Here is a 280,207-nt window from a genome sequence, read left to right as displayed (position 1 = left end):
GCAGGGCACAGAGGTGTGTGAACTGCTCCAGGAATTCCAGGGAAGGGGAGCAGAGCAATTGTCATCCATGTGGGATTATCAGTCACTGGGTGGGGATTGCAGTGAACGTGCAGCCCTTGGACTGGGGGCAGCAGCACAGCCAGGGGAGGAAAAGGAAATGTAATTTTACTTGTAAATGCAGTCCCTGCTCCAGCTCTCACAGAATTCCTCTCATGTGGTGGGTTCTGTCACCTTCACAGGCTGGGAGAGCTGGGGGGGTCACCTGGAGAAGAGAAGGCTCCAGGGACACCTGAGAGCCCCTGGCAGGGCCTGAAGGGGCTCCAGGAGAGCTGGAGAGGGACTGGGGACAAGGGATGGAGGGACAGGACACAGGGAATGGCTTCCCACTGCCAGAGGGCAGGGATAGATGGGATATTGGGAAGATACTTGGTCTAGTGGAAGGTGTTCCTGCCCATGGCAGGAGGAGGAACTGGTTGGTCTTTACAGGCCCCTTTCCAACCCAAACCATTCCATGGTTCTCCTTCACTTGTAGCATCTGGGCAGCCAGTTTGGTCTGTGTTTGTGTTGTGGATTGATGGTTTAAATAAATCAACCCTTGGGATCCCCCAGGTCTCTTCAGTCACTGTTTTCTGTCCTGTTGTACCTGTCAGGTGCCCAATTCCACTGCCATTCACAGCCAAGCCTCCCAAAGAATTGTGATAGTTCAAAAGTACCATTTTTGCAATAAAAATTTTAGAAGGGTGTTAGATATGGTGTGCTCTGGATTTGCCACTCTTGCAGCAGTGAACAGGAGCTGGTGCAGGAACTTGTACCTGTTAGGACTGATACAATTCCAGGTGTGGGAAGGCCTCCATAGGGAACATGGGCTGTCAGATTTGCTCCTCCAGGGATTTAAGCCCAGCTGCTGGAATACATCAGTGCAGCTTTGCAGCTTGGAGAGGTCTCCAGGGGCAAAGTAATCCTGGAATGGTTTGGGTTGGAGGGGACCTTAAAGCCCTTCCAGTGCCACCCCTGCCATGGGCAGGGACACCTCCCACCATCCCAGGGTGCTCCAGCCTGGCCTTGGACACCTGCAGGGATGGGGCAGCCACAAGTTCTCCGTGTGCTCAGCATTGGCTGGTGCTCAACTAAACCTGCTCCAGGTTAACCCTGAGTAGTTCAACTTGTTTTAAAGGCAGTGGCTTTTCCAGCAGCTGCTCCAGACCTCACCTGCCCCAGGTGTGGGTGGGACCTGTCCCTCACAGTGTGGGCTCCAGGAGGAGCAGTGCCAGCAGCACCCAAAGCTGTGCAAACTTGTTCCCTTCATTCCCATCTGGGCTGTGGCCAGAGGGAACTGGGAGCCCATGGCCTTGTCCTCGGGAAGGGAGATGGGGAAAGTGGCCATAAGAAAGGTCTGAGGTGGACTTTCCAGCCAGGCCACTCTCTTTAGTTTTTGTGACTTGAATTAAAACACAAGTGCCAAACCCCCTGAGCTTTGGCTTTCCTGCACTATAAAGTCCTTATAATTTTTATTTTACTCTGTTTCAGGACCATTGCACCGATAAAATCAAAGCAAGCTGGACAGGTAGCAAGTCTGCCTATGTAGGTGAGTTTCCAGTCCACTCCTGTTCCTTCCTTTCATGCAAAATACAAAGCAGCACAACAAGTCCCAAACCCCTGGGATTTAATTTTCTTCTGGAGCAGAACAAATCCAAACTCCTTGGCAGGTTCATGGAGGGGAGGCCACAAGGGCGGCCCCAGCTCGGTGTTGGCAGCAGTGGCTGCTCACCCTGGTCACCTCACTTTTGTGGATTTAGGGGGCAGAAACACCTGCTCCTCCCATGGAAATTATGGCTTTTCCTTGTTTATTCCCCCAGTAAGGGCAAGTCTTCATGAGTTCTGTCTTTGCTGCATGACGTGCATTGGTTTGACCATGTCATCGTGCAAATTCTTCCTGTATTCACCCCACCCAGAAAAGGAGGTGCTTTGATAAACTCTTGTGACCAAGAAACTGGTCCAATCCTTTGCAGCCTCCCAGCTCTTGGAGCTGAGCCCCCAGAGCTCTTCCCAGAGCATCTCCTGCCCACATCCTCGGCTTTATCTCCTGCAGACAGAGGAATTTGCTGAAGGTCACAGACCCCAAGGCCACGCTGCATCCCGTGACTCCCAGTCTGGAGCTGCAGTCCCAGCCCACTCCTGCCCCATATCCTGTCAGAGGGGCTGGTTTTCACACAGCTTTTTAGCTCTTTGCAAATGTCTCTCCATAGTTTGCCTGTCCCTCCTGGTGGGATTGGGTCGTGCCCTGTGGGAAAAACAGGGGCCTTCTGTGGAGAAACTGCCCTGCAGTTCCTTATCTTTTCCAGTGGCTTCAGGCTGATGTCTTTAAAACAATCCTGCTCAGATGGTTTTCAAAGGAACCTTGATCTAGAAGTCACTTTTCATGGCTTTCATGTGTACTCAAGATATAAAAAGTTAAGGCAGAAAAAAATGCAGAGGAAAATGAAAGCAGGTTTTTCCACTCCTCCTCTCCCAACGTGTGCATTGGGTTTGGCAGGATCACCTCGTGGAGGCTGACTTTGAAAATCAAATGGAGCTGTAGCCCAGGTTTGATCAGCAGGATGGTACTGGAATAACTTGTGAGATGGAGGTTGTGAAGGAACAGAGCCTTAATTAAACAGCCAGAACACCAAAGCCGATTGAAGATTTGGGAGTTGTCTGTTTCCTTTCATTTCACGTTATTTTATGGTTTTTAATCCATTTTAAAAGGACTAATTAAGACACTGGTACATTGTTTATAATTGAAAAGAAGATCTCAACTGTAAAATCTCTCAGTATTCCCAAGTGTAGATCCTCTGAAGAGGGAAACATCAGAAAGGATGTTCTGTGCTTTGAGGGGTGTTTGTTCTGCCTCTGCACCCGTGGGCTGCTCACCTGTGTGTAAACCAGGTGTGTGTGTGTGCCCAGACTCCCACTGGCACCCAGCCCTGGCTCCTACACCTCCTCCAAGAGGAGGATGGAAGCAGAGTTTGTCCTGGTTGTGTCTTTTCTGCTGGGTTTGAAAGCTGGCCCCCTGAGCTGCCCTGATGCCTCCAGCTGTGCTGCTGTGCAGAGTGTGCATCCCAAAGCACCCACAGCCTTCCCAAGCCCTGCAGCTGCCAGAGGTTCCAGCTTCCCTGTGTCGGGGTGTCATCCTCTCCTGTGTGAAGGAGTTGGGTTTGTCTGGGGGAGATCTTGTTTTCTGTTACCAAACCCACATTTTAATAGTGTGTATAAAGTATTTGTGCTGTGATTTTAATTCTTGTTTGTTGCCTGTGTAAAAATGCAGCTCCTCTCAGCTTCCAGGACCAGGGAGCTGCTCCTCACAGCTTGGGCTGGGGGGGGTGTGGGACAGGGGCAGGAACCTTCTCCTGGCCCCAGAGGGTCCATCCCTGCGATGGGAGCAGCTCCTGCAGGCACTGCAGCCACAGCCTGGGAGGATGGGGGAGCAGGGGGTGGTACCCCAGAGCCACTGGGGAGGTTGTGGGTGATCCCTGTGCCCGTTTTTCCTGGCAGGATTGCACTGTGGGTGGCGTGTTCCATCTGCAGATTGGTGGCTCCAGGTCCTGCTGGGCAGCTCTGGTGTGTCCTGCCCCGTGTCTGTTCATCCATCCTGTGGGGTGTGAGGATCATGGAGTCACAGATGGTTTGGCTTGGGAGGGACCTTAAATCCCCTCTATTTCCACCCCTGCCATGAGCAGGAGCACCTTCCACTTGTTTGCTCCAAGCCCTGTCCAACCTGGCCTTGGACACTTGCAGGGCTGGGGAATCCTGGAGAGTGAAATTACCAAAAGCATCTCTAATCCCTCTTTCCTTTTACCCCTCAGTTCTGGTTCCCTGCAGAGGGCAGGACTGCTGGTTTCCTGCTGCCCAGGTTTGTTTTCCACCCTCTTTGGCCCCGTGGCAGAAGGAAAAGATTCCAGCGTTGATGTTTCCACTGGGTGTCAGCAGAGCCCTGCCAGCCCTGGGCTGTCCCTGTGGCTGCCCCCACCGCTGGAAAAACCAGGCTGGCTGCATTTCCAGAGCAGGGATTTCGAGGATGGGGCCACCCGGGCTGGGTGAGCCAGGAAGGGGCTGTTTGGCTGCCAGTGCCCTTTCCTTCTCCAAGCAGAGCAACCGGTTGGAGCAGGAGGAGTGTGGAAGGTGCCTGGCTCGCTCCTGTGCTCTGTAATTAGGGTGACAGAGGGACAGCAGGTCCCTGCTCCTGGCAGAGCAGCCTGGAGAGCCTCTGTGGTGTGTGCTTGGGAGGTGTGGGTGTGACAGGGAGAGGTGCAGGGGGGACACATGTGACAGGTCAGGGCTGCTCACCCTGAGCTTCCTCCTTTTCCACACTCCCCTTCTCCTTCTCCTTTTCCACACTCCCCTTCTCCTTCACCTCCTTTTCCACACTCACTCCACATTCAGGCTTCCCAAATCCCCTACAGAATCCTTGGGGCTGCTGCCTGTCCTGCCAGGCCCAGGCACCTCCTTCAGCCCCAGCTCTGTCCATGTTGGGTGAGAAGCAACAGCCCTGAGGGCCTCAGGTGGGCAGAGGCATCCCCTGGGTACATCCCTGTCCCACCTGCTGGTGCTGGGGACCCTGTGCCTCTCCCACCCTCCCTGTGGGTCACCTCATGCCAGGTGCCACTGCACTCCAAGCTGTGCAGGGTCTGCAAGGGGACTGGGCAGCACTTTTGGGGCACCAAATGCCCCGCAGCACCTGTTGGCTGCAGGTGGTACCAGGCACAGTGAGATTCCTCCAACAGGTTCTTCCATTGGGGACCTAAATATTCCAAAGTCAAGGGCAGGAAATAGCACAATTACAGATTATTTTGATGCTTGTGTGCAGCTGTTTCATCTGTTGCTGTACCTGGTTGTGCCCTCCAAATGGAGTTGTTTATTTCTGCACCCACCTTTAGTGCCAGCCTTGCCCTCTTGGCTTGGACTGGGAGGGATTTTGGGTTCTGCAAGTTGTAACAGACCTGCTCCTGAGCACCCTGTAGTAAAACCAACCTGCAGCATTCAAGTCCCAACCAGCCTCCTGCTCCCACAGAAGCTGCTGGGAAAGCAGCACGTGCAGGAATCCACGGAAACCTTACCCCCCATGCTGCCCCTGCCCGTGGGAGAGGTGCTGGGCAGGGGCTCTGGCATTGCCCCCTCCTTGTGCCACCTCTCCAGGGGCCATCGTGGCTCTTCTTCTCCCCTCTCCGTGGGGCTTGGAGCCACTTGGGATAGTGGAAGGTGTCCCTGCCCATGGCAGGGGGTGGCACTGGGTGGCACCATGAGCACTGGCCTTGTCTGGTGCCCTTCCATGCTGTTTGCAGCCTCTCTTACTTCCTTCTTCCTCCTCCCAGCCACCTTCCTGCCCAGCAAATCTCTGCATTTTCAGAAGCAGAATTTCTGACTTCAAAGCTCCTGGTTTTTTATTCCTGAGAGCTCTGGGGAGTGAGAGCAGGCAGCTGGATTTGGGGTTCCATGGTGTGTTATTCCCAATTCCCTGCAGGGTGCCAGCTGAAGGCAGTGGGTGAAGGGATGCCAGGGAGGGAGGGAGGGAGCTGTGGGGAGTGAAATGGTTTGCAGGCAGGGCTGTGGGGCAGCCAGCAGAGCCTGTATTAGTGGTGGTCATACACCAACCAGATCCAGCTTAAAATCCTTCCAGCAAAGACCAGGGAAGTTGCAGGGCTGGGAACAGTTTCACTGGTAAACCTGCAGAGTTTGTTGTGGAATTGCTGAAACCCTAAACAGGAGCTCCTGAGGTACCATGTGAAGGTGGTTCTGGGGCAGAAATGCCACTTGGCACCTCTGAGCAGCTGCTCAGGATGTATTTGCATCCCTGTGTTGGGAATAGAGCAGCAGCCATGAGCTTCCCCCCAGCTCAGGGCAGGGAATGAGTTGGGAGCAGCAGCTCTGGACTTGTCCAACTGCTTCATTCCTTCTTTTTTCCCCTATTCCTGTTTTTTTTTAACAAAAGCAGCATAATTTCCATGGTGGTGCTTGTTTCTGGTTTATCCAGCAGGCTCAGGTGTGCAGCAGCATCAAACATTTCCCAGCTGGAGGAGCTCCCAGCAGTGACTCCCCGTGGGAGCAGCAGCAGTGGGGACTCCCTGGGGTGCTCCCTGCCTGTCCCATGGGCATGGCACCCCAACCCAGGGTGAGGAGGGCTCACAGTGGGCTCAGGGGGGCACCCTGAAGGCCCATGCCCCTCTGGGGTCTGGAATTCCTGCTGTTTCCTTGCTGAATTCGGAGCCTGCTCAGCACAGAGGGGTTTCCACCTCGCTGCCCTGTGTCCTCCACAGCAGGACTTGGGTGGCTCTGAAAACAGAGAGGCCTTTGAAACCTGAATTTGCAGATGAGCTGTGACTTTAGGCCCGTGCTGTGGCTGCCACCCTGGAAAACCAGGCTCTGGAAAACCAGAGGCTGGAAATCCAGGGGCTGAGGGGGTGTTGCACTTGCAGGTGTTGTAGCTGTCGGTTTGTGCTTTGTCCAATCCACTCTATTGATTTACAGTTTTGAATTATTCACTTTAAAGTTGTTTTATTTCCAAAGAAACAGTAACAAGACACCTTTTTACCCTTTGGTGCTCCAGTGTGAGCTGGATTTACATAACTGGAGCAAACTGGGAGCTGTTTGCCAGGATTCCCAGCCCTGCCTTGGCAGTGGTGATTTAATTCCCTTTCACTCAGCAGGTGCTTTGTAAGTCCTGGATCTAAAAGAGTTAACGAGGTGATCCCATTGGAGCTGAAGTTTCAGGTGCAGGGACCTGCTGTGTGGCACCTCCTTACCCAAAGCTGGGGGAAGAAGCAGAGCAAGGCCTGGAAAAATGAGGCTTTCCAGGGCAGAGGGACAGCTCCAGCTGGGTGCAGGTGTTCCAAGAAAGGAGGAAATGCAGGTGTGTGGCCTGCAGGAATTGCACTGGAAGATTCATGGGTTTCTCCCTTTCCCTGGCAAAGTGCACTTAGGGAGCATCCCCCATCTGATCAAACACTGGCCTCTGTTTTCCATGGATAAATTAGGAAGAAACTCTTCCCTAGGAGGGTGGGCAGGCCCTGGCACAGGTGCCCAGAGAAGCTGTGGCTGCCCCAGCCCTGGGAGTGTCCCAGGCCAGGTTGGGCAGGGCTTGGAGCACCCTGGGCTGGTGGGAGGTGTCCCTGCCCATGGCAGGGGGTGATGGCCAGAGGAGGTGCTGGTGGGGCTGATTCTTTTGTTTTGTTTTAGGCTGTGACTCAGAGACCAGTGAGGGTTGCAGAGGTGTCCTCGGCTGCTCTGGGATTTGGGAATCTCTGTCACTCCCAGCACTGGAGCCAGCAAACCTTTGTTCAGCTTTGTCCCTCGTCACCATAAAATCATGAAATAATTTGGGTTGAAAAGGACCTTAAAGCCCAGCCAGTGCCACCCCTGCCATGGGCAGGGTCACCTTCCACTATCCCAAGTGGCTCCAAGCCCCATCCAGCCTGGCCTGGGACACCAGCCATGTTTTGTCTTCAGTGGTGAATGGAAAAACTTTTTGGAAATTTATTTTGGTGCATTTAGCACAGAATGAATAGTCATGACTGTGAGTGCTGGGGCAGAGAAATCCTGAGGGGAAAGTGTTGGAATGAGCTGTTGGGATGTCTCTGCTTTTGGCTCAGCCGAGCACGAGGCCTCGTTCCCTGGAGATCAGAGCAGTGCCCTCTCCAACTGCTGGGTCATTTCCTTAGAGAGTGAATTCATTCTCAGGGAGACTTCCCTACCCCAGAAAACCCTGCCCAGGGCTCTCAGGGCAGGATTCTGCAGAGCTGTGGGCACCCCCAGTTTAAATCTGAGGAGTTTCCTGAAGTCCAGTGTGCCCTGGGAGAGATCCCACAGCTCCAGGCTCGGAGCAGTTGCCAGGACTCAGAGGGAAACATTATTATTGGGTGCTGACCTAGTTGTTTGTCAATCTCTCTGCAGAAGAGATTTAGTGATCTTAGGAGGAGTATTAAAGCTTGTGTTTGCTTGGAGATGGGGAAATGCAGCAATTTAATTTTCAAATGTTATGGTTTGGATTCGGTTTTCTCTTTCTTTTTTTTTTTTTCTTTAAACATCTGATTTATTAACAAAGCCAACCAGCTGGGAAAACAAGCACTGGAACTTTCCTAAGGAGGTCATCCATGTAGGGCAGGAAGGGATCCAGAGAGTGAAACCTCTCCAGTGGCAGAAGGGGGGTTGGGGCTGGGGAAAACTGGTCTTGCCCCAGTGAAACAAGAGGAGAGTGGTTTATCTTCGAACTTTGCAATAATTTTTTAAACCTTGTGTCTCTTTTTTTTATATAAAAGTACTAAAATGACAGGAATCAGCAAGTGCTGAACTGTCTTCTCGGAGCTGGATGCATTTCTTGATAAAAATAGATGGCTTTGAGTTGGGCTTTTCACACTGTAGTTTTCTGCAGGGACAAAATTAGTCAGTGATAAACTGGCCAGGCTGGGCAGGGCTTGGAGCACCCTGGGCTGGTGGGAGGTGTCCCTGCCCATGGCAGGGGTGGCACTGGGTGGGCTTTGGGGTCCCTCCCAGCCCAAACCAGCTGGGATCCTGTGATCCCACCAGTGCTTTGTCCTGGGCTAAACTGTAGTGGGAAAAACCCTGTTGGCTTTTTGAATTTTGCATGAATTCCCTGCCGTGGTGGTGAGCAGGGAATCCTGAGTGACTCAGCCCACAGGTGACCTCTCTGGAGCACAGCAGGAACTTGGGGGATGCTCTGGGGCAGACTCACAGCAGGCTCAGACTGCTGGCCAGGAGAAACATCCAGGGGACCACATGGATCTGCAGCAGCATGTTCTTCATATTTGCTTTAGGAAATGGGGTTTTATTGACACCAAATATCAGGTGTGGATGTCCCTCCTGCCTGTGCCTGAGCAGGCGGCGTTGCCTGTCACTTGGCACTTCCTCTGCCCAAAGCTTTTCCAAGGAATGTCCCCCTGAAATGGGGCCTTGGAGCAGGATAATGCTGTTCCCAGCTAGCTGGGCAGGCCCTGGCAGAGGCTGGAGAACAGCCCTGCTGCCCAGGCTGAGCTGAGAGAAACCTGAAGCCTGCAGGACCCGCTGTGGGCAGCGCTGGGAAAGGTCACACGGAGCCACGTTGGACTCAGGTCACTGCAATGCCAGGAATGATGTGGGCACAGCTCCACGGAGCCCATCAGCCTGTGGGGCTGTGCAGACCAGGCAGCAGGGCTGGGCACGCCCCCCAGAGACTGGCACATCTAAACAGGCTCTTTGGACTCCTGGAGACCTGAATAACTTGGAATCCCACAGCGGTTTGGGCTGGGAGGGACCTTAAAGCTTCTCTTGTCCCACCCCCTGCCCTGGGCAGGGACACCTCCCACTGTCCCACAGCCCTGTCCAACCTGGCCTTGCACATTTAGCACTGGGCTAATTTAGCACTTGGCTGCTGTGATGCCTGTGGGGATATCCTTGGGAATGTGATGCTGGACAGTCCTTAGTCCCCCCCATGGGCTGCAGGTGGGTGTCTGCCTCACCATGGCCCTTCATGGCCTGCAGGTGGGTGTCTGCCCCACCATGGCCCCCCATGGGCTGCAGGTGGGTGTCTGCCCCACCATGGCCCCCCATGGGTTGCAGGTGAGTGTCTGCCCCACCATGGCCCCCCATGGGCTGCAGGTGGGTGTCTGCCCCACCATGGCCCCCCATGGGCTGCAGGTGGGTGTCTGTTCCACCATGGCCCCCCATGGGCTGCAGGTGGGTGTCTGCCCCACCATGGCCCCCCATGGGCTGCAGGTGGGTGTCTGTTCCACCATGGCCCCCCATGGGCTGCAGGTGGGTGTCTGCCCCACTATGGCCCCCCATGGGCTGCAGGTGGGTGTCTGTTCCACCATGGCCCTCCATGGGCTGCAGGTGGGTGTCTGCCCCACCATGGCCCTCCATGGGCTGCAGGGGGACAACCTGTGGGCAGTTTCCTTCCAGCAGTGGTTGGTTGGTTGGCTGCAGGGGATGGGAAACAGCCAGGGGTGTTGGGATCAGCCTGTGCCATGGGTATTATTTCTTCACAGGAAGGACTGTCCAGCCCTGGCACAGCTGTACAGGACAGGGATGGTTCCCCATCCCTGAGGGGATTTCAAAGCTGTGTGCATGTGGCACTTGGGGACATGGTCAGTGGTGGTCTTGGCAGTGCTGGGGATGGTTGGACTTGGTGGGCGCAGAGGCCTTTTCCAACCTTAATGGTTCCATGATTCTATCCTGGCTCACTCCTGGCTCTTTGGTGGGCTCAGGAGCAGGTCTCCTCCCCTGGTCCAGCTCTCAGGGAAGCACGTGGGTACTGGCACACACTGGGCTGTCTGAGAAGTCCCTGGGGGGCTGCAAATGTGGGGACGAACCTGCCAAAGCTGCGCTGGGATCGCTGCCAGACCAGCTGAGCCTCTGCCTGTCCTCACTGCCAAGGGCAGAAACCTGCCCAGGAGCTCCATGCTTTTTTTTGGAGGCTGTTTTACTTCCAGAGTGGTTTCTCAGCTGCCTGTTCCTGTTGGGTGGAATAATAATAATAATTAAAAACAATCCCTTATTGCAGCATGTCGTGGATGCCTTGGTGTAAAAGCTGTTTAAGGTGCTGTGGCACCTTCTGGAAAGATAACCCACTGTCTTTCCAAACAGAACTTCCCTTCTCCACTGAAAATGTCTGGCAAAACAGCCACCACAACCAACAACATCACCCAGGCCCGAAGGACTGTGCAGCAGCTCAGGATAGAAGCCTCAATAGAGAGGATAAAGGTGAGAGCACATCCTTCTCCACCCCTCCTTTCTTTCCTTGTTTTTCTCCCTTCCAGCTGGAGGATGATGACATGACAGAGAGTGTGTGTGTGTGTCTGTGTCTGTGTGTGTGTGTGTCTGTGTGTGTCTGTCTGTCTGTCTATGTGTTTGTGTGTGTTTGTGTGTGTGTGTCTGTGTGTCTGTGTCTGTGTGTGTGTGTGTGTGTGTGTCTGTGTCTGTGTGTGTCTGTGTGTGTTTGTGTGTGTGTGTCTGTGTGTGTGTGTCTGTCTGTCTATGTGTTTGTGTGTGTGTGTGTGTCTGTGTGTCTGTGTTTGTGTGTGTGTATGTGTCTGTCTGTCTGTCTGTGTTTGTCTGTGTGTGTCTGTGTGTTTGTGTGTGTGTCTTTCTGTCTGTCTGTCTGTGTGTGTGTCTGTGTTTGTGTGTGTGTGTGTGTCTGTCTGTCTGTGTGTTTGTCTGTGTTTGTGTGTGTGTGTCTGTGTGTGTGTCTGTGTGTTTGTGTGTGTGTCTTTCTGTCTGTCTGTCTGTGTGTTTGTCTGTGTTTGTGTGTGTGTGTCTGTCTGCCTGTGTGTGTGTGTGTCTGTGTGTCTGTGTGTGTGTGTCTCTGTGTATTTGTGTGTCTCTGTGTGTGTGTCTGTGTGTTTGTGTCTGTCTGTCTGTCTGTCTGTCTGTCTGCGTGTTTGTGCACCCTCAGCTCAGTGTTTTCTCCATCTCAAAACGTGACCTCAACATTTCAGCTCAACAAATGCAAATAAATCCCGTTCTTGTGGCCCAGTACCCCATCTAACCTCTGGCAGTGGGAAGCTATTCCCCCTTTTTCTTCCCTGTCACTGCAGAATACATGAGAAATTCCTCGTTACAAACCACTGGATTATTTTGAGTTATTTATTCCCAGTTTTCTGTGTAGGAACCAGGTGGGATCTTTACTTGGTGTCACAAACCAACCCCAAAGAGCACTGGGGTCCATCCTTTCCTCCTCCCTGAGCACTGAGCCAGGAGACAGAATGTGTCCATCTCTGAGCACCCCTCCCACCCCCCTCAGGCTGTTCATGCCCATCCCAGCTCCCAGCACTTGGATGCTGTTCCCATGGGAACCCCCTTTCTCTGTGGATTTTTCCCTGTTTCCCGCAGGTGTCCAAAGCCTCGGCAGACCTGATGCTGTACTGTGAGGAACACGCCAAGAAGGACCCCTTGCTCATGGGCATTCCTGCTTCTGAGAACCCCTTCAAGGACAAGAAAACCTGCATTTTGCTATAGGAGAGGGGCAGCTGTGCCCAGCTGTGCCCAGCTGTGCCAGCCCACGGGGCAAGGCCAAGCACCGACACTCCGTAAGGTCCTGGCTGTTCCCAGGGTGGGAGCAGCTGCTCTTTCACCACATGTATAGAGTCCCTAAGCTTCCCAAAGCATCCCTTCTGATCCCTGTCTTTCATAGGAAGCAAAGTTTCCAGCTGAACTCATGTCTTTCCTGGCCAGGGGAATGGGGTCCAGCCCGGGAGTGGCTCCAGGGTCTCTGCACAGGGGGGTCCTGGTTGCATTTGCCAAGTCAGACACGACCAAAGTTGCCTGAGCTTTGCTAACAAAGCAGAGGCCAAGCTGCACAGACCTGCTGGAACATCACTGGGTTTACATTTTTTTAAATCATGAATTTTTTGGGGGGGTTGTGCCTGTGCTGGCAGCACCTGTTCATGCACAGACACGTTACAAGTGCATTTTCTAGCAAAAAACTACCTTGCCAAATGATTGTAGCAGCTGCTGGGGAGCTCCAGGGAGCTGTTCCTCCTGCTGGCCTCTCTTCCCAGGGCTTTGAAAGTGGAGAGTTGAGAATCACAGACCTGCAGGTCGCTTTTCCTGCTTTTTCAGAGTTGAAGAGGCAGAATTTTCAGCTTGGATTCTGCTGCTCTGCATTTTCCTCTCTAATTCAAAATCTGTGTTAGCATAAAAACCATCCTGTCAAAAGAGTGGAACTCTGGAACTGCCCTCACTCCCAGTCCCAGCAGTGCTCTGTGCAGGGAGTCAGAATTTGACTCTTTTTTTTTTTTTTTTAAATAATTTTTAAAGGGCAAAAATGCCAAAATATATCCAGCATTTATAATTGGAGCCTTTCATCAAGTCCATATTTTATATATACACATAATAAAAAAGTCTTTCTCTGTGTGCCTGTATATATTATATATACACATAAACTTAGTATTTATGCAAATGTTGCATATTTACAGCAAATTTGGAAGGGTTTGCAAATAATACTGACTTGTAAATGTCCTCCCCTGCATCCAGCTGCAGTTGTGATCTGCCATCACTCTGCATTTCTGAGGGTATTTACAGACTTAGACCACTTGTCATTTATGTTGCAATATTTGTCATTTGATATGAAATTCTAGAGCCACTATTGATATTAAGAACTTGTGTCTTTGTTTAACAAGCCTCTGACAAAGATTCCAAACCCAGCCTGGCAGAGATTTGTGCTGCTTATCCTGTGCTTACATGCAGATTATTTTTATAATTATTTTTCTAGTGGCAATTGAAGAAAACAATAATGTAGCTCCACTCTGATTCTTTTTTACTGTGTTCGTGTCCATCATTTTATCACACACCTTGTTAGAATTAATGAGCTCAGTTAATTACCCAGTTCGGAGCTGCAAGGCTGTAGGTGTTGAGAGAACTCCAGCTGTGCCCAGAGGTGGCCAGGCAGGTCTGTGGGGTGCAGGGAGGGAAAGAGCCTCCTGCTGTTGCCTGTTGTCTTCCCAACAATGTGGGAGTTCCCACAGGAATGTGGATTTTTGGTTGGTTAGAGATCCCTGATCCCAGCCCAAACCAGCCCCCAGTGTGGCTGCAGGGGGGCTCTTTGTGTCTGCCCTTGAACAGAGCCTGGGGCTGGGTGGTGATCCAGCTGTGGGACCTCGTTAGTGATCCAGCTGTGGGACCTGGGATGGTGATCCAGCTGTGGGACCTCGTTAGTGATCCAGCTGTGGGACCTTGGATGGTGATCCAGATGTGGGACCTTGGATGGTGATCCAGCTGTGGGACCTTGGTAGTGATCCAGCTGTGGGACCTTGGTAGTGATCCAGATATGGGACCTTGTTAGTGATCCAACTGTGGGACCTCGTTAGTGATCCAGCTGTGGGACCTTGGTAGTGATCCAGATATGGGACCTTGGATGGTGATCCAGCTGTGGGACCTCGGTAGTGATCCAGCTGTGGGATCTTGGGTGGTGATCCAGCTGTGGGACCTGTTTGGTGATCCAGATATGGGACCTTGTTAGTGATCCAGCTGTGGGACCTCGTTAGTGATCCAGCTGTGGGATCTTGGGTGGTGATCCAGCTGTGGGACCTCGTTAGTGATCCAGCTGTGGGACCTGATTGGTGATCCAGCTGTGGGACCTGTTTGGTGATCCAGCTGTGGGATCTTGGGTGGTGGTCCAGCTGTGGGACCTGTTTGGTGATCCAGCACATCTGCCTGCATCTGACAGTGTTTGTAGCTATTGGGTAAACTCACAATTTTGTAACTCCAATATCCATGTGGGGGACACGTGAAATCTGGAGCCATTATCTTTGTGCTTCCCTTTTGCTGTAAGTGCTCCCAGGAAAAAACAGGAATTGTAAAATCTGGGGGAAATGCAGCCTCTGTCCTTGTCCAACTTTTATAAGAGGAGAAATGAAACCATCCACAGGTGCTGGGAGGAATCTGGGGGGTGCCATGAGGATGCCCCACTGTGCCACCCCACCACGTTGCATCATCGTGCTGCCCCTCCCTCCCCTTGGCCCAGCTGGCTGATTTGGGGGGAAAAAACGAGCATTTGGGTGCATGGCTGTGTGCTGGGCCATGTGCCCCAGGGCCACCCACAGGTCTTGGCCAGGTGCAGTGGGGGGACAGGGGCTGAGACCAGGAGAAATCAGGGATTGGAGGGGCTTGGGCCGAGTTTGAGCTTGGAGAAACAGCAAATGTGGAGGTGCTGCTCCTGCACTGTGCCAGGGGACAGGGTGGCACCTGCCTGGTCATCTGGAGGTGCTGCTCCTGCACTGTGCCAGGGGACAGGGTGGCACCTGCCTGGTCATCTGGAGGTGCTGCTCCTGCACTGTGCCAGGGGACAGGGTGGCACCTGCCTGGTCACCTGGAGGTGCTGCTCCTGCACTGTGCCAGGGGATAGAATGGCACCTGCCTGGTCATCTGGAGGTGCTGCTCCTGCACTGTGCCAGGGGACAGGGTGGCACCTGCCTGGTCATCTGGAGGTGCTGCTCCTGCACTGTGCCAGGGGACAGGGTGGCACCTGCCTGGTCACCTGGAGGTGCTGCTCCTGCACTGTGCCAGGGGATAGAATGGCACCTGCCTGGTCATCTGGAGGTGCTGCTCCTGCACGGTGCCAGGGGACAGGGTGGCACCTGCCTGGTCACCTGGAGGTGCTGCTCCTGCACTGTGCCAGGGGATAGAATGGCACCTGCCTGGTCATCTGGAGGTGCTGCTCCTGCACTGTGCCAGGGGATAGAATGGCACCTGCCTGGTCATCTGGAGGTGCTGCTCCTGCCTGGGTGGCACCTGCCTGGTCCTGAGCTACGTGCTGGACACACATAGGGATGGGTGGCCTTGGGCTGGAGTGTCCAGGAGCAGAACTGGTCCTGCCTCACCCCCAGGCAGGGCTGGCACTGATCCTGCTGGGGCTGGTGACACAGTGACCCCCAGTGCCACTGCTGAGGGCACTCACATGCCACATGTCCCATGTGGGTCAGTGGTGTCCCCGTGTGTCCCTCAGGCAGTGCTGGCAGCGTGGGCAGGAGAAGCTGCCACAGGGAGAAATGCCAGCTGTGTGCCAGCTGGGATCTGCAATTCAAGAGGGGCCTGGCACAGAGACCTCCCAACCCCGGGGGGCACAGGGAACAAATCCAGGAGCGTTCACAGAATCTGGTGCAAGGCAACATCAGGTCAAGCTTTGCTGCCCCACGGAATCAGGTTTCCCCTCCTTCCAAGACTCAAGCACTTGCAGGAGTGTTGGAGCCTCTGCAGTAAAGCTGCCTCTCTTTTTTTAAGCTCCTGTTGTTGCAGCATTCAAACCAAATAAATAACTAACATTCCCAACATTTCCTGCAGCGAATCGGCCGCTTTGGCATCCGATGGCTTGGGAGGGGCTGGGAATAAACCCACATGGAGCAGCACAACAGGACCTTGCCCGTGGCCAGCACGAGGAAGCAGCTGCTGCTGAGCCCTTTTGCCTGTGCACTAATGGAGTAAGGAAATAAAACCCTGAGCCAAAGGTTTGATTGGAAACTTTATTTCAAAAAAACACTAAACAAAAACACCAACCCCCTCCCCCCCCAAAAAACCACTCAAATTTCAAACAATTATATTAATGTTGCTGCTTTTGCAGCCAACTGGTAAAAGATTTGTGGCTGCAGACCAACAGCTTAAGGGCGTTTTGGTTCTCAAACCTCCAAGTATAAATAATTTTTCCATCAATATCAGAAAATAACTTACTATTATTATATATCTTAGCATAAAAACATGAGAATTAACATCCAAAAAATACAATAACATTGTTGGCAAAACGCCTCAATTTCTGCTCTTTAAGGTGTTTAAACCAGGAATTTTAAGTTGCACTTAAGGATAGGAAGTGAAGGGTGTTTTCAGCGAGGGCCGTGGGCACCCCTGGCACGTCGGGCTGGGCTCATCCTGCCACTTTTCCTGCACCTCCACACTCATTCCCACCGCTCCAGCCTCTCTGCTCCAGCCCCACACAAACAACACGTGGCTCCACTGCAGCCAACCCCCCACCCCGACGGCAGTTTTAGCTTGATTTGTTTTGTTGGGTTTTATTTTTCCTGCCCCCCTGCCCGGGATTCCCGGTGCCAGGGCAGGCAGGGAGGCGCTTCCTGAGCGATGCCCACGTCCTGCAGCGCCCGGGGCAGCGGCACGGGCGGTCACCGCTCCGGGAGGTCGATCACCGGCACCCACTGGTCCAGGCAGCGGCTCTCCCGGCAGAAACACATCAGCTGGCTCAGCGCTGGGTCCTTCCACTGCGACGCCTGCGGGTTCTGCAAGGGCAACAACGGGGCACGGCTCGGGCACGGCTCGGGCACGGCGGCAGCGACAGCCCGAGCGGGGAAAACAGCACGGCAGAAAGTCCAGGAGCGCGGGGGGAAAACAGAGCACGGCAGAAAGTCCAGGAGTGTGGGGGGAAAACAGAGCACGGCAGAAAGTCCAAGAGTGTGGGGGAAAAACAGAGCACGGCAGAAAGACCAGGAGTGTGGGGGGAAAACAGAACACAGCAGAAAGTCCAGGAGCGCGGGGGGAAAACAGAGCACGGCAGAAAGACCAGGAGCGCGGGGGGAAAACAGAGCACGGCAGAAAGTCCAGGAGTGTGGGGGGAAAAACAGAGCACGGCAGAAAGTCCAGGAGTGTGGGGGAAAAACAGAGCACGGCAGAAAGTCCAGGAGTGTGGGGGAAAAACAGAGCACGGCAGAAAGTCCAGGAGTGTGGGGGAAAAACAGAGCACGGCAGAAAGTCCAGGAGTGTGAATCATCCGGAATTGCCACCCAGGCAAACAAACAAGTCAGCCCGGGAAGCGTGTGAGGAGAGCTGTAGTTTTTGGACTCCGGGGCAGAGGAAGGAATGGAAAAAAAAATAAAAACAGAAGGGATGGGAAAGAGGGGGGGAAGAAGGGAAGAAAGGAAGGAAAGAAGGGAATGAAGAAGGGAAAGAGAGAAAAAGAGGGGGAAATAGGGAAAGAAAATGAGGGAGAAGAGGGAAGAAAGGGGAGCGAAGAGGAAAAGGGGGGCAGAGGGAAAGGGGGGGAGAAAGAAAAAGAAAAGGGGGGAAAGAGAGAAAGAAAAAGGGGAACAGAGAGAAAGAAAAGGAGAAAAGAAAGAAAGGGGGGAAGAAAGAAAAGGGGGAAAGAGAGAAAGAAAGAACCAAATAAAAGGAGAAAGAGGGCAAAATAAAGAAGGGGAAAATACAGCAGTGGAAAGAAGGGCCCAGTTCTCCCGGGGCCGCGGGTTCGAGTCCTGGGCCGGCGAGTTCCGGGATGGCTGGGTGTCCCCGGGGGGCTGCCCCGGGTGGGTGCCCCCGGTGGGTGTCCCGGGTGGGTGTCCCCGGGGGGCTGCCCCCGGTGGGTGTCCCGGGTGGGTGTCCCCGGGGGGCTGCCCCCGGTGGGTGCCCCGGGTGGGTGCCCCGGGGGGCTGCCCCCGGTGGGTGCCCCGGGTGGGTGTCCCCGGGGCCGTGCCCGCTCACCGTGACGAGCACGCAGTGCAGGTCAGCGGGCGGCTCGGGGCCGGCCGCGGGCAGCAGCAGCTGTGCCAGGCGGGCAGGGTTGCTGACGCGCAGGATGTTGATGTCGTTCTCGCAGCAGAAGGCCCGCAGCAGCGTGAAGTGGATCTGCAGCGCCGCGTCCCCCGCCTCCTCCTCCTCGGCCGCCAGCAGGCACAGCACCACGTTATCGGGGTCCCTGCGGGGCAGCGCCGTCACCGCGGGGCAAACACGGCGCGGGGCACCCGGGGCACGGCAGGGCAGGGCAGGGCAGGGGGCACTCACACGTTGAGCAGCTTGGCCGCCTCGTAGACGCCGAGGGTGAGGCTCCGCTGGCTCAGCGCCTTGCTCAGCACCTCCTCCAGCGCGTCCCCCGCCTGCTCCATCCTGCGCCGGGACACGCGCCCGTCACCGCCACCCGCGGCCGCCGCCGCGACCCCCGCCCGCCCTGCCCCGGCCTCACCTCCCGGCGGCGCGGCGCTCCCCGGGCAGCTCCTCCAGAGTCATCGCGGGGCGGCGGGGCCGGGCCGGGCGCGGGGCCGGGCCCAGGGAGGGACACTCGGACACTCGGACGCTCGGACAGGCCCCGCGGCCGCTCCGGCCGCTCCGCCCGTGCCGGACAAAGGCGCCCCGCGCTGCCCCGCACGGCCCCGCCCCTCATTTGCATAATCCGCTCCCATTGGCTCATGCAAATGACCACGCCCCCTCCCGCCGCTGCCGGGACAGGCCGCGCCCGACCCGGGGCCGGGAATGGGAGTGGGAATGGGACTGGGAACGGGAATGGGACTGGGAATGAGAACGGGAACGAGAACGGGAACGGGACTGGGAACGGGAACGGGAACGGGAACGAGAACGGGAATGGGAATGGGAATGGGAATGGGACTGGGAACGGGAACGAGAACGGGAATGGGAATGGGACTGGGAACGGGAATGGGACTGGGAATGAGAATGAGAACGGGAATGGGAATGGGAACGGGAAGGGGAATGGGAATGGGACTGGGACTGGGACTGGGACTGGGACTGGGACTGGGAATGGGAACGGGAATGGCGCGGGATGGGCGGGAGCCTCCCGGTCCGTGAGCAGGGACACCTCCCACCAGCCCAGGGTGCTCCAAGCCCTGTCCAGCCTGGCCTTGGACACTCCCAGGGATGGGGCAGCCACAGCCGCTCCGGGCACCTGTGCCAGGGCCTGCCCACCCTCCCAGCCAGGAATTCCTTCCCAATATCCCATCTAAATCTCATCTCTTTGAGTCTCAAACCATTCCCCTTTGTCCTGTCCCTCCATCCCTTGTCCCCAGTCCCTCTCCAGCCCTCCTGGAGCCCCTTCAGGCCCTGCCAGGGGCTCTCAGGTCTCTCCAGACCCTTCTCTTCTCCGGGTGACCCCCCCAGCTCTCCCAGCCTGGCTCCAAAGGGGCTCCCGCCCTGGAGCATCTCCATAACCTCCTCTGGGCTCCTGCAGCAGCTCCAGTCCCTGTGCTGTTGTTCCCAGGGCTGGAGCAGCTCTGCAGGGAGGGCTCACAGAGGGGCACAGGGGCAGAATCCCCCCCTCGAGGGTTACAGTTGTCTGTTTTCCCTCCACACTCTTGCCATCCCCCTTTCAGTGAACGCCTCACCAGAACACAACCTCACCAGCCTTTGAGTTCTCTGCACATTGGGAAACATCCAGCACAGTCTGGGGCACCAACATGGGCAAAGCAAACAATCCCTTGACGTGGTTTCACCTGGAATGTGCTCCAGGGATCCCTCAGCACGATGCTCCCGGCAGGACTTGGCACTTCCCGACAGCACCAGCACAGCTGCACTTCTGCCAAGAGTGATCTGGGGAGCTGGGAGGGCCCACAGACAGCCTGGTCCCCACTTCCACAGGGAGGGAGAGTTAGAGTGAATATTGGGAAGGAATTCCTGGCTGGGAGGGTGGGCAGGCCCTGGCACAGGTGCCCAGAGCTGCTGTGGCTGCCCCATCCCTGAGAGTGTCCCAGGCCAGGTTGGAGCACCCTGGAGCAGTGGGAGGTGTCCCTGCCCATGGCAGGGGTGGCACTGGGTGGACTTTAAGGTCCCTCTCAACCCAAACCATCTGTAGTTCTGTGACCTTGCCCTTGCCAGCCCCTTTGCAGGTTTCCAAGGACTTGCTGTTTCTCTGGGAAGTTGCCTCTGCACCATCTGGCCCGTCTCAGCCCCGCAGACCCCCAGGGAGGGTCTCTCTGTGTCAAAGCTTTCTCAGCTGTTGTACCTAAAGATCTCCATCCTCCCGTGGCTGTGCCAAAACTCTTTCCCAACAGGGTTGTGAGCTGGCTCTGTCCCCGTGGCTCCAGCAGAGCAGGGCTGCAGTTGGGACCCTCGGGGGTCCCTCACAGGGCTTTTGGCAGTGTGTGCTTTAAAGCTTTGCTTGTGTTGTTGTTTTCCTTTGGATCCTAAAGAGCAGGAGCCATTTTCCAAGGTGGTGTTTGCAGCAACACAGCTCTGAGTGCTGAGAGCGGGGCAGAACCACCTTCCATGCACCACTTGCAGAAGAATCATTTAACTGCCCTTTGGAAAACAAGGTCTCATAGAATCATCAAATCCTGGAATGGTTTGTGTTGGGAGAGACCTCAAAGTTCATTTTGTTCCACTCCCCTGCTTTGGGGGAACCTGCCACTATCCCAGCTTGCTCCAAGCCCCATCCAACCTGGCCTTGGATACTTCCAGGGACTGGACATATGAAACTATTTTTCCCAGTGGAATACAGAGTGATTTAAGCAGGCCCTGGTTGGACTGGGTTGAGTCAGGAAACTCCCAGGAGTTTGCCTGTGCCCCCCAGCTCAGCCCTCAGTGCCACCGTCCTGCCACTGCAGCCCCACGAGGCACAACACGACTGAATGAGGCCCGTGGCATGGGAGAAAAGGAAAAGAGCCCCTTTTGCATCAGGTGGAGGGGCAGCAGATGGCCTGAGAGCAGCAAAACAGGTGGGAGCATTGTGTGGTGACCCTCTGAATTAAGTGCGCTTAATTTGCTCTATCTCTATTAGCAACTGCAGGCTCGGGCTCCGCTGAGAGGGCTCCGCCTGTGGCTCGCAGGAGGTCCAGCCCTGCAGCCCCATCTGTGCCGGCCCCAGAGCTAAATCTGTCTGGGAGGCAGCTGGGCAGCAGCTGAAGCCTCTTTTCTCTCTGCTGGGCGGCGGCAACTCCCGGCCCGGCTGGCAGCGCTCAGAAACTGCCCTTTCCCTGCAGGTTTCCCGGCTGGGGGCAGTTTTCTGTCCCTCCCTTCACCCAGAGGAGCAGTGAGGATGCTCTGGAGGCTCGTGGGTCCCTCTGCTGTGCTGGGGACAGTCGGGGCTGTGCTGGGGATACGCCAGGGCTGTCGGGATGGGGAGCTTGGGATGGAGCCGGACCCACAGTTGTCCCTCCGTCAGCTCCCAGCTGGCAGCTGCTGCTAAACCTTCCTTTCATCGCCTGCCAAAGAGTGTCTGGGGCGTTTTGCCCTCCCCCCCCCCACCCTTTAATCCTGACTTTCATCATTCAGGCTGTGCCTGCCATCCCCTCTGTGCTCGGCATGGCAGAGATGGGGTGCCAGGAGGTGTGTTGGGCCCAGCTGGGGGGCTCAGGCTCAGCCAGGGGGCTCGGGTTTGCCCCTGCCACTGGCAGGTCTTCATCCTAAATGTTCTCTGGAGCTGTGGGATTTGGCTGCTCGTGGTTGGAGACAGCTTGGTGAGCAGTGGGTTAACCCACAGGGATGTGGGAGATGCCCACAGGAGCCCTCAGTGGGAGCTGCCGCTGTGGGAGGACACTCTGGGCCAGCTGGAGAGGTGTTTCCTGCACGTAAGAGCATCATGTTGTTTAGTTTAAGTTTTTGGGAATGAAACCAACCATCAAACAGTGTCAGGGAGAGGTGACAAAGCCTCGTCCCTGACAAAGCAGCTGGCAGCTGGCCAAGCCCTCCCAGGGGGCTGCCCACTGGGTGGTCCTAGGTCCTGAGCCCCACGGGGCAGCACTGGGGCCTTTGGCTCCCTTTCCCCTTGGCTCTGTGCTGTCCCTGCCTTTGGATGTCCCTCATCTGCTCCTTTGGTTCCCTGCCTTGCCCTGTCCCAGTGGGACCTGTGTCCTGCCCCACTGGTGTCTGGCCATCCTGCTGCTCCATGAAGGTCCTGCTGTGTCCCTGTGCTGGCACACACACAGCCATCCCTGTGCTGGACACACAGCCATCCCTATGCAGGGACACACTCCCGTCCCTGTTCGAGGACACACACCCATCCCTGTGCAGGGACACACACCCGTCCCTGTGCTGGACACACTCCTGTCCCTATGCAGGGACACACACCCTTCCCTGTGCAGGGACACACACCCGTCCCTATGCAGGGACACACTCCCGTCCCTGTGCAGGGACACACTCCTGTCCCTATGCAGGGACACACACCCTTCCCTGTGCAGGGACACACTCCCGTCCCCGTGCAGGGACACACACCCATCCCTGTGCAGGGACACACTCCTGTCCCTATGCAGGGACACACACCAATCCCTGTGCTGGACACACTCCCGTCCCTGTTCGAGGACACACTCCTGTCCCTGTGCAGAGACACACACCCTTCCCCGTGCAAGGACACACACCCGTCCCCGTGCAGGGACACACACCCGTCCGTGTGCAGGGACACACACCCGTCCCTGTACAGGGACACACTCCTGTCCCTGTGCAGGGATACACACCCATCCCTCCCTGTTCAAGGACACAGTCCCGTCCCCGTGCAGGGCTGTGCAGGGACACACACCCTTCCCCGTGCAGGGACACACCTGTCCCCGTGCAGGGCTGTGCAGGGACACACACCCTTCCCTGTGCAGGGACACACCTGTCCCCGTGCAGGGCTGTGCAGGGACACACACCCTTCCCCGTGCAGGGACACACCTGTCCCCGTGCAGGGCTGTGCAGGGACACACACCCTTCCCTGTGCAGGGACACACTCCCGTCCCCGTGCAGGGACACACTCCCGTCCCTGTTCAAGGACACACACCCGTCCCTGTGCAGGGACACACTCCCTTCCCCGTGCAGGGACACACCTGTCCCCGTGCAGGGCTGTGCAGGGACACACTGCCGTGGCTCTGCAGGGACACACTCCCTTCCCCGTGCAGGGACACACCTGTCCCCGTGCAGGGACACACCTGTCCCCGTGCAGGGCTGTGCAGGGACACACTCCCGTCCCCGTGCAGGGAGGTGCAGGACACACAGCCCAGCACTCGGCCATGCAGCCGCGCGTTCCTCCCGAGCGTTCCCGTCCCCTTTGGATCTGCGGGACAACGAGGGCAGCGAGCGCCTCTGCAAAGCAAACGCCAGCTTGCACATTCCAGGGGCGGCCTCTGCTCCAGCAGCCGTTGTGTTTTCCCGGCGGCACCAGTCCCGTGTCACCGAGCTGACCCCAGAGCCCCAGCTGGCTGCCGGATCCAGGCACATCCACCTTCCCGGGCCGGGGCCTCCCACCCCACAGCCCTGCGGGGGCAGATCCCCTGGACTCTGATGCGCAGCAAACTTCGGCTTTGCCTCCCAATGGAGAAGGGAAGGGCTTGGGATTGCCCTGGGACCGGCTTCCCCAGCACCATCACTGCAAGCCCTTGGACGGGCACCATGACCCTGCAAGCACAGGCAGCAAAACAAGGACAAAAAGACATTTCCCCCCTATTTTCTTTGGGGTTTCTCCATCCTTGGTGGAGCAGCGTTCAGACAGAGCCATCCCTGCCGGCGTTCAGGGTTTGACTTTGTCCAGCCCCGGGAGCTGGGCAGTCTGGACCCGTCTGGGTTTGGCTCTAGAGCTGGGCAATGTGCCAGCAGCTTTCCCAACCGCCTGGGCCGCGGGAGGGTGGCCGGGAGCAGCGATGCAGTGTGGGCAGCACAGAGCAGGATGGCACTTCCCTGGCAGAGAGCAGCCACCCAAGCTGCTTTGTGGGGCTCCTGTGGGCTCCTGACCCAGGGGTTACCTCTCCCAAAGGTGAGGGTGCAGAGGGCTGGGGGTCAAGGGGAGCTGGGATGTGTTTATCCCACCCAGTTGCCAGCATTCAGCACATTCCTGCTGTCCTCAGTGCTGCTGCAACATCTCTGCAAGGGAGCTGGGGCTCACCAGCCACACACTCTGGGGCTCAGCAACAGGAACCTCTCGAAGAGGGAGCACAAGGGAGAGCCTTGGAGTGCTGTAATGGCTTTAAACTGAAGGAGGGGAGACTTAGATAAGAGATTAGGAAGGAATTTTTGACTGTAAGGGTGGTAAAACACTGGCACAAGTTGTGCAAGGAAGGTGTGGCTGCCCCATCCCTGGAAGTGTCCAAGGCCAGGCTGGACAGGGCTTGGAGCACCCTGGGCTGGTGGGAGGTGTCCCTGCCCATGGCAGGGGGTGAAATGAATGAGCTTTAAGGTCTCTCCCAACCCAAACCATTCCAGGATTTGATGATTCTGTGATTTATCCTTCCCATGTGTCCCATGTCCCTGGGTAGCTGCTGGAATGCCTTTCCCTTCCTCAGCAGGAGTCAGGCAGCCCGCGATGTGCTCAAGTCCCTGTTCCGCAGCTGGCAACTCCTCCTACCTGTGAGTTCGGGGCAGCAGAAACCAGTGCTGGGCTGCTGCTGCTCCTGGCAGCGCCATTCCCTCTGCCTGCCGCTTCCCTGGATACATCCCTACATCCCTCCTCTGTAGATGAAGAAGGCGTTTCTCTGTGCACACCCACCGGCCGGCGGGGCACGCGTGGGACCCCTGCGTGCTGGTGGGATCCATCCCTCCGGCAGCGCCGGATGCGGTGCGGGCTCGGGGCGGACAGACCTGCGGGAAGGAGCGGAACAAGCCTCGTCCCGGTCGGTGCCAGCCCCGGGGCGGTGCGGGGCCGGCACTGCGGGATCGCCCCCGCTCCGCCCGCCCGCTCCGAGCGGCCCCGGCGGCGCCGCCGCTCCGGCACCCTCTGGCGGCCCCGCGCGAAAAAGGCGTCATTTCTTTAAAGAAAACCAGTTTTGCAGTAAAGAAAAAGGTACCCAAGGTGCAACATATATCAGCGGATGGGTCCAGCCTTTAATCATGCAATCCTGGCTTGGTTTGAGTTCGAAAGGGCCTTGGAGATCATCCACTCCCATTCTCTGCCGTGGGCAGGGACACCTTCCACTAGCCCAGGTTGCTCCAAGCCCCGTCCAATGTGACCTTGGACACTTCCACAGTTTCTCTGGACTGTCCTGTCCAAGCCCCCTGCAGGGGCTGAACCACCTTTTGGTGGGAAGGAGGACGGATCCCTCTGGACACTGTCAGCCACCTGACTCCCTACTCCCCCATGGGGCTGCAGGCTGGAGCCACTCACATCCCAGGGAGTCACCTGGGCTGCAAAACCAGAGGAAAAAAGGCTGAGAAGCCATCCCTTGCCAGGAGGATGGAGGCAGCAGAGGGAGCAGGGTGGGATGGCATTCCCCCACCAAACCTCTCCCCTGGCACAGGAAATGGCTGCAGCGTGGGGGAATGTGAGGCTTCTGCCCCCCAGCCCAGAAGCTCTTTAGGAGCAATTAGAGGGGATGAAACAAGTAGAAAAATGCAGCAGCACATGCCCTGGGGCACCTGCAAGGAGCTGCTTCCTGGCTGGCCTCATGTCCAGTGGGGCAGGAGCCGGGCCGGGGGCTCCCAGCATTCCCAAACACAGCCACGTCACCAGGGATGTGGGTGACACAACTTCCCACCTGCCATGGAGGGTTAAGGATCTGCCCTCGTTTCCTGTGGAGGTGTCTGGAGCAGCAGCTGTCAGGCCAATCCTTTAACATGAACTTCTAACAGGGATGACTTATTTTCATTAAGAAAATATAGATTTCCTATTAATATGCATAATTTTCCAATTGAAATCAGAATTCATTGGAGCAAGATGATCCTTCAGGTCCCTTCCTTCCCAGACCATTCTGTGATTGTGTGATTCCATGACCTTCACCATGAACAGCCTGGGATGTGCCACCAGCCTGAGCACCACACTTGCTGTGCTGCTTTATCAGAACAGTCAGCCCTGCAGTTCCCATCTGGTTTGTCTCCTTATCTGAGCCAGCAGCCACAGGGACGCTGTGGGACACCAACACTGGCACAGTCCATGAGGGGCACAAGGCACATTGTGGAGCACTCCAGGTTAAACCTGCAGTGTGGGGAGGGGTCGGGGATCTGACTGCAGGTCTGGGCTACAGGCTGAGCATCTTCCATTTCTCCAATATGCTGGCATGTGCCTGCACCCCAGGAGCCAGGTGGGATGGGTGGGAGCCGTGTGGGGTGGGTGGGAGCCGGGTGGGAGGGGTGAGAGCCGGGTGGGAGGGGTGGGAGCCGGGATGGATGGGTGGGAGCCGGGTGGGATGGGTGAGAGCCGGGTGGGATGGGTGAGAGCCGGGTGGGATGGGTGGGAGCCGGGTGGGAGGCGTGAGAGCCGGGTGGGATGGGTGGGAGCCGGGTGGGAGGGGTGAGAGCCGGGTGAGAGGGGTGAGAGCCGGGTGGGATGGGTGGGAGCCGGGTGGGATGGGTGGGAGCCGGGTGGGATGGGTGAGAGCCGGGTGGGGTGGGTGGGAGCCGGGTGGGAGGGGTGAGAGCCGGGTGGGGTGGGTGGGAGCCGGGTGGGATGGGTAGAAGCTGGATGGGATGGGTGGGAGCCGGGTGGGAGGGGTAGAAGCTGGGTGGGAGGGGTGGGAGCCGGGTGGGAGGGGTGACCAGGCAAAGCTCCACTGCCTGAGCAGGAGCTGAGTGCCCTCCGAACCTGGCACAAACACATCCATCCCTTGGCATTTTTGAGGAGGATGCCTTGAGGACCCTGTGTGATGCAGAGCCTGGATGCTCTGCCTGTGAGCAGCCTCCTGTGTGCTCCTCACCAGCAGCCCTGACTGTGCTCCAGCCCCTTCATTTCCCCATCCATTGGAAGGGTGGTCTTTGCACCTCTGTATTCCTGGCTGTGCATCAGCTCCGGGCTGAGGGAGCAGCCCAGTCCTGCTGCACACCCCAGGGATGCCCAGCAGTGCCCTGGGTGCACTGCAGCCACAGGATCTGGGGTCCCACCACTGGCTGGGTCCCCTTTGGAAGGCGGGGGACTGGGACAGGCCGGAGCAGTGGGAACACTCCCAAACCAAGAGCTGAACCGAACATGCAACAACAGCCCTGGGGCTTGTTTGAGACCTGCAGGTCAGGCAGCCCACACGGCTCGTTAGCAGAGAGCTGGGTGCCTGTAATCACCCTAATGAGTGGGTGCCTTGCCCAGCTGCAGCAGAGGCAGTTCTGTGACCTGCTTTCGGCGTGTTTGATCTGGCTGTTCTGTCGTTCCTCCCATGCCCAGCCTGCTGCTGCAGCAGCTCCAGCCGAGCAGGCGTGGACCGAGGGCTGGCTGAGCCCGCGTGCTGTGGGGCTCCCTGCCAGCACCAGGGACTGTGCCTGTGCCCTGCTCACCCCCTGGCACTACGTGCTCCCTACTGACTGACAGCACCAGCAGGAATGGCTGGTTGCCCAAACCTGACATCACAGAGGTGTCCACGTGCCATAACACACGTAACTGCCCGAGCTGCTGCTCCTGCGCATCCCAGAGCCCCACGGAGATCCCGGAGTTTGCCCCAAGCTTGTTTAAATCAAGCACAGCAGAGCAAATAAAAGCCTCAGCTGAGGACTGGGGAGTCGGTGATGGGGTCACCCCAAATGTCACACACCCCTCGAGGACATCTCCCCTCTCCCAGGGCTCCTGGAGGGCTCCTGCCCCTCCCAGAACCCAAACAGCAAGGGGGATCAGGCAGGGGGATCAGGCAGGGCGAGGGGAGCTGGGGCCCTGCCCCATGTGCAAACAACCCCAGGTGCTGCAGGGCTGGGCTGCTGGCACAGGGGGCTTGGCCTGGGTTGGGTTTGATTCAAATGCATCTGCAGGGACAAGAAAAGCCAAGGGTTGGGGTGTGCTTAGAACAAGTCCCTCATGTGGAAAGCAGTAAACGAGCATGGGGTTGGCAGGACAGAGGTCCTGGGATGGGTTACACTGATCCCTGTCAGACTTTTGGGGGTGGAGAGAGGGAGAGCTGCAGGACAGATGTGGAAGAGCAGCAGGACAGATGTGGGAGAGCAGCAGGACAGATGTGGGAGAACTGGATTTAGGGTAATGAATCTTTTCTATCCCATTAAGCTGGTGGCTTCCTGTGAGATGGAGTTTGTAGCAACCTCAACATAACTACAAGTGAGCCAGCTGGTTATATAGATATATATATATCTTAAATATATATATTTAGATAAAGATGTATTATGTAATATAAATACACACTTCTTTATTATTATAGCTCAAGGTGCATCAAAATGTGATTTATTTAATAATACCCCGATATGGCAGAAATTTCCATTTTCTTGATTGCTGCATTTCCTTGTCAGTCCAGCAGTGTTGCTGCTCAAGAGTGCCTGGTGGTGCTGGCCATATGTGGGGTTCCTGTGCACCCTGGGAAGGCCCATCCCATGCTCCAGGACAGGTTATCCCAGTGCCACAGGGCTGAGGGTTCTGCTGGTGCAGCAGGGACCTCAGCCAAGATGCTGCCTCACAGATCTTCCTCCTGGTCCTTGCTCTCCTGCAGCTGCCAGGTGGGAAGCCCAGTCTGCCTCAGCTCAGCCCTGCCTTGGCTGGGCCCCAGAATAACCCTGCACTCCCTCCCTGCCCTGCACTGTGCTCCTGCTCTCCCAGGCACTCAGCAATAGGACAAGGGGGCACGATGGGCTCAAGCTCTGCCAGGGGAAATTGAAGTTGGAGAGCAGAAAGAAATTCTTTGCAGAGAGAGTGCTCAGGCATTGGAATGGGCTGCCCAGAGAGGGGGTGGATTCCCCATCCCTGGAGGTTTTGAAACTGAGCTTGGCCGTGGCACTGAGTGCCATGATCTGGTAAAGGGACTGGAGTTGGACCAAGGGTTGGACTTGATGATCTTGGAGGTCTTTTCCAACCCAGTCCATTCTATGATTCTGTGATTCCATAAAACAAAAAGGCCCTTTTCATTTGTGTGCAGCTGGAGGGGCAGGCAGGCTGAGCCCTGGGCAGGGAGCAGGGCAGGAGAGCAAGGTGAGGATGATGGGGACGAGCAGGCAGGGTAAGGGTAAAGGTGAGTGGACAGGCTGAGGATGATGAGGATGAGCAGGCAGGCTGAGGATGATGAAGGCGAGCACCCCCTCCACACAGCCCCGTGCCGGGCACAGGCGATGCCAGGTGACTCAGAGCGCTCTCTGCTGCCCCAGCTCCCAGCGCTCCCGTGCTCAGCCGAGCTGCCGGCTCAACAGCCTGGCCCGGCACTGCCTTGGCTGCTCTCCACACCCTCCAGCCCATCCGACTCAGAGCTGGGCGCGCAAACAGGACGGGCTGGTTTTCGGCACCGAGAAAACGAGTGGGGCTTGGCGCTGGCAGGAGCCAGCACAGCTCCATGCCCAGCACAGCTCCATGCCCAGCACAGCTCCATCCCCAGCACCGCTCCATGCCCAGCACAGGTGCCCCAGCACCGCTCCCCCAGCACAGCTCCATGCCCAGCACAGCTCCATCCCCAGCACAGCCCCATCCCCAGCACAGCTCCATTCCCAGCACAGCTCCATCCCCAGCTCAGCTCCTCCAGCACAGCTCCATCCCCAGCACAGCCCCATCCCCAGCACAGCTCCATCCCCAGCTCAGCTCCTCCAGCACAGCTCCATCCCCAGCTCAGCTCCTCCAGCACTGCTCCATGCCCAGCACAGCTCCATCCCCAGCACCGCTCCATGCCCAGCACAGCTCCATCCCCAGCACCGCTCCTCCAGCACAGCTCCATGCCCAGCACAGCTCCATCCCCAGCACAGCTCCATGCCCAGCACAGCCCCATCCCCAGCACAGCCCCATCCCCAGCACAGCTCCATGCCCAGCACAGCTCCATCCCCAGCACAGCTCCCCCAGTAGGGCCAGTGCCAGACGAGGCTCTCCTGGACAGTGGCAGTGTCGGTGTGGGGCACAGTGACACTTGCACCCCGGGGTTTTCAGTGCCCCACGGACAGTGCTGGTCCAGATTTTTGCTGGATTTATACTGGATTCAGGGCAGTGAGTCATCTTGCTGCACAGATGGCTGTCACAGGTACCTGGGCTCCTGTGGGAGGGAGTCCTGGCATCCCCAAATCCCTCTCAGATCATTGGCATCCCCAAATCCCTCTCAGAGTGGTGTGACCCCACGGGGATGTGACTGCCCCAGCACCAGAGCCCGTGGCTGTGGGTCAGGGCCAGCAGCGAGCCTGGGGCAGGAGGCTGAGCTGTGCAAAGGGGTGAAGGAAACACAACCCCCAGCACTGAGCACACAGCCACGGGCTGCCCCACGCTCGGCTGCAATCGTGGTTTAACGTGTTCCCGTTCCTGCCACCCACAGGGCTGTGGGGCAAACCCAGCCTGAGATAAAACAACACAGGGGGGAGGACACGGCATCTTTGCTGTTTCCCAGGCAGGTCGGGGCCCTGGTGCAGCTGCCGGTGTGTTCCCGTAGGCACGGAGCCGGCACGGCAGCGGTGCAGGCGGCTCGTGGGAGATGGCAGTGGGCACAAAGTGGCCCTGTTAGTGGCAGCCACGAGGGAACCTGCCCGTGGAGACAGGAGGCAGCTGCATCTGGCAGGGAGGAGCAGCTTCTGCTCACACAGTGACCAGTCAGACCAGCAGGTTCCACCTGGGCACATCCCAGGGTTCCCAGCCTGCTGCACATGGCCAGTGGCTCTTTCATGGAGACACCCTGTATCTTTTCATCCCTAATTTCCTGCAGTAATAACCCTGGGAAGTGCTGCCCTGGGTGCTGGAGGGCTCAGGCAGGAGGGCTCGGTGCCCATGGGAGCTGAGCCCACCAGTGGTGGGTGCTGGGACAGAGGCTCCCCTCGGTCCTGCAGCACCCAGATCCCAGTGTCCCTGAGCTCTGATGAGCCTTTCAGGAAGGGGAAACTTTTTTTTCTCCCCTTCTCCAACGTTTAGATTAGGAAGGCAACAAAGCCTCTCTCCAACAGGGCTGTTCCCAAGGGCATTGTTGGACCACTGCAGCTGAGGAGGCACCTCTGTACCCATCCCTGGAAGTGTTCAAAGCCATGTTGGAGCAACCTGGTCTAGTGGAAGGTGTCCCTGGACATGGCAGAGGGACGGGGGCAGTTTTAGGTCCTTCCAACTGAAACCATTCTGTGATTCTGATTCCATAGCCCATGGTTGGTGTAACGACCTTCTGCTTTGTACAGCTCCAGTGCTGCTTTCCCAAACCAAAAATACCTCTTACCTTGGCTGCTGTAAGGAAGAACACTTGCTCAGCAGGTTGTTTAGGATTCAGGGGAAGAAAGTTCAGGCAGAGCTCAATTAGTCTGCCTTAATTTACAAGCCAAGTTCTGTGTCTGCATGATTTGCTTTGCTTGTCTGTGCACATATAAAAGCACGGAGCAGTCCTGGGGGTGGTGAGTTTTTCTGAACGTACTTACCATAGAAATACAGTTGTTATTCCCATGTTTACTGCCCTCCTCATAATGGAACTGCTGGGTTTTCTGGCAGATTAAGAAAAAACCTGGTGCTGTGCTGAATGAGCAGAACATGTGGGAGGACAAAGCTGTGCAGTGCAGATCATGTATCTCCTCAGCTCTCACTGCTCCTGGGCGTTCCTGCTGTCCCCCTGGGCAGTGCTGGTTCATTCTGGGAGTTCTTCTCACAAGGGAGCCATAGGTGGGTGCAAATGGGACAAGAAGTTGCTAAATTTCTTTGTGATGTACTTGAATTTTTCTTACTCAGAAATCACGGCCATGCCTGGCTTTATTTGGAAGCAAACATTTTCAGTGCAAGAAATCCCTGCATTTCCTCTGGCCTAGAATCACAGAATCATTAATGTTGGAAAAGACATCGAGTCCAACCCAGGAAAAAAAATCCAAGTCAAAGAAACCCCTTCCTTTTCCATATACTGTCCATTCTTATAGCAAAGTACCACACACATCTGGAGAAAAACCACGAACCAGGTTTGTAATGTTAAAAACTAGGAAAACCTTGTTTTGGGAATGGAGCAAGGACCCAGCTGAATCCTTTTGCCCGTGCCCAAACTTGCTGTATTTCCTATTCCTGCTTATTAGGCAGGCAGTTGACAGCTGCTGGCAAGGCTTGGGCATAGCACAGGAGTGTAGCGTGTCCCAAAGCTCTCCCAGCCTCTTTTGGGCAGCAGCCTGGGAGCATCTCCTGAGGCAGGTTATCTATAGGCCAGCTTTGGCCAAGGAGCTCTGTGTGTCCCAGCCACAAATAGCACAGCAACCTGTCCCTTTGGCCCCTGGAAATGCTGGTTGTGCTGCAGTGGGAAAGGAGAACACAAGTGTCACTTGTGCAGGGGGACAGCAGCCAGCCCAGCTTTGGGTGGCAGATCCTGGAAGTGTTATGTGTGTTTTAATTGCTCCCTCCCTGCCTGCTGGTGCCTAATGAGTGCAATCAGCAGCAGCACTAATGAGATGGCTGCCCTGAGACCCATGGTAGGGGGTTGGGGATTTGGAAGCCACACTATAAAAGTGTGTCCCTGATTAGGAGCAGAAGTGCTGCATTAACAGTCCTTGGCTGTTTGACTCCCAAGCAAGGGTTGTCTGTGGCTCAGATCCTCAGCACTGGGCAGGTCCTGATCACCTGCATGAATGTTCCTCTGGTGGGAATTTTTGCCAGCATTTGGAGAGCTGCAAAGCCCCAGACTTTGCCATCCATCCTTCCCCTGGCCATGGCAGTGTGATCTGTGTCCTCATCCTGCATGGGCTGGGATTCCTGCAAGGCTGCACATGCCCAGTGAGGAAAAGTTATCACTGTGAGTGCCAATTAATGAGTTGCTTTTCACTTTAGGCTTAGGCACCATCTTGGCCATTCACATGAGCAGGGGAAGTACAACACTTCCATGGCATTAGGGCTCTCCCTCAGTGTAAAGGCTCTTTGTTAAATATTTTAAAATCCTGTTTTTAATGGTAGGAATGAAAGTGTTGTCTTATGGCCAGAAGTGCCTGAAAACTGTGAATTATATTTGGTGGACAACATTTGGTCTTGTGTGGCTGATTTTCAGGGCTCTTTAATGCAAACACCAATGAGTAGGGATGGAGTGTGACAGTCCAGAGGGGAGCTGGAGCCTCCTGAAGCCTCCAGCTCCTGCCTCCTGCAGATTCCAGCTCCTTCTTCCTGAAGCCTCCAGCTCCTTCTTCCTGCAGCCTCCAGCTCCTGCCTCCTGCAGATTCCATCTCCTTCTTCCTGCAGCCTCCATCTCCTTCTTCCTGCAGCCTCCATCTTCTTCTTCCTGAAGCCTCCAGCTCCTTCCTGCAGCCTCCAGCTCCTGCCTCCTGCAGATTCCAGCTCCTGCCTCCTGCCACACAGAATGCACAGCTCTGGTGACTGTATTTACATGATGATCAATTTCCCTGTCTACAATAAAATATTTTATTCTGTTTTAATCATAGAACCACAAAGTGGGTTGAGAAGGACCCTAAAACTCAACTTGTTCCACCCCCTTCAATGGGCAGGGACACCTCCCCCTATCCCAGGTTGCTCCAAGCCCTGTCCAACCTGGCCTGGGACACTCCCAGGGCTGGGGCAGCCACAGCTGCTCTGGGAAACCTGTGCCCATGCATTGTAATCACCTTCTTTGTAATAACAAATCTAAACTGATCCTCTTTTGATTTAATACCTTTCCCATTTGTCCTGTATGTCCTTCTCAATATCCCCCCCATCCCTGCCCTTTGTCAGTGGGAGGCCATTCCCCTTGTCCTCTCACAGGTGCTTCATTCAAGGTGTCACCCAAACCTTCTATGCCATGTCAGCACTTGGGAAGTTTCGGAACACTGAGTGTCCACCAGCTTGGAGAGCAGCACAGGGAGCTCAACAGGCACCATCCCTTCAAAAGCCACACAGGGGAGGTGGTCTGGCTTCCCCTGGGGTGACAAATCCCAAGGCTCGGAGACAGGTGGCTGAGAATCCACTGCCATGAGCAAATCCCTCCGCTGGAGCTGCCCGTGCCATCTGTCAGGGAGCACGTCGGGGATCCCAGTGGGAAACGTTTGGAATTTGCTCCTACACCGAGTGTGATGTACCAGAGTGTGGGTTGGGGCATCCAGGCTGTTCCTGGAAATACCAGCCATGGAAACACCAGGAGTTTTAATTAAGTGTTGCTTGGTGGCGTTTGATTCATCCCAAAAGCAAAAAGGCTTTGAGAAAACAACGCTTTGAGTTCGTAGGGTGTAATTTATGGTGATTATCAACACCCCAGGAGGGGGCTGAGCTGTTTCCATCCCCATCAGACCCACGGCGGGAGGGGGTTCCTCAAAGACCTTCCCAAAAAAGAGCTGTGGGATCACAGGGAAAACTGATGGAGAACAACCAAAAAGAGTTTTCAGCTTCTCCAGAACAACCTAAACCCTGAAGTTTTTGATTGTGGAGTCTTGAATTTATAAACAACACACATTCAAGAGCTAAGAAATGTAATTAAACTAATCTTAAAAGAATTATTTCAAGCTTCTTGGAGCAGGCAAAGCACACAATGGAAATATTATCCCTGCTGAGCACAAAGCCAAGTTTAGAACAGGCACCAAAGGGTCCCACAGACACAAACTGAGCGTTCAAATTGTGGTTTGAAGGACTCGTCCAATCTGTGCCTGCCTCAGGTTTAATCTCTGCAAAAAACCCTGTTTGGACACAGCCAGATACAAATATATCCTAAAATATATACATTAACATGTGTTGATCTGTATTAATAAATACAATATTAATAAATATAAATATTAATAAATATTAATAAATATAATATATAAACAATATAAATATATTAATAGTTATATTTATTAATATTTATATTTATTAATAAATAAAATATTAATAAATATAAATATTAATAAACATAAATATTAATAAATATAATATATAAATAATATAAATATATTAATATTTATCAGCTTGGTATTACCTGCTAATGGCAAAGATCGAGTTAGGTGAGTAGAAATGCCCATGGGGGAGGGACATTCTGCTATAAAATTAATTTTATCAGAACTAAAAGATACGAACTGTGAACAGAGGAAATGGTGCTCTGGAGGACAAGTCAAATTGAGGCTGTTTGATGTCTTTTCATCTCTTAAGAATCCCCTCTGGCTATAACTGGGTACTAATACATATATATATATATATATATATATATATATATACACACACACATATATATATATATATATATATATATATATATATATATATACACACACATATATATATATACACATACACATAAATAATAAATAAATGAATAACTGAATAAATAAATAAATAAACACATATATAAATATATATAAATATAAATATAAATATAAATATAAATACAAATACATATAAAAAATATAAATATGAATATAAATATATTTAAATACATATATAAATATATATCTAAATATAAAAATAAATATATAAAAATACATATATAAATATGAATATAAATACAAATATATATAAAATACATATATAAATATACATAAATATAAAAATAAATATATATATAAATATATATAAAAATATAAAAATAAATGTAAATATATATAAATACGTATATAAATATATATAAAAATACATATATAAATATATATAAATATAAAAATAAATGTAAATATATATAAATACATATATAAATATATATAAATACATATTAAAAATATATCTAAATATAAATATATATATACATACATAAATATATATCTAAATATAAAAATAAATATATATAAAAATACATATATAAATATACATAAATATAAAAATAAATATATATATAAATACATATATAAATATATATAAAAATATAAATATAAATATATATGTGTACATACACATATATATAAAGAAATTACATAATTAGATAATTCATATAAATAAATTATAAAAATTATAAATAAATTATAAATTACAATAAATTATAATTAATATAATATGATAATATATAATGCTATGGCACTAATACAATACATATTCTATATAACATATAATACATACGTTAAAATACAATGCATATAATATATAGAATATATAATATATAGCATAATATATTGTATATTATGTGTTATAGATATTGTAGAAATATATATTAGAATAATATAATATAATATATAACTAATAATAATAAACATAGTAACCATATAAATATTATAAAAATACATGCTATATTATAATTATAATAGATTACAATCAATAAATGAATCAATGAATGAATGATCAAGTGATTGACTGACTAAATAAATAAAAATAAATTTCAATGTATCAGTATCTGTATAGATTGGTATATTAATATGCAATTATGTTATTACATTAACATCAGTATATTAATACTTGATATGTAATATAAATTATTAATATGATGGATGGACTATATAATATATAATAGACTATATATAATATATATGATATACTATAAATTATATAATATCTAGTGTTATATTCTATATAATGTATGATATATAGTGTATTATATATTATATCATATAATATATAGTTTACATTATATAGAATATATAACATATATTTCTGTATTATACATTGTTTATATTATATTGAATATTTATATTTATTTTATATTTTACATTTCATATTTATTTGTGTTTATATTAATATTTTTATTTATTTATAGATATAGTTTAGTATATAGTTTATTATAGATATAGTATATTATAGATATAGTTTAGTATATTGTTTATTTATATGATATATAGAATATATAGAATACAGAATATATAAAAGCAATATATGATATTTCATAGATTGTCGTACATATCAACATATACTAGACATTACACATTATATATATATTATATACATTATACACATATATATAAATATAAATATAAATATAAATATAAGAATAAATATAAATATAAATAAATAAATATAAATACAAATATATAAAAATATACATATACATATAAATATAAATATATATAAATAAAAATATAAATATAATATACATATATATAAAAATATATATGTATATAAATATATAAAATATATATAAAATATAAATATATATATATGCGCACTCACATTTATATACACATATATATATTTATATATATTTATATCTTTTAATATAAACATATTTGAAAATATAAATATTTTAAATATATATATAAATATTTTAAAAATTTTAAATATATATAAATATATATATGCGCACACACATTTATATACACCTATATATTTTATATATATATTTATATATATAAAATATATTTTTATATTTTTATATAAATACATATAAAATATATAAGAATATATATAAATACATATAAATATATTTTTATAAATATATTTTTATAAATATATAAATATATAAATATATCTGATATATAAATATCTATAAATATATATTTTTATAAATATATATACAAAATATATATAAATATATATATAAATATATATAAAAATATAAATATATATATTTTTATATAAGTTATATAAAAATATATATAGGTGTATATAAATGTGTGTGTGCGCATATATATATTTATATATATTTAAAATTTTTAAAATATTTATATTTAAAATATTTATATATATATTTAAAGTAATTATATTTTTATATATATTTATATTAAAAGATATAAATATATATATAAATATATAGGTGTATATAAACGTGTGTGAGCGCATATATATATATTATATATATATTTATATTTTATATATTTTATATATTTATATATTTTTATTTATATATATATATATAAAAAAACATCCCTACGCTACACATTGTATATTTATTAACATTAACACACTGCCATCCTTATATATTAATACAACAACCTATCAAGACGCTTCTATATTAAATCATTACGATATTTCCATAAATATCGCAATATTAACCATCCTTCCCCCCCTTCTCTGGGCGGTACCATCGCAGCGCGCCACGCGGGGGTCGCCGGGCGAGGCGGGGGGGGGCGCGGTGCGGGGCTCCGCCCCGCCCCGCGCTCCCCCCGCCTCGCCCGCCGACCCACTCCCCCCCCCCGCCAGCCAGCACATGGTACACCCCGCGGCGGGAACCCCGCGCTCGGCAGGGGGCGCTGTGTCCCCCTCCCCGCCCCTCGTTTCCCGCCCCTCGGCGGTACCCGGATGTGCCCGCGCCGGAAGAGAAGCGCGCCTGGCCGGGGCCCGCCATCTTGTGCGGCAGCGAGCAGGGCGCGGGGGGGCCGGTTGTATCCGCGCAGGATCCCGCCGTCGGGGGGCCCATCATGCCGGGACACCTGCAGGAGGGCTTCGGGTGCGTCGTCACCAACCGCTTCGACCAGCTCTTCGATGATGAGTCCGACCCCTTCGAGGTGCTGCGCGCGGCGGAGAGCCGGAGGAAGGAGAGCGGCGGAGGTGGCGGCGGTGGAGGGAGCCAGGCGGGCGGCGGCGGGGCCCGTGGGCCGGCGGGAGCGCAGAGCGGCTCGTCGGGTGGGCCCGGAGGAGCGGGGCAGGCCGGCGGCGGAGCGGGCAGCGCGGCCAAGCAGCTGCGTAGGGAGTCGCAGAAGGAGCGCAAGAACCCGCTGCCGCCCTTCGCCGGTGGGGACCGCCGCGAGGATGGAGGGGGACAGCCCGGAGCGCCGCTGCGGAAGGAGGGTGAGCGAGGACGGGAGCACGGACCGCACAAAGGGCCTCGGGCAGCGCCGGGCCGGGCTGGGCCGCACGTGGGGCCGCGCATGGCGGAGCCGCCCGGGGGTCCGGCCCGGGGTCCCTCACGGCGGTCCGGCTGGGGATCCGGCCCGGGGTCTCCTCCTGGGGGTCCGGCATGGGGATCCGGCCCGGGGTTCCTCCTGGGGGTCCGGCATGGGGGTCCCCTCCTCGGGGTCCGGCCTGGGGGTCTTTCTCGGGGGTCCCGCCTGGTGATCCGGCTTAGGGTTCCCTCCCGGGGGTCCGGCCCGGGGTCTCCTCCTGGGGGTCCGGCATGGGGGTCCGGCCCAGGGTCCCCTCCCGGGGTTCCTCCTGGGGGTCCGGCCTGGGGGTCTTTCTCGGGGGTCCCTCCTAGTGATCCGGCTTAGGGTTCCCTCTCGGGGGTCCGGCCCGGGGTCCCTCACGGCGGTCCGGCATGGGGATCCGGCCCGGAGTCCCCCCCTGGGGGTCCGGCATGGGGGTCCCCTCCTCGGGGGTCTCTCTTTCGAGGTCAGTCCTGGGGGTCCCTCTCAGGGTTCCTCCTCGGGGTCCGGCCTGGAGGTCTTTCTCGGGGGTCCCTCCCGGGGGTCCCGGCCTGGGGTTCCCTCTTTAGGTCCTTCTTGGGAGTCCCGGCCCGGGGTCCCTTCCCGGGGGTCTCTCTCGGGGTCACTCCTTGGGGTCCCTCTCAGGGTTCCTCCTCCGGGTCCGGCCTGGGGGTCCCTCCAGGGAGTCCGGCCCGGGGTCTCTCCTGGGGTCCCTCCTGGTGATCCAGCTCGAGGTCCCGGCCCGGGGTTTCTCTCGAGGTCCCTCCTGGGGGTCCCTCCCGGGAGTCCCCCCCTGGGGTCCGGCCCGGCCAGCGGGAGGTTCAGGAGCAGTCCCGGCCCCCCCCGCCCCGCGTGTGCCCCGCGCAAAATGGAGTCGAGTCGGGCGTGCGGGGCTGGTGAGCTCCATCAAGGTGCGGGATCGTGCGGTGCTTCGGGCCGGGGCAGACCGTGAGGACCGTCCCTTTCCACCCCCTGCCATGGGCAGGGACACCTTCCATAGCCCAGGGTGTTCCAACCTGGCCTGGGACACTTCCAGGGCTGGGGCAGCCACAGCTTCTCTGTCCACCCTCCCAGCCAGGAATTCCTTCCATAGATCCCATCTGAACCAGCACGTGGCATCTTGGAATCGTTTGGGTTGGGAAGGAGCTCAGAGCTCCTCTCATTCCACCCCCGTGCCACGTGCAGGAACCTTCCACCAGGCCTGAGTGCTCCAAACCCCTCCGGCCTGGCATCCCCAACTTGAATCCTGTTTTCAGTGGCCCAAAGGCTTTAACAGAATATCTGACAGTCCTTGGGCTTTCCTAAACCCGTTTGGGTCATTCTCCCGAGGAACAATCTCGATACCGTTCATCTGCACCTCTTCATATATTCAAATTGCTCCTATGAATTCTCAGCCATGGTTGGGTTAACCCCTAAGACATCCCACACGGGAAAGTTTGGAAAAAAGCAATGCAAGTGTAAATGGGTGAAGGGAACGCGGTGTGGGCAGAGCAGGGGGTGGGACAGGGCCCCGCGTGCAGGGGATGGATGTGGGCACATGGCGAGCGGTACCGCCCCAACTCCGGCGCTCCTCAGGTGGATTCAGTGGAATCCTGGAAATGCATCCAAGTGTGGTGACGGGCGGGGGATGTGGGGAATGAGGGAATAACGTGTTAACTGCGGGTAAAACGAGCTTTGCAGAATTCCTGATGTTACATGGAAACATCTTAATGCTTCACCATTCACTTTGCATAATGTTTCTCCACTGTGTTTTGTGCTTTTCGAGAAACAAATAGTTTTAATATACTTGTTTTGGAAACTGGGTCTTCTAAACGTTATTTGAGAACGCCCTGTGAGAAGACACATTTAGGAACTATGTTACAATACTCTTTGTTTGCGTATCTCTCGTTCTTTAACACTCGAGAGTGTTTCTGTGTGAGGGATGCAGGGATCTGTCCCGAGTCACAGTTGGCTGAGCCAGTGTCCTCTGGAGTGCCGGTCCGGCGCAGGATTGGGGTGTTGTCCCCCACGAGGTACCCCTGGAACGTGGCAGTGCCTTTGGAGGGCACGGAGGGCTCTGGGCAGGGCTGGCAGGCCGCGTGTGCCTCCCGGTTTGCCCCTCTTGTTTTGGAGAACAGTGTGAAAGATAAACATTTTCGTGGCTTATTATAGTAGTGAGGCAGAGAAAGTCGGGGCTGCTGTTGCAGCGGTGGCTGCGGGGCAGTGTCATCAACAAACTCACTCTCCAGTTTGAAAATGTCTATTTTTGTGTGTGGCTGTTTCGGCAGTTCTGGCATGAGAAAGGTGCTCGGTGCCAAGGTCTGTTTCCTGTGTGAATGTATTTAAAACTCCTGCCCTGCTCCATGAAGCTGTAGGTGGTTTGACTGGTGAGTTAGCAGATCAAAGCCCGGTGATACTGAGAAATAACCCGTATTTTGGGTTAGGCTTCAGCAGAGCCGGGTTTGCTGAGCGCAGGGCGTTGAAGTGGAAATTCAGCAGCCGTGGCTGCTCCGTTGTTCCAGTTCTGCAGCATGCCTGCTCCTCTCCCTGCTTCCCAGGGAATGCCTGTCCTCCTTGGAGAGCCCTTTCCCAAGTGCAGGCTGGGGAGTTTAACCCCTTGTTTCCTCAGGGAGTCAGGAATGCTGCTCAGACTCTGGATGTCATGCAGACTGTCACATTAAGTGGTTTGTGAGGTGAGGGAGACGTTGTTCATCTGGGTGTGTTGGCTTGGATATCATTACAACTGCAGCTTCTGTGGCCCCACCCAAATTGGACATTGCTTGTTAAGCAGGAACTTAGTTGCTTAAAAAAGTTTAAAAATTAGCTTTTAATTTAAAGCTTGCTCATAATTCTTGAGCTGGTGTTTTGGCAAGAAAAGGGTATAACAAAGCAGCAATGTGTTTGTGCAGATCTTTGTAAAGAAGAGTAAACAAGGCCTTTCACATGAGTGGCAAAGAAAACTGTGTTAGGTCCTTCAGGTGGCTTAGTGAAGAAGAGGGTGCCCACGGGAGGTTTTATTTGAAATAAAACCCCTTCCAGAAGGGCTGGGGAGGCAGGAAGGGCACAGGGCAGCTCCGTGGCACAGGATTCTTCAGCTATTTTAAGCAGTGCACAAGGAAGAGAATCTTTGTCAGGGAATGTGTGTTGGACTGGGAGGATCTGTGTGGATGGGGACACCAGTTAGTGACTGACCTGCAGTGCTGGGGGGCAAGTGGCACTTGCAGGTACAGGTGAACCTGCCTGGGTTGTACTGCACCCAAAAGAGTTTCCAAGAACAGAATCCCAGGTTTAGGGTGGGAAAAGCCTTCAGGATCAGGTCCAGCCTTTAGAACAGCACAGGGCTGACTGTCCCAGGGCCCAGTGAGGTGATGCTCACTTTGTTCTGGTGTTGATGACAATAAAATGCACTTGCTTGACCTGAAAAAAGCCTTTCAGAGAGAGAGAAATAATAAAACCATTTTGTTTCCCTTGATCCTTGTTTGAAAGCCAACCCTGTAATTTCAGCATGGATTACTAATGTTTTTGAACACAATTTGAAATCCTGAGTAAAATTGTGAGTAAGAGGAGGGAGATGCTCCAGAGTGGCTGTTTCATGGAGGTGGAGTTGCTCAGGTTATTGGAATCCAGACTCGGATCCCGGGTTGTTGGAGGGCGCTGGGTGGGGGTCGGTATCTCCCGGGCCAGCCCCACATTCCGTTGATGTGCTTGCCTGATGTTTCAGGGATAAGGAGGATCCCCACATTCCGTTGATGTGCTTGCCTGATGTTTCAGGGATAAGGAGGATTGGCAGGAGGCCTGACCAGCAGCAGCAGCAGCAGCAGCAGCAGGGGGAAGGCAAACCCATCGACCGGAGACCGGAGCGACGACCTCCGCGGGAGCGCCGCTTCGAGAAACCCGCCGAGGACAAGGGAGAAGGGGGAGAGTTCTCTGTCGATAAGTAAGAGTTGTGCCTGCAGGAGAGGGAGCTGTCCTGCCTCCTGCTGCTGAGCTAAAACAGCTGACTGAATCAAAGTTAAAGTGATTAACCTTTTTGTCAGGCACGAGAAGAACAGATGATAACACTTCTCTTTCCTTTTCCATGATTTTGTTCAGGCTGGGAGGGATCTACATGAGTAGTTTCATAGGTGTTGTAGCTGAAATTGTGGTTTAAATCAAGATATCCACCATATCTCTCTACATCTTTAGCAGATAGCTCAGGAAAGGAGCTCAAGTGTAGCTGTTTCCTGCAGGATGAGATTTTTTTTTGTTGTCACAGCTGTGGCTTTAATCTCTAGAGCTGAGTCAGAGCCAGCAGGAGTTTGTCCATGGAGGTGTTTACACCTTGGCTGCAGTGGCTCCAGACCTGGAAGTGGTGAAACATCTTAGAGCAACAGGAGGCTTAAAGTGTCTCAAGTGCCATGAAGGATCCAGAATTCAAGTAATGTTCAGATTCTAAAATTCTGGTAGCCAAGGTTAAAATCCTTCTAAAAGTAAGTTAAATGAATGTGAGTTAATCTGAAATGGTATCAGTTATTTATGTAACAGAATACAAACACTGCATTTTGGAATTTATTGCCAGAAGATGCAAACAAACAATAATCCTGAGGATTTGTTTCCAGATCCTAAAATCATGGAATCACAGAATGGTTTGGGTGGGAAGGGACCTTGAAGATGATTCAGTTCCAACCTCCTGCCATGGGCAGGGAACCTTCCACTGTCCCAGGTTGCTCCAAGTCCCATCCAGCCTGGCCTTGGACACTTCCAGGGAGGGAGAGTACAAGTGGCTTTTTCGAAATCACAGCTTTGACTCAGTTACAGAGGAAAAATAAGTGAATAAATTCTCAATTTATAAATTCTCAATCTCTGTAACTCCCTGAAGGGAAGTTCTGGCCAGGTGGGGGTTGGTCTCTTCTCCCAGGCACTCAGCAATAGGATAAGGGGGCACGATGGGCTCAAGCTCTGCCAGGGGAAATTGAAGTTGGAGAGCAGAAAAAATCCTTTGCAAAGAGAGTGCTCAGGGATTGGAATGGGCTGCCCAGACAGGGGGTGGATTCGCCATCCCTGGAGGTTTTTCAGCTGAGCTTGGCCGTGGCACTGAGTGCCATGATCTGGTAAAGGGAGTGGAGTTGGACCAAGGGTTGGACTCGATGATCTCGGAGGTCTTTTCCAACCCAATCCATTCTATGATTCTATGGATGTGGCACTGAGTGAGAATCCACCACATCTTGGTCCAACCATGTCTTGATCCAACCCTCCTGTGATCACCAGCCCAGGGCACTGTGTGATAATCCACATCTTGATCCAACCCTACTGTGATCACCAGCCCAGGGCACTGAGTGAGAATCCACCATGTCTTGATCCAACCCCACTGTGATCACCAGCCCAGGGCACTGAGTGAGAATCCACCATGTCTTGATCCAACCCTACTATGATCACCAGCCCAGAGCACTGTGTGATAATCCACATCTTGATCCAACCCTACTGTGATCACCAGACCAGGGCACTGTGTGATAATCCACATCTTGATCCAACCCTACTGTGATCACCAGCCCAGAGCACTGTGTGATAATCCACATCTTGATCCAACCCTACTGTGATCACCAGCCCAGGGCACTGAGTGAGAATCCACCATGTCTTGATCCAACCCTACTGTGATCACCAGCCCAGGGCACTGTGTGATAATCCACATCTTGATCCAACCCTACTGTGATCACCAGCCCAGGGCACTGAGTGAGAATCCACCATGTCTTGATCCAACCCTACTGTGATCACCAGCCCAGGGCACTGAGTGAGAATCCACCATGTCTTGATCCAACCCTACTATGATCACCAGCCCAGGGCACTGAGTGAGAATCCACCATGTCTTGATCCAACCCTACTATGATCACCAGCCCAGGGCACTGAGTGAGAGTCCACATCTTGATCCAACCCTACTGTGATCACCAGCCTGAGTGAAAATCTACCATGTCTTGATCCAACCCTACTGTGATCACCAGCCTGAGTGAGAATCCACATCTTGATCCAACCCTACTATGATCACCAGCCCAGGGCACTGTGTGATAATCCACATCTTGATCCAACCCTACTATGATCACCAGCCCAGGGCACTCCGTGCCCTGGGCTGGTGATCACAGTGGGGTTGGATCAAGGGTTGGACTTGCTGATCTTGCAGGTCTTTTCCAACCCAATCCATTCTGTGATTCAAAGAGGATGAGGGCAGTAAAAGCCACGCTGTGTGTTGGGGGGTGACTCACTGATGTTTGTGTGTCCCATGGCAGGCCCATCATTGACAGACCCATGCGAGGCCGTGGTGGACTGGGCCGGGGCCGCGGGCGCGGCCGCGGGATGGGCCGAGGAGATGGGTTTGATTCCCGCGGCAAGCGGGAGTTTGACAGACACAGTGGCAGCGATAGATCGTAAGTCTTTAACTTTTTCTAGAAGGTTTGGCTGTTCTTTTAGAGTTCTTGCACAATTGCAAATTGCTGTTTGACTTTCTGTGGCCGGACATTATGATGTTAACTCAGTTTTGTTAGTTCTGTTTCACATTCACATTTCAGCGGCCTAAAGCACGAGGACAAGCGCGGTGGCAGCGGCTCACACAACTGGGGGACTGTCAAGGATGAGCTCACGTGAGTGCCTTGTCCCTGTCCCCTCAGCTGTTGGCACAGGGTTACCCAGGGCCTGCAGAATGCACAGATTACCTGCCTTTTTGCCTTAGATTTTGATAATTTTCCTGGGTTGAGCTGGCAAAACTCCAACTGTCCAGGACAGAGTGAACAGGGTTCCTCCTTCCCCCTCAACCAGCCAAGGGAAAAAGAAGAGGGAGAGGAAAGAAGAACCTTCAAAACCAGGTTTATGCTGGAACTAACTACATGTATTTATACAGAAAGGAGAAAATTAAGAGGAAACTACAATATAACACACACTTACACAGGTTACATATATATAACAAGGAATAACTTCCCACTCCCCAATTAATACAAAGCAAAGTCTATTACAGTAGATCTGTAAGTACTCTGAGAGACACATAGCAAGAAACAGAAAGAGTAACAACAGAAATGTTTCTATTCCCTGAATGCAAACAAAATGCAAGCAGGGGCAGGAGCAAGGCCTGCTTCAAGACAGAGGCTGGATCACATCTGGCTTGTACCTCGGCCATGGCAGAACTGACCAAGCCACTCCCACACAGTGGATTTCACACCCTTTGAGATGATGTAGTGTGGTATGGAATACAATATTATTGGCTGGAAGAAGTCAGCTGTTAGCTAGCTCAGTCCAGCTTAAATCAGCTGACAATCCTAGGCCTAGCTGAACTTTAAAACCTAAATTTAGGCCCACCTGGCCAAACCCAGAACAGCTTCAGCAGAATTAAAACACGAGCAGTTTCTTGGCTTCAGTGTGAAGTTGGAATTTTGGGGAGGTTTGGAATGGGAGGTTCCTGTGCTGGTCTTTGAACAATTCTTTTACTAGAAATAGAGCAGTTTATTTTTAACAATTTTGATCAGGTACATGCTTTTTATATTACAAAAATTCAAGTGTTGCATTGAAACCTCTTTTTAATACCCAAGTCCATTTTGTGGCAGAGGGACAGGGGGTGGCTGTTGGGAGGGGCTCAAGGAATTGTTGGGGGGGCTGTTAGTTGGGTGAAAAACATAGAATTTAAAAGGCACAGAGAGCACCAGTCCTTAATAAAAGAGTAAATCCACTGTAGATCTTGACTGTTAATCTCACGTGGCTTTAAAGAGGGATGAAGTTGTAAAAAAGCCCAAACTCCACCGTTGTGTGATTGCAGTGAGTTGGATCAGTCAGCTGTAACTGAGGAAACGCCAGAGGGAGAGGAGCATCCGCCTGCTGATTCTGAAAATAAGTGAGTGCCACCCCTCTTTGTGTTCTTTGCCTGCTCCAGAGGTGCTGCTGCTTTGTCTTTAACCTCTGCTATTTGTTCCCACATCAGTTTTGCCAGTTCAGGTCATCAGTCCATGATCCACAGTGCTGCTGAACCACTGCCTCAAAAATTGTTGTCTTGAAACTGTTCCTTGGTGCCCTGCAGGCTCTTGGGTCACTTTCAGGTTTATTTACTGGGGCTTGGGATTGCAGCTCCTGATTCCAAATCCCAAAGCACCTCTGCTCAGAACCGAGTACAACCACGAGGCAAAAGGGACAAAATGCCAGTGGGAGGCAGAGTTTTTAATCTTAGGTTTGCAAAACAGCTTTGAGGCTGTTGCTGGGCTGTGGGGAAAGGTCCTGTCTCCCCTTCTGCAGCCTCTGTGTGTGCAGGCAGCTCTCAGAGTTCCCTGGATCTCTTCCCATTTCATTTGGACACTGTTGCAGAAGGAACCAGGGACTGGATGAATGAAAGAGTAACCAGAGAAACACAACCAGTGTTACTGATACTGAGTTGATGGTAAAACACGATACAATTCTTATGGTAGAGTAATACAACCAAATGTTGTGTTTTAATGAGGAATGTGCTTTATAGTGGATTCAAAGAAATGGCAGATGGGTAAGACAGAATTTTTAAATACTTGTTTGCACAAGATTTCTAATGTGGAGTTTGCTGTACCTTGATTTTCTCACTAATTACAACTAAAGAGGTGCAGTTACTGTCTGAACATAAGAAATGGATTGAGTTTAACTGAAAAAATACTAAATGTACTTATTCTCCAAGGCTGGGATCAGAGATTAAGGTCATTTTTAAGGACTTGGAGCTTGGGCATTGGTCAGAAAATGCAGGCTAGCTAGTCCTTTAGAATTTTCTATGTATTGGGAATCTGGATATGTTAAATTTGCTCTGTCTACAGTATTTCCTGGATCTTCAGTAGTAGAAGTGCCTTGTTGGACCAGATACTGACCCTTCTGTGTGCAGAGCAGTTACCTGCACAACCCTGCAGGCTCTTTGTGTGGTTTTGCTCTCCTGAAATCTGCAGAAAATGCTCAGTTTCAAGCACAGAACATCCGTTGCAATGACCAGTTGTCTTTACAGAGAAGCATCTTTATTTTTTAAGATGCCTGACTGGTTTGGTGTGGGTCTCTGCCCTCAGTGTTCCAGCAGAATTACAGGATGTTTCACTCCTGCAACTTTGCCTTGAACAAAACACATTCTGTTTCCATACCATCAAAAATCACAGTGAGAAAAGAAATAGAGCAATTCTGATATAAAACCTCTGCATTGTTATATCAAAATTAATTGCAACCACATGAAGAATTTGAGGCTTCCATGATGTTTTTGCTGCACTAGTTTTCTATAAATCAGAATTTTAGCTGCATAAACACACTGAAAGGTGGCCAGAAGTTGATATCCTCTGTGTCTGGAACATGAGCTGTTATTGGGCATAGTGGTTGTGTGTTTTACTTAAAAATAGCAGAAGGCAGAGGTGATGTGTCTCACAAGTTGGTTGCATGCTGCTGGTTTTCTGTTACCTGAACACAAAAAATGTTTGAATAATTGCCTTTGGTTGAACTCTCCAAGTCTGATCAAATTCTATTTAAAAAAAAAAATTAAAAGCTTGAAAACTGGTAAGAAAAAGTTGTCACTGCCTTGAGTGATCATGAGAGATGTGTCTCAAAAAGGAGGGAGGAAGATCCACACGTGTCCATTGCAGGAGCTGGTCTCTCATATTTATAAATAAAACTGCCACTAATGAGAATGGATGGCATGGGCAGTTTAACATTCTGCTGTGCTCACTATTTAGTTGCTCACAGGTGGCAGTAAGTAAATTTTTTGGCACTCTGGCTGAAGGAGATGGATTTTCCTGTGGTGGAGGTGGGTTTGCACACATACATCTCTGAGTTCTAAATACTTAACAAATGTATATTTATAATCTGCCAATTAGCAACTGATTTTGAAGTTGTATTTAGAGCATCATTTCCAAGCCATGCTCACCATATCCCTGCCTTTACCACAGGGAGAATGAGGTTGAAGAAGTTAAGGAAGAAGGCCCCAAGGAAATGACCCTGGACGAGTGGAAAGCCATTCAGAGCAAGGACCGTGCAAAAGTCGAGTTCAACATCCGCAAACCAAACGAGGGGGCTGATGGACAGTGGAAAAAAGGATTTGTTCTCCACAAGTCAAAGAGTGAGGAGGTAAAGTGGCTCTCTGTGCTGGTGGCACCCACTCTGTGAAGGCTTTGTTGACTGGTGTGCCTTCCTGGGAGTGCCTGCTCTGCTCTGTGGGGGCCTGACCTGCACGGGAAGGGCATAGAGAGGGACCAGCACAGGAGGAATTCTGCAGGAGCTCAGGGGCCATTCTGGCTGTGCCTGGGTTTGGGTGAGCTGTGCCTTGGGCTGGGCTGCAGTTGGGTGAGCCTGGCAACTGCTGCACCCTGTGGAAGAACTGCCTCTTGGTGGGCATTTTAGAGAAAGGTGGTAAAGTTTTCTCGTTAAAAAAGAAAACTTAATGCTGTTTAGCATCTCTGTTAAGCAGTACACAAATTTATGGTGCTTGCTGAACACAATGTTTGATAGTTTGTGTCTCAGAGACCTTAATGCCTCAGCTGTGTAGCTTAAATTTCTAGCGTGGGTGTCCTCTCATTCTGTGCTACATGGACAAGATTTAGGGAAACCAGTTGAAATACATTTGTGTGTTTCAGTGAGACTCAACATGGTTGCTGTGGAATGGTTTTTAAATCATAGTTTCTCAAGCACACTCATGTCAGGCATTGCAAAATGTTAATTATTCCATTCCAAGGGTGGCAAGGGGAGATGTACAAGAGAGGGAAGTACTGAGAGCTGGTTTGTAATGCAGGGCTGTGTTAAGCTTTGGTTTTAATCTTTGTTTTTAACACTCTGTAATATGTTAAGGAGCTCACTTAAAGGAATTGGTGGCTGCAGCTTTGGGTATGGATGGCTCTGACTCCTTTGAAGTAACTGGATAATGTGTAATACTCTGCTTGGTCTCCTAATTTATATTCTGCTTTTTCACACCTTGCTGGGTTTTGCCCTCTGAGCTGGGGAATGGCACAGATGGGGAGGCACTTCCCAGCTTTCCAACAAAAACTCCATTTCTGTTCTCATTGAACTCATTCTGAGTTTATTTGTCACAATCTGGTTATTTTCTTGTGTGAGAAAGTTCATTCCTTTAAATCATTGCATGTCTCTGTTTTCCTTAAGGAGTTCAGTGAAGTGTTCACTAAATGCTGTTTGCTCTGGCTCCTGTAGAAAAGGGAATTTAAGTTATTGTTGTGTATTAAATATTTATGTACTTTACCAAGATTTACTAAACCTGCAGTCCTTCAAGTTCCCTCAATCTTTCTGAATCAGGTTTAGTTGACATTTAATCAGCTGAGGACAGTCTGTTTTAACATGAGCCTGTGTGATAATATCAGATGATGATACTCAGGAGTGATTGAGAAGCTGGAAAGATCCATAGTGCATTTTCCTTTAGAAAACTGAATCAATACTTGAAGAAAAAAAGAAGGAAATAACCCCAATGAACAGACAAAACCAAACCAATGAGAATAAACAAATTACTTTCATGGAAGAACTGACATAATTAGTAGATTGTTCTGTTTGAGAGGGTAAGTTCTCTTCAGATAAATAAGTTGGGTATTTTTAGCCCTGTCACATAAGAAGTTACAGCCTCTTGCTGCCTAAGCCTGAAAGTGAGGTATTAACAAATGTGCCTTTCAATTTAGGTGCTTTTAGCCTGCTTTGTTGTCTGTCCAGCAGATGTGTCTCCCCATCTCACTTAGCCATTGTTCCCTCATCCCGTGGGAAGCAGTGAGGGGATTTTCTCTCGGGATTATGGGAGAACAGCTCCATAATACGGGCATTAGGAAAGCCTTTGCTGCAGCTCCTTTGTGAGCACCTTTGGAAGGTGGAATGTGTAGAAAACATGCTGATCACCTGCTGTTTCCTCTCTTTGTCCTCCTGGACTTACTTAGAGTCAAGAAATTCAGGTTGCTCTGCGGTTTCTGGGATTCTTACTGGTAAGAGAGGTGATGTGTGGAAGTGATTTGGTTTTGGTAAATTCTGGTTTTCAGCCCCAAATCTCCTGTATTCTTAGGGCTGAAAACCACTGTATGTCCCAGTAGGTTTTCTCAGAAATTTGAAGTGTTGTGATGAGCTCCCTCACTGCTGTAGGTTGAGAAGTACTGGGAGGTTGCTCGAGGAGTCTGTGGGAAAAGGGAGGATGAGGATCTAGTGCTGTTCATCTTCCTTAGTCCTGGGAGAGAATTCTCCTCTTCCTCCTCTCTGAGGGGTGAAGTGCTTGACCCTGTCCTGAGGTCTTTCCTCTTTTTCACTTTGTCTCTGCAGTTACTAAATGTGATGCCTTGGATAAAATAAGTTTTCAATATTGTCTCAGACTCTTGCTGGTTTATTCTGAAATCTGTGGGCATTGGCAGCCCTGGTCTAATGAGCCTCTTTCCAGGAGACAGGGTTGTGCCATGAGAGAGACATCCTGTGTTCATCTTCTCTGCAGCTGGTTTAGGGCTTGAGTCTTTAATTTCTACCAAAAAACCCCCAAACAACCAGGAAGCAGTTTCATTGTGGACAGATCTTAAAATTTATTCCAACATTGGAGGCAGGTCTTAAAATTTATTCCAACATTGGAATCAGGACTCCTGGCAAGACCAGTACACTAACAATCATTTCCTCTCTCTGAACCTGCTGTATCTTTTCTCTGTGTCTTCAAAGCTTCTCACTAATTCTTAGAGGAGGTTGCACTGGGAGACTGAGAAGTCTTGGGAAGGACTAGTTCATCCCCTCAGAGCTGGGAGGAGTGACTCGAGTGCAGGCTCTGCAGGAAGCTTTTCCATTAACAGTGATCTGAACATCCCACTCTTCCCTGCCCATCTCCACTTGGTGCTGCAGACCAGGCTGCATGTGTGGTCTGTGCCAGGGCTGCAGCAGCTCCTGGGGAGCCTTTCTGGTGTCCCCCTGCGCTCTCTCTTGTCCCCACTCTGTGGCGCATCCTCTGATCTCTGGTGCTTGCACAGCTCCCTCTCGCTGCTCTGCTCCTCCTGTGCCCGGGGACACCTGTGCCCGGGGACACCTGTGCCCGGGGACACCTGTGCCCGGGGACACCTGTGCCCAGTGACACCTGTGCCCGGGGACGTCGGTGCCCGGGGACGTCGGTGCCCGGGGACACCTGTGCCCGGGGACGTCAGTACCCAGTGACACCTCTGCCCGGGGACGTCGGTGCCCGGGGACGTCGGTGCCCAGGGCCATCGGTGTCCAGTGCCACCTGTGCCCAGCCACTTGGTGTGACCTTGTTACCTGTTGTTTCTGTGTGTAGTGAGTCTCATCTCTCCCTTTTGTTTTCTCCCTTTGTTCCTTTTGTCACTGGGGCGTGGACACTCCTTCCACCAGACAAAGGCGATGACAGAAATGCAGGGGAGTCTGCTGGATTCCAATGAGGTACTGACCCTTTCTCTCTCGCTGGTGGTTCCTGTGTTGGCATGAGCCCCTGCAGAAGGCAAGGTTTGCAGAGGGAAAACCCACCAACAGGGAGGATACAAGTGGATTCCACATGGAGCTTTCTGTCCATGCCTGTTGTCTCTCTGTGCACAGCACCCATCATGATTCTTCCCTTTGCTCCTCATCCACCTGGTTTCAAACTTTACCAGAAAAGCTTCTGTCATGAGTCTCTTCATTTTCTTTGTTGCTGCTGTTTTTCCACCTCTCACTGTCTGCTTTGGCCCTCGTGGCTTGTCCTCAATTTTTGACAGCCTTCCCCAAGGCCCTTAAAGGCAGCACTGGGTATGAGATCAGAGCACTTGAGAGTTGCCAATCCACAGGAATTAAATGTTTCCAAAGGTTATTCAGGATGAGCAATTTGTTCAGTGTGTCTCTTGTCACCTCAGTGATGGAAGAGGCTCAGGACTGTGTGCCAGGTCTTTTGTTGGTGTTCTAAATACCTTTAGTTACTCTGGGTAGAGAAATCATCAGGTTACATGTGGAATTTGCTGTTTGTTGGTTCAGTGGTTGAAATTGTGAAAATAGAGTGGGTTTTGGTGAACTTCAGTGATTTGTTCTAAAGCAAAAACAGCCTAGGGAAGGAAATGCACAGAATCACTCTACAAATCCATTCATATTATCACTCAGAAAAGAGAATGTCACGTGGCTACTGGTAGTTGAAAATAGAATCTCAGTCCCCTGCAGTGATTAAAGCTGTAGATAAAAAAATTAAGTGATAAAGGAATAAAAAGTGTAACTAATGTGACTGTTTTACAAAGTGCTGATGTACTTTGGTTTGAGGAGTGCCTTGTCAGGCTGAAGTGTGAAATTACTTTTGTCTGGAAAACAGCTGCTCAGACAAACTTCCTGAGGTTGGCAAAGAGATCTCTGGGGGAAGGGTGTGCAATTAAATCTGTAGATCAGGAGTGGGGTGGGGACCAGTTGTTACATGGACTCCATCCCAGTGGAATGTGTTAAAGCAGCATGGGGGGTATTTGTTGTGCCTAATTAAGCTGGAGAGAGACTCTTTATAAAGCCCTGGAGTGACTGGACAGGGGGAATCGGTTCCCAGTGCCAGAGGGCAGGGATAGGTGGGATATTGGGAAGGAATTCCTGGCTGGGAGGGTGGGCAGGCCCTGGCACAGGTGCCCAGAGAAGCTGTGGCTGCCCCATCCCTGGGAGTGTCCCAGGCCAGGCTGGACAGGGCTTGGAGCACCCTGGGCTGGTGAGAGGTGTCCCTGCCCATGGCAGGGGTGGCACTGGAGGGGCTTTAAGATCCTTTTAGCCCAGACCATTCTGTGGTGATGCCATGAAATAGCAGTGCCCTGCACTGCAGGATTTGGGGGCGCAAATACAGAGCTGGGCAGGGAGAGGGATCGTGGCTCTGTCCATAGCAGTGCTTGTGTCTGACTCACGGGATCCCTGACAGCAGCTTGGACTCCAGACCTCTCCCTCCCTTGGCAGCCTTGTGGAGGCTCCACAAATGGTAATTAAAGGGTACAGAGCTTAATTGCACAATGTGTTGCCTTTGAAAGTCACAATGTCGTGTAACTACACCCGAAAAGTAAATTGGGGTTGGGAGGTTTGAGCTTGCACGTGGCACTTGTGTAGGGACACCAACAAGGGGCAGTTGCTGTGCCAGGAGTTGGGGGTTAAGGGGAAAGAAAACTTGGTGTGTTGTCATGTTTCTAAAACAGGATGGTTGGACCTTCTGATAGGCAGAGTTTTAGATTCTGGGTATCATCCTAAGTGCCATAAACTGACTTGAGCATGGAAAAATTACGTGTACAAGATAGGGAAAAATAATTGCTTTTAAACCACTTGGCTGAGTTCAGCGTGTAATTGAAATACTCAAATGTGCTGAATAATAACATTGATGGGGTTTGATGAAACTCTTGGGAGAATCTCTTGTCCCTGAGGCTCAGGTTTCCCACTGAATGCACTGGGAACAAACCAGGTGTTGGAAAAGAGTGGAATGAATTGATAGAACCAGGACGTTTTTCAGGATACAAAATGAGAATTGTTGGAACATGAGGATCTGCACTGGCTTGGTGATAGTCAGTTTGGTCTTGGATAAGCCTAATGTTCCTCTGATGGGATTCCAGGAAGAATTTCTTCTTGGAAGGGGTGGTCAGGCACTGGCAGGGGCTGCCCAGGGAGGTTTGGAGTGCCCAGCCCTGGAGGTGCCCAAGGCAGGACTGGCCGTGGCACTCAGTGCTCTGGGCTGGGGGACAGGGTGGGCATCGGGCACAGGGTGGGCTCCATGGGCTGGAAGGGCTTTGCCAAGGTGGGCATTGGGCACAGGGTGGACTCCATGGGCTGGGAGGGCTTTGCCAAGGTGGGCATTGGGCACAGGGTGGGCTCCATGGGCTGGGAGGGCTTTGCCAAGGTGGGCATCGGGCACAGGGTGGGCTCCATGGGCTGGGAGGGCTTTGCCAAGGTGGGCATCAGGCACAGGGTGGGCTCCATGGGCTGGGAGGGCTTTTCCAGCCTCAGGGATTCTGTGAACTCCTGAATTCTCTTGGAAATGCAAATACCTTTGCTCAGGTGCTGGTTTGATGCCTGTGTGGAGTTTCATGGTGTGCAAGTTTCTTGGCTCTCTCAGGGCGGCGGGTGCTGAGTTTCCCAGTGGGATTGGAGGCGAAGGAAGCAGGAAGGTGTGGGTTGGATACTCCCCCTGCTCACGGAGCCCCCTCGTTGCAGGCCCACGCTGAGGACTCTGTGATGGATCACCATTTCCGCAAACCTGCCAACGACATCACGTCCCAGCTGGAGATCAACTTTGGTGACCTGGGCCGCCCCGGGCGCGGCGGCAGAGGGGGCCGGGGGGGCCGGGGGCGCGGCGGCAGGGCCAGCCGTGGGGGCAGGACTGACAAGGTGAGTGAGCTGCCTCCTTCCCCCCCTGCCTCCTTCCCCCCCTGCCTCCTTCCCCCCCTGCCTCCTTCCCCCCCTGCCTCCTTCCCCCCCTGCCTCCTTCCCCCCCTGCCTCCTTCCCCCCCTGCCTCCTTCCCCCCCTGCCTCCTTCCCCCCCTGCCTCCTTCCCCCCCTGCCTCCTTCCCCCCCTGCCTCCTTCCCCCCCTGCCTCCTTCCCCCCCTGCCTCCTTCCCCCCCTGCCTCCTTCCCCCCCTGCCTCCTTCCCCCCCTGCCTCCTTCCCCCCCTGCCTCCTTCCCCCCCTGCCTCCTTCCCCCCTGCCTCCTTCCCCCCCTGCCTCCTTCCCCCCCGCCTCCTTCCCCCCCGCCTCCTTCCCCCCCGCCTCCTTCCCCCCCGCCTCCTTCCCCCCCTGCCTCCTTCCCCCCTGCCTCCTTCCCCCCTGCCTCCTTCCCCCCTGCCTCCTTCCCCCCTGCCTCCTTCCCCCCTGCCTCCTTCCCCCCTGCCTCCTTCCCCCCTGCCTCCTTCCCCCCTGCCTCCTTCCCCCCTGCCTCCTGTCCCCCTGCCTCCTGTCCCCCTGCCTCCTGGGGGTTCCTCTGGGTGCCTGCCCTGCTCAGGGGGAGCTGCTCTGGCAACAAACACATCTCAAAGCCAACTGGAGTGTCTTTTCTTACCTGTTGGCTTTAAACTGGGTTATGGGATGCTGGGGCAGCATTGGCATTAAACACACAAAAAGGGAGGGTGGGGAGTACCTGAAGGGAGGTTATACCCAAGGGGGCTTGGTCTCTTCTCCCAGGCACTCAGCAATAGGACAAGGGGGCACGATGGGCTCAAGCTCTGCCAGGGGAAATTCAAGTTGGAAATCAGGAAGAAATTCTTTGCAGAGAGAGTGCTCAGGGATTGGAATGGGCTGCCCAGAGAGGGGGTGGATTCCCCATCCCTGGAGTTTTTTAAGCTGAGCTTGGCCGTGGCACTGAGTGCCATGATCTGGTAAAGGGACTGGAGTTGGACCAAGGGTTGGACTTGATGATCTCAGAGGTCTTTTCCAACCCAATCAATTCTATGATTTTATGAGTAGGTTGGATTAAAAAAAGCACCTGTCTTTGTGTCTGAACCTAAAAAATGAGTTTGCAGGATGGACAGATCTGAATGTACCATGAGCTGCCTCAGTTTGTCCCAGAGCAGAACCCCAAGTGCTGGAGTGGTTATTTTCAGACACAGCCAGGACACTTTCTGTGCATTGGGACCTGTTGGGGGTGACAGGCTGGTTTCACAGCAGGATGTCATACCTTGAATTTGAGGAATTTAGATTTTTTTTCTTGTGGAAATAGACTCACTGTTGGTTTTTTTCTCTAACCTGCATTATTTTTTTTCCTCCTCTGGTGCTGAAGCACTGAGGTAGTACCCAGGAAAAGTACTGACTGGTTTGGGAAAGAATATATGAAGTGTAGCTACAGAGAAATTTTGATGTAATATGGATCAGTTATTTGGCTTAAAGGCATCTAATCAAATTGTTACTGATTAGAAAAGGAGCTCAGTCTGTGCTGTGGCTTCACACAGACCAGACTTGCTCTTTTTTTTGTGTCTTCTAGAAGAGACAGCCTTTTTTTCTTCCAAGTTTTAGCCTTATTAGTTGGGAAACTCCCTCCTGATGCCAATATAAAAGTATTTTAAGGATTTGAAGTTAAACAGTGGTGGTTTGCTCTGAGTTGTTTAATACTTTTCAAGAGTGCTGTCATAAAGTAGTTCAAAGCTTTTCCACACCTGATTTTCTGTTGTCTTTGCTTCCTTGCAGTTGGTTAAGGAGTTTGACGTGATCCACACGCCCAACCAGGTTGGTGATCTCTGCTCTTGTGTTCCCTGTAGTTAAGGACCAAAACTCCCCCTTTTATTTTCCTGTTGTGTTGTTCTTGTGAGCAACAGGAGATGCTGAGGCTGTGTCTTAAAACCCTGCTATTACTTTTTCATTCTGATTTGGGGCCCACAGAGAGCCTTAGCTGGGCAAGACAGAGGCTCTACAGAATCCTAGTCTTGCCCATAGGTGTAGATGCAACTTTATTGGAATGGTTTAAATGTGTTTCCTGATAAATTAATATCCTGATAGGAAATCCCACTCTAGTGACTCTCTACTCTTCTCATCCATATCCCTTATGGACAAAGTGAAGAGTATCCTAAAATACTTAATTTCTGCACTTCACTGCAGCAGTGGCTTTTGGATGTGGTTCAGAGCCTTTTAAAAGACTCTTGGGCAGTACTGAACTGATTCCTGGCTCATGTATGAATTTTTAGGGTTAGGTTAGCCCAGAAATTCAGTGTATGAACATTTGGGTTGAGGCTTGGGAGAATTAAACGTGGCAAACTCAGTTTGTGCTGCAAACAGGCCTTTGGTGTAACACTTGGGTCCTGTCCCTCAGTAGGGGCTGGTGGCTGTGCCAGGAGGATGGCACGAGCCCACAGGTGACAGTCTGTGCCAGTGGGATGGCACGAGCCCACAGGTGACAGCTGTGCCAGGAGGATGGCACGAGCCCACAGGTGACAGCTGTGCCAGGAGGATGGCACGAGCCCACAGGTGACAGCTGTGCCAGTGGGATGGCACGAGCCTACAGGTGACAGTCTGTGCCAGGAGGATGGCACGAGCCCACAGGTGACAGTCTGTGCCAGTGGGATGGCACGAGCCCACAGGTGACAATCTGTGCCAGGAGGATGGCACGAGCCCACAGGTGACAGTCTGTGCCAGGAGGATGGCACGAGCCCACAGGTGACAGTCTGTGCCAGTGGGATGGCACGAGCCCACAGGTGACAGTCTGTGCCAGTGGGATGGCACGAGGCCACAGGTGACAGTCTGTGCCAGGAGGATGGCACGAGCCCACAGGTGACAGTCTGTGCCAGTAGGGTGGCACGAGCCCACAGGTGACAGCTGTGCCAGGAGGATGGCACGAGCCCACAGGTGACAGCTGTGCCAGGAGGATGGCACGAGCCCACAGGTGACAGCTGTGCCAGTGGGATGGCACGAGCCCACAGGTGACAGTCTGTGCCAGTGGGATGGCACGAGCCCACAGGTGACAGTCTGTGCCAGGAGGATGGCACGAGCCCACAGGTGACAGTCTGTGCCAGGAGGATGGCACGAGCCCACAGGTGACAGTCTGTGCCAGTGGGATGGCACGAGCCCACAGGTGACAATCTGTGCCAGTAGGGTGGCACGAGCCCACAGGTGACAGTCTGTGCCTGTAGGGTGGCACGAGCCCACAGGTGACAGTCTGTGCCAGTGGGATGGCACGAGCCCACAGGTGACAGTCTGTGCCTGGAGGATGGCACGAGCCCACAGGTGACAGCTGTGCCAGGAGGATGGCACGAGCCCACAGGTGACAGCTGTGCCAGGAGGATGGCACGAGGCCACAGGTGACAGTCTGTGCCTGTAGGATGGCACGAGCCCACAGGTGACAGTCTGTGCCAGGAGGATGGCACGAGCCCACAGGTGACAGTCTGTGCCAGGAGGATGGCACGAGCCCACAGGTGACAGTCTGTGCCAGGAGGATGGCACGAGCCCACAGGTGACAGTCTGTGCCAGGAGGATGGCACGAGCCCACAGGTGATAGGCCAAATTAGCTCAGTTGGTTCAAACTTGGTTCTAACAATGCCAAGGTCATGGGTTCAATCCCCTGTGTGGGCCATTGACTTAAGGGTTGGACTCGATGATCTTTGTGGGTCCTTCCAACTCAGAATAGTCTGTGAGTCTGTGACAGTCTGCCCTTGGCAGGGGTGGAACTGGGTGGTCTTCAGGGCCCTTCCAGCCCAAACCATTCCAGGATTCTCTGATGGAAAGAGTTGCACTTGGAATGTTGTGCAGTAACGATGTGCAAGCACAGCCTGCTTGGCTACAGTTCCCCTTCAGATGGCTCTGATTCCAAAAGGAGTGTGAGAGGCTTTCTGGTCCCTGGAATAGATGGCACCAGCTGCTTTTGTGGTTTGTGCAGCCCCCAACTCCTCTTGCTGTGCCCCTCAAACCAGGGTGGTAACTCTGCTGTTTCTCTTGCAGTCAAGTGCTTCTGCTCCTGACGTAGATGACCCAGAGGCTTTCCCAGCTCTGTCCTAAACTGGATGTCATAAGCCAACCCTGCCCTGGTCGGGCCCTCCTCTCCGAGGCTTGCATGCTTAAGGATCCTAAAACAACTAAGAAATTTAAACAAAACAAAAAAAAACAAAAAAAAGAGACTGTCATTCATACCATTCACACCTAAAGACTGAATTTTATCTGTTTTGAAAATGAACTTCTCTCGCTACACAGAAGCAACAATATGGTAGTCAGTTTTGTATTTAGAAATGTAATGGTAGCAGGGATGTTTTCATAATTTTTTCAGAGATTATGCATTCTTCATGGATACTTTTTTGTATTGCTGCTTGAAAATATGCGTTTCCAAACTTGAAATATAGGTGTGAACAGTGTGTACCAGTTAAAAGCTTTCCCTTCATTTGTGTTCATTTTTTAATTCAGGATTTTAGACTTTGCCCTCCTGACTCCAAAATGGGTTTTAATTATTGCACACTATTCCCATTTCCTTAATTCCTGTTTAGCAGGTTTTTCTCAGCCCATGGTCTTTTGGAATATGTGGAATATGAATTAGGACTGTTAGTGCTGTATGGAATTAACTCCTGGAGTGCTTTAGTTTTAATGCTTGATTTCAAACATGGAAAAACAGACATTTTTCATCTCTGTTGGGTAGTTTGTTTACACAAAATCTTTATACAAAATTGATACCAGATACTTGAAATCAGGATTCAAAGCACATTGGTTTATAGTTCAATACCTGTATTGATCCAGCAATGGTGTGTGTGGGTAACTGGTCTGAAAACCAGGTTTTTAAAATTAATGTATCCCACCTTTCACTCACCCTTCTGACCTTCATTCCCTCCTCCTCCCCTCAACAGAACAAGATGCTTTGTTGGCAAAAACAAAAGAGTTTTTAAATTACCTTTGCTTTTTTTTTCAGAGGATACCCCAAGGTTGGGGTGATCCCTGTGCTGAGATACCCCGAGATTGGGGTGGTCCCTGTCCTGGGATACCCTGAGACTGGGGTGATCCCTGTGCTGGGGTACCCTGACATTGGGGTGATCCCTGTGCTGGGGTACCCTGACATTGGGGTGATCTCTGTGCTGGGATACCCCGAGGTTGGGGTGGTCCCTGTCCTGGGATACCCCGAGATTGGGGTGATCTCTGTGCTGGGATACCCTGACATTGGGGTGATCCCTGTGCTGGGATACCCCGAGGTTGGGGTGATCCCTGTGCTGGGATACCCCGAGGTTGGGGTGATCCCTGTGCTGGGATACCCCGAGGTTGGGGTGATCCCTGTGCTGGGATACCCCGAGGTTGGGGTGATCCCTGTGCTGGGATACCCCGAGGTTGGGGTGATCCCTGTGCTGGGATACCCCGAGGTTGGGGTGGTCCCTGTGCTGGGATACCCCGAGGCTGGGGTGATCCCTGTGCTGGGATACCCCGACGTTGGGGTGGTCCCTGTGCTGGGATACCCCGAGGTTGGGGTGGTCCCTGTCCTGGGATACCCTGAGACTGGGATGATCCCTGTGCTGGGATACCCCGACATTGTGGTGGTCCCTGTGCTGGGATACCCCAAGATTGGGGTGGTCCCTGTGCTGGGATACCCCGAGGTTGGGGTGGTCCCTGTGCTGGGATACCCCGACATTGGGGTGGTCCCTGCTGTGGGCCCATAGTCCAGGTGGGCTCCAGGTGGGATGTGGGAAGGAGCAGCACAGTGGCTGGCACAGGTGCATCAGTACCTGCTGTGCTCCCAGCACTGCTCCCAGGGCTCCTGGGGAGGAGGCCCAGGCTGGGCTGGCTCTGGCAGGAGGGGTTTTTGGCTCTTCTTCCAGGTGGGGACATGGCACAACACAACAAAAACTACAAAGCAAAGCCCCAACACTTCAGCTCTCCATCAGAATTCAGCTCTGGCTGGTGCAGTGCTCGAGATCTGCTTGGTAGATCACCAGTGAATGTTTTCTGAGTGATTGTAGGAAACCCCTTCTCCCCCCACCGACATTTGCTGTAGGTTTAATTTCATCCCTGTGAGCAGGAGAGTCACCACTTGAGTACACAAAAGGAGCTGAGCAAATGACTAAGACAGAGGATTTCTTAGGGTTTTTATCTGCAGCATTTGTTAGGAGATTAGGAACAGATTTCCCACTTTATTTCATGTTTTACTCTTGGACAGCTTAGAACATATTTGTAGTTTCTTAACTAGGTAGAAAACTAAAGGTAACACCCTATTTTTTTAGAAACTGTACAGGACTGGCAGGAAGTGTTGGAGACCTTAGAACATGAAATCCCAACATCCTCAGCTGTGGTGTCAGTGGCTGGCTTGCTTTTCCTGAGCCATTTTCTACAAGAGCTTGTGTTGTGATCCACTGTGACTATCATTGCTGTGGTTGTTCAGTGCACTCACCTGTATTTAAAGCCCAAGGTGTGAGGGGCAGGCAAGTTTCCAAACAGGGGGATCACATCTCTTGGTTCAGCTCTCCTGACCTTGCCCTCAGCACGGGGCAGGTCCAACAGGGGGTGGTTCCTCTTCCCTCTCCTGCTGTGGTTTGGTGGGGTGTGTTGCAGTTCCAGCACTGGGGACACCTTGGATAACAGAACTAATGACTTTATGCAGAAACACTTAGAGCAAAGCTTTCTTTGGGTCATAAACCTTCCCCAAACTCTGTATTTGCCATTCCAGTTGCCACTCAGCTTTTTCCCAGATGATTTCTGGGCAGGGCTTGGGCCCTGCAAGGTGAGTTCAGCCAGCAGCTTTCCCTCCTCCTGCTGTGGAGCATAAAGCAGATCCCAAACATCACCTCACATGTGATTTTCAAGACAGCTTGTACTTACAATTGGTCCTTCTGCTCTTCTGACAGATGTAAATTTGCCTCTTTCAGTCCATATTTGTGTCAAGAACTAAAACTGTGAACATTTATCTTCGATATTGGTGGGTGTTAACTGAAATAAAGGTTTATTTTCATGCTCTTTTAAAAAATGTCCTGAAAACACATGGAAATGGAACCCCTTAGGTTGAAATGTCTCATGAAGGTTCTGCCTCAGGAGTTCCAGCCTGCCTGTGGTGGTGCCCAGGCATTCCCATTCCCAGGATGGACTTTGCCTTGGGAAAACATCTCCCCACTACCCTTTTTATGACTAATGAGCTTGTCTTAGGAACATTTTCTGTCCTCTTCCCTGCTGCTTCTGCTGTCACACCAAAGGTAGAGAACTAGATCGTTGAAAATCTGATCCATTGGAAAAGATGCCAGCAGGAAAAGCTGGAAAACACACGGTGCAAATTGGCTTTGGAATGGAATGAGGGCAGGGTTTGAGCATGAAAGTTCCTTGTCCAGCTGGAAGGCCACGGGTGCTGGGAGGGACAAGGGTGATGAACCAGTGCAAGGGTTGGTTGTGTGTGAGAAAGGACATGAACCCTTCTGGAATGGCTGAAATCCGTGGGAATACCTGGTGGCTGCAGTTGGAGGAGCTGAGACCACCCTGAGCTGTCACTGCCCACAGAGATGGGTTAGTGGAGCCACACCTGGTTTAATGAAAACAGGACTGGGACCTAAAGCTGCCACTTCAGCACGTGCCAACCTGCTGCTCTCCTGGAACCATTCCAAGGACCATGCTGGGTTCCTGCTGTGCTGTGGGGCTGCTCTGCCATCCCCAGGGAGCAGGGCTGGGTGTCCCAGGCAGGGTCACTGAGGTGGGCACTGCCCTGGGAGAGCCAAACCTCATGTTCCTGCTGGGCAGGGTGACCTCACTGGGGGGAAAACAGTTCCTTTGCCCTCACTGGGAGACTTGGGGTCTACTGGGAGACTTCCAGGTCAGTTATAAAAGTCTGAGCATTGTCCTACTAATGGTTCTGTTTCTTGGAGAAACACCTGCTGTGAAGCCCCACGTGGAAGGTTATCTGGAGACTTGCAGAGCAAGGAGAAGGTGGACTCCAGTGTTCTCTTGGTATGTTGAAGATCAACATGCAGAAGTAGATGAATGACAAAATGCTGCTTTTCTAAAAAATCCCACCTTTTTTGGCATCTAATCTGCCTTTCCAGGTATCTGATCTGGTTGTGTGCAGCCAGTTGAGGTGCTGGCTTGTGATGCCCAGCCAGAATCCTCTTGCCAGGGTGGTTCCCAGGTGGGGTGTAAAGAGCAGGAAACTGGAGTTTCTTGTCTTGAATGTTTGCCTTGGAGTGACCCCCAGGCAGTTGCCAGGCTGGGAGGTGTCTGTGCCAGGCTGGAGACCAAACCTCGGAATCAGCCACTGGACTCAAAAGGCAAAATGACTGAGCTGGTATTTGGCAAAACCTCCTGCATTTTGTGTAGCTGATGGTGTGAGTGGGCTCTGAGAACCCACCAGTGGAAGGTGTCCCTGGCCTTGGCAGGCAGTTGGATCAGATGCACTTTAAAGGTCTCTTCCAACCCAGACTGTTCTGCTGCTGCTGTGCCGAGCAGGGAGTTGGACCTGATCCTTCTGGGTCTGTTCCAACTTGAAATCCTTGATGACACCTTCAAAGGAGGAAAACAGATGTGGCCACTCGAGGTGTGGCTGTCACATGTGAGCAGTGCCTCCCTCGTATGGCTGGTGATGGATATTCCATGTTGGTGTGGAGCAGGAACACCATCAGCTCGCTGGGAGTCATCCAGGAGAGGAGCTGGGCTGGCACTGGTTGGGGACAGTCTGGTGTGACCAAGGCTGTCAGCACTGCCCAAACGTGGGAGTATTCCTGGAGTTACCACCAGGAGTCCTTGAGTGTTGGATCCTCACTGCAGGGCCATCACAGCACCCACTGCTGAGGGAGGATCTTATTTCCCTGGCACAGCCCAGCCTGGGTGGAGGGAAGAGATAAATGTGGGACTTTTTTTACTACAGTTTGAATTGGCACATGCCTGGGTGTGTTTGGGTTTGTACTCACAGACTGCAGAGTGTCTGTTCCATGTCAAGGGCAGGGACAAGGCTTTGTCCTGAGGAAGGGCCTGAGGGTGTGTGGCAGTCACAGGACAAACTTGAACAGGAGGGAGGTGTTTTGGGGTCAGGTGGCCATTGCTGCTCACCTGCCTTTTTGTACAGCACTTCCTTTTAACAGCAGATCCCAAGTCCCAGGGTTGAAACCTTATCCCAAAGCATAATTGGGAACTAAATTCCTGGTGACTGCCTGAGCAGGGCTGGTTGCAGAGCTGCTGTGGAGCCTCCTCACACGTGGCTTTATTGGGAGCTGCAGATCAAACCCTGCCTGCTGTGACACCCACTTGGAAGTGTGGGTGGAATGGGGTGTCTGTCACCTGCCCTGGGAATGGACAGCTGCCCTGAGCTGCATCCCAGTGGGCACATCCCCCTCTGGAGCGAGGGGCTCTGTCCTGTGTCTTTTCTGGCACGTCTGGGAATCGTTTTCCTCCCATGCAGAGTTTCTGCTGTGCCCGTGGTGAGCTCCAGCCACGTGGGCAGCGAGGAGTGTTCCCATCCTCCAGCGACTGCTGAGCTTCCTGGCAGGAGGAATAAGCTTTGCCATGGAAGGAGAAGGATCCCAGGGTGGAATCCCGAGGTGGGGCTGCCCAGTGGCTGTGGGTTCTGCAGGTCCTGGAGCACCCACCTCCATCCCAGACACACTCTGTGCTGTGCAGGAGCCCTCGAGTGTGTGCTCTGGTGGGTTGTGAGCCCACCAGACTGGCACACTGTGCTGCTGCTTCTCCTCATGCCATGTTTCCCCACAGCCTTTCCCTCTGCTCTGGGAAAGCAGTGACCTGGGCTGGCTTCAGTTTCCTTCTGTTCCTTGTCCCCAAAAAGCTGCTTTCAGGAGGAGAATCACAGGCTCTGCCTGCAGGCTCTGCTTACCAAACACGGAACCATCAAGCCAGATTGGACAGGGCTTGGAGCAACCTGGGAGAGTGGAAGGTGTCCCTGGCCATGGTACAGGATGGGACTGGATCATCCTCAGGGTCCCTTCCAACCCCAACCAGTGTGGGATTCCATGTCTCAGCAGGGCACTGGGGCTGGGTTCTTTGGGGAGCCTGTGGGTGTCCAGAGGGAGCAGGAAGGGAATGTTGTGCTGGATTCCTGGGCATGGAAGGGAAGTGCACAGAGGTTGCTGCAAACTGAGCACAAAGAGAGCTGGTGCTGAGTTTCACATTCCTAACAAGCCTTAAAGCTCCTGTGCACAAACATTGCCATGGACCCCGTGGCCTGCAGGGCTGGTGTCACAGGCTGGATGGAGCTGAGTGGTGGGAATCAGCCTGGCCTTGAACATGGCAGTGCTGCTGGGGGCCTCCTGGAGGGGCAACACAGCCAAAACTGGAATGAAATCGGGGAACAGGCCAACAGAGATCCCTCAAACCTGCCCTTGGTTTCCCTTGTCTGTCCACACACAAGGCAGTGGGGACAGCCCAGTGCTGGGGGATGAGCCTCAGGGTGCAGGTGCATCTCTGTCCCAGCTCTGCCAGGAGACCTTTGCTGTTCTGCCAGTGGGATAATGGCTGTCCATGGAGATGCTCTGTGTTGGTGGCATCACAGGAGGGTTTCAGCAGCAGTTCTGCCACTGCTCAGCAGCTCGTGTAGTTGTCAGTGGATGGGGAGTGGCCACCTGAGCCTGGGGAGGAGGAGGAGGATGCTCCAGGTAAGTTCAGACCTGGACTACTTCATCTCTAGCAGCAATGTTTGATTTTTAAAGACACCTTTTTCTGGGTAAAGCTGTGCCACAGCCCTGGAGCTTGACTGGAGAAAACAACAGGAAACCAATTTCAGATTTCCAACACTTTATTTATATATACACACATCTCATAAACAAAGTCATTAAATGTGTAACACACTTCAAACCTGTAATTAGAATACTTCAATAAATGATTATAATTCCTCTCAACAATCCATTTGACTGAGGACACGAGCTGCCTGCTGCTCTTGTTTCTGGGGAGGAATCCTCCCTCCCTGAACAGAGCCAGGAAGTTCCAGCCCTGTCCCCCAGTGCCCACACGGGACTGGTGGCACTGGGAGCTCTGATTTAGTGCCAGTGGAGGGGCAAGGGCTGCAGCCCCTGTCCTGCTGGGGCTGGATGCTCAGCTCTTTCATCCCTCTCTCTTGTAGTTCCTTGCCCTTTCTGGCTTGAAATGATGTTTGGCACAGCTCTGACTCCTGGGGTGGATCCAGCCAGGCTGGGCCATTCGTGTCCAGGTGGTGGGACAGGGCTGGGGGCAACCTGAGTGATCAGTGAACCTCCGAGCCCAAAGGCAGCTCTGGCATTCCCAGCTGTGTCATGTTCCACCTGAGTGCTGTGGGTGAGGAGCTGCAGGTGACACTTGGAAAGGTTTGTGACTCGGGGGTTTTGTCACCTCCAGGTGTCACGTGCAAGGGACTGGACTGTCTGTGCTGAAATACTTCATAAAGTGCAAGAAGTCAGGCCGGGCTCCCGTCGCCCACCCCCCGTGGGGAGGAGCTGCAGCTGAGTTTCACCCTGTCCAGAGTGAGGTTCCCTTCGCAGCAGAGGGCGGGTGGCACGAAGGTGGCGGGGAAGAGGGACAGCGGGTGGCACTGGAGCTCGGGGCGCTCCCCGGCGGGCTCAGTGCCCGGTGGCAGCTCGGCGGGGCCGGGGCTGCTGATGTACCCGGGCTCGGGCTGCGGCAGCTCCATCGCCTCCACCACCAGCCTCTGGTACAGCTCCGGCAGCTGCTGCTCGTCCCCCGGCTCCGGCCCCGGGCTCTCCGGTGCCCAGTCCCCGTGCCCGCTGCTGCCAGCGCTGCCCACCAGCAACTTGTCCCCAAGGCCCGGCGGCTCGGGCGGCACAAACGCGTCCTCCACCGGCGTCGGTTCGGGCTCCTCAAAGCCGACGGTGCTGGGCAGGAACAGGCTGGAGGGCGAGCTGAGCTCTCCCTGAGGAGAGGCACAGAATGAATTCTGTGGGGCGTATCCTGGGACACGCCGCCCCGCAGCAGCTCATCCCGCTAAAAACAAGGATTTCTGCATCCCTCCTGCATGTGCCTCGCCAGCGCATCCCCCGGGCTAATACGAGAGGGAGATTATCCTCTGCCAGAGATTGCTGGATTTGCTGCTTTAGGAGATTACTGCCTTGCCTGGCTCCAATCGCTGCTTTTTCTGAAGGTTGTGGGATTAGAATGAAAAACCCCTTTAATTTACCTTGGTAGCCATAAAGCTCTTGGCCCACGTGGCATTGGCTGGGTCGGGAATGGCTTTGCTTTGCCACTGCGGGAGCAGCGCCGAGAGGAGCGAGTGGAGCCTGCGAGGAAGGAACGCGATTCAAGGAGTGACCGGGGGACCCGCAGCCCCGTGTGCCCCTCCCCGGGGGGGAGTAACCCGGGGGTGTGGGGGGAATAACCCGGGAGTGGGGTGGGAACAACCCGGGAGTGGGGTGGGAACAACCCGGGGGTGTGGGGGGAATAACCCGGGAGTGTGGTGGGAACAACCCGGGAGTGTGGTGGGAATAACCCGGGAGTGTGGTGGGAACAACCCGGGAGTGTGGTGGGAATAACCCGGGAGTGTGGTGGGAATAACCCGGGAGTGGGGTGGGAATAACCCGGGAGTGTGGTGGGAACAACCCGGGAGTGGGGTGGGAATAACCCGGGAGTGGGGTGGGAACAACCCGGGAGTGTGGTGGGAACAACCCGGGAGTGGGGTGGGAACAACCCGGGAGTGGGGTGGGAATAACCCGGGAGTGGGGTGGGAATAACCTGGGGGCATGGGGTAGGTAACCCAGGAGTGTGGTGGGAATAACCCAAAGGCAGGGTGGGAGTAACCCAGGGGTGTGGGGTGATCCCAGACCTCCCCTCGGAGGGACCTGCAGAGCCCCTGGCTGGGTGGAGTTAATTCAGTTTGGGTTTGGTGGAAGCAGAGTTTAAACTCTGGCTTAAAAATTGACAATATTTATGGACTGTGGCCACATTTTAATCTCAGTAGGTGTTTTTATTGTAATTCAGATACTCTCAAACCTTCATTCCAAACAAGCCTTGCTGTTCCCCAGGGTGTACTGAAAGGGCATGACCATCCCATAGGACAAATGAGAATGGTATTAAATCAAAAGAGGATCAGTTTAATTTGTTATTAGGAGGAAGGTGATTACAATGCACGGGCACAGGTGCCCAGAGAAGCTGTGGCTGACCCAGCTATGGGAGTGCCCAAGGCCAGGTTGGACAGGGCTTGGAGCACCCAGGGCTGGTGGGAGGTGTCCCTGCCCATGGCAGGGGGTGGAACTGACCTTTAATGTCCCTTCCAGCCCAAATCAGTCCAGGGTTTAATCCCTTCTAATAACTATTCCAGCCTTACTGTAACATCACAGGTGGATCCACTCACACTTTTCTTGCTGGAGGCAGAGAACAAACGCAGGCTGAGAAGACGAAGAAGCTGCAGGTGAGCACCAGAGTCATCCAGCCCTCAGCAGCTGAAACACAGAGCACCCTTCATTCAGCCTCAGCAGAGGAATTAGAAAACATCAGTATACTGGTTGTAACTGGTCAACAACAGTCATGGCCTGAGTGCTGTTTCCACTCCCAAAACATCCCAGCGTGGTTTCTGCTTTACTGCAGTTTTCCCAAATCCAGATTTTACACCAGCAAACCTTCTTTTAAGGTGTCCTGTTTTCTTCAATTTCCCCCCCTGCTCACCTCCCTGGATTTCTCCTCCAGTCCATGGGAGGAACCTGCCTCCAGAGCAGCCCTGCTCCCTGTCTGGAGAGGGATTCCCAGGCCCTGGGAGTGTCCCAGGCCAGGCTGGACAGGGCTTGGAGCACCCTGGGCTGGTGGGGGGTGTCCCTGCCCATGGCAGGGGTGGCACTGGGTGGGCTTTAAGGTCCCTTCTATCCAAACTGCTCTGTCATTCTGTGAATAAACCACCCTGCTGCCCTTCAGCTCCAAGAAAACATCTTGGTGTAGAGCTAGGAACTCGAAGGCAAAGAAAGAGATGCCACATCTTAAAATTAGCTGCAACTAGAAATATATTCAGCGTTTGAAGAACACCAAGAGATCTCCGGTGGCTGAAGAACCCCTGGAGATCTCCAGTAATTAAAGAGGAGCAGGGAAAGCATTCCCAGGCTGCAGAGAACACCCCCCGGGCACAGGGTCCGTACCTGGCAGGCGGAGCCGGGCGCTGCTGCCCCGAGGGCCCTCCCCGGCCGCGGTGCTGCCCGTCACCCACAGCTCGTACAGCAAACCCGGCCGCAGGTCCGGCAGGTACAGCGAGCCCGGCCCCGGCCCCGGCCCCGGCCCCGGCCCGGCGGGAACGGCTGCGGGAAAACGGGACAGCGGGACAGGCACGTCAGGAACCGCAGCACCGGGGAACGGGGGCGCTCACTGGGCTTGTGGTCAGCTGGAATGAAGGTCTGAAGGAAGTTAAGAGGAAAAGAGGAAGAAGAAAAAAAGGAGGAAGAGGGAAAAGAAAAAGAGGAGGAGGAAGAGGAATAAAAAATAAGGAGGAATAAAAGGAGGAGGAAGAAAAAGAGGAGGAGGAAGAAAAAGAGGAGGAAGAGGAATAAAAGGAGGAAGAAGAAGAAGAGAAAGAATAAGGAGGAATAAAAGGAGGAGGAAGAAGAAAAGGAAGAATAAGGAGGAAGAAGAAGAGAAAGAATAAGGAGGAATAAAAGGAGGAGGAAGAAGAAAAGGAAGAATAAGGAGGAAGAAGAAGAGAAAGAATAAGGAGGAATAAAAGGAGGAGGAAGAAGAAGAGAAAGAATAAGGAGGAATAAAAGGAGGAGGAAGAAGAAGAGAAAGAATAAGGAGGAAGAGGGAGAAGAGGAGAAAAGAAGAAGAGGAAAATTACAAAGAAGGTGAAGAAGAGGGAGAAGAAGAGGAGCAAGAGAAGGAAAAGGAAGAGAAAGAGGAAGGAGAGGAAGAAGAAGAAGAGGAAGAAGAAGGAGAAGAGAAAGAAACACGGAGGAGGAATAAGAGGAGGAAGGACAAGAAGAAGAGGAAGAAGAAAAGGAGGAAGAGGAATAATAGTAAGGAGGGATAAGAGGAGAAGGAAGAAGGAGAGGAAGAATAAAGAGGAAGAGGGAGAAGACAAAGAAGAAAAATATTAGGAAGAAGAGAAAGGAAATGAAGAAGAAGGAGGAGAATAAGAAGAAGACTAAAGAGGAAGAAGAAGAAGTAGAGAGAAATGTGATAATTCCACACACCGAGTATCTGACTGATCCCACCCGAGCCCTTCAGTAACCACAGGGGGCGGGAGGAGCCCTGCCAGCCCCACACCCACCGTAGGCCTGCGGGCGGCGCTGGCTGCCCTCGCTCCGCAGGTACACGCGGTACCCGGTGATGCAGCCGCCCCGCTGGGCTGCGGGGATCTCCTCCCACGACACCAACACGCCCGAGCCCCGCGGCGTGGGGAACACCTGGGGTCCAGCTGATGGGGCTGCAAGACACAGGACTGGCCATGAAAGCTGAGCTTAAGCTGGATTAAAAGCATCTGGAAGAGCATCACTGTGATTTACCTTGTGCTGAGGAGTATCCCCTGACCGATGCTGCCTGTCCAGCTCTGCCCTGATAGAGAGCACACACGTGGATCTGGTAGCACGTGTAATCTTTGATGTGTTCTAGATAAAAAATTACAAGTGGAGAGTTACTTTTTGAAGTTTTTGTAGTTATGGTCAAAGTATTTGCATCAGCTGCTTAAATCTGAGATGGAGCCTCTGATTATTAATAGGTCTTTCATAAAGAAGGGAAAGAAATCTCTGTGATCTTGGCAGAGCCTTCCTGGGCATTAAACTGAAAATTAGTAGCTTCCCACTGCCAGAGGGCAGGGTTAGATTGGAAATTGGGGAGAAATTCTTGGAAGGGACCCTAAAGCCCATCTCATTCCACCCCTGCCATGGCCAGGGGCACCTTCCACCAGACCAGGTTGCTCCAAGCCCTGTCCAACCTGGCCTTGAGGGCAAAATTCAAACCTGTCTTGTTCCCTGAGCTATTTCCCAAATGAAGAGGTCCCTTGGCTGTATCCAGCCTCTCCTGGGGTGCATTTACCTGCTATCACTGCAGACAGGTTGGATGGGGGAAGCTTTGCCCAGGTGTGCTGGGGCTCCAGGTGTGGGTTCCTCGGTGTCTCTGCCCACTCCACCACGTACCCACTGACGGGCACGGCAGACCTGAGGGGGGGGTTCCAGCTGACCAGGATGCTGCTGTTCCCCATGGCCACTGCAGAGACTTGCTGAGGAGGAGGGAGATCTTACAGGGCAGAAAGAGCCCCCAAAGAGAAAAACACTGTCAGCACAAACTTGCCATAAGCTCAGGTGGAACCATCAAGTTTGATATTAAGGCTTTTACTGTGTCTCATCCACTTTGGCACCGTGTGAAGCATAAAAAATACATTATCATTGAAAGGAAAGCTTGTTTATGGGAGGGTGAGGTTTGTGCTGATAGGAACAGTCACGTTCTGTCTCATGGTTTAGCAGATTGCATTGAACACCCCCAGCACTGCTTGGTGTGCCACCCCCAGACCCCAAGAAGATGCTGCCCCCAGCACATCCCAACACCCCACTGTCGTGATGGAGCCATAAGGGAGGATGTGGAGCTGCTGGAGCAAGTCCAGAGGAGGCACAGACGTGCTCTGAGGGCTGGAGCCCCTTTGGAGCCAGGCTGGGAGAGCTGGGGGGTCACCTGGAGAAGAGAAGGCTCCAGGGAGACCTCAGGGAAAACTGGATCTGCAGATCCCAAAGATCCATTGAGGTGGCCCTTGATGGGAGAGCCGATCCCCAGGGTGTGGCACAAAGCAGGGCCCTGGTGTTACTGCCAGTGATCCAGCCCCAGCAGAAGCCTTACCCTGGATGCCCAGGTGGGTCAGGGTGGAGGCAGGGGGGGACCTGCCCCGGGAGTTCTGGGCAGTGACTGTTATCCTGTAGCCCCTTCTTGGTGTGAGTCTGGAGTAGCTGGTTTGGGTGGTGTGGTGGGATTCTGTGGGAGGGCTCTGCTGCTCCAGGGCTTCAAAGGTCACCGTGTACCCCAGGATTCTTCCTCCTGCCTCTGACTTGCTCAGAGCCTGTGAGGAGAGTGCATTTGTTACTGTCCTCTGGAATAAATGCTGCCAGCTGGGAAAGCTGGAGAGGGACTTGGGACAAGGGATGGAGGGACAGGACAAGGGGAATGGCTTCCCATTGCCAGAGGGCAGGGATAGGTGGGGTATTGGGAAGGAATTCCTGGCTGGGAGGGTGGGCAGGCCCTGGCACAGGTGCCCAGAGAAGCTGTGGCTGCCCCAACCCTGGGAGTGTCCAAGGACAGGCTGGACAGGGCTTGGAGCACCCTGGGCTGGTGGGAGGTGTCCCTGCCCATGGCAGGGGTGGCACTGGGTGGGCTCTGAGATCCCAACCCAGACCATCTTGGGGTTCCATGTGCTGGTTCAGATGGATAATGGGAAGGAATTGCTGGCTGTGAGGGTGGGCAGGCCCTGGCACAGGTGCCCAGAGAAGCTGTGGCTGCCCCATCCCTGGGAGTGTCCCAGGCCAGGCTGGACAGGGCTTGGAGCACCCTGGGCTGGTGGGAGGTGTCCCTGCCCATGACAGGGGTGGCACTGGGTGGGCTTTGAGGTCCTTTTCAACCCAAATAATTCCATGCTTTATTTTTCCCATTTAATTCCAGTGTAGGGGGATTTTCCAGCAGCAGCAGCCCAGCTGGGGACAGTGAAACTCTCATCCCCCTCCTGCCCTGGGGCTGAATTCAATCCAAAATCTTCCAAGGGGTTAAAAAAAAAGAGTATTGGCTGCAACTGGATTTTTAAAAATGAGCAATTTCTGATTTTGGAGAAAAATCTGGATTTTATTTAAACCCACAATAAAAGGTTATTTAAATTGAACCACTTAGAACACACAACCCTGACAGTCTGTGCTGTCCCATCAACACCTCACCCTGGTTTTCCCTCCCCTCTGGGTACCTGCACTTGTACTCTCAGTCACAGAATCCCAGACTATTCTGAGCTGGAAGGACCCACAAGGATCATCGAGTCCAACTCTTCAGTCAATGGCCCACACAGGGGATTGAACCCATGACCTTGGCATTGTTACAACCAAGTTTTTAACCAGGTGAGCTGATCTCAGGGTCTCACAGTTTCCTGATGTTTTGATGAATTCATTTGCTTGGCGGATTTTTGCCATTAAAAAATGCAGCATTTGCAAAACCAGGAAAATGCAGCGTCAGAGGTGCCTTGGCAGTGGCTCAGGACAGACACAGCACTGGAACCACTCTGGAAAGCTGCTGAAATTCAATTTGCAACCCTTCTTGGGTGCTGGCCTGAAACAGGAGCACAGCCCTTGGTAGGATGTTTTGCTCTCAGCTGTCGTGAGAACTATAAAGGCTCTTGAGAGCCCCGTTTTATGAATGATGCTGCAGGAAGTCACTTCTGATAAAGAAAGTTCTGCAAGATAAAGGTCTGCAGGTTGAAGCCACAATGTCTGGGGTCACAGAGTCACGGGAGAACTTCTGCTTTCACTTCTGCTCTGGTGCTTCTGGTCGTGAGGGGAAGATAGAGGAGGGAATTTCTTACCTGACAGTGGGGTTTTAATCTGACCTGGGTGAGGGGGGTCCTGGGGGGTCCTGGCCCCCACAGCTGCAGGAGGCTCTGCCCACCAGGGACAACCCACCACTCTGAGTTTGTCCAGTTGTTGCTCTGCAGGTTTATTATTAGAAACTCTGGGGTGTGTGGTTCTGAACCCCTTCTCTTCCTGCTGTACAACAGCCCTGACCTGATCCCTCCACACAGCAGTGACCCCAAGGGACCCTTTCCATGGTCCAAACTACATCCAGCTCTTAAATTGTGGAGAGTTTCATCACTCTAAGGGGTTATTGTAAAAAACTTCCCTTTCTGCCTCCCCCATTTTTCTTTGCTCTGCTCTTCCTTTCTCAGAGGTGGCCTTGGCAGTGCTGGGAGAGTGGTTGGACTTGATGGTCTGAGAGGGCTTCTCCTTCTAAATGATTTAAGGAAAGCAGAGCTGGAATAGCTCTGCAAGCACCAGACCCATGTGGAGAACACGAGCCATGGTGTCCACCTGCCCTCCCTGAGCTCCTGTCCTGACCACCTACCTATGGCAGCTGTGGAAAACCACCAGGAGGTGGGGAAGGAGGAGAGGGAGGTGTTAATTAGAAAACAATTTAGGAAGTCTGTAAGGTTGTTATCTGTCCCTTGTTTATCTTGGAGAAGAGAAGCTTCTGGAGAGACCTCAGAACCCCTTCCAGGGCCTGAAGGGGCTCCAGGAGAGATGGAGAGGGACTGGGGACAAGGGATGGAGGGACAGGACACAGGGAATGGCTTCCCACTGCCAGAGGACAGGGATAGATGGGATATTGGGAAGGAATTGCTGGCTGGGAGGGTGGGCAGGCCCTGGCACAGGTTGAGCAGAGAAGCTGTGGCTGCCCCATCCCTGGGAGTGTCCCAGGCCAGGTTGGACAGGGCTTGGAGCACCCTGGGCTGGTGGGAGGTGTCCCTGCCCAGGGCAGGGGGTGCAACAAGAGGGCTGGATCTTCAAGATCCCTTTCAACCCAAATCATTCCGGATTTCTCTGAAACTGCAGTTAGAAAAGTGTTGCAGACTCTGCCCTGGGGGAGGTGACCCCAGTCCATGGCCCTGGCCAAGCCTTGTGCTCTCACAGGGTTCATCCCTCCCTGAAGGACATAAACTGGAGCTCCCCCTCTGAACTCATTGGTTCTTGCTGCCTCTGCTCAGGGTTCTCTGGAATTACCTTCCAGAAGAGGGAGATGTTCTGCTGCTGAGAGCCCACGTCCTGCTGCCGGTACCAGAGGTCCACGGTCCCCCTCGGCTCTGGGGAAGCAGAAGGTGGGCAGCATGAGTGACTGTGCTTTGGAGCAAACAAGGGAGACAGTGAGTGGGCAGAGGAGGTAAAAACTCTGTGAAAATGAAAATTTCAAAGTGTCCCTGAAATGATGCAATATGTGGTAGTCCATGTTTGCTGTTGGGTTGAGCCCGTTGGTGATGGGGACCATGAGGAGAACAAGCCACAAACCCAGCAGGGGGTTTTGCCCTGCTGGTGACCTCATCCTGCCCTGGGCAGCTGGAGTGGCTCCCAGAGAAAGCCACATCCCAAAAGGACAGTGTTAGCTCTTGTCTCTGCACAGGGCTGAGGCTCAGGAAGGTCCTTGGGGTTGGCTCCATCAATCCTGGAACAACAGGCAGCCTTGGATGATATCAGGGTTTTGTGGGATCTGTGGGATGTTGCTGTCTGGCTCTAGGTAAGGAATGTCTTTAGCACCTGGACAGGATCTGGTTGGAGGCAGCTCAAAGCCTCTGCTCTTTCCACAATTCTTATAATCACAAAAAGCCTGGAAGCTCCTGATGGTTTGAATAAACCTGAAATGACCCAAAAGCAAAGCTCAGGCTGGTGAATGTGCTCCAAAAATGCAGAACTAGAGATACATGGAAAGGAAGCTGATGTGTCAGAAGATGACAGAGCTCAGTTCTTCAAGGTCCCTCACTAATAAAACCTCATCAAATTCCAATATTAATTGCTGCTAATTGGCAGAGCAGGGGGCAGCTGATGGGGAGTCCAGCAAGGACAGGGCTGCTCTTTGCTGTGTTCAAAGACACAAAACCCCTCCATGTCAGCAACACTCAGAGCAGCTTGTCCTGTAGGAACCGCAAAGAGTGACTGGAACAGAAACAAGAAGCAGCAGCAAGAGCAGAAACCAAACCAGAGACAGCAAGGGGTGAGCTCAGAGCAGGAAAAGTGGGATATGGGATTGCAGCTGCTGGGCTCCAGCCTGGATCTGAAAGCTCAGGAACCACAGGAATTAGCTGGAAAAAGAAGATGTGCTGACTTATGAACAGGGCTGACAGAAGGCAGGTTTGAGGCAGGTCACACTAACAGAAACAGGAAAAGGAATATCCTGTTGGGAAGGTGCAATTCTGGATTTGCAACAAGTCAATTCGTGTGGGAAACTTCAGTTCCTTCCACAAAGAGGAAACATCAGGTCCCAGAGCTTCTCATCTGCAACCTCCCCTTGCTGTCACCTCGTCTGGGGACACAAAGTGCTCCTTGACCAGCTGAAAACATTCTCATTCCCACTGAGCAGCAGGGCTGGGGACTGGGGTGGTGACCACAAACACCATGGCAAGTCAGAATGCAATGAGAAGGTGGAGAAAACTCGTGAGAGGAAGGTGGGGGAGGGAAGGAGAAGTTCACACCTCCAGCATCAATCAATGCTTCTTACAGAAACTGATGCTCTCACGGTGGTGAAGGGGCTGAGTAATAACGGCCCAGGCTTGAAGGGCTGGGAGTAATTCACAAAAAAGGGCAACCAAAGCCAAGAAGGAGATCAGAGAATCACTGAATGGTTGGGGTTAGATGGGACCTTAAAGATCACCTTATTCCAACCCCCTTCTTCTACAGCTCTTCTCAGAGAACTCTTGAAATTCCTGTTTTGCAAGAAACTTGAACAGATTCATCTTTTGTTCATTAGAAAAGCAATTCTCCTACAGGAGCTACTGTTCTCTTGGTTCTGGATCTGGAGCTACAGAGTCCCCACAGAGTCCCCACAAACCAGCCCAGCTCTGGACCCACAGAGTCTCACAGCATCACAGACTATTTTGAGTTGGAAGGACCCACAAGGATCATGGAGTCCAACTCTTAAGTCAATGGCCCACAAAGGGGATTGAACCCATGACCTTGGCGTTGTTACAACCAAGTTTTAACCAACTGAGCTGATCTCAGGGTCTAGCTAATCTCAGGGTCTAACCAGCCCATCTCTGGAGCTACAGAGTCCCCACAAACCAGCCCAGCTCTGGACCTGCAGAGTCCCCACAAACCAGCCCATGACTGGACCTGCAGAGTCCCCACAAACCAGCCCATGACTGGACCTGCAGAGTCCCCACAAACCAGCCCATGACTGGACCTGCAGAGTCCCCACAAACCAGCCAAGCTCTGGACCTGCAGAGTCCCCACAAACCAGCCCATGACTGGACCTACAGAGTCCCCACAAACCAGCCCATCTGTGGACCTGCAGAGTCCCCACAAACCAGCCCATCTGTGGACCTGCAGAGTCCCCACAAACCAGCCCATCTCTGGACCTACAGAGTCCCCACAAACCAGCCCATCTCTGGACCTACAGAGTCCCCACAAACCAGCCCATCTCTGGACCTACAGAGTCCCCACAAACCAGCCCATCTCTGGACCTACAGAGTCCCCACAAACCAGCCCATCTCTGGACCTGCAGAGTCCCCACAAACCAGCCCATCTCTGGACCTGCAGAGTCCCCACAAACCAGCCCATCTCTGGACCTGCAGACTCCCCACAAACCAGCCCATGACTGGACCTGCAGAGTCCCCACAAACCAGCCCATGACTGGACCTACAGAGTCCCCACAAACCAGCCCATCTCTGGACCTACAGAGTCCCCACAAACCAGCCCATCTCTGGACCTACAGAGTCCCCACAAACCAGCCCATGACTGGACCTGCAGAGTCCCCACAAACCAGCCCATCTCTGGAGCTACAGAGTGCCCACAAACCAGCCCAGCAGCAGCTTTACTTCATTAGCTGAGGGTACCCCTTGAATGCCAGGGTTAGGCCCGGGTTTGGGCAGGTTTAGTGCTGGTTTGAGTTACCTTACCTGCCTCTGGGGTGCGGGTTTGGTTCGTGCTCCAGTCACTCCACAGCCCTCGCTCGGGGTGGATTTTGCAGCTCACCTGGAACTCGTAGGCTGTGTCAGGCTCCAGCCCATGGAGATGGAATTGGTCACTGCTGAAGGTTTCAACCTTTCAGGGAGATAAAGAAAATGTCAGATTAAACTCACGAGGAGACAAAGGTGGAAGGCAGTGACAGGCTGAATTACAAATGCCCACGGGAAGCTTTAAAAAATAATGGGGGAAACCCTGATCTGAGGCAGGTTTAATTACTCAGAGAATGATGCAATGAATCATCAGGCTTGCAGTGCCTCATCTGAAAAACCCTCAGTTAATTATGTGGCAATAACAAAGTCTCTGGTTGTGTGATTGACTCAACTTCCAGCAATAGGTTTGTTTTGCCACTTAAAATAAAAGCAAAGCTTTGTAGAATCACAGAAGCCCAGACTGGTTTGGCTTGGGAGGGACCTCAAAGCCCCTCCAGTGCCACCCCTGCCATGGCAGGGACACCTCCCACCAGCCCAGGGTGCTCCAATCCCTGTCCAGCCTGGCCTGGGGCACTCCCAGGGATGGGGCAGCCACAGCTGCTCTGCCCAACCTGTGCCACACTTTCAGCCAGGAATTCCTTCCCAATATCCCATCCATCCCTTCCCTCTGGCAATGGGAAGCCATTCCCTGTGTCCTGTCCCTCCATGCCTTGTCCCCAGTCCCTCCCCAGCTCTCCTGGTGCCCCTTTAGGCCCTGCCAGGGGCTCTCAGGTCTCCCTGGAGCCTCCTCTTCTCCAGCAGGTCCATAGTTTCCTTCATCCCCAAGAGGATTACCGTGCTCCAGGAGTGCCTGGGGAGGGGACGGTATCTCAGCCTGCAGTGCTGTGCTTGTGCTTCACTGTGCCAATAAAAGGTGCAGTTGGTGGCAGAGGAACTGTCAAATTCCACTGAAAAGTCAGGAGGATGTGGCTTCACTGGAAATAAAACAGAAAGAGGTAAAGGTTGCTCAGAAACACAGCCTGGCTTGGAATGGGGTCGGGTGGGAAACAGAGTTCTTAATTTAGCCTGGATGGATGATTTTTCCAAGAGATTAAAAAAGAAAATGCCCAGAATTTCTCAGCTCTTCCCAAAGGGCTGGGACTGCCTCAGAGGGGGAGAATCAGACCTTACCTATGTCTATTAACATGAAGGTGAGTGGCTGTGAGGAAGCATTTCCCAGTTTATTGGAGGCAGAAACCACCACGGTGTAATTGGAGTCAAAATTCAACCTGCTCAGAGCCAGAGACCCAAAGGTCTCATTCAGACTTTCCTCTGAAAAGCACCACTCGTGTGTCCCATTGGAGAGCCTGGAACAGGAGGCAAAGGTTTGGTTATTGCTCTTCTGCAGACCAAAGGTAAGCCCTGGGTGTGTGGGGACATGGATCCCATTCCAAAGGGATGTCTTGGCATTCCCTCTTTACCTGCTGAGCCCAGGAGGGGCCAACCTGGTGCAGGGCATGGCCAGAAAAGGGGTCTGAGCTGCTGCAGGAGGTGGAGGGGTTAAAGCACCTCCATGGCCTCGTTACTCACCGTATCACATACATAGTGTCGATGTAGGTGAGCCTTCCTTTGTCCCAGGTGCAGAGGGGGTGGCCATCCATCCCAGTCTGGATACAGGACACATTTCCTGGCTCATCTGGGGGATCTTAAACAGATATTCCTGTATCAGTCTTAAAATCCCAGACTGCTTTGTGTTGGCCCTTTAAAGGTCGTTCAGTCCAACCCCCTGCCACGGGCAGGGACCTCTTCAGCCAGACCAGGCTGCTCAGAGCCCTTCCAACCTGGCTTTTCCTTAAAGATGTTGGGAAGAGACATTTTAGGAAATGTCTGGGAGGGAGGATGTTATTCTGGGCAGGCAATTTGGTTTAGCATCTGTCCCTTCTGGAATAACAGGGTTGCACAGCTCCAGCCAGGAGGATTTTAAACACAAGGAGCCCCTCAGAGACAACAGCTCTGCTGGACAAGGTGCTGGACAAGGTCACCCACTGCCAGTCTCCACCACGTGGCTCTGAGGCACCACAGGAAACGTTTGAGAACCTGGAATAATGACCAGTGAACTCCTTCTGGAATAACAGGGTTGCACAGCTCCAGCCAGGAGGATTTTAAACACAACGAGCCCCTCAGAGACAACAGCTCTGCTGGACAAGGTGCTGGACAAGGCCACCCACTGCCAGTCTCCACCACGTGGCTCTGAGGCACCACAGGAAACGTTTGAGAACCTGGAATAATGACCAGTGAACTTTCCTTACTTCCACACTTGATGTCGATGCCACAGACGAGACTTTTAGTGTCCCCACACACCGTCTTGCACGTGAAGGTGTGTCTGCCATGGGTGTTGACCAGAAATGTTCTGCTCACTGAAGGGCCACGGCTTCTGACTCCAGAGTCGTTGAGGAAGATGCCCACCCTGCACCTGCCAGGTGGGCGCAGGTCCCTCAGGTGGCAGGACAGGGTGACGTTGGTGCCACACGGGATGGCACGGGCGGTGCTGGCTGTCATGTTCCCTTTGCCACAGATTTCTGCAGAGCCACGAGCAGCTTTGCTGGAGGTCATGATGCCCCTCCTGCAGGCTTCTGCAACACAAAGCAAACCCTTCAAGGCCAAGTGCCAGGTCCTGCACTTTGGGCACAACAACCCCCTGCAGCAGCTCAGGGTGGGCACAGAGTGGCTGGAGAGCACCCAGGGGGAAAGGGACCTGGGGTTTGGATTGACAGGAGGCTGAAGATGAGCAGAGTGTGCCCAGGTGGCCAAGAAGGCCAATGGGATCCTGGTGAGACTGAATGTGGCACTCAGTACCATGATCTGGTGATCACAGTGGGTTTAGATCAAGGGTTGGACTTGCTGACTTCAGAAGTCTCTTCCAACCCAGCTGATTTTGTGATTCTTTCACAAGGATTCATCACTTGTCTTGTACAACGTGCTGTGCTCAAGGAAGAGTCTCCCCAGGAATCTAATCCAAGAATTCCTGTCTCTGCACTGTGACTCGTGGGGTGTTGCTGTGCCCAGTCTGATTAATTGGGGTCAGCAACCACGGGCCCCAACCAGTCACCAGGAAACCAGCACGACCCCAGGGAAAATCCACCAGAACTCTGGTTTCACTGGGGGCCAAGGGAGGGTCTGTGTGCCAGGAAAGTCAAGGCAGGCAGTGCTGGAAGGACATGGAGCTGCTGGAGCAGGCCTGGAGGAGGGCACAGAGATGCTCCAGAGCCCCTTTGGAGCCAGGCTGGGAGAGCTGGGGGGGTCACCTGGAGAAGAGAAGGGTCTGGGGACACTTGAGAGCCCCTGGCAGGGCCTGAAGGGGCTCCAGGAGAGATGGAGAGGGACTGGGGACAAGGCATGGAGGGACAGGACACAGGGAATGGCTTCCCAGTGCCAGAGGGCAGGGATAGGTGGGATATTGGGAAGCAATTCCTGGCTGGGAGGGTGGGCAGGCCCTGGCACATGTGCCCAGAGAAGCTGTGGCTGCCCCAGCCCTGGGAGTGTCCAAGGTTGGACAGGGCTTGGAGCAGGCTGGGCTGGTGGGAGGTGTCCCTGCCCAGGGCAGGGGTGGGACTGGGTGGGATTCAATGTCCCTTCCAATCCAAACCATTCTGGGATTCTGTGCAAGTGCTGGAACAGCTTCTCTTCCTGTTCACGAGCCCTGCCAGTCTCAGGGCAGCTCATTGAGGAGCAGTTTCCTCAAATAACCAACACCTCTAACTTGAACTAAACTAAATCACCTCCCTTCATAACTTATTAGCAGCTCTTTGCTCTCCAGTAAGGAGGATGTTCACCAGCATTCCACACAGAAACTGAAAAAAAAAACACCACCCTAATTAGCTCCCTTAAAGTGATAATTTCTCTGAAGGAAAAGAAGCACATCTTACCTGCTGTGAAGTGCATCAGCAGCCAAAGTGCTGAGGGCACGATCCAAGCAAATGGCATTTTGCTCCCTACAAAGAAATGGATCCCTGTTACCAGTTCTTAAAGAGTGGGGATATAATTTACAGACCTTTGTGGTTTATTACTTTACAATTTAAAAAAAAATCCCAAATGCTGATTTCATGATGGACACAGCACAGGAAGTTCTGAGCACAAATGTCTGGCAAAAATTATTCAAGCTCAACCCAAACTGAGCTCAGTGTTTTCCAATACTTTTTATAACCAGCATTAACAAAAATTCCCTTTTTTAATCCTTCCCCTGCAGAGCTATAGGAGCAGTGGGAATATATTGGAACAATATATTGAATACACCAACAGGCACTTTCTGTAACTCCTGACCTGTCATGATTTGATGACATGCTGGAAACAATCTACTTGAAAGTAGTTTGTTCCCAGCATTACTACTTGAAATCCTGGATGCTCTTCATGCCACCTGGGGCATCCTGTGGCCTTGGGGACATCCTATGGCCTTGGGGGCATCCCACCTGGGGCATCCTATGGCCTTGGGGACATCCTATGGCCTTGGGGGCATCCTATGGCCTTGGGGGCATCCCACCTGGGGCATCCCACCTGAGGCATCCCACCTGGGGCATCCCACCTGGGGCATCCTATGGCCTTGGGGGCATCCCACCTGGGGCATCCTACGGCCTTGGAGGCATCCTATGGCCTTGGGGGCATCCCACCTGGGGCATCCAATGGCCTTGGGGACATCCTATGGCCTTGGGGGCATCCCACCTGGGGCATCCCACCTGAGGCATCCCACCTGGGGCATCCTATGGCCTTGGGGGCATCCCACCTGGGGCATCCCACGGCCTTGGGGGCATCCTATGGCCTTGGGGGCATCCCACCTGGGGCATCCTATGGCCTTGGGGGCATCCCATCCGGGGCCGGGGGCTCGTCCCAAAACTACCAAGTGTGGAGGACTTAATCAGACCTCTTGGTATGGAGGAAAGGGACAGTTACTCCCACAGGATCGGCTCTGCTCTCCTTAGGCAGCTCTGTCTCAGGGGACAGGGGATATCCCGGGATAGTGAGCATCCCAGGGCAGGGCTCATCCCGGGACAGCAGCATCCCAGGGCAGGGCTCATCCCGGGACAGCAGCATCCCAGGGCAGGGATCATCCCGGGACAGCGGCATCCCAGGGCAGGGATCATCCCGGGACAGCGGCATCCCAGGGCAGGGATCATCCCGGGACAGCGGCATCCCAGGGCAGGGATCATCCCGGGACAGCAGCATCCCAGGGCAGGGATCATCCCGGGACAGCAGCATCCCGGGGCAGGGCTCATCCCGGGGCCGGGGCATCCCGGGGCAGGGATCATCCCAGGACAGCAGCATCCCAGGGCAGGGATCATCCCGGGACAGCAGCATCCCGGGGCAGGGCTCATCCCGGGGCCGGGGCATCCCGGGGTAGGGATCATCCCAGGACAGCAGCATCCCAGGGCAGCGATCATCCCAGTGCAACATCATCCCCTGGAAAACGAGCATCCCGGAGCAGCAGCATCCCGGGGCAGGGAGTATCCCGGGGCAGGCAGTATCCCGAGGCAGGGAGTATCCCGGGGCAGCAGCATCCCGGAGCAGCAGCATCCCGGGGCAGGCAGTATCCCGGGTCAGGGAGTATCCCGGGTCAGGAAGTATCCCGGGGCAGGCAGTATCCCGGAGCAGCAGCACCCTCGGGCACCCAATCCGCGGGATGCCGCTTTTCCCAGCGCGCAGCTATTCCAGTGCCTGCAGCAGGAACTCGCTCCTGAGGAGCGAAAAGCGTCGCGGGGACGGATCCCCACCCTCGGGGCCCGCGGGGATGCCCGTCCCGCACCCCCCCGGTACTCACCCCCAGCCCCGCGGCCGCTCCGGGCGCGGCGGATCCCGCATGTGAGCGGCGGGCACGGAACGGCCCGAGCCAACCCCCAGAGAACCCCGGAACGGGAGACGGGGGAGAGGGGGAAAGAAAAATAAAGGAAAAAAAAGGAAAAAAAAAAGAAAATGGAGGAGAGGAGAGGAGAGGAGAGGAGAGGAGAGGAGAGGAGAGGAGAGGAGAGGAGAGGAGAGGAGAGGAGAGGAGAGGAGAGGAGAGGAGAGGAGAGGAGAGGAGAGGAGAGGAGAGGAGAGGAGAGGAGAGGAGAAAGGAAAGGAAAGGAAAGGAAAAAATAAAGGAAAAATAAAGGAAAAATAAAATAAAATAAAATAAAATAAAATAAAATAAAATTAAAATAAAATAAAATAAAATAAAATAAAATAAAATAAAGCCCAGCCTCTCTTGTTGAGAGCAAGGGGCTTGTCCAGAGAGGCACCCACGCTGATTTTTATCTTCTCTTTAACAGGGTTTTTGCTTTCTCTTAATTTTTTTCAGCACACTCACAACCTGCTGCCACATTTAGCAGAGCTTTCAGTAGTCAGTATCTTACCACTATTGTACCTTCTCTTTCTCTGGGCGTCAATAACATCAGTTTGGTTTTCTGACTGAAAACAATCACATTTTCCTACCTTGAGTCACAGCGCAGGTATTTTGGGGGCTGAACTGAAGGAGCAGAGGGAGCACAAAGTTTGAAGCCTCCAAGAGTCCCAAACTCTGCCTTTGAGCCTCCGAAATCCTCGAGCAACGTCTGGGCTCCTTTCCAGAGCTGCCATTATACCATCAACGGGCCAAGAGTGAGCTGGGTGAGCCCGAACCCCACGAAATCCCAAATATCCACAGCTTCTTTTACCTCTTGTTCCCCCTTTGTCTTCATCAGTTGGTGCTGCACTTTCCCTTTTCTCAGAGCCCTTCCCCGCACAGCTCCAGCTCCACGAGGCCGGACCAGGATTCAGCTGATTGTGAACCAGGACACCTTTAGGGACATGTGGAATCCGATCCCGTGTTTGTCGCCGAGCCGGGGTGTTGGTTCCTCGTCTCTGCTGGCCCCCCGTGCCCGGCGGGCAGCGCTGAGCGGGGCTGCCTCGCTCACCCCTGGGGTGTTTAAAGGAAGATGCCGATCAGGTGGCCCAGGTGAGTTCTGTGTCGCGGTGACAGGCAGCTAAACTGAAAGTCCCCACTCCATTACCCTCCGTAAAATGCAGTTGCTGCCTTCTTTTCTTCTTTCTTCTATTTTTTCTTGTTTTCTTTTTCTTCTCATTTTATTTTTTCTGATTTTCTTTTGTCTCTTCTTTCTTTTATATTTTATCTTTCTTTTTCATTTCTCTTCGGCAATTTACATTTTTCCTTTCTTTTATATTTTATCTTTATTAATTTTTCCTTTCTCTTCTTTTACCCTCGTCTTATTTTTAATTTTTCCCTTTATCTTTTTTATTTTTTCATTTTTCTTGTTTTCTTATTCTTTTCCTTTTCTTTTTTCTTTCTTTTTTTTTTTCTTTCTCCTTTTTCTTTTTTCCCTTTCCCTTAATTTTTAGCACCAAATTCTGGTTGTTTTTTCTACAATTCTTTCTTCATTGACTTCTGCTGAGCACATGCTACTTACATACCATGGAGAAATCCCTGCAGCTGGTGTGTCCTCACAGCCAAAGAGAAGAACCAGAGCCCAAGGTCCTGCTGTCAGTGGAGCTGCTGGTGCCCTGAGGATGCTGTGCCACCCTCCCTGGTGCCCTGAGGATGCTGTGCCACCCTTCCTGGTGCCCTGAGGATGCTGTGCCACCCTTCCTGGTGCCCTGAGGATGCTGTGCCACCCTCCCTGGTGCCCTGAGGATGCTGTGCCACCCTCTCTGGTGTCCTGAGGATGCTGTGCCACCCTCCCTGGTGCCCTGCGGATGCTGTGCCACCCTCCCTGGTGCCCTGAGGATGCTGTGCCACCCTCCCTGGTGCCCTGAGGATGCTGTGCCACCCTCTCTGGTGTCCTGAGGATGCTGTGCCACCCTCCCTGGTGTCCTGAGGATGCTGTGCCACCCTCTCTGGTGTCCTGAGGATGCTGTGCCACCCTCTCTGGTGCCCTGAGGATGCTGTGCCACCCTCCCTGGTGCCCTGAGGATGCTGTGACACCCTCCCTGGTGTCCTGAGGATGCTGTGCCACCCTCCCTCGTGCCCCTGGCACGGGGTGATGTCAAGGAAAGTCCAGAGTCATCAGTTGCCTGGGAGGAGAGTCTGTGAGTCTGTGAGCAGAGCTGGGGAAAGCCCCCAGAGCCTGACAGATGTTGGGTGGTGCTGGGTGGTGTTGGGTGATGTTGGGTGGTGCTGGGTGGTGCTGGGTGGTGCTGGGTGGTGGCACAGGCAGCTGTGTGTGACAAACCAAGAGGCCACTGGTGGGTGCAGAGTCATGCCCAGGGCTCAGGGGTAGCTGTGCTGGTTGAGCTCCACCAGCCCCAGCCCTGCTGGGCTTTGGGGACTCCAGACTCCTGTCAGGAGCTGGGCAGAGACCAAAGCACTGCTGTGAATGTAAGAGCTGAGGGGGTCTGTTAGAAATTACAGAATCACAGATTCCTGGAATGGGTTGGGTTGGGAGGGACCTCAAAGCCCACCCAGTGCCACCCCTGCCATGGCAGGGACACCTCCCACCAGCCCAGGGTGCTCCAAGCCCTGTCCAGCCTGGCCTGGGACACTCCCAGGGATGGGACAGTCACAGTTTCTCTGCCCAACCTGTACCAGGGTCTGCCCACCCTCCCAGCCAGGAATTCCTTCCCAATATCCCACCTAGCCCTGCCCTCTGGCAGTGGGAAGCCATTCCCTGTGTCCTGTCCCTCCATCCCTTACCCCCAGTCCCTCTCCAGCTCTCCTGGAGCCCCTTTAGGCTCTGGAAGGGGCTCTCAGGTCTCCCTGGACCCTTCTCTTCTCCAGGTGATCCCCCCAGCTCTCCCAGCCTGGCTCCAAAAGGGTTCCAGCCCTGAAGCATCTCCGGGGCCTCCTCTGGACTTGCTCCAAGAGCTCTGTAACTTCCTTCTAAAGTCAATGACTTTGAGCAGCTCTGGTGTTTGGTTCCTGATGCCTGGGCAGTGGAGTTGTGCCCCTGGCAGTGCTGAAGGAACAGCAGCAGCAGCAGAAGGAGCAGTAACTCTGCTCAGGAGTGTCTGTTTTCAGTCCTGCAGGTCCCCTCTGCTCTGGCTCCGTTAGTTTTCCACCCCCTGTGTGTGCTGGGGACTCTCATTGAATTGGCCTTTCCCCAGCAGGATGAAATGAGTCACTTAGTTTGGTAAATACCATTGTTCTGCCTCCTCCTGCACAGAGAACCATCCATGGAGAGCTGAATCCACAGGGACAGCGTGGAAATCACCTGCTCTAGGAAATCATAGGGATGATGCACAAGACAAAATACCTGCATCATTCAGAAGTTAAGAATTGTGTGTTTTTTCTAATATTCTTGTGGCCAGATCGATTCCTCTCTGTCCAGGAAAGGCTTGGTCGTGTTGCTGAGCAGCAATGACCAATCTCCTGTGTTAGATCCCCTTTGGATCTGGTTGCTTTTCTCTGCTTGCGAGGCTCCTTTGCTCCTGAATCCCAGCCCTGCAGGTGACATTCTCCTGGGATTTTCCCTGTGAAGGTGACACTCAGTGGAGCCCAGCGAGACCCAAACCACAGCCTCACCCCTCACATCCTCTTCTCCGAAACGCCGGGCTGGTTTCAGTCTGTGCTGTGCTCAGCCCTCCCACCCCGTGCACGGCTCCTCATCCTCCCTCCCCAGGGACCACCCCCAGCGGCTCCGGGGGAAGGGGCTACACCAAACAGCACCATTTGCAGTGGATATCCCCCTTTTGTTGTGAGGCTGTTCCTCCTCTTGCCGCGTTTTCAGGAGGCTTTTGCTGATCCAGGCACTTCTTTGCAGCTTTGCACGAGCCGTGGTCACAATCTGGGCTTTGATCTTCTGTCTGTGAGCTCAGAAATCCCCGGAGGTCGCCGGGTGTTACTGAGCTCTGTGAAACGCTCAAGTTTGTAATCCAATTGTAGCCTCTGCAGCTGCTTTATCTGCCACCGAATCTCTCCCACATTTCACTGACAACCAAACCCTTGCGAACCTTCCAGCCTGGGCTGGCTTTGTAAATGCAACACAGAACAACCTCGAGCAGCACAAGATTACTCAGAGGATGGTTCTATTCTCTCCTTGTCTTGTTCTTGTTGCCAAAGGGTTTAAGGGGCTTTTGACCTCAGACCCTGAGGCTTTACCAGTGGCAGTAAATTGTTACTTATCCAGACTCTGTGGGTAAGAAATGAAGGCAAACACTTGGTGAAGGTCACACAGTCAGTTGGTGACTAAGCCGAGACTAAACTCAGCTCTGCTGCACTTCAAAGCTTAAACCAGAATGAATTCCATGTCCTCCTGCACAGTAACAGGGGCAGAGAAGAGATAAAAGTGATATAAAATTGTAGCTATCAATGCACTTTTAATGCTTAATTTATTACATGTTACATTTATTTATTATTTCTGCGTTCTGCATTTGGTTTAATTAATCTCCAACTCTCCTTTTTGAAGGAGGGTGGTAAACAAGTCCCACAGGGAGGGATGTTGGTAAGTTCTTGTGCCTCGAGGTCACACCTGGTACAACCAGGAGATGTCCCTGCATGATGGATGGGATGGAAACAGGAGCAGGAGGGGATGGCTCTGGTAAGAAATGAAGGCAAACACTTGGTGAAGGTCACACAGTCAGTTGGTGACTAAGCTGAGACTAAACCCAGCTCTCCTGTGCTTCAAACCCCAAACCAGAATGATTTCCATGTCCTCCTGCATGGTAACAGAGCCAGAGCAGTGGCATAAATAATTGAAAATTGTGGCTACTGATGCACATTTTAATGCATAATTTATTATATGTTAAATGTATTTATTATTTCTGCGTTCTGCATTTGGTTTAATTCATCTCCCACTCTCCTTTTTGAAGGAGGGTGGTAAACAAGCCCACAGGGCGTGGTGTTGGTAACTTCTCACACCTCGAGGTCACACCTGATACACCCAGCAGATACACCCTGCACCACAGCTGGATGGAGCCAAGAGCAGGGGGGGATAATATCACAATTTCACAGAATCCCAGACTGTTCTGAGCTGGAAGGACCCACAAGGACCATCGAGTCCAACTCTCAAGCCAATGGCCCACACAGGGGTTTGAACCCATGACCTTGGTGTTGTTACAGCCAAGTTTGAACCAACTGAGCTCATCTCAGGGTTGGTGGCTCTGCTGTTCTCCCACCCCAGCAAAGCTTTGAACACCCAAGTTCTCATTTCTGTTCTCTCCTTCCATTTCTCTAAAAAGATCTTTTTGAGGGAGGTCGTGTTAGAGCTTTGGGTGGCCACGGCGTGGAGGGGCATCTCCTGGGTCAGGAGCTGCTCTGCTGTGCCAGGGGCTCACACCACACCCAGGTGGGAGTGAGGTGTAACACACTGCTCTGTGTCACTCAGGCCAACCCAAAAGGTGTCCCATGAGCAAATACTGCCACAGAAATGTCACTCACAGGGGGGTCTGCACTCAGTGAGGTACACGAGTCACCACTTTTGGGGCTCACTCTCTGTGGGCACAGACACTTCTCAGTGTCCTCTCCCTTTAGGTGCCTCCAAGGTGTCCAACCCCAGGTTGTCATGGCACTGAACAGCCCATGGAGTTCATTCCTGAGCTGATAAATGACCTGTGGAAATCGCTGGCACAAGATAAACTACCAACAACAAAACCAAACTTCAGAAAATACTGATGTCAAGAATTAGGGAGTGTGTAATATTTGAAGGAGGGAGGGAACCAGGAGATGCTGAACAAAATCTACAGAGAGTGACATCATGATTGGATTCCTGGGATGTCCCATCTCTGGAAGTGTTCAAGGCCAGGTTGGATGGGCCTTGGGGCAACCTGGCCCAGTGCTTTGGGTCACAGACTGGTTTGGGTTGGGAGAGACCTCAAAGCCCACCCAGTGCCACCCCTGCCCTGGGCAGGGACACCTCCCACCAGCCCAGGGTGCTCCAAGCCCTGTCCAGCCTGGCCTGGGACACTCCCAGGGCTGGGGCAGCCACAGCTGCTCTGGGCACCTGTGCCAGGGCCTCACCTCTTTCCATTCCTCCAGTAACCAGCCCAGATTTACCAGATGCACCCACACACCCATGTAAAGGAGGAATATTCCCTTCAACACCCCAGAAATCAGTGGGAGCATTGGCAGAGTTGAGGCAAATACCCACGGTGTGAGCTGGGCAATGTTTCACCCCTGTGCTCCCCTGGGCGTGGGTGTATCTGCAGGGATCCATCCTGGAGCAAGTTATCAGTGCTGCAAATTCAACCAGCAGGAACCTGAAAGGTTGGGCCAGGCTCTCAGCCTTGTTTTCTGGCAAGAGGAGCATTTCCCCCCACGAGCTTTGGTAGTTCAGGTGACCGAGTTCAGCACAAGTCTCAGGATGTGGACATTGAAAAAAAATACCTTCCCCATCTCACACTGATGGTGTGTGGCTGTTCTTCTACAATTTCCTTCCTGCACAGGCAGCAATCACTAATTTTAGACTCACCTACATCAAACAGTCACATTTCTACCTTGGAAACAGTTTGCTGCTTCTGAAGAATAATCCTACCCCACCTTGCCAGGTATCCACTGCCCTGGAAATATCAGTGATAGATCTCTCGGGGTGTTAGAAGGAAACAAGAGCTCACAACCATGTTGGTTTGGAAATCTCCAGGATAAACAACAAACCTGATCCATTTGTGCAACAGCTGGTAGAGAAATGCATGCAGTGCCTGGGGAAAATTGAAAGAAATATGATATGGGAATGTTTTATAAGTCCCAGGAAAACCTGTGAATGGTTCCACGGCTGCTCAGCAGGAAGGAGACTCCTGCATGTCACCTTCTGAGTGTCAGAAATCCAAATTCCCAGTGGTGTGCCCCACAAATGCCACTTTGCTGTGCCACACTGTGCCTCCCACAGCACGGCTGAGGCACTGCCAAGTGCAGGGAGATGATAAATCCCTCACCCAAAGTGAAGGATTAGACCAGTGACCGACTCAGAGGGATTTTCAATCAGCCTGGCAGGAGATGCAGGATTGGGTTGTTCTTATGGAATTGGAGGGAAATGAAACTGGGTTGTTCTGTCACACAGAAAAGATTTCATGTTCTTGGCCCTCATGTCCGACACATAAATCCTCCTCAGTCCAGTGTCTCTTCATCAGGAGTAATCCCAAAATATTTCACATCTGAGGGATTTTTTTTATCCATCTTAACCACAACCATCTCCAGGGATGAAATGCTGCAAACCTTTAACAAGAGAATGGTGTTGAACAGTAATGGAACCATTTTGCATCTTGGCATTGCAGTTCCTACAGCAATCCAGGTTTTGTGGGGTTTGGCTTGTGCCAATGGGAGGCAAATTTAAAATTGTGATTTACTGGCCAAAGCTTTCCAGGCAGCCACAAGAATTTGTAGCTGAACAAGAGGGCAAATTTCAGACTGGGAGTTTTGCTCCAGCTCTGCTGTTGGCAAACTCAAATATCTGATCCCTGCCCTGGTCACCCCCTTGGAGCTTTCACAGCAATGACAATTCCTCTCAGAATAACCCTCCAGTGCTTTGTGGAAAGTAGGGCTTCATCTCCCCAGACTCCCTGTTCATGGACCTCATGCAGGACAGCAGCTCCTTGGGGACCAGCATTTGCTCTTGGTCACTGCTGGGTGGCCTCTGTCCCCACGGGCTCTCCAGGAGGGCCCCGTGTGCCCCCTGGGCTGGGGCAAACCCTTGGCTTTGCCCACTGTGGCTGCTGCTCAGGATGAGGTTGATCTTCTCCAGCAGACAGAGGTGGGATGTCCCTCCCTCCCCGTCCCACAGGTGGGGAATGGAGCTCGTGTAGTCCCCAAAGATGCTCAGCTCTGGCTCTGGGGGGGCCGAGGGGGGCTGTGCCTGGTACAGGTTGGCAGCGACGTATCCCAGCGCGTTCCCGTCGGAAATCTGGGGCTTGTAGTCACTGCTCTGCTCTGGGATCCTGGTGCTGGCAGCAACCACAGCCTCTGGGTGCTCCCTGTCCTCGGGCACCTCCCTGCTGGGCTCCCCTGGGGTGGCTGCACTCCTGAGCTCCTCCTGCGCCGGCACCTCCTGCACTTCCAGCACGGTGGGGTCACCGGTGGCCAGGAACGGCTCCTGGAAACCCTCACTCATGAACTCACCCTTGGCCTGGGAGAAAGCAAGAAGTGTTGTAACAAACTGGCAGATTTTACTGACAGGAGAGCTCTTATTAGAGCTTGGGGCAACCTGGTCCAGAGGTTGGGGCAACCTGGTCCAGAGGGAGGGTCCCTGCCCATGGCAGAGGGTGGAATGGGATGAGCTTTGAGGTCCCCTCCAGCCTGAGAGAGCTGTGGCCACTGAACACAGACTGCACTGAGGCAAGGTTTGAAGACTTGGCTAATCTGGGCTCCCACACACTTTGCAAATGCCTGGAAAATGATTCCTGATCACTTCCCAGTCTTTTAGAGGTCAAGCCTCTTCCCATCCATGTTTTTCACAGCTCCAGAGCAAGTTGCCTTGTCCCAAGTGACAAGTGACAGAACAAGGGGAAATGGCCTCAAGCTGTGCCAGGGGAGGCTTAGGTTGGGTATCAGTGAAAATTCCCTCCTGGAAGGGGCTGTCCAGCCCTGGCACAGCTGCCCAGGCCAGGGGTGGAGTCCCCATCCCTGGAGGGATTTAAAAGCCACGTGGATGTGGCACTTGGGGACATGGTCAGTGGTGGTGCTGGGGGACAGTTGGACTCGATGATCTCAGAGGGATTTTCCAACCTAAACAATTCTGTGATTCAAAGCTGTAACCTGAGGGCAGGTGAGTGAAGCAAAGCAGAGATAACCCTGCCCTTACCTGGAGGGACTTCACCACTCTGCTGTTCTCCATGTGGGGAAACTCTTCAAACAGCCACTCTGGCAAGAGCTGCACGACGGTGCCTTTAATCCTTCACCAAACCCAAGAGAACAAACCCCAAGATATTAATTCATCACATGAATCAGTTGTTCTTCATGCAGGATGAAACTGTCCTGGCAGGAGGGAACACAAAGTGCATCCAGCCTTTGAGGTGGCTTGGAAGTCCTGGGGTCACCCCATATGGGTGGGTTTCCCCCTTCTGTTTTTTTTCAACAATTCTGGTTGTGTGTTTGGTTGATTTTTTTGTTGGTCTCTGCATTACTGGAGAGCACACAAGTATCTTTGGAGACAACAACCTGGTGGATGGGTGATGTTGCCCCCAGTGAAAGGACTGCAGAGAAAGGGATTGGCTTCTGTAGTTGATTTTAAAATATCCCAGAAGAAGTTTTGTGTTTCTTCTACACACTAAAAACACTTACTTAAAAAACTATGAGTTAGAAATAAGGAAAACAAATGTGGAGGAGAAAGTAATACCTTTTTCTGGCTGATTTTTTAAACATTAGAACTGCAAAAACGACTGATAATGTGACCATGCTGATGCCCAGTGCCAGGAACACTCTGGTGTCATCATCTGCCAAAGGAAGGAGAGGGAGCAGGTCATGCCCAGGGGCTCAGTGGAGGGATGCAGTCAGTACCCATTCCCTACACAGCCTTCCCTTCCCCTCCAGAAGTGTTGAAATGAATTCTTCAGTTTATTTGGTTTTGCTTTTGGTTTAAGTGTTGCAACAGATCATGATGTGACCTTTACCAGAAGATGTGCAAACCAGACCATCAGCACCGTTAGAAAAATGGGTGGGAAATGCTGAAACGGGTCCCTGGTTCCAACTGCAAGATGGAAACAGTCTCTGCCTGTTGTGGTCTATGCTGATATTGTATTTTCCTTCTTTTCTCACCTCCTAATTGTAATGTGCATTATCTTTTCAGTCTCATAGGAAAGCAAAACTCCAGGTTTGCATTATGGGAGAGCACTGAAACCTTCCCTCATAGAATCATAGAATGGATTGGGTTGGAAAAGCCCTTTGAGGTCATCAAGTTCAACCCTTGATCCAACCCCACTGTGATCACCAGCCCAGGGCACAGAGTGGAGTGGTGATCACAGTGGGGTTGGATCAAGACGTGGTGGATTCTCACTCAGTGCCACATCCATAGAATCACAATCATGGAATGGATTGAGTTGGAAGAGATCTCTGAGATCATCAAGTCCAACCCTTGATCCAACCCCACTCTGTGCCCTGGGCTGGTGATCACAGTGGGGTTGGATCAAGATGTGGTGGATTCTCCCTCAGTGCCACATCCAGAGAATCACAGAATGGATTGGGTTGGAAAAGACCTCCAAGATCATCAAGTCCAACCCTTGGTCCAACTCCAGTCCCTTTACCAGATCATGGCACTCAGTGCCACAGCCAAGCTCAGCTGAAAAACCTCCAGGGATGGGGAATCCACCCCCTCTCTGGGAGGGCACTGAGGAGGAGAAGAACTGGCCTTGGTGCCTCCAGCAAAAATAGAATCACAGAATCACTTGGGTTGGGAGAGAGCTCTGAGATCATCAAGTCCAACCCTTGATCCAACCCCACTGTGATCACCAGCCCAGGGCACGGAGTGCCCTGGGCTGGTGATCACAGTGGGGTTGGATCAAGATGTGGATTCTCACTCAGGCTGGTGATCACAGTAGGGTTGGATCAAGATGTGGATTCTCACTCGGGCTGGTGATCACAGTGGGGTTGGATCAAGACATGGTGGATTCTCACTCAGTGCCCTGGGCTGGTGATCACAGTGGGGTTGGATCAAGATGTGGTGGACTCTCACTCAGTGCCACATCCAGTGTCACCTTAAACACCTCCAGGGATGGGGAATCCACCCCCTCTCTGGGCAGCCCATTCCAATCCCTGAGCACTCTCTCTGCAAAGAATTTCTTTCTGATCTCCAACTTCAATTTCCCCTGGCAGAGCTTGAGCCCATCGTGCCCCCTTGTCCTATTGCTGAGTGCCTGGGAGAAGAGACCAACCCCCAGCTGGCCAGAACTTCCCTTCAGGCAGTTCCAGACAGTGCTGAGGTCACCTCTGAGCCTCCTCCTTGTGGGACACGTCCCTACCGAGGGAAAAAGTCCTTTTTTTGGACCCTCCAAACATACAGGAGCTCTCAATTCCCTGCTGGTTAAACCTTCCACTTCTGGCCAAGGAGAAAGCCTGGCTTAACAAGTCTGAGCTACCAAGGTCTTCTTACCATGGGGGATCTCCCTGTAGATGCTGCCCAGGAGAGGCTCCTCTGGAGGGACTGAAACAGAGAAGGGAAAAAATGTCCATGATTTCATTTAGAGGTCAGTGGGTGACACAGAATGTATGGCTGGGGTTTATTTTGTTAATATTGTTTGGAAAATAAATAATGGTGTAACGAGGAAAAAAAAATTAATAATCCCTGAAGTAATTAATGACTCCACCTTTGGCTGGAAAATGGACAATGAACATTCCCTTTCTGAGATCCAGTTAAATGGGATGCTGATCAACACACATCAGCTGCAGAACATCTTCCACACACATCACTCCCCTCAGCACCTGAAACAAGAATTTATTCTGCCTGGGGAGCTGAACATCATTTCTCATGAGCACCTACAGGTTATTTAACGGGGTGTCCAGAGAAGCTGTGGCTGCCCCAGCCCTGGGAGTGTCCCAGGCCAGGCTGGACAGGGCTTGGAGCACCCTGGGACAGTGGGAGGTGTCCCTGCCATGGCAGGGGGTGGGATGGGATGAGCTCTGAGGTCCCTTCCATTCCAGGATTCTGTGATTTCCCAAGGTGCCTGAATCCCATGGGAATGAACTTTCTGGCACTTTGTTGGTGGGATGGGCTGTGTGGTGAGGGAAGATCTGCAGCTGATGAGTCTGCCATGGCAAGAAGGGCATTTCTGCTAAAATAAGCAGCAATTTTCCTTCCTGGCCAAACTCAGCAATTCCCTTGGGATCTCTTCTCCCTCTCAAACAGGTGCTGCCATTGCTGCTGCAGAAAAGGGGTCCTGCCCAGAGCCAAAGGCTGTCAGTGTGTCTGTGAACTGCCAACCCCCTCAGGTGCCACCTGCAGGTACATCCAGCTCTGGCAAGGCCCCAAGAGCACTGACAGGTCTTAATGACCCTGACTAGACTCACCTGGGACCTCCATTCCTGCCCAGGGGCTCTTTTTAAGCTCAGTCCTGGCTCTCCCTCCCTCTTTGGGCTGTGCTGGAGGAGTTCTGGGGGTCAGATCTCTGGTCTGACTTCCTGACTTGATCTCAGCCCTTCCTTGTCTCCATGGACCTGCCCAGCTCTTGAGGGCAACCAAAGCCAACCCACAGCTGTGGAGATGATGATGTTCCTCTGCAGGCTGGGTTGTGCTCCTCTCTAAAACAATTTCCAGAGCTGAAACTGCCTGGTGGAGTTGGAGATGCCCTTATTCATTGCAGAGGGGCTGGACCATGTGAGCTTAAAACCAAGCCCAAGTGTTCTAAGATTCCTGCTCCAGGTAAGGAGAGGGGGGCTGTGGTTTGGCTGGTTGGTCTCTGCAAAAGCTGTTTCCTGTGTTTTGCTTTATTTATAACACTTGTGAAAGGGAGAACAACTGCATTGGTGTACCTGGTGAAGCCAGAAGTGGCTCTCATGCATTAGGTGTGTCCACAGGAGGGGACACCAGCTGGGGAAGGTTTTCCTACAGATGCATTGATAAAAGCTTCTAATTTCATGTCCTGTAGTCAGGAGTTTCCATCTAGAGCCCTGCTCTCCTCTGGTCACTGGGAGGGGTTTACATCTTGGTTTTTGGGCTCAGGAATCCCCTCAGACTGGCAGGTTGTGGGGCACAAGCAGCAGGTTCTCACCTTGGGCAGCGCTGGGTGTGCTGACTCCACTGGGGTAGACGGCGTAGACGGACACGTTGAGGCGACCCCCTGGCACTGCCTCTTCTGGGGAGAGCAAGATTTGCCTTTAAAATGTGTTTATAAGCTGCCCTGAAGGCTCTAGGCTTGTTCAAGGCCCTTTGCTCAGTGGTGGAAGTAGATGGAGCATCTCCTGTTCTTGCACAGCCCTCCATGGGTCCAGTGTGGGCTCCCTGTCTGCCCCCTCACCTGTCACTTCATCCCTTCCCTGTCCCTTCACCCAGGGAATCAAATCCCACTGATTGCTCTCAAGTCTCCTGTTGCTTCTGTCCTGCTTGTTCCCTAAGGGCTCTTTGTCCCACTCCCCAAAAACAGGTGGGCAGGGGCTCAGTTCAGACCCAGCTGCCTCCATATCTGTCCCATGAACTGCACAAGCAGCACAATCCCCCCGGAGGATCTTACCTGGGATGTAGGTGTGTGTTTCCTGGCTTGGGACTTTCTTCCAAAAATACTGCTCCTCCTGGCGGTACTGGGAGGTGGAAACCCACTCCACTATGAACCAGAGAGGGGCCCTCTGGCTGTGCTGGGGGGGCTGCCAGTGAACCAAGACCCTGCTCTGGTTCTCAGGCTTGACCTGCACGGCCTCTGGTGCTGGGAATGCTGTGGAGAGAAGTGGCAAGGGCTCTGTCACCCAACAGGCTCAGCTTTGGAGAGGGTCAGCTAAGGGCAAGCAAAATGTCTTTCCTGGAGGTGTTTAAAAATTGGAGAGGGAAGAAGAAATTATAGGTTTCATATTTTTATATATATACACACAAATTGTATAAATATATATATAAATCTATCTTTATATATTGATCCATATTTCATAGAATCATTTAGGTTGGAAAAGATCTTAAAGATCAAGTCCAATCATCCCCCAGCACTGGCAAGGCCACCACTGACCATGTCCCCAAGTGCCACATCCACAGGACTTTTAAATCCCCCATGGGATGGGGATCCACCCCTGCCCTGGGCATCCTATTCCAATGCCTGACAGACCTTTCCATGAAGACATTTTTCCCAATATCCAACATAAATCCCTTCTGCTCCAAGAGAAGGCCATTCCCTCTCCTCCTGTCCCTGTCCCTGGGGCACAGCCCAACCCCCTGTCCTGGCTCCCCCTCCTGGCAGGGATTGCAGAGCCAGAAGGTCCCCCCTGAGCCTCCTTTTCTCCAGGCTGAGTCCCCCCAGCTCCCTCAGCCCCTCCTGCTGCTCCAGCCCCTTCCCAGCTCCTTCCCAGCCCCTCCTGCTGCTCCAGCCCCTTCCCAGCTCCCTCAGCCCCTTCCCAGCTCCCTCAGCCCCTTCCCAGCTCCCTCAGCCCCTTCCCAGCTCCCTCAAGCCCCTTCCCAGCTCCCTCAAGCCCCTTCCCAGCTCCCTCAAGCCCCTTCCCAGCTCCCTCAAGCCCCTTCCCAGCTCCCTCAAGCCCCTTCCCAGCTCCCTCAAGCCCCTTCCCAGCTCCCTCAAGCCCCTTCCCAGCTCCCTCAAGCCCCTTCCCAGCTCCCTCAAGCCCCTTCCCAGCTCCCTCAAGCCCCTTCCCAGCTCCCTCAAGCCCCTTCCCAGCTCCCTCAAGCCCCTTTCCAGCTCCCTCAGCCCCTTTCCAGCTCCCTCAGCCCCTTCCCAGCTCCCTCAGCCCCTCCTGCTGCCCCAGCCCCGTTCCCTTCTCTCTGTTTATGTACATGTGTCACAAAAACACAACGTCAGCTTTGTTGTGTCCCTGAAATGTTTCACCTGTCATTTTTACAAGAAATGTGCATGATTCTGATAACCACGAGAGCTTAGGGAGTTTTTTTCCACTTTAATTCTCTTCAGTTTCTTTTTAGTCATTTATTTGTCCTCAGTTTGAATGGGACTTTCCCCTCCCATTGCTCATTAAAAGAGACGTTTTTCAGAACTAGGAGAGTGTGATTGTGGGGAAAACCAGAGCCCCTGGCACAGGGAGCATAAGAGGGCTCAGAAAGGGCTTTCCCCCCTCCTTTTCTGTCTGCAAGGACCCGGCTCACAGCAGGGGCCACGTCCCTGGCAGAGGCTGCAGGAGCCACTTTGGGGAGCAGAGGAGCAACTTGGGCAGGGCAACATTATTTTTAAGCTTGTTGCTGCAGCCTTAGGAGGTGAAGGGCTGAGATGCCAGTGCCTAAAGGGGCTCCAGGAGAGCTGGAAAGGGTTTTGGGACAAGGGATGGAGGGACAGGACAAGGGGAATTTCTTTCCACTGCCAGAGGGCACCGTTAGATGGGATATTGGGAAGGAATTCCTGTCTGGGAGGGTGGGCAGGCCCTGGCACAGGTTGGGCAGAGAAGCTGTGGCTGCCCCAGCCCTGGGAGTGTCCAAGGCCAGGTTGGACAGGGCTTGGAGCCACCTGGGACAGTGGGAGGTGTCCCTGCCATGGCGGGGTGTGGCACTGGATGGGCTTTGAGGTCCCTTCCAACCCAAACCATTCCAGGATTCCGTGGGTCTACATGCACCTGTTTGGCATCTCCATCTCTGAGGGATGTTGGACTTGCCTGGGGGATGTTGTGCCAAGTCTCTGCCAAGACTTTTCCCGTGCACATTCCAGAGTTTTCCCCCTGCAATCCTGACAAAAGCCAGTCTGTTACATCTGCAACTGGCCCGTGTGCCACCCTGAGTGCCATCCTACCTTCCTGGCCGCTGGCACCGCGGCTGAGGGTGATGCTGGCGGGGCTGGAAACCCCCTTGGCATTGTGAGCGGTGACGAGGAGGGTGTGGGCTCCCGGTGGCACCAGGACCGTGCACTCGGTGCGGGAGGTGTTGCAAAGCCCCACCGGTCCCCCGGGGGTCTCGGCGGCCACGGCGTAGCGCAGGATCCTCCCGCGGGCATCCCGGGGGCGCAGCGGCTGCGGGCACAGAGAGGCCGATGGGGTCAGGTGTGGGCTGTGACACTGAGACACCCCCCAGTGCAGGAGAGAGGTGGCCCTGGCTGGGTGGCACACGCGCGGGTTTTCCAAGGCTTTTACGGAATTCCATTGGGGTGTCATTTCCCCCCCATCCCTTGGGTGGGAGGGCTCCTTAGGGAGGGCGCTCCCTCCCGCTGCTCGGGGAGGAGCAGAGCACGCCCAAATGTCCCCGAGGCTGCCAAAAGCCGCTTTACCTTGATCAACACCGTCACCTCGTGGCCGCCGCCGGGGAGCGCCGGGCCCAGACGCCGCCACACATCGGGAGCCGCGGCGGGGGCTGCGGGAGGGAGCGAGCGTGGGATGGGGGGAAACACCCACGGGACACCCACCCACCCACCCGCGGGGTCCCATCCACACCCACAGCCCTTGCAGGAAGCCCCTCGTGGCCGTGTTTGTGCCGCTGTGAGAGGAAACAGCAGCGGGCGCTGCTTCTTGGGGCGAGCGCTTCGCCGGCTGCCTCAGTGCACCGGGGTGGGGGACAATGCCCCTCGGGCATCTCATCCCACCGCCGGCTGGCACGGCTGGGAGCTGTGCCCGAGCTCATCCCGGTGCGAGCAGCCGGCAGGGAAAGGGAGCTGTGCCCGAGCTCATCCCGGTGCGAGCAGCCGGCAGGGAAAGGGAGCTGTGCCCGAGCTCATCCCGGTGCGGGCAGCCGGCAGGGAAAGGGAGCTGTGCCCAAGCTCATCCCAGTGTGGGCAGCCGGCATGGAAAGGGAGCTGTGCCCGAGCTCATCCCGGTGCGAGCAGCCGGCATGGCTGAGAGCTGTGCCCGAGCTCATCCCGGTGTGAGCAGCCGGCATGGAAAGGGGGAAGCCGGCACAAGGTGATGGGTATTTGTGGCCGGTGCAACACCACGGCTGGGGTGTTTCCTCCACCCAGGGCAAGAGGTCACCAAATATGGTGTAATCATGGAATTGTTTAGGTTGGAAAAGCTCTCTAAGATCAAGTCTAACCATTCCCCCAGCACTGCCAAGGCCACCACTAACCCATGTTCCCAAGTGCCACATCCACAGGGCTGCTGAATCCCTCCAGGGATGGGAAACCCACCCCTGCCCTGGGCAGTCCAGACACACCACGTACATGCCCACCTGCCTCGGGGGTGGTGTAGAGGAAGGGGGGGCTCCAGGCACTCCAGGGGCTGTTGGTGGTGTTGAGCCTGCACCTGACCTGGAACAGGTACTGGGTGTCACTCTGCAGGTTGTGCTGCCAGCAGGGCCTGTCCTTTGCACCATCCCACACCTCCACCTGCAAGGGAAACAGGGTCCTGGGTGGGGGTGGGACCCAGCCGGCCCCCCACTGCCACCACCAGCCCCCCAGGAACAGTGGGGGTCACTGCCTTCCTCATCTGCACGGATGGGGATGGGCAGGGTCCACACTGTCCCCTCTGTGAACGCACAGGGCAAGCTGGGGGGCACAGCAAGACCCTTCCACCCTCCTACAATGCTGGGCTTCTGACACCTCAGGGGTTTGGGGGGTCCTGGGAGGGCTGGGATCCAGGCTCTGCCCCTGCCAGCACCCAGGGATGTTCCCAAAGGGACTGGGTGGACCTGAGCACTGAGCATTCCAGAGGATTTTGTGTCTTGTCCTTGCAGAGCAGATAACATTTGGAAATACTTGGAATTTTGCCCTTTTGCTTAAAAAGCTGAGATAACCCTGCCCACAAGGCTGTCTGCTCTCTTGAAAGGCACCAGCCCTCCTGCTGCCCAAAAGTGGGGGCTGCCTGTGGCTGGGGGTGCACGTTGCCCACCAGCACAGGAGCAAAGGGGTGGGTTTTGAGTGACCCCCCGTGAGGGTCTCCAGCAGGAACAGCGCCCGATGCTGCATGTGGGGGAGGTTTGGGTGGTCTGGGGGGTCTCACATGCCATGCTGAGGTGCCCGTGGCTCGGTGTCGCTCCTCACAATGCACATTTCCCAGCTGTGTCCGACTCCTCCAGCGGGTGGTGGTGGTGGGAGGGGATGTCTCTGTCGTCTCAGCGCCGGCGACCAGGGGCAGAGTCGGGATCACTGTGGGGAGAGCCAGGAATGGGAGGGGTTGGGGGCTGCCCTCAGGCACAGCTCAGGAGTGTCCCTAAAGTGACACCTGAGGGCAGGGCAGTGTGTGGCACATGCCCCAGCGTGACAGGCCCCTCAGGGAGGGATGGACAGACAGACAGACAGACATACCAATCTCCTGTAGGCTGAGGAGCTGCGGGGCTGAGCGGGCAGTGCCCAGCGCGTTCCTGGCCTGCACTGACACCAAATAGCAGCTCCTGTTGTGCAGTGCACTCAGGGGCACTGGTGAGTCTGCAGGGAACACCTTCTCCTCTTCCTCTTCCTCCTCCTCATCCTCTGCCACCACCCTGGGGAGCAGAAGGCAGCCTGTCAGTGCCCATCCCAGCACCTCACTCACCAGGATGGTGGCACTCCTGTGGCACCATGACCGTCACCAGGGCACGGCCATCCCCAAACCTGGAGTCTGTCACTCCTAAAGTGAACTGGAAAGTCACTCCTTTAGCTTCCTGACACTGCTGTGGGATTCGTGTTTTTGCAGCAGGAAGGGAACTTTCCTTTCTGGCTGTGTGGTTCAGTTTGAGCCCAAGCAAATTTAGACACGAGGTTTATCCCTTCTCTTTGCAAAGCCTCCGCATGATGGGATTTAATGACTTTAATAATTGAGTCAGAAAATCTGGTGCCAAGGGGACTTCAGTGGCAGTGGGCATGATGGGATGGGCAGGAAGGGCTGCGACATGCCAGGCTGGTGCTAGGGGGACTTTGGTGGCAGTGGGCATGATGGGATGGGCTGTGAAGATGCCAGGCTGGTTCCATGGGGACTTCAGTGGCAGTGGGCATGATGGGATGGGTGGGATGGGCTGTAACATGCCAGGCTGGTTCCATGGGGACTTCAGTGGCAGGGAGCATGCTGTGATGGGCAGGATGGGCTGTGAAGATGCCAGGCTGTTTCTATGGGGACTTCAGTGGCAGTGGGCATGATGGGATGGGTGGGATGGGCTGCGACATGCCAGGCTGGTGGCAGGGGGACTTTGGTGGCAGGGAGCATGCTGTGATGGGCAGGATGGGCTGTGACATGCCAGGCTGGTGCCATGGGGACTTCAGTGGCAGTGGGCATGATGGGATGGGTGGGATGGGCTGCGACATGCCAGGCTGGTGCCATGGGGACTTTGGTGGCAGGGAGCATGCCAGGATGGGCAGGAAGGGCTGTGACATGCCAGGCTGGTGGCAGGGGGACTTTGGTGGCAGGGAGCATGCCAGGATGGGCAGGAAGGGCTGTGACATGCCAGGCTGGTTCCATGGGGACTTCAGTGGCAGTGGGCATGATGGGATGGGTGGGATGGGCTGTGACATGCCAGGCTGGTGGCAGGGGGACTTTGGTGGCAGGGAGCATGATGGGATGGGCAGGATGGGCTGTGAAGATGCCAGGCTGGTGCCATGGGGACTTTGGTGGCAGGGAGCGTGCCATGATGGGCAGGATGGGCTGTGACATGCCAGGCTGGTGCCATGGGGACTTTGGTGGCAGGGAGCATGATGGGATGGGCAGGATGGGCTGTGACATGCCAGGCTGGTGCCCGCAGCTCTGCTTCAGGTTCAAGCTGGAGTTCCAGTTTCAGGATTTGGGCAGCGTTATGTTCACCCCCTCTTTAGGCTGGAGAGTCCAAGCAGCTGAAAACAACGCGTTGCTTCCTTGCCCCTCGGCAGGTTGGAATGTGTGCCGGGGCGTTAACGGTGCTGAGCACGGGAGTTCCCTCCTGCAGAACTCAACCCATGGTGAAAAGTGTGGTTTTCGAGCAGGAGGTGAGTAAACGTGAGCCGTAGGAAGTGCAACTAGGGCATGGCACCCGCTCGGAGCTGCCCCGCTGTCACCCGGCTCTGTGGCTGCCACATGCCCGTGCCGCGCTCGCTGCCAGCCCCGCTGCCCACCCGCAGCCCCACGGCCCCCCAGGAGCTCCCTCACCTGCGCAGGTGGAGGGTGCGGTGGGTGGGCAGGTGTGGCGGCCGCCCCGCGTCCCAGCGGCACTGCAGGAGCTCCGAGCCCTCGGCGATGGCACAGCTCAGGTTGCCGGGGGGGTCCGGAGGGTCTGCGGAGACAGGGAGGGGTGAATGTTCGGACACCCCCAGCCCCAGGCGCTGCACCCCCAGTGCCCGGTGCCCGCGGGGTACTCACAGCCGGCCCGGAGCTCGGCCCCGCACACCAGCTGGTCCCGCGCCGTGCGGGGACAGTGCGAGAAACAGGCGATGGTGGCGAAGGGCACGCGGAACTGGCGCAGGCGGAGCTGGACAGCGCTGCGGTTCAGGGGCTGCAGGGGCTCCTCAGCACGGCTGTAGTTGAGGAGGATGGTGAGCTGGGCTGAGGGGCAGCCGAGGGTGGAGAGGCAGTTGATGGAGATGTTGGAGCCCATCAGCACCACCGGAGCGGGGTCGACCCAGACGTGCCCCGAGCACTTGATGTTTGCGGCACCTGTGCCAACACCCGCGGGGTCAGGGGGGCTCCGGGTGGGTGGCCCAAGGGAGGGGATGTCCGTGGGCTGCACCGCTCTGCAGGGGGGGCTGCTTTGCTGGGGTGCAGCAGCAGCAGGGCCGGACCTGCAGCGAGGGGGTGCCAGCACTTCCAGCCACCCTGAGTGCCATGGGATGGGCATAAACCAGGGCCCCTGAGTGGTATTGGGAAGGAATTCCTGGCTGGGAGGGTGGGCAAGCCCTGGCACAGGTGCCCAGAGAAGCTGTGACTGCCCCATCCTTGGAAGTGTCCCAGGCCAGGCTGGACAGGGCTTGGAGCACCCTGGGCTGGTGGGAGGTGTCCCTGCCCAGGGCAGGGGTGGAACTGGAGGGGCTTTGGGGTCCCTCCCAACCCAAACCAGTCGGTGACTCTGTGATGAACCCCCTGCCTGCAGCAGTGCCCCAACACGAGGTGACTCATCCTGGCAGAGCAGAAACAGCCAATTTCAGGTCTTGCTCTAATGTTTAAATGAGTGCAGGGAAATAACCCACAGTGTCAGAGCTCTGATCCCCTGATTAGGGCAGCGGAGGCGCTGCCCTGCGCTATCAGATGGAGCTGTGCACCAGCCCCGGCTCGCAGCGCTATCAGCCCCATCTGGCCTTCCTGGAAAGGGCAAGGCTGTGCTCCTGCTGGGTGCCTGCGGGGCACATCCCACTGCTCAGCACAGCTGCTCCACTGGGGCTGCACATGCTCCCACCCCGGGGATGTGAGTGGGAAGGAGAGAGAGCTGCAGGGCATGGGACCCCCTCGCAGTGCTGGTGAAGTGCTCCCCCCAAAATCCTCATCTGGAGCTCTACAGTTGTCCTGTTTCCACCCTAAATCTGCTGCAGGAGGAGGGTGTTGGCTCTGGTGCTCAGCAAGGCCACGGTGGCCACTTACCTTGGCCCAGGCAGCAGAGCAGGACGTGGAACAGCAAAGCCTCTCTGGTCCCCACCATGGCCTGGGCTGCAGCCACTGGCCACACATGGCATAGTCTGTGGGAGGGAAGGGGATGCAGCAAATCCTCCTGGAAACCAACTCCAGCACAGGAGGGAGCACCAGGAGGGGATGGGAGCAGGAAACCTGGATTTACAACAGGGAAACTGTGACTGAGCAGCCTGAGAGTCTCCCTGGGAGATGGGCTTGGAGGGGCAGGGGGATGCTGCCCCTCTGCTCAGCACTGGGCAGGCATATCTGGAATGCTGGGACCAGGTCTGGAATCCCCTCAGGATGGGAGAGGCATGGACAGGGGCCTGGAATCCCCCCAGGATGGGAGAGATGGACAGTGGCCTGGAATCCCCCCAGGATGAGAGAGATGGACAGGGGTCTGGAATCCCCCCAGGATGGGAGAGCATGGACAGGTTGGAGTGAGTCCAGCAAAAGTGCCTGAGGATCTGGAGCACCAGGGAAATGTGGAAGGGCTGGGAGAGCTGCTGGAGAGGAAGAGGCTCAGGGGGGTTTAAATCTTTGGATATAGTGGGGAAGTAAAGATGAGGGAGCCAAACCCCTCCCAGCGCTGCCCAGGGCAGGACAGGAGGCAATGGGCTCACAGTGGAAATCAGAAAATTCCAGCTGGGCATAAGAAAAAGCTCTTTAGAGGTGGCCCCACACCGGGGCTGCTGCCCTGAGGACTCACCCTGCAGGCTCCATCCCTGGGAATGCTCAGACATGGTTTTGTGGGACAAACTTTCTGTTTCCATAAGATCTTTCCCACAGGTCCTGCCCAAGTTAAGCAATGGCTCTTCCCAGCAATGAACCTCCTGAGTCAGCCCCAAAACCTCAGGCCAGGGCTTCCCACCTCTCTCTTGTGTCCACATCCCCCAGTTTTATTTAATTTTTTCTCTGCTCGTTTTGCCTTCCCCCTGGGCCTGTTTGGATGCATCCCAGGACAAACTTGCTCCAGATGGGAAGCCCAAACTCACCAGCCCCGTGGGGATGGGGATGGGACAGCTTTGAAACAACCAAGGCACAGGGTGATGTGCAAGGAAATGCAGCATCCTGGGGGGAAATTGCTCTTTTCCATGAAAAACATCCTCCTGGGAGCAGTCCCTGACCAGACCTGACACCCCCATTCCCCTACCCAGGGTTGAACACCCAGGAAAGCCCCACACCCCCCCTCACTTTCTTTTCAAATAACCCCAGGCAATACCTGATGTCAGGAATGGCAAATTTTCCCTGGAGGGACAGCAGAGTCTGCAGTGAAAGCTTCAAAATGCTGTTTTTCAACCCAAACTAGGCCAGCAGCGACAGCGAGTGCTTTGGTGTTTCTCCTGCCATGTGAACTGACCTGGTTTGGTTTAAGGGCTTTTCAAATACTCATCAGTACTGAGTCAAATTTCAAGTGCCTCCCTATTACCTGACCTACTAAGAGAAGCTGAAGTGCCTGTGAGCCTTCTGCAAGTCAGAGCAAATGAAAAAATACAACTCATGTCCTGTGAAAAGAACTGAAAAGACACTAAATCTGCCCCACTACCAGCTTTGCAAGGGACTGCAGGCTCTGCCTCCTCTGGGAATCACTCACATTCCTATTTTTATTCCAATTTATAAGTGTTTGCAAACTCCAAAGCCAAAGGAACGAGACTGTTGCCCTTGCTGGGAGATGCTGGGCTTTGGCCTCATCTCTCTTGAAGTCTCCTCATGCATTAGTGCTAAAGAAATGGGAAGCAAACAAAGAAGGAAAAAGTTGCCCCATCCCATTCAAGCCCAAGCCAAGCGGAACCTTCACCGGTGGCTGTGCCAGGAGGGGATAACAAACAGGAGCAGCAGGTGAGGACCATGAGCTGGGGTATTTGGGGTTTAAATAGAGCAGGCTGAAAGCTGGGGGAAGCAGAGGGTCCTCACCTTGGCAGTCCTCAGGTCATGTTGTGCTGGGATCCTCCTCCTGCTGTGGCTGGAGCTGCTGAGTGCGGGGAGAAGCATCGGTGAGTGTCAGCGAGGTGAGCAGTGGGGCTGACCCAGATCACAGCACCAAAACCAGAGAGTTTCCAGTCTGAGTCAGTCCATGGGAAAACCCAACATCCCTTAAAGGAGCAGCCTCAGGGGAAGGGGTGCCTTCTGAAAGTTCTTACAGAACCTGGAGACACCCCAGCAAAGTTAAATCCATCCCAGGTGGATTTTTATGGTCGTGTTGAAGTATACGAGGCGATGGGAGCCCAGCGGAGGGTCCTGGGTGCTGGGCTGAGCTCCATCACTGAAAGGACATTTTCCTGCTAATCCCAGAAGGGTGGGATGAAGAGTCCTTAAGCACTGAGGTTGTTTTCACCAGCAGTGAGTGTCACCCCTGTGTTTGTGCTGGTCCCCAACTCATCCAAGGACACTCCAGGTTGTGGATCCCCAGGGCTGAGAGGTCCAAGGCTCCAGGGATGCTCCAGTGCTCTCCATCCCACTGGCTATTCTCTGCTCCCAAACCCTGGCTCTGCAGAGCCTGTGGCTTCCTTTCTCACGTCGGTTGAAGAGTTAAACCTCAAAAACAGTGTTAACCTCATTAGAGGCTGCAACCACAGGAAATACCGCACTGCTCCCGCCTCTGCCTCGAACAGGGAATTGTTGGGGAACAGAATTTATCCCCTCCTGGGCAGGGCAGAGCTTTCCTTTGCCAGCAAATCCTGGCTGCTCCAGGTTTTGCCTGATTCATGGGGATTTTTCAGTGGAAGTGAGAGCATGAGCCTGCTGGGCTGGAGCCTCGCTGGGTGATGAAACTCTAACTTGTGGTTATAGTAATGTATGTAATGTGTCTGTATGGTTATATAATGTGTCTATATGGTTACAGCAATGTGTGTGTCGTTACACACCCCCTGAGCAGGACTGGGAGGATTTCGGTGGGAATTTTAGTTTTGGCATGTTCTGGGTGTGTTTAATACTTGGGACACACACGTGGGGCCAGGGCTGCACAGCTGGGGCTGGAGCAGGATGGCAAGTGTGCACATCTGGAGCCAGCTCATGTCACCTGCAGGTGGGGCAGCACCAAGGACAAGCACATCTGGAGCCAGGGCAGCACATCTGGAGCCAGCACAGTGTGCTGGGATGTGTTGTGCCGTCCCAGGAGAGGTGTTGCAGCCCCTCTGAGCTGCTGGTTCCCACATTTCCCAGGCCACTGATCTGGTGCCGTTAAACTGATGAGTCCTTATCTCTTCCTGAGCGGTCGGGGTGAGCTGCAGCTCCGTGCTCTGTGGCAGGAGGGGAGCAGGGCAAACACTCACACCAGGCTCTTTCCCACGGATTTCTCTTTCCCATGCTCAGGAATTTCATTGCTGTCCCCTGCCTCTGAGGCAGCTCCACTGCTCCATCTTTCCATCATGCCTCTTGTTCCTATGGGCTCTTTGTGGTTTGTTTAGATACTCCTCACAGCCAGATGTAAGGCTCTAGACTGAGTGGAGGGTTAGACTAAATATAGGGAGAAATTCTTCTCTGTGAGGGTGGGCAGGCCCTGGCACAGGTGCCCAGAGAAGCTGTGGCTGCCCCATCCCTGGGAGTGTCCCAGGCCAGGCTGGACAGGGCTTGGAGCACCCTGGGCTGTTGGAAGGTGCCCCTGCCATGGCAAGGGATGGAACAAGCTTTAAGGTCCCTTCCAACCCAAAGCATTCCAGGATTCTGTAATTCTACATCCAGAGGTGGAAATGCTATAGAGAGACTCCCTCCTGAGGCTGGCACAGCCCAGCCCAGTTCTCCCAGCACACCCAGGATGGTGCCACGGCCCTCAGTGCCTCGGGATGCAGGTGCTCTCCAGCCTGGCACACTGCTCAGGGTTGGGGTTGGTTACCTGTTCCCCCCCAGCAGCACCAGGTTTTGGGGGCACCGCCAGCCCCGAGTTGAGGTGCCCCACTCCCGCCCCCGCCGTGCCGCGACTTTCCCGGCCGCCCCCGCGCAGGCGATAGGGATCTCATCGCGACTTCCTCGCCGTGCCGGGACCTGCCCCGCCTGGCCCCTCTGCCACCCCAACTGCCACCGCCACCGGGAGCCGCTGGCTCCGGCCACCACCCCCGTGCCCCCCCACCTTCCCTCTGTGCCCGTCCCCTGCGGGGTGCCAGGCTCAGGAGCCCCTTTGCCCCCAGCCCGGGGCCCTGGTCACCCTGGCACGGGGGAGAACCCCCGGCTGAGCCGGTTGTCGAACGAGATTAAGATTAAACCGGTCTCGTTTAACATTTGTTATTTTTGGTGGGCAGGCTCGGATTCCTGCCCAGACTCAGAGCTGAGATCAGCAGGAAGGAAAGGTCAGGGCAGACCCGGCAATGCTGCCAAAAGCGGAGCACTTGTGTCATACCCAGAGCTGTGCTTGGCACGGGGGACACAGGGGACACCAGGCACGTGGGTGACCAGACATGGCCATCTTGGGAGTGCAGACACAGCCTTGTCCCCTTCTCGCCGTGCTGGCACCGTTGGGGAGGTGACATCCAAATACTTGGCAGTGGCATCTGTGCCATGGGGAACGGGGATGCTGCACCCACGGGGCCCCCCTGCACCCCCAGTGGGGTTCCCCGGGGGACGTGGCCATGCCAGAGGGAGGGCAGCCCTGGGAAGCAGCGCTGTTTGCGTCAATCCCGCTGGCACTGCCATCCAGGCAGGATTATGTTCCTCTCTGCTGCTGAGAAAAAAATATTCCCAAGTCCAAGCCTACACAGCGGGCTGATAAGGACAGACAGGGCTCGGTGCAGGAACAAGGAAGGTGATGCCAAGGAGAAAGAAGTTTTGCCTGTGATTTTTGGCCAGGGTAAAAGGCCACCCGAGATATGAGAAAGTTGCTCCTGGACTTTAAAGTCAGTTTGTCCTTCCTGTGAGCTGTGCCAGGGAACAACTCCTGCTCCTTCCCCGCGAGCAGGGCAGCAGCGGGAACACGAGTCAGCCAGGAAAAAGAAAGTTTGGGCAAAGAGTTTTTACTTTTCCCTGAGAGGGGAGGGTGGGCCGAGCGTGCCCAGGCGAATGGCAGGTCGTGCCCGTGGGGCAGCGACTCCCCATTTCCCGCTGGAGGCTGCAGGGTATGGCTGTGCCCAGGCAGGTCCTGGCAGGCAGGTAATTGGCAATAAAGCTCTCAAAAAGGGGCTGTTTCCTCTGTAAACACCGCCATAGCCACGGGCAATCCATGTCCCGCTGCTGCCTTCTCTCCTCACATTGGCAATGGCCCCAAAAATGACCCTGAAGGGATTTAAGTGATGTGTGGATGTGGCACTGGGGGACGTGCCTTGGTGGTGGCTTTGACAGTGCTGGAGGAGCAGTTGGACCCGATGGTCTTTGACGGCTTTTCCAACCTGAATGATCCCGTGGAATGCTGTCGCTGCCAACCTGGGGCTCATTCCACATGCCCCTGCCCGGAGCCCCCTCCATCCCTGCCCACACCCACCCTCTGCAGCACCCCCGGGGCTGCAGCTTTGCCCCTCCATCCTGCCCTGTCCCTCCTGGGGGGGCTGCAGGACAGACCCCCCCTGAGCTGCCCCGGGGGCACCATGAGGTGGTGCTGGGTGGGATGTGGCTCCTCAGCCTCAGTCGGGATGGTGGGAAGCAGATTGCCCGGCAGGGATGGATGGATCGAGGTGTGCATGGAGGGGTGTGTGTCAGTCCTCCCTCCCTCCCCAAAATCCGCTCTCTGCGCTGTCACCCGCAGGGCGGAGGTGGGTTTGTGCTTCACCCTGGTTTGTTTAGGGATTTTTCCACTTGGTAGAGCATGGCCTAGAGGGGAAGATTTAATCTCTGAAAGGGAAGGGCTGGTGCCAAAATCCTGCGTGCAGGGTCACCCGAGGGCAACGCCCAGCAGGGTGAGGGGCCCCCATGTCTGCTGTGTCCGGGGCAGCGGTGCCAGTGTGGGGCCGATCCCCTGCCCCTGGTTCTGCTGGGGAGAAGAAGGGAGGGCCCCCCGGCCCCCTGCCCAGAGAGGGAACGTGTGTTTGGTGTCCCCTTGCCCCTGCAGTGCCCCCAGCACCCTGCTGTGCACGGTGCCCTCCCTGGCAATGCCCCCCATCTCAGCTCCCCAAGGGAGCTCCCTGCACTGCACCCCCATGACCTCACCTGTGCCCCCCATTCCTCCTTCCATGCTGGTCCTCCGAGCAATGCCCCCCCTTGCCAGACCCTGGTGCAATCCCCCCACAGCCCCTGTGCTATGCCCCCATACCAGACCCCCATGTGATGCCCCCTGTGCCGTACCCCCAATACCGGACCTGCCTGATGCCCTCCCCCAATATCCCCCATACCAGAACCCCCAGCCGATGACCCCCCAATGTCCCCCATACCAGAACCCCCAGCCGATGCCCCCCCAATGTCCCCGATACCAGACCCCACCCCAGACGAGATCCCCCAGCCTGATGTCCCCCCCTTCCCAACGCCCTCCCTCCAATACCCCCCATACCAGACGCTCCAGCCTGACCCCCCACGTCCGATGCCCCCCCAATACCTCCCATACCAGATCCCCCGGTACCAGAAGCCCCCTGCCCAATGCCCTCCCCCCAATGCCCCCCATACCAGACCTCCCATACCAGACTCCCCCTGCCCGATGCCCCCCCAATGTCCCCCAGACCTCCCTATAACAGATCCCCCAGCTCGATGCCCCTCTGTCAACACCTCCCATACCAGCTCCTCCCAATGCCCCCCATACCAGACCCCCAATATAAGACCCCCCATCCCGTTGCCCCTATGTCAATGCCCCCGATCCTCACCCCCCACCCCGGTGACCCCCAATGCCCCTCAGCCCAGATCCCCCATTCCGGTGCCCCCCCATCTCAGCCCCCCCACCCCGGCGCCGCCCCAGTGCCCCCCATACCAGACTCCCCGTCCCGGTGCCCTCCAGTGTTCCCCATATCATACCCCCCATCCCAGTACGCCCCACCCGGTGCCCCCCACCCCGGTGCCCCCCGTGCCCTCCCGTCCCGCGGCGCCTGCGCGGCCCGTCCCGGCGGTGCGATCGGCGCTGTCCGGCCCGCCCCGTCTGTCCCGCCCGCCCCTCGCAGCCATGTCGGCGATGCGATTGGCGCTGTCCCGCCCATGTCGGCGCTGCCATTGGCGCTGTCCCGCCCATGTCGGCGCTCCCATTGGCGCTGTCCCGCCCGCCCGCCCGCCCCTCGCAGCCATGTCGGCCGTGCCGCGCAGACGCCCCGCGGCCGCGGCCGGGGGGGGGCCCGAGGGGGCGGCCGAGGGGGGAGCCCCCGCCGGAGCCCCCGCGCCCGGCGATGCGGAGCGGGGCATGGCGGCCCCGCCGCTCTGCCTGCGCCTCGCGGCCGCCGCCGCCTACGGACTCAGCTCCTTCCTCATCGTCGTGGTCAACAAGAGCGTCCTCACCACCTACGGGTACGGCCGGAGCCCCCGCGCGGGGGGCGGCGTGGGGATCCCCCTCGAGGGGTCCGCATCGGGACCCTCCGCGGGGTCGGCGCCGGGGAGCCCCCCGGGGTGTGCATGGGGAGCCCCCCAGGGATGGGGATCCTCGGGAATGGGCATGTGGATCCCGCAGCGATGGGCATGGGGACCCCCGGGGATGGGGACCCTCGGGGATGGGCATGTGGATCCCGCAGCGATGGGCATGGGGACCCCCGGGGATGGGCATGGGAATCCCCCCGGGGATGGGGACCCTCGGGGATGGGCATGGGAATCCCCCCGGGGATGGGGACCCTCGGGGATGGGCATGGGAATCCCCCCGGGGATGGGGACCCTCGGGGATGGGCATGGGAATCCTCCCAGGGATAGGGACCCTCGGGAATGGGCATGTGGATCCCGCAGCGATGGGCATGGGGAATGCCGGGGATGGGCATGGGAATCCCCCCGGGGAGGGGGACCCTCGGGGATGGGCATGTGGATCGCGCAGCGATGGGCATGAGGAATGCCGGGGATGAACATGGGAATCCCCCCAGGGATGGGGACCCCCGGGGATAGGCGTGGGAATCCCCAGGGATGGGAGTCCCCGGGGATGGGCACGGGAAACGCCGGAGATGGGCCTGGGGACCCCCACCAGGGGATGGACATGCGGATCCCCGGGGATGGGCATTGGAATCCCCCCAGGGATGGGCATGGGAATCCCAAGGGGTGGGCATGGGGAGCCGTGGGGATGGGCATCAGAATCCCCCAGAGATGGGCCTCATATGGGGTCCTTGGGGGCCGGACCCTCATGAACGCCCCCTGCCCTGGGGTCCTTCACACCCCCTGGTACCCCCCATGCGCCCCCCAATTTGGGGCTGCTCCCCCCGATCTCTGCTCTGTGCCCACAGGTTCCCCTCCTCGCTGTGCGTGGGGCTGGGCCAGGTGAGTGGAATCCCCCCTGGCCCCCCAGACCTCCCACCTGGGGTCCCTGGGGTGACCCCCTCCTCTCTTGCAGATGATGGCGACGGTGGCAGTGCTCTGGGCGGGCAAAGCACTGCGGGTGGTGAAGTTCCCTGACCTCGACAGACATGTCCCCTGGCGGGTAGGACCCCTCCCCTGCACCCACCTCCCCTTCCCCGGGGCACCCAGCTCCCCTCCCCTGCACCCACCTCCCCTCCCCGGGCACTGCTCCTCTGCCCCAGGGCCAGCCGGGGGTCTCTGCCCCAGCCCCTCAGCCCGGTGGCACCTCGGGCTGTTTGGCAGTGGGATGTCCCTGTGTGTATTCCCGGAATCCTGTGGCCACGGAGCAGCTCCGGGCTGAGGACTGGGACACGTGTGTGTGTGTGAATGATTCCATTGTGGGGTGGGAGTAATTCCATATCCATATTTATCCCCTGAGGGTGCTCCGGGAGCTCTGCAGGTTCCTCCGGGCGCTCCCATGGCATTATCCCTCTTCTTTCCAGACATTTCCTCTACCTCTCCTGTATTTCGGGAACCAGATCACAGGACTGTTCAGCACAAAGAAACTGAAGTATGGAGGGTTTTCTGGTCTGGGGGAGGTTTCACAGGGTCCTTGGGGGGGTCCCAGGGTGCTGCAGCCAGGCCTGGGGTGTGCAGGGCTGTGGGTGCCAGGGCAGGAGCCGCTCGGGGCGATGCTCTTCCCTCTCTGCCCACGCCAGACTGTGCCACGTGCGTGTTCCCAAACGCTTCCCGCAGGCAGCGGGCAGGGAGGGAGGCGGGTCTGGCCCTCGCCCACCGTGTGGGAGGGTCTGGGGTGTCCCTGGGGCCCCCCACCCTGACAGGGTCTGATAAAAAGAAAATTTTTTTGGGGGTGGGAGCAGTGCCGGTTCCGTAAAGGAACAGTGCCGGTTCCATAAAGGAGCAGTGCCATGTCCATAAAGGAACGGTGCCACTTCCATAAAGGGGCAGTGCCAGTTCCATAAAGGGGCAGTGCCAGTTCCATAAAGGAGCAGTGCCAGTTCCATAAAGGAGCAGTGCCATGTCCATAAAGGAGCAGTGCCAGTTCCATAAAGGAGCAGTGCCACGTCCATAAAGGAGCAGTGCCACGTCCATAAAGGAGCAGTGCCAGTTCCATAAAGGAGCAGTGCCATGTCCATAAAGGAGCAGTGCCACGTCCATAAGGGAGCAGTGCCACGTCCATAAAGGAGTGGTGCCACTTCCATAAAGGAGCGGTGCCAGTTCCATAAAGGAGCAGTGCCATGTCCATAAAGGAACGGTGCCACTTCCATAAGGGAGCAGTGCTGTTCCATAAGGGAACGGGCAGCCTTGCCCGTGCTGTTCTGCAGAGCCCCAGTCCCGGTGCCTGCTCCGGGGTGGGCTCAGGGAGCAGGGAGGGAGGAGCCCCCCTCACCTGCTGCCCCTTCCCCTGCAGCCTGCCCATGTTCACCGTCCTGCGGAGGTTTTCCATCCTGTTTACGATGTTTGCCGAAGGCTTCTTACTCAAGTGAGTCCTCCCAGCCCCTTCCCCGCTGGCAGATCCCGGTTCCTTACAGAGGCTGGGAGGAGTTGGGATGAAGCCCAGCTGGTGAGGGAGCTGCTGTGTGCCAGGGAGCCGTGTGCCAGGGGTTCTGCCTCCGAGCTGCCTTTGGGGAGCGAGGGTGGGCGGGGGAAGCGGGCACAGGCTCTGCTTGCCCTGGTGTGCCCAGCCCTTCCCGTGCCCGGCGGGAGCTGGGAGGGATGCCGTGCCCTGCAGGGCAGGCAGAGGGCTGTGCTCTGTCTGTGCATGCACAGCCTGACTGTGCAGCCCTGGTGGGATGTGGAGGGGGTTGTGCCAACCCTGGGTTCCTGCAGGGACCCCCCAAACTGCTCCCGCAACAGCCCTTCCTCAGGGCTGGGGCTGCTCTGTGCCCAGCTGAGCCCTCCTCTGTGCCAGGCAGAGGTGCAGCTCTGCATAAACTCACTCCTCAAGTTATTTAAGATCAGAGATAACTGTCTAAAAATGTCTTTTACTCGCAGCTCTTGCACGGGTGGGTTTGGTGGGGCTTTGCTTGGGGTTTCCTCCCCCTGTCCCCGAGTGCCCCCTGCTCCCCTCCAAAGCCCTGGCAGTGCTTCCCTGAGGATTGAAGTGTGGCTGATGGCTGTGTCCTCCTGCCTCTCTTTTCCAGGAAGAAGTTTTCCTGGAGCATTCAGATGACAGTAATTGCCATGATCTTTGGCGCCTTCGTAGCTGCCAGGTGAGCTCCTGCTTTGCTGTCCCATCCTGTGTCCCCAGAGGGTCCAAGCTACAGGGAATCAATCCAGTGTCCTTTTTCCCTGCCTCAGACATGCTCTCTAGTAGGAAAGAATGTTTTACTGACCCAAATCCCAGCCCCTCCTCCCACAATTAACTTTCCCTGACAACTTACTGGCTCGACAGGAGGTGGAACGAATCTTCCAAGTGTCTCTGCCCAGCTCAAAGCTGTAACTTCTGGTTTTCCCCTTTCCCAGTGCTGACTTGGCATTCGACCTGGAAGGATATATTTTTATCCTTATTAATGATGCCTTAACAGCTGCAAACGGTGCCTACGTGAAACAGAAGCTGGATTCAAAGGTAGGATGACCTTCCCTCTGGCATTTCAGGGTTGGGCTTGGTTTGCCACCAGCTGGCATCTGAGAGGGCAAAGGGGTGAAGCTTTCCCAGTGCTACCCCATCCCTCTCCCAAAATCTCCTGTCCAGAGCTGGAGAGGGACTCGGGACAAGGGATGGAGGGACGGAACACAGGGAATGGCTTCCCACTGCCAGAGGGCAGGGATAGGTGGGATATTGGGCAGGAATTGCTGGCTGGGAGGGTGGGCAGGCCCTGGCACAGGTTGGGCAGAGAAGCTGTGGCTGCCCCATCCCTGGGAGTGTCCCAGGCCAGGCTGGACAGGGCTTGGAGCACCCTGGGCTGGTGGGAGGTGTCCCTGCCCATGGCAGGGACTGAGAGTGGATGGGATTTAAAATTCCTTCCAACCAAAACCTTTCTGAGATTCTCTTATATATATAAAAACCCCACCCTCCAGCTCCTCTGTCTTGCAGAATCCCACATGGCTTTAGCTCACAAGCCCCAGTCTCAGTAGCAATGTGAATAATATCTTATGTGCCAAGTTAAATACATGGATATTTTTTGATTCCAGGAGCTGGGAAAGTATGGTCTGCTCTATTACAATGCACTGTTCATGATCCTCCCCACCCTGACCATCGCCTACTTCACTGGAGATGCTCAGAAGGTGGGATTGCCCTCCCCAGATCCGTGGGTTTGGTGGCAGAATATGGAATGGGGGTGCTGAGGAGGAGGTGGGGAAAGGGGTGGGGGGTCACTACCCCAAACCCACCTCAGCAAGGAACTGCAACCCTTACGTTGGACTTAAATCCACAGAGTTGCTCCATTCAAGCATTTTTGTAATGCCTGAGGAATGGGGAAGTGGAGAGCAATAAGCAAACCCAAATATTGTTATTTAAAGAAGTTGAGTATTTTTGGTAAAAATGAGTTTCTGCAAACTTCTTTCTGTCCTTCCCTCTTGCTGGGGTGGTTTTGTTGGGTTGCTCTGAGGGTCTGTTGGGCTGTGCTGCTGTCAGGGCTGATGGTCCTCTATATGTGAGATTATTCTTATTCTTGCTATTATTCTTGCTATTGTTGCTATTGTTATTGCTGCTATTACTATTATTTTTTATGCTGTTTGTATTTTTATTGCTCTGCCTGCTGTACAGCTGTACTGGCCTGGCCCTCCTGGCCAAGAGACCCCTTTTCCATGCCTGTCCATTGGGCATCTCCCTCTCCAGGGGCAGGGAATTCAGATGCCAAGGGCTGGAGGTGTTGCCCACCCTGTGGGGGCCCTGCAGCTCCCCCTGCCCCCCATCCCCACCCTGCAGAGCCTGGTGGCCTTGTCCTCCTCAGGAGCTTAATTCCCTGGGATAATGAGCTGGGATTAGTGAGGAGAAGGGCTGGCAGGGGGTGAAGGTGGCTCAGCCCTGCCCTTCCCGAGGGCTGGCGCTGGGATAAAGTGCTCCTTTAGAAGCAGGAGCTGGCGCAGGGGCAGCCAAACGTTGCTCTGTGTGCTCTGTGCAGCCTCTGTTCAGCCCAGAGTGAGAAATGGCCTCTTTTTTTATTTTCTTTTCCCCTGAATAAACTCCTTTCTGCGGGCTGAGCTCCCGGCGGCGGCGCCGGACAAAGCTGCGCTCTGTGCTGGGGCTGCCACGGGAAACTGCTCCCTGAAACCCCCCCTGTCAGGGGCCCGTGGCATCCTGGGCAGTGCTGGGAGCCCTTCCCGTGCCTGTGGAGCTGGGAAGTGTCAGAGTCTGGGAAGCAGCATCCAAGGGAATGATGTGCTGCTTTGTGAGAGGGGAAATGGGCGTGTGATGGTGGCGAGCAAAGCCCTGCGAGGAATTCCTGGGCTGACAGGGATGGATGACCCGCAGGGAGGTCTCTCCCTCCCAGTCTGGTGTTTCATGGCCCTGGTGGGAAGGGCTTTCCCTGCTGCCTGGCAGCCCCTGCCATGGCTCCTGGCAACCCTGTGCTGGTCCCTGTCCAGCTGGGAAGGGAGTGGGAGAGCCTGGTCTGCCCCTGCTCTGCCTCCTGGGTGAGGCTGGCAGGGACTTCTGGAGCTACTCCGGTCCCCTTGGAGCAGGTGAGGACTCCAGCTGGGTATCTCCAAGGTTGGAGACTTCAGCATGACCCTGGGCAATCTCTGCCTGTGCTTGGTCACCCTCACCAAGTGTCTCCTGACATCCAGAGGGTCCCTGCTGTGTGTCCATGTGGAAGAGCCTGGCCCTGTCCCCTTGGCTCCCTCCCACAGGTGTTTGTGACCTGGAGGGACACCCTGAGCCTGTTCTGCCCTGGCTGAGCAGTCCCAGCCCTTCCAGCCTCTCCTCCAGGAGATGCTCCAGTCCCTGCAGGATCTTGGTGACCCCTCTGGACTCCCCTCAGTCTGTCCCTTTCTCCTGGACCCAGCAGTCCAGGTATTCCAGAAAATCAAAAGCCCAAGAGAAGAAGCCCTTCCATGAATTCCAGGCTGCCTTTAGTCACTCTGTCAGCACCATCTCCAGAGGTTTCAATTCCCTTGGGATGTGCTGTCTAAGCGTTGTGGTTTGCAAGGGGTGAATTGCAAAATGATCCAGTTCTGGATGGTAACCAGCAGGGAAATGCCTCTCCTGGTTTCTCTGGCTTGTGGGACTGTTCTTCCTGCTTTTTCCAGAGGGATGAGCCGGGTGCTGTGGCTGGAGGTGGTGCTGGGGTGGGCTCTCCTCCCACCCCGGATGTCACACCCTGCTCCCATTTGGGTTGGTTCTTCCTGCTGTGACATGAAAGCCAAGGCTGGGGGGTTGTCCCTTGTTTTGCTGGCAATTCCTGTGCTTCCTCCTCTGAGGGCTGCTGTTTCCTGCAGGCAATGGAGTACCAGGGCTGGGCAGACACGTTCTTTGTTGTGCAGTTCCTGCTGTCCTGTGTGATGGGGTAAGGACGTGGTGCTGGGAGGGAGCAGGGCAGGCCTGTCTCTTCCAGAACTAGGGGATTTTGGTGCCCTGTTACTATAAAAAACTAATAATAAATCTTCAGTCCTGATAAGGGCTCTTTCTGAGAGCTGGGAAGTGTCTCCTGTGCTCCTTCAGTGCAGGTTTAGCCAAAAAGGTGGTATAAATACTGCAGGAGAAAGGAGGGGAAGGGATCATGGAATCCTGGAATGGTTTGGATTGGGAGGGACCTTAAAGCCCCTGCCCTGGCCTGGGACTCCTTCCACAGCCCAGGTTGATGGGCTGATGTTGGGTCTCCCTCCACAGGTTTATTTTGATGTATTCCACGGTTCTTTGCACTCAGTATAACTCTGCTCTTACAACTACAATAGTTGGCTGCATTAAGGTGAGTGGCTTTCCCTGCTCCTGGGGGAACTGCCAGGTGAGCACCTGCCTCCCTGTCCTTGGGAATTGTGTTGAGCAGCTGCAGCAGCCCCCATGTCCTCCCCCTTCCACCCTCTGCATCCAGGGGTTCCCCATCTCCATGTTATTCAAGGCATGGAGCAGTCCCTTGTCTCAGGCTGAACAGAAACTTGTGCTCTTGTTCCTCAAACCCTGTTCTTTTGCAGAATATTTTAATAACCTACATTGGGATGGTTTTTGGAGGAGACTATATTTTTACATGGATGAACTTCATTGGTCTAAATATCAGGTAAGAATATTGGGCTTGGCTGTTTATTTATGATTTGTAAGGAAAAATTGGGGTGAAACTGAAGTGGATTGACTGATTAAATGGGTTTTTTCCCAGAAAGAAAAGCACAGAAATGGGGTTTGTGGGGCACTCCCAGACTCAGCTTGTTTGAAAGCCAGGAGGACACACAGGAGTATTTTAGCAGCAAACTTGAGTTTTCTCAGAGTCCTGGTAGTATTTTTCAGAGTCCTGGAAGTATTCAGAGTCCTGGAATTATTTTTTTTGTTTATTTTCACCCAGGATATTTTATTCCTCATCTTTTATAAAGTCCTCTCTGTTCTGGGGGTTTTCCTGTTCATTCCCTGCACTTCAGCAGGATCCCTTTGGGGGTGGAAGGGATCCAGCAGCAGGCTGGGAAGCGTTTGGGCAGGAATTCCCCAAAATACCTGGGTTTAGAAGGAAAACAAGGAGTTCTCAAGCACATTGATGCTCTCAGCAGCTCCCTGTGCCGCTGTCCTGGCTTTTCCCTGGCAGCTGCTGGGCAGGGCAGTGTGGCTGATCCATGGATCTCATTCCCAACCCTCTTTTGCAGTATTGCTGGAAGCCTGGTGTATTCCTACATCACCTTCACCGAGGAGCAACTGAGCAAGGAGCCTGAGGCTGGCAGCAAGCTGGATATTAAAGGGAAAAGCTCAGTGTGAGCAGGGAGAGGCTTTTTTGGGAAACAACCTCCCTGTGTTGGGCTGATCCTGGGCAGGGCGGGGAGGAATCCCGGGCGCCTGCCGGGAGCCACCGTCACGCTCTTAATTTGCACAGCCTCGATTGCTGCCTTGACAAATCCTTGGGAAGGGAACTGCCTGCATCTAATTAAGTCTGATCGGGAGGAATTAACGGGTTTCTAATCGAGCTGAGGTCTGGCAGCGGAGATTGGCACGAGCCACGGGCAGGGCCGAGCGGAGGAGGAGGAGGAGGAGGAGGAGGAGGAGGAGTCTGGGCATCCCTGGCTGGATCTGCTCCCTGGTGCCCGTGGAGCTGCCCCATCCCAGCCTGGCTGGGGCTGCTGGGGCTGCCTCTGGCTCTGTGTGCCCCCAGCAGGTCCCTCTGGCTGCAGCAGGAGGGGCAGTCAGGCCTTGGCACCAGCAGCTCCGAGGGCAGGTGCCCACAGAAGGTGTTCCCTGGAAGGTGCAGGATGCTCCTGGTTTGGGCTAAAACCTCTTGGGATGAATGTTCAGTGCTCTCTGAACTGGAATTTTAGTTGTTTTTTTTCCAGTTGTTCCAGTAACCCACTTCTAAAGCTGGGTTTGCCCTCCTGGTTTATTTAGAGCCCTGCAAACATTCCCCCCTCTCTTTCCTGCTTTCCAAGGCTCAGGGATATTCCCAACAGGAAGGTTTTACCTGGCACTGCAGAGCTTGGCAGGGCTGGCAGCTCCCTCAGACCACCCTGGGGTCAGAAACCTTTGGATTTGGGAAAACTGACCTCGTTGGCCAGTTTGGATCCAACAGGGAATAGCTGCAGGATTACAGGAGTTCATCCCACCTGGCACACAGAGCATGGTCCAGGAAACCTGCCAAGCCAAAGCTGCTGCTCCTGCCCCTGGAATCTCCATCCCCCCCACCTGCACTGTGCACACACCTGGAAGAGGCACAGGGACTCAACTCACCTTATTTTGGCAAGCGAAGGGGGCCCAGCCCTTTCCCACAATCCCTGTTTTTCATGGAGTAAGTCATGCTGGGTCTGTGACCCGTTGGAAGAAAGGCATTTGTAATAAGTTGGGCAATGTTTGCAGATTTTTAATGGTTCTCTTGCACAGCACTTGTTTCTAGGTCTCCTTGGATTGTCTTTTTGGGTTAAAGAGAATTGTTTATATAAGTTTGGGTTAAAAAGTTTTGGTAAAACAATGTTTTTGTATCCAGGCAAGCAGCTTCTCTGGGCACTGACATTTGGGGGTTTGGAAGGTATTGGCTAAAACTGGAACTGCTGTTTGGCCAAACTGCATTTGTTGGAGTTTACTGGAAGTTTTTAGCTGTGACAGAGACTTTCTGGGAAAGGTGTGGAGCAGCAGCATCTGCCCCTGGAGCTCTTCCAGAACCAGGATCTCCCCTTTTTTTGGGATTGGAGTGGTCACTGTGGTGATGAGACACCAAGGGCTGAGCCAGGAGGTCCTGGAGCTGCCCCTCAGCAGGTTCCCCCTCAGAGCACAGAACCGGGGAAAGGAAAATCAAAAAAAAAATCCCTAATTATTTGTGTTTCTTCCCAAATTCCAGTAAAAGCTCAGCTTTGCCACCAGGGAAGGGAAGGAGTTAAACAATTCCTGCTGTGCAGAAGCCCCAGAGCTGCCCAGACCCCCTTGGGGGGGGTTACTGGTGGTGCTGGTTCCCAGTGGTGCTGGCACTGGGGGACCTTCAGCCTCCACCTTCCTCTCACTGTAACATTCCCAAATCCCTGTTTTCCAGCTGTGCTCCAGCTCTGCCGTGCCCACAGTCAGGATGTTGAGGGGGTTTTTTATGAATTTATGTTTATTTTTGAATCTACTGGTTAGATTTGGTGTCCTAATGGTAAAGTATTTTTAAAGGTTATTTTGTCCGTGCCAGGGTCGGGATGGGATCCCACACACTGGGAAGGCCAAGAGTTCCTCTAACAGTATTTTCTATGCTATGAATTGACTAAAAAAATGTTTTCTATAGAGAATCTATTTACAGAATGAGCATTTTAGTGATGAAAAGGGCAACCTTTTGATTTGAATGTATGGCAGGCTCTGGGTGTCAGTAATGAGAGCAGGAGGGTTTATGTGCCTCTGTATTTTTGTATTTGCTTCCAATAAAACCAATGAACCAAAAGCTGGTCCTGCCTCATCCCTCCCTGCCCTGGGCCAAGAGGAGGAGGAGGGAGGGGATGAGGGGAGGGAAAGGGGTACAGCTTTAAATATTCCTTGGGAAGGGAAGAGGGAGGTGAGAGCACAACTCCATTTCAGGGGATGGAGGAAACAGTTCAAAGGGGACCTCAGAAGGGTTCCCTGCAGCAGTAACAGCTCCTGCCACAACAGGCTGGGGCTCCACAACCCCACAGCAGGAAAATCCCACCCCTCTTTGGAGCAAAAAAACTCAGGAATTTTGTCTGCAGACAGTACATTTAAAAATATTTTAATAAGCTTTTTGCAGAGAGGGAGTGGGGATAAGAGGAGGGAATTAGTAACAGTGCAAAATACTGTGTGGAGAAATGGATAAAACTAATCTGTACGTTTTCTCTGTGTGGGGGTGGATTTTTCTATCACATGGAACCCTTTGGGAAGCCCAGCAAGGATTTCCTCTGCTGGACTGGACTCCAAAGGGAACTGAAGGCTTTGAAAATGAAAGCAAAGTCACCAGAGATCCAGGATTTTAAATAGCTTTAGTAGTGCAATGACTTATCGAGTTAGAGTGGCTGCAGTTTGAAACATGAACAAAGTATTGTATAAAACACCAGCATAAACAAAAGGTAAATTGTAATTAAATATTCTTAAAGTCTAGCTGAGCATTACATAGTTGATTATGGAATGTCAGGTCTCTTCTACCTATCACCAAAAAAAAGGTAAGATAAAAAACAAAGCAATTCCTGAAAATATACACAGTGCTGGAATTCACACACGAGCCTGAGACAATTCACTTGGAAACTTTCCTGTAAGTTTTTCCAACTTGCAAACAAACAAAAAATGCATCAAAATAAAACTGAAAATGGGGCTCTGGTTGTCTGGAACCGTCTGGTGACTGTCTTTGACCTAAGGCTGAACCTTTGGGTTTCTGTTCATAAACCAGAGGGGAGAGTTAACAGCAACCTCTGCCTCAGGCATGGATCGCTTAATTCCTTAATTAACACAGGTTTTAATTAACAAACCTCACCCAGAGCCTCTCCAGGAACAGGGCTGGCTGATCCCTGGCAGGTGGCACCTTCTGAACCATCAAAATCCATCAATCCCAACGTGGATCATTCCCCACGATTCTGGGAACAGGTTCCTGCATCCATAACTCATCCAGGCCAGATCTGGCTCATTCATGATCATAAAAAGTCCAAGGACAGGTTGTTGGAGGAGAAAACAACCCAACCCAAGCCCTCAGCAGGTGGGTTTTTGGGTGGATACATGATTTAAACCATAGGACTGTTCATTTCAACCGGAATCAGAATCATAAACCTTAAATTCAACCAACCAACCACCTAAGAATTAACAGCACATCTTAAGGAGCAGAACACAGGGTTATAAATATACAAATAAACAGTTCCCCTAATTTGAACAGAGTAGAAGTGTAGCTGTGGCTTGAAAAAACCAACAAAACCAAGATTAATCTGGATTAGACATGGATGGTAAATGGTATTCCCACAACTTCCACCTTGTGCTGGTGAGGGGGGACATCACCCCCTCCACACTCACAGGGAATTTTTGTGTCTCACAATTTAATTAGTTCTTCATACCTTAATTAGTTCTCCATTCCTGCTCTCCCTTCTCCCAGGTGTCCCTGGGTACCAACACCTGGATGTGCTACTTGTGCTCCCACTGAAACCATTCCCAGGGTCCTCAGAAATCCCAGCCCAGCTCCAGTTTGCAGCTGCACACCCACTGGTGCCCAGTACAGCCAGACTGGGCCTTCCTGTGCCCTGTCAAAGGTGCCAGGGGAGAGCCAGACTGAGAGTAAATCAGTGGCTCATTAACACCTGAACTGGGGGAAGGTTTAGTGAACTCGAGCATTTGGCTGCTGTGAAAATGATCTGAGTTCAAAATAAAGTGAGAAAAGGTCTAAGGAAAGCAAGGAAATGTGTGCAGTGCAAGCAGCATGAGTTAGTTACACATTTTTAGCATCACTATTTGCCATAAAACAGAAGAAAAAAACCACGTTTCCAAAATCAAGTGACTCCTAACCATTCTTATGTTAATTATTTACCAGTTTCTGGGAAGAAAATAACATGTGGGTGACTGATTTTTTTTTTAGGTCAATTGGTTTGGGTTGGGTTTTTTTTTTTGTTGGGTTTTTTTTTTAGAAAAGACTTCAGCAAAATAAAAGGAAGCTGACATTAGACTCAGGGTATCAACTCTCTCATAAAAGTTTACCAACTGTACAAGGTAAGAAAATTATACAAGCTTTTGTTTTAAGAAAGGACAGTTCAATCAAGACATAAGTACTGTAAAAATCTTTCAAAGGCTACAAAGAAATCTGGAAAAATACAGAATGTATTTCTTTAGCCCAGATAAAGAATATGGAAAGACATCATTGATGTCAACAATTTTACATAGACAAACCTGACTTGGTTTATTTATTTACCTTTTAAAACTTCTATATATAAAAATAGTTGTGCTCATAACTTTCAGGATTCATGAGGGTTCCTTAGTGATGGGATGACATTTTCCTCACACCAGCAGGAGTGGAAGTCTCTGTGTCTACTCTCTCTTGGCTTTCTCTGTTTTATTTTACCTTCCTGCAACATCTGCACCAGCCCCTGCTGCAAATAGGATGCTTTGTTCACTTTTCCAAGGATTAAAAGGTGTATTATACATTAAAAGCTGTATTAACACATTCCTCAATGTGCCAGGCTGGGAGTATTTTTGCAGAAATTCACTGATTTGTTCCTCAAATGTTTAAGAGCCTCTTATCCCAGAACTGCAGCTGCCAGCTCTGAGAAACTCAATATTCTCCTGCTGCTTTTCAGCACTGAAAAAAATGAAAAATCTGATCTTTAGAGCCAACTAAAAGGTATCAGGAAAACAAAAAAAAAATCTCAGCAGATCATTTATGGAACTGGATTTTGTAAGGTAACCCATCAACCCTGAAAATTTTAGACACCCCAAATTTACTCCAAGGAATAAAACCAGCTCCAAGCACTCAGTCATCCAAAGGTTCCAGTTCCTCCAGCTTCCCGTGGGAGTTGGTGTCCTGGAAGAACTCTGAGGCCCCCGGGCTCTCCTTCCCACTGCTGTTCATTCTTCTTCTTTTTAGAGGTCTCTCACTCTTCTCTTCCAGCTCATTGTCGTTTCTGGAGGCTGAATGAGCCAGTTTGGGGTCCATGGCAAGGTTTTCAGGTTCATACCCATTGGTGTCCAGCTCCATGTGAGGGGTTTTCTTGCCACTGGAAGGTCCATTTACGTGCAAGCCCTCGAGTTTTGCTTCCTCTTTGCTCGGTGCCTCCCCTGGGCCGTTGGCAGAGACACCTGTGGGAGAGGGAACAGCATCAGAAAGGCACAGGAGCAGGAGCAGGGGCACAACAGCCTGGCAGGTGAGCCCAGCACAGCCTTAACCAGTCCCACTAACTGAGAAGCCAATACTGTTCTCCTTATCCTCGTTGTGATGGATGAGTCATTTATGTGCATACAAGTGACAGATTAACCTCCATGGAGTTTATGGGAGCCCTTAAAAGCAACAGGAAATGTCCTGGAATGCCATAACTCCATGAGCTGCAGGTGGACTCTCCTCACCAGGGCAGTTTCTGGAGCTTCCACGGGATTTCCACAACCTGAGTGAGTCCCCAGCTCTTCCCTCCTCCTGCTCCTTCAGCACAGCTCTCCTCACTTTTGGGCTTTTCCATCTTCTCAGGGAGTGTGTCCTGGCCCCTCTCCCATTGCCAGCTCCCTTCCACGGTCCTGGTATCCTGCTCCACCACAGCCCAGCTCCCACCCCAGATGTTTGAACATCCAGCCCAGGATTCCTCCCAGCATTAGAATTGCCCTCTACACCAGCACAGGGGAAACAACACATGAATTCCACTGAAAAGGAAATTCCAGTGGAGATTCATCTTCAGTACATGACCAATGTCCAAAGGCAAACATGTACCTGGTTCTAACACCCAGTTTTGACTTAAAGCTGCTCCCACCTTAGGAAATAGTTAAAACTAAATCAGGCTGTTTGTCTATGTGGGGGCTCACCTGGAGAAGAGAAGGATCCAGGGAGACCCTGCAGACTCTTCCAATGCCTAAAGGGGCTCCAAGGATAGCTAGAGAGGGACTTGGACAAGGGATGGAGGGACAGGACACAGGGAATGGCTTCCCACTGCCAGGGATAGGTGGGATATTGGAAAGGAATTCCTGGCTGGGAGGGTGGGCAGGCCCTGGCACAGGTGCCCAGAGAAGCTGTGGCTGCCCCATCCCTGGGAGTGTCCCAGGCCAGGCTGGACAGGGCTTGGAGCACCCTGGGCTGGTGGGAGGTGTCCCTGCCCATGGCAGGGGTGGCACTGGAGGGGCTTTGGGGTCCCTGCAGACACAGAGCACCCTGGGGCTGTGGGCACACTCACCATTCTGGTTGCTGCTGCTGGTGGTGCTGTCCTCCCGCTCGGACTGGCTGGTGCTGCTGTTGGAGGTGGTGGGAGGAGGGGACGGGGCTCTGCTGGAAGCAGCACTTTCACTCTCATCCAGGAGACGGTCCATGTAGTCTCTACAGACACAGACACAGCTCACTCAGCCCTGGCTGGCAAGTGTTGGTGTCACTGGTACAGAAACACTCCCTGCATGCACTGCAAGTGTGGCCAATTCCCGTTTGATATGGGAAAGGCTTTCACCTGACAGAGAGCAGGGGTAGTTTGGGTGTTGGGAAGCAACTCTTCCCTGTGAGGGTGGCTCAGACACAGGTTGCCCAGAGAACTGTGGCTGCCCCATCCCTGGGAGTGTCCAAGGCCAGGTTGGACAGGGCTTGGAGCACCCTGGGCTGGTGGGAGGTGTCCCTGCCCATGGCAGGGGTGGCACTGGATGGGCTGTGAGGTCCCTCCCATTCCAAGATTCCATATGCTGTGTGTGGTGGGCTGTGGTTTCAGTGTGATGTTTTCAGGCAGGTTTGCACTAAGCTCTCTCAATTTGCTGCATCAGCAATAACAAACCATTGAAGGATGTAACATTTGTGCACAAAAACACTCCAAAGGGACAACGTTAAAAGCAAATGAAAAACTCCAGAGTTAAGGACATTCCCATATCTGCCATCTAGTCCAGTCCCCCAATTTAGGTCACTAATGGTAACTCTCCTATGAAAGATTTAAACAAAGAAAGCTGGTTGGTAAAGTCCTTGTACCAATGGTGTTAAATCTGGATTAACTCCAGGAACAACATATCCTCACACATACTTCTGCTGGAATTGACACTGCTCCCTGAATTCCCACATTTATCTGCAAAATCATTCAAGAATAGACAAGTACAATCCTTAATGCCACTGCTGCTGATCCCCACATGCAGCCAACTGCAAAAAGAGACTGTTTTGAGTGATTAACAACCAAAAATGTCTACTAATTTGTGAAAAAGGGGGGAAAAAAACCCCCACCAACAGATGGAAGAAGAGGGGGAGACAGACAGTGCCTGACAAGCAGTCAAGAGACTCTCAGTAACACTCTCCAAAGCCACAGATGGCAACTCTGACTGTCACCCTGCAAGTTCACTGCAGTGGTCCAACACACAGCTCTAAAATGTTTGGAGAAACAATAATATTCCAAAGAAGGATCAACAGAGAAGCCAGGAACAAATGAGGAATGAAAATAATAGTAAAAAGGCTTGGCAAGAGGCAGTGGAAAGAGTGGGATATAAAATCAGAGCATTGGAATGAAGGGCAGGGGAACCCACTGGCTCAGAGCTGAGGGGTGCAGTTCTGCTCACACATTCCCTCCTGCCCAGCAGGGATGGGAAGGGGGAAACTTGCTGTGGACACCCAAAAAAGCCCTGGGACAGGATGCTCTGCTGGCCAGAATTCTTGCCAATCTACCACAAGTCCCACCTGAAACATGTGACTGATGCCATTGTATAAAATATTCACCAAACATATTTAAAGCATTAAAAATACTTCTGTTTGCAGAAAAGTGAAACATGTAGAAAGAAAACAAACTAAATTCAGCAGCTGCTCAATGCAGATTGTTGCCCTTATTCCAAATAAATTTATTGTAGAGATCACACGTGTCCCAGTTGAGCAAGTGGGCCCAGTCTATCCCTGTGTGGGGGTGACCAAAGCTGGGCATTCCAAACCCTCTGGGCCATTGCCCAGCAACTGTTCCCAATGGCCCATTGGCAGCAGCTGCCCAGGGCACAGCTGAGCCCTCAGGCTGGGAGCTGGCTGGGAAAGAAGCCTGGCAGAGGAGCTGGGAGAACTGCCCTGCAGGGACTCCTTGGCACCTCCACACCCACCTGAGGGCTCAGCTCTGCCCATGGGCCAGCAACGAGTCCAAAATCCCCCCTGACTGCCAGAGTCAGATCCCCCAGGGTGGAACTCCCTGCCCTGGGGGAGGCACTGGGGGCTCCCACCCAAACCTGAGGGATGGAATCTTGGGGTTGGGGACTTCTGGGACCACTCATGGGATCCAGAGGAGGAGCAGCCCCTGGCCAGGAGGAGCCCCCCACTCTCCACCAGACTGTGCCATCATCTGCACCAACAGGTTTGTCCCTTCCTTTTCCTTTGGACTCGAGGGCACCACGTGGGGCTCAGCACAGGGGCCACCAAACCCCCCTGTGTTTGTGCCCCAGGGGGTGGGTTACAGTGCTGGGCTTGGGGGTTAAACCCAATTTCTCTTTGTGCCATTGCATTGATTGGAATATTTTTATTAAATTGTAGCTCTGATTTATAATCTCTTTCGTGTTGGGGTTGTTTCTCCTGCTGATTTACCTTTAAACCTGCACGACACATACACATTAGTGCAATGTCCTGACAGCCTGGCTGTTTTCCTGCTGCCAGCTGGGACTCTGGCACCCCCTGGTCTCCACAACACCCCGAGTGAGGTGGGAGCTGCACAGGCCCCTGCCATGCTGCCCATCTTACGTGACACCAGGGTGCAGGTTGTATTTCTTCTTCCCGAAGCGCGTTTGCTGCGCAAAGAAATCGTAGCGCTCCGACTTCTTCCACATGTAATAGAAGGCCACACATTCCCCCACGGAGCGAGTCCGCACCTGGGAAACAAGGGAACAGGGCTCAGGCAGCTGGGGGGGCTCTGCTGGGCCAAATCCCCCAGGGCTGGAGCCACAAGGTGGGAAAATCCAAGTGCAGTGCTGCTTGGGACAATGGAAACTCCTGGCTGCAGATTTCAGGGTAAGGCAATAGTGTTGCTAAAAGCACTGGAGATATCGGGAGGTGACTCAAGGAACAGCTCCAGGAGGGACAGTCCAAGTCTCTCTCTCAGTCTCTTCACAGGAAGGCAGCTCTTGCCACAGGATTTTTGCACTTTGGGTTCACAGCCACAGTTACACGGAATTCTGGACTTTGAGAAAACAATTTGGACATAAATATAGGGGGAAATTCCTCCCTGTGAGGGTGGGGAGGCCCTGGCAGAGATTATGCCATGGCTGCCCCAGCCCTGGAAGTGTCCAAGGCCAGGCTGGAGCACCCTGGGCTGGTGGAAGAGCTGGGATTGGGATGAGCTTTAAGGTCCCTTTAAGGTCCCTCCCAACCCAAACCAGTCTGGGATTCTGTGATTCCACAGCAAAAAGTGAAAGAAGCAAATAGAGTAATTTCTGAAGGAAATTAAGGATAAGAAATTATTTACAATTACATTGCTTTAAAATACAAAACGTGAGGACTGCACTTAAACTCAGAGCTTACCTTATTTGCCTGAATCACATGAAAATCTTTGCCATAGACTTTCAGCCCTTGTTCAAAGTTCCTACATTCTTCTTCTGTCCAAACAGATAATTCTTCTACAGCCAAAAAAAAGGCAATAAAGAAAATACTTCAACCAAAAAAGCCAACTAAAGACAACTGAAGTGACAGAAAACATCTTGGAGGAGCTACTTGGTAGGGATTGTTACAAACTTCATATAATTTGGCCTCATTGATTTTAAAGGTCACAAGTAAATAAGGTTTAAAATAGTGGGAGAACAAACTAATCTTCTTTATTTGATCATTCCTGTCTTGTGGTTTGCACAGGGAACTGGGAGAGGTGTGGAAGCAGAACCAACAGATCAATGTGTAGGAAAATAACTTGTGTCTTCTCTTAATTTCTTGTTCCTTTGAGCACAAAGCTCAGTAACAGACCAAGAAATGCTCAAGGCTCCAAAAGCACCTTTAAAAACAGGGGGTTTATTGCTATATTTTGTTAAATAAAAGGTTTAGATGCTCTTTTATTTGTACCTCTGAATTATTTTATTTTGTATTTCATGTTTGTTGCATTCACTGTGATGACTGAAAAGGCCTGCAAGGACACAGACAAAAAGCCCAAGAAATGCACAGTTGAGCTGCTAAGAAGTAACTTTTGATTTTAACTTGCAGCTGAAGTCACAGATATTTATATCAAGCTGTGACAGGAAGTGAATTTGCACATCTGCTAATTCCATTCTCAGAGAACAATGAGAGATTCACTGAGGGCTGCACTTAAATTAAGCTCTAATGAACCTTCTCAGCAAACCCCAAGACCTGTGGAATAAATAAAAGGGAAAATGAGGGGTAGGAACTCCTCTTTCAGTGTCTGCTCTGCTCACCTCGGGCTGCCTTGACATTAAACCTCAACCTTCGTAACGACTCCTCAGTATCAAAATTGCACTTCACCAGCTCATACAATGCCTGGAGAGATGAAAATACACATATTTAACATTCCAGAGACTGTTCAGTTTATGGTGTGATTTCAGGAAATCACTGATACCTCTTAAGATGAAGAATAAACTCTTTGAGTGACTGCAATAAAATTTAACTCAGCACAAAGATGTATTTCCTGTGTTTCAATCTCCAGAGCTCTACCAGAATAACCAAGAGTATATCCAGGCAAAGTGTTTTAACATTTATATCCACCACACACATTTGTAAGACTGATGTGGGGCTTTTTCTGAGTATGAAGAAAAAAATAATTGTGCACTCACACAGCTTTAAAAATCTTGTAACTGAAAGAATTAATGCATACACATTTATATATAAAATAAACTACTGATGCATTTTATTTTATTTTATTTTACTTTATTTTTCTTTATTTTATTTTACTTTATTTTATTTTACTTTATTTTATTTTATTTTACTTTATTTTACTTTATTTTATTTTACTTTATTTTATTTTATTTTATTTTACTTTACTTTATTTTATTTTACTTTACTTTACTTTATTTTATTTTACTTTATTTTACTTTATTTTATTTTATTTTACTTTACTTTATTTTATTTTACTTTATTTTACTTTATTTTATTTTATTTTACTTTATTTTACTTTATTTTATTTTACTTTATTTTACTTTATTTTATTTTATTTTACTTTATTTTACTTTATTTTATTTTATTTTACTTTACTTTACTTTATTTTACTTTATTTTACTTTATTTTACTTTATTTTATTTTATTTTACTTTACTTTATTTTATTTTATTTTATTTTACTTTATTTTATTTTATTTTACTTTATTTTACTTTATTTTATTTTACTTTATTTTACTTTATTTTATTTTATTTTACTTTACTTTATTTTATTTTACTTTATTTTACTTTATTTTACTTTATTTTACTTTATTTTATTTTATTTTACTTTACTTTATTTTATTTTATTTTACTTTATTTTATTTTATTTTACTTTATTTTATTTTATTTTACTTTACTTTATTTTATTTTATTTTACTTTATTTTATTTTATTTTACTTTACTTTATTTTATTTTATTTTACTTTATTTTATTTTATTTTATTTTATTTTACTTTATTTTATTTTACTTTACTTTATTTTATTTTATTTTACTTTATTTTATTTTACTTTATTTTATTTTATTTTATTTTACTTTATTTTATTTTACTTTATTTTACTTTACTTTATTTTATTTTACTTTATTTTATTTTACTTTATTTTACTTTATTTTATTTTACTTTATTTTATTTTACTTTATTTTATTTTACTTTATTTTACTTTACTTTATTTTACTTTATTTTACTTTATTTTATTTTATTTTATTTTATTTTATTTTATTTTATTTTATTTTATTTTATTTTATTTTATTTTATATAAAACAACATTAAGAGCAAATTAACAGTTTCATATTCACTGAGAGGTAAAAAGCCCTTCCAGTTTCTATTCCCAAAAGGAATAATAAAACTGTTTCAACCACAACTTTAATTCTTGGGAATAAAATAAATAAAACTGTTTCAACCACAACTTTAATTCTTGGGAGTAAATGAAAATAAAGGGATGATAATTCTCTACTCCAAAGCCCCAGATCCTCTACCTGCTCATTGTCTTTGATGTGTGATCCCTCGGGAATTGCATCCAGGCCCTTCTCCTCCCCGGTGCGCCGGGAGGCCTCGGTCAGGAACTCCACCACTTTGTCCTCGGGGAGGAAATCAGGATTCCAGAGCAGCTGGTCATCGTTCTCATACACTGAGGGAACACAAGCAGCAGGAAACCAGGACACAGAGAGTTATTCCCTGGGACAAAGTGGTTCTCAAACCCTGGAAGGTCATTGGGGCACTGCCATTAATCCCAACGCACAAAGCTGTGCCATGGACACGGAAATCCCAAAGATTTGGATATTCCACTTGCACTGCCTTCAAATCTCTGGCATATTCTGTCCCCACAGATCCCAGGATACATTTTGAAACTCCACAATTTTAATACTACCAAGTCTCCACTTTTCCCAGAGCTTTCCCAGGATATTTCAGACCAGGGAAGCCACAACAAAATGAAGTTCATGGGAAAAACGTGATATGAATTATCTTAGTCTTGAAGAGCCTGAAAGTTTTGGATTAAAAAATTAGTACAGCAAAATAAAGTGAAATTCAGGCTTTGCTGGAATCAGCAAAGTATGCAGATCTTGTCTGTGGTCTTAACCTTAGAAAAATCAGCAAGAAAGGAAATTTCCCCCTTGATTCCAACTTGATTTCCCTTTGATTTCCAATTACAATTTGCTCTGTGAGACAAGAGGAAGGAGGGAGCCCTTGGGGAGCACGGGAAGGTCCAGCAGCACTCGGTGCAGGGGGCAAGGTCAGAGGGGGAACAGATGCAGCTCTACTGGAAGAAAAGGATTTGAACATGAAAGTAAATACAAATAAAACCCCCAAACTGGTAAGGAAAAGGACTGAAATTCTTGCAAAGAAAGCAGTTTCCTTTCACTGATGAGACACAGTTTGGAAACAGCTCTGAAGAGTTTTCTGGGAGCTTTTTGTTTCAAAGGGTGGAATTAATCTGATGTTTGGTTGCTCATTTCAGAAAAAAATTCTAGGAATCTTCATAGAAGTATAATCCTTGAATGGTTTGGGTTGGAAGGGACCTTAAAGATCTTCCCATTCCAGCCCCTGCCATGGGCAGGGACACCTCCCACTGTCCCAGGGTGCTCCAAGCCCTGTCCAGCCTGGCCTTGAGTTCTCACATAAATTACACTCTGTGCAACCTCCCTGGCTGTGAGTCAGACCCTGTTTGAAGGCAATGGAATCATGGAATATCCTGAGCTGGAAAATGGACCACAGGGATCATCAAGCCCAACTCCTGGCCCTGAACAGGACACCAAAGGCTCTGGTTGGGAAAAAGGAGGAAAAAACCAAACCTAGAACTTTTTTTGTTACTGCCTGAAGAGCTTTAAGAGGTGATTCCAAAGCTGCTGGTTCCATTTTGCCTCTTTTAATGTGTTAATCCAATTCCAGCAATGCAATTCCTCCATCAGCTCTTTAGTTTTACACCAAGTAAGAGTGTAAGAGGGTAAAGCTTTGAGCATCTCTGCTCCAAGGGCTCCAGAGGCACCAGCCCAGCAATGCAACCCTTCCTTTCCCCTTCCCAGCCTCAAGCTCTGATGGTGAAGCACAGGATGAACTTCAGTTTTCACTTGAAGGACCTCATTGATTTCACAAGACACACAACATCAACCCAACCTTTTATTTGTCCCCGTCAGACAATAATCACAAACCAGCAACAAGGGTCACAGTGCCAAGCCTCACCTTTCTCATTCTCTTTGTATTTGCAGGTGCCAGCTGGAATTTCAGCTTGAAACATGGAGCCCACCATGATTTCCTATTTTGAAACAACAGAAACAAGAAGTTAAGCAACCAGAGTCCTGAAGATTTTTTTTAGCAAACACAAGGATGACAACATCTTTTCTCCCCCCTTAAAACTTCAGCCTTGTTAAAAATCTAAAAATAACAGTTAACAGGTTCAAAATCTATAAACACAGTTACCAGGCACTATATGGGAATGGATTTTGGACTGTCTGGGGAGGTCTTTGACATTTCTCATTATCAACACTCTATTTATGGGGAAAAACAGGAGAGGATTTGGGTGCTCTGCAGAGCTCAGAGTTACCAGGTAACAGATCAACTTATTATTCATGAAATATTGGCTTAGCATTTACCTTTTTCCAGTCCTCTGAGGGAATGTAATCTTCATCTTCTTCAGATTCCTCCTCTATTTCACTATCTGCAAGGAATTGTTGCAACATTGAGGCCAAAGCAGCAGGGGTGGCAGGGGACAGGAGCCCAGCCTGCCACCCCTGCCCTGCCCTGCTCCCTCCTGCCCCTTATCTCAGCCCACACTGCTGCAAACAGCACTTTTGGGGTCAACATAAATATCCCAGCACTGACAAGATTAAAAATTGACCCACCCAATGTTCACATTTGGGTGAAGATACACAACAGGCTCTGCAAATTAAGGCACAAATAAACTGTGCTATTACATTAAAATTTCCTTTCCCCTCACTCAGCTTTGAGTAATCCACATCCAAATTTACTCTGAAGTTTCTGGAAGTGTTTTTTGTGGGTGTTCAGCACCCACAGGTGGGTTTCAACACCCTTTTCCTCCTGGCTCAGTTGCTGCTGTTCTTCTCCCCTTACAGCAGCTGCCACTGAATTTGAGGGGCATCTCAGCACGAGGTGTGAGGAGTCTCTGTGTGTGTCTTCCTGGCATTGAGGGGCTTGGGATGTACAGCTCAGAGAGGCACAGAAGCACTTCAAACAGATTATTTGGGATAAGGATTGCCAGAAATGTCAAGCTCTTTATGATACAGCCCAGTTGCCTTTCCCAGCATGCTGGTTTGTGTACAGGATGTGATACAGCAGCACTACAATGATTTATACATTAAACTACATTTCATACACAGCTGAACACTGTAAGAAACCCCAAACCTAACATAATACAGTTGCTCTGCTTAAAACCAGGAATTTATTTAAGATGTTTGCAATCCTCTGCACAGCTATTGAGACTCCTTGGCCCTCTGGGATTAAAATAAAGTTCAGATTAGAAAGATGTATTTTTACAATGTCATAACCAGTAAATATCAAGCAGAAGGTATGGTAAGGAAATTGGTGCTTGTTCAAACACAGAACAGCAGGATTCAAACATCAGCCACAGCCCCTTTCATTACAGAAAGGTAAAATATCTGCTGTCCAAAGGGCCCTCTGCCAGCCAAACAGGCTCAGGTCCCATCAGGCAAAATTCCATGGAAATAAGAGTTGTCTGAAGGGACAGCCACAACAGCCTCAAGGGGATACAACCCCAATTTTGGAATAAAAGAAGGGAGAAAGTGATCAGTTCAACACTGACAACAGAAAGAAATTTGGAATTCCTGAAGCAAACTTTCGTCATCTTGATCTCCCTCTTTGTTATTTCAGGTTTAGCCACTCTGGGCCCTTTCCAGATTTTCCTGCTTTTCTGTATCAGTGATCCTGGAGCAATCTGGGTTCTGTTTGAGGCAAATTTCAGTTTTCTCTCTTCCCTTCAGAGGGACTGTGGGTGAGGACAGAACTCAGCCCTGGCAGGATAACCACACACTGCACAGCAATTATCAGGCTGGAACAGGGCACCTCCTACTTGCAAATATTTTTGCAAATATTTTTACCTGCATCTTTAGTGGGAACTGGCAGGTGACACCACCATGGCAAGGGAATCCCTCACTAACCAGCCACTTCCTTCACTTACTCATCTGTGTACAAGGTAATTTTTTTGAAGGGCACATCCTCACAAACCAGTTTGCAGGATAAATGGACTGAGAGCCTGCTCAGTTTAAAACTGTAAAATTGAGATTTCCCCCACAAATTTTGTGCTTTAAGAAAAGACTCTCTTGGCTTTACAGAGAGCCAGCAGAGCAGATTTAGCAGCCAGCTAAAGCCAGGGGGTGTTTCACTTACTCATCTGTGTACAAGGTAATTTTTTTGAAGGGCACATCCTCACAAACCAGTTTGCAGGATAAATGGACTGAGAGCCTGCTCAGTTTAAAACTGTAAAATTGAGATTTCCCCACAAATTTCGTGCTTTAAGAAAAGACTCTCTTGGCTTTACAGAGAGCCAGCAGAGCAGATTTAGCAGCCAGCTAAAGCCAGGGGGTGTTTCACTTACTCATCTGTGTACAAGGTAATGTTTTTGAAGGGCACATCCTCACAAACCAGTTTGCAGGATAAATGGACTGAGAGCCTGCTCAGTTTAAAACTGTAAAATTGAGATTTCCCCCCAAATTTCGTGCTTTAAGAAAAGACTCTCTTGGCTTTACAGAGAGCCAGCAGAGCAGATTTAGCAGCCAGCTAAAGCCAGGGGGTGTTTCCCTGCCTCTGAGCACGATGCTAATGGCCCAGGAAAGCAAAGCCAGTGTTTTCCCAGGACTCGGGTCAGGCAGAGGGGGATCCTGTGCCAGGAATTGCACTGGACATACTCGTGTCGAAGTATTTACAGCGGCGGGGGCGGATCAGCTCCTGGGCATCCTGGGAAGCCACCGATGGGGCAGGGTCATCATTGGAGGACTGGGTCTCATCTTCCTGCCCTGAGGAATCCTTTATGGCCTCCTCCTTGCACAGAACAAACCAAACAGCACAGCAGTTACTCCTTGGTGTGTGACAAACGCTGCTTTGGCAGTATTTTTTTCCCAGGATTATCAATATATCCAACCCAGGTATCTTTTATCTGCCCTGGATTGTGGCCTGTCCAGGCCCAGCCACCACAAATGTGTAAACAACTGCTCAGGTTATTTTTTGACCAGGATTTTAAGCAGATCAATGTAACAGTCAGACTCTACCATACAAATCACAAACATGAATCTCAATTCAATCTTTCATTTTTTCATCAGTCAAGCAAATCCTTGTGGTTTTCATTTACCTTTAAGCTTTACTTTGTTCTTTAAAACCCTTTCTAATGAATTTTCAATAAAGAGAGCAGGAATTATTTACATGGAAATGGTACCTTCCATAAAAATTCATGTGACTAGAGTGGTTCAACCCCACAGGAACAGCACAGCAGTAGATTCAAGATCAAAAATTAGGACAAATTTCTTCATTAGAAGATAAACCACAACAACTGTGGGAATTACCACAGTCAGGGAAAATGAAAAATAATAAAAAATAAACCCCATGCTTTCTATTTCAATGCTTTTGTTTGTCTCTTTTCTGTGTTTTCTTGCTATTTCTGGCCCAGAAGCACCAGGCCCAGCACACACTGATGTGCACCTTCACCAGCAACCAGAGTATTGTCACATGTGCAGCTTAAAGCAGATTAAAAATAGAACCCAGCTAAGTGCAGGGGAGCTAAACAGGCTGTACAAAGATGAGCACTTGCAGAGAAAGCCTGAATGATTTATACAATTATTCCACCCCCACAGCTGTATTTTCTGCCTCTCTGCTCAGAGCCTGCAGCAACTCAGAGCTCCCACCCTGCTCCAGCCTGAGCCAAACTGGGCAGCTCTGCTGGGCACCAGTGCCAGGCTGGGCTCAGCTGGGCTGGGGGGGTGGCTGGGCAGCCCCTGAGCTGGGGGTGCTGATGGGATGGCAGGGAGGCTCTGCATTGTCCTAGAGGGGCTGAGCCCTGCAGAGGGACAGGGGGCTCCTCACAGAGGGACACATGGACAGTCACCCAGGGAAGGGAAAAGAGAGGCAGGGCCTCAAATCAGCCACTGGAGAGGCCCAGAGCAGGCCATGAGAACAGAGAAGTTGAGTCAGGAAGGAATTAAGGAGCAAGGACACATGGAGGAAGTGAGCAAAAACCCACACTTGTGTTTCTTATTTTGATTCTGCACAGAATCCTTGAGGTTGGAAAAGCCCTCCCAGCCCATGGAGCCCACCCTGTGCCCGATGCCCACCTTAGCAAAGCCCTCCCAGCCCATGGAGCCCACCCTGTGCCCGATGCCCACCTTGGCACAGCCCTCCCAGCCCATGGAGCCCACCCTGTGCCCAATGCCCACCTTGGCAAAGCCCTCCCAGCCCATGGAGCCCACCCTGTGCCCGATGCCCACCTTGGCAAAGCCCTCCCAGCCCATGGAGCCCACCCTGTGCCCGATGCCCACCTTGGCAAAGCCCTCCCAGCCCACCCTGTGCCCAATGCCCACCTTGGCAAAGCCCTCCCAGCCCATGGAGCCCACCCTGTGCCCGATGCCCACCTTGGCAAAGCCCTCCCAGCCCATGGAGCCCACCCTGTGCCCGATGCCCACCTTGGCAAAGCCCTGCCAGCCCATGGAGCCCACCCTGTGCCCGATGCCCACCTTGGCAAAGCCCTCCCAGCCCATGGAGCCCACCCTGTGCCCGATGCCCACCTTGGCAAAGCCCTCCCAGCCCACCCTGTGCCCAATGCCCACCTTGGCACAGCCCTCCCAGCCCATGGAGCCCACCCTGTGCCCGATGCCCACCTTGGCAAAGCCCTCCCAGCCCATGGAGCCCACCCTGTGCCCGATGCCCACCTTGGCAAAGCCCTCCCAGCCCATGGAGCCCACCCTGTGCCCGATGCCCATCTTGGCAAAGCCCTCCCAGCCCATGGAGCCCACCCTGTGCCCCATGCCCACCTTGGCAAAGCCCTCCCAGCCCATGGAACCCACCCTGTGCCCAATGCCCACCTTGCCCCCCAGCCCAGAGCTCTGAGTGCCACGGCCAGTCCTGCCTTGGGCACCTCCAGGGCTGGGCACTCCAAATCTCCCTGGGCAGCCCCTGCCAGTCCCTGCCCACCCTTTCCAGGAAGAAATTCCTCCTCAAGGAACTCTTACTGAAATTCTTCGTGCATCTTTCACACTGCATAAGTTTCCCTCCCTCTCCAGCTTCCTGCACCTTTCCCTATTTAATCTAATATGGATCTTCCTTCTGAACTATTCAACCCACACAAATAACAACCTTTTACAGCATCTGCCAAGGGAGTTTGTAAATCCCAAGAACTTCACTTTCTGAATCAGCTGTATCATTCCAGAGATTCTGGAATGGGTGAGGTATCAAAAAGCAAAATGCATCCTTTTAAAAGCCAGATTAGGTAATGCAACTTCCACTAATGCCTGAGCTCTTCTATTTACTGACAATTCAAAGGAATTTGTACTTTAATGGAATTCAGGATGCATCAGTAATGGAGAGGTTACAGCTGTGCCCATGACAAGATTGTTACAAATATATAGGATATTCCAAGTAGAAAAGACTCTTCTGAAATCAGAAAATTCTTTTAAGGGCACACAGAACAGGATTTTTAAGATGTTAAGCTCAAAATTGAACATTTTGCAAAGGCACTCACAGCATTGGGTTCAGTTCATTGAAGTACAACCAGGGCTGCCAGGCTGGAAAATACCATTTAAAATGCTTGGGCTGGAAAACTTGCAGGATCTCCAACACTAAGACACATTTAATTCAGTTCCTCACTGAGGAGTTTCAGTAATCAGCTTTTCACCTCAAACAAGTATTCAGCCACATCTCTGAAGGTTCTGCAGGCACTTCAAATGCCAGTTCTGAAGGGCAATTACAGTCCCTCTTACACAATGTTAGGGGTATTTATGTATTTTAATTTGCCTCAGCAACACTTTGGGATGATAGAGATGGAATTAAGAGCAATTAAAGAGAAACACAGATGAGTAATTAAGAATAAACCTTAGAGTTCAGTCCACAAAGCATCAGAATCAACTTTATTATGAATTATTCTGCCACAACCCGGGACTGGAGTGGTTGAGCAGCACAGAATGTGTGCAAATCAGACCTGCAAATGAGCACAAACACTTACCTTGTTTTCCCCACTGCAGCCACTGTTGTCATCGTTATCGACATCATCATCCTCCTCTCCCTCCTCCTCTTCCTCCTCCTCCTCTTCCTCCTCCTCCTCCTCCTGCAGTGGGATGGTGCCATCGTAGCCGTAGCGGCTCAGCAGCTCCTGGATTGGCATGTCACTCTCCTGGGAATCAGCCAGACAAAGTTTGGGGTGTCAGCACGGCCAGGCCACCCCCACACCTGCCCCCCAGCCCAAGGGGAGCACCTGAACAGCAGAGCAGGGAGTGGGGAGCACACACACCAGGGGTGGCCACTCAAAAGGCAAAGGACAGGCAAAACTTGAAGTTTGGGCTCCCAAGAAAAATGTGTGGGATCACTTTATTTCCCAACTCTATAAATTTACAGCAGAGCTCACACACCATCAGTCTCATAAAGCTCATTTAAACAGCCTGGTTTTATCATCCCCCTTCAGTACCCAGAGCAAACACACTCCTGATTGGAATATATACTGATATTCCCTCTGCTGCCCAAAAACAACCAGAAAAAAGGGTGGTAACTTAGCTGATATTTGTGGGAAAAAGTGGATAAAATCTGTGTCAGCAGCAACTGCTTCACACAGACAGCTGAGACCCTGAGGCAGGAACTTGTCCTGGTGCAAGGCAGGAATTCCTGCAGGGGCTCCAAGAGCTCAGGACCAGAACTTGCAGTAATATTAAATATTTGCTGTGGAGGTTGTGCTACAGGGACAGTTCTAAGAGTTCTACAACCTCGGTTTGGGACACAAAATGACAGCCCAAATGCACCTCTCAGTCTCTCTGTGCCCCTCTTCCCTCTGGGCAAACCAAAATCACTCCTTTTGTTCCCTGCAATGGGCAGCACGCAGCCTGCAGGGGCAGTATGGGATGTCCCCAAGGAGATTTTTCAGAGCAGAAGCTTTCAGAGAACATTTAAAATTCTCTTTCTCACGAGATCAAATCCCTTATTTATTATTTGGAGGTGTCTGCTTGGCCTAAGTAGTTTTTCTTAGTAATTGATGTGCATCTTGGCTGATAATCAGATACTTTTAGTTTCTGGCTGACCTTTCCTAAGGGCCTTCACTGATCATCACATTTCTAGTTTCTGGAAACACCCTAAAAATCCCAATTATGGAAGGCAAGTGGAGTTAGTTCTGCTTTGTAAAAATAAGAGTAACACAGGGGTTACCAGCACTCATTGTATGTGTGTTTTATTTTATTTTACCTCAAAGAACTAACCCATTCTGCCACTTATTGCTCTATTTTTTGGTTAAACTCTGCACACAGACCATGTGGACCCAAATGTCCTCCTGTTCCCTCTTGATTTCCTGGTCCCCATCGTATCATTTTATGGAAAGAACTCTTAGAAGTGGGGAATTAATATTTTACTGACACAGACAACATGAAAGGACTGTGGTCTTAATTAAAACCTGGCTCAGCTTGCAGAAAAATCCTATTCCTAACTATCCAAATGTTCTCCAGGACATTTTGGAAGGTAATTTTACTTTCTTTAAGCATATTTGTAGAGACAGCTGAGAATTAAAAGGAACTTTTACTGCAATTTGCAGGTATGAGTGAACTCTGTAACAGGAATATTACTGACTATGGGTTATCTGGGAAAGGGGGTTTGCAATTACAACATTTTTCTTAGGTAGAGCCTCTTCAAATAGTTCATTACAATTCAAAAAGCTCCAAGGACCTGCAACTCCCCGAGAGAAAATACAAATTGTTATTTCTTTATTGCTTCAGGATATTGCAAAAATAGAATAGGGTCAAAAAGTCACAAGGATTACCCAAGACATCGAAATTCCTGATGTGGGAGAAGTGCCAAGGCCAGGCTGGACAGGGCTTGGAGCACCCTGGGACAGTGGGAGGTGTCCCTGCCATGGCAGGGGTGGCACTGGGTGGGCTTTGAGGTCCCTCCCAACCAAACCATTCTGTGATTCCATAAGAAATGGATCATAACTCCTCTCTGGAGCAGAGGTAGGAGAGGGGGACTCGGGCACAGCTGGCACAGACACTCCTGAGCTCAGAAATGGCACCATGGAATGTGAGCAAGGACAGTTTGCTGTCCCACCTCCCAGGCCCTTCCTGCTCAGCAAACCTGACCTTTCAGGGTGTGTCCCTGAGAGCCACCAAATCCAACAGCTTGGAGTCCCTTCCTACTGCTCTGCTCTTGGGGAACTGGAGCAGCCCAAGGTGCCTCTGGGTCTGTAGACACTGACGTTCTACTGGACCAGTGCAGAGACAATCCCAGGGAGCTGCTCAGCCTCACAGAGCCATGGAATCCTGGAAGGGATGGGGATGGAACGGGCCTTAAGGCTTGTTCCACCCCTGCCCTGGGCAGGGACACCTCCCACCAGCTGCTCCAAGCCCTGCCCAGCCTGGCCTTGGACACTCCCAGGGATGGGGCAGCCACAGCTGCTCTGGGCACCTGTGCCAGGGCCTGCCCACCCTCCCAGTCAGGAATTCCTTCCCAATATCCCACCTATCTCTGCCCTCTGGCACTGGGAAACCATTCCCTGTGTCCTGTCCCTCCATGTCTTGTCCCCAGTCCCTCTCCAGCTTTCCTGGAGCCTCTTTAGGCTCTGGAAGGGGCTCTCAGGTGTCCCTGGAGCCTCCTCTTCTCCAGGGGAACATTCCCAGATGCCCCAGCCTGGCTCCTCAAGGACCAACACTCTGGAGATGCACCAGGGTTTGATCCCATGAGCAGGACAGACCTTGTCCCACAGGGAAGGGGGAATTTTTATGGCAATCAGGAGTGAAACCACTGAGGTTCAAAAAGGCTTTTGCAAAACCAAAACTGAACTGGCCAACCAGGCACGTTCCCAGCTGGGGAAATCTGGAATAATGTGGGGGGCAAAAGAGAGGATGGCACTTGTCTTGACAGTGGGCTTGAGATTTAAGTGGCCTGTCACCCATGACTAAAAAAGATAAATATATATAAAAATAAAAATATAAATAAATAAATAAAAATATAAATAAATATATATAAATAAATAGAAATAGAAATATAAATATATAAATATATATAAATATATAAATATATATACATATATATAAATATATATATAAATATAAATATATATATATATATATATATATATATAAAAAAATCTGCTATCCCCAAACTAGAGGCAGCCACTGGATATGAGGGGATAAACTGAAGAGTTGTAATGTGGTGATAGAATTACACAAAATATTCCACATTTTCAACTTAAAACTCATGTGGAGCTCCATTTCTCATTTAACCTTGATGAAGCATATTTAGATTAACCAACTATTTATTTAGCTTTATGTTTACCATTTAATATCAACCTAGAAATTACCAGGAAGAAATGATCATTTACATGGGAAATATAGATTAAATGCACTAATTAATTTAAAGTCATATTGGCATAATCACTTATGCTAAATAGGATTTGTACACTGAATATGCAGCTGTGGATCACTAATGAATGTTCTGGAGGCCTTTGCAGACAACGAGGCCACAGACAGTACCTCAATTACTTTGCATTTATAATAAACCCACTTGGTAATTTAAGGATATTATTCCTGCCTGAGAAAGAATTGAAGACAATACAGGAGTGACAGCACAACCTGAAATTACCAGACAGAAATGATCATTTACACTGGAAATACAGATTAAATGCACTAATTAATTTAAGGTCATATGGGCATAATCACTCAGGCTAATGAGGATTTATACACCATTTCCATTAAAATGATGCTATTACTGTATCCACTGTATTATAGAACAGATATTTGCACAAAAATGCAAAAGAAATGTCAAATTATGAAGTTGTGCTTTTTTAAATAAAAACCTTTAAGGTGCAAGAGCTTTATAAAATAATAACTTGCACTGCTCAGGTGGAAGATGCAAGTTCAGCCAGAGGATATTTTAACTCACAGGAACTCTAAAATGCAAATGCTGGACCAGGATGCAAAACCTCAACTGTAAAATACTCCACAAGAAACTAAACAAGCACAGCTTGATACATCTTTAAGTAGTTATGTACCAATATTAAGTATTTATGCACCAGTATTGAGTATTTATGTACCAATATATGACATTATATATAATATATATATCTAAAATGTATATACACTATACACAGTATATTTATATTTTATATATGTATTAAGTGTTTATGTAACACACCAGTATTAAGTATTTATGTACCAATATATGACATTATATAGAACATATATATCTAAAATGTGTATACATTATACACAGTATATTTATATTTTATATATGTATTAAGTATTTATGTACCAATATTAAGTATTTATGTACCAATAGATGACATCATATATAATATATATATATAAAATGTATATGCATTATACACAGTATATTTATATTTTATATATGTATTAAGTAGTTATGTACCAATATATGACATTATATATAATATATATGTCCAAAATGTATATACATTATACACAGTATATTTATATTTTATATATGTATTAAGTAGTTATGTACCAGTATTAAGTATTTATGTACCAATATTAAGTATTTATGTACCAATATATGACATTATATATAATATATATGTCTAAAATGTACATACATTATACACAGAATATTTATATTTTATATATGTATTAAGTAGTTATGTACCAGTATATGACATTATATATAATATATATGTCCAAAATGTATATACACTATACACAGTATATTTATATTTTATATATGTATTAACTATTTATGTACCAGTATTAAGTATTTATGTACCAATATTAAGTATTTATGTACCAATAGATGACATTATATATAATATCTAAAATGTATATACATTATACACAGAATATTTATATTTTATGTATGTATTAAGTATTTATGTACCAATATTAAGAATTTATGTACCAATAGATGACATTATATAGAACATATATATCTAAAATGTATATACATTATACACAGTATATTTTATATATGTATTAAGTAGTTATGTACCAATATATGACATTATATATAATATATATGTCTAAAATGTATATACATTATAAACAGTATATTTATATTTTATATATGTATTAAGTATTTATGTACCAGTATTAAGTATTTATGTACCAATATATGACATTATATAGAACATATATATCTAAAATGTATGTGCATTATACACAGTATATTTATATATGTAACATATGCATATTAAGTATTTCTATATATATGTATCTTAAGTATTAATTATATATATCTACAGTATGTACCAGTGTGTGTATATTATTTATATTACATTGATGTAGAATGGACATACCTTATACACAGTACATGTATAATATAGATTAAAATATGTATATTAAATATTTATTTTATATATACACAGTATGTACCAATATGTGTATATTACATAAATCTAGAATGTATATACTTTATACACAATATATGTATAATATGTATAAAAATGTATATTATTTATTTTATATATCTATATAATAAGTACCAGTATGTGTATATTATTTATTTTATATATCTATATAATAAGTACCAGTATGTGTATATTATATATATATTATATATCTAAAATATATGTTACACAAAGTATATATTTATATATAGCATATGCATATTAAATATTTCTATATCAAATATGCATATTAAGTATTAATTTTATATATAAAAAGTATTTCTGTACCAGTATGTGCATATTTATATCTACAATGTATGTACATGACACACAATACATGTATATTTTATATATAATTGATGTAGATTAAGTATTTATATAAAAATATCTTTAAGTATTTAGTTTTTTATAGATATAAAGTATTTCTGTACCAGTATGTGCATATTTATATCTAAAATGTATGTATATGACACACAATACGTGTATATTTTATATATAATTGATGTAGATTAAAAACTTATAAATATATATATATATATTTAGTATTTATTTTTTATAGATATAAAGTATTTATGTACCAGTATGTGCATATTTATATCTACAATGTATGTACATGATACACCATACATGTATATTATTATATAATTGATGTAGATTAAATACTTACATAAAAATATGTATACTTAGTATTTATTTTTTATAGACATGAAGTATTTATATACCAGTATGTGCATATTTATATCTACAATGTATGTACATGACACACAATACATGTATATTATATATATAATTGATGTAGATTAAGTATTTATATAAAATATGTATTTATATATGCATATTTATTTATATTTATTTATTTATATATGTATTTATATATTTATGTATATGTATTATTATATGTATATAATTTAGTATTTATTTTTTATAGACATGAAGTATTTATGTACCAGTAGGTGCATATTTATATCTGAAATGTATGTACATGACACACCATACATGTATATTATAGATATAATTGATGAAGATTAAGTATTTATATAAAAATATGTTATTTAGTTTTTTATAGATATGAAGTATTTATGTACCAGTATGTGCATATTTCTGTCTAAAATGTATATACATGACACACACTACGTGTATATTATATATAATTGATGTAGATTTATATAAAATATGTATATTTAGTATTTATTTTTATATCTATGAATTATTTCTGTACCAGTATGTGCATATTTATGTCTAAAATGTATATAAATGACACACAATACATGTATATTTTATATATAATTGATGTAGATTAATTACTTATAAAAATATATATATAGTATTTATTTTTTATAGTTACAAAGTATTTATGTACCAGTATGTGCCTGTTTATATCTAAAATGTATATACATGATACACCTTACATGTATATTATATATATAATTGATGTAGATTAAGTACATATAAATATATATATATTTACTATTTATTTTTTATAGATACAAAGTATTTCTGTACCAGTATGTGCCTATTTATATCTAAAATGTATACACATGACACACAATACTTGTATATTATATATATAATTGATGTAGATTAAATACTTATAAAAATATATATATTTATTATTTATTTTTCAATAGATATGAAGTATTTCTGTACCAGTATGTGCATATTTATATCTAAAATGTATATTCATGATACCATACATGCATATTATTATATAATTGATGTAGATTAAGTATTTATATAAAAATATGTATATTAAGTATTTATTTTTATATATATGAAGTATTTATGCACCAGTATGTGCATATTTATATCTAAAATGTATATACATGATACACCATACATGTATCAATTATATATATAATTGATGTAGATTATTTATATAAAATATGTATATTTAGTATTTATTTCTTATATATATCTGAAGTATTTATGTACCAGTATGTGCATATTTATATCTAAAATGTATATACATGATACCATACATGTATATTTTATATATAATTGATGTCGATTATTTATATAAAATATGTATATTTAGTATTTATTTTTTATAGATATGAAGTATTTATGCACCAGTATGTACATATTTATATCTAAAATGTATATACATGATACACCATACATGTATCAATTATATATATAATTGATGTAGATTATTTATATAAAATATGTATATTTAGTATTTATTTTTTATAGATATGAAGTATTTATGTACCAGTATGTGCATATTTATGTCTAAAATGTGTATAAAAGATACACAATACATGTATATTATATAGATATAATTGAGGTATATTAAGTATTTCTATAAAAATATGTATATTTATATTTATTTTTATAGCTATGAAGTATTTACGTCCTGGTTTCCTCTCCCCATTCTGCCCCATTCAGTCCAGCCCCTTTGCCCGTCTCTGTCATTTCCCCGTTCACGGTTTGGGTGGTTATTTCTGCAGCTCCCCCAGGAGGGTGTTGTGTTGTGTTGTGTGTGTGTGTGTGGCTCTGCCCCTGCCCCAGGAGCACTCCAGGCCACCTACCCTGTTAAGATCCTCTATTTCAGATCTGATGTTTGTCTCTCCTTCCATCATTTCCTCCTCTTCTAATGTGCGCTCATCATCGAAGTCATGCACCAGCATATCAGCTGATGGGTCAAACTCATGGTCATCAGATGTTGCTGAACCTCCTGATGGGAAACATTTGGAACAGGGTTTTAGTCACATCATGGCCTCGCAGAGTTTAATTTAATTTAATTATTTTGGTGACATTTTAATGTGCAGATTATACTCAGGAATTCAGATATTGCCCCTCAGTCCTTCACCCCAGGGAAGGGAAGGAAGGCTCTGGGCAGAGGCAGGAGGAACAAGGAGATGTCCCAGTTGCCACCCCTGGACATCAGGCCCCAGTTAAAGGTCTGCAGAACCTTCAGGTTTTGAACACTTTATTCTTAAATAACCACAAACCTGCCTCAACCCAGTTCTGCTGGGAGCAGAAACACCCCCAAAACCCCAACTCGGGGCAATCCTTCCCTTTATTCTTTGGAAGCTTCTCTGTTTACAACTTCAAAGACAGACTAATGACTTGTCCAAAATTTACACTGAACAAGCTTCACAGTTATGCAGATTTTAGTTCTGAGTTATTTTCCCTTGTGCATTTATTTTCCCAAGTCTTTGTAGAGAATTCTGGTTATATTTTGTGGCAATGAGGAAGGAATGGATGGATGGATGGATGGTTTGGCAAATGTCCTTCAGCAAGACCTGAGTTTTCACTCTAACCCTGCTAAGATTTTTCCACTGGTGTCCTTGGACAATTTAGATTTCACTTTCCAAAGCTTGCAAGGTTGTGACTACAAGGTTTAACTACAAAGCAATTAATTATTTCTCTGAAAGAAATAAAAGCTGAAGAGGTAACATCAGCCCAGCTTAAGTAACTCCTGGAAAGCTTCTCCACCAGTAGGATGCCAAAAAAACCTTGGAAATCATAGAAAACATTTACCTGGGCTTGAAGACTCAACAGAAGGCTAAAAAAGAAAAGAAAGGAAATTATTTTTGCTGATTTGGACAAAGTCAATTCGATAGTTCAGCTGATACAAAACAAGTCACTGGAAATAATATATTGATAAATAAAGCACCAAAGTAAACAGCACCTTAAAGATCCAGCTCTGCTCTCACTCCAGGAACTAAATCCCCTTTCCACAACCCAGGAACATCCCAAGGGATATCCCAAACACAGCCCAGGTATATCCCAGATTACACAGCCAGGGAGGCACAGCTGAAGAGAAATTCCTCTTCCCTTTGAAGCTCAACACAAATTCCCTGTTCTGTCTCAAATCAGGGACACACTTCTTAAAGGTAATCCCAAATCACCAGGAGAATTCCTCAGGGCACAAAGGAAAAAGCAACTTAATCTCAGATCTCTAAACCAGCTGGGGGGAAAAAAAACCTACCAAAAAAACCCCAAAACAAAAAAAAAAACCAAAACAAACAAATCAACCAAAACAAATAACAAAAATCAAGAAAAAAGCCCACACAAAAATCAACAATGAAACCCAAAACAAAACAAACTCCCCCAAATAACAACCTCCCCCAAATCCAACCAAACAAAACACACAAAAATACGTTGCAAGCCCGACTTTCTTCCTTAGTAGGTTTAAACACAAATTAATATGGACATAACTACAAAACTAACCCATTTTTTGAGATGCAGAAAAAAAGAGTCTTCCACAACAACCCAGGGAACAGAGCCAGCCTTTGGCCCAGCATATTTGGTAACCTCATATTTATAATGTGCCAAACAACATCTTTATAAAATTTGCTTTCCCTTGGTTGTGCCTTTGCCAATCTTTGACCTCCTGGGATTAAATCTGCATGTCAGACATTCAAACCTCGTTTGTTTTGATAATTCAGACAAATGTTCCAGCTCTTTTCAGGCACAGACCTAATGAAATGGGGGGTTCTGAGTTAGCAAACTGATTTTTTTCCCTCCAGAGCTGCAGAACCTCAAAATAATTTCACTGTGTCAAGCAGAAAAGGGTGGAGAAGGTGCCTGAAGGGAGGACAGAAGTTTTGCTCTCCTAAGACTATAAAGCCCAAAGAAAATACAGAATATCCCCACTGACTTCAGGTGGAGCCACCACAGGCTGGTTTTCCCATATTTATTAACTTTCCAATCTGTTTTTAGATTCTGGGGAGAATCTCTGCTGACCTGGAGAAATGGTGCCTAAGGCAGGATAAGCTTTAAAAGGCACAGCAAAAGCCAAGGGAAATCCTACCTGGTCAACACTGAATTACAGGGTCACGTCATGGAATGGGTTGGGAGGGACCTGAAGGATCATCCCATCCCACCCCTGCCATGGGCAGGGACACCTTCCCTGATCCCAGGGTGCTCCAAGCCCTGTCCAACCTGGCCTGGGACACTCCCAGGGATGGAGCAGCCACAGCTTCTCTGGGAATTCTATCCCAGCCCCTCCCCATCCTCCCAGCCAGGAATTCCTTCCCACTATCCCACCTATCCCTGCCCTCTGGCAATGGGAAGCCATTCCCTGTGTCCTGTCCCTCCATCCCTTGTCTCCAGTCCCTCTCCAGCTCTCCTGGAGCCCCTTCAGGCTCTGGAAGGGGCTCTCAGGACTCCCTGGCCAAACTCAACGTGAAGTGGGTAAGAGCTAAAAACATTTTTGCCAAATGTTGCACAACACCAGAGGAAGTTTCGCAAATTGCTACATCCAAAAGTCTTTATTTGCAAAGATTATGTTAACAAATTCCAGAGTCCAGTATTCCTGCATGTATGAGCTGGACATCGAGATCAGCCAGCAAGGACTGACCTCTGTTTGGGGTGTTTTGGTTGATAAATGGCAAAACTGGGTAATTTAAAATATGTAATACATGACTATTAGTGTGAATTCACAAAGGCTCAGTGTATTTATTGCAGCAATCACAGGGGGGAAAGCAAATTAATTCAATCTTCCCAGCCATGGAAGGAAACCATGGAGAGCCTTCCCTTTTCTTCATGGGAAGGGCTGTAATCCCTAGGGAAGGGAAGGGAAGGGAAGGGAAGGGAAGGGAAGGGAAGGGAAGGGAAGGGAAGGGAAGGGAAGGGAAGGGAAGGGAAGGGAAGGGAAGGGAAGGGAAGGGAAGGGAAGGGAAGGGAAGGGAAGGGAAGGGAAGGGAAGGGAAGGGAAGGGAAGGGAAGGGAAGGGAAGGGAAGGGAAGGGAAGGGAAGGGAAGGGAAGGGAAGGGAAGGGAAGGGAAGGGAAGGGAAGGGAAGGGAAGGGAAGGGAAGGGAAGGGAAGGGAAGGGAAGGGAAGGGAAGGGAAGGGAAGGGAAGGGAAGGGAAGGGAAGGGAAGGGAAGGGAAGGGAAGGGAAGGGAAGGGAAGGGAAGGGAAGGGAAGGGAAGGGAAGGGAAGGGAAGGGAAGGGGGAAGGGGAAGATGAAAGGGAAAGGGGAAAGGGGAAAGGGGAAAGGGGAAAGGGGAAAGGGGAAAGGGGAAAGGGGAAAGGGGAAAGGGGAAAGGGGAAAGGGGAAAGGGGAAAGGGGAAAGGAAAATAGCACACAAACCAGGGCTAACAGGAGCTCAGGGAGCCAGGACTCCAAAACCCACCCCCAAAAGCAGCTTTGCCTTCAGCCACAACTGAGGACTTGCCAACAGGACCTGGAGAAGGTCTTGGACCATGAGCCTCATGTAAAGGGAACCACCAACTGCCCACCTCGACTTCAAGGAGGAGAGAGTTTGGGAGAGTCTGGGATGTTCAGCCTGGAGAAAAGATGGCTCAGGAGGATCAGATCCATGTTCATGAGGGTGAACAGAAGACTGAGAGAGTCTTTCTCAGTGGCATCCCATGGACAGCAGTCACTGGGAACAAACTGGAACATGTTTAAACCTAAGGAAAAGCTTTTTTCCCTGTAAAAGGGATGAAATGTGGGAACAGGTTGCCCTGAGAGGCTGTGGTGTCTGCACTGGAGGTTACAGAGCCAGACTGGCACTGGGCAACCTGCTCTAGCTGAGACAGCCCCGAGCCAGGGCTTGGTCTGGATGTTCTCCAGATGTCCCTTCCAACTCTTCTGGAACTAAAATGCACCAACACAGACTGCAATGGAGCTGAGCACAACGAAGGATTTCCCTGCTGAGAGGGGACAAAACCACAGTGGGGCATGAAAAGATCTCAGGAGAGTCAGGCACACTTGAAGAAATGAAGCTCAGCTCCCAGCACTCTGGAATGGCACAGATAAGGCCTGGCAGCTCCAGAAGGAAAAGACCTTCTCCACAGCCTGAAATGCCACTAAGGGACTTAAACAACTCCAAAACATAGAACTGGTAGGATTCCAGCCTATGGGAGGAAAGAGATACAAAACCCAAACCAGGAAATCTGCAAAATCCAGCCCCCTCCAGAAACACCATTTCCACCCCCCAGAGGTTCTGCTCCGTTCCTTGCCACAGACCCCACAGGCAGCCTTTGGGAGAGCAGCCTCTGGGTCTCTGTTCCCTCTCCCAGGCTTTGCCAACCACATCTGCCCATCTCTGCATTATTCTCTCTGCATTTCATGTTTCTGGTCTGTGTGATCCACTGCCAATCATTTTCTCCTTCTATTTCTAGGTCCATATTTCAGTGTTCCGTTGCATCTCCTCTGCATTAATGACCAGCTGCTGCCAAAAGACATCCCGACCTCTTCCCACCACTCCATTCTCTGCCTCCTGGGCCAGGTCCTGCCATCAGGAAGCTGCAGTATGTCCTGGGTCAGCAGCTCCTCTCCAAGCTGACTGACACCCCTTTCCCATCCTACCCATGAGCCAAAGGATGTGCTGCAAACACCCCCAGCACGAGCTTGGAGCTGAACACATGGAAAAGGGAGCGTGGTGGGAGGAAAATCCTGGAAAATCCTTCAGTGACAGTCTGTCAGCACCACACAGAGGGGGAAGGAGAAGCCTCTGATGACATAGTTGGTGCAAGGCTTGGTGAGCCAGTCTTGTTTCGTGCCTCCAGGTGATGGTGACCCTGGGCAGGGTAGCACAGATGGTTTTGGGGGCATTTGATCATGGAAATTCCCTGGCAGTGGTTACTCTTCCAAGAACAAGTTTGTCCAGGACAAGGGGGCATGATGGGCTCAAGCTCTGCCAGGGGAAATTGAAGTTGGAGATCAGAAAGAAATTCTTTGCAGAGAGAGTGCTCAGGGATTGGAATGGGCTGCCCAGAGAGGGGGTGGATTCCCCATCCCTGGAGGTTTTTCAGCTGAGCTTGGCCGTGGCACTGAGTGCCATGATCTGGTAAAGGGACTGGAGTTGGACCAAGGGTTGGACTTGATGATCTTGGAGGGCTTTTCCAACCCCATCCATTCTGTGATTCTATGGATGTGGCACTGAGGGAGAATCCACCATGTCTTGATCCAACCCTACTGTGATCACCAGCCTGAGTGAGAATCCACATCTTGATCCAACCCTACTGTGATCACCAGCCCAGGGCACTCTGTGCCCTGGGCTGGTGATCACAGTAGGGTTGGATCAAGGGTTGGACTTGCTGATCTCGGAGGTCTTTTCCAACCCAATCCATTCTATGATTCAATGGATCACAGGGCTGCACTGGCACCAGCAGATCCCAATTCCCAAGCTATGGCACAGCACAGGAATTCCTGTGAAAAGGACACCACTGTACTTCAGTGGCTCCTCATTTTCTGCTGCAGCCACTCTGAGGGAAGCACAAAGAACTGTTCTGCCTCAAGGGCACTCATGGGAACAAAGAGCTGCTCCCTATCAATGGGGAATGGTATCCAAGGCCCAGGAGAGGAAAACTATGGGATGCTGACACACTCCAATTTTCTATGCATTGTACAGTGAATGTTTGTTGTGGGTTCAAAAGAATGAAAAACCTTCCCTGAACTCCCAACTCACAGACAGTGAGGAAAAACTCAAGTGACCAAGGAGTCCTGATACCCCAAGGAGCACGTTTGGTAAAGCTCCAGCTGAGCAACTCAAAGGAAACACCAGCTCTGAGGAGGAAGAAAACAAACCTCCTGGTAAAGAGAAAAAGAAAAGACACTGAGCCACGAAGTATCAGCACCAAAAGAATGTCACTGGTTTATTCCATGTGTATTTTTAGAAGTCTCAGGAAAGCCAGGCTGAGTCTGTGTTTTCAGAAGCTCAGAGACACTTGCAGCAAGAACCAGCCAAAAGATAATCCCCAGTACACCCTCCAGCACGTGGATATGGGAAGAGATGGGACTGAGGTGGGCCAGACACCTCTGACTGCCAAGTGGTGAATGCAGCAGGCACGTGTCAGACATGGAAACATCCACAGTGTTCCTCTGACAACAACTCCCTGGACTTTGGGATGTGCCTGGATCACTGTCATTTGGGATGGGAGATGAATGGCCAAGCTGAAGTGGCACTGTGGCAGTTTGTTGGATGCAAACAGCCCTCAGGAGACACACCAGCTGTGCCCAGCTGACTGCAGGCAATGCTGGCTGCCAGCAGGAGATGCCCAGGGGTTATTCCAACACTCCTGCTTGGACTGGAATGGGATACTCCAAACTGTGGAAGGAATGAATGGAGTTTTCTCTCTTCACATTTCTCCTACAGCAAAAACACCTGAAAGGACTGACAGGGCACTACACACAAACCTGCAGGTGCCTTTGCCACCACCTTTCATGCTGTTGAATACAACCAAGCACTAATGACCCATCCCAAAATCAGCAGTATCCACACAATAAATACACATCCTGTTCAAACTGACTCTGTTATCTTTAACAGCTCTTTAAGTGTTACATAAACCAGCTAAAAACTAGAATTAAATTCTGTCTATATTGACAGCAACACGTCTGACAAACCCTCAGTCTGCTCAGGTCTTTTGAGCTTTGTGACAGGAAAACACCTCCAGAGTTAATGAACTTTCTTGAGCTGAGCTAAAATGGGGGAGAACATCCTTTGCTCAAGAGAGAATGTGTCCCTTTCCATAACAGGGTATGTCAATGGAAAGTTACAGTTCCAGCCTTCCCTCTCTCAATATAATCAATATATATTTGATTTGTCTCTCAAATTAACTTGTGTTAGAAAAAGGAAAAGCCACATTTGTTTGCTGGGCAGAAACAGCAACATCTTGAAGCATGGAAAAAAGAAAAATGCTGCTGGTCCTCATTTACTGCCAGTTGTACATGTGAACATTCCTGGTGCCCAAACTGCAGAGGCATTCCTGAAATGGGGGCCTTTATATCCATGGAATTTGACTTTTTGAGTCTGGTTGCTAAATGAGAAAACTCTTGTACTTTGAGAACACAAAGATCAAGAGCAATGTTTGAACTCACAGATCCCAAACATGCACACCCAAGCCTGGAAACCTCAGCAAAGGTCCCCTGACTTGGCCATTCCTTTCCAAATCTCCATTCCTCTATAAAGATGATTTTTCCCAGTCTCTTTCCCTGGAGTTTTCAAGACCAGACTGGAGACAGTTCTGAGCAAGCCAGGGAGACCTCAGGGCAGACCCTGCTGGGAGCAGAAGTCACATCAGAGACCTCCTGAGCTGCTTTGCACCCCAAATTATCTCAAAATGCTGAGTTTTGAGATTTCTGAGAGAGCTGGGGGGGTCACCTGGAGAAGAGAAGGATCCAGGGACACCTGAGAGCCCCTGCCAGGGCCTGAAGGGGCTCCAGGAGAGCTGGAGAGGGACTGGGGACAAGGGATGGAGGGACAGGACACAGGGAATGGCTTCCCACTGCCAGAGGGCAGGGATAGATGGGATATTGGGAAGGAATTCCTGTCTGGGAGGGTGGGGAGGGGCTGGGATGGAATTCCCAGAGAAGCTGTGGCTGCTCCATCCCTGGGAGTGTCCAAGGCCAGGCTGGACAGGGCTTGGAGCACCGTGGGACAGTGGGAGGTGTCCCTGCCCATGGCAGGGGGTGGAACAAGCCTTAAGGTCCCTCCCAACCCAACCCATTCAGGGATTCTGGGAACTGAAAAAACCCCACCCAAACAAAGCCCACACCAGCAGCATTGGTGGTTCTGGAGAAGCTGCCAGAGCAGCTCCAGAGGGCCCAGCTGGCAAGAACCACAGGTCAGGTTTTAATGGCACTGACTCAGTCCTGCCCAATGCACTTAAATCCCTCCAGCAGGAAAAGTCAGGAAGCAGAAGATGCAGAGTATTCCAGGAGGGATACTGTTTCTGTGGATACTCCAGACATCCCCGACACATCAAGGCTCTGTTAAGTAGCCCTCTTAACTTTGTTTTGTCACAGAAGACACTGTATCCCCTGGGGACACCTTTAACATTGTAACACCAATGAAAAGCCCTAAAAAGAAAAGTGTTTCAGCTGCAACTCTAACAAAGTAGCAGTTACAACTTTGGGGGAAAAACCCAAACAAAAGGCGGCAGCGCTTCAGGGAAACCTCAGAGGGTGAGGGATGTCAGTGCTGACCTTTCCCAGGGTGACTCAGGTTTCCTCAGCCCCTTCCCTGCCCCACTCTGCTGTCAGGGGTCACCACACAGTGAAGGTGCACCCAAATCCCTGTGGATTTCCAGGCTTCCAAGAGTGACACTGTCACGTTTTCCTGCCTGTCACACCTGCAGTGAGAGCGGTCTCCAGCAAGAGGGAACAGTACCCTCAAATCCATGGAATGGGCTGGGTTGGGAGGGACCTCACAGCCCACCCAGTGCCACCCCTGCCCTGGGCAGGGACACCTCCCACTGTCCCAGGGTGCTCCAGCCTGGCCTTGGACACTCCCAGGGATGGGGCAGCCACAACTTCTCTGGGAATTCTATCCCAGCCCCTCCTCACCCTCCCAGCCAGGAATTCCTTCCCAATATCCCACCTATCCCTGCCCTCTGGCAGTGGGAAGCCATTCCCTGTGTCCTGTCCCTCCATCCCTTGTCCACAGTCTCTCTCCACCCCTGGATCTCTGCACTGGCCCCTCTCCACCCTCCCAGCCAGGAATACCTTCCCAGTATCCCACCTATCCCTGCCCTCTGGCAGTGGGAAGCCATTCCCTGTGTCCTGTCCCTCCATCCCTTGTCCAAAGTCTCTCTCCACCCCTGGATCTCTGCACTGGCCCCTCTCCACCCTCCCAGCCAGGAATTCCTTCCCAATATCCCACCCAGCCCTGCCCTCTGGCAGTGGGAAGCCATTCCCTGTGTCCTGTCCCTCCATCCCTTGTCCAAAGGGTCTCTCCACCCCTGGATCTCTGCACTGAGCAGCCACTCAGGTGGGCACAGACACCTGGGGGTTCTGCAGAGCAGGGGGAGCTGCAGCTCTTGGGGTTCCAAGTCCCAGGAAGGGACAGGAAAGTTCAGGATGGGTGAAAGCAGCTTCTGTCCAACAGCTCAGGACCACAGTGCAGGAATCACACCCTGACTCCTTTGAAGTGAAGTGGAACTGAATCTCCTTCTCTGAGCAGAGTCACGGGTGGAACCAGGACCCATTCCCTGTGTCCCAACGTGCCTGAGCTCTCAGGAGTTCTCCAGGCCAAGGGAAGCTGCTGGAAGGAGGGAGCTGCACCAGGGGTTGCCCTGGTTGACAGGACATGATGCTCCCAAGAGAAATTCCCACTCCAAGGAGTTTCATGGAGCACACCACAACAGGCCACCAGAACACACCATCTAAGCACACACTTCCAATGGACCTTTTCTAATCATTTAATGCTCATTTCCATGACAAAATACAGCACCTGCCTCAACTTCTTGTACTAAGCTAAGGTATCTTGCTAAGAAAGACTGGGAGTCTGTGGAGGGATTGGATCCTGGATTTCAGATGAAACCACCTACAGTCACATGCCAAGCACCACAAGAGAACATTCCTATGGACAATCTGGGACTCGGATGGATTAGGAGGGAAATATTAATACAACCTGGGGCTTCTGGCCAGGAAAATGCTCAGAGAGAAATGGAACTTGACAACAATTCCAGTCTGCCTAAAACCCTGTGCTGGGGAGAACTTCAGGTCTGGAGTTGTAAACCCATGAACATCTCCAGCAAAGTTTTATCACATGCAAAAAATGGCCACAAAACTCTCCTGTTAGGACAGAAAGCCCAAGAGCCACCCTCTGTTTGCAGGTTAGAAATGCAGAATGCTCTTGTTTCCCCTGCAATCCCCTTGTGCTTTCCTTCCCCTTGCAGAAAAACAGAGGGAATACAATCAGTGGCTGGAACCAACCACTTTGGGGTTTATTCCCTCACCAAGGAAGTGAAAAAACTGAATTCCCAGATGTAAATTATACTCACAAATATCTCTGTGAAGTGTTGGACAAACACTGCTCCAAAATGACACAAAAACACTTATCAGTTACAGCCAAGATCAAACAGGGAAAATTAGAATTGTGCTCAAAAATAGACTGTTGTGAATCACCAACTTCAATCAGGATTTAGATCTGTCAGTAGGAAATCTGGATTTCATCTGTTTTGACCTTGGTTTGGACCCAGGTGTTACTCAAAAGCTCTGACTCCCCTGACTGTTCAAAACACCCCAGTTTGCAGCCCCATCAGTGACTGTGTGAACTTCACTGCTGCTTTATGCAGATTGACTGGAAGGAATTGCACAGCTCAGTAAAATACAAATATTAAGAATGTACAAAAGGTTACTAAGAATGGTTATTAGATCACATATTTCATCAACATTCTGTCCTGAAGCTGCTTCAAAAGAGAAAAGAAGATTCAAAGTATGAAAACAGAATTCAGTTACATCAACAAAGTTTAAAATTCTGCAAGGAGAAGAGGCAGAACACTGAGAAAAAGGGAAAATTTTCCCAGACAATAAGAATTTAAAGACGACTTTTTAAAGCATCATCACACAGTGTTAATAAACTGATTTTTTGGTCAAAAGCAACAGAATTTTCAGAAGCTCAAACAACTCTGAAGTGCCTTCAAAGGAATGAGGTTGAAGAGGTGAATTGTCCACTGACACCACAAGGTCCTGCTCCAGGACATGCAGCTCCTGCCTCATCCCATAATTGCACAACACCCTAAAATGCAAATTCAGATTTTTAACCCCATAGAAATTCCCTCTGCAGAAGAAAAAAATTCAAGTTCTTATTGCAGCAGGTCAGAAAACTGAATAACAACCTCAGTGATGGGTGAGGAACACAAGGAGCTGGTGGAGATTTGGGAGAAACAGGAGTGTGTGTTCCAGCAATAAGAGGAGAACCTTGGAATGGTTTAGGCTGGAAAAGGTCTGAAACCATCAAGTCCAACTGTCCCCCAGCACTGCCATGGCCACCACTGACCATGTCCCCAAGTGCCACATCCACAGGGGTTTTAGGGACTCAGCCACATGCCAGAGCTGGACAGCCCTTTTCAGGAAGGAATTCTCCCCAAAATCAAACCTGACCCTCCCTGGCACAGCCTGATGTTGTTTCCTCTCATCCTGTCCCTTCTTCCCTGGCAGCAGAGCCCAAACCCCCCTGGTCCCCTCTCCTATCAGGAGGTCCCCCCTGAGCCCTCAGAGCTCTGCTGTCCCACCCCACCCCATCCAGCCCCTGTTGGATCTTTCCAGCAGCTGAAACCCTGCAGGAAACTTTTAGGTTCCTTCTAAACCACCAAGATGGATCATAGAATGGATTGGGTTGGAAAAGACCTCCGAGATCAGGAAGTCCAACTCTTGATCCAACCCCACTGTGATCACCAGCCCAGGGCATGGAGTGATCACAGTAGGGTTGGATCAAGATGTGGATTCTCACTCAGTGCCACATCCATAGAATGGATTGGGTTGGAAAAGACCTCCTAGATCAGCAAGTCCAACCCTTGATCCAACCCCACTGTGATCACCAGCCCAGGGCATGGAGTGATCACAGTAGGGTTGGATCAAGATGTGGATTCTCACTCAGTGCCCTGGGCTGGTGATCCCAGTAGGGTTGGATCAAGACATGGTTGGACCAAGATGTGGTGGATTCTCACTCATTGCCACATCCATAGAATGGATTGGGTTGGAAAAGACCTCTGAGATCAGCAAGTCCAACCCTTGATCCAACCCCACTGTGATCACCAGCCCAGGGCATGGAGTGATCACAGTAGGGTTGGATCAAGACATGGTGGATTCTCACTCAGTGCCCTGGGCTGGTGATCACAGTGGGGTTGGATCAAGACATGGTGGATTCTCACTCAGTGCCACATCCATAGAATGGATTGGGTTGGAAAAGACCTCCTAGATCAGCAAGTCCAACCCTTGATCCAACCCCACTGTGATCACCAGCCCAGGGCACAGAGTGATCACAGTGGGGTTGGATCAAGATGTGGATTCTCACTCAGTGCCACATCCATAGAATGGATTGGGTTGGAAAAGACCTCCTAGATCAGCAAGTCCAACCCTTGATCCAACCCTACTGTGATCACCAGCCCAGGGCACTCTGTGCCCTGGGCTGGTGATCACAGTGGGGTTGGATCAAGACATGGTTGGATCAAGACGTGGTGGATTCTCCCTCAGTGCCACATCCACAGAATCACAGAATGGATTGGGTTGGAAAAGACCTCTGAGATCATCAAGTCCAACCCTTGGTCCAACTCCAGTCCCTTTACCAGATCATGGCACTCAGTGCCACGGCCAAGCTCAGCTGAAAAACCTCCAGGGATGGGACCAACCCCCAGGAGGAGTTCAGGGGCATCCCTAAAAAGCAGCAGGAGGAGCAAGCAGGAACTGTGAGATGCTGCTCAGCCCATCATTGAGCCAGTCAGGACCAAGCTATGCCCATCAGAAATCAGGGATACTTTGTGCCCAGTGTTCCCACCCCATCTCTGCCCAAACACTGCCACCTTCTGCCCCTCCAGCAGCCCTGGCAGTTCTGTCCTTCACTGAATTAAGAACAACACCCAAAGCCCTGTAATTTTCCCTTTATTTTTCCCTGTCCAGTATCCTGTAGCATCCCTGTGGATGTGAATCCTCTCATGGAACAACAGCAGGAATTTGGCACTTCTGGAAATTGCAGGAGGTATCAAGCTGCCTCTTTCCAACACCAAAGCCCAAGCCCAGCTCCTCCACTTTGGGGATCAGAAGATCTCATTCTCTCCCTTGCATTTCATTCAAACATCATAATGGCTGAATAAACCAAAGACATTCTCTTTTCAGCTGCTAATGAAGCTTTTCAGCCACAACCTTTTCTTCTCAGGAGGCATTAAAATACTCATATTTGGAGCAAATTTGTGTGTCAGCGTTTCCTCCACCACAAACACTCAGGATATTGTAACAGTCACAAAGCTCCAGCTGACCTGAAGTCAGAGGGGTTTCCTTTCTGCTTCATGCCTGGAACAAACTTCTAACAGGAGGAATCAGGTGAACATGAAAAAATAACCCAAACACAGATTATTAGCCCCAAACTCAGTTTAATATATATTCAAAATATTTTTTTTTTGCCTGTCCTGTGTTCAAATTGCTTCTGCAAAAGTGAAGCAGCACTTTTGGTGACTTTAGTTTCACTTTCTGGACTCATTCTCTCACCAACGAGCTCGATGCTGCTTCTGAAGAGCCTTCCTGCCCAACCCAACCAGTTTCAGAGCTCTGCTGGGTTTGAGGTTTAGCTCTGCAGCTGATTCTCTAGAACACACTTTAGGATTGTTCCTGCCTGGGGGACGATCTCCTGGGCATTCCTGCAGAACAGTCACACCAGATTTCCCACTGGGGAGGGCAGGATGGGGCACAGGGCAGGAGGCACAACAGCAGCCTCGGCCCTCACAGCATTTCCACCCTCAGTTCCTTCAGGTTGGTACCAGAGCCAGGAGGAAACACCACGCTAAGGGGAATCCCACCCTGTTCCCTAAATTCACAGAATGCTGGAATGGTTTGGGTTGGAAGGGACCTGAAAGACCATCCAGTTCCAACCCCTTGCCATGGGCAGGGACACAAAGCACATTCAGGGCATTGCTCCTGCTTTAAAGCACTCAAAGTTTTATTTTTCTTAAATCCTGATTGTCTCTCAGTGCAGATGCAACAGTTCCCTCCACAACTCAGTGAGGTGAACTCATCCAGAGGGGATCCCAGATCTCCCAGGGGGATCCCTGCTCTCCTGGGAAGGATCCCAGCTCTCCCAAATGGATCCCAGCCCTCCCAGGGGGGGATCCCAGCTCTCCCAGGGGGGGATCCCAGCTCTCCCAAATGGATCCCAGCCCTCCCAGGGGGGAATCCCAGCTCTCCCGGGGGGGGGATCCCAGCTCTCCCGGGGGGGGGATCCCAGCTCTCCCGGGGGGGGGATCCCAGCTCTCCCGGGGGGGGGATCCCAGCTCTCCCGGGGGGGGGATCCCAGCTCTCCCAAGGGGGGGGATCCCAGCTCTCCCAAGGGGGGGGATCCCAGCTCTCCCAAGGAGGGGGATCCCAGCTCTCCCAAGGAGGGGGATCCCAGCTCTCCCAAGGAGGGGGATCCCAGCTCTCCCAAGGAGGGGGATCCCAGCTCTCCCAAGGAGGGGGATCCCAGCTCTCCCAAGGAGGGGGATCCCAGCTCTCCCAAGGAGGGGGATCCCAGCTCTCCCAAGGAGGGGGATCCCAGCTCTCCCAAGGGGGGGATCCCAGCTCTCCCAAGGGGGGGATCCCAGCTCTCCCAGGGAGGGGGTCCCAGCTCTCCCAGGGAGGGATCCCAGCTCTCCCAAGGGGGGGATCCCAGCTCTCCCAGGGAGGGGGTCCCAGCTCTCCCAGGGAGGGATCCCAGCTCTCCCAAGGAGGGGGATGCCATCTCTCCCAGGGAGGGATCCCAGCTCTCCCAAAAGGGATCCCAGCCCTGCCGGGGGGGATCCAAGCTCTCCCAAGGGGATCCCAGCCCTCCCAAATGGATCCCAGCTCTCCCAGGGAGGGATCCCAGCTCTCCCAGGGAGGGATCCCAGCTCTCCCAGGGAGGGATCCCAGCTCTCCCAGGGAGGGATCCCAGCTCTCCCAGGGAGGGATCCCAGCTCTCCCAGGGAGGGATCCCAGCTCTCCCAGGGAGGGGATCCCAGTTCTCCCAAGGGGGGGATCCCAGCTCTCCCGGGGAGGGGATCCCAGCTCTCCCAAGGGGATCCCAGCCCTCCCATGGAGGGGGTCCCAGCCCTCCCAGGGAGGGATCCCAGCTCTCCCAGGAAGGGATCCCAGCTCTCCCAAGGAGGGAGATCCCAGCTCTCCCAAGGAGGGAGATCCCAGCTCTCCCAAGGAGGGAGATCCCAGCTCTCCCAGGGAGGGATCCCAGCTCTCCCAGGGAGGGATCCCAGCTCTCCCAGGGAGGGATCCAAGCTCTCCCAAGGGGATCCCAGCCCTCCCAAATGGATCCCAGCTCTCCCAGGGAGGGATCCCAGCTCTCCCAGGGAGGGGATCCCAGCTCTCCCAGGGAGGGGATCCCAGTTCTCCCAGGGAGGGGATCCCAGTTCTCCCAGGGAGGGGATCCCAGTTCTCCCAAGAGGGGGATCCCAGCTCTCCCGGGGAGGGGATCCCAGCTCTCCCGGGGAGGGGATCCCAGCTCTCCCGGGGAGGGGATCCCAGCTCTCCCGGGGAGGGGATCCCAGCTCTCCCGGGGAGGGGATCCCAGCTCTCCCGGGGAGGGGATCCCAGCTCTCCCAGGGAGGGGATCCCAGCTCTCCCAGGGAGGGGATCCCAGCTCTCCCAGGGAGGGGATCCCAGCTCTCCCAGGGAGGGGATCCCAGCTCTCCCAGGGAGGGGATCCCAGCTCTCCCAGGGAGGGGATCCCAGTTCTCCCAAGAGGGGGATCCCAGCTCTCCCGGGGAGGGGATCCCAGCTCTCCCGGGGAGGGGATCCCAGCTCTCCCGGGGGGGGGATCCCAGCTCTCCCGGGGGGGGGATCCCAGCTCTCCCAGGGGGGGATCCCAGCTCTCCCAGAGAGGGGATCCCAGCTCTCCCAAGGAGGGGGATCCCAGCTCTCCCAAGGAGGGGGATCCCAGCTCTCCCAAGGAGGGGGATCCCAGCTCTCCCAAGGAGGGGGATCCCAGCTCTCCCGGGGAGGGATCCCAGCTCTCCCGGGGAGGGATCCCAGCTCTCCCGGGGAGGGATCCCAGCTCTCCCGGGGAGGGATCCCAGCCCTCCCGGGGGGGGATCCCAGCTCTTCCAGGGGGGATCCCAGCTCTCCCAGACGGATCCCAGCTGTCCCAAGGGGATCCCAGCTCTCCCAGGGAGGGATCCCAGATCTCCCAAGGGGATCCCAGATCTCCCAGGGAGGGATCCCAGATCTCCCAGGGAGGGATCCCAGCTCTCCCAGGGGGGGATCCCAGCTCTCCCAGATGGATCCAAGCCCTCCAAGGGGGATCCCAGCTCTCCCAGGGGGGATCCCAGGATTTTGGGCTTAATTAACAAAAAATTAACAAAATTTCCAGGCAGTTGGTGAAACTCCAGACGAAAATCCTGAATTCTGTGAGAGACAAATCCCAAATATTCTGATGCCCAAAGCAAAGGCCCCACTGTTTTTCCAGCCGTAGGAATGGCAGGATTTTTATCTCCACATTTTTGGGGATCAGAGCTGTGGTTTTAATCCCTCTCAAGGCACAAAACCAACCAGGCAGGTTCTTTTAACTCCAAACATCGTCCCAACAACAGGAAAAAATGCTCCTCCACAGCTCTCATTTGGGAGGAAAAGATAAAATAATTGAAGGGAAAATCCCTGTTTATTCAGGAATTCCAAGGGAAGAAGCCTCATATAGGAAATATTCTAATCCTGACACTTCCAGCTCCACCTGGAAGCAACTCCTGTCCCACAGATTTTATTTTCCCAACAGATATCTCTCAAAAATAAGTATTTCCATCACTGTTACAGCAGCAAAACACCAAGAGATTGGAATCTGGGGGCAACTGGAACAAAACTTAATGGAACATCCAACCACTTATCCCAACCCTCCTCCCGAGAAGGGAAAGAGCAGCTCCCCCCAGCAACCCCACACTTCAATAAAAAGAATATTTTTTTTTGTTTTATTCCCCATTATTTCCTCCCCTTCTCGTTCTACCCCACCCCCAGCAATGCACAGGGCACAACTTATCCTTATCCCACGAATAATTCCCGAGGAAATTCCAGCAGAAGGTTCTCCCTTCGCAGGACTCTGCCCTACCTTTGAACCAACCCCCACTTTGTCTTTACGCCCTAAAAAAAAAAGGTATTTAAAGCGAATAAATAGATTTTAGCATACGTGGTGCTACAAAAAGCGGGAGGCGCCGCGTTGGGTCCCGCCCGCTCCCCACTCAGGGGCCTTCAGACCCCGGGACGGCCCGTTCGGGCCGTCCCGGGGTCTGAAGGCCCCTGAGGGGGAGCGAACGGGACCTCCGGTGCTCTCGGGCCTCCGGTCCCCGCAACAAACTTACAGCCCCGCGCAACAAGTTCCTCGGCCTTACCCGCGGCGCTCTCACCTCGGCCATGGTCGCTGAAGGGCTCGGGGAAGGGTCACATCGCCGGGAAGAGCCGCCGGTCCCGGGGCAGAGGGAGCGGCACCGGGAGAGGCACCGGGAGCGGTACCGGGAGCGGCGGCGGCGGCGGCGGGAGAGGGCGGGGCCGCGCTGCGCGTGACGTCATCGCGCACGGCTGTCAGTCATGGGGAGGACACGCCTACTTGGTCGGGCAGTCACGGCGCAGGCCACGCCCCTTTGAGTGTCAGTCACGGCGCAGGCCACGCCCCTTTGTGTGTCAGTCACGGTACAGGCCACGCCCTTTGAGTGTCAGTCACGGCGCAGGCCACGCCCCTTTGAGTGTCAGTCACGGCGCAGGCCACGCCCCTTTGTGTGTCAGTCACGGTACAGGCCACGCCCTTTGAGTGTCAGTCACGGCGCAGGCCACGCCCTTTGAGTGTCAGTCACGGCGCAGGCCACGCCCCTTTGTGTGTCAGTCACGGTACAGGCCACGCCCCTCGACGACAGAGAGCACAGGCCACGCCCCTTTGTGTGTCAGTCACGGCACAGGCCACGCCCTCAGCGTCAGACAGCACAGGCCACGCCCATTCGTGTGTCAGTCACGGTGCAGACCACGCCCCTTTGAGTGTCAGTCACGGCACAGGCCACGCCTCTTTGTGTGTCAGTCACGGCGCAGGCCACGTCCCTCGGTGACAGAGAGCGCAGGCCACGCCCACTCACGTGTCAGTCACCGTACAGGCCACGCCCTCAGTGTCAGACAGCACAGGCCACGCCCACTCGTGTGTCAGTCACAACACAGGCCACGTCTCCTCAATGTAAGACAGCACAGGCCACGCCCACTCGCCTGTCAGTCATGGCAAACGCCACGCCCCTTTGAGTGTCAGTCATGACACAGACCACGCCCCTCAGTGTAAGACAGCACAGGCCACGCCCACTTGTGTGTCAGTCACGACACAGGCCACGCCCCCCTCAGTAACAGGCACAGCATAGGCCACGCCCACTATTCTGCCAGTCACAGCACAGGCCACGCCCCTCAATGGCAGTCACATCACAGGCCACGCCCACTCGCCTGCCAGTCATTGTACAAGCCACGCCCTGTCGTATGATAGGCATAGGTCAGGCAACGCCCCTCACCTGTCAATCACAACACAGGCCACACCCCTCGACTGTCAGTCACAGGAAGGCCACGCCCCATCTGTCAATCACAGCACAGGCCACACCCCTTGACTGTCAGTCACAGGAAGGCTCCTTGCATGTCACGTGTCAGCGTGATGGGGACACTCACCTGTCACTCAGTGTGAGGGGGACACTCACCTGTCACTCAGTGTGATGGGGACACTCTCACCTGTCACCCAGGGCGATGGGGACACTCTCACCTGTCACTCAGTGTGAGGGGGACACTCATCTGTCACTCAGTGTGATGGGGATACACTCACCTGTCACTCAGGGTGATGGGGACACTCTCACCTGTCACCCAGGGCGATGGGGACACTCTCACCTGTCACTCAGTGTGAGGGGGACACTCACCTGTCACTCAGGGTGATGGGGACACTCTCACCTGTCACTCAGTGTGATAGGGACACTCACCTGTCACTCAGGGCGATGGGGACACACTCACCTGTCACTCAGTGTGATGGGGACACTCTGACCTGTCACTCAGGGCGATGGGGACACTCTGACCTGTCACTCAGGGCCATGGGGACACTCTCACCTGTCACTCAGGGTGATGGGGACACTCACCTGTCACTCAGGGCGATGGGGACACTCTCACCTGTCACTCAGTGTGATGGGGACACTCTCTCCTGTCACTCAGGGCCATGGGGACACTCTCACCTGTCACTCAGGGTGATGGGGACACTCACCTGTCACTCAGGGCGATGGGGACACTCTGACCTGTCACTCAGGGCCATGGGGACACTCTCACCTGTCACTCAGGGCCATGGGGACACTCTCACCTGTCACTCAGGGTGTTTGGGACACTCTCACCTGTCACTCAGGGCGATGGGGACACTCTCACCTGTCACTCAGTGTGATGGGGACACTCACCTGTCACTCAGGGCGATGGGGACACTCTGAACTGTCACTCAGTGTGATGGGGACACTCTCACCTGTCACTCAGGGTGTTTGGGACACTCTGACCTGTCACTCAGGGCCATGGGGACACTCTCACCTGTCTCTCAGGGCACAGGCCCTGCCACACCGACAGCACAGCGATGTGCATGCCATGCCACGCCTGTCACTCAAGAAATAGGCCACGCCTACAAATGGCACAGCAATGAATAGGCCACACCCACCGCCTGTCACTCAACGGACAGGCCCCGCCTACCAACGATACTGCACCGCACAGACCACGCCCCCACGCGTCACTCAAGGAATAGGCCACGCCCATCATTTGTGCGGCCAATGCACAGGCCACGCCCCCCTGTCACTCAATGGGCAGGCCCCGCCCAATCACCAGCACCGTCATGCACAGGCCACGCCCCATGCTGTCACTCAAGCGCAGACCACGCCCCCAGCAGCACTGCACCGCATAGGCCACGCCCCCGCCTGTCAATCAATGAACAGGCCCCGCCCCACCAATAGTGCAGCACTACACAAGCCACGCCCCCGCCTGTCACTCAATGAACAGGCCCCGCCCCGCCCCGCCCGCCCATTGATTCCCGGCCCCGGTGGCCGCAGCGCCGGATCTGCCCCGGACCCGCTCTCCGGCCCCAGTTCTGCCCCGGCCCTGCTCCTGTTCCCGCTCCCTGCCCCGATTCCGCCCCAGCCCCGCTCCGGTTCTGCCCCCGGCCCCGCTCCCCACCCCGGCCCCGCTCCCGCTCCCCGCCCCTGTTCTGCCCCGGCCCTGCCCCCCGCCCAGTTCTGCCCCCCGCCCCGGTTCTGCCCCGGCCCCGTTCCCAGCCCGGCCCCGCCGTACTCACGCGCGGAGCCGCAGGGGCGCGGGGCGGGTGTCATCGGCCGCGGATCGCTCGGGGTGTCCTCGGGGAACGGAGGCTCCTGCGGTACGGGAGGCTCGGGGGCAGAGGAACAACCCCGCGAGGTTCAGCACCCCACCCCGAGCACCCGCAGCGCCACCGCAACAGCGGCGGAGCAGCCCCGAGGGCCGCGGGGCCTCAGCAGCCCCGGGGGCCGCGCCCGGCGGGCATGGCTGGCACCGCGCTCAGGCTCCGGCCGCCAGGAGCCGCATGGCCAGGGTTGAGCACGGCACAGCCGCGGGGCGCGGCGGGGCGGGACTGGGACCGGGGCGGGACTGGGTCTGGGACCGGGGACGGGGCGGGACTGACTCGAACCGGGGCGGGACTCGAACCCGCGGCCGGCCCAAAGCGGCCACAGCGCGGGGCGTTGGCGCCCGCCAATGGGCGGTGCCGGTGCTGGCGGCCAATCCGCGCGCGGCGTGTTGGCGCCGTTGCCTTGGTAACGGGGACGCCGCCATGCCGGGCCTGCCGCCGTGAGTGGGGCGGGGCCGGGCCGGGATAACCCTCCCAAAGTGCGGGATAACCCTCCCAAAGTGCGGGATGAACTTCCCAAAATGCGGGATGAACCCCCCAAAGTGCGGGATAACCTCCCCAAAGTGCGTGATGAGCCCCCCAAAGTGCGGGATGAGCCTCCCAAAGTGCGGGATGAACTTCCCAGAGTGCGGGATGAGCCCCCCAAAGTGCAGGATGATCCTCCCAAAGTGCGGGATGACCCCCCCAAAGTGAGGGATGAATCCCCCCAAAGTGCAGGATGATCCTCCCAAAGTGCGGGATGACCCCCCCCAAAGTGCGGGATGATCCTCCCAAAGTGAGGGATGACCCCCCCAAAGTGAGGGATGAATCCCCCCAAAGTGCGGGATAACCCTCCCAAAGTGCGGGATGAGCCTCCCAAAGTGCGGGATGAACCCCCCAAAGTGCGGGGTGACCCTCCCCAAGTGCGGGATGATCCTCCCAAATTGCGGGATAATAAATCAGAATAGATAACGTGTGATACATTATAGTCTGTAATAAATTCTAATATATAGTAAATTATTATTATAAATAAATCATAAAACCCTGTACACCATTTATGGTGTTTGATTCCATCGTGTCCCGTCTCTCGGGCTGGGACACTGTGCAGGGTTGGCAGGGGCTGGACAGCCCTTTCAATCCTTCCCACCCAACCCTCGTTTCAGTTCCAAGGTCTGGCACATTTATATTTAACATACTCTGTGTCTCACTGGCCCCGTGAACCCTTCACAGCCCCAGAGCTCCGCTGGGAGGGGAGCCCAGAGCTCTGGGGCTGGGCTTGGGCTGGGAGGGGAGCCCAGAGCTCTGGGGCTGGGCTTGGACTGGGAGGGGAGCCCAGAGCGGGGCCGGGGTTGGGCTGGGAGGGGAGCCCAGAGCGGGGCCGGGGTTGGGCTGAGAGGGGAGCCCAGAGCGGGGCCGGGGCTGGGCTGGGAGGGGAGCCCAGAGCGGGGCCGGGGCTGGGCTGAGAGGGGAGCCCAGAGCGGGGCCGGGGTTGGGCTGAGAGGGGAGCCCAGAGCGGGGCCGGGCTTGGGCTGGGGGGGGAGCCCAGAGCGGGGCTGGGGTTGGGCTGGGAGGGGAGCCCAGAGCGGGGCTGGAGTTGGGCTGGCGGTTGGGGTGGTTGAGGAGGAACCTCAGCTCAGTTGGTTCAAACTTGGCTGTAACAATGCCAAGGTCATGGGTTCAATCCCCTGTGTGGCCCATTGACTTGAGAGTTGGACTCGATGACCCTTGTGGGTCCTTCCAACTCAGAACAGTCTGGGATTCTGTGGCTCTGTGGGTGTTGCAGGCCCAGGGCTGGAGCTGGAGCAGCAGCTGGAACACGAGCGGGAGCTGGAACACGAGCAGGAGCTGGAACACGAGCGGGAGCTGGAACACAAGCAGGAGCTGGAACACGAGCAGGAGCTGGAACACGAGCAGGAGCTGGAGCAGGAGCAGGAGCTGGAACACGAGCAGGAGCTGGAACACGAGCAGGAGCTGGAGCAGGAGCAGGAGCTGGAACACGAGCAGGAGCTGGAACACGAGCAGAAGGAGCAGCAACAGGAGGGTCCCGCGTCCCTCCCCGCCCGGCCAGCCCCGGGAGCAGCCCCAGCCCCAGCCCCAGCCCCGTGTGCGGCCCCTGCCGGCCCTCCGGGGGCAGAGCCACCCGCAGAAGGGCCCTCGGGGCCGACCAGGGGCTGCTGCAGGTGAGAGCCAGGGGTGACTTACTGAGTGTGGGCAATGCCCCAAATACAGGGGTGGGACTGAGCACAGACCATGGGCTGGGTTGGGTTGGGAGGGACCTCAAAGCCCACCCAGTGCCACCCCTGCCATGGCCAGGGACACCTCCCAGTGTCCCAGGGTGCTCCAACCAGGCCCTGGACACTCCCAGGGATGGGGCAGCCACAGCTTCTCTGGGCACCTGTGCCAGGGCCTGCTCACCCTCCCAGCCAGGAATTCCTTCCCAATATCCCACCTATCCCTGCCCTCTGGCAGTGGGAAGCCATTCCCTGTGTCCTGTCCCTCCATCCCTTGTCCCCAGTCCCTCTCCAGCTCTCCTGGAGCCCCTTCAGGCCCTGCCAGGGGCTCTCAGGTCTCTCCAAACCCTTCTCTTCTCCAGGTGACCCCCCCCAGCTCTCCCAGCCTGGCTCCAAAGGGGCTCCAGCACTGGAGCATCTCTGGGGCCTCCTCTGGATTTGCTCCAACAGCTCCACATCTTTCAGTTCTTTCCATTCCCCCCACTCAGGCTGGGTCAGCAATGGCATTTAAAGACCTTACTGACCTTCCCACCATAAATAAAACACCTTGACCACTATAATTAAAAAGATGCATAATTATCTCATTGCTTTGGCTGCACTTTTAATTGGACTGGAACAGTTCAGCCACTCCTGGTGGTGTCTGGAGAATAAATGAGCTGAAAGAGCCATGAGGGTTGACCAAGGACAAATGGGTTTTCCAGCAATTTCCAGCCACTAAAGGGACTTGCAAAGAAGTCCCAGGCAAAGGTGACAGCTCTCCAGCTGATCCCTGAAGGAAACCAGGAATGCAACCCCCTTCATAAGTGTCCTCCCTGTTCCTTCGTTTGGGAATAGACTGAAATTATCCTAATTATTTAAATATTTCTGCAGGTTTTTGATGATGAAGGGAAGAATGTGACACCCCATCCCCTCTTCCAGCCAGACCCAAATACTGCTGTACCCAGGCAAGACAAGTCTTACTGTCAAGTATTTTATCTGTTTTAGTGACACTTCTTAAGTACAGACAACTTTTTTACAAAAATGTAAAATACATCCATTATTAAATTATTTAAAATGCCAGTTCAAGTATCAAAATCCTCTTAACATAATAAGAATTCTCTCTTCTAAACTAATTTAAGCAAGTTACTCTGTGTGATTATGTGCATCCAAAACTGCTCTTACACACAAATTTTTGAGTTAAACCCAGTCAGTTCCATGTTTCACTGAATACTTTGATTGACAAATGTCCAGCACAGAGGGAATAAACAAAGTCAAGGGACTTGAGTTATGTTGGGGCTGATAAATTCAATGAAGTCATGCAAAAGAAGGGAAATAGTTATTTGTGTTTAAAATGAGAAATCATGAGCCTCCTCACTGTATCAAAATGCAATAAATAACTGCAGTTGTGATGTCCAAGATGAAGAAATTGCTCTTTGAGAACCATCTTCTTGCCATGTTTCCCAGGCTGGCTGTTACAAAGGATAATCCCAGAGGTTGGGATATCAACCAGCAGCAAATACAGACCAAACATTACTTAAAAACACAAAGTATCTCCTGAAAATAAGCACATCTCTCTTATTTTGATACCATTTCTGCTCATTTCTTGTCACTGAAGGACACGTGGAAGCAGCAGCAGCACTTGGGTATCAAACCAACCAGCACCTGAGTCTGTCCCAGATGGAACAGAAGAACCTGGCCCTGGAGAAGACTCAGATCTGAGTTTATCTGGTAAAGAACACACACTGTGGTTATAGATTTAAACTGTTCTCTGGAGCACTGGGGTTTGTGAGACACTGAGTCAGCACAGCCTTCAAAGGAACTCGGTGCCTTATAATACTTCAAGAATTCATTTGTCTTCTAAATTTAGAGCAGGAAAGGTCTCACTTGTTCCCCTCGTTTTCCAGCTGTGCAGGAGGGGCAGGAGGAGATGGAAGAAGCACTGACAGAGGCAGACCTGGATCAGAGAGTGGATATTTACCTCTCAGAGACAGACACACTCTGGATGTTTAACATGCCCTCTGTCCTGGTGTCTGTGGAAGCAGAAGATGCTGGGAGAGTTCTGTAGGTATATGGGCCCCCATCTCACCTGTGAAATTCATCCTCCCTTTCACTGGAAAATTGAGGCAGGTTAGGAAAAGCAGGGGGTGGGGAAAGGAGAAGTTGGTATACAGGAATTACAGGACTTCATTTTCATCAAAACAGCAAGAACCCACAAACCTCTGCACTGATTTTTGTGTGTAGCTTTACAGCTCATTATTTATTAATAAAGAAGAGATTAACAGAGCAGGCCTTGGTTACTTCTGAAGCTCCTCACAGAGCATCTAACTAGGAGAAACCACAACACTGTGTTTGCACTTCAGAGTCCTCCCTGGCCTCCTGTGAGCTCTGATGGGGAGTTAATCCAGGCTTTTGGCTTATTCCCAGGAGCTGACTGGGACAGAGAGCACCAAAGTCCTCTCCATGATGGACAGAGCTGTCACAGCTTTTGGAGGCACAAAGCCCCCAGGCTGCAGCTGGAAGGTCAAACAGCTCCTCTAAGGGAGCTCCTTCAGCTCTTGTCCATACCAGGACTCCAACCCCACTGTCTGTCAGTCACACTGCTGGGGTTTGTGGGAAGAAGGAAGAGCATCCAATGGGTCAGGCTTAAGGAAGAGCATCCAATGGGTCAGGCTTAAGGAAGAGCATCCAATGGGTCAGGCTTGGCTGGTGTGCACAGCAGGTGTTGCCAACTGGCAGGAACAGTCTGTGACTCTCCCTTGAGCACAGCAGGGCTGGGGTATGACCCGTTATCTGCTGCTCAAATAGTGAAACCAAAATAACAGGAAAGGTTTCACAATTCCCACTGACATCCCTATAGAACCTGAGGGCTGGAGGAAACAGAAATGGAGCACTTCCCTTTTTGTCTCTTGGATGCTCTGCCTGTCACTCCCAAGTCATGAGAGTCTGAACTCCTCTGAACTCCTCCACAGGGTGTTGGAGGAGGAATTTTTGCTGGTCCTGCTCTCTACAGGCCATTCCTGTCTCAGAACTGCATCACAAAGGTCAGAAACAGCTGCTGAGAGAAACACAAACAGTGAAATAACATTTAGCAAGCCCCAAACATCCAACCAATACATTTAAGAAATGGAGTCTCCTCTCCTGTTGGAAGACACTGAGAATTTGAATGCAGTTTTTCAGTCACCAAACACTGTTTTCTTTGTTTTCCAGAGAGAGGAATAAGATTTACATTGACATGTGCAAAACCAAATCTGGCAAACATCACTTTGTAGAGAGAATGGTACAAACTCTGGCAGGGGCTGCCAAGAACAAGGAAGTGCAATGTGAGACCATCAGCATGGCAGATAAAGGTAAAACTCAAAAGACTCCCTGCACCCAGACAGGGCACTGAGAAAAGGGCTTTTTTTGTTTCTTCCATCTGGAGATGTTTCCTCAACTTTCACTTCCAGAGCTTTGAGTTCAGACAGGACAGTGTGATTTGTGGTGGCCTTTTCTGGCCCTCGTAAAATTTGAACTTGGTGCTGGGACATTGCAGGAAAATAGTCATTAACATCTGGAAGAGCTGCTGTGCCCTCAGCATTTTGCAAGCAGAGCCTCTCCAGCTGATCCTCAGCTCTTCCCTTGAAATATGAAACGACACAGCTCCCTTTACCCCCCTTAATTTCTCAGTGATGCTGGTTTCTATTTCTGTTTGCCATAAGTCACAGAAGGGAACCTCTGTTATGAGATTTAAAACCTTGGGGAAAGCAGGAAATCTTGGCAGTCTCACAAGATCAATGCAATTTTACAGAATGTGCAACCTCAGTGCTCTAAAAACCACTGCAGAGGAATATCTGGTGTGTGCATGTGGAGAGCTTTGCCTTTTGTGTGTAGGCGGCAAAAAAAACTATGGGAAATGCTGTCCCAAACATTTTGCCTTTGTGTATGTAAAATGAGGGGGGAAAATAAAAGGAGAAGCAGATAATAATCTGGTTTGAAAACATACTTGCTGCTTTTTTGAGTGCCTTGAGATGAGCAGGTCTTGTTCCAGCCCCTGGCTGAAGAGCTGAGCACACAGAGGTGAGGTCTGGGAGGGAGCCTGGCCCTACTCAAGGCCCTTGTAATAATGTACCAAAGTGAAAGACATGTATAACACAGTGAAATTAATTTACAGGGACAATGGTCACTTCCTGGGACTTGGACAACTCAGTGGATGCACCAGGAACAGAACCTGCAGCAAGGGCAGAAGGATCCAGAGCCACAACAGGGAAAAGCAGCAGATCTCCCACAACTAAAGCGCCTGATCAGACTGTGTCTGTCTCTTCTGACAGAGGTAACATCTTACATTTCTGCCCTGTTTTCACCCTTCTAAACCAGGCCCATCACAGTGTTGTGTGGAGAATGTGCTTGGCCTGCCAGAGTTTGCTAAGGAGGCTGGGCCAGGCTGCACTGAGCCATCAGAAATCCCTTAAACACTCAGGGGTGAGGGGTGCTGGTTCTTACTCACTTGGGAGAGCAGAAGCAAAACACCATTTGTAAAAGATTCCTCAAGGATCTCATCATACTGAGTATCTGAACAATAAAGGGACATAAAATTAAAGCAAGAAAAAAATCATAGTGAAAATATTTCTGCTGAGAGAGTCTTCTGTGCTTTTTGCTGGTGGAGGAGAATTCTCATCCTCAACTTTTATGTGCAAAGTTTTCTCATGTTAAAACCATTTATTTCCCTTATTACCTGTTCTCAGGCATCACACCTTTTCTCTAAAAATTCCAGAAGGTGCTGTTCCTGCCAGGAGCCAGGAAGAGGAGGAATGCCATTCAGAAGCTATATTGACATCAGAGAACTTCAAGCAGGGTTTAGTTATCATGGAGAGGATTCTAATGGAGAATATTTTCCAACCCAAACTCGCAGCTTATCGGCAGATTCCTGTCCTTGTAGGTTTGTTCCTTACTGAGGACTCTTTCCAGCACAATCCTATTGGAAGTCAGGGAATTATGTCCTTCACTGGATGCCTTTACAGATGACAAGTCACTGAAGTAAACCAAGGAGAGGAAAACTTTTGAGATGCCAACATGAACTTCACAGTTTTAGACTCATTTTAAGAGACTTTTTGAAAGAATTGAATAAATTAATTCTGAGCTTTTATCACAAATTGAGAGTTACTCAAAATATTAGTCAAACTTGTTTCCTGTAAATTCTACTTCTCCCACCACTTTTTGCATTGGAATGTCTCTTACTTTTTTAGAGTTTATAAAGAGATTTATTACAGCATCAAGTAACTCAGCTGTGGTGTCACAGCATCAATGCATAGTGTGGTGCTTTAAGATTTGGCATCTAACTTGAAAGAAAATGTTTAAACACATTTTTAAATACATGGGATGAGAAACATTCGTGGTGGGGGAAGGACATAAATTCCTAAATTGTTGCTGGGCAGGTAAATCCACTCACTGCAGACCTGGCACACACAGTCCAGCCCAGCTGTTTGCTCTGCCCCAGAAACATTTTAGCCACACTTTCAGAAGTCAGGATATCCTCATTCCTCAAATCTTCATTCTTTTCCCCTGCAAAATATTTGCTGAAAAGGCAAGTTTTTATTTCTGCTGTGAACAACTGGAGTGGGAGGAGTGAAATGTTCCTCCTCAGCCTCCACCACACCTGTGCCTTTCAGAGCCCGAGGTGACCTCAGACAGGGCTGGTACAGCAGCAGCCACGGAAGAAGATGAAGATGAAGAGGATGACAAAGAAAAGAAGGATGAGGGAAAAGAAGGAAAAGGATTCACTGACCAATCAGTTTTGCCAGCTGTAAATCCAACCCCAGAAGAAGCTGCAGGTCCCAGGCTGGTCCAGCTGTGGTCATACAGATGTGATGTCACCAGCGGCCACAGCGTGAGCAGCATGGCCTGGAACAAGGTGAACCCTGTGAGTTGGCAAGTCACTCCTGAGCTCTTTACAGGCAGGTGGTGTGTAAAGAAACTCCTGATTATTTTGGTGTGCTTTGCTGGGAGGGTTCTCAGAGAGATCACAGAATCCCAGACTATTCTGAGCTGGAAGGACCCACAAGGATCATCGAGTCCAACTCTACAGTCAGTGGCCCTCACAGGGGATTGAACCCATGACCTTGGCATTATTACAACCAAGTTTTAATCAACTGAGCTGATTTCAGGGTAATGGAGCTGCCCCTGCAATCAGGTGGGTTGTCTTTGGCCCTCCATTTAACAGCCTTGCTCCTTTAACCCACAACAGCAGCACCAGGGTTTCCTACACATCTACCACAGCAGCTTAATTGGTCCAGAATGTAATTGAATTTTAGTAGTGCATTTCCAAAAGGCAACTTTCTGTTAGCAGTGACCTCAGGGCAAATTTTACCCTGGGCAGTCACCTGAACAACAGTGTTAATTTGGTCTGTTACAGAACTGACAGCTGAAATTTAAACTCCTACTGCCAAACTTTATCACCATTAATGGGGTTTATTCATGATTGCTGAGCCATCACATCTTTGGCTCTAACAGTCATCTCCCAAAAAAGCAGCAATCATCAACTGTAAGGAGGAGATGCATAATAACAGCACAGATTTCTAAGCAGTTGGCCCAAGTTTGTGTAATTTGGTTTCAGTGGAAGTGAGAATGACTCAGACATCTCCACACTCAGAGTCGTGTCAGGCTCAGTTTTCCCAACACCACAAAAGTAAGGAATGGAAGGAAGGTAAAAAGCAGGTGAGAATGAGGAAGAGAAAACCAGTAAGGAGAAAAAAAAGAGGAAACAAAAACCATTTCATACTGTCAGTACACTTTATCTCCAGATATTATAAAGCTGGCCACATTTACAGACTCCAGTCTCAGAACACAGGGCAAACAAACACCTACTTTGAAAGTGTGAGTTTCACAAACTGCTTGTTAACTGTAGGAACAGAGAAATTAATGAAGCTGAAGACAACCCTTGCTGCTGTTTTTTACTTCTGCCTGTGGAAAGGAATGAAGGGAATTCATTGGATCCCCCTATGGAGAGCTAAAAGCCAGGAGTTGGAGCTCACTGAAGCTCCTTTCATAAATAACCTTGAGAGAGAAAACATGAAGTATTACTGTGCATTCCATTAAATATGGCTACAGAACAATGTAAATCTTGTCCCTCTTGTGTGTTATCCTACCTGCACATGACATGAGCCTTGTTCTTCCAGACTTTGCCCCAACTTTGTGTCAATGCTAACACAAAATTGCCTTTTGGGAACATACCACTAAAATTCAAATTAAACTGAGAGATTTCTGTTGTTCCTCTGTGTTTTCAGGATCTTTTAGCAGTTGGTTACAGAGAGCTTGATTCCAAAGATCAGAAGAAAGGCTTGGCTTGCTGTTGGTCACTGAAGAACCCCATGGTAATGAGCAGCCAGTTTGCTTTTTCTTCCATGTGTTTTTCTCTATTCTATTTCTGCTTTATTTCCTTTTTAACTATAATTACCTCATCTAACTTCTCCTAATACTGTCAAAAGAGAGCAGACTTCATAGATGTGACATTTTCACCTTTACAGATTCATTGGCTATTTTTTAAAATCTTGGAAATTTCAAAGTGGCACAGTAAAAACCATCTGATTGCCATTCAATTACACAGCTTCAGTTTGATTTCTTCTACAAACTTCACCTGGCCCAAACTGTGTATTAGACTAATTTAAGCCACACAGATTCAAATCTTTGATGCATCTTTGTGACACCACCAACAATGAAATACTGTCGTGACTCCTTGATGTCATCATAGACCTTTTTAGGTATTTGGTTTGGAGTAGCTCTATCTAACTTATTTCAGTGTCATATTTCTGCAGAATATTTATTTCCCCCTAATTTTATCAGTTGCAGCAATAAATAAACAGAGCAGTTTAGAATGCACTCCTTGTGTCTGTCTGGAAATACTCACCGTGCTCAGTAGCCCTGGAGGTTTCCAGCAGAGCAGTTCAGTGCCCCGTGCTGAGCAGATGGAGGTAAGTTAAGCAGCCAGCTCAGAGCACTGCTGTGTTCTCCTCCCGGCAGTGGCCAGAGCGCCTTTTCCGCTCCGAGCACGGTGTCACCGCTGTGGATTTTTCCCTGGCAAACCCCCACCTGTTGGCAGTGGGAACGTCCGGCGGCTCCGTGGCGGTCTATGACGTGCGGGGCCGGCACGACGCGGCGCTCCTGGACAGCGGGTGAGGCTCTTCTGTGATTCTGTGCCCCCCTGGGCACCCCTCAGCGAGGAGCACGGTGGGAAGGGCAAACAAGGGAGTCCTGCCCTCTGACTTTGAACAAATGCACAAGTCCTATGGGGAGAGGCTGAGGGAGCTGGGGGTGTTCAGCCTGGAGAAGAGGAGGCTCAGAGGTGACCTCAGCACTGTCTGGAACTCCCTGAAGGGAAGTTGTGGCCAGGTGGGGGTTGGTCTCTTCTCCCAGGCACTCAGCAATAGGACAAGGGGGCACGATGGGCTCAAGCTCTGCCAGGGGAAATTGAAGTTGGAGAGCAGGAAGAAATTCTTTGCAGAGAGAGTGCTCAGGCATTGGAATGGGCTGCCCAGAGACGGGGTGGATTCCCCATCCCTAGAGATTTTTAAACAGAGATTGGCCGTGGCACTGAGTGCCATGATCTGGTAAAGGGACTGGAGTTGGACCAAGGGTTGGACTCGATGATCTTGGAGGTCTTTTCCAACCCAATCCATTCTATGATTCTAAGTTACCACCATGGATCATTTATACTCCCTGTCCTAACTAGGACAATCCTGCCCCAGATAATAAATCCTTAGGGTTGACCTGTGGTATCTTTTGGGGGTTTCTCCCTGATTCCACTTGGCAAAAATGCAGAGAACATCAGAGCAGGTGAGGAGTGACCAGGAATTATGGAGAAAATGAGAGAGAGAACAGGTGAGGAGGGAGACATTTGGGCACCTCCCCAGGTCTAGGGCTCTCTCCTGTAAGGTGCAGATGGATCTCATGGTTCAGGTGTCACTGAAAGGAATCAGCACAGAAACAGTGCCCTGAAACTAAGTATCAAATATGTTTAATACAGAAAAAAATTTCCTGGAGGAAACAACCAATATTCAGACTCTTTTTTTTTTTTTAAAGAAAAGCTAAACATTTCTGTCATAAGATTCGACACTCATTACAAAGTGGAAACTTAATTATTTTACAAATATATTGCCTTGTCTTTGTTCAGATATGATTTACCATGTGCATCTTTTGTTCCAGTGAATCCTTAAATAAGCATACAGGTGCTGTGTGGCAGCTGAGGTGGGTGGAACAGGACAGAGGTGCAGCAGGAGGGGATAAAAAGGAGAGCCTGATGTGTATCTCAGCAGATGGGCGAGTGACTCAGTGGCTCCTCCAGCAAAGGATGGACTGCACTGGTGAGCACCTTCCCCCCCAGATCTCCTGCAGTGGGACAACCCCTGAAGTCACTTTGTTGGATTTCAGGTGACATTCTTTACTCAAAACATTGAAGTTGGGCATTCCAAAGCAGCATGAGTTACTCACAGCACTGTCACACCCCTGGCTGACAAAACCTCCTGCTCTTTGCACAGATCTGCTGAAACTAAGGCGAACAGAAAGGGAGAAGAAGAAATTACCAGGTGAGAAGGAAAAGAAAACTGAAGCTCCAGTAGTCCAAGAGGCAGCTGGAATGTGCTTCGACTTCCACCCAGAGGTAGGCTCAGAAAGTCCATCCTGGGGAAGTGTTACCCAGGAAAACTCCACGGCAGAGGTGGGATCCTCAGCTGGAGCTGCTTTGGTATGACCTAGTTGGGGACTTGGCTCTGGGATTCAAAGCACAGTAAGTTCTGCCCCCAAAGGATGAAGTGGTAAACCAAGGCCATGAACAGCTCTGTCCTCTCAGCCTTGTTACTCACAGTTCCTTGGAAGGGCCTGGGGCAGTTTCCCCTGTGGGTTCCCTGAGGATTTGTTCAACATCTCTCAAGGGCAGGACTTGGATTGCTGTGCTGAGTATTTCCTCCACAGAACATTTGAAGCATTCGTGCCTTTTCCACATGGATTGCTGAAGTTCTGAGACTTCAGGAGTCAAAAATCCTGGCATAAGTTCTGCATTGATGGAGAGAGAACACACAGAAATGTGCTACATTCTGGCCCCTCAGTACCCACCACACCCACCCACCCCCCCAGCCCAACACAACAGCTCCACCTCAGCTCTTCAGAGTCTGTCTCTGCCAAACTCATCCAGCCCTTCATGATTTCTGGATGAGTGATAAACCTCCAACTGGGATTACCTTTCCCTTTCTTTCAGGATACTGATATTTATCTTGCTGGAACAGATGAGGGCCACATCTATCAGTGCTCTTGCTCGGGCAAGGAGCAGATTCTGGGGACATACAGAGGCCACAAGGTGAGTGACACACAGAAAACATAATGACAGCAGAAACTGCTCAATTAAGTTCAAAAATGTAATAGTTTCTCTGCTTATATTTACTAAATGTGACATCTGCAACAAAAGAAACCTAAACTTCTCTTCTTATATTAGAAATGAATTCCCATGGCATGAAGCATCACAGTCTTACAGGGTTACTTTCTACACTATAAAGATCTTTAAAGTCATTTATATAAACTTCTATAAACTGGCTTAAACCTTTAGTTCTTGCTTTATTTTAAGAAAACCATCAGTAAAAGGATTGTCCTGTACAGTTAAATAGTCTCACCTCTGAGAGAAGGACGGGGTAGCTCTCAAAAGAGGTTCTTGATGCCAAAGGGGTTTTTGTTCTGATTTTCACATTTTGTAGAGTTTAGGAGCACAGTAGTTGTAGATTTTTAGAGGGTTAATATTTCTAACAGTTTCAGTTTAATGCCTTTCTATCACTACCCCTGTCCCAGAACAGGGAGCTCAAATTCCTTTAGTTAATTAATCTTGTTTAGACTCCTTTCCAAGGTAAAGAGCTGAAGGATATCAGAAGGCCCACAGAATGAAACATAAACACAGGTCAGAGTGACCCAAAAGCCAGAACTGGATGAACTCCAAGAGACCTTTGTGTGCCCGAGGAAGAAGAGCTGATGAAGACAGAGGGTCTTGACGACCCCAGACCCAATTCCAGGGCTTGGACCAGGGGTGGGACCGGGGCTGGACTGAGAAATGTGTAAAGCAATGATTGGAGCTGATGAAGACAGAGGGTCTTGATGACCCCAGACCCAATTCCAGGGGTTGGACCAGGGCTGGACTGGGAAATGTGTAAAGCAATGATTGGAGCTGATGAAGGCAGAGGGTCTTGATGACCCCAGACCCAGTTCCAGGGGTTGGACCAGGGCTGGACTGGGAAATGTGTAAAGCAATGATTGGAGGGATCTTATTATAAAAGCCATGGAAACAAGAACTGAGGCACATGCCTGTCATCCTGTATTCCTGTGGGCTGTAGGCCCTGTGTTATTAAAGGACCTTTACTTTTTATCTTACCCTGCACTAACGTGCTCAGAGTCCTGTTTTGGGGGGAAGGGTCATTCATGGCATCATTCTGTAGCTCCACAGTAACAGCAGGTTGGTTTTTGTTCTCCCCAAACCCCCAGGGTCCTGTGTACAGGGTGGCCTGGCATCCCTGCAGCACAGACATCTTCCTGAGCTGCTCTGCAGACTGGAGCACCATGTTATGGCACCGAGACTCACAGACAGCCCTCCTGACATTCACTTCTGCCACAGCTGCTGTTCATGACATCATGTGGTATCCAAAATCTGCCTTCATATTCGCAGCAGTGAAGGAAGGCAGGGTAGAAATGTGGGACCTGAGTGTCAGCATGTAAGTCATGACTGTTCTCAAAGAAGGTTCTGAAACTTTATGGCATGAAGGCTACAAATTATTGCCTAATCAGAATTGTCATCAGATCATCACAGCTTACTCAGTTATTGAAAGCATCTTGAAATACTCATTTTACAAAAGCAGATGGTATTACCAGGGAGTTGGGGTTAGAAGAGGAACTGGATCCTTCACAGAGCTGATAAAGTGTAAAACTGCCTTTTTTTTTTTTCAGAAATCATAGATTTTACCAGTGCCATGGTTAAAATGCAAAATATCAAAACTGAGCTACTTTTATAAAATCTGATGGTCTGAAGCTGAGCTACCTCTCATGTCTTCCCACTGCTGTGCAGCACATGCACATCTCATGTGTGGCTCTGCTGTCTGTGGCCCTGTACAGCTGCTCTATGTCTGTTCCTGACAGTGTGAAGCCCATCCAGGGGCCTACCAAATTCTGCAGTATCTTAAAACAAATTATTTATATAATAACCATATTAACCACCACCCCCCAGATCAGACAATAGGACAGGTTTTATGCAACCAGAATATCTTAGTTAATAGCAGCTGGGACTGTTGTTCTGGCAGAGACTGAACAAAACACTCACTTCTTATTCTTTGAGTTAACCTCGAACATGAGAAGTGAAATGTGCAGCATCTCTCAGGCTGCTGCACTGACAGGCCACTGCCCTCGGGTCAGGGCATGGTACCCATTAATTCTGGCCTCCTCTGGGTTGCAGCTTCAACCCTGTGATGTCCTTCTGTGCCAGCCCAGACGCCAAACTCACCTCCATCCTCTTTGCCAAGAACACCGACTGCCTTCTGCTGGGAGACAGCCTGGGGGGAGTGGGAGTGTGGGAGCTGCCCAACCTGCACACTCCTGGCAGTGACAAGGTATGACGTGCCCAGAGAAGGGGGATGTCCTTGAAGGGCTGCTCTGGGGCCTCATTTCTTCCACGAAAGATCCATCTAATAAATATGGAAATAGGTGGGATCAGATGCAATTCCATAGCCAGATTAAAGCTGAGGTTGTTCCTGCTCTTCTGCTGCCATATCATCAGAAACTCCAGGAACAGTTCAGTCAACATCAGGTTCACTTAATTGCAAGTGAAGGTCAACTTCAGGTTTCCTTTGATTGCAGATCCAGAGGTTCACCACAGCTGGTTTGGGAGGCAGGGGCAGGGAGGTGATGCTCCCTCCAAAGCCAGTCTGTGGGTGGCTGCATTCAGCTGAATGCCCTCCCCTGCTCCACCACGGGTGTGATGTGTCCTCTCCTGGCCACCAACACGATGTCTCACCACGTGGGTGTCACCAGCCCCAGCAGCCCCTTGCAACTGTAACCAGTTTGTAAAGTGGGACCCCCTGCTTTTTATAAACCCCTTCAGAGTTTCATGGTGCAAAGCACTGAAGCTGGAGAGAAGGAAAATGCTGATGTCAGTCTAACCTTCATTCTTAGGGTATTATGGATCAATAATTCACAATTGTCAGCATTGCAGGTAGAAATCTTGGTAATTACCAGCCTCATTTGCCAAGTGCTATAAACCATAACAATATTTATCTTAAAACACAAAAGTGAGGCCATTGTTAAAGTTAGAAAATAAAATCAGTGGGTTTTTTCCCCACAAACCACCAAGTCCTCTGAGCAGGGAAGTTCATCAGCTACTCAGCACAGGGATAACCTTCTGGGTATGTCACCAGAACAGGAGTGAAAACATCAGTGCTTCATTTCTCAGGCTTTGGGCACGTGGCATAACTGGTCCCATTACCCAGAGGAAGCCCCACTGTCCAGCATCACTCATTTGTGTCCCTCCCTTCTCTGGTAGCAGCAAGGTCTCCCAAGGCTTGGGTGTGGACAAGGCTTAGCATGACCATACCACACTCCTACTACAGCCCATGCTCAGGGGAGGTGGTTACCTCAAGGACAGTCACACCTGAGTGCAGCTACCACACATGTACCATCTTGAAAATTAACTTCCTTTATAAACAAGATGTATGTTTGCAGGCTCCCACAATCCAGCCAGGGCTGCCAAAAATGCCATTTTCCAGGTGTACTCTTACAGGTAACCGTAGCAGTAACAGAATTCCAAGGAAGAATCAGCCCTTTTTCCTCTTGTTTTACAGGCTGGTACCCTGCATGACATCGTTTGTCCAGCTGGAGCTGTTTAACAGTAACTGCTGCCCCTCCTCTGTCAGGAAACAGCAGGAAAGACTTACTGTAGCATGAACATAAACCATTTACTCTTTTGCAATCATTAAAGTTCCTCTTTGAAGCCACACTGGTAGAAACTTCTTTCAAATGCCCTCAATTTTCCCCTGGAACTCCCCCCATTGAACAGTGTTAATACATGGATTACCTTCTCTGTAATATGGATAATGGGAAGGTCTTTGTAGTCTTTTCTCCTTTGGTCTTTATCCCCTCCCTCTTTTTTATCCCCATGGTCTTTTCTCCCTGGGTTATTCAAGAACAAAAATCACCTCCATGATACAACCCCATAGCAGATCTATCTGAACCTTCCCTGTGAAATCATCCAGGAAATAAATCCATCTTATCCCATAACCCACCACTGACGGTGAATGCTGAGCTTTGAGTGACATCAGGCACACAAAGAGTCATCATCCCATGCCAAGCATAAGTAGAGACACACTTTCCAACCCCTGGCAAGTTTAGATAATGTGAAATTGCAGTTTAAAATCACTCTGTCCCACACAGATGCTTTTCCAGCAGCTCCTCACACAGGTAACAGTCCTGGGGCAGGGAGTGACTTGGGCAGCCCCAGATCTGTGTTTTGTGAGAGCCCAGCCCAGCAGTGGGAAGGCTGAAGGCTGCAGGGAACTTGCTCACCTGGATGCTGGTTGGAAGCAGGCTCTGTTTGGCTACCCAGGCTGGATTTTGGAGAGCAGAGCAGAAGAAACAGAAAGACTTTCAGGGACTTCCTGCCCACAGAAAATCCAGAGCATCTCCAGGGAGGAGCAATCAAGCACAAGTTGTAGCCCTGATGCCCGATGAGCACATTACATATGGAGATGTGTATTTTATAGAGACAAAGCATTCAGCCTCTCTCATTACCCTGACAATAAACATCCAACATTTAAACACATCACTGAAGTTAAGGATCATTTGTGATGCATTAACATTCACTTCCTTCTGTGTACTGCACATCCAACAGGGAACATGCAAACTTACCTGACACAAAAATTAATCTTTGTGCACTTCAAAGACAGACACCCATTAAGGTGAATCATGTGTTAATCATTATTACCAATCTGAACAAAATACACCATGTATTTTCCATTATCTGTTTGCTTACCAATGCTACAGCTACAAAACAAGCTCTGTGTGCAGCTGTAGCACATCGTAACCCACCCTGCACACAGTGAAAGCCAATGAACTGGAACATTATGGTGCTGGAAAACCCTTGTGGTGCTGGGAAGGGCTCAAAGTCTCCAAAGTTCCTTCTGCATTTTGTTCTTAAACATGGAATTTCCAACCTTGTAATTCACAAGTTTCCTCCTTAGGGCATTTTATTGGAAGAATATTTTATAGAAGGTTACAGCAACTGCAGCCAAGAACATCCCAAGTGTTAGAAGAGGCTGTTTGTAACCAGTTTACTGATACTGGTCCCAGAGCAGCCCCACGCTGCTTTATTGGACCCACTTCTGTCTTCCAGGTGCTACCAACAATCAAAGGAGGGCCAGGATGGTGACCTGTAGCTATTCTGTGCTTTCTTCAGTCCCATCTCCCCTTCTTTTCTATGTCTTTTTGGACAAGGGCCACAACCACAGGCCTCACAGCCTCAAAACCCCCTTGGTAGATGATTTTCCCATGAGTGCCTGGCACTGGCAGGTTTTTCCTCCCAGGCATCCCCAGTCACCAGCTCAGCATGTGAATAAGGCAGAGGATGAAGAGGTGCCCAACTGCAGATGTCACGGGAAGGAGTTCACTCCCTTTTTCTTTGGGATCACTCCCACAGAAAGGCAGGATTTTGCTTAAACTGTGGTAAGAGGCAGGACTGGGCACATCCTGCTCAGCACAGCTGTGTGGGGCACAGACAGAACCCATTATCTCCAGATCATGTCATAAACATCCTTTCACTCTTGCAGGACACACATTAACAGCACCCACCAAAGCCCGTCCCCCATAAACACGTTATAGCTCAGGTGTTCCTATAAAGCAGGGACGAGTTTTCAGAAGTGTTTTATACCTGCCCGAGATCCCAAAGCACTTCAAACATGACCGGAAACAAGCGATTAACTTGTTTTCAGCAAACATTAAGTCACCCTCAGCACGAGCCGTTACCCAGTGGAGCGCACAGGCCGCCGGTATAAATGGGAATGTTCCAGCACAGCTCCCCACCCGGCCTGGCCAATCCCTCCTGTGCTGCCCACACCAGGCACAAGGAACCCTCGGCACCATGAGGGGCACGGCGCTGGCACTGGCCTGTCTCAGCCTCCTGCTCGTGGCACAGGGAGCACGAGGGGAAGGAAACACCGTGAGGCTCTGCGGGAGAGACTTTGTCAGAGCCGTCGTGTTCACCTGCGGCGGCTCCCGCTGGAAGAGGCACCTGACGGGCTACCCCTCCCTGCTGGGTGAGTACCAACTGGAGCACCGCGGGATCACCCCGGTGCATCCAGCTCCCAGGGCACCTGGAAGCAGCACAGCCCCTGCGGGCTGTGCCTCGGGAGCCCTCCCTTCCCACTGCTCTCCCCAACAGCTCCAGCACGGGCTGTGACTCGGGAGCCCTCCCTTCCCACTGTTCCCCCCAACAGCTCCAGCACGGGCTGTGCCTCGGGAGCCCTCCCTTCCCACTGCTCCCCCCAACAGCTCCAGCACGGGCTGTGCCTCGGGAGCCCTCCCTTCCCACTGTTCCACCCAACAGCTCCAGCACGGGCTGTGCCTCGGGAGCCCTCCCTTCCCACTGTTCCACCCAACAGCTCCAGCATGGGCTGTGCCTCGGGAGCCCTCCCTTCCCACTGCTCCCCCCAACAGCTCCAGCACGGGCTGCGTTGGGAGACAGCGAGCGAGGCACAGCAACTCCACGTGGTCTTGCAGCTTTCCTGCCTCAGCCTCCTGTGCTGTTTTGCTAAAGAAAAAACATTTAGATCAAGATTTTCCAAGCTCACCTGAGGAACAGGAGTTAAGCCAAGGCTACCACTGAAAATCTCTCTGCCATCCCATTTCAAGTGCCAGTGATGAGCTTTGCTTCAGGCAGTGCAAGTGTCTTACTGCTTGCTGCAGTTTCCCCCCTAGAAACCAGAAACTGTATCACAACATAAGAATATTATAATTAAAGCATGTTGAATATTTACTCTGCAATTTCACATGCTGTCATATATATTTATGCTTATCAGCACGTTTTTGGATAGCCAGAATATTAAGCCATTACACACGCTGCTAGAAATTTGCACTCTGACAGATTAAAATAAACAGAAAACAAGAAAATAACTGAGGCCGATGGCAGGAACAGAGACTTTCTGCACTTCCCAATCTGTGCTTTTGGAAAACTCTCTGGTAGCAGCAATTCTAAACAAATGCAGAAAGCAATGCCACCTGCAGCCCCTCCCCAAGAGTCTGTTGAAGACCCCCTGCTGCACAAGTAAGTGAGAGAACTACTACACCTTTCCAGCCTCCCAGCTGTACTGAGGTGTTTAAAATGCAGCTGAATTGTGAGTGTAACTGCCGTGGGAACACCCAGGACTGTGCAGGTGTGGGGTAGGTGATGCCTTAATGTAAAACCTGCATTTCAGGAAGCCCAGAGGCAAGTCCAGGTTAATGTGCCACTGACACATCCAGCCACAGCTTTTCCCTTGGAAGGAAATAAATCAGTGTGAGACTGACAAGGCAGCAAGGAATACTCTTAAATATAAATCCATGAATTCCGGGGTTTTTAAACATGTTGCTCACAGACTGTGTACTTTGCACATCTGTGTAAGTGAGAAGTCAGTGATGTCAGAAACACGGAGGGTAACACCGTCAGCTCCCCGCCTGGAGGTCGGTCTGTCTTTCTAGTAAAGATAAATACTGTGAATTACTCCTGTTTCCATGACTGCTAACTTTTAACTTCTAATTTTTATGTGACAGAGAGTGAAAATCCCCAGTCCTTCCCACGCAACGGTGGCGCCGACCCCTCAGCCTATACAGAGCAGAGTCTGGGCACCGACCACGGAGAGACCCAGCAGGGCAGCTCCAACCCAGAGCAAGACTTGCCACACTCCAGCCAAACGTCTGTGCTGAGCAGACGTGAGGCAGCCGAGCTGCTCCCCACATCCTGCTGCACCGTGGGCTGCAGCAGGAGGGAGATCAGCTCCCTGTGCTGAAACGGCGCCGCTGAGGGGCCGTATCGCGGATTAAAAGAATCACGACAGAAACCACAAGTAGTTCAGTTGTGCTCTTTCATTGTCATTTAAATGTCAAAGTCACACCAGCAAGTGGCTGCAGTGACAGGTCAGGTTGTCTGCATTTCACAGCGGTTTAGAGTTAAGCTTAGTCATGAGTACAAGTGTTTCTACCCAACTAATACTGTTCTAGTTTCAGCTGTGCACATAAAATGTAATCAAGTAAGTAATTTATGACAGGTTTATTCTCTTACCCAGGGAAATCCAAGAGCAGGTTTCAGCTGGTAGCAAAAGTCTGGTTTCAGACTCGGAGCAGGGCACAGAAAGCTGAGTCACATTGCAAGGCCAGAGCCCACCCCAGTGGGGAGTGGTTGCCCCAGGTCAGACCTGGGACCATCAGCCCCAGCCCCAAAACTGGGCAGGCAAAGCCCCCAATTGATTTCCTAATCCCGCTGCTTTCAGTAACACTTCCCCAAAGCCCAACTGAACAGAGAGTTAAATTGCACCCAGGGAGACTGGGAACATTTCTGAGCTGAGGGTTTTACTGCCTCCCTTACCAAGGGCAGGTATTGGCTGAGAACCACAGCTCAGTTTTATCATTCTAAATTCAAGCACCTTCACCAGAAGGGCCCAGACAGGCACCCTGAGAGCCTCGTCCCGCTTTTGCTTCTCACTTCAGAGGTGTTTTGGGGGACACCTGGAGAGGTCCCCAGCCCCTCCAGACACTCGTTCAGCTCCTCCTGCCCTGTCGGGACATACCTGGAGGCACCTGCGGGGGGAAGTTTGGCTTTATGAGGGGCAAAGTTTGGCTCTAAGAGGGAGAACCTGCGGCGTGGAGGGTGTTTGGGAGGGGCGATGGTCCCGGACCCACCTGAGCGGCATCGCCCACGGCCCCGCCCGCCTCCACCGCCCTGAGCGCTCAGGGGAGGGAAGGGGCGGCCACAGCCGGACCCGCATTCCCGGCCCCCTTTTCATTCCCGGCCCCCTTTTCATTCCCAGCGCCGCATTCCTGGTCCCGCATTCCCGGCTCCCTGTCTTTGTCCTCACAGCCTCCGAGGGGACTGTGTGTCCCTATAATCCCCCCATGTCCCCACGGCTCCCACAGGTCTCTGTACTCCCTCACAGGTCCCCATGGCCTCTGTGGGTCCCCTCCAGCTCCATCTGTCCTTGTGGATTCTCAGTGTCCCTCCAGCTCCATCCCTATGGTCCTTGTGGATTCCCAGTGTCCCCACCCCTGGCATGTCCCCGTGGCCTCCGTGGGCCCCCTCCAGCCCCATCCCTGTGGTCCCAGTGGATTCCCAGTGTCCCCACAGCCCTGGTGTGTCCCCATGGGCTCCATGGGTCCCCTCCAGCTCCATCCCTGTGGATTCCCACTGTTCTCACATGCCAGCCCTGACCTGTTCCCACAACCTCCGTGGGTCCCCTCCAGCTCCATCCCTGTGGTCCCTGTGGATTCCCAGTGTCCCCACAGCCCTGGTGTGTCCCCATGGGCTCCATGGGTCCCCTCCAGGTCCATCCCTGTGGATTCCCACTGTTCTCACATGCCAGCCCTGACCTGTTCCCACAACCTCCGTTGGGTCCCCTCCAGCTCCATCCCTGTGGTCCCTGTGGATTCCCAGTGTCCCCACAGCCCTGGTGTGTCCCCATGGGCTCCATGGGTCCCCTCCAGCTCCATCCCTGTGGATTCCCACTGTTCTCACATGCCACCCCTGACCTGTCCCCATGACCTCCGTGGGTCCCCTCCAGCTCCATCCCTGTGGTCCCCGTGGATTCCCAGTGTCCCCACAGCCCTGGTGTGTCCCCATGGCCTCCATGGGTACCCTCCAGCTCCACCCCTGTGGTCCCTGTGGATTCCCAGTGTCCCCACATCCCTGGCATGTCCCCATGGCCTCTGTAGGTCCCCTCGAGCTCCATCTGTCCCTGTGGTCCCTGTGGATTCCCAGTGTCCCCAGAACCCTGGCATGTCCCCATGACCTCTGGGGGTCCCCTCCAGCTCCATCCCTGTGGATTCCCAGTGTCCCAAAAGCCCTGACCTGTCCCCATACATAACTCCAGCAGCAATGACAGGTTTTGGGCCAGAGATCCTTTTTTGGGTGCCAGGAACCCTTTTTTGGGGGCCAGGGACCCTTTTTGGGGTCCAGGAACCCTTTTTTGGGGTCCAGGAACCCTTTTCTGGGGGGGCCAGGAACCCTTTTCTGGAGGGGCCAGGAACCCTTTTTTGGGGTCCAGGGACCCTTTTCTGGGGGGGCCAGGAACCCTTTTTGGGGGTCCAGGGACCCTTTTTTGGGGTCCAGGAACCCTTTTTTGGGGGGCCAGGGACCCTTTTTGGGGTCCAGGAACCCTTTTTTGGGGGCCAGGGACCCTTTTTTGGGGGCCAGGGACCCTTTTCTGGGGGGGCCAGGAACCCTTTTTTGGGGTCCAGGAACCCTTTTCTGGGGGGGCCAGGAACCCTTTTTTGGGGGCCAGGAACCCTTTTTGGGGGCCAGGAACCCTTTTTTGGGGTCCAGGAACCCTTTTCTGGAGGGGCCAGGAACCCTTTTTGGGGTCCAGGAACCCTTTTTGGGGTCCAGGAACCCTTTTTTGGGGGCCAGGGACCCTTTTTGGGGGCCAGGGACCCTTTTTTGGGGGCCAGGAACCCTTTTTTGGGGGCCAGGGACCCTTTTCTGGGGTCCAGGAACCCTTTTCTTGGGGGGGCCAGGGACCCTTTTCTGGGGGGGTCCAGGAACCCTTTTTTGGGGTCCAGGAACCCTTTTCTGGAGGGGCCAGGAACCGTTTTTTGGGGGTCAGCCCCTGCCACCTCTGCTCAGCTCCTCTGGATTCTCCCACACATGGAGGCAAAGCTCACTCAGACAAAGTAATGTCTTACTGGTTTTTGTTTATTTTCAAGGAAAAAAAAAATAATAATAATCACATTTAAATTGCAACTGAATTGGGTATTTCATGTGGTTCTTATGTATAGAATTAATAAACTTTGACCTGACGTGGGGGTTTCTCTGTCGCAACGTTATGGGTGGTCAGTAATTGCATATTCGAGATTGGGTGAAATGGGTGAGAGGGAGAATGGAGGAGAGACATTTATAAAAAACAGTATTTACAAAAATGATATCCACATAGTCGTACTCTAATCTATAAGGCAAGTAACATTTAAAATATGTTGTTCCATGATTATCTTCAACAAGTCAATACAACACATTCATATAACCAGTGGTCAAATACAAAGCTTCGCTGCAGGAGTCCCTGGGCAACAAACCTGGAGGTCTTGGACAGTTTTTTTTTTTCTCTGAGAACAGAAGGAAAGCAGCAAAGTTTTCATCACAGACTAAGCAGTACTTAGGCCATCGTAGACTAAAGGTATAATATATCTCATTGCACGTTTAGGCAAAAAAGGCCAGCCATTCATTAACTTATTTAACTTAAATCTTAAAAATAGACCTGTGTATCTTAATCCACAAATATTTATAAACATTTTATACATGAGGGAGTTCAGAAAATGATACAGGGTGATACCTGGGGGAGAAATTGGATTCACTGCTGGGGTGTCCTGGTGGGGTTCTCCCACATTCCCTGCCCTCCACCCAGCGGGTCTGGCTGCAGAAGAGGAATTCCACACCACATCCCAGCGGGATTCCTCGCTCAGACCATGACCAGCATCTCCATGTGTTTTACATCATCCAAGAAACCAGGTGGTTTCATCTACCTTGGGAGAGGAAATCCCCATCCCTGTGTGGATGAGGAACCCGACAGCAGGACGGCACATCCACAGCCATTCCCAAAGAGAGAGGGATGTCTAATGGAGGGCCAAGGTATCCCAAATGTCTCATTAAAACCTGGGGTGTTCCACCACATCCTGCGTGGCCTGTGCTGGGTCCTGCTTGTCTGAAAACCTTGGAAGAGCATCCCCACACTAATGGTTCCAAGAACCACTGCCAGCAGCATCATCCCTCCTAAAGGGACAGGGAAGGCTTCCTGCAAATCTTTTCCTGGCCTTGCAGCAAAATAGGAATGAAAATCCTGATTGAAATTAGAATTAAAATCCTGATTATCATAAAACCTCTCCATGGATTACTTTCCTTGGGAAATGGGGAGGATAAAGAACAGAAAAACTTTGGCTATGAAATGAAATCTTTGAGACGGGAATTTCCTACCACGAAAGTACAACATGATGATGTTACATATAAAATATGTCAAGCTGCAAAATTAAGTGTTTTAACCAAGATGTTTTCACATGAAATCAACAAAAATGTAGGGGAAAAATCACCCCATGCTCAGTGTAGTGAAATGGGGGGTTTCTAAGTAGATGTTGAGTGTTTGGGTAACAGACTCATGGGTGTATTTAAAGAAAAAAAAGGTGGAATGGAGCAGGATTCCTCTGACAACTGCCCCTCGTGCCCAGTGGGCACAGAAACTGCTGCTGACAGAGGTGGGGAACCAAGGGAGAGGCCTGAATGTTTTTAGTAAAAGATGTTTGACTCCCTCTTAGGTAATTTAAGAATCTGTCACCTTCTCCAGTCTTTACAAAATGCCCGTGCTGGGAGAAAGGCAAGTGGTGACTCTTGATGTGATGCTTGTGCTGGGGAATCTGGAGTGGCCTTCCCTCCCCATCCCCTTCCTGCCTGGCCAAAATGGGATGGGATTCCAACAGAAACTTCCAGGCCTTTCCCACCTACAGTTTAAAAAAACCTCTAATAGATAAAACCTGAAAGGGCAGATCAAATACAAATAAATTTAACTGAAATACTGAATGACAGAAAAACCAAGAAGTTTTAAAGAGGGGAGTGATAATTAAGAACAAAGGCAGGCACAAAATGAAAAGCTCATTATTTGGTAACATTTCATACTCTTGAGTGATTTCATAGTTATTAAGGAATATTGTTAAAGTAGAAAAATGGTCTGAAAGGTCTCACCATAAGCTGGCTGAGAAACCTGCCTGTTACAACAAACAGGAGAGAAGTTACAAAAAAGTTCCCTTCCTGCCCCTAAAATCTACAAACCCAAGTCTGCAGGTGACTGTGGGGAAAAACCCTCCCACTCCACCAGAGGAACTGTGACCCTGCAGGTGTGGGCTGCCGAATTCCCAGGGGAAAATTCCTCTGGGAGAAGTTGCTGAGACAGAGTCTACAGGGAAAGGTCCAGGGGAGTAACTGAGCTGAAGCTTTTCTGTGCATTCACCCACATAGTTTTCATTTAATGCCTCCTTTATTTGTCCTTTTTTCCACTCAGCCCTGAGTGCTGCTGAGCTCAGGAATGGCAGAGCTGGGCAGTGCCAGAGGGCTGAGCCCCCTTTCCACTTCAGCCTGACTTGGCAAAAGACCTGCTGGACCACATGCTGGGAAACAGAGCAGAGGTGATTCCCTCTAGGAATGCTCCAGGGCTGGAGCCCCTTTGGAGCCAGGCTGGAAGAGCTGGGGGGGTCACCTGGAGAAGAGAAGGATCTGGAAACACCTGAGAGCCCCTTCCAGAGCCTAAAGGGGCTCCAGGAGACTTGAAGAGAGACTTGAGTCAAGGTCTTGGTGTGACAGGACTTCCCACTGCCAGGGGGCAGGGGGAGATGGGGTATTGGGAAGGAATTCTTCCATGTGAGGATAAACATCCCTATACTTGCTCCTATTTGATGCCCTAAATTAAAAGCTGATCCAACCTAAGCTGCTGCCCACAACCTTTTCCTGCTGAGACCTTCTCAAAGCAAATTTGCTGATGACACCAAGTTGGGAGGGAGTGTCGACCTGCTGGAGGGCAGGAGGGCTCTGCAGAGGGATCTGGAGAGACCTGAGGGATGGGCTGATTCCAATGGGATGAGGTTCAACAAGGCCAAGTGCAGGTCCTGCCCTTTGGCCACCCCAAGCCCTGCAGCGCTCCAGGCTGGGCACAGAGTGGCTGGAGAGCAGCCAGGCAGAGGGACCTGGGGGGACTGAGGGACAGGAAGCTCAACAGGAGCCACCAGTGTGCCCAGGTGGCCAAGAAGGCCAATGGGATCCTGGCCTGGATCCAAACTAGCGTGGCCAGCAGGGCCAGGGCAGTGACCCTTCCCCTGGACTCTGCCTTGGGGAGGCCACACCTTGAGTGTTGTGTTCAGTTCTGGGCCCCTCAGCTCAGGAAGGACATTGAGGGGCTGGAGCGGGGTCAGAGAAGAGCAACGAGGCTGGAGAAGGGACTGGAGGTGAGTCCATGTGAGAATCCACCATGTCTTGATCCAACCCCACTGTGATCACCAGCCCAGGGCACCGAGTGCCCTGGGCTGGTGATCACAGTGGGGTTGGATCAAGGGTTGGGCTTGATGATCTCAGAGGTCTCTTCCAACCCAACTGAGAAGAGCAACGAGGCTGGAGAAGGGACTGGAGCACAAGTGCTGTGGGGAGAGGCTGAGGGAGCTGGGGGTGTTCAGCCTGGAGAAGAGGAGGCTCAGAGGTGACCTCAGCACTGTCTGGAACTCCCTGAAGGGAAGTTCTGGCCAGGTGGGGGTTGGTCTCTTCTCCCAGGCACTCAGCAATAGGACAAGGGGGCACGATGGGCTCAAGCTCTGCCAGGGGAAATTGAAGTTGGAGATGAGAAAAAAATTCTTTACAGAGAGAGTGCTCAGGGATTGGAATGGGCTGCCCAGAGAGGGGGTGGATTCTCCATCCCTGGAGATTTTTAAACACAGGTTGGCCGTGGCACTGAGTGCCATGATCTGGTAAAGGGACTGGAGTTGGACCAAGGGTTGGACTTGATGACCTTGGAGGTCTTTTCCAACCCAATCGATTCTATGATTCTATGAAAGCCAGGCAGGAAGGAGACCAGGCTGCTGCACTTCAGACTGGGGAACACAACAGGTGTTGTGTTCCCATGGGGTGCCACGTTCGTACACCCAACAGAGCAGCATCCCCAGGGCACTCTGCTAAATCACTGTGCAAAAACCTGGCCAAAGGATGATGGAAGGAATCTGTCCCCTGTCCCCAACCACTGGGTTTGGTCCCACTGCCGTGGGTTTGGTGTCACCTGCCCATGGCTGGAGGGGGGAACTTTATCCCTGTGGGGCTGGAAGTGTGTGGGCACATTGGGCACAGCCCTGCCAGCCAATTCACCCCAGGAAAGTCTCAGGACTGCCCCATTTCTCTTCCCACTTCACAGGAGCTGCATCCCAAAAAAGTGACCTCTGTTTGGTGCCACAGCACAGCTGGGACGAGCTTGGGAGCTTTGGGTTATGGGTTTTTTGTTTAAAAAGCTTTCAAAAACCCAATGCTAATGTAAACACCTTGTCTTTTGAATGAAATATAAAGTAAAATCTCTATGTTCTGGTAATATTTACATTATAAACCCCTTTTTTTTCAGGCCATAGATCTGTTTTGGAAGGATGAGTTTGTAACAGTTGCACACAGCATGAACCAATGATGCAAAACCTGATTCTTAAGGATTTCCCTGTATTCCTGTGCCACAAAGGGGGGGTTACACACTTTGTACATATTTCCAGTTCAGGGGGAAACTCAGGTATGGAGTGGAACCCTCCACCCAAGAGCACTGCTGAGTGAACTTCCAAAATTTGCCAGGTGTGGGAAGCTGCAGAACCAAATTGTGCTTTATCTTCCCTGTTGCTGCCTTTGTGAACACACAGACAACTCACCCCTCAGTCATACAAGTCTCAGCCTGGGAGTCCCCTCACACCTGAGATATCTCCAGATTCCCTTATTTGCTTTGAAGATGGGCACAGATCTCTGTTTTCCTACATCACTCCAAACAGTTCCAGGAGCAAGCACTTCATGCCCAGTCTAAGTTTTCCAATGCAAATACACAAACCTAATCCTGGCAACATTTCTGACCATAAAATCAGCACTATTTGTCATTTTACACATTCCCAAAGTCTCCAGCACCTGCTGAGGGGATGTTCCTGTGCTTCTCTCTGCACCTGAACTGCGACTGTGCTTAACTTTGTAAAGATCCCTTTTTTTTTTTCCAAAATATTGCCAAATTCTGCCATGAAATGAGCTGCACATCTCAGCAGGTGCTGTGCCATTAGTGCCACCAACGCCGTCCCCACGTTGCCAGAAGAAGGATGAGACCAACATCACCAAGATCCCCAGCACTGCACAGGGATGAGCAGCAGGACACCAGTTCCCAGGGAAAACACAGAGGGACATGTTTTGGTGCCTCAGCCTCCAGTTTAGCCCTTCCATGTATTTTATTTTCCCATCTCCTCGAGAGAGCTGCTCCCAGTGCCAGCGAGGCTGGTTCCTGCCCTGCCCTATTTTGGCAGCTCCCCAGGGAATTGTTTCCCAGTCCAACACACTTGCCTGCCCTAGGGGTAAAATAGAAAGGCTTGGGGGGGGCTGCTTGTCTTTAAAGCATTTTTTAAACCTACAAGGCTTTCAAAACCAGGGGAAAGGCAGAAAAAGCAGGCAAAGGAACATCAAAATGCAATGGAAAATCTGGGGGTGGCTCAGAAAATGCATCCTTAAAACCAGCAGGAACATTTCCTGCCAGGGCCAGCAGCTCAGATTTACCACCCAGTCTCTTTGCTGCTTATTTCCTTATCTGCATCCCTGAAAAATGTATGGACATGGGGCAGAGGGAAGTGTTGGCCCCCAATGTGCTGCTGGGACTCCTGATGGGGAATCTGCAGCTGTCAGAGAGCAGGGCACAGGTTGGGAATTTGGAGTAAAGACTCCTTGTGGAAGTGAGATTTTTTTTTCCTGGGAGACTGTACTGGGAACCTCCACCTTTACAACAATATTTTTCTGGAATTAAAGCAGCTAAACCTGAAGACTGAGCTTTTTATTCACCTCTGTGAGATGTACGAAGGGCTGAAGGGAAAGTAAATCAGCGTGTGGGTTCTACTGAACTCTTCTGATGAGGCACCCCCTTCATAACAGCCACCAGTATTGTATTTAAATGGTATATATTGACAAAATGTAATCTACCTCTGTAAGCTTTGTGCCATTCAACAGTACTACTATTAGATTTATATACCACAGTTTAAATTACATCCATTTCATGAATGGTAAAATGCTAAAACTCAAGTGTCTAACTGCCAAATTACAGCCTTACTGCAATGAGTACAATTTACAAATACAATAATTACATTTTAAAACCATTAACAATGTTACATCTAGAAGTAAATACTGTAGGACTGGTCAAGATGGTGTTTTCCAAGGAAAAAAAATGCTGAAAGTTGTCGACACTTCCAACAGAAATGTCCCGAGTGAAGGATTTAGTTCATTTTCCTTAAACTCTGATTAAAACCCGTTCCACACACAGCAGTCCTTGGGAATTTTCCATAGTGTTTGCCACAGACTTGCATAAGCTTCCATCAGTTATCAGCCAAGTATTTACCTAGAAATGGGATCAGAAATCAGCTGTGGGGAGGGAGCAGTCCTGGTTCCCAGGGGGTGGTTGCCCAGCTCCACCAGCCCAGCTCCCATGGGGCACATGGAAAAAATCCATGGATTTCTCTGCAGCAAAGTAATACACGGAAAAATCCCTGCATTTCTCTGCAAAAGCTCTTCCTGGTGATCCCAGACTCGCCTTTCATGCAACAACCCCCAAGCAGGAAAGAGCCCGTGAAACTCCAGGCTCCCAAGAGCAGCAGCAGGATTGGCTTCATGCGAGGGACCTGTTGCTGCAGGAGGAGCTCTGGGTTTGAGCAGCCAACAAACACAGGGCAGGAGCATTCCCAGCACCCCAGCACGGCCAGAGGGGCCCTTTAGGGACACCCCCACACCCAGAGGAGCCTCTGGTGAGGCACTTACCTGCTGCAAACCTCTTCTTGATGAGGGAGAAGCGGTAGCCGGCGCCCACGAGCTCGATGTCGCAGCTGGACAGGGTGCTGCCCTCGCTGGTGAACTGCACGGCCAGCGGGGCTGGGCTGCTCGGCCCCTCTGCCAGCTGGAACCGTGCCAGCAGGGACCCCACACCTGCAACCAGGAGCCACACAAACCCCTGTGAGCCTGGAGAGCCACACGGAGCATCCCAGCATGGGGGTTGCCAGCAAAGCTCTCTGATAGCTCAATATCCTTCTTACAGGTTCATCACAATAGAAGAAAGATATTGAGACATTAGAGAGTGTCCAAAGGGGGCAAGGGAGATGGGGCAGGGTCTGGAGGGGCAGTGTGAGAGGGCACTGAGGGCACTTGGTGTGTTCAGCTGCAGGAGAGGAGACTGAGGGGAGACCTCATTGCAGTCACACCTTTCTTGGGAGGGGCAGGCACTGAGCTCTGCCCTGTGGGACCAGGGACACCACCCAGGGAATGGCTGGAGCTGTGCCAGGGCAGGGACAGCACCCAGAGAATGGCTGGAGCTGTGCCAGGGCAGGGACAGCACCCAGGGAAGGGCTGGAGCTGTGCCAGGGCAGGGACAGCACTCAGGGAATGGCTGGAGCTGTGCCAGGGCAGGGACAGGGCACAGGGAATGGCTGGAGCTGTGCCAGGGCAGGGACAGCACCCAGAGAATGGCTGGAGCTGTGCCAGGGCAGGGACAGGGCACAGGGAATGGCTGGAGCTGTGCCAGGGCAGGGACAGGGCACAGGGAATGGCTGGAGCTGTGCCAGGGCAGGAACAGGGCACAGGGAATGGCTGGAGCTGTGCCAGGGCAGGGTCAGGTGGGATCTCAGGGAAAGGCCCTTCCCCCAGAGGGTGGTGGGCACTGCCCAGGCTCCCCAGGGCAGTGGGCACAGCCCCAAGGCTGCCAGAGCTCCAGGAGGGTTTGGATGATGCTCTGGGGCACAGGGAGTGACTCCTGGGGCTGGGCCTGGGCAGGGCTGAGGGTTGGACTGGATGTTCCTTGTGGGTCCCTCCAACTCAGCATGTCCTGGGATTCCGTGAGATGCCCAAAGCACCCCAAGCAAAGCTCACTCCCAAGGTGCTCCCCAACCCTTTGGGGCAGAGGACAAATCCCCCTTATCCCCACAGGAGAATTTGACTCCTCAGACACCCCAGCAATAAATACAGAGGAGCTGAGCATGTGGTTTACACATGAAGAAGCCACTCGTGGCAGACAGTGGCCACCTCAACGGGGACACAATGTGGGGCTTCAGCCTTCAAATACTGAGGGTCAATGGCCAAAGGACTTGGCAAACCACCACATCCAAAGCTGGTGTGTTAAAACCCTCCTGTGCTGCCAAGGCAGTTGGCAAAGCAGCACCAGTGGCACGTAGCCCTGCTTTGCTAAGCTCTGCTTTAAATAGCACTCTCCCCAGCAAGCCCCAGCAGGAATCCGAGTCTGGGCGTGTGTGCCCGCCTGATAAACGGGGCAGGGACTGAGGGAAGGATTCAGAGTTAATAACATGCACATTTACAGGATTACCTCCATTTTCTGACTTCTGAGAGATATCAGGGATCTTCCACAATATCCTTTGCTGTTCAGCATTCCTAAAAACACATGAAGAAGAGCATTTCTGTAGGAAACAAGAAATTGCCAAGGAGTCATTTGAATTTTGCTAAAGGCTGTGTGGGCTGAGGGTGGGGGGAACTGCTCCAGTGCTTCTCTCTGGACCTGCAATTCTGGGAGCTTGGATTTGTGTTTGACCTGATGGGTCTGGCAGCACTGGGTTAATGGCTGGACTCAACAGTCTTAGAAGGCTTTTGCAACCAATATCATTCTATGACTGTATGAGCTGAGCAGGAAAATGCTGTTCCTGGATGGCAGGTGAGTGATGGGCAAGAGGCAGCGCTGTGCCCTGCTGGAAATGTTCATGCCAGTGCCTATGGCAGCAACAGCCGTGCATCCCTCCATAGGATCCTCACAGAATCCCAGACTGGTTTGGTTGGAGGGGACCTTAGAGCTCATCTCATTCCACCCCCTGCCATGGGCAGGGACACCTTCCACTGTCCCACGGTGCTCCAAGCCCTGTCCAACCTGGCCTTGGGCACTTCCAGGGATGGGGCAGCCACAGCTGCTCTGGGCAGGTGTGCCCATGCCTATGGCAGTGATGGCCCTGCATCCCTCTGAGGCCCAGACAAAGCAGCCAAAACACAAAATAAGTGCTGATGCTTTGCTGCCCACACACATGCATTTAACTCTGACCATTTTCTTGTGGGAATGGCAAGCAAAAATAAATCAGAGTGGGGTTGCAGCCTTCCTCCTGCCAGAGGAGGGTTGGGTTCCCAGAGTGCCCCCAGCTCCCACCCACAGCCCTTCTGAGGCAGCTCCTGCAGCCAGTGTGGCAGTTCTAGGTGGGGACACAGCAGAGAGAGGGAAGGAGCTCTTTGTCAGATGGGCAATCCCTACCAGACAGCAGGAGGAAGCACAGCTTGAAGTTTGGTTACTCCTCCGTCGACGGGGACGAGGAACTGGACGTTGTTTAGAGCGACCGGTGTGGTCATTGCCTCTGTATTGTATTTGTAGTCGATGCGGAGGTCAGTGCTTGCAGGGTCACACCGCCAGCTCACTGCAAGGTTTAATGGAGTAGACTGAATACCCTGGGCAGATACCTTCCAAAATGACAGAAAAAACATTTAGTTTCCGTAGGGCTGGAGGGAGAAATCCCGTTTTACAGACGCGCCCATCGCATTCGGTGGCAGAGGAGGCAGCGCCTTGTCCTCCCACCGACACTCAGGACTGGGCTCGAGGCCACACCATCTATGCCACAAGCAGGGACTGGTGGGATAACATGCCCCCACCTCACGTTAGCTGCACTCTGCACTAGGGAAACACCATCTTTTATGTCTGTGTAATGGTTTGCCCCATGGCTCCCTCAGTAACCATCGTATCTAAGGAAGTTACAAGTATTTCCACACGGGTCTTCCATGTAGCAGGGGGGGAGTGGTTTTGTTGTTTTCTTTTTTTCCCTTCCTTGGCTGAGGAGCTGGAGGGAGGTGGTTGGAGTCTGGTCCCTCCGGTCCCTGGTGGTTCTCCTGTCCTGGGTGAGATTGTTTCATTCTTGTTCCCCTTCTTTGAGGTTTTTCATTGTGTTTATTTTGATTCATTCAGTTTCTTTGGGTTGGGTTGGTGTCTTCCCTGTTTTCCACCTAATCAATCCCCTTTTCTCCCTTCCCCTCTCCCCTGGGGGGTGGGATCCTGTGTATTGTGTATACAGTGTGGTTTGTAAATGTTAGTAAATATAATTTATTCTTTTTTAATTCAGTTCAGTTTCTTTAGAGTGCGTTTCTTTTCAGTTTTATTTTCCTTTCCTTTGCTGGGAAGGTTCTGGAAGGGGGAAGGGGGGCCAGTCCAGGGTTAGCAACAGCTGGGCCAAACCTGTGACAGTCTATAATTCAGCACACATTTCTTTTGGCACAGTTTTATCTTACAAAAAAACCCCTACCTGGTACTTGAGCATATCCACATTGTAATAGGTGGCTTGAGGTTTCTGTTCCGATACCTTCTTTAGGTGAGTCATCAGATTTGGCATGTTGACCCAGAACTCCTTCGAGCTGGTGTCACTCTGCACGTTGTCACTGCACAGAGGGAGAATTAACCCTTTACAGAGCCTGCCTTAGCAGGAGAAAGCTGTTCCCCAGGGGTCTGTGTTGGGTCCAGTCCTGTTTAATTAACATCTTTATTGATGATTTAGATGAGGGGATTGAGTCCATCAGCAGCAAATTTGCTGATGACACCAAGTTGGGAGGGAGTGTGGACCTGCTGGAAGGCAGGAGGGCTCTGCAGAGGGATCTGGATGGACTTGAGGGATGGGCTGATTCCAATGGGATGAGGTTCAACAAGGCCAAGTGCAGGTCCTGCCCTTTGGCCACCCCAAGCCCTGCAGCGCTCCAGGCTGGGCACAGAGTGGCTGGAGAGCAGCCAGGCAGAGGGACCTGGGGGAACTGAGGGACAGGAAGCTCAACAGGAGCCACCAGTGTGCCCAGGTGGCCAAGAAGGCCAATGGGATCCTGGCCTGGATCCAAACTAGCATGGCCAGCAGGGCCAGGGCAGTGACCCTTCCCCTGGACTCTGCCTTGGGGAGGCCACACCTTGAGTGTTGTGTTCAGTTCTGGGCCCCTCAGCTCAGGAAGGACATTGAGGGGCTGGAGCGGGGCCAGAGAAGAGCAACGAGGCTGAAGAAGGGACTGGAGCACAAGCCCTGTGGGGAGAGGCTGAGGGAGCTGGGGGTGTTCAGCCTGGAGAAGAGGAGGCTCAGAGGTGACCTCAGCACTGTCTGGAACTGCCTGAAGGGAAGTTGTGGCCAGGTGGGGGTTGGTCTCTTCTCCCAGGCACTCAGCAATAGGACAGGGGGGCACGATGGGCTCAAGCTCTGCCAGGGGAAATTGAAGTTGGAGATGAGAAAATAATTCTTTACAGAGAGAGTGCTCAGGGATTGGAATGGGCTGCCCAGAGAGGGGGTGGATTCACCATCCCTAGAGATTTTTAAACACAGACTGGACGTGGCACTGAGTGCCATGATCTGGTAAAGGGACTGGAGTTGGACCAAGGGTTGGACTCGATGATCTCGGAGGTCATTTCCAACCCAATCCATTCTATGATTCTACAGAGCTCATGGGACAGCAGCCACCAGCTGGGGCCACACTCAGTCCCACATCCATGGGAGTGTTGGCTCCCCCCCCCACATCTCCAGCTTGTCCTCAGCTGCCTCCAGGGAGGCACAGCAGATGTAACCCACAGGTCATCTCATTTTGCAAAGAGGAGGTTTAATGAGCAGAGCAAAGGACAAGCCAAGCACTTGGCTCCTCCCTGCTGAGGCTCTGCCTGGGCTGTGCTCAGCGGCAGCACTCCAGAAAACATGGAGCTCATGAGTCCAACACAACCAAACACCACCAGTCCTGCACACAGATCAGAGCAGTCCCAGCACAAACACAGGCTGAGGAGAGAACGGACTGGGAGCAGCCCTGAGGAGAAGGACCAGGGCGTGAGTGTTGGTGGTGAGAAACTCAACATGCCCTGGCCAGAAACCCTCCATGCCCTGGGCTGATCCCACAGTGTGGGAAGCAGATGAGGGGACAATCCTGCCCCTCTGCCCCACTCAGGTGAGACCCCCCTGCAGAGCTGCCTCCAGCCCTGGGGAACAACAGCAGAAGAGTCTCCAGGGAGACCTGAGAGCCCCTGCCAGGGCCTGAAGGGGCTCCAGAAAAGCTGAAGAGGGACTGGGGACAAGGGGTGGAGGGACAGGACACAGGGAATGGCTTCCCACTGCCAGAGGACAGGGCTAGATGGGATATTGGGAAGGAATTGTTGGCTGGGAGGGTGGGCAGGCCCTGGTACAGGTGCCCAGAGAAGCTGTGGCTGCCCCAGCCCTGGGAGTGTCCCAGGCCAGGCTGGGCAGGGCTTGGAGCACCCTGGGCTGGTGGGAGGTGTCCCTGCCCATGGCAGGGGGTGGGATGAGATGGGCTTTAAGGTCCCTTCCAACCCAAGCCTTTCTGTGACTCTATGAAATATTTAAGGGACTTGACACTTTCCTTCCCAAAATCAGGGCAGGTTTCCAAGGCAGCCACCTCAGTCTGTGTGTTTCTGCAGAGTCCTCTACATTTCTGGAAATCCACCTTCCTTTGGGATGGAGGTGAGGTGGGGCCTTACCAGCAGAGGAGCTGGGGGTTTGGCAGGACGTGCTCCAGCCTGTTGTAGTTCAGCACACGGAAGGTGAGCACCGCCGGAGTGGGGTTGTTGGCAAAGTGTCGGGTGATGCCCGCTGGAAACGACAGCACCATCTCCCCCGTGATCTTCACGATGCACCTGCAGTGCCACACAGAGGCCGAGGGAGGAGGAAAGGGGGGCTCAGAATCGAGCAGGAAGGGAGGGTTTGCACCATGGATGGTGTGCTGACAGCCCTGCACTCCCCCCTGGGGTACCGAGACTGTTGTGGTCTCAGAGTGAGCAGAAGCAGCACAAAGGCTGACAGGCTGGTAGGGATGGCATCGATGGGCACGGGGCACTGCAGGAGTGCATTGACAGCCCAACACAGACTCACAGACTATTCTGAGTTGGAAGGACCCACAAGGATCATCGAGTCCAACTCTTAAGTCAATGGCCCATACAGGGGATTGAACACATGACCTTGGCATTATTACAACCAAGTTTTAACCAACTGAGCTAATCTCAGGGTCATGCTGAGCCCAAATCACCTCCTGCTCCACCTCCCCATCCCTCGAGATGATCACCAAAGCAGCCCAAGCCTGTGCCCAGCCCAGAACCCCACACAGACACCCAGCCCCCGTCGGTCAGTTAGCACCTACTTGTTGGGGTCGGCCCCTTTGAAATACGCATTGACGGTCTCTGTGAAGGCGGCAGCGACGGGCAGGGTGTCCTGTGCCCCCATGGTGAGGGGGCTGGGCCCCCGTGACGACCCTGCAAAAGAGCAAACACCCCACTTTGTACCCACAGAGAGAAACAGCCCCACTCCCCCAGCCCGGGGCGAGGGGCAGCTCGCCAGGACCCCCAGCCTAATTCATGGGCAAACAATAAGAAAACATCCCCCAGGCTTTGGATGAGGCTTTAAAAATGGTTCAAAATCGTCTGTCCCTCCCCTCCAAAAGCAAGCAAAGAAAAGGATGGAGGAGCCCCAGGCAGGAGCAGCATGCGGGGGCTGCCACACGGCAGGCTTTGCATGACAGTTTTTGCAGTTGGTCTCTGGGCCCCAGAAAAAGGGGCTTGGGGGGGTCGTTGTTCATCACCGGAGAGCTCAGGCTGCCCGTGGGAGAGCAGGATGGCTGCAGCCTCCCCCTGGTGCTGCCTGAACCCCAGGCTGTGGGCACTCCTGCAGTCCCCTCTCCTCTCCTGCCCAGTGTGCCAGGCAGACCCTCTGCACCCCACTCACCCCACAGAGCCCACAGTACCCTACAGAAAACCTGCAAGTCGCCAGAAATCTGAAAAGAAAACAGAGGCACAGGTTGCCCAGAGCAGCTGTGGCTGCCCCATCCCTGGCAGTGTCCAAGGCCAGGCTGGACAGGGCTTGGAGCAACCTGGGACAGTGAAAGGTGTCTCTGCTCACAGCAGGGGGAGGAACAAGATGAGCTTTAAGGTCCCTTCCATCCCAAACCAGCCTAGGATTCCATGATAAAAAAGGGGGAAAATTTGCTTGGCTCATGCTGTGCAGCCATGAACCCTCACCAGACTCTGAAACATTTCAGCCCTGCAGGATCACCTGCAGCTTTCCCTTTGCTGGCCAGGAATTCTGGCCTCCAAAAGACATTTGAGGATGAAATCACCACTGCAAGTGCACCTCAGAAGTCCCACCTATGCCTGAAATGCTGTGAGAGGCACCACTTCCCACTGCCCATGCCCACCACCAAGGGGAGAGCATGGCAGCTGTTGGCACAGCAAAGCCATCACCTCTTCCCCATGGAAAGTGTCCAGAGATCAGCCTGGCTTAGTGTCAGGTCACCCACCCAGTGTACAAGATGCTCATTCCATGGGCACCCAAAAAACCCTGGAGAGGTCACCCCCCTGCCCTGGCACTGCCAGTTCAGCCTCATCTATTTCCTGCAATGCACCATTTTGGAGCATTTTTGTTCATATCACATTCTGTACATCAGGTTAAGCATGAGGATTATTCTGCCCCAAATCAGGAATGAGAAAGGTCTCCAGAGGGACACCCTACCTGGGGACACTGACACCCCTCACTCCATCACCTTCCTCACCAGGGTCTGAGTCAGGAGGGTGAAAGGGGCGATGAATCCAGCCTGGAGTTTGTTTGGAACATGCAAGCACATGCCAGCTCCAGCCAAAGCTGTAGGAATTCTGATGCCAGCCCAGGAAAGGGCAGCACCTCTGCAGGAAGCAGGGCCAGGGGAAAGCAAAGCAAAAAGTGGCATGTTCCTGATGAGCTCCTGCTCTTCTGCTTGGGTTATCCTCCCAAATTATCCCTTCCCTTCTTCATCTGCTGCTTCCCACCACTGTGAGTAAATAACAGGGGGTGGGTGCAGCAAATCAGGGTGTGTAACATCTCCTGGGGAAAGCACTTCTGTCACTACAGTCACACGTTGAATTTTGATACAGCAATTGAAAAAAAGTGCTGTATTTGCCAACAAGGAGGATTCTTCACACCTTCTTGAGGCACCCGGGTGTTAATGGATAAACTCCAAGTGCTCTCTCCTAGAGGCACAGATGAGTCTCTCCAGTGATGGGATTCTCCCTTCAAATCTCTAATGTAGCCTCAAAGGGTGTAAAAAATTGATGTAGCCACATGTCTACCTCAGCTTTACATCTTAAGAGGCTCGGGGGAATAAGTGGCTCCAGCTGCAGCCGGAATGAGGATGCTCAGGAAGTGCATCAGAGTGTCCCGGCACACGGGAGGGGCAGCTGGAGCATCTCACCCACACACATCAAACCCATCACCACACACACAGTCATCCTCCTGCAGAGCCCAGAGAGGCAGCCTGGGGCTCCCCAGGCCTCCTGCTCCTGGGGCTCCCCAGCCTCCTGCTCCTGGGGCTCCCCAGGCCTCCTGCTCCTGGGGCTCCCCAGGCCTCCTGCTCCTGGGGCTCCCCAGCCTTCTGCTCCTGGGGCTCCCCAGCCTCCTGCTCCTGGGGCTCCCCAGCCTCCTGCTCCTGGGGCTCCCCAGGCCTCCTGCTCCTGGGGCTCCCCAGGCCTCCTGCTCCTGGGGCTCCCCAGGCCTTCTGCTCTTGGGGCTCCCCAGGCCTTCTGCTCCTGGGGCTCCCCAGGCCTTCTGCTCCTGGGGCTCCCCAGCCTTCTGCTCCTGGGGCTCCCCAGCCTTCTGCTCCTGGGGCTCCCCAGCCTCCTGCTCCTGGGGCTCCCCAGGCCTTCTGCTCCTGGGGCTCCCCAGCCTCCTGCTCCTGGGGCTCCCCAGCCTCCTGCTCCTGGGGCTCCCCAGGCCTCCTGCTCCTGGGGCTCCCCAGCCTCCTGCTCCTGGGGCTCCCCAGCCTTCTGCTCCTGGGGCTCCCCAGCCTTCTGCTCCTGGGGCTCCCTAGCCTTCTGCTCCTGGGGCCACAGCCCTGCTGTCCACCAGGATGAACATCCCGTGTCGGTGCCAGCCACGTGTGAGAGCGTGGGCAGCTCCCACACCCACGGGACACTCAGGTTTCCTGGTTCTGTGACAGGAAGAACATGCAGAGCCATGGGGAGCACCATGGACTGCTGGGGTAACATATCTCACATGAATTCTGTCCATACCATCACTGCTGGGAGATCAGAGAGTGTGTCCTTGCTCCCCACACCCTCAGCAATGATTCCCATGGCGTCCCCCCAGAAACAGAGATGGGATTCAAAAGAACCAATGCAGGCTGGTTATGGAGGGGGAAAACTGGAGGTGACAGAAGAGGAGCAGGAGGTTATCTCAGAGAGGGTGGGAAGAAGGGCTTTGGCTGCAATCCTTGGCAATTTAATAGTTATTCTTTGGGAGGGGAATAAAACCTCTCAATGGCAACTGAATTTAGCCTGGACCCTGCACCAGAGCATGGAATGAGGGGCAGGTGCCTCCCACACCAACAGGCCTTTTCCCTGATTTCCCATCTCTCATTTCCCCCCATTCCTCTGCATGTACATGAGACTCTTTGGTTCTCCAGAATGAAAACTCATCTGTGCAGGAATAAACAGGCTGGTCTCGTGAATCCCCATCACCAGGCTCAGCTGGGCTGTGGGAATCTGAGTTCAGCTGAGCAGAACAGCAACAAAACATCCTCATTTCTATTCCAGCTTTGAATAAAAACCATGTGGATGGAATTGGGGTTCTTGGTTCTCTCCATTCTTCTTTGTGAACCTGCATATTCTTCTCTTTATGGCTTCAGAGAATAAATAACCTTTCACACTAAGGTTTTTACTAAAAAAGGAAAGTATAATCTATTGTAAGCATTGGAATGATTTTCCAGAAACTGCAGACAAGTCCAGTTACCACAGCACACATCCACCAAACCCTGACTTTTCAGTGACTGCTTCAGAAATCATTTTTAGAAGCTTTTCATTCAGGGCAAATGACCTGATAATGATGGTGGAAAAAAAATCCACTTTATGGAGGTTTGGATCCAGCCATAAACAGTGGACTAGGTTGGTTTGCCTTATTTTTCCCTACACAAGGATGGAAAATACAGCTGTGGAGTAAGGAGATGAGTGCCAGGAATCCTGGCCAGAAGAACATCCCCAAATCCTTTCCCACACGAACAAACTACCCCACGTTCAGCAAATACACAGATCTTGGCACAAAAACACCCCCCAAATCCAGAAAGAAACTATAATTGCCCTTCTGGCCTTCCATGCCTTGAGAATTACAGATGCCAAGCACAGCAGGTCTCCTCTCACTGCCCTGCAGATGAGCATTGAAGTTTGGGGTGTTTTAAAGCTGGGCTGAGAGATTTAGAAATAAATTAGGAAATCCAGTGTGGGGAAGTGAGAGAGCTCCTTGCTGGGACAAGAGCTGGGCCCAGAGGCAGGGCCATACTCCTGCAGTCCTGCTGCACCCCTGCTCCAGATCCTTCACACTGCCAGAACTGAGTGCAAGAGTTCCAGTGCACCATCCCATGGCACAAATACTCAAACCCACAAGAAACCCCCCCAAAGGTGGCTGTGCTCACAGTGCTGGTGCTGGGCTGAGCAAGGGGAGCAGGAAGAACAGAGCAGGGGGGAGGCACAATCTGGAATACTGGTGCTCTCCCTGGAGCTCTGGACAGGCAGGAGGCACCTGGGAAAGGAAACCCAGGAAGGGGTTTATAGCTGGGAACCTGCAGTGAGATCAGGAAGAAGCAGCTCCTCCTGGATCTAAGCTGGGAGCTGCCATTGGAGTGAGGACCATCAAAGCAGGGTCTGTTGGAGCAGGGACTTTGGGTCAAGTAAAAGGGAGGAAAGGAAGGAACCAACTCCCTGGTCAACAGCACCTCATTCCCTGCCTTCTGGTGCTGCTGCTGCTCCTTCACTCTCACCAGGATGGGCTTTGCTCCATGATCCCAAGCAGCCCGTGCTCAGTGGGCTGGCAGTGCCATCCCAGGCCACTCAACTCTTTGGTGGGAGAGACTCACTTTGGGAATCACACATGGGAACAGTGCTGTGGCATGTCCTGGGCCAGCAGCATCCTCCAGCTCACCCCAGCCCTACCTGCAACCACCAACAGCTCCAAAGGGCTCCCTTGAGGATGTAGAGCACCCATCCCTGCTGCAGGCAAACCTCCTGCTTTTCTTTGGTTTAAAAGCAAAATGTTGGCTTGGAGGCTTCTCCCAAAGCCTCGGTGTTCTCTGAGCAGGATGTGCTGCCCAGACACTCATGGCTCTGTCCTGTCTGAGATGTGACGCTGCTTGGAGAACAAGCAATGAGTTTTCCCCCTCCTTGTATCCTCCCCAACGCTCCTTCTCATCCACAGGGGACCCCAAGACCTTCAACCAGCCACTCCAGCAGCACAACCTGACAGTGTTTCAGCTCCCAAAAACTGAAGTGAGGGGTGGGGAGGAGGCTCCGGCTCGGCAGAGAACCCGACACCCTTTGGATTTCACTGACAGCACCGTGGCCCAGCCCGCTCTGGGTAACGAGCAGCTCGTGAGGGAGAGTGGAGAGAAGCCCTGGCTGACAGAGTCAAGTTCCTCGGCAGTGCAAGAGGTTCCGCTCTCTGGTTTTCACCGCAGCCTCCGAACGGGAATATTCGGAATGTTTGTTTGGGTTTTGGTTTGTTTGGGTTGGATTTTGTTCGTTGTTGTTTTTTTTTTTAAAGAAATAAACGAGGAAAGAGATCACGGGGACAAATGGCACAAACCAAATCAAAATTGTTCTGGTTGCACTTGCGATGTCATCTAAGTAGCCATAGCATTTGGCACGGGAAGCTGGACTGGATGGAGCCGTGGGAGGGAGCCCCGGGAGTGAGAGAGCGAGAGCGAGGGGAGCGAGTCGTTACCGGGGATGCTGCTGTGCACTACTTACCTTCGAAAGTCAAATAAAACTTTCCTCTGTCAAACCAAACGAGGGAAGGCTGTTCATTCTCTGTATGGCCGGGAGTTGAAGCGGGATGGGAAAGGTTAAGGAGAGGGAGAGAGAAGGACACAGTGTGAGTCACAGAGCAGGTCATTTATCTCGCTACGGGGAGGGGGCGAGGCGCTGCAAGCCGTTCACGTGCAGGGACGGGGGCTTTGAACTCGGCGCTGGCTTGGGAGACAGAAAGCAGAAAGCAAAGCTATGGAAGCCCAGATGGAAGAGTCGTTTTGCTTGGTAAGGAGTTTTGAGGGGGTTTCTTTTTGTTGGTTTTTTTTTTTTGGCTACAGTAGAAGAGGCTTGTCGGCTCATGCACTCTGTTAGCATGTTCTAACTGCGCTGATCTGGGCAAACATGCCGTGTCCTCCTCGCCTCCGGCGCCGCCTCCGCCAGCATTCCCGGCGGGATGCTGCTCCGCATGCCACACCGGTGACAGTGACAGTGAGACAGGGTGTTCTCTGCTGCATTTCAGGACATAACACTTGCAGATAACCAGACACACGCACACAGAGCAGCAGCTGCCTAGCTGGAATCTTCCCTTTCCCACCACAACCTGCTCCCCGCTCTCTCACCGCCTCCAAAGCCACGTTGGCCACCAGGTACTGCTGAAACAACTCGGGGTGGGGAGGGGTATGGAAACAGCTTTTGGAGCTGTTAAATTAACGCTTTTGAATTCAGGAGGTGACAGTCTTGCACCTCCGAGTCCTTTTGGTCACTGAGAAACTGTCATGCAAGGTGCTGCGAGCGGTGGGTGCCGCCCGCCCCGGGGCGGAGGGGCCGCAGAGCTCCCTGCCAGTACAGTACCTGCCGGCGTTTCACTGCGCCTTTCAAACGCGGGCAGTTTGTCAATAAAAGCATCATCCTCTGATAACACAAGCAGAAGAAACGACAAGGAAAGAAAAAAAAAAAACAAACACAAAGAATGAAAACACGGATCCCAACCGAAACCAAGCAGCGCGTTTGTATCAACGGAGAGACAGAGAGGGTTCAACGAGAGAAATGGGGGAAGGGGCACTGACACAGGAGCAACAGCTTCTTTCTTTGCCATGAGTTATTCAGACTGACATGCAACCACGAGGAAAGCACACCAGAGCAGCACGGAGGACACGAGAATGGAACAACCCTGCACAGGCTCTTGGGCAAACTCCGTCGGACTTTGCCACTGGGAACAGAGAGGGAGAGTGTTGGAGATGGACCCTGTAGCAAGCACAGGGCTACAGGCAGCCCCAGCTGGGCTGGGGTGTCCCAGCTCCCCAGGACCCACAGTGGTCCCCAACCTGCCCATCCCCATACACCTTCCACCTCAGCTTTTCCTCTTTCTGCAAATAAACCCAGGAATTAGAAGCACCCCTTCCTTCACTATGGATTTTCATGGATGCTCACCCAGCATCTGTGCCCACCCTCACCTTGAACAAAGAGATGCTTGGGCTTTCCCTGAGTGGGTCCCAAACCCCATCTATCCCTGCCTGTCCCCCACCTGGCTTTGGCCAGGCCAAATCCTGGCAACACAGCACCTGATGCTTGGTTTGGGTTGCAGCTCAGGAAAAGGTCCTTCCCCCAGAGGGTGGTGGGCCCTGACCAGGCTCCCCAGGGCAGTGGGCACAGCCCCAAGGCTGCCAGAGCTCCAGGAGGGTTTGGACAACACCCTCAGGGATAAGGTGGGATTGTTGGAGTGTCCTGTGCAGGGCCAGGAGTTGAATCAATGATTGTGATGGGTCCCTTCCAGCTCAGGATATTCTATGATTCAATGATCTGATTTGCAGAGAGCTGGAGGTGCAACACTTGCAGTCTGGGATCCTCCTCCTGGCTGCCCCATTTGGAGTTCCCCAGAGCCCTGATTTTGGCTCTTTCACAAGGGAAGCCCCACGGAGGGGGTGGGAGATGCTGGGACCGCTGGGCACAGCTTGTCACCCCACCAGCAACACCATCCCCACTGCTCACTGTGGGCAGGTCACCAAAAACATCAAACAGCAGTTTTAGCTCACGAAAACATATGCATTAGAGAGAAAAAAAAATTTAAATGAGAGTCCAAGGGATCTGCTCAGCCAGCAGGACCAGCACCAGCCCCCTCACATCTTCCCTTCCCCACTGTCCTGCAGCCCCCACGACCATCCCTGTCCTCAGCCTGGCCGGTCCCCCCATCAAACCCCTGGTCCCAGGTGTCCCATGGCCACTGTGCCTGCAGGCACCGTGCCAATCCCACTGCCATCGGTGGGGGACAGTGGGCACAGATGGCACCAGCACACTGGGAACGCTCAGGGCTGGCTGCCCCTTCCTCCAGGTGTGTTTTCCAGCAAGACACTGTGACAGTGACTGACAGCCGGCGAACAGGTACAGGCGCCTACGACACCTCCAGAGTGAAGCAAACAACAGGATGGAGACGCAGGTCAGAGACTCCAGCAAACCCACAGGGAGGTCTCAGTGCCACCAGCACCACGGGGACAGCACCTGGCACACGGCTCAGGACACCCCAGTACCTTCCAGCCATCACGTGTGGTGGTGCCACCGCCCCCGAGGTGACAGGCGGTGACAAACACCACAGCTGAGCACCCCCCAGTGCCAGCCAGGCTGGTTTTCTGAGCGTTGGAAAGAAAAGGAGAAGGAGGAAGGTGATCCTGGAGAAGATGGAGCTGCGGGAAGCGAGGGGCCATGGGGCTGGCAGGCAGGGGGATGGCAGGGATGGCAGAGGAGGGAGCGTTGGCAGCCGGGAACCGGGATGGGGGGCATGGAGGAGGGGGGCACAGGGGGACCCAGCGCCTGCAGCCTGGGGGCTGCCAGCCAGCCTTTATTCCTGTTTCTTGGCTCAGCCACCAAGGCAAACCCCACATTTTCAGGATGCTCCTCCAAAAGCAAACCACAGCCCTAGGATGTGCCAAGTCAGTGGTTTGGAAGAGCCTTTTCCAAGAGCCCATTTCCCGCTACCACTTTAAGGTAAAAAAGTCCAAAATCAAGACAGCCAAAGATATTAAAATTGTCTCCTGGATCCCAAGGTCTGGCTTCCAGCCCCCCTCACCTCCAGGCACAAGCATCCCCTGCAAAAAAACCCTTATTTTACCCAAATATACAGACCATAACCACATTTTATATTACATTTCCCTTGGTGATAACCTTGACTTCCACCAAATATCCATTTTACACAAGAACTTCCCCAAAGCCTCCCTAACAGCATCACCCTCCTGGTCCATGATCCCCCCTCAAATCCCATTTTGCATTTCCAAAACCTGAAGAAAACTACGAAATACAAGCCCAAAGAACAATCTAGCAAATGAAAAGGCTCCAGGAACCCCTTTAGGACGTTCAGAGGCAGGAAAGGTGAAAGAAGAGCAGAGCTGTGTGTTTTTACCAACGGTGGGAGTGGTGGCTGCACTCAGGGAGTTGGTGGAAGATATGGAAGAAGTACTTTCAGCCCGGGCTAGAGGTGCTATCGGAGGAGGGCTGGAGGAGTGGATGGGAGGGCTAAAAGGCCTGGACTGGAGAAAAACATAAAACACAAGGTTAAAAAAAATATTCACACAGGCATTTGCATCAATCAAACCAGCTTTTCCCTGAAGCTGTGACCCTCAGGAACTCCCAGCCAGCTGCTCTGCTGGCACCTGGGGCAATAAAAGGGAATTACTTGAGGTTTTTAAGTGCCAACAGAGTTTTGGTCTGAACTTGGAAAAAGGGAAGATAATTCCCACCATCAGATGGGTCTGGGCATTTGAAGTCCCCATTTGCACTGAGGATGGGAGACCCAGAGGCTGTGGGATGGATAGAATGAACCTGGCACTGGGAAGGGAGCGGTGCCCACCCTGTGCCAGCTCACTGGGCCCTTACGGATCCTTTAGGGATCATTTATACCCAAAACATCAATCCAAAAACTCTCCCAACCTACCTGAAGCAGCCTGGGGTGGCAGCAGAGAGTGGCACAGCCCAGCTGGCATGGCAGTGGGGACCCCCAGAGATCACTCCGTCCCCCCAAGCCAGGCACCATTCCTGGGACAGCTGGATCTGCTCTGCTTCACCCCCAGGCCCTTCCCATGGGCACACCCCTGTCTCAACCCACTCTCTGCCTTTACCACGACTGCAGACCACAGTTTGCCTGCACTTGGCACCTCCAGGCTGGCACAGCAGAGGCGGTTACAGCCCTTCCCATTTGGAATTTACCTCAGTAGACAAATCCCACAAACCCCAGACTCACCCTGGCAGCTCCCACCGGTCACTCGCTCCGTTATCCGTGTCAGGACTGGCAATGCCACCCACCATCCCCAGCACATCCCCCCACACCCCCTGATGCCCAAAACGTACCACGTCGGCGACGGGGGGTTTGCCAGGGGGCAGCTTGGGCCGGGAGGGGGGTCGGGGTGGCGGTGGCGGGGGGGTGCCACAGGGTGCCAGTGGTGTGCCAGGACGCGCTGGCGACGAGGAACCTGCAACAAACGGGAGCCGTGAGTGCCCCACGGGCTGTGCCCCCCCAGGCTCTGCTCCCAGGGCTGCCCACCCCACACCCCACACCCACCCAGGGTGCCCGTGTCTGCCCCACACTGCCCCACACCAGCAGCTTTACAGGGCACAAGAGCATTCCAGGAGTGCTGTTGGCCGTGAATTTCTCACAGGGGCTGCCCAAGATCCGGCTCTCTTGGCCAGGAACGTTGGGCAAAATTATTATCAGAGGAGACTTCTGGTTTTCCCAAGAAACAGAGGTAGGCAGGAGAAACATGGTGCTGAAACCCTGCAGCAGCTGGTGCCACAGCTCCAGGGGTGGCACAACTGGTGAACAGGGTCAGGAATTAGGGGCAAAGCCTTGGGCCAGCAAAGAGAGAGGGGGGAAGAGGAAGGCTGGGAGCTTTGCTGGGAGTGTGATGTCTCCCAGCCCTCTGGAAGACTCTCACAGAACAAGGGGTGCTGAGCTCAGGGCTCACTTGGCCCCCAGCAGTTGCTGCCCTGCTGTGATTGTTGTAATCAAATGGAATTTGAACTGATGCTCCACAAAAGATCCAGGAAACTGTTTTGCTCCATGCACTGAAGTTTCTTCCAGGAGAGGTGCAGCAATAAGTGATGCTGTGCAGGGCAGTCAGAGAGGGCACCGTGACATGAGGGGCAGCAGGAAGGGGAGGGAATCCAGACCCATGCCCAGGATAACTGACCTGGCCTTTACCCCTCATCTCTGTGGGCTTCAGCAACTCCATGTTTGGTTCAGGCTGATGATAGGACCAGGACTTTGACTTTATTTTTTCCTCCACTTACAAGAGATTAATTTCCTAAGATTTTTGAGTGATAGTTCAGATAAAGGAAAGATTGAAGCTGATTCTCTAGAAATGAGACCAAAAGTTAAAGGACAGCAGGCTAAGGCCAAGACAGGGGCTTGGTTAAAGGGAGTAAATTCCAGTCATTCCTTTGCACAACTCCAAAATTCAACCCATTTTTATTTAAAATCATAATTTGGGAACCAAAGTCTGAATTTTTCCTTCCTTATACCAATAAAAGCCTGACAAAAGAGGAATTATTCAGGGAATGTAACCTTGCAGCACTGAAAGAGTGTCAGAGGATGGAGCCTGTGAGGGAGCGTTCTGTGACCACCAGGTAACCCAAAGCCCTGCCAGACATTGGCTTCCAGCCCAGGAATAGAGATTTTCTACCAGAAGAAGCTGTGGCAGCACGTGGTAACCAGCATGAGACCAGAAGCCTGCTGGGAAGTTGGGCTTGGAGGAAGCTGGGCTGGTGGAAAGTGTCCCTGTCCATGGCAGAGGGGCTGGAATGAGATGAGCTTTGAGCTCCCTTCCACCCCAAACCATTCCCTGCTGACTCTACACCAGCCTCCAGCCCTGACTCAGTGACACCCACGAAGGTTCCCTTGGGATGTGAAGGTAGGAGGGCATCCTGGGATGGGCTCTGCTCCACAGCATCCAACAGCTGGATAGCCCCAGGACCAAAGGCAGCACCAGGGGCCTTGGAAAGGTGGAGAGGAGCATGAGGAATGGGCTCTGCTCCACAGCATCCAACAGCTGGATAGCCCCAGGACCAAAGGCAGCACCAGGGGCCTTGGAAAGGTGGAGAGGAGCATGAGGGATGCTGGATCCAGCTGCCAGGGGATGCAGCTCTTGGAATACTGGCACCATTTTTCTGTTGGGATGTCAAAACTCTGCATTTTCCAGCTTGCTGCACTGGGGAAGGCTGAGGTGTCAGTGGGATGCAAAGCAGTCCAGACTGAGACAGAAGGCAATTCCTGAAGAGGAGGAGTGGATCTTCTTGGCCAAGCAGCACTGCCTTGCTGAGCAGGGCTCCTCCATCCATCCATGCCCAGATGGGGAGCCCCTGGCACATCCCCAGCCTATGGCACTTCACTCACACCACAGTCACTCAGTTGGAAGAAACTTGCAGTTTCCTTCTGCTGAACTCCAGAAGTCCCAGCTCCAACCACTGCCACTGGCAGACCCCACTGGGACCCCCACCCACCCACCCAGCACAGAGAAGCCACCACAACTGAAGCAAAGCCACACTTGTAGAACCAGCCACGCCCAGGGGGACATCCCCAGCACCCCCCAGACCCCTCCCATGGAGGTGACAACCCCCCAGAGCAATGACACACCTTCCAGGCTCCCACGAGGCTGGTGACAGACGTTGGGGCACAGGGCTGGGGGGCTGCACACCCAACACACCCCTCACCTCCCATCACTGCCCCTGTGGGTGGAGGTTCCTCAGGGCTCTGCAGGGATAATTCCCTCAGAAATCACTTCTGCTGGGTGCAGGATGGCAGCACAGGGGCTGAACTGGGCCACACAGTGCCCTGGGGGGGCAGCCCCTAAAAACAACAGGCTCAGGTTGCACCCCCTCCAGCACCACAGGAAAGTGTGTGTAAGTTGACCAGCACCAAGCCCTAATGGCCACAGACATTTATAATTAATAATAATAATTTATAATTAAGCAGGCAGGCAGCACATGCCAGACACACCTATCAGGTTCTGCCCTGGGAGAGGTTCACCCTGGAGGACATTTCTGCAGAGTGTCCACACTCAGAGCCAAGAAAGACCAAGCAACTCTGACCTGAGAGTTACATGTTTGATAGTGTGTGGGGACCTGCCTGCACCGGACTGAAGGGTCCTGGAGCTCAGATGAGTTGTATGAAACATTCCTGCCTCTGTCCACTCTGAAACCTCCCGCGGACAGAGCTGAGCAACAGCAACTCCCTCCCCAAATCCGCGCACAGCAGAGGTGGGAAGGGCGGGCGGCTCTCGGGAAAGCCCCTCGGCCCATCCCACCACGGGACACGCGGCGAGGAGCAGGGACAGGACACGGGAGGCAGAGAAGGGCAGACGGCGGACGTGGCAGCACAGCCGGCCGGGCACAGGAACAGGAACAGGCACAGGCACAGGCACAGCCAGGGGAGCGCTCAGGGCGGCCCCGAAGCGCAGCCCCCGCCGCGGGACGTACCGCTGGTGCTTCCCGTGCTGGCGCCCGGTCCGGGGGACGAGACCACCGTGCGGTAGGTGGGCGGCGGAGGGGGCGGCGGGGTCGCTCTCTGTCCCGGCCCCAAATCTTTGGGAGAGGCCACCGGCTCCACGTTCTCATCCTTCAGACGGGGCTGCTCGGAAGCCTTCCTGGGCACGTCTTGGAGGTGCAGCGGCTCGGGCAGCGGGCGGGAGGGCTCGGCCGCCGCCGCCCCCGGAGACTCCGCTTTTTCCCGGGGAGCCAACTCCGGAGCCGCGTTTTCCGGGGATTGATCAGAAAAATTGACCCACTTGTCTTCTGCGTTTGCAGCAGCAGATTTGGGGGACGGCACGGGGCCAAAAATGCTGTCCAAGTCATTGATGGACGGGAGTTTGTCCCTTTTGGGCTCTGCTGCTGCCTGGTCCCCTCCTGTGGTCAGAGGAGGTTATTTTACACTTGGCATTAAGAGCTGAGCTACTCTCTACGGGCTCTACACCAGCTACTTCTAGAGGAGATGCGCTAAAAAACACGTTTTCTTAAAAGCTGCTGGGGAATATAATTCATGTGCACCGAAGTTCCACATCAAGCCATGTGCAACATATAATGAACCACACTGGGCCGAGAGGCTGGATGAGCAAACATGCACCACGAGCCAAGCCCTGCTCCTCCATCACTCACATCCAACTGTCCCATATCCGCCCAAAATTACAGCCTTATGTGTCCTCTAAGTGACATCATGTCCTTATCACTCTGAATCATCAGCAGATATCAAACATCTGCACTCAGCACTCTGGCACACCCCGCTCTATATATATTTATAAATACACATATAAATATATATATACACACATATATATAAACATGCTGGTTTGCAGCACAGGATGCAGACAGGGTGAATGCATTCCAGTCACAAGCAGCAGCAGATCAGGGGATTTCAGGGCTCTGCTCACTAACTGAGCCATCACACACCAACATTCCCACCTGACTCCATAACCAACACGACACAATCCATCAGCCAAGCAATACATATCCAGGGAAGGGAGATCCTAGAACTGAAATACCCTCTGGGCTCCTTGTGTCAGCATCACCCCACCCCTGCTCCCGTGGCTGGGGGAGCCATCTGCTGTTCTGCATTTGGCATAAAATGGAATTCTGCTCAAACAGACAGAAAGAGACCTCAGCCCTTTGCTTTACATGACAGACAAGACAGAGCCCAGCAAATGACCCAGCACTCGTGGCTGGGCTCCACATTTGCTCCTGTGGATGAATCAACGTATGGAGATGGACACTGCCAGCCTGGCTGCTCCAATAAATAGGAAAAATCACGATATGGGAGCATGAATGAGATGTTGATGGATAGAGCAGTGAGGTCAGAGCAGGGCATTTCTTCATGGCAAGGTAATCTCATGCCAAGGTGCTCTGCCTGTCCCCATGCAGTGCCCTATCCAGAGGTCAGGAACTGTCTCCCCTCCTCAAATCCTGCTGCTCCATCACACAGCACCCTGCCAGCACCATGAATTATATACTTGTAAGCACTTCATGTCCTCTGGCTGCATCCAGCCCCTTTCCATCCCTGCCCTCCCATTCCCAGTACCATTCCATTCTCTCTTCCCCAGCCCAGGCTGTGAGACTGGGAGGCTTTTCCTCCCATTCCCTGACAGCAGTAGGAATTTGGGGGCAGGGAGTGCAGGAGCAGCTCCCTGGCACAGGCAGACCCTGCCCTGTTATTCCCTGAGCACAGACCACTCAGGGCTGCTCCAGGCAGTAACAGCACTCTGTATATCCAGTTTGAAAGAGATATTAAGGCTAGTGCTGCATTGCATTCCCAGAGTGACTGATCCCAAAGGCAGGGAGGGTGGAGAAAACATTAATTTCACCAGAATGACACAACTTCAACTCTGGGGGCCAAAGGCACCTTTGTGCTGCTTCTACAGCATCACCCCAAGCAGAGCATCCACAAAGCTGTGGCTGCTCCATCCCTGGAAGCATCCAAGGCCAGGCTGGACTGGGCTTGGAGCAACCTGGGACAGTGGAAAGTGTTCCTGCCATAGCAGGGGGTAGAACAAGATGAATTTTAAGGTCCCTCCCAACCCAAACCTCTCTGGGACTCTGAATGCAAAGGGATGAGGATGCACAAGGACCAAATCTATGTCCAAAACACAGCCATGGGGAACCACCTCCCACCCAGTGCCACCCCAGAGCAGTGTCCCAGGATTGTGCCAGGGCACAGCCTGAGCTTTTACCTATTCCCACGGGCAGGGGGGAGCCCGTGCGTGGTGGCGTGGCCGGAATGTTCTTCGGAGGGAGCGGCGGAGGAGCTGCAAGACAGAGCAGAGAGGGGAATAAACTCACCTGCAGCCTCTTAGGAAATAGAGTTTTACTGGGAATAGGGGATATGACAGTGATGAGGTTACTCTAAGTCACTTCTAACCCAGCCTTGGACACTCTCAGGGATGGGGCAGCCACAGCTTCTCTGGGAAACCTGTGCCAGGGCCTGCCCACCCTCCCAGGGAAGAGTTTCTTCCCAATATTCCATCCAATCCTGCCCTCTATCTGCATAAAGCCATTTTTATTGGGTTTTATGGATTTTTTTAAGTCTCTGACTGTACTTGCACATTTTAAATCCCTGAATTACCATTTTAATTAAACCTGCAGCCTCCGAGGCACAGCTCTGCCTCCGTGTTCCTCACGTGCCCCTCCCACAAGGATCCAGCATGCACAGAGGGGGGCAGGAGCACTGTGGCTCATTAACAGCGGCTAATTAACCAGCACTGCTTTACAGGGGCATTTTTGCAAAGCAGATGCAAAGTGGATCCAAGGCCAAACCTCCTGGAGGAGCAGCCCAGGAGGCACCACAGTTCCCACCCCCAGTGTCCCAGTCCCCTTGGAAGGGGCTGACATGGCCAGAGGTCACCTTGAGCTTGGCACATCAGCACCAGGGCTGGGGGTGGGTTTGACACAAAATCCATTGGGCTCATGGCTGGTGAGGGGGGAAAGGAACAGGAAAAGGAGGAAAGAATGACTTTGCAGCTTGAGAGGAGGAGAAGCTGCAGTTCCCCACCCCAGGAAACGGGGAAAGCTGCAATAAAAAATAGGGATCTGGGGTTGTGCAGATCTTCCCTGTGTTATCCTGGAGAACCCAGTGCTTTCAACCTTGCCAGACAAATAACCACATCACTACCAGGCATGATCAGGTGTTCCTGACCTCTGAGGACAGCGTGGCTTTAGCCACAGGCTCCAAGCAGGACATTTGTCCTGGCTGGAGAGGCTCCAGCTTGGAAATGCAGGTCTTGTGGTAGAGGCACATATTGCAGGGAGGATGTGCATAACCTTCCACACCCTGGGTCTCATCCATCCCTCCATCCCTCAGTACAATCCATCCCTCCATCCCTCAGTACAATCCATCCCTCAGTACAATCCATCCCTCCATCCCTCAGTACAGTCCATCCCTCCATCCCTCAGTACAATCCATCCCTCCATCCCTCAGTACAGTCCATCCCTCCATCCCTCAGTACAGTCCATCCCTCCATCCCTCAGTACAGTCCATCCCTCCATCCCTCCATTCCTCAGTACAGTCCGTCCCTCCATCCCTCCATTCCTCAGTACAGTCCATCCCTCCATCCCTCCATTCCTCAGTACAGTCCATCCCTCCATCCCTCCATTCCTCAGTACAATCCATCCATCCCTCAGTACAATCCATCCCTCCATCCATCCATCCCTCAGTACAATCCATCCATCCCTCAGTACAATCCATCCCTCCATCCATCCATCCCTCAGTACAATCCATCCATCCCTCAGTACAATCCATCCATCCCTCAGTACAATCCATCCATCCCTCAGTACAATCCATCCATCCCTCAGTACAATCCATCCATCCCTCAGTACAATCCATCCCTCCATCCCTCCATTCCTCAGTACAATCCATCCCTCCATTCCTCAGTACAATCCATCCCTCCATTCCTCAGTACAATCCATCCATCTGACTCCTGAATACAAATCCATCCCACCCTGAGTCCCATCCATCCCTCCATCCATGACTCCAGCCCATCCATCCCATCACTCCCCCAGTCCCACTCCTCCCTCCACCCTGCAGTGCTGCAGCTCAAGTCAAGCCAGGGGGGAAAACCACCCCAACTAACCTCTAACTTAAAGTGTTATGGAATTACACAGTCTGGATGAGGAAAAGTCAAATCTATGACCTGATTTCTGTATATATTAATTAATTTTTGGTTGATAACCTGCACAGTCACTTACTTCCAGTTGGAAAAGGTCTCGGAAGCTTTGGGGACTCTACACTTGTGTTGACAGGCTGGACTGAACCCCAGATCTCAGGCTGATCTAGAGCAGCTGAAATAAATAATAAATAAATCAATAAACTTCTTAAAACACTGAGAAAACCAACCATCTTCTTCCAAATACCAAACCACCTTCATCTGAGGCTTGGGAAAACAGGAACCAAACAGTGACAGAAAGCTCTCATTAATTAAAGACAGGAGGTTCTGTAACGGTGGGTAATTAAAAGCTTGCCTGATTTTGAAACAGGCCATGCAATTAGTTTGACACTTATGCTGCTTGACAAAGAAAACAATGCCATTGATGGATTTGGAAGCTGATTATGTGAAGGGAAACATTGTATTAATTGCAAAAATTGTCTGGAATTTTGGGATATGCAAAAAATCCATCAAGGGTTAAAATGAAAAGGTACAATTACATTCACAGAGGTTGTAGGGGAAAAAAACACCAGACTTTTTATACATAATTTAATTTTTTTTGCATTTTGGGGGGGTCATGTGCAGCAGAGAACTGCAAGCAAACGTAGCTTTGATTAAAAAAATTAACTGGAGGCGTTAATGACAAGACATAACGAGGCTACAAGGGCAGTGGCCGTGCCCTGAGAGCAGAGTCTGCTGGCCCTGGGAGGAGGAGATGAGGGGTCGGTCCCTGGGAACGGGAGGGGTCGGTCCCTGGGAACGGGAGGGGTCGGTCCCTGGGAACGGGAGCGGTCGGTCCCTGGGAACGGGAGCGGTCGGTCCCTGGGAACGGGAGCGGTCGGTCCCTGGGAACGGGAGCGGTCGGTCCCTGGGAACGGGAGCGGTCGGTCCCTGGGAACGGGAGCGGTCGGTCCCTGGGAACGGGAGCGGTCGGTCCCTGGGAACGGGAGCGGTCGGTCCCTGGGAACGGGAGCGGTCGGTCCCTGGGAACAACCTGCTCCAGAGGGTGAATGGGGTTGCTCCTTGAGGAAAACAAGCCTTGCAAGATCACTGTGCTTTGGGAAACTCAGGGGGGAGGGAAAAGAAAAAAAAACAAGAGTCATGGGGAGCAGCAAAGTGTCTTTGTGTTGATGCCCAAAGAGGCAGAACAAACTGTTTAGAGACAAAGTTTTAGTCAATAAACAGCAAGGTATTTATTAAGACAACGTTGGGGAACCCTCTGATTATTATCGGGCAAAAGAGCTCCAAAGTCTACAGTGAGAAGCTCCAGTATTTATACATTTCTAGTGAGGGATTACAATATTTTTACCTACATATTATTATATATATTATAATTATATATTATATATATTATAATTATATATATTATAATATTGCAATATCCAGTTATAATATTCATAGCAGGCGGGGTTGGGGCAGAGCTGTCCATTTTGAGGAATGTTATGAGGGGAGATCCTGTTACTTCATCTGGTGGTGGTTGTATTTTTGCTCTTCATCCTCATGAACTTTTCAACCTGGTCTAATTTTGCTGATTCTTGCAGTGGGTCTTGCCAAACATGGTGCTCTGGCTTTTTTCTTGGGATTAACCTGTTTGCTCCATGGACCTTTAATTATGACTTCACTGAGAGTCAGATCTTCCATAAATTAAACCTTATCTCTTGGAAACTCCCCGGAAAGTTGGGTGCTTTTAGTAAAATCCCCTGGGTTCTGGCTTTTCTCTACTTCAGTGTCAAGGAAATAGTGGGTTTGGGGGGGAAAATGACATGGAGAAGAGAAGGCATCTTCCTGGGAATGGAGGTCGTGTCCAGCAGCTCCAGCCAACATCCTGCTATTCCAGGGAAGTGCTGGGTGGTGTCAAACTGCCCCCCCTCCCTCTGGGCAGCATCCAGGGGCTCAGGGTGACCATGGTTTGATGGGAAAGTCAATAGTTCTGATATTCATTAGCTGTGCTCTGTCAGGATCTGTCCCAGACCGCGTAATTAACTAATTGACTTAAACACTTGCTCTGTTTCCAGTAACCCGCACTGACCCCAGCCCAGGCAGGGCACTCAGTCACCTGCCCTTTGCCTCCTGCTCCAGCCTTGGCTTTGTCCTTCTCCAAGAGAAATCCAGGAATTGCTGAGGTTGGAAATGCTCTCTAAGAACATCAGGTCCACCCCAGCACTGCCAAGGCCACCACTGCCCATGTCCCCAAGTGTCACATCCACATGGCTTTGAAATCCCCCAGGGCTGGGGGCCCACCCCTGCCCTGGGCAGCTGTGCCAGGGCCAGACAGCCCCTTCCAGGAGGGAATTTTCCCCAATATCCAACCTAAACCTCCTTGGGCACAACCTGAGACTGTTCCCTCTTGTCCTCCTGGGTGCTGCCAGCTGTCCCCAGGGCACAGCACAGCCACGGGCACTGCCAGGAGATGCCACCCATGTCCCCAACCCACCGTCCAGCTTCTGCTCCTCGAATGCCGACTCCAGGGGGGGCCCAAAGAGCGGGGCCAGCGCAGCAGGATCCTCCCCAGTCTTCTTGCTGTGGGGTGAGACAAGACCAGAGGAGCCACAGGATCAGGTTGGTGCTCAAAACAGGGTTTGAAATAAATGCAAATACTTTCAGAGAGTGTTTGTGTTTCAGACTAACAAGGACCTGGGCAAACACAGGGGTTTGGGCAGTGAAAAGGGAAGGAGAGGGGCAGCACTGTGGTGTCAACCCTGCAGTGTCACCACAGCTGCTGGGACAAGTCAAGTTGCTTAAAAATTAGTCAAAACTGCATGGAAAAGGGACTACAACAATAGCCAAGGTCAGGACCACACTCTGGTCCAACACACCTCGAGCTGAGCCCTGTGACTGGCCAGGGCACATTCCCAGTGAGACTTGGCTTCGCTCCATACAAACTGGTGTGTTTGCTTTTCTAAATCAGTATTTTGCCTTCTTAAATCAATATATCCCCTCAGCACAAAGTTTGCCAGCTCTCCCTATTGATCAGGCTCAAAGTGGCTTCCAGCATGGATGTCCTTCCTCCTCTTGTGGGAGCACAAGGGTGGATCCTGTACATCTGAAACTGGGGGTGCCATCACCCTCAGCCCCTCAATCCTGCCAGAATCACTGGGTGGTTTGATTTTGGAGGACCTTAAACCCATCTCATCCCACCCCTTGCCATGGGCAGGGACACCTCCCACCAGCCCAGGGTGCTCCAAGCGCTGTCCAGCCTGGCCTGGGGCACTCCCAGGGATGGGGCAGCCACAGCTTCTCTGCCCAACCTGTGCCAGGGCCTGTCCACCCTCCCAGCCAGGAATTCCTTCCCAATATCCCACCTATCCCTGCCCTCTGGCAGTGGGAAGCTGCTCCCCTTGTCCCTCCATGCCTTGTCCCCAGTCCCTCTCCAGCTCTCCTGGAGCCCCTTCAGGCCCTGGAAGGGGCTGCAAAGTCTCCCTGGAGCCTTCTCTTCTCCAGAAACCAACAAGGAGCCCATGGCCCCACAGCTCCCTGTGCCTCTTGCATCCTGCATTTTCTCAGCACATTTAAAGCCAAACAGATGTTCAGCTGCCCCATGAGCCCAAAAAGTTATGCCAGTGATGTTTCTGCAGTTTGATGAGCCAAACTGGGGCAGCTCGTGGGCTGGCAGAAGTTGTAGGGCAACAAACACCCAGGGAATCTGCTCCTTATTCTGAGTTTGCCCTCCCTGACACAGATGATAAAGGCTCAAGACCTGGAGAGCACACCCAGCACAGTGCAAAGGTACAGCTGCCCATGGAATGCTGAAAACTCCCACTGGGATGATGAGCCTGGATATTTGTTGGATAAGCCCCTGAGGGGCTCTGGACTGACCTGGCAGGGTCTGGTGTGGGTGTGGAGCGCCGGGGCCGTGTGATCTCCTCACCTGTGGCACAGGACAGACAGCACAGGGTGAGAGCCATGCCCTGCCCACCCCTGAGAGCCACCCCCAGCCCACCCAGGCCCTGTGCTGGCAAGAGGGTCACCCCCAGAGTGCCACCAGCATAGAATCATAGAATCAGTTGGGTTGGAAGAGACCTCCGAGATCAGCAAGTCCAACCCTTGATCCAACCCCACTGGGATCACCAGCCCAGGGCACTCAGTGCCATGTCCAGTCTCACCTTAAACACCTCCAGGGATGGAGAATCCACCCCCTCCCTGGCCATGGCACACATCCCACCCCAGGAAAAAATAATCTGCTCTATAATTCAGATTTATTTCTGTGGAGAACTCAACTCAGGAGCTGCACTGCCCTGGCACACTCCAGGTACCCCAAGGTTGGCCCACATGGCATTTCAAGGAAAACTCTTGGGTGCTGCTACAACCACTTTAAACCAGACCTTCCCCACTCCCTTTTTCCCCTCTACCCTCACTCCCCAAAACATCTCCACCAACTGCACTGAGCATTTTTCCAGGCTGCAGAAGATACTTACTGGATAAATTCCTTTTAATCGTTCCCTGGAAGTAAAACAGAGAGGTCAGTGGGATGCCCAGGGACATGGGCATGTGCCAATAGCCAGCCCAGGAGCAAAGCAGCCCAGCAGATGTGGCAGGAACTGTCTAAGGTGACATTTACTGTGTGTGGCTGAAAGGCCCTGCCATGAGGGTTCTGAGCCATGTGAAGCCATGTGGCAGGAACCATCTAAGGTGACATTTACTGTGTGTGGCTGAAAGGCCCTGCCATGAGGGTTCTGAGCCATGTGAAGCCACGACTGGCAGCTCTGCCTTTGGAGCCCTCCCAGCTGCCAGAGCCTTGGGGGGTCACTCACAGCCCCACCTCTTTAGAAATGACATAAACCCCAAATCCTCCTGTTCAATGGCTGCAAATCAATCCAATAATGTGTTCTTGTAATTTAAATGCCTGCTCTTGCCACATCACACACGCCTCACATACAGTAATTTAGGTTGGAAAAGCCCTCTAAGATCAAGTCCAACCATCCCCCAGCACTGCCAAGGCCACCACTGACCATGTCCCCAAGTGCCACATCCACAGGGCTTTGAAATCCCTCCAGGGATGTCACTCCACCATCACCACCGTGGGAAGCTTGTTTCAAAGCCAAACCCCTCCTGTGCACCAGAGAGCAGGAGCCCCACCAGAGGGGGACAGTGGAGACATCCCAGGACCACGGACAGGATCTCCAGGGTGTTGCAAGGATGGAGGTTGAGCCTTGGAGAACACCCATCATGAGGTCCTCTTTGCATTACCAAGGGGAGAAAAAGTCCCACCATCACCTGGGGTGGCACAATGGGGTGGGTAATGGCAGTGGCACCCCGTCCCCATCCTCTGTGCCCACAGCCCTCCAGGCACAGCCCCCCAGCCCCAGGAGAGGAGGCAGAGCTGAGGAGCAGGAGCTTACCGGGCTGCGCCGCTGCGGTCAGCGAGAAGGAAGAGAGAAGAGACACCTGGTCAGAGAGCAACAGGTCAGCACCCCAAGGCCCCCAGAGCCCCCCACACCCCTCTGCCACCTCAGGGGGGCTTCTCCTCCACACAGCCCCACTGCTGGAGCACAACACCCCAGGGGGCACCCAGAGGGAACCCAAACCCTGAAAATTGGGCGAGTTTCCCCATTTGGGGCTCAGAACCGTTGGAAGTTCAGTCCTTTTGAGGGAACCAACCCCACTGTGCACACAGAAGCCACAGAGGTGATGGACCAGGGAGGGGTTTTGTGCCTTCCCATACCTTTGGATGTGCCACAATCCGTGCCCAGATAAAACTGTGCCCTTACATCTTGTCCAAATACCAGCTCTTCCACCCAAACCACACCCCAGACTGTACATTCAAGGCAAAGACAGCTTAAGTCTATTTTTAAAAGCTCTAAGTCAAGGAGGAAGGAAATGAAACAACATTCTAGAAGGGCAGGATTTGTTATTTGCATTTTACTTTGCAGCTCTAGAGACGTGCAGAGCAGGGACCACGTGAGGAGAAGACACAGGGCTGGGTTAGAGCATTACAGGAGATAAAAACTGGGTTTCTTACCGGACTTTTCCTCTAAAAGAAGGCAGAGAGAGAAAAAAAAGAATAAGAATATAAGATATTTTCTTTAAAGGGTAACAGAGAAATTAAAGATTTGTATTGTGATCAAAGTTAAAGACACAGCAAAGCAGAGGGTGGTGAGGGCACCAGTCAGGTTGTCACCCATCCAGATGGGAGACTGGAAGGAAGGACATGGAAATACAAAACTCGTGTCTGAGACAGCTTATGGAAAGAATTCCCTTGTTTTATCATTAACAGGCCCCACAGGCTACAGAGAACAGCCATTCCCAGCCTGCTCCTTTCCTTGGAAGGGTCTGTGGGGGAGAAATTCAAACCCACCATTTTTACCCCTCTAAGGGTTTAAATTTAAGGCTGTTACTCATCATCTTTTCCCAGTCACTGTTTTATCCACAAAGTCCCTGCTCCTGAGGCTGAGTTTTCATGGAGCAAAGAGCAGAGCCAGCAGGGGTGCAGCTGGGAGGGCTGAAGGAGCCAGGCTGTGCCAGTGGGGCACTGGGCACGAGCAGGTTGTGCCACCAGAAATGGACTGGAGCTGGTGGGCTTTACACAGAGGGTGCAGCTGACACCAGTTTACACCAACCAGCATCTTCAGTTTGCTTCTCACTCCCCAGTTAAGGCACCAGAACTCACACCCCAAAGCTCTGGGGAGGACATGGCATGGAGTGACCACAGACACGGCACCTGGCACAGGTGCCCAGAGCAGCTGTGGCTGCCCCGTCCCTGGCAGTGTCCAAGGTCATGTTGGACAGGGCTTGGAGCCACCTGGGCTAATGGAAGGTGTCCCTGCCCATGGCAGGGGGCGAGGTTGGATGAGCTTCCAACCCAAACCATTCAGGGATTCCATGATCTCCCACCCCATGCCCTCCTCCAGGAGGGGTGTGGTGCCAGAGCAGGACTTTGCAGCTGCTTCTGGAGAGGAGACAAGCCCAGGACAAGCACCTGGCAGCCAAGCATGGAACTCCTGTGGATGCAAAACTCCTCCAGCCAGCTCCTGCCTGGGGCACTGGTGCTTTCCTGGATGGTGAGGGTAGTGCTGTGTGCCAGGATCCTGCTGGGATCTGGAAAGCCGGAAGCAGGTGGCAGTGCCAGCGCTGCCCTCCCCATCTGCACTCCTTGGCTGCACACACTGGAGTTTGGATCCCCACATGGGGAAGCAGCTTGGAACCTTCTGTCCAGCCTGGATCCTTCTGTCCAGCCTAGAGCCTCCTGCCCAGCCTGCAGCCTCCTGCCCAGCCTGCAGCCTCCTGCCCAGCCTGCAGCCTCCTGCCCAGCCTGCAGCCTCCTGCCCAGCCTAGAGCCTCCTGCCCAGCCTGCACCCTCCTGCCCAGCCTGCACCCTCCTGCCCAGCCTGCACCCTCCTGCCCAGCCTGCACCCTCCTGCCCAGCCTGCACCCTCCTGCCCAGCCTGCACCCTCCTGCCCAGCCTAGAGCCTCCTGCCCAGCCTAGAGCCTCCTGCCCAGCCTAGAGCCTCCTGCCCAGCCTGGATCCTTCTCTCCAGCCTGCACCCTCCTGCCCAGCCTGCACCCTCCTGCCCAGCCTGCACCCTTCTGCCCAGCCTGGATCCTTCTCTCCAGCCTGCACCCTCCTGCCCAGCCTGGATCCTTCTCTCCAGCCTGCACCCTCCTGCCCAGCCTGGCACAGGCTTTTCCTTGAGCTTTAGAGGAAAGAACCAGCTCCAGCCCCAGGCTGAGCTCTGCCAAGGACAGGGATCACCCCAAGGCACAGCACAGTGTCCCAAAAGCACCCCAAGCCTTCAGACCACACCACACAGGCATCTTTGTCCTCCTAAAGGGCTAAACCCTTCCTAAATTATGGCAACAACCCCCCCGACCTCAGCAGGAAAAACACCACAGAAAAGAGGAGATAAAAGTAAAACTATTCAGGCATGTAATCAATGAGAATAAAAACCACCAAGGAATTCTGGGCTGCCAGGAGCTGAGTGTAACCACCCTGGAAGTTCTTAATAGATCATAAAATACCAGAATGGTTTGAGAGGGACCTTAAAGCTCATCTCGTTCCCATCCCACTGCCACGGGCAGGGACACCTTCCAAACCTGCAGCATCCCTGAAAGGGATGCAGGAATCTCAGCAGCAAAAAGCCTCAGCCCCTTAAATAAGTTCTCAGTGCTTTCCTTACCCCATTTTTTAAGACATGGCACTTTTCTCCCCCCTCTCCTCCCCAAAATAACATTGTCACCTACATTATGTACATTCACACGTGCAGTGAAACGCTGGGGTCATCACTCTGCACACCCAGATCTGTTGGGTTTCACAGTAAACCATTCCTATATTTAGTATAATTATCTTGCAATCATTATTAATTGCCAGTCTCAAACTCTCCCGTTTTGCTGCATTTGCTGCTTTATTATTCTTATTTTAATTGTTGGGTTTGGGGTTCTTTTTCTCCCTGTTTTTTTTCCACTTCTCAAAGCATCCAACTGCAATTTCTAAGCCTTGAATGGCTCCAGACAGAAAAGGAAGAAGAAATAAAATACACTGATTTTCTTTCATCTTTGCTTCGGGTTTGAGATTCATTCACACTTCAGGATAAAGGTTATTTATAAACCATGGGAAGCTTTGCCTGGAAGGACACTCAAACCCACAGTAAAACCCACTGAAAGACCAAAATTCAGTATTTTCATGGCTGGACAGACTGGGTTGAGACAACAGAAATCTTAACAAGCCTTAGGAAAAGCAGAGGGTGATGGTATCTTCACCAGGAGGGACTGAGGAGGGATGACCTTCCCTTCCTGGAACCTGAATTCACCCCCAGGGTGAGAAAAGTCCCTCTGACATCCCATGGCAGAGTGAAAACCCCACAGATATTTTCCTTGTCCTGGGAATCCAGGGTAAGACCCTTCTGATTTATGTCCTTCATGATGAGGAAAAATGAGGAAAAATGGGGAAAATAAGGAATAGCATATCCTGATCTCAGGTGTCCACCCTGAACCTCTCCTGACTCAGCTCCAGCCATTCCCTCGGGTTTGATATTTGGAGGTATCACTTTATAGTTTAGATTTACTTACAGTGTAGTATCAACCCAAAGCCACCACAGTGGGATGGGAACACCCACAGCTCACGTTTATTTACAGTCCATATGCACTTTCAGGTGTTTCTAAAGGCATCCAGGAGACTGCAGAATAATCATCTCCTTTTTGCTTCCCTCCTCCATAATTTAGCTGGGAAGATTTTGTGCCCTCCTGGGGGACAGACCCCTGTGCCCAACATCCACCTGCTAATCCGAGTCCCAAATCCAAGCCCGAGACCTCAGCAAAAAGCTGCATTTAACACCCTGTTCCCTTCGTTATGTGTTTCAGGAGGGAAAAAATAACAACATTAAACTGGTTGGAGGCTGAAACTCTCCTGCCTGAGTGGCTGCAGCTCAAGCAGCCCCAAGGAGTCCCAGGGAGGCACCTAAGGAGCTCCCGCGGACCCCCCGCCCCGAGGGGCTCCCGCGGAACCCCCGCCCCGAGGGGCTCCCGCTCCCGCGGACCCCCTGCCCCGAGGAGCTCCCGCGGGCCCCCTGCCCCGAGGGGCTCCCGCGGAACCCCCGCCCCGAGGGGCTCCCGCGGGCACCTGCCCCGGAATCTCCCACAGACCCCCCTGCCCCGAGGAGCTCCCACGGGCACCTGCCCCGAGGAGCTCCCACGGGCACCTGCCCCGAGGAGCTCCCACGGGCACCTGCCCCGAGGAGCTCCCACGGGCACCTGCCCCGAGGAGCTCCCACGGGCACCCGCCCCGAGGAGCTCCCACGGGCACCCGCCCCGAGGAGCTCCCACAGACCTGCCCTTTCACCCAGGTGAGAGAAAAGGCTCCATCACAACGTTTCATGGAGCATCATCATGAAGAGCAGAGCTCCCCCTGTGCCTGGGATGATCCCTGTGGACATCACTGCTCCTGGACTCACAGAGGACAGGGAAACACAGAGGACTCACCACAGGGGATGGAGACAGTGCAATGTTGCCTATGGAGGCCTTCAGCTCGTCCACGGTGGCCGCGCTCCTCAGGACATCTTTGGCCTGCAGGGGCTTGATCTTGATGTTGAACTTCTTGTGAGCCTCCTCCTCCTCCTCGGATTCACTGGAGGAGTAGAAGTGCTTTCCTTTGGTAGGTAGAGCACAGTTAAAGAAGGTTTCCTTCTGCTGCCTGGGCACTCCAAGGCTCAAACCTCCCTGGAGAGCAGGGGTCAGGTGTCCCCAAAGGCTTATCCCAAGTCCCCAAGAGGGACTCCTGCACTGCCCATCCCTGCCGTGATGCTTCACTGCCCCATCCATGTGTGGGCAGAGGGCATGGCACTGCAGATCCCAGGGATAATCCCAGCCCTGGTTTAGCCCAGGAGGGGTTTGTATCCGTGTCTGGATTTCATAGAATTATTTAGGTTGGAAAAGTCCTCTCAGACCACTGAGTCCAACCACGCCCAGCACTGCCAAGGCCACCACTGACCATGGTCCCAAGTGCCACATCCACATGGCTTTTAAATCCCTCCAAAGATGGGGACTCCACCACTGTCCTGGGCAGCTGTGCCAGGGCTGGGCAGCCCTTTCCAGGAAGGAATTTTCCCAGGATCGAACCTGACCCTCCCCTGGCACAGCCTGAGGCCATTTCCCCTTGTCCTGTCCTTTGTTCCCTGGGAGCAGAGCCTGAGCCCCCACCAGCTCCCCACTCCTGTCAGGGAGTTGGAATGAGCAAGAAAGTTCCCACTGAGCCTCCTTTTCTCCAAGTTGATCATGGACAGGGTGGTCTCCATGGGCCATCCCACCGGGATGCTCCCGTGTTCCTCACATCTCCTCTCATAGCAGTGGATCAAAGGCAATTACACAGTCACCTTCTGCTCTACTGCCTCAGGTAATTCCCTCATGGAATTGAGTCTTAGCTGTGGCATGACAGCTCAAAAGTAAAATGAATAGGAGGAAATAAATAATAATAATATTATAAAAATAGCCCATGGCCTGTCTGGGCATCCCCAGCTCATCTTACAGCCTGTAACCCAAGAAGCAAAGGCAGCAATAAAGGATATAGCCTGGTTCCTCAGGTCGGATGCTGTATCCCTCCTCATCAAGCTCAGGTGAATTCTGTGTAGGAACCCAAAATTAGGAATGTTAATTCTGTTCCTGGAAAGCTGGAGCAGCTCTTTCCTCCCGTGGGAAGTGATGCCCAGCAAAGCCCAAGCCCCTGGGGCCACACAGAGCAAATGGAACCTGCACTGTGGCACAGCCTTCGCAGCTCACAATTAATTTTGTCCTCAATTTTTGCAGGAAAACAGTTTTAATTCTTGGTTCCAACCCAAGGTTTTGTCTGGATAAACTGCAACATCCTGGGGGCCAGGACAGAGCTCTCCAGAGCCACCTCATTTCTGGGCAGTTTTATGCAATTTGATTGACCTGCAGGTGTGAAATGGAAATCTGAGCATGACTGACACCAAAACATCACCCCAAAAAGCCCAGATGGGTGTGTGGGCACAGCCTGGGCCCTCCTGGGGGGCTGAGCAGGTGGTGGGTGGAGGGGAAGCTCTGGGGGACACTCACATATCTGTCCCAGTCGATCTCCGCGTAAAATCCATTTGGGGCTCCGTTGGTTTTCTTCTGCAACACATTGGAAAAGAACATCTCCATGTTTTAAATGAAGCAAACAAGACATCACAGCTTGTAGTTGTGCCCTGGCATGGCTGGGATGCCACTGTGGGATACCCACATATGAGTGAGACCCAATGGCCCTCCCCATTTCTGGAAGGGCTCCCATACCAGACATGAAAGGGGTTGGGGTTTTTTGAACATTCATCAACAGAAAACAGAACATTTCTTAAGGAAAAGCAATGAAAGGGCCATTTCTCCATGTGCTGGGATGTTCCAGCCCATGGGGGCTCCCAGTGCCTGTCAAACAGAGGTGACACCACAATTACAGGGAGAGAAACACCTTTCCCAAGAAAGGGGGACCCACAAAGGCTTTGGATCCCATTATCCAACGTGCCAGGTGTTAATGCCTCAGGTGATGCTGAGCTGGAGCAGTGAGAGGTGTCTGGGATGAGGTGTTAGTGCATGTCATGACACAACAAACACACAGGTTATTGCTGCTTTGGATGGAGGGAATCTGCTTTGGAAGGAGCTTTGGGCACCCACCACCCGAGGGACCCTGTTTTGGGTGCCCAGAGCAAACCAGCAACCACCCACAGCTCCCACTGGCCAAGGTGGGCACTGAGCAGCAATGAGAGGCCAGTGGGGACCCACCTTGGGCTGGGCTCAATTTTGGATGCCTAAATTGAACAATCCAGTTCCCTGGAGCTTCCAGAGGGAACATCCCCATCCCAGCACCCTGCCAAGGGTGTGACACAGTGCACTGACTCAGGGCTGGATCCAGCACCCTCACTCTCCACAGCAAACCCACCACTCTCCAGATGCTGCCCAAGCATGGAACAGCTTCCTCAGAGGCTCAGGGGTGAAATATCACCCTCTGGTTGCTGTTACTGCCCAGGGATAGAGAACAGGGGGGGAAAACCCTCCTCTGGATGCTGTTACTGCCCAGGGATAGAGCACAGGGGGGAAAACCCTCCTCTGGATGCTGTTACTGCCCAGGGATAGAGCACAGGGGGGAAAAAACCCTCCTCTGGATGCTGTTACTGCCCAGGGATAGAGCACAGGGGGGAAAAAACCCTCCTCTGGATGCTGTTACTGCCCAGGGATAGAGCACAGGGGGGAAAACCCTCCTCTGGATGCTGTTACTGCCCAAGGATGGAGCACAGGGGGGAAAAACCCTCCTCTGGATGCTGTTACTGCCCAAGGATGGAGCACAGGGCAGGGGGGAGGACAGTGGTGGTGGGTGGGGAGGAACTTACTCTGGATGCTGTTGCTGCCCAAGGATGGAGCAGCTTCCTTGGAAGCACAGGGATGAAAAATCATCCTCTGGATGCTCTTGCTACCCAAGGATAGAGCACAGGGGTGAGGAAACCTCCTCTGGTTGCTGTTACTGCCCAGGGATAGAGCACAGGGGTGAAAAAACCCCATCATCTGGATGCTGTTGCTGCCCAAGGATAGAGCAGCCTCCTTGGAAGCATAAGGGTGAAAAAACCTCCTCTGGTTGCTGTTACTGCCCAGGGATAAAGAAGCCTCCTTGGAAGGACAGGGGTGAAAAAATCATCCTCTGGTTGCTGTTTTTGCCCAAGGATAGAGCACAGGGGTGAGAAAACCTCCTCTGGATGCTGTTACTGCCCAGGGATAGAGCACAGGGGTGAGGAAACATCCTCTGGATGCTGTTACTGCCCAGGGATAGAGCACAGGGGGGAAAAAAACCTCCTCTGGATGCTGTTCCACAGTACTCCTGCTTTTGCCCCATCCATTTGCATTTAACCCCATTTCTATCAGCCCACCCACATCCTGGCTGAACCTACAGGGTGTTTTCCTGTGTTCTGGATTTCAAACCAAGGAGGACTCACTGTTTTTAAGGACCCTCTGGTAGCTGTGAACAGAGCTCTGGTTTCCTTACCGAGGTTTTATTTCCTCCTTCCTGCACACTCTCGGGTTTGCTATTGCAAGGTGGATCATTGGGATGAGGGCTGGGCTGCTGGAAGGGATGGGGGGTGGCAGAAAAAGGGTTAAAGTCTCTGCTCCTTGGCTGGTGCTTTTTTAAACACACAAAAATCAGCTACAAGGAACTAGCAAACACTGATTGCTAAGGGCAGGAGGGCTCAGCTGGGGGTCTGCCAGGACTAAGCACAGTTTTTACTCAGGGGTCTCTTCAGCAGTTGGAGGATTTGCCTCTTGGCCACTCCAGTTGCTGCAAATGTTATAGGGAGAAAAGGTTCTGGGAGGAAAAAGTATATTTAATGTCTCTCTCTCTAACTCCTCTGCCTCAAATACATTCAGCAGCTTTATTATATCCCCCCAAAATTGCTTTCCTGCATCTTTCAGCATTCCAGAGCACTGGAGAGCCTGCCCTGCCCTCCCCTCTAACCAGCCACATGGAAAACAGGAATGCCTGAGCTCACCTGAGGTCTCTGTGCCCACACCTGGCCAGGAAAAGCTGCCCACGGCAATTCTGTGGCAGAGGGAACAGCCCAGAGCTGTTCCCTGTAGGATACAGAGCCATTACAGCTGGCACAGCCCTCCCAGTCCCTGGAGCCCACCCTGTGCCTGATGCCCACCTTGGCAAAGCCCTGCCAGCCCCTGGAGCCCACCCTGTGCCCGATGCCCACCTTGGCAAAGCCCTCCCGGCCCATGGAGCCCACCCTGTGCCCGATACCCACCTTGGCAAAGCCCTGCCAGCCCATGGAGCCCACCCCGTGCCCGATGCCCACCTTGGCAAAGCCCTCCCGGCCCATGGAGCCCACCCTGTGCCTGATGCCCACCTTGGCAAAGCCCTCCCAGCCCCTGGAGCCCACCCTGTGCCCGATGCCCACCTTGGCAAAGCCCTCCCAGCCCATGGAGCCCACCCTGTGCCCGGTGCCCACCCTGTCCCCCAGCCCAGAGCACTCAGTGCCACGGTCAGTCCTGCCTTGGGCACCTCCAGGGCTGGGCACTCCAAACCTCCCTGGGCAGCCCCTGCCAGGGCCTGACCACCCTTTCCAGATAGAAATTCCTGCTGGTGCCCAACCTGACCCTGCTCTGGCACTGCTGAACCTGTTCATGTTCCTCACTCATTGACTGCTGAACAGAGCCCTGATTAAAGTGCTGCCTGAGCTGCTGACTCAGTTTTTAAATCTCTATTTCTTAACAAGACACAGAGCAAACCTAAAGCCAAGGGTTTGAAGTCAAGTGGGGAAAAAAGTCATCTCTTGGAAGAGGCTCATTTTTATTTTAAGGTGAAATTTTAACCTCATTTGCTCAAGAAACAAAGCCCAGCACAGTCCCAGTCTAAACCCAACACACTCATTAAAGGAGACACAGTCCACCAACTACTCAGATCTAGCAAGGACATTTCTGCTTAACACCAGAAATAAAAGCAGCAATAATGTAAAAAATACACCTCAAGTATCTCCTTGTTTTCAGGTTAATATAGAAAATAAAAATAGATATTGGAAACAGCTGCTCTGGCAATTTCCCCTTAATACCTCACACAGCAAATCTGCCCCAAGCCAATTAGCAGGAGGATGAGGAGCTGGGGGTTTAACAGGACACCTGGTCCCTCTGCCCCTGGGGCTCCTCAGGTCTCTGGATTGTTATTTTCTTCATGTTATTTTTGTAGGAAACCTGGAATAGGTCATTGTTCTAAACCGACATTCTTTGTGGAATTTATTTTCTATATTAAACAGAAATGAGGAGACTGTTCACGAAATGCTGATGGTGGTGGGTGGGGAAGGGGCCACAAGAGGAGCAGGACCAGGGGCTGGGCAATACTTACGATGCCATCCCTGTCTGGTGACCCTCTGCAAAGAAGAGAAAGGAAGAGAGCTGTGTTAGAGCCCAAACCACACCAAGGCTTCATCACCTTCCAGACACGGTTTTCTTACAGAATACACAGCAGCAACTGGTGTAATTATGAAATTATCAGCAAACCTGAATTAACTGTCCCACATGTCCCTCATGGAATCCCCACAATGGTCTCAGAACTGTTGTCCTCTTGTTATCAAATGATGAATTTTATATTTAGTAGTGATAAAGTGCCCCTGCTGAGGCTCTGACCTGGCTAAGGAGCTGGGCTGGTTCTTGCACCATCCCTTGGCCACATCCCTACTCCAGGTCTACAACCTTTTGCAGAAGACAAGTAATTTCTAGATTAATTTCGTGACTTCTCTTCTGCCAGGACAGTCACTTCTCTCTGGAATGGCTTTGAAAACTGCTGAGGATCCTCAGGGATCCTAATCCCCAGTTAATGATGGGATTTGGGCTCGCTCAGGCAGCTCTGCAGCCGCGTTTCAGCACTGCCCAGGGATGCCAAAGTACTCAGGGAAGGCAAATTTCTGGAACCCAGACGGGCTCCTGCACCTCCCACGCGCTCCCGAGGTTTGTGCAGTGCCAGGGATCTGCCACCAGTTCGTGTCTGACTCAGGGCATGACAGAAACCCTGTCGGGAGCTGTGTGGTTTAACAGGGAATAACACCTTGCCTTGGACTTCTCCATTCCAGCCGAGTCTGCCTCCCATCTCTGCCTTGATCTCTTTGCACAAAGGCCTCTGAAATTCTTTGGAAGTGGCAAAAATCGCCGCTGCTTCTGCGTTTCCTCCCCACGCAGGGCATGTCCCCTCCTGCCCTCATCCCGGCTGGAATTGCAGTGGAGACCCTCACCAGGCGGAGGGGAGAGGTGGAAGGTCCTTCCCTGCTGTTCTGCAGCTCCAGCACGTCCCACCCCTGCCCAGGGCCAGGCAGACCCTCCAAAAATGCCACCACCAGCGCCCTGGGACGCGGTGGCCATGGCAGGGGTGCCAGGGGGTGTGCCAGCGCCCACCATGCCCACAGCCCCTCCCAGCCACTGTCCAGCTCCGCCAGGGGATTGCAGACCCCCCAAAATCGCCACCACCAGGGCCAGGGGATGCGGTGACCATGGCAGGGGTGCCATGGGGTGTGCCAGGGCCCACCATACCCACAGCCCCTCCCAGCCACTGTCCAGCTCCGCCGGGGGATTGCAGACCCCCCAAAACCGCCACCACCAGGGCCAGGGGCCGTGGTGACCATGGCAGGGGTGCCAGGGGGTGTGCCAGCGCCCACCATGCCCAGAGCCCCTCCCGGTCCCCGTCCAGCTCCGCCGGGGGATTGCAGAGCGCCCGGAGCGGTGACCGCGCCGCGACCCCGCGCTAATCACCGCGGCTGCTAATTGCGGCTGCTAATTGCGGTGTCCTCCGCAGCCGCTGCTCTGCCAACCTGGTATTGCCCCGAGTGCCCCACACTCCTTATCCCTGTGCCACCGGCTCCCACAGCTCTGCCACCCCGGTACCCCTCTGGGTGCCCGACATTCCTTATCCCTGTGCCACCGGCTCGCAAGGGCAGCTCCGCCACCCCAGTACCACCCTGGGTGCCCAACATTCCCTATCCCTGTGCCACCGGCTCCCACAGCTCTGCCCCCCCAGTACCACCCTGAGTGCCCAACATTCCTTATCCCTGTGCCACTGGCTCCCACAGCTCTGCCACCCCAGTACCACCCTGGGTGCCCAACATTCCTTATCCCTGTGCCACTGGCTCCCACAGCTCTGCCACCCTGGTACCCCTCTGGGTGCCCAGCATTCCTTATCCCTGTGCCACCAGCGGCTTCCACAGCTGCTGCTCTGCCACCCTGGTACCACCCCAAGTGTGTGGCATTCCTTATCCCTGTGCCACCAGCTCCCACAGCTCTGCCACCCCAGTACCACCCTGAGTGCCCAGCATTCCCTATCCCTGTGCCACCGGCTCCCAAGGGCAGCCTGGAGCGGGCATGGATGCCATGGCACGGGGTAAGGCAGGAGGGAGACCTGGCTCTGCCACATCCTGCTTTACCTTCTCAGGAGGAAAAAGAAAAATTCAAAGCTGGCTGATTCCTGCCCATGCTTTGGATAAATTAAAGGTGAACTAACACATGGCTGGAGCTCCTGGTTGTCCCATGGCCTGGCTGGTGGATGGATGCCACCACTGGTGGTGCCAAGCCATCCTGTGCCATCAGGAGAATAGCTCAGTGCTGCACAGCCTCTCCTGGGATGTCTCTGCCCTGTTTCTGGGCCCCTCTTTGCCCTGCACTGGGCTCAGCATGGCCAGGCCTGCAGAGCACGTCCCTTGGCACAGGAATCCTCCAAACCCGCAGCCACCAAGACATAAAACCACTCAGGAAAACAAATCCAAATGAAATAAAATAAAAAACCACCAGAGTTTGTGCTGTGCCAGACCCCTGTGTGATGGTGCAGATACAGGAGAGGGGCTCCCTCCCCTGCTCTGTGCCCAGCACAGGCTGCTCTGGGACACCCACCCCAGAGCCACAGCAGGTGTGACTGAGAATCACAGAGTCACTGAGGTTGGAAAAGCCCCTCAGACCATCGAGTCCAACACTGCCAAGGCCACCACTGACCATGGCCCCAAGTGCCACATCCACGGGGCTTTTAAATCCCCCATGGGATGGGGAACCACCCCTGCCCTCGACATCCTGTTCCAATGCCTGACAGACCTTTCCATGAAACCATTTTTCCCAATATCCAACCTAAATCCCTTCTGATCCAAAAGAAGGACATTCCCTCTGCTCCTGTCCCTGTGCCCTGGAGCAGAGCCCGACACACCCCGGCTCCCCCTCCTGGCAGGGATTGCAGAGCCAAAAGGTCCCCCCTGAGCCTCCTTTTCTCCAGGCTGAGCCCCCCCAGCTCCCTCAGCCCCTCCTGCTGCTCCAGCCCCTTCCCAGCTCCCTCAGCCCCTCCTGCTGCTCCAGCCCCTTCCCAGCTCCCTCAGCCCCTCCTGCTGCTCCAGCCCCTTCCCAGCTCCCTCAGCCCCTCCTGCTGCTCCAGCCCCTTCCCAGCTCCCTCAGCCCCTCCTGCTGCTCCAGCCCCTTGCCCAGCTCCCTCAGCCCCTCCTGCTGCTCCAGCCCCTTCCCAGCTCCCTCAGCCCCTTTCCCAGAGCCCTCCCTGGGCTGGGCTCAGCATCCCACCCAGCTCTGCACCCACACACAGCATCCCCTGTCAGATGGACAGAGATCCCTCCTGCCAGATGTTTTCCTGGGAAGCAAACCCATGTCCCAGAGCAGACCCAAAGCATCTGGTGCTCCACCAGCCCCTTGAACCATCCCAACCTGCCCAACCACAGAGCTCCTCCCCACCACAGCTCCACTGCCTGCACAAGCATCTGTTTGAATGGAATTTGCATCTCTCAGGAGCTCAGCAGATGAGCAGATCAGTAGTTTGGGCAGAGATTAATCTGCTGGAACTCTCAGGGGAGTCATTTCCCCCTGATCACCAGGAACTGTCACTGTAAATCACACACACATGAGAACCTGCTGGATCATCTCTGCAGGAGGACACTCCTGGTTTGGGGGCCACTGGATGGCCAAGGGGAAGCAGCTTCAGGGCATTTGTTATTCCAGACTCGATGTAATAAATGCCTGTGCTGCCCCAGCCTCCTGCCTGCCCTGGCACTGTGGCAGCCACTCCTGGCTGGCATCATTACCCATTTATGTGGTTTCCATCTCCTCTACTCACGTGGAATCAGTGTCCTTTTCTTTCTTGCGTATACCAAAGGCCTTCCTGGTACGTTTTTTCAATCCTGTGGGGACAAGGAACACAAAGAAAAATGCAACATTAATATAACACTTCAAGTAAATCCTCCAAAAGGTTCCTTATTCCCTTGCTGCCTGTAACCCATAAATAAGGTCAAACGAGGGAAGAGCCAAGCCCAGGAGCTGCCAGCAGGACCTTGCAGGTTGTGTGTACATTTGCTTGTGCCATTTATTTGTTCACTTAACACTTATTAACTCGGCCCCAGTGTGTGTGACTGTAATTCACAGGTAATATTTCTAAGCTTTGTCTTCATTACACCCTCGTGCTGTGTGGGCTCTAACACATGGAGGGGGAACCCCTCTTTGGTGGTGAAAACCAGTTTAAATCATGAGCTTTGTCATCTTCTGTGCTGATTCTTGATCTGCACAAGAACATGGAGCTCTAACACATGGAGAGGGAACCCCTCTTTGGTGGCAAAAACCAGTTTAAATCATGAGCTTTGTCATCTTCTGTGCTGATTCTTGATCTGCACAAGAACATGGAGCTCTAACACATGGAGAGGGAACCCCTCTTTGGTGGCAAAAACCAGTTTAAATCATGAGCTTTGTCATCTTCTGTGCTGATTCTTGACCTGCACAAGAACATGGAGAGGGAACCCCTCTTTGGTGGTGAAAACCAGTTTAAATCATGAGCTTTGTCATCTTCTGTGCTGATTCTTCACCTGCACAGGGCTCAAACTGATGCCTGGTACCAGTGATGCTGGAGCCAGATGGGAGGTGGGAAGTCCTGGAAGCCCCAGAGCCCAGGGGGGCAGCAGCCACTGCCCCAACACTGGGAAAGCAGATGGAGGAGAGGGGGTTTCTCCAGGTTTCTCCCTCTCTTTGCACAATCCCAGACTGGTCTGAGTCAGAAGGGATCTTAAAGCTCATCTCATTCCTGGGCAGGGACACTTTCCATGAGCCCAGGACTCTCTCACACAGCCCCAGCCTATGGGATCCATAAGTCCCAGCTGCCAAGGGCAGCACGAGCAGTTGGACCCCACGGGCTCCTCCTGGACCTTCATGGGCTCCTCCTGGACCTTCATGGGCTCCTCCTGGACCTTCATGGGCTCCTCCTGGACCTTCATGGACAGTTCTGGTGCTGCTACATCCACGTCTTTCAGCTTTCTTACTTTCTTCAGGACTCAAATGAGTCACTTGTAACAGAGGAACCTTCTCATTCATCTCCCCCCAGGAATAACTTCATCCTCCAAACTCAAATAGCACAGGAAAGGCCAAAGCCCCCAGAAAGGAGCTGTTGTTTAGTCTCCTCTGAAGCAGCACTCGATGTGGCTAAATTTTGTAACACAGCCTTCTGCTCAGTTATGTAATAGGCCCACCATCTGCTTGAAGTGGTGATGATTGAGGGGAAAAAGGGATATTTGGCAAAGGGAGAAGAAAAATCTCCTTTGGAGGTGGCTGTTGGGAGTCAGGGGAGCAGATCCCCCACCAGACCCCAGGGCAGGGCACTGACTGCCCCCATGGGGACACCAGGAGGGTTCCCAGGTCAGTGAGGGACAACACAGTGATTTCCCAGGACTGGAATTTTCCCTCTCAGAGGAGCTCCAGTTCCTCCTGGCACAGGGAAATGCCCCATCCAGCAGGGCAGGGGCTGAGCTGAGGGTTGTGCACAAAGGGCACTGCACACTCTGGGCCACGAGGCTCCTTTCTGATGCTTTTTTTAAGAGCTAAAGGACAGTAAAACCTGTCCTAGCAAGAGCAGTTCTTATAAAAATAACAATAAGATCTTGCCCATGGAGGGAATGCTCCATGGAGACACTACGGACTCAGGGGAACATCACATGACAAGACAGAGCCAGTGCTGGAAGAGAAAAGGTGATGGTAAGTGGGAGAGACAGCAGAGAAGAGGCAGTGAAGCAGCAGAAAGGCAGGCCTGAAAGAAAACAGGATATCCATGTGGGGTATAATTCATATTTAAGTTACTGTTACCCTTTTTTTAATCCCCTCTGGTCCAACCAAGAATTGGTATCTGAGAAGTAGGAACTACTATTTCAAAATATGTAAAGCTTCATAGTGTTTTCTTGAGAATTACCAGGATCTTCTTTTCTACACCAAAGATTTAAAAGCTCTGGAAGAAAATCAACCCTGTTCTCCCAAACTTGCCCTCCATCCCCAGGCAGTGGGAGCAGCTGCTGCCTCTGGACCCCCAGATATTGAGGGTGGTTCCTGGAGGAGGAGTTACTCCCTCAGGAGGATGGAGGTCATTAACAACAGACCTCTCCAAGAGGAGAGACAGAGTATTAATGGATTTCTGGGAAAACTAAAGGAAAAAATGCTTGAAATTAGTTCATCTGTGCACAAAGATAAATGTTATCTATGGCTATGCCAGAGACTGAAGACCAAAGTACTTGTGGGGAGGGGGAAAAGAAGAAAAAAAAGGAAGGGGAATAAGAAACAATCACTGTTTGCTTTGTGTTTTCTTTGGTTTGGTTGTGTGGGGTTTATCCAGAGCTGGATTTGAACCCCCTGCTTTCCCCACCTCACACAAACCTGCAGCTCCTCCCAGATCCCTTCCCTGAGCCCCCAGATGTGCAAAGTGCTGCTGTTCCAAACCCTGGGTTGGGTTCATGTCACTGGAGAAATAACAGCCCTCCCTCTACTCAGGAAGACAAAACTCCTGAGACCCCCGACCCACACCCAGAGGAAGGAGTTAACAGTGAATTCAACTGTCAGGAGTCAGGGTAGAACCACATCAAGCCCCAAATAACCCCCCAAACAGACATAGAATCACAGAATCAATTGGGTTGGAAATGACCTCCGAGATCATCAAGTCCAACCCTTGGTCCAACTCCAGTCCCTTTACCAGATCATGGCACTCAGTGCCACGGCCAAGCTCAGCTGAAAAACCTCCAGGGATGGGGAATCCACCCCCTCTCTGGGCAGCCCATTCCAATGCCTGAGCACTCTCTCTGTAAAGAATTTCTTTCTGATCTCCAACTTCAATTTCCCCTGGCAGAGCTTGAGCCCATCGTGCCCCCTTGTCCTATTGCTGAGTGCCTGGGAGAAGAGACCAACCCCCACCTGGCCAGAACTTCCCTTCAGGCAGTTCCAGACAGTGCTGAGGTCACCTCTGAGCCTCCTCTTCTCCAGGCTGAACACCCCCAGCTCCCTCAGCCTCTCCCCACAGGGCTTGTGCTCCAGTCCCTTCTCCAGCCTCGTTGCTCTTCTCACTTGGGTTGGAAGAGACCTCTGAGATCATCAACCCTTGATCCAACCCTACTGTGATCACCAGCCCAGGGCACAGAGTGCCCTGGGCTGCTGATCACAGTGGGGTTGGATCAAGACATGGTGGATTCTCTGTCCCTGGAGGTGTTTCAGAGGACACTCAGTGCCACATCCAGTCCCTTCTCCAGCCTCGTTGCTCTTCTCTGGCCCCGCTCCAGCCCCTCAATGTCCTTCCTGAGCTGAGGGGCCCAGAACTGAACACAACACTCAAGGTGTGGCCTCCCCAAGGCAGAGTCCAGGGGAAGGGTCACTGTCCTGGCCCTGCTGGCCACACTAGTTTGGATCCAGGCCAGGATCCCATTGGCCTCAAACATTCTCAAACATCATCTAAGCCAGCCCAGAGACCCCCCTGCTTTGACACAGCATCAGCCTGAGCCTCCCACCAGTGACACACTTGACATGAAAATGGGCATTTTGGTTCATTGCAAACCCAAAGATCCTCAACCACTTCATCCTCTGTAGCAGAGAAAGGCAAATCTCAGCAGCTCCACTGCTGCAGTCAGTGTTAGTTTTGGTTTCCTTTAAATGTAATTAAGTTACTACAGACCTTCCCAACATCTGAAATGCTTTGCCATCCCAACCTCTGCATTACAGTCAGTCCCAGCCCCTGAGCAGCCTCAATAATGCAGTGAAAAACCAGCTCTCTGCACAGCCTTGGCAGAGTCATGAATATTTCACCCACCTTCATTTACAATTCTAATGACAGACCTGACTCCAGAGGAGACATCCTGGGCCACCAGCAAGTGCCAGCTGGGCAGAGATGGCACCACTGGGGTGGCAGCCACAGGGCTCAGCCTGCACCAGCACAGCCCTACAGGGCATGGAAGGGGCTGTGGCACAAATCCCTCAGGAGAAAAGCTCTGCTGCTGCTCCCTGTGCCTGTGTGGGGCCACCAGGCTCCAGAGCAAACCCACCACCCTGGAAGCTGGGATTGTCCACCTGGAGGAGAAAAAGCTCCAGAGAAACCTGAGAGCCCCTTCCAGAGCCTAAAGGGGCTCCAGGAGAGCTGGAGAGGGACTGGGGACAAGGGATGGAGGGACAGGACAAGAGGAATGGCTTACCACTGCCAGGGATAGATGGGATATTGGGAAGGAATTCCTGGCTGGGAGGGTGGGCAGGGCCTGGCACAGGTGCCCAGAGAAGCTGTGGCTGCCCCATCCCTGGGAGTGTCCCAGGCCAGGCTGGACAGGGCTTGGAGCAGCCTGGGCTGGTGGGAGGTGTCCCTGCCCATGGCAGGGGTGGCACTGGAGGAGCTTTGAAGTCCCTTCCAAGGCAAACCACTTGATGATTCTGCGACTATGATCCTCCACATGCTTACAACAGCTTCTCCCCATCAGAAAATAAATTAAAAACAAACAAAGAAAAAACCCCAAACAACAACAAAAACCTAAACCAAACAAACAAAACCCAAACAAACAAAAAAAAGGCAACAAAGAAAGAGGAAAAGGGATGAGGCCTCACTACAGTTCTATCACTCTCTGCCAGAACAGAACATTGCTGGCCTCTTGCTGTGGCTCTCAGAAGAAAAAACAACCCAAAAAACAACAACCCCCCCCCCAACAAAACTTAAAAATAAAAGTGAGCAACAACAATTGTGGGCTTGGTTGTTTGTTTGGTTTGGATTTTTTGGGTTTTTTTAATATATGCTGACAAGTTTGGTCCTTATCAAAGTCTCACTTGGCAGTCACTGGAGGACTGACAGTGTCTGAGAGCCTAAAACACAATCACAAACAAGCCTGAATAAAATGAAATAAAGCATTATAAGTTACTGCTCTGGGATCATTTCCTCCCACAGGAGTCCTGGTTGGCTTTGCCTCAAAGCCCCAGGAGGTTGAGCCTTGTAAATAAGAGTTTTGAGATGGTCACCCATCACTGGGTGGTCCAGTGATGGGCTTGGGCACCACCAGAGATCCAAAGTTTGCACCAAAGCCAAGCCCCACCATCAGGCAGGAACGTGCCAAAGAGGACAGAGCTGGCACCACACCCAGCCTGGTCCTGCTCAGCCCCTGAGGCAGAGCCCAGCACCCCTGGGTGACCCCTGGGCTGAAGGCAGAGTGGTCAGGGCAGCCAAGAGGCAGGAGGAGATGGAGATGGGCACCTGCAGGAGCTTCAGCCCCCAGCACAGCTCCAAAGCCACGTCAGGAGCAGCTGCAGTGCCACCCAAACACCCACCCAGGAATGGAAATGGGGTGCTGAGGAATCCCCACCCCAAAGGGCAGAGGTGGCACAAGCCCATGGCTGATTCAGAAACACAGATACACTTCCAAGCATGAGGGTAATTCAGTCTCTGATCAGGTTGTGGCAAACTCTGCCTAAGGAGGTTTTGAATTAACATCCAACACCTCTGAAAACAAACATCTCACTCCAGCTACAAGCCAGGAGGAAGCTGGAGGGAGTCCTGTGGCCAGTGCCCACCCCCAGGGATCCAGAGGGGTTTGGGCTCCCAGGACCTGCCCATCCTGCCCCTTCTTCCCTCTGCAAAGGACCCAAATACCCATTGCAGGAGTTCAAAGGGCTGGGAAATGCCAGAGACCTGAGTCAAAACCTGCTCCTTGCACACCCTCAGCAAGGGAGGGAGCACTCACTGCCTGATCTGGAACCACAGAACCATTTAGAGTGGAAAACTCCTCCAAAATCAAGTCCAGCCACCCCCAAGCACTGCCAAAGCCACCACTGACCACGTCCCCAAGTGCCACCTTCACAGCTTCTCAATCCCTCCAGGGATGGGGACTCCACCACTGCCCTGGGCAGCTGTTCCAAGGCTTGACAACACTTTTAGTGAAGAAATTTTCCTTAATATCCAACCTAAATCTTCCTGGAATTTAAATCCACCCAGATTAATAAAACCTCTGCCTGGGCATTGGTCCCACCCCTTCACTTTGCAGGCACAACTCAGCTCAAACAACTCATGTACCTGCAGCCCAGGGAGGAGAGTCCAGGCTCAGCTGCAGCCCCAGGATGTGGGAATACACCCTGAGCCATGAAATGGATTTATATTCCATAAATAAATGGAATAAGGGGCACAGAACAAGGCCCAAGCCCAAAGCAAAGCAAAGCTTTGAGGCTGCATCCCAATAAACAGGGCAGGAGTTCATCCCTCTGCAAAGGAGCTGAGCATTCCAGGAGGGCTGAACATCAGAGGGATGCAAATTGGTGCTCACAGGTTCCTCACCAGCCCCTGGGAAGCAGCTGCAGGAGTCTCTCCCCACCCACTTTCCCCACAGCTTAGAGTCTGAATATCAGCTCTGAGCTCCTGATGTGCAGCCACCGAAGGGCCACGGGACAAATCTCCCCTCCAGTCTTGTCAGGGAATTCAGGCTGGAGACAGTTGTGGCTTTCATTCCTGGCTGGCACAGACACAGGAACACCAGATGTGCCTCCAAAGGTTGCTGTGCCATTTCAGGACTTGTCCAACACAGGCTCTCCCCACAAATGACACTCAGGTTTCTATTTTTAGGGGGGTTTAGGTGTAGAAAGGGAGGTGCCTGTTCCTTGCAGGGGCAGGAGGGCACTGGGCTCACACAGCACACCCAGGGGAGCCCACACACATATACAGAAATATATATATTAATGTATTTCAAAATATACCTAAATATAAATGCCCTCTGTTGGTATCTCCATCCCCCAAAAATCCCTCACTGTAAAACTCTCCTTTTCTCCCCAAGGCTTTGCCATTCCATCTGCTCCTCAGCCACCAGCCCTGGTGGAAAAGGAACCTCCTTAAAATCCATCCCCTCCACACACAGCACAGACTCCCAACAGGAAATACTCTGACAGGATTTATGGAAAATCCCCACCCATTGGGGGGTTGTGGTGCTCACACAGAACACAGGGACGTGTTAAACCCACCTAAAGCCTGGCCTGGGGGTGACACTCAAACCACTGGCCCCCCACCCACTGCAGGGACATCTGTGGCCCTCCACCAATCCCACTCCCAATTCCCGGGTGGAAAAGGGGGACACCTGGGTTGTTCTGGTGGCTTTTGTCATCTGTGTGTCACAGGAGCCCTTTCATAGAACCCAAAAATCATCAAGTCCAACCCTTGGTCCAACTCCAGTCCCTTTACCAGATCATGGCACTCAGTGCCACGGCCAAGCTCAGCTTAAAACCCTCCAGGGATGGGGAATCCACCCCCTCTCTGGGAGGGCACTGAGGAGGAGAAGAACTGGCCTTGGTGCTTCCAGCAAGAATAGAATCACAGAATCACTTGGGTTGGGAGAGAGCTCTGAGATCATCAAGTCCAACCCTTGATCCAACCCCACTGTGATCACCAGCCCAGGGCACTGAGTGCCCTGGGCTGGTGATCACAGTAGGGTTGGATCAAGATGTGGTAGATTCTCACTCAGTGCCCTGGGCTGGTGATCACAGTAGGGTTGGATCAAGATGTGGTGGACTCTCACTCAGTGCCACATCCAGTGTCACCTTAAATACCTCCAGGGATGGAGAATCCACCCCCTCTCTGGGCAGCCCATTCCAATGCCTGAGCACTCTCTCTGCAAAGAATTTTACCTGATCTCCAACTTCAATTTCCCCTGGCAGAGCTTGAGCCCATCGTGCCCCCTTGTCCTATTGCTGAGTGCCTGGGAGAAGAGACCAACCCCCACCTGGCCACAACTTCCCTTCAGGCAGTTCCAGACAGTGCTGAGGTCACCTCTGAGCCTCCTCTTCTCCAGGCTGAACACCCCCAGCTCCCTCAGCCTCTCCCCACAGGGCTTGTGCTCCAGTCCCTTCTCCAGCCTCGTTGCTCTTCTCAGTTGGGTTGGAAGAGACCTCCGAGATCATCAAGTCCAACCCTTGGTCCAACTCCAGTCCCTTTACCAGATCATGGCACTCAGTGCCACGGCCAAGCTCAGCTGAAAAACCTCCAGGGATGGGGAATCCACCCCCTCTCTGGGCAGCCCATTCCAATCCCTGAGCACTCTCTCTGCAAAGAATTTCTTTCTCATCTCCAACTTCAATTTCCCCTGGCAGAGCTTGAGCCCATCGTGCCCCCTTGTCCTATTGCTGAGTGCCTGGGAGAAGAGACCAACCCCCCCCCTTCCTTGGGCACCGGGCACAGCTCTGGGTGAGCTGCCAGGGAAAGGCCTCACCTGCCCTCAGTTTGCTCCCCCAATCCCAAATTTGCAATATTCACCTTTGCACACCATGAGGATTCACACCCCAAATGAAGCTGGACAAGACACTCCCCTCCCATTGCCTGGCCTGTCCCTCCCTCCATCTGCTGCCAAATCAGCACCTGGAGTTTAAAGCTGTGATTAACACTGGAGCTAAAAATAAAAGAGCAGGAGACATGACCCAAAGAAAGGTTTAATTTCCAGACAGTGCTTGAAAAAAAAAAACCAAACCTGACAGAGCTTCTCCCACCCCTCTGTGTCCCTGCAGAGGAGCTCGAGGCTCTGGGGGGAAGGGGCCAGGTAAACATGGAGCAGAAATGACCTTACTACTAATTCCTTGTGCAGCATAAATTATCTATAAATAACTTAACCAGCCTCCCTAAGTGTCAAAGGCCAAGCTGGATGGGGCTTAGAGCAACCTGGACTAGTGGAAAGTAGAATAAAATGAGCTTTAAGGCCCCTCCCAACCCCCAAAATTTTCATTATTGATTAACTTCACTAACAAGGTGCAACTTCAATGATTTCCACAGATCCAGCTTTAGAAAACCAACCCATTTGTGGGGCTGAATGAAATCCTTGAGGCACCTGAAGCAGGGCCAAGGCTGTGCAACCCCATTGTCCTCATCCCTATCCCAATCCTCCCTCCAGGATCATTTCCATACATCCCACACCTGATAACAATCTCTGCTTGGTGGTTTGAATTCCCTGCAATGTGTAGGTGGAGAGATTTAAGAGATTCTTCCCCCCCCCATAATACATCACTAAACAAAACCCCCCAAAATTCACACAAAAAATTCATAATTTAAACACCAAGGAAGATGGGACAATCCAGGAGTGCTTTTCCAAGGCTGGCATGGACCAGGAATGGCTCCAGATAACAGAGGAGGAATTTTCCAGCTCTGGGATCTCACTGTTTGCAAACATCATCCTCATTAGCAGCACTAATTTAGTGTAAACAGGGATGTGGGAGAGAATTTCTCCTTCCCACCCCTGCAGAGCCCACTGGTGTTTGGGGAGGTTGTGGGACAGGGTGGGAATTCCATGCCTGCTTCTGAAGGACAGCCCCAAAATAAAAAAAAAAAAATTAAAAAAACACACTGAAAACTAAACTGGAAATCAAAAATAAATCATTCTGGGAGCCTAAAAGTGTAAAAAACCCAAAAAATCCCAACAAAAACAAACAAACAAACAAAACCCCAACCAAACAGTAACTGTTGCCACTGTCAGTCTTGATCCTCTTTCATCCAGATAAAACAAGCCCCTAAACCCCTCCAGAAGCCCCCAGAAACTTCAGCTTGCAAGGGAATTTTGGTTCAAAACAAAGGGCTGAGGCCACTCAATGGCTGGCAAAGCAAACAGGGCCCCACTTTGTGCTCCTGCACTGCACGTGAGCAGCTCCCTCCCCTCACAAACCACCTGCACAGCACCAGGCTGGGCCTTTCTCCCTGTGAAAATTTAAATATACTGAATGAAATTAAAAAAACCCAATAAAATGTAGAAGAATTGGCCAGCAGGGAAAATGGGAATTCCACCAGCCAAGGTCTGTGCTGGCAGTGCCACATCCCACCCCCATCCCTTCCCACAGGCAGATGGATCCTCAGTGACAGGTTTGGGCATCCAAACAGTTCCAGGTCACTGCTCTGCAGGAGCTTTGCCTTCCCCTCGCTCCTCTCCCATCCCAGTGCTGGGTCAGGACCCACCAACCAGCTTTGCCCACCTTTAACTGATGAGACCCTGGAATGGAGGTTCAAGGTGACTAAACACCTGATTTAACCTGTATTTCTTTTTCCTACAGTGTCTTTAAAAGCTGAGCAAGGCCAATGAATCATCCAGAAAGCTCCTGCCTTGGCAGAGAAACCCAAATTACTGTGTTTGGGCACCAGTTCCAGATGCCCAAGGGCACATTTTAAACTGGGGTTCACTCCAAGGAGGAGTTTGCAGACCTGCACCCCGAGCAGCTCTTGAGTTTTCCCACCTTTTCTACCCAAAAGAAAACCCTGTTTGGATTTTGTTCCCACCTCTACATCCCACTGAGTGTTCCAGGTGTCAGGAAAACCTCAGGTTTTGCCACCTCACCCGTGTCCTGGTTTAAATCCTCACCACATTGGCACCATCAGGGCTTTAACTGGCAAATACCACCAGCCCCAACCCAAAGCACTGCCCAAATTCCCAGGGTTTGGGTGGGGCTTTTGGGAATTTTGGGCTACAGCCACTTCTCCCTCCTCCCTCTTGGCATGAACAAACACCCTGCCAGTGGAGTAGAGCTGGCAAACCCAAACAGCTCAGTGGGAAGAGTTTGAATGCCTGGAAAAAGGAATTACTTGGGGGGTTTTCCCTCCATTGACCAGATATTGTTGAACAAACTCAACCTGTGTTGATGGGGATGCTCTTCTGGTCCAGGTTGAGCCCAGAGTGCAGGAGGCATCACTGGAAGCACCACAACAGTGTGGGAGCACAACACCATCCCCTGGGCTGGACACACTGACCTGCTTTGAACCCTCAACACCAAGAGCTACAGAGCTCCTTCCCCTTTCTGCTCCAAACTCCTCACTTCCCAAGCCTCCATTTCCACATTCATCCTTGGCAGCTCAAAGTTCTCCAGATCAGCCCTTCAAACACATCCCAAAACTCTCAATGCACATCTCTGAGCTTGGGAAGTGGTGGGATGTGCCCAGCCCTCTGTGGAAGAGCCAACCCACTGGCTTAGGCTCAGCATCACCTCGTGCTGGGCATGACAGGAGGGGCAACAATCCTCTCCTGCATTCTTGAAAAACCACTTTCCTCACCAGTGTCAGGCCCGTCAGTTCAGCAGAAGGTCCCAGCAGATCCTTCTTCCATCTCAGAGGACACAAATGGAGATGCCTAAACAAGTCACAGCCCTGGTTCTCTTTGCCAGCTCAAGCTCAGTCATGGGTTTCTGCTCAAAAAACATGTTGGAAGACACAGGTCCTAATTCAATATTATGGCCCCTGTGTGTTTTCCAGGATGGTTTTGCCTCCCATGCCTCAGTTTTTGTTCCTTGTCTCCAACCTCCTGTTGGCTCCTCAGAAAGCAAATTTTTCTCCCAGGTCATTTCCTTGCTGAGTCCCACAGACAACACTGAGCACATTCAAATACACCTTTCACTGAAACAAGACCACCTAAAATATAATGAAATAAATCTTCTTGCCTAATCAAGAAGGAGACTTTTGAATGTATCATTTGATGCCTCTGGTCCGAGTTGTACCTGCTGAGCACGATGGAAACACAAGGCTGGAGGCAACCAGGGCTAGAAGGTGACTCAGGAAGGTTTTTGTCAGTTTAGATGTGACCAGTTATAGAAGTCCTGAATGGTTTGGGTTGGAAAGGACCTTAAACCCCCTCCAGTCCCACCCCTGTCATGGCAGGGACACCTCCCACCAGCCCAGGGTGCTCCAAGCCCTGTCCAACCTGGCCTTGGACACTTCCATGGATGGGACATCCCAAGTGACCAAACTTGCCAGAAACAGGTGCAAAAATCCTGGAGAAGAAAGTTAGAGAAATTCCCACTCTGGCAAGACTTCTCCCCAGCAACCACATGGTTTAGGGTCTGGAGAAACACCAGGACTGTCTCTCCCAGGAGAAATAACCTTCTCCAAAACACCCACAGCTGCTCCCCCTTTGCCACGTCACTGTCTAATCTTTCCACACCTCCTGGAGCTCTGGCTCCAGTGACATGAGGCAGCAGTGATTTCAAAACTTAATTAAGCTGCGTGAGATGCCTTCAGTACCCTGGAGATGCAACAGAGGGATTAAAAAAGGAGACAAACTTGTTCTTGTGCTCGGCTGTTCACCCTGATGACACACCCAGAGCATTTCCGAGGGCTGGAGTTGCTTAAAATCAAAGGGAACATCCAAACACCTCTCACATCTCCAGCCACACACAGGGGCCTCTCCAGCACCTGATGGGGCTTGATCCTCGTCCCCAAAACCATCTGCCCACCTGTCTGAGCAAAGCCAAGCACAGCAAATCCATTCCCAACACGGATGGGGGGAAATGGCAACACTTGCTCTCCCCACTGTGCTGTGGAGGTGGAGGGACATCTACCTGTGGTGGCTCAGACACCACAGGGCAGGTTTGGTTCCCTCCCAGCAAGGACTGGACTCTTGGAGCAGCATCCACACTCAGCTGCTTTAGGTATTATTGTGAGTTTTAATAATACAGTGAAAAATATCCACTTCCCCCCATCCCACCCCCCAGGAGAAGGGAAAAATATTCCTTATATTGAGTATAATGCCCATATCCAGTACAAATTGCTCATCCTGCACCATTCCCAAGGAGCCAAATCATCTTCTTTCCAAAGAGGAGCATCCAAAGGCATCAGCTGAGACAGGTCCATGGGTGGTGTTGGTGGCCTCATGGCCTGCCCTGTCACAGCCTTTCTCCACCCTCCACTTCCAGCTCAGTGTCCAACATTCTGGCCAGACAAGCCATTTTAATATCTAATTATTATACAACTCCCTTAAAGATGTTTCCTGCATTTTGTGTGGGTTTCAAAGCTCCAGATCAAATCAAGCTGAGCACCTTCCAATCATCCTCACATAAAAATAAATCATTCAGTGGGATCTTGGAGAAAGTCTCACCCTTCCACAAATAGGACCAACTTCCAAGCATTTAAAAACTCAAAAGCAGGAATTATCTCTTCTAATTCTCTCATTTCCTCTCCAGGTTCCCTGGTGCAGCAGAGAGTTGAGGAACAACATCTCAAGCAGTTGAAGAGTTACTTTTTATGACTAGTAATTTTTTCCAGATTTTTTTAAGTACAATATTGGCTCCTGAAAGGTGATTCCATCTCTGCCAGAGCACGACCAGCCCCAGGCCTGGATGGCACCTCCACTGTGGGGCTGGGCACCCCCTGCCAGCACCCACCTGCCTTGGCCACAAGGACCAAAGTTCCTGCACAGCAGCACATTGTGGGTGTTCCACAAACAAGGCAAAAATCCTTAAGGAATAAAACAAACTCCAAAAAACTCACACCTCAAACAAAACACCCAAATCCCCAAAAAACCCTGAAAGGATCAACCAACTTCCCCTGACCAGCCTCAAAATAATTAAACAACCCAAACCAAGGTTTATAATAGGCCAACTTCAATTTATCTGCATTAATTCCTCCATAAATACAGGAATTTGGGAGCAGCCACGTTGTTAAGGACACATTCTCCACAATTCCCAATTCCAGCTCCCAACCTGCCTTGTCTGTCGGCACAGTGGGATGAGTTTGATGTCATGGGCTAAAATTAAAATCTCTTTTGCTAATCAGTATCAGACAAGGCACTGAAGGCATTTCCTCCTATCAAAGGACAGCCAAACTCATTTTCTGAATGTGCAAACCCCCAGGAGAAGCCATTCCTGGGTGTCCACACACGGCCATGACGACACCCCAATTCCCAAGATCAGGCAAATATTTGGAGCCAATCGAGCAGTCTCTGCTCTGTGGAGCCTGATGCCTCTCCAGGGTGATTTGGGCAGGGGAGCAGAGCCTGATTTCCAGGCACACACCAAGAGGCAGCCCAATTTCTGCCTGTCATCTCGGGAAGGCCAGAACTGCCTGGTTCGTGTGCCAGCAGCGCCACAAGCCCAGGGTTGGACGTGGCTCCACCAAGACAGGCCCTGCTGCTGCCACCAACGGGCCACAGACCCAAAAATATGGATATTCTCATCTCCTTGGCCCTGAAGTATCTATTCTGCTAAAAAAAAATTAAATTAAAAAATCATCCTTTCCTACGTTGTGCTCCAGAAGGCATTAAAAAATTAACTAATAACAAGAAGGGCTTTACATATGGCTGAGACAGACAGAGGATAAAATTCCTGTGATGCCCAAAGGCTTTTCCCACACAGGATCAGACACAGTCTCCCAACGCTCCCTGAAGCATCTTGTGCCTGGAGCCCATATTTCCTTCTCATTTCCCTTTTTATTCCAATAAGCATCAACCCAAGAGCCACCCCCCCCTTCCCCAGATCCTGCATCTCCAAACCAGTGCCACGACATGGCAAAAAAAATCACCTTAACTTCCAAATTCCCTGTTTCCTACTGAAAAGATGCTTTTCCATCAAGCTCAAAACACCAAACCCCATCAGGATGCAGAGCCCAGGGCTCAAAACACCCAAATCCATCCTCTGTGCATCACACCAGGCTGAGAAACAGGCATTCCATGCAGGCAGAGGATAAATTAATCCTTAAAGGGTCCCCAATTCCGACGGCCCCAGCCCAGTCCAGGGAGCCCCAGGAAGCAGCAGCTCTGCTGATAACTGAGCTTTGCACACCCCGAGCTGCCTACACAGGGTTGGGGATGGAACTGCAAATAATCTGATGGGTTGGATATTATATCACCCTCCTCTGGCTCGGCGGCAGCGGGCAGGGTGCTCCGGCTCGGCTGGCACCAGGGGCAGGGGAGAACCTCATTTTTATCATTATTATCATCAGTATTTCGGTCAGAAAAGGCTCCCCACAGGCGGGTTCGGCGCATCCTCCCCCGCGGCTTTGCGAAGCGCCGGCAGCCCGAGAGCCACGCTCGGCTCATCCCTTACCTTCCATCATGGTGGCAGAATTGCATTCCTCAATTTCCAAGGAGCCTGAAAAAACACGGGAGAACACGATCCCTGTTAGCGGCCGCTCAACGCCAGCCCTTCGCCAACCCCACGCCTCGGATGCTGCCAGAATATCCCGGAGGATGGAGCGGGAATGCCGGCGCTAAGGGCAGGCCATGGATGCTGCTGCGCCTGTATCACCTCCAGCATCGCATCGCGGAGGATGCTGAGAGAAAGGGAGGGAGGACGAGCCGCGCTGGGCTCGGGCGCAGCCGGTGCCTCCCGCCCCGCACCTCCCTCACATGCGCGCTCGCTGCCGACACACCCCCCGGGAACACACCAACCTAGTTCCCAGATTTTATTTTTTTTTCTTTTTCTTCCCCCCCATTTTCACCAAAAAGCATAACCTCTCTCCTACCTCGTGACGCACTTCCCCTCCCTTAATCCTATTGCAGCGGGCGCAGGAGCGAGATTAATGCCCGGGCGCTGTCAGATTAGGAGAGCGGCTGGCACGGGGGGGAGAGCCGGCAATCCCGGCGGGATGAGGCGGCTGGCACGGGGAGGGAGCGCCGGCAATCCCGGCGGGATGAGGCGGCTGGCACGGGGGGGGAGGGAGAGCCCGCAATCCCGGCGGGATGAGGCGGCTGGCACGGGGAGGGAGCGCCCGCAATCCCGGCGGGATGAGGCGGCTGGCACGGGGAGGGGAGCGCCGGCAATCCCGGCGGGATGAGGCGGCTGGCACGGGGAGGGGAGCGCCGGCAATCCCGGCGGGATGAGGCGGCTGGCACGGGGAGGGGAGAGCCGGCAATCCCGGCGGGATGAGGCGGCTGGCACGGGGGAGAGGGCCGGCAATCCCGGCGGGATGAGGCGGCTGGCACGGGGAGGGGGAGCGCCGGCAATCCCGGCGGGATGAGGCGGCTGGCACGGGGGGGTGAAGAGCCGGCAATCCCGGCGGGATGAGGCGGCTGGCACGGGGAGGGAGCGCCGGCAATCCCGGCGGGATGAGGCGGCTGGCACGGGGAGGGAGCGCCGGCAATCCCGGCGGGATGAGGCGGCTGGCACGGGGAGGGAGCGCCGGCAATCCCGGCGGGATGAGGCGGCTGGCACGGGGAGGGAGCGCCGGCAATCCCGGCGGGATGAGGCGGCTGGCACGGGGAGGGAGCGCCGGCAATCCCGGCGGGATGAGGCGGCTGGCACGGGGAGGGAGCGCCGGCAATCCCGGCGGGATGAGGCGGCTGGCACGGGGTGGGGGGAGAGCCGGCAATCCCGGCGGGATGAGGCGGCTGGCACGGGGGGATGAGGTGGCACAGCTCACCCGGCACGGGAGCGAGAGCCGGCAATCCCAGCGGGATGGGGTGGCACAGCTCGGCCGGCACGGGCGCTGCGGGCACCAGGCCCTCCGCGCCTCTCTCGCAGCCATTCGAGGGACAAATCCATCGGCTGACGTCACATGGGCAGCAATTAGCCCTGAAAGGCTGATGTGGGAGAAATTTCTCCCCGGCTGCCTCTCCCAGCAGCGCTAGGGAATTAATTTCGCATGAGGAGCAGCCGAAGCGTCGCTGGAGAGGCAAAAAAAGGGGCTGGGAGGGAGCGGGGGGGCTGCCAGAGCTGAGCCAGCCGCTGTCTGGGCACCCCTCAGCCCCTCGCCAGCTGCACCCCGAGAGATGCCACCCATTTCTCTGCCAGCCACAGCCTCCAGCCCCCCCGAGCGCCCCTCACCACCTTCCCACCAGCTCCGAGAGCGCTGCGGGGGCACGGGGAGCTCAGCTGGGGGCACAGGCAATGCCAACGCAGGAGTTATCGGGACACTACCAGGATTGTCCAAGGAAATGAGAGATATAAAACCGTTTCTGGCAAAATTGGCTTTAACCAGCTCCAAAGGGCCAATTATTTTGTTTTGCTGGCAGGAAAGAGGCTGTAACGCTCCTCAGTCGTCCCGAAGCTGTTCCCACGCGCGGCTGCAGGAGCAAAAGGTGCATTCTCGGCATCCTCATCCCCAGCAGCATCCACCGCTGGAAGTGCCAGCAGGGAAAGCTCCGTGCCCTGCAGGGCACACCCAGACTCTGTCCCCGACGGCAGCACCGCGGCACAGACCGGGATTGGGACCCTCAGCACCCCCGTGCCTGCTGGAGGAGCTGCCTCACCCACTCGCGCTCCCCGCCGGGCACCACAGGGCGGTTTAGGGACAACCGGCCCCTTTCAGCACTTGCAAATGTGGCTTTTCAACGTGACCTCCTCGTGTCAGTGACGGAAACTTCACTTCTACCTCTCGCCCCGCATCAGCATCTTTAGGATCATCCCCATCAGCCACACGAGTTTGTCAGGACTTCACTCTGCTCACAAGCAGGGACAGCAACACCCACACCGTTTCCCCCATTAAAAAAATAAATCCAGTTTTCTCCATTTAAATAATCAACGCTATTTTCCCCAATCAAATAATAATGAAAAAACACCACACTTAAATATTTTTCCCTATTTAAAAAGTTAATCCGAAAGCCAAGCACCTCCAAGGGTCTGGACACAGCAGTGAGGAAATGAACTTCAGCACCACAGCAGGGTGTCCAGATCGAGTGTCCCCAGCCGGTGAGAAATGCCACAGCACCCGGAAAAGGGATGGGATTATTTAACAGATGGTTCCTTTAATCCATGCAAGGAGCTCCTGGGACCTGCCTGCAGTGCCTGTGCTTCCAGCCCGGGGAAGTGTGCCCAGAGCTTTCAGGAATTCCGTCTGTAATCCTAGGGTGAGCACAAGGCACCAAATGTCACTCTGCTGTCCCCTGAGCCCAACTCCAAAACTCCCAGAGGAGCCAGGCTGGCATACATGGCAGGATGCCCCAGTGGTGGGCATGTACCTGCCACATCAAAATCCCTCCTCAGATATTTATCTTCCAAAAATTCATAGAGCTGCAGCACCACAGTCCCAGCACCCCCATCCCTGGGAGTGTCCCAGGCCAGGCTGGACAGGGCTTGGAGCACCCTGGGCTGGTGGGAGGTGTCCCTGCCCATGGCAGGAGTGGCACTGGATGAGCTTTAAGGTCCCTTCCAACACAAACCATTCTGGGATTGTATGATCCCACATTCCAGTGTCTCCACTGCCAGCCAGGACAGACCCACATCCCACAACTCTTGTGATGCTCCAGGGCAGATATTCCTTAAGCAAGAAGATCCACAATACCCTCAGCAACCCCCTCCAAGGCTGGGCAATGGGTAAATAAGTTCTTTGCCCCCATTTCAGTGCTGGCTTTGGGCAGCTTTCCCTTCACAGCAGCACCTGCTGCCCGAGCACAGCTGGGAATCCCTGGGATACTGATCCCCCAGCACAGCTCCAGCTTTCCTCAGCTCTGCAGGATGTTCTTGACCTTACGAAATCCTTCCTGTCGTGTGGCAACACCGAAACTCACCTTCCTGAGGGCAAAATTAACCCCAAACTAAGGACACCACGAACCTGCTCCTGGCACGGGCTCTTCCCAAAGGCAGGTGGCACAGGGAGAGCCAGGTCCCTGCCAGCACACCCCCCTGTGCCCAGAGGGAGGGCAGGGTGCCAGCGAGCCCCTCTCTGCTCGAGGCAAACTCCATCTTTACAGATTCCCAGTCCTTCCAACTGCCACAAGAACAATTCTCAGGAAAGACACTGGAAATCTCCGGCGGCTCCTGCAGGAGACGCATCAGGAAACTGCCAGCAAACAGCAACAGATGAAGCCAACAGCCTTAAGATCAAAAAATAAAAAACCCCCAAAAATAAAGAGCAGCAAGTGAGTCACTGGGTGCATTACTCATATCCGAGCCCAGTCATGCTGGAGCTCCATGTGACGGCGCAGTGGAGGAGCCCGGCTCGGCCTGCAGGGGGATTTGCTAAATAAAACCCCAATCCTCCAGCCTCATCCTCACCCAGGAGCTGGCCCTGGCAAATCCCTGGCATTAAGGGCAGCCAGAGGGTTGTTTACATCTCCCCACCCCACAACCCTTTCGCTAAATCGTAATTAAACCTTGGCTAAGAACAAGCTCATCCTTCATCTGCTCCTGGTGGGATGCAGTGGACAGACCCCCAGTCCCTCCTGGCTGGGGGCTCCCAATGTCCCAGCACTGGACACTGACCCCCATCACCTCCAAAACAGGCTTTCCAACCAAGTTCAGCCATTTGCCTCTTTCCCTATAAACCTGGGTTCATTGGAGACATGGGCAGGGACACCTCCCACCAGCCCAGGCTGCTCCAAGCTCTGTCCAGCCTGGCCTTGGACACTTCCAGGGATCCAGGGGCAGCCACAGCTTCTCTGCCCAACCTGTGCCAGGGCCTGCCCACCCTCCCAGCCAAGAATTCTTTCCTAATATCCCACCTAATCCCTGCCCTCTGGCAGTGGGAAGCCATTCCCTGTGTCCTGTCCCTCCATCCCTTGTCCCAAGTCTCCCTCCAGCTCTCTTTGAGCCCCTTTAGGCCCTGGAAGGGTTTTAAGCCTTCCCTGGAGCCTCTTTACAAGGTTCCTTACTCAAAGGATGCCCCTCCATGAGGGAAGGAGGCTGTGAGATGTGAGACACCACCAGTAACACCTCCCCCATGTTTCCAGGAGCTCAGGAGGGCACAGAGGTGGGTCAGCCCATCACCCAGGCCCTGAGCACCCAAGGAAAGGTGCTCTGCACCCCACAGCACCCCTGAAGTGCCCAGCCTATGCTGAGAACCAGCACAGCAGCTTCCCACAGGACCCCAAACCATCCCTGGCACAAGTAATCCCCTAATGAAGGTCATGGCACAGTCACAACAGGCTTGGAGAAGGGAAGTGGCTCCCCTAAAACCAGGCACAATATTTTGTGGGACTGACAGTGCCCACCACTGGGCAGGACATGGGGCAGGGAGGATGATACCCACCCCTGTGCCAACAACCCTGTTCAGTGCCCCAAAAACCCACATTGTGGCAAGCAGGGCCCCTCTGCCAGATGGGATCCAGGTGCTTCTCTGGCACTGAGGTGCTGGTGGAGACACAACAGCCACACCCAGGAGGGGTTTAAACCACCAGAGCCAGCTCTGTATTGTCTAACCCTCTCCTGGAAGGGCAGGTCATTGGGTTGTGCCCCAAGGTACAAAGGCAGAATGGAACCCCACACACCCCCTGGGAGCTGCTCCTGCCAGCCCCACCAAATTCCTGCCCCACATCACCACAAATCCCACTGCAATGAGGCAGCACACCCAGAAACACCCATTTACAGCAACCACCACAACTCACCTCCACCGGCACGGCGGGAGGCCCCGCACCGAGCCCCGCCGGCAGGGCGGGAGGCTCCGCACCGAGCCCCGCCGGCAGGGCGGGAGGCTCCGCACCGAGCCCCGCCGGCAGGGCGGGAGGCCCCGCACCGATCCCCACCTTCCTCTCCTGCTCTTGCTCCCCTACACCAAAGGGTCCTCCTGGCCCCACCTCACAACCTTGATAATGGGAGGCTAATCAGTTTAATCACCAACACCTCAGCATCACACCCCGATGGGGACGAGGTGCAGCTGCCCTGGGACACTCAGTGGTGCCCTCTGATGTTCTAGGATGTTCCAGAAGGTCCCAGGATGCTCCAACCCAGCCATCCTCTCACACAAGCTGGGACAGAGCACTGAGACCCCAACCCAGCCCATGCCACCTCTGCAGCCCACGTGGCCACCATTTCTGGGCCCAAAAAGGACAAACCACCCAACTGTACAGAAAAGACAAGGCCAGAGGGAATACTGTTAATTGATTATTTTTTCCCACAAAGAAGGCATTCAGGAACACTGGCAAAGTCCTCCTGTGCCCCACAGGCAAGGGGGTTGCAGCCAGCACCCCTTTTCCACACCACACACCTCATCCTAAATATTATTGAACCCACTTTGCATCTGATTCCATTTTGGAACCCTCCCAAGTCCAGGTGGGGAGGTCAGCACTGCACTCTGGCTCCTGGCACCTCCCCAGGTTGTGGGAACTCCCTGTGCATCCCGTGTCCCCATCCCCATGGAGAGGGGGGACCCAGAGACATCCCCTGGCCATTCATGCACAAAAGAGCCCCCAAAATACCATTTCATTCAATTCAGCCCCAAATGACATTAATTTCTTTAAAAACTCTGCACCTCAAGCAGGAAAGGTGGGGGGATTGTTGGCAAACTGAGGCAAAGCAGCTTCCACATGGAACATAAACTCCATAGGAACAGTGTTGGCTGTGGGGATTTCAGGGAAAGTTCAGGCTCAGGGGGCTTCTTCCTGCAGTGCTGGGGGAGTGGTTGCCCCTGGGTGCCCCTGGGTGTCCCTGGGTGCTCTCCCCATTGTGGTGGGAGGTCCCACTGGAAGATAAACCCTGAATTTTCTCACTGCTCCAAAGCCAACCCTATTCCAAACAGGTTTTCCCCTCGAGGTGCAATGGCTGATTTACTATGAACAGATTAAAAGCCCAACTGCCCTGCCCATGTGGGAGCATGTGAGTTCTGAGAGCACGTGTGTTCCTGGGAGAACATGTGTGTTCCTGGGAGAACATGTGTGTTCCTGGGAGAGCACGTGTGTCCTGGGAGCATTTACCCCTCCTGTGTAAACAAAAGTGTTTTCTGCAAGACCTGGGGAGTAAAACTCCATAAAAATGTGGGCTCAAAGGAGCAGCACAGGTTGAGGGATTCCCAAAGGTGAGTAAAGGCATAGAGCCACTGCCTCCAGCTGTGCAGGGATCCAGCCATGCAGGGTTCCAGCCGTGCAGGGATCCAGCTGTGTAAGACTCCAGCTATGCAGGGATCCAGCTGTGCAGGGATCCAGCTGTGCAGGGTTCCAGTTGTGTAAGACTCCAGCTATGCAGGGATCCAGCTGTGCAGGGTTCCAGCTGTGCAGGGAATCCAGCTTCAGCTGTTCAGGCACCCACTTGTGTGGGGATCCAGCTGTGCTCAACATCAGCCATGCTCAGTCCCCAGCAGTGCAGAGCTCCAGCTGTGCACCCCTCCAGCAGCACACGGTCCCAGCTGTGCACTGCTCCAGCTGTGCACGGCCCTGGCCGTGTGGGGCAGCAGCTGGACACGTTCCCATTTATTTGGGACCCCTCCGTGAAGCCGTTCCAGATGTTTGGAGTTCCAGCTGTGCGTGGCTCCAGCTGAGCCGCATCCCGACTGTTCGTGTGTCCCTGCAGGGCATGTCCCTGCTCTGTGTGACGCTGCAGGGCATGTCCCTGCTCCGCGTGTCCCGGCAGGACATGCCCCACCGCGGACAGTCCCCACCGCGGACAGTCCCCATTCCCGTGTCCGGGCGGTGGAGCTTCCCAGAGCTCTGCGCTGTACGGGCGGGAGCTCAGCAGATGGAGCTGTGCAGCTGTGCATGGACTGTGCATGGACACGATGGGGCTGTGAAGATGTTCAGGGACACGATGGATCTGTCCAGATGTGCATGGACACGATGGGGCTGTGCAGATGTGCGTGGACATGATGGGGCTGTGCACGGACATGATGGGGCTGTGCAGGTGTTCAGCGACACGATGGATCTGTCCAGATGTGCATGGACACGATGGGGCTGTGAAGATGTTCAGGGACATGATGGGGCTGTGCATGGACACGATGGGGCTGTGCAGATGTTCAGGAACACGCTGGCTCTGTACAGATGTGCGTGGACATGATGGGGCTGTGCAGATGTGGATGGACACGATGGGGCTGTGCAGATGTGCAGGCAGCTTGTACACAGCTGGCCCTGCTGCCCCCCAGGTGTCCTCCCTGCCCCAGCAGCCCCCAAAACGCTGCCAAAGCACAGCTGGACCAGCTGTCAGGAGCAAGGAGGACATTTGGCCCCTTGTGTGTCACCGTGTCACCAGCACAAGCTCTGCCCAGTTCCCAGTGTGTGAATCCCAGTGCTCCCACCATAAATCACAGGAGGGGCAACCCCAAAACACGAAGGGGTGTCCCAGGACCCCACTCTGGGCCGATGAGGGGGATGCAGAGCCCATCCTGCCCCTCTAACAGGGGTGCATCCCACAGTCCCTTGGGAGCCAGAGCTCTATGATCCCAAATGTCCCCAGCACTACAAGGACAGGATCGGTGACAGGATCAGACCAGGATGACACAAAGACCCTCCAACAGAGCAGAAAATTGTGCAGCAACATCAGGGCTTGGGGTGTCCCTGGGAAAGGGACCCCTTGGGGACAGGAAGCCCTTGGGGACAGGAAGCCCTTGGGGACAGGGAGACCTTGGGAATAGGAGCCCTTGGGGATGGGCTCCTTGTGTCACTCCAAAAGGGACATTTGGGAAAGCTAAAACACCTAAACACACAGTGAACCTCATCAGCTTGGCCGCAACATGCCCTGTCCCTCCTGGCCAGCCCTGGGTGCCGCTCCTGTCCCCGCCCCAGCCCGGCAGTCCCAGCGTCCCTTCCCGCGGAGGCTCCGGTGTCGGGAGCCCCCCGGCTCCGCTCCAGCGCTGCAGACCTGATAAAATCTGCTCTTTGTGCACCAGGCCCCGGCTCCTTCCTGTTTTCGGCTGCAAAACTGTCAGCACTTCACATTCTCATTTCTCTTTTTTCATCTGTAGGACTTTTAGGTGAACTCTGCACCAGTGGCAGATCCTCGTGGTTGGATTATTACCTGGGAGATGCTCTGTCCTGCTGGCTGGCACACAGAGGGACACGGGGCTGGGAACCAGGGACACAGAATCATGGAATCACAGGATTGTTTGGGTTGGAATAGCCCTTTCAGACCATTGAGTCCAACCATCTCCCAACACTGCCGAGGCCACCACTGATCCATGTACCCAAGTGCCACATCCACATGGCTTTTAAATCTCTCCAGAGATGGGCACTCCACCACTGCCTTGAGCAGCCTGTGGGCTTGACAACCTTTTCCATGAAGAAATTGTCCCTATATTCAACCTAAACCTCTCCTGGTGCAACCTGAGGCCATTTCCTCCTGTCCTGCCGCTTGTCCCTTGCTCCAACTCCATCGTCCATCACTGGGCAGGTGGGAACACCCACCCTCATCCCAAACTCCTACAGCCTGCAGGGGGGAAAAAAGGGCATGGAAATCCAGCCCCAGCCCCTGGAGCGCAGCCTGTGGGCCCTGGGAAACAGCAGCAAGGTTGGTTTATTATTTTATTTCTTTGCATCATGGTTTCCATTAACAACGCTGACCTCTGGGTCAGGAGTTTCCTGGCAGCGCCGGGACTCTGCGGGACCCTTGTCCCCAGGCAGCCAGGAAGGGCCAGCTCTGCTCCCAGAGCTCATCCCCAGGATTGACGCCTGTGGGTGGTGGAAATCCCCCTGAAACCCCAGCTCCATGTCCTCAGCAGGAAACTATGTCCCTGGGGACAGGGACAGCTGCCACTCGGGGGCTGCGGGTGACATCCATCATTGGCGCTGGCAGCACGGAGGGGACGGGGTGTGCAAATGTGTCCCAGGAGGTCCTGAGCCCTCCACATCATCAGTCCCTTCAGGGCCTGCTGGGGGTCACTGGGAGTGACTGGGGGACCAGCAGGGACGGGGAGCAGGATCCATCAGCACTGTCCACCCAGGCATCGCTGCCTCCACACCGGCGCTTCCCACGCTGAGGGAAACCCTGCGAGCCCCTCTGGAGCTCTGGATGTGAGGGTGGGGAAGCACAGCCAAGAGGCATCATCATCATCATCATCATCATCATCATCATCATCATCATCATCATCATCATCATCATCATCATCCCCCCAGGAACAAAGGAATGGGGCCAGCAAACCACCTTGCACCTGAACTGGGACTGCTCACCCCCAAAATGGAAACCAGAAGTGCTCTGGGTTAGTTTGGCATCACAGCGGGCACAGCAGCATTTTCCCTGTGCTGCTGCAGGGAAGGAGCAGAGACAGGGCTGCTCTCAGCTCCAGAACTGCTCTGCCACCCTCCCATGCTAGTGAGGAAGGCACTGCCTGGCAGAACTAGGTCATGGAAAGGGACAGGAATAAAGCAAGACAAGGCTGGAGGGGAGGGGGGGTGGGCAGAGGGGAGGGGGCCAGGGCAGAGCCCCCCATGTCAGCCCCACCCCCAGGGACCCCACCGGGCACACCCACCCCCAGTGCACCCCTGGCTGTGGGGCTGGTGCTTCACCTGCAGCCCCAGCTCTGTGTCTGTCCTACATAGGCCCTTTCCCCACCCAGAACTGCCAATGTTTTTCCAGCCCAGTAACCCATTGCCCATCTCTGTGCATCGCTGGGAGCCGTGGGCACGGTGCCGGGCACGGTGCCGGGCACAGCAGGGCACGGCCAGCACAGCACCAGCGTGGGGAGAGCATGTGTGGGGATGCAGGGGAATGATTTCACACTGAAAGAGGAGACATTTGGATTAGAGACAGGAGGAAATTGTTCCCTGTGAGGGTGGGCAGGCCCTGGCACAGATGCCCAGTGAAGGTGTGGCTGCCCCATCCCTGCAGTGTCCAAGGCCAGGCTGGACAGGACTTGGAGCACCCTGGGCTGGTGGGAGGTGTCCCTGCCATGGCAGGGAGTGAAACGAGATGAGTTTTGAGGTCCCTTCCAACCAAAACAATTCTGGGATTCCATGAATTCACTGGAGAAATCACCCTCAAACCCCTGGCAAGGTGTAGGTGGCATTCCACTGGGCCAGGAGGGACTTGCAGGACGGTGGGTTGGCAGTTGCTGCTGCCACGGAGTGCTGGGTGGGAAGATGGGTGTGGGATGAGGGATCCACACTTGCTTTCACGTGGCTTCCCTTTGGAGCCAGCGAATCCAGGGAAAGCCTGTGCAGGTGCCAAGGTGGGGGCACCGTGGCATCGCCCGCAGCGAGGGTGGCACAGCGTCCCTGCTGTCCCTGCCCCCTGCCCGTCTGCAGGATGTTTTCTACTGCAAAGTCTGTTGTTTTGGGTCAGGCCAGGACATGAAAGCGGCCCATGGGCTGTCCCGGTGCGCGGCCATCGCTTCCTGTCTGTGCCCGCCTTCCTGTCGCCACCACACCGGCCCCGCCAGGAAGGCCACGGGGCTCGGCCACCACCGAGGGCACAGCAACCCTCCCCTTCCCTGCCTAAGGCACGGGCTCCTCCGTGTCCATTGGGCTGCAGGAGGGAGGGGCTGGGCTGGGGCCATGGGAGAGTTCTGGGCTTTGGCTGTGTGAGGTCCTGTATTTTGGCTGCAGGAGGGCTCTGGGTTTGGGCCATGGGAGGGTCAGGGGTTTCAGCTGTGGGAGGTTCTGGGTTTTAGCCGAGAGAGGCTTCTGCATTTTGGCTGTGGGAGATCCTGGGTTTCAGCTGTGAGAGTTTCTGGGGTTTGGCTGCAAGAGCATTCTGGGTTTGGCTCTGGGAGGTTCTGGGGTTTGGCTGTGGGAGGTTCTGGGTTAGCCAAGAGAGGGTTCTGGGTTTCAGCTGTGAGAGTTTCTGGGATTTGGCTGCAAGAGCATTCTGGGTTTGGCTGTGGGAGGTTCTAGGGTTTGGCTGTGGGAGGTTCTGGGTTAGCCAAGAGAGGGTTCTGGGTTTCAGCTGTGAGAGTTTCTGGGATTTGACTGCAAGAGCATTCTGGGTTTGGCTCTGGGAGGTTCTGGGGTTTGGCTGTGGGAGGTGCTGGGTTAGCCAAGAGAGGGTTCTGGGTTTCAGCTGTGGGAGGTCCTGGGTTTTGGCTGTGTGAGTTTCTGGGTTTTGGCTGTGGGTGGTTCTGGGTTTTAGCCAAGGGAGGAGAGAGGGTTCTGGGTTTCAGCTTTGGGAGGTCCTGGGTTTCAGCTGTGTGAAGTCCTGGGTTTTGGCTGTGTGTGGTTCCAGGTTTTAACCGAGAGGGTTCTGGGTTTTGGCTGTGGGAGGTTCTGGGTTTTGGCTGCAAAGTGCATTCTGGATTTGGTTGTGGGAGGTCCTGGGTTTCAGCTGTGTGAGGTTCTGGGTTTTGGCTGTGGATGGTTCTGGGTTTGGCTCTGGGAGGTTCTGGGTTTCAGCTTTGGGAGGTCCTGGGGTTTGGCTGTGGGACGTTCTGGGTTTTGGCTGTGTGAGGTTCTGGGTTTCAGCTTTGGGAGTTCCTGGGTTTCAGCTGTGTGAGGTTCTGGGTTTTGGCTGTGGGTGGTTCTGGGTTTTGGCTGCAAGAGCATTCTGGATTTGGCTGTGTGAGGTCCTGGGTTTCAGCTGTGTGAAGTCCTGGGTTTCAGCTGTGTGAGGTCCTGGGTTTCAGCTGTGTGAAATCCTGGGTTTTGGCTGTGTGAAGTCCTGGGTTTTGGCTGTGGGTGGTTCCGGGTTTTAGCCGAAAGGGTTCTGGGTTTTGGCCGTGGGTGGTTCTGGGTTTTGGCTGTGGGAGGTTCTGGGTTTTGGCTGCAAGAGCATTCTGGATTTGGCTGTGTGAGGTCCTGGGTTTCAGCTGTGGGAGTTTCTGGGTTTTGGCTGTGTGAGGTTCTGGATTTTAGCCGAAAGGGTTCTGGGTTTTGGCTGTGGGAGGTTCTGGGTTTTGGCTGCAAGAGCATTCTGGATTTGGCTGTGTGAGGTCCTGGGTTTCAGCTGTGGGAGGTCCTGGGTTTTGGCTGTGGGTAGTTCTGGGTTTGAGCCAAGAGAGGGTTCTGGGTTTGGGCCACAGGCATGTTCTGGGTGTGGAGGCTCCATCTGCTGTCCCCCAGCACTGGTGACACAGCCCATGCTGGCTTGTTGACAAAAGCATCACGAAGAGCCACAGGCAGGGTCATGCTCTCATTTATTCACTTCATATAAAAATCTCTTAAGAATGCATCTGAACACAATATATAATACTATAACATACATTGTGTGAAACTTCTGGAAACAATAAAATAACCACCTGGAACAATGCAGTGTTCAACAGACAAACAAACCCACTGATCATGCACAACTGTGCTATTGTCATGAACTAGTTAGTCACAAGTTGGACCAAAAAGCTTGAAACGTATTTTACAGACTGAGATTGACACCTCTCACGATGCCGGACAAGCTTTGTCAGAGGAAGTTTCACAGCACAATTATTACATCAGTTCACATTTTTGTCATAGAAATTCACATTGGGTCGTTCAGAAATTGGAAGGTGACATTTAAAGCCGTCCCGTTCGCGGGGGGTGTCTTGGTTTGCCTCCCCTCGCCCCGGTCACTGCCACCCGCCCTGGGGTCTGGTGTCACCCCTCCCACGGGTGGCTGCCACCCAAATGCCCTTCCTGGGTTGTGTCTGTCTCTCCAGCTTTGTTCAGGTTCTTGGACTTTATGCAATACAAAAGGTTACAAGAAAAAAAGGCAACTCTTATTCCGAGTTTTCTACACCGTTAACATCGCCGCCGACAGGCAATGCTAATTCATATAAATTAATAACTTACAAAACATTACAGTATATACATGACGTAATAAATACACTGTTATAAACAGTAATGGAGGTGTTAGAGCTCGAGGCAGTGCAGGAGGAGGGTGCTGGGCCTAAACCTAGAAACGTGGACGAGAGGCCAGAGAAACACAAACATCCGAGCGTGCAAATTCCGAGGAGCTGCCGAGGGGGAAGGCGTGTCACACACTGCCCTACTCAGGGATGGACTGCACTGGGCCATGGGGACAACCTGCCCTCTGTCCTGCTCACCACGACCACCCCCGGGGAGGAAACACACTGTCCTTCCAAGCCAGAGAACGGAGACGGTGCACAATGGCATGACGTGACTGAAAATGGGTCACTGGGGGGATTGAGAAGACGATTAAAGGTGCAGTAATGCAAACCAGAGGGTTTCCCCTCCTGTTTAGTCTGTCAAAGTGGTTAACTGCAACAAAGTGACAGGTATTGCCCATGAAAAAAAGGAAGACTGCTTCTTGTAACAGGAAGAATCAAAAAAGTATCCGTCAATTCTGAAACACTTTGTGTCGCTTTTGAAAACTAAACTCCGTGTGTTTAATTGAGAGACTCTTGAAAAGACATGAAAGTGTTTACAAAGAAGGCACACAGGTCTGCAGACAGGTGGTCGGGTGGACAGGTTTTATAATGGAGAGTTATTAATCAGTAGTTTCTATCAGTCTAACTGGTATAAATTCCAAAACTAACAGTATAAAATCTCTCAGTTGTGTGTCATTGACGCCTCAGTCCCGACCCAAGCCAGCTCCAGGACAACACGATGCTCTTGGCTGACAAGGCTCAAACCACAACGTAAATCACCTGGTAATTTCCTGAGCAATCATTCACTACACGATCTTTAACCCTGACTCCAATCTCAAGTAGCTGGGAGGGTCTTTCAGCCACTGTGGCAGCGGCCTCAGACCCCGCTGCAGGCTGTCCGTGAGACCGCTTGCATGCTCCTTAAGTGTTTAAAATCCACTCACACGGGGCCAGGACATTATGTGTCGACAGGAGACGTGTCCTCTGTCACAATCTCTATGTTTGCCTCCCTCTGGGGCTCCTCCTCCCCCGGCTCAGCCACGCAGAGTGTCTGTGTATTGCTGAAGTAGCCGATGCTCTCCCCGTCCTTCTCCGGCCCGTCCGAGTCCTCCTCCTCCAGCGTCAGTTCAAACTGGAACTTCTCCATGAGGCCCTGGCAGTCCTGGCCCCGCTCCTCCAGGGGAGGGGACGGGCTCTGAGGTATCATGCTCTGGTACCAGTTCCTGTTGTCCTCCAGAGTGTCCAGGATGTCCTGGGCGTCGGGCTGCACCAGGTCTGCCCACGTCTCCCAGAGAGGGTGCACGATGTAGTCGATGAATCCCACCTGGAAACACAGGAACACACACACTGAGGGGAAGGGAATGACGAGGAGCAGGTGGGTGTCTAAAAAGTGCCATTTATGGCAATACCACCTCAATTTCACAAGCAAAACAGAGCAAGTGCCCAAAGCAGCGCAGCTGAATTGCCGACAGAATCATCCAACACCCAGAGCTGCACCTACAGAACTGGGTTGGGCTGATGTTCAAAATCAAACCTTGGATGAAAGTTTAACTAAAAGCAGGACCCAACAGGAAACCCAAGAGATGGAGCTGCCAATTCCATCCCTGGCAGCATGTGGGATTTTAAATATCCCTGCTCCTCTCAGAGAGGATTCCCTGGGGACTGGGGGCACGGCTGGTGCATTTGTGGCCATTCCACCCTTAGCCCAGGATACACACTTGGCTGAGAGCTGGGAATACACCAGAGCTCCCAAGATGAGCAGCCATCCCAAGGCTGAATGTCCTGCCTTTACAGACTGAAATTCAAGCTTTAGGTGTGTTTTGCTGTGGTGTGCAGTTTGTGCCTATTCTGAACCATTTCACTTTAAATATTGCAGTTTTTCTCCTCCCTCTGCCAAAGCAGCCACTTTTTCTCTGCGGAGCTGGCCCAGCTAGAGATTCTCTTTCATTCTGTGTTGGAAAGAGCCCAGAAAGCAGGTCAGCTCATCCCAAGAACCCTCCTCCTGCACGAAGAGGACAGGCTGCCACTGCCTGAGTGCCCTGGAGTGACGTGTCAGGGGTGGAAAGAGTGAGGGCTGCGGCTGAGTCCGTCAGTCCTTCCGCCGGCGTAAGCTCTGAGCTAAATCATCCTCCAATTGTCTGACTAAGAGAGGACGTACGTCCAGGATGGAGAAAACTGAATGGCCATAAAGAGGATTGAAATTCTTCCCCCTTGGCAGAATGTGTCACTTCTCCTCGCTCTGCTGGACAAGGTTTCTGTGCAGCAGGGAAATGGCTCTCCGAGGAACCAGCCCCAGCGTGCAGATGTTTGCTTTGGAAGTCACACATGGCTCCTTCAGACACAACAGGATGTCAATAGAACCATTAACATTCAATTGTAACATACAGTTGAGGCAGCTCAAACAAAAAGGTGATGAAAATTTCCTGCAGCACATGTTTTGAGAGGGAAAAAAAAAAAAGGATTCTGTGAGCTTGGCTCATGGATTTGCTGCCACCCAAAATGCTCCAGGGCTCTGCAGCACCAACGGGTAAAGATCAGCACTCATTAACAGGGTCACTGTTTCCTTAAAAACATCCCAAAGCATGGGAAAAATGGAATAACATGGAATAGCCACGTGGCTCAGCAGCGATCCTAAAATATTTTGACGTAAAGAGGTGACATCTCAAGCTCTGAAATACTTGCACACTTTTTTCCAATCCACTCCTTCTTTCCCTCCAGCACCTTCCTTTCTCCTTTGGGATCTCCACAAGGGCCATTTTGTGCAACTCCTGCCTTTTTTTCCAAAGCAAAAATGCCATTTTGAAGCCTCTGTGAAGTGCATTTGTGAAACAAATAACTGATTGGAGCTCCCATGCAGAGCACATGAGTGGTCTCTGGCCAGGCCTGGTTGAAGGATTCACTTCTTGGTAGGTTAAATCAGACAGATTTTTCCAACAAAATCACCATGTGGTTGAGTGAATAATTTTGAAACCACTTGGCTTAGCCTGACAGGACATTTGGAAATAATTATCATCAGTTCTGTTACTTATTCAAGCTGAAAAACCTCAATGATGACTTGCTCGAGTCATTCAAAAACAACAACCAGGACACCCTTATATAAAAGCTGGAATATGTTTAGGCAAACATAAATTACTGGTTTCATTACAGACTATCTGGGTGAAATTTTATGGCCTGTTCTACGCAGATCAGAACAAAATCTGACCTTGAAGCCATTTAATCTGTGAATCAGAACCTGAGATGAGCCAGTTCTTCTCGAAAAATGGGGCAAATCCAGCTCCTTTTAAGGTTCGTATTGACAGAAATGAGTATTCCTGTGACTTCACCCTGCCCAGCAGCTCCAGCAGAGCTCTGACTTAACTGGCCAGACAATGCACTACAAAACTGTCCTGAATATCGACTGGCACCGACTTTTCCAGTGTCCTGAAGTGGATCCCAGCTGGGAGAAGCTCCTGACCCTGTAGATCAGTGGGGCTGGCGCTGCTCTAAATGTCCAACCCAGGGTACAGTGTCAGTGTGTTTAGGAGGTACTAAATGAGCAGAGGGTGTGAGAGCAGGAGAGTCCTGGCAGGAGGATGGGGAGAGCAGAGCTGCTCTTTTCCAGCCAGGGGAACACAAGGAAACCAAGTCCCCCTGGAAACTGGGACACAAACAGGGCAAGATGAACACGTGTGTGGAAGGAGGAGATGCCAGGGGGCACAGAGGAGGCTGAGCAGCCTCTCCAGGCTGTGGGAGCTTCAGGCCCAGCTGGATGCCAGGGAGGATCAGAACCAACCCCATGAACAGCTGGCTCTTTGCCTAACTGTGCTGGAGAAAGCAGGTGAGTTTTGTCTCTGCTTCAGAAAGCAGAACTGCAGCTCAGGGCTGGTTACCTGGGATTTCTCCACCGAGGCAGTGTGTTTGTCACACATTGGGCTGATCTCCATCCCCCTCTCCCTCTCCTTGTCTCCCTGCTGGAAGAACTCCTCCATGATCCTGTCCGTCCACTGCCGGTACAGCTCCAGGGACTTGGTGGGATTGCTCAGGTCTGCACAATGTACCATATTCCGGAGAACCTGCAATTACAGGAATCAGAAACCCCATAGAATTAATGGGAGCAGAGGATGGTCTCAAGCTGCATCTGCTCACTTATTGCAGAACATTTAACCACAAGGCTCTTTGTTTATGAAACAGCCCATAAAAATATTGACATTGTTCCACTGTCCCACGCTGAAGACATGGACCTGCTGGAGCAAGTCCAGAGGAGGCCACAGAGATTCTCCAGGGCTGGAGCCCCTTTGGAGCCAGGCTGGGAAAGCTGTGGGGTCACCTGGAGAAGAGAAGGCTCCAGGGACACCTGAGAGCCCCTGGCAGGGCCTGAAGGGGCTCCAGGAGAGCTGGAGAGGGACTGGGGACAATGGAGGGAGGGACAGGACACAGGGAATGGCTTCCCACTGCCAGAGGGCAGGGATAGGTGGGATATAGGAAAATATTCTTCTCTGTGAGGCCCTGGCACAGGCTGGGCAGAGAAGCTGTAGCTTCCCCTGGATCCCTGGAAGTGTCCAAGGCCAGGCTGGGCAGGGCTTGGAGCACCCTGGGATAGTGGGAGGTGTCCGTGCCCATGGCAGGGGTTGGACTAAATGAGCTTTAAAGTCCCTCCCCATGCAAACCAGCCTGGGATTCTGGGATTCTGTATCTCCACAGATGAGCTCAGCTGCCACAGTCCCTTCAGAAGCAACATGTGCTCTCTGCTGTTCAGACAACTCAGCACTTACACGGGGTGCAGTTGTGACAATGTTGCTGACATCACACAGGTTTGTTTTTGAATGCAGGTGCTTCCCACCATTCAAAATTCATTTCCATGCTCTCATGGAAATAGATTAAATACTCCTACTTTATTAAATGAGTAATATCCCTCCCAGACACCCACAAGATGTGCCTGACTAACTGGCCCAAAGGTCTGAGACAGCAACAGAGTGACTTAACACCAGCAGTCTTAAATAAAAAAATGAAGGAGTTTTCCCATGAGCTGGTTAAGAAACTGGTCATCAAAGTGCAGAGCAGATCAGGATGTATCTTGCCCTGCTCACCATGTGACCCTGTGCCAGCACTGCTTTGTCATTTCTGTAAATCAAGGGTTACATTATATAGGGAACAGATTGCACGTCACTAATTTTAGTTCCCTGGGAGTTGCTTTAGGTGTAGAGCCACAAATTAAAGTTCTTGCAATGCTATTGCAGGAGAAACAAGTGGGAGAAAGCAGCAGGGAAATTTGGGAACCCTCAAAAACTCACTCTTATGGACTGACCTCAACAGAATGTGCATGTTTAAACTTAGATGCTCCAAGTGTTACAAAAACCATCATCCCCCTTCACCTCAAATATGTGGGACCACCTTGTACCTGTTCTTAGTGCAGAGGAAAATGACTGCTGAAAATTTAGGTCAGCAGCTTCTACACATGATCAGCTGAAAAGCCACAGTGAAAACAGGGGCGTGGTTTCTTCACCCCTGAGCCAAACACACGACACAGGGATTTGATTGCTGTACCTGTATTCTGTCTGTGTAGTTGTCCAGAAGGAGAACTCCTGAACTGGTCACCTTCTTAGTTTCCACCATAGTCTTCAGGTCAGCCAACAGACTCATGTGCTTGGACATATCGGTGGCCAACACCTGGGGAGAAGTGGAAGGACGGGATGTCAGGGGGGGCAGCCTCACACAGAGGGCAGTTTTGGGGTGAGGAAGAGGGGCAGAGTGGGCACAGCTCTTACCATGTCGATCACCATCTTCCGCAGCGTCTGGCGCTGCTTCTTGGTCAGGTTCTGGAAGATGTCACAGTGCTCCTCCTGGAGCAGTTTGAACCCCACAGCAAGGTGGTGGTTCTCCAGGACGGATTCGTCGTTGTACATCAGGGCCAGCTCGGAATCTGCCAAAGGAACACAGATCTGTGACTCCAGCATGTGAAATGGGCACTTCCAACAACCCACACTTCTCCTGGGCACTGAAATGTTTTATCTGTGTGCAAGAAATGGGGCAAAGTTTCTTTGCTCAGGGATATCTCATCCCTGGAAGTGTCCAGGTCCAGGTTGGATGGGGTTTGGAGCAACCTGGGCTAGTGGAAGGTGTCCCTGCCCATGGCAGGGGGTGGAAAGGAGATGGTTCCAGGATTCTGTGATGGGTTTTTGCTCCATGAGAGCCAAGAGCCTGTGGTCTGATAACCCCAGAATGTGTGTGTGTAACACAAACAGCCTTTGCTCAGTCCCAGCAAACAAAATAATACTCAGTTGACTTAGTTATGGCTTCAGAGTCACTGACAACAGAATCCTGCAAACACTCTTTCTAAAACAGAACAATACCCATATTCTGAAATCCAGATCCATGCTCAGCCTCTTGCAGAGCCCAGGATGAGCCCCAATATTTAGCTTCATGGTTGTCAATAGCAATAGCATTATTTCTCTTACATTAATGGTAAAATTTGCACTCAGGACTAGAAGAATTATTACATGTTAGCAAGTAGTAATGTTCACAAGGGCACTTCACAAATTGTACTACAATAGCTCCCTTTGTGAGGAATTTCATTTTAATTACTGCTTTATTTCCAAACGTCTCCCTCATTTACTGCACAGCATTTTGAGAGGGCAATGCAGCCTGCAAGTCATCATGTATGTAATGGAAAAAGCATTTCCACTGGTTTCCAAATTTGTGGATGAAGTTATGATTGTATTCCAAACAAAACTCACTTGTATTAATCAGAAATTGATTGGAGACCCCGGGGTGATCCACATCATGAATTGCAGCTGCGAAAATTGCAGCAAGGATTTCCAAATCTGTGAAGACAGCCTAGGAAGGAAAGAAGGAATTTGTCAGAGAGCTCCTTAGGTTTTATCTCTCAACAGTTTGGAAGGCTGATTTAGAGAAACAAATTGTGCTTTTTAAAATTAGTTTTCTGAGGACAAGCCACTGACTCAGAAGAAAGGTCTACAAGCTGCTTGTGCTCCTGAAGATGCAACAGCGACTTCAGGCAGAGCTGCTGCTGAGATTTCTTAATCACAGAACCCCAGGATGTGCTGAGCTGGAAGGGACCCACAAGGACCACCCAGTCCAACCCTCAGCCCTGCCCAGGCCCAGCCCCAGGAGTCACTCCCTGTGCCCCAGAGCATCATCCAAACCCTCCTGGAGCTCTGGCAGCCTTGGGGCTCTGCCCACTGCCCTGGGGAGCCTGGGCAGTGCCCACCACCCTCTGGGGGAAGGACCTTTCCCTGAGATCCAACCTGCCCCTGCCCTGGCACAGCTCCAGCCATTCCCTGTGCCCTGCCCCTGCCCTGGCACAGCTCCAGCCATTCCCTGTGCCCTGTCCCTGCCCTGGCACAGCTCCAGCCCTTCCCTGGGTGCTGTCCCTGTCCTGGCACAGCTCCAGCCCTTTCCCTGGGTGCTGTCCCTGCCCTGGCACAGCCCCAGCCCTTCCCTGGGTGCTGTCCCTGCCCTGACACAGCTCCAGCCATTCCCTGGGTGCCATCCCTGTCCTGGCACAGCTCCAGCCATTCCCTGTGCCCTATCCCTGCCCTGGCACAGCTCCAGCCATTCCTTGTGCCCTGTCCCTGCCCTGGCACAGCTCCAGCCATTCCCTGTGCCCTGTCTCTGCCCTGGCACAGCTCCAGCCATTCCCTGTGCCCTGTCCCTGCCCTGGCACAGCTCCAGCCATTCCCTGTGCCCTGTCCCTGCCCTGGCACAGCTCCAGCATTCCTCAGGTGCTGTCCCTGGTCCCACAGGGCAGAGCTCAGTGCCTGAAGGATCCCTGGCAGGAATCCAAGCCCTTGGAAAAGCAAGAAATGCCCATCCCACCTTCAAACCCATCCCTGCCCAACACAACTCAGCTCAGACAAGACAACTCACATCCAGGGCAGGGGTAGAGAGCAGAACATGGGTGGACTGGGCAACATCAGCAGCGTGCAGGCTGTTGTGGTAGGCCACATCTGAGTGGTAGTGATCCTCCAGCGTCATCATGTACGTCACAAACGTGTCCGAGGAGATCTTGAAGGTTTTTAGGAGGTCTCGCTCCTGTGTAATGAAAGGCACAAACACACGGGCATGTATCAGGCAAGGAGATCGTGCTGGAGAAGGCAACAAACCAGAAAGCAATTAGAAATTCCAACAGTGCTGTGAAACCCCAGCAGAGCTGGGCAGGGAGGGACACACCTGGAATATGGCGTACATGATGCAGGTGAGGGGCCTGTTGTGGGAATACCTGGCCACGTTAAATATGTTCAGACCCCACTTATTCAGATCTTCCAGTTCCTTTGGAGAGGAGAAAAAGAGAATGGTTACATTGTTTTCCCAGACAATTCTGCACTTAGCACTTGCACCGTGTGTTCTGCATTTCCCCAAAGTTCCAAAATATGCAAATTTAATAATTATTGTAATAAGGTGAGTGCATGAATATGTATAATTAATAAAGTACATGAACACAGAGTAACTGTGAAGGACTGATGTTGTGGTTGGTAATTGCTTTCCTCAGCCTTCAACACGTTTTTTTCTTATAATTTTAGGGATAATTTCAAGTGTTTATAAACACAACGTGCTGTCAGGGCCTGCTACCATTAATTGCAGCATTTGTAATGGCCACTTCACTTCAGGGATACTGATTCCAGTTTTACAAGGCAGCATCCATTCATCCAGTCCTTTCCCAGCTTCCAGGTTCCCCCAGAAAGGCAAGAACCTGTCGTACCTTGGCCAGGTGATCTTCCTTCTCTGTTTTCACTCCAAACCGTGAAATGCTGGTGTTATTCAAGCTTGAACTGTGCATTAATTTTTTCACTCCGCTGATCTGTGTCATGAGCTGCTGTTTTTTCTTCTTCTCTCTGTCCTTCTGGGTGGGAGAAGGAATCTCCACGTCGTTCTGCTTGTCTGTGACAAAGCAAGGGGGAGTGAGTCAGCACCGTTGGCAGCGCCAGCGCCCGTCACACCCCCCAAAATCAGCCCTTGGCTTTGCTCACTGAGGGGCTCCCACACCAGTTCAAACCCAGGGGGTGCTGCTGGGGGTCTTCTTGCATTTTGGGACCCAAATCCCAAAGCAAAACAGTCCCAACACCTCTGGTTGCCCTCTGCAAGACTGAACCTGAGCCCTGAGCCCTGTTGGGACACCTGGTGTGATTCTTGGGGTGTCTGTGCAGGGTCAGGAGTTGGACTTGATGATCCTGGGGGGTCCCTTCCAGCTCAGAGGATTCTGTGATTGTAGGACTGTGTCAGGCCAGGGCTGCATGGCCTGGGGACATCACATGTCCAAGGATGTCTCTCCATGTGTGGATGTGGCCCCTGGGGACATGGGACAGTGGTGGCCTTGGCAGTGCTGGGGAATGGTTGGACTCAATGGGCTCAGAGGGCTTTTCCAGCCTCAATGGTTCTGTGATTCTCTGTGCCTGAAGGGCACCAGATTCTGCTCACAACTAAATCCCAATTAAATGTTATTACCCATTTTCAGGGAAATGTATATATTCCAACAACACATTTTTCCTCATTACAGTAAACAAGTGCATATTTTCCTATTCCCTGTCTTGACATTCATTAAAGTCAATACTCCCTGCTCTTAAAACACCAACCCAGCAACAAATTGGTGACCCTGACTTATTAAAGGTTTGTCCTTTACAAATATGAAGAGAATACATACAAAGCACAGGCCATATTCTCAGAGATAGTAACAACATTAGTGCACATGCCATGGAGATGTGTTTAATAAATACATAAATAATTATCTCCACATATGTCATTTACTGCCCTTACAGCTGATTTATTTGCTGCATTGAGGTGGAGATCCAGTGGCTCATCACTTCCACACAAACCATTTTTCATGGCCTTGTAGAAAAGGCTACAAGAGTCTCTTTGCACCTTTGCATCCCTGAGGACCTGGGGAGGGATGAGGCCTTCAGGCATTAGTTACTTTTGCCTTGGCTTAATTAAAACCCTCTGAAATCAGAATTACCAGTGTGTCTGCAGCACTGCAATTAAGAAAGAAGTCATTATTCACAGCAGCAGCCTGGCTGACATCAGTGGGTGTTTCCCTCCTGTGTTTCTGCTGAACCACTGAAGGACTTTCCTCTCCATAATCACCTCAGCAATGACTAACACCAAGGCAGTGGACAATGGACATTCTTGGACACAGATCTCTGATTTGTTAAATCAAGTCCCCACGGTGGTGGCAGCAACACCTCCCACCCCCTGGGCAACAGCAAGTGCCAAAAGGGCATCATGACCTTCCCTGTTGATGGGATGTGGCCAAGAATGAAACCCCTGTTTGCCATCTGTGACCCTCACGTGGCTCTAAGGCTGTGCCCAGTGACTGCAGCACTGGACCCTCTGCAGGGGACATCACTCCTTGGTGCCTTCTCAGCTCATTTTATCATGGAATCACAGACTGGATTGGGTTGGGAGGGACCTCAAAGCCCACCCAGTGCCACCCCTGCCATGGGCAGGGACACCTCCCACTGTCCCAGGGTGCCCCAGCCTGGCCTGGGACACTTCCAGGGATGGGACAGCCACAGCTTCTCTGGGCACCTGTGCCAGGGCCTGCCCACCCTCCCAGTCAGCAATTCCTTTCCAATATCCCACCTATCCCTGCCCTCTGGCAGTAGGAAGCCATTCCCTGTGTCCTGTCCCTCCATCCCTAATAAAATCAGGAGACTGAATGAAGTCATGTGATCTGGTTTTAATATCTATAAATTATCCTCATTTAACAAAAGATGCTTGGATATAAATGAATGTCCTACCCACATATTTCTTTCTTTCTTTGTTTATTCAGCCTCCTCAGTTGTCAACTCCTGCTATTTTGTGTGTTCATTTAATTTTAAACCAAATTTTAGGGAGGAAAAATGTAATTCATAAAAAACATAATAACACAACTTCCCAAAATAGCTTGATGATCCTTTTAAAAGGTTTACTCATTTTCTATACATGAGCAATCAGGCTGCAATCTGGCCCAGCCTGGAGAGGCTGCACCACTCAGCACCACCAGGGCCCTGAGTGGCTGAGTGCCCTCAAACTCCCACAAAACACGGGATGTCATTGTCACTGGGCACGGGAGCAGCAGCAGGACAGGAATGAAGAGACCACTGGCCAGATCTGCAAAGGGAAACGCAGTTGCCTGACCCAGCCTGAGTATGGGGAATGGAAACAATTGAAAGATGTGGAGCTGCTGGAGCAAGTCTAGAGAAGCCCATGGAGATGCTCCAGGGCTGGAGCCCCTTTGGAGCCAGGCTGGGAGAGCTGAGGGGGTCACCTGGAGAAGAGAAGGCTCCAGGGACACCTGAGAGCCCCTGCCAGAGCCTGAAGGGGCTCCAGGAGAGCTGAAGAGGGACTGGGGACAAGGGATGGAGGGACAGGACACAGGGAATGGCTTCCCATTGCCAGAGGGCAGGGATAGGTGGGATATTGGGAAGGAATTCCTGGCTGGGAGGGTGGGCAGGCCCTGGCACAGGTGCCCAGAGAAGCTGTGGCTGCCCCATCCCTGGGAGTGTCCCAGGCCAGGCTGGACAGGGCTTGGAGCAGCCTGGGATAGTGGGAGGTGTCCCTGCCATGGCAGGGGGTAGCACTGGATGCACTTTAAGGTCCCTCCCAACCCAGACGAGTCTGTGATTCCAAGATTCCATGATTAATACAACCCCATTAGCACCAGCAGTGGCTCTGGCTAATCAGCCCCTGCTGAGACACC

At 52.0% G+C, this 280,207-nt stretch overlaps 11 protein-coding genes across 22 annotated transcripts in view; 5 read left to right on the top strand and 6 right to left on the bottom strand.

The window, feature by feature from the left end:
* GNG12 (G protein subunit gamma 12) overlaps positions 1–13,269 on the top strand; it is a 19,903-nt gene extending 6,634 nt beyond the window's left edge. Inside the window, exons 2-4 of the mRNA XM_071565570.1 lie at positions 1,528–1,585; positions 10,612–10,728; positions 11,857–13,269. Coding sequence (XP_071421671.1) covers positions 10,633–10,728; positions 11,857–11,982 — 222 coding nt within the window. The 5' untranslated portion in view covers positions 1,528–1,585; positions 10,612–10,632 and the 3' untranslated portion in view covers positions 11,983–13,269. The remainder of the gene's footprint in view (positions 1–1,527; positions 1,586–10,611; positions 10,729–11,856) is intronic.
* A 2,706-nt stretch (positions 13,270–15,975) lies between these two features.
* Positions 15,976–24,722, bottom strand: GADD45A (growth arrest and DNA damage inducible alpha). 2 transcript variants are annotated; one of them, XM_071565557.1, is made up of 4 exons: positions 24,491–24,722; positions 18,241–18,342; positions 17,941–18,154; positions 15,976–16,745 (listed from the first exon to the last, which is right to left on the bottom strand). In XM_071565557.1, exons 1-4 carry the CDS (start codon positions 24,676–24,678, stop codon positions 16,632–16,634), a joined length of 618 nt encoding a protein of 205 aa, XP_071421658.1. In that variant the 5' UTR covers positions 24,679–24,722; the 3' UTR covers positions 15,976–16,631. The 2 variants fall into 2 exon arrangements, with proteins under 2 accessions (XP_071421658.1, XP_071421659.1); XM_071565558.1 differs by lacking the exon at positions 24,491–24,722 and adding an exon at positions 18,419–18,860.
* Positions 24,723–38,005: 13,283 nt separating this feature from the next.
* Positions 38,006–59,496, top strand: SERBP1 (SERPINE1 mRNA binding protein 1). Of its 4 annotated transcripts, none has more exons than XM_071565167.1 (10): positions 38,006–38,497; positions 42,322–42,487; positions 44,808–44,945; positions 45,087–45,158; positions 46,322–46,396; positions 48,435–48,612; positions 51,841–51,888; positions 54,631–54,804; positions 56,592–56,630; positions 58,833–59,496. In XM_071565167.1, exons 1-10 carry the CDS (start codon positions 38,128–38,130, stop codon positions 58,887–58,889), a joined length of 1,317 nt encoding a protein of 438 aa, XP_071421268.1. In that variant the 5' UTR covers positions 38,006–38,127; the 3' UTR covers positions 58,890–59,496. The 4 variants fall into 4 exon arrangements, with proteins under 4 accessions (XP_071421268.1, XP_071421267.1, XP_071421270.1 ...); XM_071565166.1 differs by having other exon boundaries at positions 45,063–45,158; XM_071565169.1 differs by lacking the exon at positions 51,841–51,888 and having other exon boundaries at positions 38,007–38,497.
* A 6,079-nt stretch (positions 59,497–65,575) lies between these two features.
* On the bottom strand, positions 65,576–85,518 carry IL12RB2 (interleukin 12 receptor subunit beta 2). The gene is made up of 16 exons (XM_071565164.1): positions 84,021–85,518; positions 81,264–81,329; positions 79,647–79,970; positions 78,928–79,042; positions 78,529–78,704; positions 78,193–78,332; positions 77,359–77,503; positions 74,477–74,556; positions 71,571–71,787; positions 70,776–70,976; positions 70,247–70,348; positions 70,012–70,167; positions 68,891–69,046; positions 68,119–68,206; positions 66,949–67,048; positions 65,576–66,684 (listed from the first exon to the last, which is right to left on the bottom strand). Exons 2-16 carry the CDS (start codon positions 81,319–81,321, stop codon positions 66,211–66,213), a joined length of 2,532 nt encoding a protein of 843 aa, XP_071421265.1. The 5' UTR covers positions 81,322–81,329; positions 84,021–85,518; the 3' UTR covers positions 65,576–66,210.
* A 4,227-nt stretch (positions 85,519–89,745) lies between these two features.
* IL23R (interleukin 23 receptor) lies at positions 89,746–105,609 on the bottom strand. Its single transcript, XM_071565100.1, has 15 exons — positions 105,492–105,609; positions 104,243–104,337; positions 103,031–103,324; positions 102,821–102,944; positions 101,035–101,210; positions 100,730–100,875; positions 99,960–100,116; positions 99,067–99,149; positions 98,596–98,812; positions 96,385–96,582; positions 95,926–96,009; positions 94,311–94,361; positions 92,562–92,658; positions 92,028–92,118; positions 89,746–91,352 (listed from the first exon to the last, which is right to left on the bottom strand). Exons 2-15 carry the CDS (start codon positions 104,298–104,300, stop codon positions 90,735–90,737), a joined length of 2,394 nt encoding a protein of 797 aa, XP_071421201.1. The 5' UTR covers positions 104,301–104,337; positions 105,492–105,609; the 3' UTR covers positions 89,746–90,734.
* A 5,776-nt stretch (positions 105,610–111,385) lies between these two features.
* Positions 111,386–121,563, top strand: SLC35D1 (solute carrier family 35 member D1). Its single transcript, XM_071565314.1, has 12 exons — positions 111,386–111,610; positions 112,522–112,555; positions 112,629–112,715; positions 113,077–113,144; positions 114,006–114,077; positions 114,739–114,807; positions 115,061–115,163; positions 115,730–115,822; positions 117,977–118,044; positions 118,368–118,446; positions 118,670–118,752; positions 119,324–121,563. Exons 1-12 carry the CDS (start codon positions 111,393–111,395, stop codon positions 119,430–119,432), a joined length of 1,083 nt encoding a protein of 360 aa, XP_071421415.1. The 5' UTR covers positions 111,386–111,392; the 3' UTR covers positions 119,433–121,563.
* Positions 121,564–121,856: 293 nt separating this feature from the next.
* Positions 121,857–167,870, bottom strand: MIER1 (MIER1 transcriptional regulator). 3 transcript variants are annotated; one of them, XM_071564627.1, is made up of 13 exons: positions 167,570–167,870; positions 148,384–148,408; positions 147,429–147,574; positions 139,534–139,701; positions 136,235–136,367; positions 133,946–134,010; positions 133,536–133,608; positions 131,834–131,985; positions 130,125–130,206; positions 129,250–129,344; positions 128,473–128,600; positions 125,981–126,120; positions 121,857–124,904 (listed from the first exon to the last, which is right to left on the bottom strand). In XM_071564627.1, the coding sequence occupies exons 3-13, from the start codon at positions 147,525–147,527 to the stop codon at positions 124,579–124,581; spliced, it is 1,461 nt and encodes a 486-aa protein (XP_071420728.1). In that variant the 5' UTR covers positions 147,528–147,574; positions 148,384–148,408; positions 167,570–167,870; the 3' UTR covers positions 121,857–124,578. The 3 variants fall into 3 exon arrangements, with proteins under 3 accessions (XP_071420728.1, XP_071420726.1, XP_071420727.1); XM_071564625.1 differs by lacking the exon at positions 167,570–167,870 and adding an exon at positions 164,637–164,785; XM_071564626.1 differs by lacking the exon at positions 167,570–167,870 and adding an exon at positions 164,652–164,785.
* A 199-nt stretch (positions 167,871–168,069) lies between these two features.
* DNAI4 (dynein axonemal intermediate chain 4) lies at positions 168,070–183,733 on the top strand. Its single transcript, XM_071565020.1, has 17 exons — positions 168,070–168,096; positions 169,419–169,815; positions 170,737–170,819; positions 171,476–171,573; positions 171,750–171,906; positions 173,053–173,192; positions 173,996–174,154; positions 174,596–174,760; positions 175,491–175,741; positions 177,105–177,191; positions 177,838–177,989; positions 179,020–179,177; positions 179,352–179,473; positions 180,068–180,166; positions 181,333–181,559; positions 182,294–182,447; positions 183,675–183,733. Exons 1-17 carry the CDS (start codon positions 168,080–168,082, stop codon positions 183,717–183,719), a joined length of 2,511 nt encoding a protein of 836 aa, XP_071421121.1. The 5' UTR covers positions 168,070–168,079; the 3' UTR covers positions 183,720–183,733.
* A 2,232-nt stretch (positions 183,734–185,965) lies between these two features.
* Positions 185,966–187,868, top strand: INSL5 (insulin like 5). The gene is made up of 2 exons (XM_071565697.1): positions 185,966–186,140; positions 187,633–187,868. The coding sequence occupies exons 1-2, from the start codon at positions 185,966–185,968 to the stop codon at positions 187,866–187,868; spliced, it is 411 nt and encodes a 136-aa protein (XP_071421798.1).
* A 6,290-nt stretch (positions 187,869–194,158) lies between these two features.
* On the bottom strand, positions 194,159–255,558 carry SGIP1 (SH3GL interacting endocytic adaptor 1). Its single transcript, XM_071564911.1, has 24 exons — positions 255,276–255,558; positions 240,313–240,376; positions 236,572–236,596; positions 234,718–234,795; positions 232,767–232,823; positions 232,259–232,313; positions 231,177–231,352; positions 227,211–227,234; positions 225,679–225,703; positions 225,080–225,131; positions 223,698–223,783; positions 221,307–221,399; positions 219,296–219,370; positions 217,056–217,481; positions 213,933–214,054; positions 212,989–213,115; positions 209,598–209,657; positions 203,978–204,089; positions 203,322–203,477; positions 201,118–201,250; positions 200,082–200,284; positions 199,158–199,222; positions 197,606–197,770; positions 194,159–197,189 (listed from the first exon to the last, which is right to left on the bottom strand). Exons 1-24 carry the CDS (start codon positions 255,283–255,285, stop codon positions 197,167–197,169), a joined length of 2,412 nt encoding a protein of 803 aa, XP_071421012.1. The 5' UTR covers positions 255,286–255,558; the 3' UTR covers positions 194,159–197,166.
* A 12,295-nt stretch (positions 255,559–267,853) lies between these two features.
* PDE4B (phosphodiesterase 4B) overlaps positions 267,854–280,207 on the bottom strand; it is a 227,835-nt gene continuing 215,481 nt past the window's right edge. For all 6 annotated transcript variants that reach the window (XM_071564558.1, XM_071564559.1, XM_071564560.1 and 3 more), the window contains 8 exons: positions 277,232–277,410; positions 276,703–276,801; positions 276,400–276,564; positions 275,247–275,346; positions 274,278–274,432; positions 274,057–274,179; positions 272,403–272,585; positions 267,854–269,857 (listed from right to left, as the gene is read on the bottom strand). In XM_071564558.1, the coding sequence (XP_071420659.1) occupies positions 269,492–269,857; positions 272,403–272,585; positions 274,057–274,179; positions 274,278–274,432; positions 275,247–275,346; positions 276,400–276,564; positions 276,703–276,801; positions 277,232–277,410 (1,370 nt within the window). In that variant the 3' untranslated portion in view covers positions 267,854–269,491. The remainder of the gene's footprint in view (positions 269,858–272,402; positions 272,586–274,056; positions 274,180–274,277; positions 274,433–275,246; positions 275,347–276,399; positions 276,565–276,702; positions 276,802–277,231; positions 277,411–280,207) is intronic.

The sequence above is a fragment of the Pithys albifrons genome, chromosome 10, assembly GCF_047495875.1.
Source record: "Pithys albifrons albifrons isolate INPA30051 chromosome 10, PitAlb_v1, whole genome shotgun sequence".
Classification (NCBI taxonomy): domain Eukaryota; kingdom Metazoa; phylum Chordata; class Aves; order Passeriformes; family Thamnophilidae; genus Pithys; species Pithys albifrons.
Note: the sequence above shows the minus strand (reverse complement) of the source record. Positions and strands in the feature narration are given on the sequence as shown.

Bases quoted from the DNA above. Each gene is read 5' to 3' on its own strand.
- IL23R (XM_071565100.1), bottom strand. From the start codon at position 104,300: ATGGTGGGGACCAGAGAGGCTTTGCTGTTCCACGTCCTGCTCTGCTGC. The intron at 100,117-100,729 runs GTGAGACCCCCC...TTTCCCTTGCAG, and splicing joins CGGGCACCTCAGCATGGCAT to GTGGAGGTGTGGGATGGTGC. The intron at 92,119-92,561 runs GTATTACTTTCT...GGTTTGGTGAAG, and splicing joins AAAAAATCAGCCAGAAAAAG to GATTAAAGGCACCGTCGTGC.
- SERBP1 (XM_071565166.1), top strand. From the start codon at position 38,128: ATGCCGGGACACCTGCAGGAGGGCTTCGGGTGCGTCGTCACCAACCGC. The intron at 54,805-56,591 runs GTGAGTGAGCTG...GCTTCCTTGCAG, and splicing joins GTGGGGGCAGGACTGACAAG to TTGGTTAAGGAGTTTGACGT. The intron at 56,631-58,832 runs GTTGGTGATCTC...TTTCTCTTGCAG, and splicing joins TGATCCACACGCCCAACCAG to TCAAGTGCTTCTGCTCCTGA.
- IL12RB2 (XM_071565164.1), bottom strand. From the start codon at position 81,321: ATGCCATTTGCTTGGATCGTGCCCTCAGCACTTTGGCTGCTGATGCAC. The intron at 78,333-78,528 runs GTAAGGTCTGAT...TTTTATTTCCAG, and splicing joins CTTCATGTTAATAGACATAG to TGAAGCCACATCCTCCTGAC. The intron at 68,207-68,890 runs GTACGGACCCTG...TCTGTGTTTCAG, and splicing joins CGCCCGGCTCCGCCTGCCAG to CTGCTGAGGGCTGGATGACT.
- INSL5 (XM_071565697.1), top strand. From the start codon at position 185,966: ATGAGGGGCACGGCGCTGGCACTGGCCTGTCTCAGCCTCCTGCTCGTG. The intron at 186,141-187,632 runs GTGAGTACCAAC...TTTATGTGACAG, and splicing joins GGGCTACCCCTCCCTGCTGG to AGAGTGAAAATCCCCAGTCC.
- GADD45A (XM_071565557.1), bottom strand. From the start codon at position 24,678: ATGGATCCCACCAGCACGCAGGGGTCCCACGCGTGCCCCGCCGGCCGG. The intron at 18,343-24,490 runs GTAGGAGGAGTT...GTCCCGGCGCAG, and splicing joins CTGCTGCCCCGAACTCACAG to GATGGAGCAGGCGGGGGACG. The intron at 18,155-18,240 runs GTGAGTGCCCCC...GCTGCCCCGCAG, and splicing joins GCGGCCAAGCTGCTCAACGT to GGACCCCGATAACGTGGTGC.
- DNAI4 (XM_071565020.1), top strand. The intron at 169,816-170,736 runs GTGAGAGCCAGG...ATATTTCTGCAG, and splicing joins CCGACCAGGGGCTGCTGCAG to GTTTTTGATGATGAAGGGAA. The intron at 177,192-177,837 runs GTAATGAGCAGC...TCCTCCCGGCAG, and splicing joins GGTCACTGAAGAACCCCATG to TGGCCAGAGCGCCTTTTCCG.
- SGIP1 (XM_071564911.1), bottom strand. The intron at 221,400-223,697 runs GTGGGTTGGGGA...TATTTATTTCAG, and splicing joins CGAGGAGCAGAAGCTGGACG to CTGCTCTAGATCAGCCTGAG. The intron at 217,482-219,295 runs GTAAAAGCTCAG...CTCTGACCACAG, and splicing joins CCCCCTGCCCGTGGGAATAG to GAGGGGACCAGGCAGCAGCA.
- SLC35D1 (XM_071565314.1), top strand. From the start codon at position 111,393: ATGTCGGCCGTGCCGCGCAGACGCCCCGCGGCCGCGGCCGGGGGGGGG. The intron at 113,145-114,005 runs GTATGGAGGGTT...CTTCCCCTGCAG, and splicing joins TTCAGCACAAAGAAACTGAA to CCTGCCCATGTTCACCGTCC. The intron at 118,045-118,367 runs GTAAGGACGTGG...CTCCCTCCACAG, and splicing joins CTGCTGTCCTGTGTGATGGG to GTTTATTTTGATGTATTCCA.
- MIER1 (XM_071564625.1), bottom strand. From the start codon at position 164,660: ATGGCCGAGGTGAGAGCGCCGCGG. The intron at 139,702-147,428 runs GTAGGTGGCCTG...GCTGATTCCCAG, and splicing joins AAATAGAGGATCTTAACAGG to GAGAGTGACATGCCAATCCA. The intron at 130,207-131,833 runs GTAGAGGATCTG...TCATCTCTCCAG, and splicing joins ACATCAAAGACAATGAGCAG to GCATTGTATGAGCTGGTGAA.